Genomic DNA, 243793 nt, shown 5'->3' on the forward strand with positions numbered 1-243793 from the left:
TCTTCCCAGTTGGCAGTGGGGCATAAACCCAGCTCCATCATCTTAGGCAAAAAGGTTGAAACAAGGAATTCGGGGTTGCTCTGGAGACAGCTGAGAAGGAAACATAGTCAAGAAAAAGAGGCAGAGGAAGGCTCTGGAACATGTGATGATTTTCCTTCTCTCATCAGAAAATGCTCTTAAACAAACAGCAAGTTTCCTCCATTAATAAGGCCTGCGGAATGCAGCTGAGTTTTTTTCCTCCTCCTTTTTGCTGATTAAGTTCCCCCAAAACCCCCTTAAGAATTTTAATAAGAAATGCAAAAATCAACAAAAGTCCAGCAAACCCTTTCCTGTTATTAAATAAAGGGAAAGTAAATATTGCAAATTGGACATATTTCATAAGAGGATGTTTTGTTTGGGTGAGAGAAAAAAAAAACGAGAAAGAAAAGAAAAAAACATTTACTTTCTGGCAGCAGATACATGTCTTTGCTGACTTTTGGTTTCAGATTTGATGACTAGGGCATTATTGCTGGTTTGCCTGGAATTCAGGCCTTTTGACATCTGAGGCAGACATACCCAGGCAAGCAGGAAAGCCAGAGTTTAGCCATGTTGGGTCTCCTCTGCCTTCTCTCCTGTGAGCAGACTAGAGGGTTCTTCAGTCACCCAGGAAATTATGATGCTGTGCTCAGAGGCAAGGAACTATGGAGTCACACACAAGACAAAAGCAATTTGGAACAAAGAAGATTTCTATGTTGTATTGAGAGAATGAAACAAAACAAAAAAACCCAAAAGGTTCGCTGTACCTCCTTTTAGGATAAGGTATAAGACCATATGACATATTGTATCAATACAATGTAGTTGTTAAGCAATTGGGTCCTGTACTCAGGTAGAAAAAAAAAATTTTTTTTTTTTTTTTGTACTCAGGTACACCTGGGGTTAAATCCTACCTCTGCCACTTATTAGCTGGATTAATAAATTTACCTTGGGTAAATTACTTAACTTCACTGATTCTCATTTTTCTCCTCTTTTTTTTATTATCTGGCGATAATAAAGTATGTACTAAAAGAGCTGTTAATGAGGAATAAATGAGTGAAAATGCAAGTAAATCTCAATATATATCATATTCTTTCGCATAGTATGACAAATACAAAGAAAGAGAGAAAAAGACATTTGAAGAAAAAGAGAAAACATTTCTTTGTGGTGCTTAATAGTTTACAAAAACCATTAGCATTCATGATTTCCTGGGCTAATTACTACAGCCCTGGGAGATGGGAAAAGTGAGAATTAGTTTATATTCTGTTTGAAGCACCTGGTGCTCAACAGTGGCCCTGACCCCCTCAAAGAAACACATAAAAAGGCCATCTATCTGACCACAAGCACAGAGAAAGTGACCAAAGGAAAAGGAGGAGGGGAGAGAAGCCAGAGTGTGTGGCTCCTTCCAGCCACTTCCCTCCCACAGTGGAGTCACATCTCCCCTTGGTACCCCACAGCCTGCTCCTCAACCTTCTCTTTCCTCATCGAAAGGATTCCCAAGGCCTTATCTGGCACTCACTTCTCCCTGGCAGAGAGGGTTTTCACAGGCGGTGAGACCCTTTGTGGGATGCCCACCTATATTCCTACCACCATATTTGTTTCTAGTGTTTTGTTTTTTAATTAAGAAATACAACCTTAGACCCTGTCTTAGTTATCTAGTGCTGCTAAAACAGAAATATCACAAGTGGATGGCTTGAACAAACAGAAATTTATTTTCTCACAGTTTAGGAGGCTAGATGTCTGAATTCAGAGCACTGGCTCACAGGGAAAGCTTTCTCTCTGTGTGTCAGCTCTGGAGGAAGGTCCACATCAATCAGGACAGCCTCTCCTCAGCCATGTCCACAGGCAGGCCTCTCTCTGGCCCTCAGCCCCTCAGCCCCTTTCGGCCTTTGCCTTGCTCAGGCAAGTGTTACAAGGCTCTTTAGTTCCACCCATATGTGCCCAGATGCACCCCACTCCGCCAGTAAGCCTCCTGCCCCAAGGCACTCAGCTCTCTCTTGCTCCCTTGGAGGACACAATTCAATCCATAACAAACCTTTTCTTGATGAAAACCCTGAAGAATATTGGAATAGAAGGGAAATTCCTCAGTATGATTCAGAGCATATATGAAAAGCCAACAGCTAATGTTACACTTAGTAAAGAAAGACTAAGAGCTTTCCCCTTGAAATTGGGAACACGACAAGCGTGCCCACTTCCACCACTTCTATTTGATATTGTATTAGAAGTTCTAGCTGGAGAAATAAGATAAGAAAAAGAAATTAGAAGTATCCAGATTGGGAAAAAAAGAAGTAAAATTATCTATATTCATGGATGATATGATCCTATATGTAGAAAATCCCAAAGAATGTGCAAGGAAACTTCTAGAGCTAATAGAGGAATTTAGCAAAGTTGCAGGGTATAAGGTCAACAAACAAAAATCAGTAGGGTTTCTATACACAAGCGGTGAAAAATCTGAAAGGGAAATTAATGAAACAATTCCACTTACAATAGCATCTAAGAGAATGAAATACCTATGAATAAATCTAACTAGGAACATGAAGGATTTATACAATGAAATCTATAAAACATTGCTGATAGAGATTAAAGAAGACTTAAATAAATGGAAAGATGTTCAATGTTCATGGATTGGAAGACTGAATATTGTTAAGATGTCAATACTACCCAAAATGATCTATAGATTCAATGCAATCCCAATCAAAATTCCAACAGCCTTCTTTACAGAAATAGAAAAAACAATCCTCAACTTTATATGGAATGGCAAGGGGCCCCAACTAGCTAAAGCAATTTTGAAACAGAACAAAGTAGTAGGACTCACACTTCTTGATTTTAAAACACAATACACAGCTTCAGTAATCAAAACAGCCTGGTACTGGTATAACAATAGACACACAGAACAATAGAATAGAATTGAGAGTCCAGAAATAAACCTATACATCTATGGTCAACTGATTTTTGACAAGGGTGCTAAATCCATTAGATGGGGAAAAAAGAATCTCTTCAATAAATGGTGTTGGGAAAATTGGATTTCCACATGCCAAATAATGAAACAGGACCCATACCTCACACCATACACTAAAACAAATTCAAAATGTGTTAAGGACCTAAATGTACAAACTAAAACTATAAAATTCTTAGAAGAAATTGAAGAGTGAACACTGTCAGGCCTAGCTTTTAACAATGAATTATCTAAGATAATAATACAGGCACAAACAGAAAATGACAAAATAAATAAATGGGACCAAATAAGAATTAAAAACTTCTGTTCATCAAAAGACTTTACCAAAAAAATGAAAAGACAAGCTACCAAGTGGGAGAATATCTTCCGAAACCATATAGCTGATAAGAATTTAATAACCAAAATATACATAAAACTTTGGGAACTCAACAACAAAAACACAAACAACCCAAACATAAAGTATACAAAGGGCTTGAATATACATTTTACCAAAGAGGACATTCAAATGACCACCAGACACATGAAAAAAATCTCAGTGTCATTAGCTATCAGAGAGATGCAAATCAAAACCACAATGAGATACCATTTCACGAGTGGTGTAGTGGTTAAGTGCTATGGCTGCTATAATCAAGAGGTCGGCAGTTCAAATCCACCAGGCGCCCCTTGGAAACTCTATGGGGCAGTTCTAGACTGTCCTATAGGGTCACTATGAGTCAGAATCGACTTGATGGCAGTGGGTTTTGGTTTTTTTAGGATAGCTAAGACTTTAAAAACAGAAAATAACAAATGTTGGCAAGGATGTGGGGAAACTGGAACCCTTATCCATTGCTGATGGGAATGCAAAATGGTACAGCTGTTGTGAAAAACAGTGTGGCGATTCCTCAAAAAACTAAAAATAGAACTACCATATGACCCAGCAATTCCATTCCTAGGTATATACCCAAAAGACTTGAAAACAGACACTCAGAGACTTGTACACCAGTGTTCATTGTAGCACTATTCACAATAGCCAAAAGGTGGAAACAACCTAAATGGCCCTCAACAAATTAATGGATAAACAAAATGTGGGACACACATATAATGGGTACTACTCTTTTTTTTTTTTTTTACTCAGCCAGCAGGAGAAACGAAGTCTTGATGCATGCTACAATATGGATGGAGCTGGAAGACATTATGCTGAGTGAAATAAGTCAATCACAAAAGGACAAATATTGTATGACCTCACTTACATAAAAATGCAAGAAAAGACAAACGTATAGAGACCAAAGTTTATTAGTGGTTACTAGGTGCGGACAGAGGGGGAAAAAGGTGGTTAACTGTGATGGAAAAATCCCATTGATTAAGGGTAGGGTTGCACAGCCGATTATCGTAATTGCTGTCAGTAAGTTGTATAGGTGTAAAAAGTGGATTGGCAAATATAAAAATAACCTTAGAGATAAAGCTAAAATCCCCTAATCTACTACCCAAGTCCCACAGATAACAACAGTAATGAATTTGGTGCATATCCTTCCTGTTATTTTTAAATAGTTTAACATATCTGTACATTCATTCAAGGAGCCCTGGTGGTGCAGTGGTTAAGTGCTCGGCTGATAAGGGAAAGGTTGCTTCCAAAATGTCACAGCCATGAAAACCCTATGGAGAGCAGCTGTACTCTGCAACACATGGGGTCGCCACAAGTCACAATCAACTCAATGGCAGCTGGTTTTTTAATCTCTAAAAGAACACCTGGAAAGTGAAAATGGTGTCTAAATAGCTCTTATCCTGGATGTTATAGGTGTTTCTCCTTATGGGGCAGTTCCACTCTGTCCTATGGGGTCGCTATGAGTCGGAATCGACTTGATGGCAACAGGTTTGGTTTGGGTTTTCTGGAAAGGATTGATCACAGCTCTTTTGTTCTTTTGCTCTCCAATTTTAAAAGGTTGCTTCTACCACACAAACTACACTTGGTAGTCAGGCGTGACTTTATTTCTCCGTACTTTATCAGAGGCTCAGGTGGAAGCCCTTCAGAGGTCCTCCTCAGCTGCGAAGGGCAGAGCCAGGGTGCAGGCCAGCTCAGGGGGCTCCAGAGCCTGTACCACCGAGCTACCCTTTCTCCTTAAGGCTGTGAAATTATCTGAGGTTTTGTCTCACCAGCAGAGTGAAGCTGGACTATGTCCCCGATTGGATTTTTCGCTTCGCAGTCCTTGTAGCTTATGCCGAGATTGCTGGGGATAATCACGTGGGGGTTGCTGGGGTCCCTGCATCGTTTTTATCGCAGGAAACGCGGGCGTCCAGGGAAGACTGGTTTATATTTGCTGAAATATCGCCATCTAGTGGAGACGCGGCAATACTGCGGGGTTCGGCCACAGTCCCGGAAAAACAATAGGGCGACAGCTGGGGCTGCCCTGCCCTGCTCAGAAACGCCGGGTGGCTCCCCATTGTCTACGGGGTAAAGTCCAAAAGCCAAGCCTGGAATTCAAGCGTCTCCGCAATCGGGCCCCGCCCCGCCTATCGGACCTTATCGCCGGCGTCGCCCGTGAGGACCTCCTGCCCCGCCTGGCCCAGCTCCTCCCTGGTTCGGAACCTCAGAGCCCGTTCCTGCCTCTCACGTGGGCTGCCCTGTGCGCCAGACCGCCCTCTGCTCTCCTCGCCACCTCTCCCACCGCGGACCCTTATTCTAGGCTCCGCTCAAAGGCCACCGCTTCCCAGAAGCCTCCTCGGCCCTTCAACCCATCCTGGTCTCCCGTGACCTCCCACCGTCACTGACCGTCCCCGCTGCTCGTGTTTATGTTTCGGTATTTAATGCTGTGTTTTGTCAATCACTGCCCTCAGTATCCGACATGCTGAATTACAATGAATACACGGCCGGTAGATCTGGCTGCTCATCTGGCCTCCACTACTTCCAAGCTACGAGAACGTGGGCAAATGAGGTACCCTCAACTGTGAAATGGAGGCAAAAACACCTATCTCATGGGCCTGTTCTGAGAATTAAATAAGGTAATGCATGCAAAGTGGCTGGCACATTGTAATTGCCCAATAAACTGGCACTAGGGTTGCCAGATAAAAGGCAAGACACTCAGCTGAGTTTGAATTTCAGATAAACAATGAATACTTTGTTGTTAGGTGCCCGGGAGTCAGTTCCACTCATGCATTCTATGTACAAGAGAATGAAACACTGCCCAATCCTGGTCCATCCTCACAAACATTGCAGTTTGAGCCCATTGTTGCAGCCACTATATCAATCCATCTCTTTGAGGGTCTTCCTTTTTTTTCCCTGACTGTCTACTTTACCCAGCATCATATCCTTCTCCAGGAACTGGTCCCTCCTGACAACATGTCCAAAGTACTTGAGATGAAGTCTTGTCATCCTTACTTCTAAGGAGCATTCTGGCTGTACTTCTCCCAAGACAGATTTGTTCATTCTTCTGGCAGTCTAGGCCAGAATATATTCAATACTCTTCACCAACACCATAATTCAAAGGCATCAATGTATACTTTAGTATATCCCGAATAATACAAGGGATTATTTGTAGCATTTCACGATAAATAGTGTTAAGTATTATTGTTCGTTTTTTTAGGTGTGCTAATGATGTTAAGGATGAGTGTGTGTAAAGCCAGTTGCTGTCCAGTTGACTCTAACTCATGGCAACTCCAGGTGTGTCAGAGTAGAACTGTGCTCCGTAGGGTTTTCAATGGATGATTTTTTCAGAAGTAGATTGACAAGCCTGTCTCCTGAGGTGCCCCTGGGTGGACTCAAGTCTCCAGCCTTTCCGTTAGCAGCCGAGCACTTAACCATTTGCACTTCCCAGGGACTCCAAGACTTTATCTATTAGAGATATATACTGAAACACTACGGATGACATCATAGGATGCCTGGGATTGCTTTAAAATACTCCAGCAGGTGGAAAAAAGTGTATGTAAAGAGAGTGTAAAAGAAACACAATGCTAAAGGTTGTGGAAGTGGAGATTCATCCCAGTATTTTCTCTACTGTTGTGTACGTTTCCAAACGATCATAACAAAAAGTGTACATTGAGGAGAAAATCTTGGGAGAAAAGTCCCTCATTTAATAGCTTTCCCTCTGGACCCTCTGAGAGGCCAGGTCTCCCACGTGATGCCACTTTGGATCCCATTATTAGTGGATCCCTCGCACTTCAGTGTTGAGCACCGGGCTGGGATCCAGAGACTTAGGCTGTAGCCTGAGCCCTGTCTCAGACTTGCTCTGTTACCGCTAGCAACTCACAGTGCCTCTCTGAACCTGTTTTCTTATCAGTAATATAAGGAAGTTCAACTGGACAACCTGTGAATGCCCTTGCGTTGTTAAACCTTCTAATTCTCAAATCAGTAGTTCCTAAAGTGGCATGTTCCGTTAGGATATTACTGCTTCCCTCCAGCTGCCTCTTCCCTGCCCAGTCCATCCAAATAACCACTGTTCTGTGAACCTTCCCAAGTTCTCTTTTCTCTAGGACACTGTAACCTTGAAGCTATTCTGATTATATAAAGCCCAAACCCTTAGCCTAGCAGTTCAGGCCCATGCAGGCAGAGCATTCTGTAAGCCACCTCTGGAGCTCTTTCTACCAAGAGTTCTCAGTCCCAGGAGACAGGGACAATACAGGGTATACCAACAAAAAGTTGGCATTTCAAATACACCCACTGGCGCCACAGAAAAAAGGCTTGGCAATCTACTTCCATTAGATTACAACCATTGAAAACCCTATCGAGTACAGTTCTACTCTGAACACATCTGAAATACGTAGAGTTGCCGTGAGTAGGAATTGACCCCACAGCAACAGGTTATTACAAGAATGCAGAGGAAAGTCACCCAAGCAGGCCAGAGGTAGGTAAGAGGAAGTCTCCTGCAAGAGTGATGTCTGAGCTTGGACCTAAAGGAAGACCAGGAATTACCACAGTTAAGAGAGAGGAGAATGATGTTCCAGGCAGAGGCAACGGCGTGTGAGAAGGCCAGAGGGAAGAGAAAGTTGAGAAAGGTCCAGAATTCAGTCACACCCAGCCCATGTACCTCTCCAGCATTACTTTCTACTCTTCCCTGTCATCCATCCTCCCTACATCCAGGCCTGTGGGCTGCAAACTTGGTCTGGAAAATATCATTCCTCCGAAAAGTCCACCTTTAATGATTCAATTTTGGGGAGGTATGTATTGGACTCCCCAACAGGCCTCCTTTAAAATAAACCCTCCTCAGATCAGGAGACATTTTTACACTTTCCATTGCCTTCTTGTTTGCTCATCTCTCATAATCCTGACAACCCATTGTTCCGCTGAGGAAACTGAGGCTCTGTAACGTTGTCACTGAAAACCACACAGCCAGTGAGAGGGGAGATGGGGATTCAGACCGAGGTCTGGCTCCTGGATTGTTGTCCTTTATCCTGCACAAGGCAGCCCAGTGCACACGGTGGATTTTTGGTCAGGTGTCCGGGAGCTTCCTGACAAGTCCACTGCATGCTAGTTTATAATACAGGTGGGTTCCAATTGCCCCTATTTTACATAGAGAAAGCTGAGGTCGGATTCAGGGCCGAACTCAGCTGACCCGTTTTCTCACGGCGGGGTCTATGTAATAATAAAGTCCGGTCCCCTCTAGCGTCCTATCCTGGCGATGGCTAGACCTGGGTTCGAATGTCAACTCCACTACTTCCTAGCTATCTGCCTTGGCCAACTCACTTGCCATCTCATCTGTAAGATGAGACCTTGCAAAATCGTCGTGAGAACTAAGAAAGGATTTTGCCCATACAGCAGGGAAGGGCAAGAACGAGGTGGTATAAGCACTGCCTTATTATCACTGTTACGGTCGCGCAGATCGCACAAAGACGCGCCTTCGAACCATGCGCAGGCGCAACTCGCAAAGACCCAGCAAGTGCTCCGGCGGGCTCTGCGCCTGCGCACTCCTTCGGCTTTGCGGCCGCATTGCTTGACGGCAGCGGTGTGCCCCCCCCCCGGCCGGCGTTGCTGGGGTAACGGCGAGCGCGTGAGGCAAAAGCAGGTAAGGCCGTCAGTGCGTGGAGTCGGCGGCGTCTTGGGTGCAGGGCGACGCGACTCCGGGCCGCGGGGGGTGTTTCGCAGCGGGGGAGACAGTGTCTCCCCCTCAGAGCCCAGTAGAGCGAGAGCGGAAAGGGTTCCGGTCACGTAGCCGGACCAGAAAGTCCTGGACTAGGAGCCAGGCTTCTTAGTTCTGCTGGTAATAGCGCCCTCCCATCTCCTCTGTGCACCTGTAGCCCTTCGTACTTGCTTCGTTCTTTTAGGAAAGACTGGGGACTCGCCCACTGCTGGGCCTTGGGGACATCGAGGTGCTTTCGACACAGCCTCTGCCCACGAGGAACCTCAGCAACTAGTTGCGGGGCGGGGAGGGAAAATACTTAAGAAGAAGAAGCAAAGGGGTAAGACAGGGAATTACGAATTTGTCCCTTAACACATTTCGGCTTGTACCTGCCATCTGGAGAGAAGTTTCCACGTGGTGGGCCCTGTTCTAGGCGCCTTCGCACAATTATCTCAGTTAATCTTCACAACCTTCAAAGGTTTAGCGTTTGTTTGTATGTCTTAATTGTCTGATTCGAACTTGAAAGCTCCCCAGCGGCGGGATTGTTTGTCCCTTTCATCCTTTCCTCCCTGAGTCCAGGAATTATACAGACTTGAAGCTTAAAACGTGGCTTTTAATTGAGAGAAGGTGAGCTTTGCTGGGTGGAAGGTTTTTACCAGACTTGCTTAGCACGTGGTCCAGGGGGGTTAGAAAATTAAATGGAGTCACCTCCCACTTTTCTGTTTGCTTCTTTTTTGGAATAAACATTTACTGAGCATCTAAAAGGTGTTGTCTGCTGCAGGAGGAGTGAGGAACAGGCCCTACTTCTGATTGAGAAATAAATTTACTTTACAGTCACTCTGGAGTCAGGCAAGCCCAGGTTCTAGGGAAGGAAAAGTAACAATTGCTTACATATGCATAGCATCAGCTCCTCTGAGTCTCTTCCCTCATCTGTATAATGGGAGTAATAATAGTACTTATCTAGCAGTTGGAATTTTGTAAGAGTTTGAATAGGTCATCTTATCACCAGTGGTTGGCAACCTTGGCTACACCTGAAATCTTCTGGGTCCCAGCCCAGAAATTCTGATAGAATTGGTTGCAGTTAAGGCCTGGGTATTTGTTGTTGTTAGGTGATGTTGAGTTGATTCTGACTCAGTGATCCTATGTACAACAGAACGAAACATCTCCCGGTTCTGCGCCATTCTCACGATCGTTGTTATGCTTGAGCCCATTGTTGCAGCCACTTGTGTCAGTCCATCTCCGTTGAGGGTTTTCCTCTTTTTTGCTGACCCTTTACTTTACCAAGCATGCTGTTCTTCTCCAGGGACTGATTCCTTCTGACAACATGTCCAAAGGATGTGAGACAAAGTCTTGCCATCCACGTTTCTAAGGAGCATTCTGGCTGTGCTTCTTCCGAGACAAATTGTTCTTTTGGTAGTCCATAATATATTCAGTATTCTTGGCCAACAGCATAATTCGAAGGTGTCAATTCTTCAGTCTTCCTTATTCATTGCCCAGCTTTTGCATGCATGTGAGGCAGTTGAAAGCACCGTGGCTTGGATCAGGTGCACCTTAATCCTTGAAGTGATACCTTTGCTTTTTGACACTTTAAAGAGGTCTTTTGCAGCCCATTTGCCCAGTGCAATGCGTTATTTGGTTTCTTGTCTGCCACTTCCTTGTGTATTGATCGTGGATCCAAGCAAAATGAAATCTTTGACAAATTTATTCTTTTCTCCATTTATCATGCTATTGCGTATCAGTCCAGTTGTGAGGATTTTGTTTACTTTGTGTTGAGGTGTAATCCATACTGAAGGCTGTGGTCTTTGATCTTCATTAGTAAGTACTTCAAGTCCTCTTCACTTTGAGCAAGCAAGGTTGTGTCATCTGCATAACGCAGGTTGTTAATGAGCCTTCCTCCAATCCTGATGCCCCAGTTTTCTTCCTATAGTCCACCTTCTTGGATTATTTGCTCAGCATACCAATTGAATAAGTATGGTGAAAGGATACAACCCTGATGCACACCTTTCCTGACTTTAAACCACACAGTATTCCCTTGTTCTGTTGGAACGACTACTGCTTGATCTATGTACAGGTTCCTCACGAGCACAATTAAGTGTTCTGGAATTCCCATTTGTTGCAACGTTACCCATGGTTTGTCATGATCCACACAGCCGAATGCCTTTGCATGGTCAGTAAAACACAGGTAAACATCTTTCCGGTATTCTCTGCTTTCAGCCGGGATCCATCAGACATTAGCAATCATATCCCCTATTCCACACCCTCCTCTGAATCTGGTTTGAATTTCTGCCAGTTCCCTGTCGATGTACTGTTGCAGCCACTTTTGAATGATTTTCAGCAAAATTTTACTTGTGTATGATATTGTTCGATAATTTCTGCTTTCAGTTGGATCACCTTTCTTTGGAATAGGCATAAATACGGATCTCTTCCAGTAGGGTGGCCAGGTAGCTGTCTTCCAAATTTCTTGGCATAGACAAGTAAGCATTTCCAGCACTGTATCCCTTTGTTGAAACATCTCAGTTGGTATTCTTTCAGTTCCTGGAGGCTTGTTTTTCACCAGTGTCTTCAGTGCAGCTTGGACTTCTTCCTTCACTACCATTGGTTTTTGGTCATACGCTGTCTCCTGAAATGACTGAAAGTCGACCAGTTCTTTTTGGTATAGTGACCGTGTATTCCTTCCATCTTCTTTTGATGCTTCTTGCGTTGTTCAGTATTTTGCCCATAGAATCTTTCAGTATTGGAACTGGAGGCTTGAATTTTTTCTTCAGTTCTCTCAGCTTGAGAAATGCCGAGTGTGTTCTTCCCTTTTGGTTTTCTAACTTCAGGTTTTTGCGCATTTCATTATAATACTTTACTTTGTCTTCTCGAGCCACCCTTTGAAATCTTCTTTTCAGCTCTTTTACATGATCATTACTTCTGTTCACTTTAACTACTTGATGTTCAAGAGCAAGTTTCCGAGTCTCTTCTGACATCCATTTTGGTCTTTTCGTTCTTTCCTGTCTTTTTAATGACCTCTTGCTTTCTTCATGTATGATGTTCTTAATGTCATTCCACAACTCGTCTAGTCTTCAGTCATTAGTGTTCAGTGTATGAAGTCTGTTCTTGAGATGGTCTCTAAATTCAGGTGGGATATACTCAAGGTTGTATTTTGGCTCTTGTGAACTTGCTCTAATTTTCTTCAGCTTCAACTTGAACTAGCGTATGAGCAATTGACAGTCTGTTCTGCACTTGGCCCCTAGCTTTGTTCTGACTGATACTGAGCTTCTCCATGGTCTTTTTCCACAGATATAGTCAATTTGATTCCTGTGTATTCCATCTGGTAAGGTCCACGTGTATAGTTGCCATTTATGTTGGTGAAAAAGGGTATTTGCAATGAAGAAGTGGTTGGTCTTGCAAAATTCTATCATGCGATCTCCAGCATTGTTTCTGTCACCAAGGCCATATTTTCCAATTACTGATCCTTCTTTGTTTCCAACTTTTGCATCCCACTCATCAGTAATTATCAATGCATCTTAATTGCATGTTTGATCAATTTCAGACTGCGGAAGTTGGTAAAAATCTTCAGTTTCTTCATCTTTGGCCTTAGTGGTTGGTGTATAAATTTGAATAATAGTCTATTAACTGGTCTTCCTTCTAGGCGTATGAATGTTATCCTAACACTGACAGCGTTGTACTTCAGGATAGATCTTGAACTGTTCTTTTTAACCATGAATCCACCACCATGTCATTTCAGGCATAGTGGACCATATGATTGTCTGATTCAGAGTGACCAATACCAGTCCATTTCAGCTCACTAATGCCTGGGATATCTATGTTTATGCATTCTGTTTTATTTTTGACGACTTCCAATTTTCTTAGATTTGTGCTTGGTACATTCCATGTTCCGATTATCAATGGATGTTTGCAGCTGTTTTTTCCCCTTTTGTGTTGTGCCACATCAGCAAATGAAGGTCCCGAAAGCTTGACTCCATCCAGGTCACTAAGGTCAACTCTATTTTGAGGAGGCAGATTTTCCCCAGTGGTATTTTGACTGCCTTCAAACCTGTGGTGCTTATCTTCCGGCACTATATCAGACAATCAGGAGGCTAGAAGTCTAAATTCAGGGTTTGGCTCTAGAAGAGGTTCTTCCTTGTCTATTCAGCTTCTAGTAGCTGCGAGCGGTCCTTGGTATTCCTGGGCTTATAGATACATGTGTCGCCATTATCTGTCTTCCTTGTCTGCCAGTGTGTTCCTATCCATTCTCCTCCTCCTGTAACGCAGAAGCAATTAGGTTTAGGACCCACCCTACCCTGATTTGGCCTCATTAACATAACTAAAGAAACCCAGTTTCCAGCAGGGTCATGTTTATATGTACAGGGGTTAGGATTTCAACATGTGTTTTAGGGGGACACAAGTCAATTGGTAATGCCCTCTAGCTTTGAGAAATAGCCTGCAGACAGAAGTGGACAGACAGGGCTGTGGCATACAGAAGAACCCAGACTGAAGATCATGGACTTAAGAATTCAACAGACCTGAGGTCATCTAACTCCACCACTTTCCGGGGCCTTTTGCAAATCCCTGTAACCTACATCTGCTTCCTCATCTGTAAACTGAAGCTGATAACGCTCACCCCACGATGATAATTATAGCAGAAACATTCTTTGTGCTCACTACGTGCAAATCCTGCCCTAAGCACTCTATGGATGTTAAGGACAAGATAAGACTCTGTTTTTATCCATATTTCACAGAGAAGGAAACTAGAGCACAGAGAGATTAAGTAACTTCTGCCCAGGGTCAGTGGTGAAGCTGGATTCCAAACCTGGCAGTCTGGCTTTAGAGTCCTTGCTCTTTAGCACTAGGCCGAGTCGTACATTATAGACTGTTATGTGAGAGTCGCTGCTGTCATTGTTATTTTTATTACTGAAAAATTGGGGGATGGTTGGCTCCTGGTGCTGCTTGTGTACTCGTTCAGTGCAGTCTTGGAACCTCTTTTGTGAAGTGGCAGCTGATAAGACTGGAACTTGCCATGGCTGACAAAAAAGCCAAGGAAGGAGTCAAAACTGAGAACAACGATCATATTAATTTGAAGGTGGCAGGGAGGATGGTTCTGTGGTGCAGTGTAAGATGAAGAGGCATACACCATGTAGTAAACTAATGAGAGCCTGTTGTGGACAACAGGGCATGTCAGTAAGGCAGATCAGATTCCAATTTGACGGGCAGCCAGTCAATGAAACAGACACAGCTGCACAGTTAGAAATGAAGGATGAAGATGGAATTGATGTGTTCCAGCCGAAGATTGGAGGTGTCTACTAAAACGGGAGTCTGCTATTTTACTCCAGAACTCTGTTCTACAATAGAACAGGAATACATTTTCAATTAGAAACCCAATTTGGTTCTACCACATCCTGACTACGACAGTATAGTTTTCTCAGCTCTTTTCGTTTTCTTCTTCCCCATTCCTTTATTGTACATAAAGTAACTGGTGTATGTGTGCAAGCATATTGCTTTTTTTTTTTTATCAAATGGCCAATGTCATGTTTTGATCAACATCAAGTGGAGATGGAATGGGGAAAAATTCTGGTTCTGTGAAAATACCCCTGTTCCCTATTAGTGGCTTGCTCATTCAGCTCTTATGTTTATAATCCAGTAAGTTACTTTTGCTGTCACTGTTGAACAAAAAAATGGCGTAAAAATCCTTGCATACCTGGTTCAGTTACAGAACTTTAATGTTTGTCATTTATTGTTGTAAAGCCAAGGACAATTTTATCACTATTTTTGTATATAACTGTTACCTGTAGGGCCATCTGTCTTTAAGTAGGGATGAATTACTCTAAAAAAAAAAAATGAATCCTAGATAGGTTTCCCTTTAAGCCAGGTGTCTTGTTTAAATAAACTTCTCGTTTAAAAAAAAAAAAGGTGGGGGGGGGAATGGTTGATAGATTTTAGGAGTGTATTTTAAGGCCCTTTATTGGAAAATGAAGTGTTCATTAATTTTAAGTATTGAGGACAGGGTTTCTTTTGGTTTCCTGTTTATATCCCTAGCACCTATGATTCTTAGGAACCCCAAGTAGGTACTCAGTAAGTGTCTGTTTACGGAGCAAAAGAGTGAAAGTAAAAGGCATGGCAGAAATCCTGTTGTGCTTGCTCTCAGAAGACCTATCCTTGCAAACTAGGCTTCAATCTTGCCAATTAGAAATAACATCACTGACTTCTTTACTTTATTCTTCCTAATTTGGATACCTTTTATCACTAGCCTCAGTGCTCTGGCTGGAACTTCCAGTGTAATATCGAGCAGCAGTGGTTAAGAGCAGGCATCTCTGTTTTGTTCCTGAACTGAAGGGGAAAAGCTTTTAGTCTTCCTACATTGAGTATGATGTTAGCTGTGTGTTTTTCATAAATGCCCTTAATCATGTTGAATTTTCCTTCTGTTCCTACCTTGTTAAGGATTTTTATCATGAAAGGGTGTTGGATTTTGTCAGATACCTTCTGTGAGCTGATTGAGATGATCATGTGTTTTTTTTTTTTTTTCTTTTTCTTTCTTTTTCAACGTGGTATATTACACTGATTGATTTACGAATGTTGAACTTGCATACTTGATCATAGAATATAATCCTTTTAGTGTTTTGTTGAGGATTCTTAAGGGATATTGGTCTGTAATTTTCTTGTGGTGTCCTTGACTTTGATACCAGGGTGATGCTAGCCTCATAGAATGACTTAAGAAGTGTTCCCTCCTCTTCTGTTTTTTGGAAAAGTTTAAGAAGGATTGGACTCACTTCTTTTATCGATGACAGGTAGAATCCCCCAGTGAAAAGCCCAATCCAGGACTTCTCTTTGTTGGGAGACCGCTGACTTCTTGGAGGTTGTTGTGGGGATTGAGATATTCTAGGCGAATGTGATTTGCTCATACGGAACATTATTACTCTGTGGCTTTTAGTTCACAGCTTCATAAATACTCTTTTTTGTTTCCTACAGACCACAAGTTTATCAATGTGTCTTCGTTTTTTTTAATCACTTTACTTATTGATTGACTATCTTATTTCCTCCTCTTTGTTGTCTATCCTTTAAGGAGCCATTAGCTTGGGAAAATGGCAGAAGCAATTTTCCGTGCCCCAAAGAGGAAGAGAAGAGTATATGAGCATTATGAATCTCCATTGCCGATCCCTTTTGGTCAGGACCGTGTTCCCAAGAAAGAATTCCAAGTGTACCGTGCCGAAATGATGGACAACAATGTAATTGTGCGGAATGCAGAGGCCATTGAGCAGCTGTATGGGAAAGTAAGCACACACAGCCTCAGTGGGACTGGCTCCTGACAAGTGTGAGCAAGCTGTCCTTTCTCCTTCTCCTCCCCACCCCTCCCACCCCCAAGACTAACCATAAAGAATGCATACGCTTCCCTTGCAGCGGTACCCTGTAGGGACAGTACAGCGTGAATCAGGTGCCCAAAGCCGTATATTCTGATGATAACGAAGTGACAGATAGGATGTCCCTGTGACCCTACATTTCAACAGTGAAGCAGAGTCAATGGATTGACCTTTTTGTCTCTTTCATTTATAAAAGCAATGCATGTTCATTGTAAAAAAAAAAAAAAAAAAAATCTAGCGATTTATATCAATGTAATGGTAAAAAGTGGAAATTCTCCCTCTCACTCCCATTCCTGTTCCCAGAGGTAACCACAGAGTGGTCATATCATTCCAGACTTTTTTCCTTCTTTTTCCATGAATTGATTTTGAAGCTGATATGTCAGAGCCACAGCTCCCTGATCTTTGTGGGAGAACAGCCTCTCTGTCACCACAAGATTAAGAATTGGGATTAGGGCATACAGGTGGCGGGCGAACGCCATGGCAGGTGTAGGAGGGTCTCCCTTCCCATGGCTGTAATTCAGGGAGCCGTTGCCCCGACTTACAGACAAATCAGATGAGAGATAAGAATGTGCTCTAGCTCCTTGTCTGCCTTGTCTCCTGCCTGGGGACCTCTCACGTGAGGATGAGCTCTAGCCTTCCCTGTTTCCCAGCAGCAGTGCCAGGTTTGGGTTGAGACTGGTGGCTGGCTTCCTTTCCGTCCTTCCTTCATATCTTCCTCTCCTCCTTTCCTTCTTTCTTTCTGTTTTCCCTGTAAAAAAAAACCATAGCCTGTTCAAATTGCTGGGGGCATTTATTTGTAAGAACTTTATAGAGGTATAATTCACATACCGTAAAATCCACCCACTGTAAGTGTGCAATTCAAGGATTGTAGTAATTTCCAGAGTTGTGCAACCATCGCCACAGTCCAGTTTTCAGACATATCCATCACTTAGTCCCCCATTTGCACTTAGTCCCCACTCCCACTCCCAGACTGAAGCAAAATCTTATCTGCTTTCTGTCTGTATAAATGTGCCTTTTCTAGACAGTTTAAAGTATACATGTTGCTTTTGGAATCAGCAGGAAGGAAAGGGATGGTTCAATTCTAGGATTAAAAAAAATTCAAGATAGTGGTTGCATGACATGGTGAATGTAATTAATGGTGCTGAATTGTACACTTAAAGATGTAATTTTAGTTTTTATTGTGCTTTAAGTGAAAGTTTACAAATCAAGTCAGTCTCTCATACAAAAATTTTATACACCTTGCTATATACTCCTAATTGGTCTCCCTATAACGAGACAGCACACTCCTTCTCTCTACCCTGTATTTTCGCGTCCATTCGGTCAGCTTCTGACCCCCTCTGCCCTTTCATCTCTCCAGACAGGAGCTGCCCACATAGTCTCATGTGTCTACTTGATGCAAGAAGCTCACTCTTCACCAGTATCATTTTCTATCCCATAGTCCAGTCCAATCCCTGTCTGAAGAGTTTGCTTTGGGAATGGTTCCTGTCTTGAGCTAACAGAAGGCCTGGGGGCCATGATCTCTGGGGTCCTTCTAGTCTCAGTCAGACCATAAAATGGCAAATTTTATGTTATATGTATTTCACTACAATAAAATTGAGAAAAATAAAAAGAATTGAAGAAGCTTTCTGTACCTGAGTAGCAGACAGGGCCCCTGCTCAGGTATGCTGTGCTCCTGAGCACGTGGTGAGAAGAAATTCTGCCTCTACCTGCCCTGTGCCTTTAGCTCACCAGACACAGACAGAAATCATTAGCTGTGAGATGAATGAGGGGTACTAAAACCTTCATAGTGCTCTTCAAACAATGAAGAGATAAAATGCTAAGATCTTTATAGTTAGTGTTAGATAATCAAAGTAAAATATAAAGCTATGTAAAACAGGGTGAACCTGTTGTTAAGTTTAGCTTGGCTTAGACATTTTTTGGGTGTTTTTTAGACATTTATAATTAAACATGAACTAACTTTGTTTTTTTTTTTTCCTCTTCTTGGAAGGGTTATTTTGGAAAAGGTATTCTGTCAAGAAGCCGCCCAAACTTCACAATTTCAGATCCTAAGCTGGTTGCTAAATGGAAAGGTAAACTTGTACATCTTTCAGTCCTTGTGGCAAATTATCATTTCCTTTCATTTTTGATCTTACACCTCAGGTTACATAGTAAAATTCTAAAGGAATAGTAACATGCTCACTGGCAACTTTTCTGCCAAAAATCACAACCGGAATAATTGGAATCAAGGTGAAAGGGTACTTATGATGGATGAAAATGTGTTTTATCATTTCTGGAGTGATCAAAAGTGTTATTCAGGCTTTTGTGTTTGCCTCGCAGAGTGCCATGTGAAGGGTAGGTACTCGTAAGTAAGTACCTGCTCACCTGTGGCACTATGCAAACCCCCCCAAAAAAACCAAACCCAGTGCCGTCAAGTCGATTCCGACTCATAGCGACACTATGCAAAATGAGTTTTATATTTATTTTCCGGAAGTAGAATTTTGCAACAGTAACCATGGCATTGATAGGTTTATTAAATCAGAGTAATGTGTGTAGTTTTCACTTGCTGGCTTCTTTTTTTACTTTTTTACAAATCTTTCATCTTAGCGTTATTTTGCTAAGGAAGTCTTGTGATAATTACTTAAGAACCAATACCAGCTGGCTACAACATAATTAGAAAAGATTTTAAAATGTTTTTATTATAAGAAAAAATGCAAATAAAAACCACACTGAGAAAACAGGATCCATGCCTCACACCATATACAAAAACAAATTTGAAATGGATTAAGGATCTAAACATGCAAATTAAAACCTTAAGATTCTTAGAAGAAAATGAAGATTCAACACTGTCAGGCCTAGCTTTTAACGGTGGATTATCTAATAGCAAAAGGCAAAATAAGTAAATGAAACCTCATAATTAAAAATTTTTATTCATCAAAAGATTTTGCCAAAAAAGTGAAGACAAGCTACTGACTAAGAGAATATCTTCGGAAACCATGTATCTGACAAGAACCTAATAACTAAAATATATATAAAACTTCAACAACTCAACAACAAAAAAGCAAATAACCCAGTCATAAAATGGGCAAAGGACTTGAGTAGACATTTTACCAAAGAGGACATTCAGGTGGTCACCAGACACGTGAAAAGGTGCTCAGTGTCATTAGCTGTCAGAGAGATGCAAATCAAAACCACAGTGAGATGCCATTTCACTTTCACTAGGATGGCTAAGAAAAAAAAAAATGTGAGGATGTGAGGAAATTGGAACCCTCATCCATTGCTGGTAGGAATGAAAAATGGTACAGCTGTTTTGGAAAACAGTATGGCAGTTCCTCAAAAAACTAAAAATAGAACTACCGTATGACCCAGAAATTCCACTCCTAGGTATATACCCAAAAAACTTGAAAGCAGACTCTCAAACAGAGACTCGTTCTCCACTGTTCATTGTAGCACTATCCACGGTAGCTAAAAGGTAGAAACAGTCTAAACACCCATCAGCATATGAATGGGTAAACAAAATGTGGTACATATATACAATGAAATACTGCTCAGCCAGTAGGAGAAATGAAGTCTTGACACATGCTACAATGTGGATGGAGCTTGAAGACATGCTGAGTGAAATAAGTCAATCACAAAGAGACACATACTGTATGACCTCACTTATATAAAAAACAAAAAAAGGCAAATGTATGAAGACCAGAGTTTATTAGTGGTTACCAGGGGAGGGAAGGGAAGGGGAAAAGGGGCATGTTTAATGGTGATGGGAGAAGTGCATTGATTAAGGGTAGTGTTAAGGGTAGAGTTGCTGTCAGTAAGTTGTACACCTGTAAAAAGGTGAGTTGGCAAAACTTGTATGATAGATATATTTACAACAACAATGAAAAAAGAGTAGCTGCTAAGGCTGCTTATGTCCAACCAAACACTTCATGGAATTTGGTTTCTTGGTTTGGAGGTTTAGGATCATAGTTTCATGGGGCATCTCAGTTAATTGTCCTAATAACATGTTTAGTGCGTCAGTTGTACCTCCTTGTTCCATGCGTAGTGCCTGGGGTCTTAAAAGCTTACAGGTGGCCATCCAAGGCACAACAATTGGTCTGTATTCACCTGGAACAACAGAGGAAGGAGAGTCAGTAATAGGAGGAGGAATGAAATGCGTGGCACATTGCCTGCATGAGCAGTTGCCTTCTTTGCCATGAGACCAAAAGAACTAGATGGTGCCTGGCTACCATTACGAAACATTGTAATCAAAGATTCTGTAGGAGAATCCTGATCTAAATGGGGAAAATACAGAACAGAATTTCAAATTCTCATGGACTCCAGACATCCTGGAGCCATGAAGGTTGGATGAGCCCCTGAAACTATTGCCCTGAGATAATCTTTAAACTTTAAATCAAAAATATCCCCTGAAGCCTTCTTAAAACGAGATAATAGTTTAGGTTAACTAGTGAAAAATGGCTGCCTTGAGCATTATGCTCTTTTAAGAACTGTCTAGATGGGATCACATTGGTAACAGCAACTCAAAAGATTAGATAGGAAACTTCGGTGGAAGTGAATTTATGTTAATGGGGGAAGAACAGCTCAGAAAAGAGGGTGAGAATGGTTACACAACTTGAAGTTGTACTCAGGCACTGAATTATACATGTGGAAACTGTTGAATCGGTATATGTTTTGCTGTGTATATTCTCAGCAGCTGCAAAAAAAAAGGTAAAAAATAAAACCAGATGACACTGAAACACCATTTTTTACCAATCAGATTGGCAAAAATCCAAAAATTTGACCACACGCTAATTGGTGAGGCCCTGAGAAATAGACAAACTCAAGCATTGGTACAACCAGTAAGGAGAGGAGTTTAGCAACATCTAGCAAAATTGTCTGCGCACTTACCTTTAACCCAGCAATCCCATTTCTAGGAATGTATCTTAATAATACTGGCAAAAATATTATGAAGAGAAATATGCAAAAGGTTACTCTTTGCAACACTGTTTGTCATATGAAAGACTGAACCCAGCCCAAGTGTCCCTCGGGAGGAGACTGGTTGAATAAACTCATCATTCACGTGATGAAGTGCTGTGGGGCTGTAAAGAGGAATGAGGGTCAAGGATAGATTTTAAGTGAAGAAGGAAAGATGGAAGAAAGTCTGTGTAGTGTGCCATGGTTTATCTGAAAAGGGAAGGAATACAAATAACGTTTTTGCTGTATTTTTTTTTTTTCTTTGTAGAAGGATAAACCGTAGTTCTTTTAATGCCTACATGGGGAGGGAGGGAAAAGGATGGAGAGAGAGAGGCAAGACTTTATAGATTTGACTTTGCAACCTTGTAAATGTATAATTACAAAATAATATTCAATTGTTAAAAGTAATTCTTTAAAAGAAAGAAACAACTGAACCTGTGTTTCTCACGTTGAAGGTGGAACCACACTGGGAGAAAACTATTTTGAGTATATTGAAAACATGGTAATTTGAATGTTCAACTCAAATGAAGTACTTAATGTCAGTTACCTGTTGCTACAATACTGCTAACAGACCACCTCAAAGCTCAGTGGGTTTAAACAGCACCCTTTTTGCTCTCAAGTCTTCAGGTTACCTGGGTAGATCTGTTGATCTTGGTTGGAAGTGACACTTCCATCTGGTCACTTGTGGATCAGCCAGTCACTCTCAGCTGGGCTTACTTGTGTCCGTGTGCTGGACTAGGATGGTCTTGGCTAGGATAAGGGGCGAGGGTGGCTCCATGTGTCTCATCCTATAGCAGGCTAGCCCAGCCATGTTCTTGTGAGGATAATGGAGGGTCCAGAACAAGCCCCCGTGTGTCAGCGCCTTTCAAGCTCTGCTTGCATCATGTTTGCTCATAGGCGTCTGGTCCAGAGTCCAGGGCTGGGGCAGATGGGAGACCTAAAGAATGGAAGCTATCCAAGCAATTAGCCTCCCATAGACTCTGAAGAAAGAAAGAGCTGCAAAAAAAAATAAAAGCTTTTAAATTGTGTTCAGCGATCATTCTGTTGGTGGTTATGTTGGTAGTAGTATTCTAAGACTGTGGTGTGTGTATTATATGACAAAGCAGATTTTGGCGTAATTGAAGGTCCTTGAGTTGCTCAAGCGGTAGGCAGTCAGCTCGAACCCACCCAGCAGTGCTTATAAGAAAGGCCTGGCAATCTGCTTCTGTAAAGATGACAGCCAAGCAAACCCTATGGAGCAGTTCTACTCTGTAACACATGAAGCTGCCATGAGTAAACGAGTTTGGTTTTTGGTTTTTTGGTTTTAGTGTGGTCAACGACCAGGGTTTTTGTTATGGAACATCTTGTACCAAAAAGCAAGGAAGCTGTCAAAGACCACTAGGCTTGTTTCAAAAGAGGCCCCTGCTGGCAGGAGGTAGAAACATTTGCGCATCAGTAAGAATAATAACTGCAGTTGATTTAAAAATTCATCCATTCATAATGATACCAAAAAAGGTTTAAATCTTCTTGCCTCACTGCCAAAAGAAATATGTTTACCTTTGGGGATGCTAAGGAACCAATTCATCTTTTTCAAAACTGGGAAATAAAGGGAACGAATCCAGCATTTATTCTGTCTTTTCTATATGAACTTTTCCTCAAGGTAACCCAATAGTTAATAAGAGGAAGTTTCTTTTTATAGAAGGATCCCTGACAATAAATGAAGAAGGAATACTTGGATTAGAATAACACCCTTCTGTAACATTCTTAGTTAATAGATGTAGGCGTTGATCAGCACTGGCGGCAACATACTGAGAGACAAGAAGACATTGTCTTCTTAGTGGAAGCACCACTTATGTATTATACTTTCTTCCCAACAAATTGAGCCTGAATCTGATCAAGCCTCTAGATCCACCAATTCACAGGAAATACAGGTGACAGGAACATGTTAAGCCAAAACCAAAAAACCAAACCCATTGCTGTCAAATCGATTCTGACTCATAGTGACCCTATCGAACAGAGTAGAACTGTTCTATAGGGTTTCCAAGGAGCGGCTGATGGATTCGAACTGCTGACCTTTTGGTTAGCAACCTGAGCTCTTAACCACTGAGCAACCAAGGCCCCATGTTAAGCCAGTGCTGTTCAAATACAGGAGTGCAGCGAGATAAGAGCTTTGCACCAGAGTGGAAGTCTGTACACAACCTCCTTCTCCGTGAAAGTCTGGATGTGAAAATAAAGTCTGCTGAACAAAACAGTATGTGGAGTGAGACAGTTGGTTAGAAATTAGTGCAGGCTCCTCGTCTCTTCTGGGACTGTCCACAAGCAGTTTGAGGACCAGCATCTGCTCTGTGGCTACCCTTTGAGTTGTTTTCATTGTTGTCAGCTGCTGTCAAGTTAGCCCCCGACTCGTGGCGACCCCACGCACAATGCATTGCGGTTGGACCCTTGTGATCCGTAGGGTTTTCTTTTGCTGATTTTTGGGAGTTGATCCCCAGGCCTTTCTTCTTAGTCTGTCTTAGTCTGGAAGCTCTGCTGAAACCTGTTCAGCATCAAAGCAACACATAAGCCTCCAGTCACCGACGGGTGGTAGCGGCGGGTGAGGTGCGTTGGGCAGGAATTGAACCGAGGTCTCCCGCATGGAAGGCAGGAATTCTACCACCGAACTACTAATGCCTCATATACTTTGAATTGTTATTGCTGTGTGCCGTTGAGTTGATTCTGACTCATAGTGACCCTATAGGACAGGGTAGAACTGGTTTCCAGGGCTGAAATCTTCATGGGAGCAGACGACCATATCTTTCTTCCGTGGAGCAGCTGGTGGGTTCGATCTGACCTGGTGACTTTTTAGTTTGCAGCTGGGTGCTTAACCATTGTACCACCAGGGCCCCTTACACTTTGAGTAGCGCTGTGTTAACAGAACAGTGGGGATATAATCGTCTGAAACCACACTGGGGGAAGTTCTACAGGACAGATGATCCATTTTTTCAGCAAATAAATTACAGGGAAAAAATATCATGGAGGGGAACCCACTGATTAAAATTAAGACATATCAATTAATTAATGCAACATATGGACCTTAGTTGGATCTTGATTCACATAAACTCTGAAAAAAGAAAAACATAAGACAATGTTTAGATTTTGGATGATGCCAAGGAATTGATGCTCAGGTTTTTTTGTTTTATTGCGCTTTAGGTGAAAGTTTACAGAGTAAATTAGTTTCTCATTAAACGATTAATACAGAAATTGTTTTGTGACATTGGCTGCCAGCCCTGCGATGTGTCAACACTCTCCCCTTCTCGACATCAGGTTCCCCATTTCCATTCGTCCAGTTTCCCTGTCCCTCCCTGCCTTCTCGTCTTTGCCTTTGGGCTGGTATGCCCAGTTAGTCTTGTGTATGTTGTTGAACTACATGTGTTACTGTTTGTTTTATAGGCCTGTCTAATCTCTGCCCGAAGGGTGAACTTCAGGAGTGACTTCAGTACTGAGTTAAAAAGGTGGCCGAGGGCTGAACTCTCGTGGTTTCTCCAGTCGCTTTCAGACAATGCTCAGTTTTTACAGTGTGATGATGATACTATGGTTAGGTTTTTTAAAAGAAGAGTCCTTATAGAACTATATACTGAAATATTTAGTGATGAAATGCTATGACATCAGGGATCAATTTCAAAATAACCTGGGGGCCGAGGGAGTGGGTGGAAGAACAGATGAAGCAGGATTGGCCGTGGTTAATTGTGAAAGCTTAGTGTGGGATTTTTTTTGTTTGTGCTGGTCTCTCTGCTTATGTGTATGTTTGAGATTCTCCACGGTAAAAAGCAGTGGGGGGGGGAAGCAATTAGTATAATGACCCTGCCAGTACCCATCACCCACCCAGCTTCAAAGATTATTAATATTTTGCAAAAACACAGAAAGTTTTCAGATAGTATAATACTCTTAACTATTTAGAATCTTGTCTTGAACCGTATAATAACTCATTTTAAATATTGGTAGAGATTTGAAGGAAATGAATTTTTGCCAAAGAAACAGAATTTTAATATTGTAGAATACACTGAAGAAATAAATCCCAAATGTCTGTTTTAGGAGGTTCTTCAAAATCTGGCTTCAACCTACTCTTCCACACTCATCTCTAATCACTCTCTTCTGTTTGCACTCTAGTCACCTGGGGCTATTTGCCATTCTGGGAATATGCCATTCATTTGCTGTCTCTCTGCATGGTTTCCTTTCCCTGTTTCCCCACTGGCCACCTGGTGAACTCCTATTTTCAAAGCCCAGCTCAATTGTCCCTTCTCTTTGTATTTTTTCCTAATCTTTCCAAGTAAAGTTAATTAGTCACTTTATAATACTTGACTCAGTTATACATCGTCTTCGGTTAGAACCAGCTGTTTCTAGTCTATTTCCCTAACTAGACTGAGTAGTTCAAGGAGAAAGGTTTTATCTTATTCTCTATCTCTAATGCTTAGCACATAGAAGGCTTTTAGTAAAATTTGCTCAATTGTCGTTGAATTACAGAGGAAGAAGGTTGTGACACAGGGAACAAATTCCTGAGGAGGTAGGAAGTAAACTCACTTTCTTATGGTTTTAAAACTGAAGCATCATCTATTCCAAGGCTTTAACCCATCAGAGATGAGGTTGAGTTTGGGAAAGGAGAAATGACTTGCCAAAGGCAGAGTTAGGAAGGACCAGGACTAAAACTCAGACCAGTAGGTGACCTGTTAAACACGTTAGGTGGAAAGACTTTTTGCACTAGCAGCCCAGAGCCGTAACTAGAACCCAGAACTTTCAGTCCCCATCCAAAACTAACCGGCCCGTAAATTTACTTTCCCCACCTTTTCTATGTACACGTATTAGTGCTTTCACTGAAGATGCTTTACGAAACACTCAAATCCAAATCCATTGCCGTCGAGTTGATTCCGACTCATAGCGACCCTATAGGACAGAGTAGAACTGCCCTATAGGGTTCCCAAGGAGACGCTGGTGGGTTTGAACTACGGACCTTTTGGTGAGCAGCCATAGCTTGCCGTAGCTCTTAACCGCTGTGCCGCCAAGGCTCCTTGTGAAGCACAGTAGAGTGGGAAGAGTAGCTTTGCTTTGGGTCAGCCGCATTTAGGGCTTCAGAATTCCAATCTGAAAGCTGAGGGAGTGAGCATTCAGAGGTAGCACGCTGTCCCTGCTGACCTGCAGTGCTGGGTTGAGAAGGGTTTTGAGTTCACATCTAAGCTCAGCAAGAAAACGGACAGGATTGGTTAGCTGCTGCTGGGGTGCAGGTACAGGGGGCGGTGGCGTATGAAGTGTTTGCCCCCGCTGAGTGAGCAGTGTTAAAGAATCTTCCAGGTGTGCAGTTTTGTGAACCTTGAAACTCTTTCGTCTTTTCTAGATTTTCGGTATTTTGACCCTTAAGGAAAATTTGTCTGAACTAATAAAGCTTTTTTGTTGTTACAGATTTGAGGACAAGCTTGCCCATAATCACTTCAAAGAAGTAAGTCTTGATGAACTTCGACTTTGGTCAAAATTGTGGTGTAGATCAAATCTGTTTTTAAGTAGCTAGTTCTGATATGGCAGTCCACATCTTTTTTTTTTTTTTGGTAGTAGATGTGTCCTTCAAAACTGTGTGGATTTAATGTGATTAAGTCATATTTCAAGTATATTAAGTGAATTTATTTTTTTAAGTAATCCTGAGCTAAGAACTAGGTGGTGCCCTGCTACCACCGGTGACCTCCCTGACAGGGAACACAGCAGGGAATCCTTGGTGGAGCAGGAGAAAAGTGGGATGCAGATCTCAAATTCTAGTAAAAAGACCAGGTTTAATGGTCTGACTGAGACTGGAGGGACCCCAGAGGACATGGCCCCTGGACTCTCTGTTAGGCCAAAACTAAAACCATTCCTGAAGCCAACTCTTCAGACAAAGATTAGACTGGACTATAAGACATAAAGTGGTAACTGGTAAGGTGTGTACTTCTTAGTTCAGATAGACACATGAGACGACTTGGGCAGCTCCTGTCCGGAGGTGAGATGAAAAGGCAGAGGGGGACAGGAGCTGGTTGAACGGACACGGGAAATACAAGGTGGAAAGGAGGAGTGTGCTGTCACATTGTACGGAGAGCATCTGGGGTCACATAACAATGTGTGTTTAAGTTTTTATGCGAGAAACTGACTTGAATTGTAAACTTTCATTTAAAGCACAAGAAAAAATAAATAACCCTAAACTAAGTCCTCTGCCAACTTACTCCCTTCCAAAATATAAACTGTGAAACAAACAAACAAAAAAAAATCCATTGCCATTGAGCGAATTCCAACTCATAGCAACCCTATAGCTGTAATGCATTTAAGTCCTGAGATGCCCAGCCTTAGCTTTTGAACTGGCATCGTGCCAGAAAAGGAGGCTTTCCCAGAGGTTCCACCTTTCCTCGTCCATCCTATACAGCCCTAATTCCTTCCTCTGGGCTTTTGTTTATGCTCGCTCTTCCCTCTTCCTTGACCATTTCTCCCTAATCCCCTAAATACACACACCAAACCAAAAATGAAAACTGCACTTGCTGCCATCAAGTCAACTGCAATTCATGGCAGCCCCACGTGACAGAGTAGAGCTGCTCCATAGGGTTTTCTTGGCTGTAATCTTTATGGGAACAGATCACCAGACCTTTCTTCCGTGATGCCAGCCTTCACCTTAACAGGCGATTGCAGACCACTTTCGCCACCCAGGGGCCTACTGCACACACACAGCCTGGCTAATTGCTGCACGTCCTTACCATCCAGCCTAAAGGGCCCCTCTCCTGGCAGCTTCTCTTCTCACCCCCTCCCCTGCCGAGTTGGGTGTTGCCCCTCTGGTTCCCACTGAGTTGGCTTTGGTACTGTTCGTGATGCTGTATGGAGCACAACAGAATGGAAGGGGCTGCATTGCCTTGGGTAAATTGCCCAACATTTATTGCATAAAGTATCATATGTCGGTTGCCCCTTTTAGACTGTCAGCTCTTTGAGAGCAGGGACCATGCCTGCCTCACCCCTGCATCCCATGGTAAGATTTTGTTGACTAAAATGGTCAGCTGTCCAAATCTGAGGTCCAAAGCCGCTGTCTCTGAGGTGTAGCCTAAGTCTCAGCTCTTACATGATGCCTTCTAAAACAACTCAAGTCTGCAGTGATTTTTCACCTTGCTTCTAGCACTCACTGTCCAAATCTGACAGCTCCTTTTTGGTTACATGCTGGGTAACCCCTTGGCCAGAGCAATGGCAGGTAAGCAGTAGCACCAGGGATGTCTCAAGGGCTGCTCTGGCCCTAGACCCCAGGCTAGGGGTCAGCCGTAGGACTTATGTCTGTGGTAAGGGCCTGGGAAGAACCTGGCAGAGCCCACATCCCAGGAGGGGCTGCAGTGTAAGTAGGGTGCTGGAACAGAGTTAGGGTTCAGAAACAGAGCAGAAACCTGCCTGTGAGAACTGTACCCAAACCAGGCCAGCAGAAAGGACAGAGAGGTTTTAGACAGGGAGATGGCCATCTAACCGAAGGTTGGCCCTTTGTAAGCACTAACAATTGAGCAATTTTTGACTCCTCCTCTTATGCGTTATTTGTTGAACATAGTCCAGAAGGTCTTTGCCATTTGAGTATTCACAATATTCCAAGGACCCTCAGTTACCAGGATGCACTAGCAAGCAAGAGTTACAGATGACATGTTCACCAATCAGCGGGCCTCTTAGAAGCTCAGTGCCCACTCACACATCCTCTCCTCCTCCCCAACACTTGGAAGTGCCTTCTTGTGTCATCACCCTGGTCGATGTTCTCTTCAGTGCTTGACTAACCTGACTGCCAGATTCTCATTTTCAAATCACCATGTGTGTAATTTGATTACTTTTCATCAACTTCATGAATCCTGTATCTTTTGCAAGATTCAAGTTTTCATTTTGCCATCGATTTGCTTTGAGTTTGTATTACTATAACAAACGACAAGAGTGGGAGACCTGACACGTAGCAACAGATCAGAATGCTGCATGAGACAGGGATGAGAATTTCAGAGTGAATAGTACAGAAACAATTATGACAGGCACTTAGTAAGCTGGGATTCACATTCATTGGCCTCCTTCCAACAGCAGTTGTCCTCGGGTGACGAGGACCTTCCCTGAGGTGAGCGCCAGCACCCTCTGGTGGAGGAGGAGAAGCTGTGGCATGTTCAGATGGGACCGTTGGGTATTCCTGCTGCCTTGAATCGGTCCCATTACTGCTTGTAATTGTAACTGCCACCTTTTCCATCTGTCGCTCTCCCCTTGATGTTTTCTAGCTTTTTCCTTTCTCTTTCTGCCACTTCTCCAGCAGTGCTTGGGGTTCATCGCAGCTGGACTTGACTTTTAGAGGCCTTGCCAGCCAACGAGAGGACACCTACTTTGTGACCTGTGTGCCATAGTCTTAGTCATCTATGTGCCTGGTCTCTTCAGCACTGCCAGCCTTACTCAGAGGCTTTCTCTGATAGGCTTTTGTACCCACTGTGCCATTGGAGCTTTCCTCATGAGCCCCCAAGATCATCAGGGGGCAGGAATACAGGTGTGGTCCTGACATTGACAGAAGAGCAGACAGAGATGTTAGGTGGCTAATCCAGAATCACCCAGAAGAGCTTCCTCTAGAACCCAGATCTCTTGGGCTGCTCTCCTCACATCACAGCCCTGCTCTCAAAGAGCAGCTAATTACCATGTACGGTTTTTCAGTGTGATGTGTTTTAAGTCGAGCTGAGTATTTTTCAAGCCCATGAAGTCCCACAATAACATGGTTGTTGTTTTTGCTGTTAGGTGCTGTTGAGTTGTACCCCAACTCATAGTGACCCCAAACACAGCAGGACAGAACACTGCCCAGTCCTGCGCCATCTCCATGATGGGTTGTAGGTCAGACCGTTGTGATTGTAGGGTTTTCGTTGGCTGGTTTTCAGCAGTAGATTGCCAGGCCTTTCTTCTTAGTCCATCTTCATCTGGGTATTTATTGAGCACTTATTACATGCTAAGCACTTTACATGTCTTTTCCCCTTTAATTCTTGCAGCAGGCCCGTGAGGCAGGTGCAGTTGTCCCTGATTTGCAGATTCATAAGTGAGCCTCAGCAAGGCAGGGCCACCTTGCTAGTGTGAGAACATGACAGGGCGAGGATTTGAACTTGTGTCTGCCTTGACCTCTCGATGGCGCAGAGCACAGCAGCGACCTGTGTACGCTCTCTCTCAGTTCCAGATCCTCTGCTGTTGACCCTTTAATTCAGTGCTTCTCTCACATTTCTGAGTCAAGGAATTTGATGTGAAAGTTGTGGATCCCATCTCCAAAGAAATGCATACTGACGCACAAGTTTGTATTCAATTTAGGGAGGTTCATAGACCAGGTTTTATAGACCCAGGAAGCCTATAAGAGCCAATGCTTTAGGTGATAGGAAGAGCAAAGGTTCTTTTTAGGTCTCTCAAGTGAAAGTTCTCTTAACTGTATGCATCAGTGGCCGTGTGACAGGCAAAAGGACAGCCTGCTATTTTATGGGCAGCCAGTTTTTTTCCTGATTATGAAAAGTAATACATACTTTTTGCAGAAAGATGTAAAGAAGAAAATATTTGCCTATAACCCACCACTCAGTGAAACTGCTGTGGACATTTTGGAGTCTGGCGTTCCAGTCTTTTTCGTATGCTTTGTTGTCCCTGTAGTTTGTCTTTTAACCTTGGAGATTCTGGTATTGTTACCAACCATCTGTCCGTTTTGCAGGTACCAGCGAAGCGTAGAATGGGCTGCAGAGCTCCTGCGTAGGCAGGGGCAGGAAGAAAGTGCCGTGCACAGCATCCTGCAGGATTACACCAAGTCACTCGAGCACCCTTGTTTGCAAAGGTACAGAGGGACTCATTTGCAGAGTGAGCTCAGCTCTGAAGTGGACCCCGACGTGGAAGGCCCGGCGGGTAGAGAGAAACTTTCTGCGATGAATGGAGACGCTGGAGAGTCAGATGATGTGGAGGACCTGAGCAACCCATCTGCCTACCCGCAGGATGGTTCCAGGCAGGACGCTCTAACTGCAGATGGCTCTGATGAACTCACGGTAGATGGAGCTGCACCCCTGCCCCATGTCCAGTGCAGCCACCATGATAACCTCATTCTCCAACGTGGCTCTCAGCCGGAGGATGACTGGCACGAAGGTCTCCTTTCTGCCAAAGAGAGGGGGACTGATCATGAGTACGTGCTTGTGGAAGAAGTGGTTAGTGATGTGAGCATGGGAAAGGATACACCAAGCGAGGAAGTAAGTTGAAGAAATCAGATTATTCCCCCAAAACCGCCTGCTTTGGGCCAGCTGAGATGTTGGTTAGCTGCAATGTCCTTTACTAGTGCCTGGGAGCAGACATTTAGGAAACACCGGGACATGTGAGAATTGTGCAGAAGCCCACACTGCAAACGCTCCAAGAGGTCCAGGAGACTCTGGGTACCAGTCCTGGGGCACATCAGATGTGAGGACTGTTACAACTAGAACATCAAATTTGTGAATGACCAGACTTAAAATGTATATAGAAATTAAAGCAGGTTTATTAATATTCTCTCTTTACTTGATAGAAATACAGTGGTAGTCACACATGATCTTGAGTATGCCCAAGGCGGAGGGTCTCGTGTGCAGATGTCATCACGAGAGAAGCACTGGAAAACAGTAAGAACCACTTTATTAGGGACTCACTGTAGAGATAGTTGTCATTGTTGTTAGTTGCCATCGAATCAGTAGATCTCCAGATCTTTCTTCCTAGTGCATCTGAGTCTGGAAGCACCACTGAAATCTGTCCACCATGGCTGACCCTGTTGGTATTTGAAATACTGGTGACCTAGCTTCCAGCATCATAGCAACACGCAAACCGCCATGGTACAGCAAACTGATAGATGGGTGGTAGAGACAGAGTTACCCTGGGATTATCTATAATCTAAAAAATTAAAAACAATCTGAATGGCTAAATAGTACCATGAAACAGCCCTTTGAAGAAATACTATGTAACCTTTAGAATGAGATTTGTGTTATCTCGTCAAGAATGCATGCTTGTAAGGTACAGTTGGCTGAAAAAAGAAGCAACACATTGACATGACCAACAGAATGTTCTAACCAGGGGTAGAATTCATGGGTGGAAAAAAAGGAAATAAAATAGTAGTAGTAGTAAAAAGCAAAACTTCCTTTTCCACATTAGTATTAAAAATTCGTCTTTTACAGGTATTGAAATGAAAAATGTTTTGTCACATATATTTTTACCAGAATAAAAAAAAATATTTATTTATTTATTTTCATTTTTACATTTACCCAACAGCATGTAGATCTTGGGAATTTTAAATTTTAAAATGCAGCCTCTTCTGTATGACCCGTAATGTCTCCATTTGTTCTAATTTTTTTTTTTTTTTTTCCCTTCAGTCGGTGCAATCAAAGAGGCTAACGTGCAGAAGAAATCCGTACAGGATCTTTGAGTATTTGCAGCTCAGCCTGGAGGAGGTATGTGTTCATCATTTCAGCCGTAGGTCTCCAGACCCTCACGGTCATTTCCTAAAGGCCTGGGCGGCACCGTGTAAATGAGCCCACCTCATCATGCGGTTTTGGGGGAATGCAGTGTTGAAGTCACCATAGGTGGCTTCCCAGGTAGACCTGCCTGAATTTCACTCTCCGGCCTTTATTTCATCAATTCTAAAATTTTACTTTTAACATTTCAGAAATTGGGGGATTTTCCTCTATCATTCCACAGGGGATTGGAGGGGTTCATCTAAGTACTTCTTTTCACATCAAGCCTTTATATTGACTGGTTATCATGTCTATGAGTTGGAACTGACTCAGCGGCACCTGACAGCCACAAGCATTCATCAGGTGTTTTTTCTTTTTTTATAACAGCTTTATTGAGCTATAACTCATTTAAATTATACACGGTAGTGGTTTTTAGAAGGTTCGTGGAGATTCACCAGCCTTTAATAAGCTGTGATACATAATTCAAGTCGTGTAGTGACTGCCAATGTGTAAGGGGACGGGTTCCAGGATTTCCTGCTGCAGAGTCACTGAGCATATGTGTTCCGTTTACTTAACGCAATAGCCACATTCTTAAAAGTTGACTAAAAGTGGTTTTCTATAAACCACATTATATTTCCCCTCTGCTTTGGAGTTCCTCTATCCTCTGGTCACACTATGTTCCTTCTCTCTTTATTTGCCATTGTTTATACTGTACAAAGGAGTCCCAGGTGGCACAAACCGGTAAGTGCTCAACTACTAAATGAAAGGTTGGTGGTTGAAACCCACCCAGGGGTGCCTTGGAAGAAAGGCCTGGTGATCTACTTCTAAAAAAATAAGCCATTAAAAATCTTGTGTGCACAGTTCTACTCTGATGCTCATGGGGTCGCCATGAATTGGAGTTGACTCGATGGCAACTGGTTTGGATTTTGTTTTGTTTTTATACTGTACGCAGTATATTTTCTGCCTCTTAAGATCGCCCCCATTCTTCAGTCTCATGCCTTGGGTGCCTCTTCTCCGGGAGCCATCTTGCCCCTCTGACAGCTGCTGCAGTGTCTGGCACAGGGCTTGCTGTGTATGTAGATCTCAACAAGTGCTTCCTGCACAGATTGACATTGGTAGTTCTACAGCTGTGCCCACAGAAGAGGAGTTGTGTCTCCATATGCTGTTGGTCTCCTGGTCAGTGCTTCCTATCTTGCAGAGAGGTCAGCAGTACAAAGCATAGACTTCCAGAGCAGGAACGGATGTTTGGAATTATTTCATCTCCTATTTTACAGATGAGACAGTTTAGTTTAAACTGTCCAATATGGTAGCCTCTAGCCATATGTGGCTATTTACATTTGAATGTAAGATAATTAAAACTAAATAATATTTAAAATTGTATTCTTCAGTTGCACCAGCCAAGTTCAAACACTCCACAGCCACTTGTGGTTGGTAGCCATGTATGGGACAGCACAGGTATAGGACATTCCCATTATAACAGAAAGCACTGTTGGACAGCACTGCAAATACCCATTTTCTTTTTTTGCTGAGAGTTTCTGTCATGAATGGGTGTTAGACTTTGTCAAATGCCTTTTCTGCATCAATTGATAAGATCATGTGGTTCTTGTCTTTTATGTATGTGATGGATTACATTGATTGTTTTTCTAATGTTGAACCACCCCTTCATACCTGGTATGAATCCCACTTGGTCATGGTGAATTATTTTTTGATATGTTGTTGAATTCTATTGGCTAGAATTTTGTCGAGGATTTTTGCATCTGTGTTCATGGATCGCTTGGGATTGAAGGGGGTTTGATGTATTTTCAAGTGCCTGTTTCTGTTTTTGAAGTCCAGCCATCATTCCAGGATGTGGAGCTCTAGGGGCTCACTGTTCTGTTGCTTGTAGAGAATGTCTGCCACATCCCCAAGTGAAGAGGTGAACCTGCTGAGATAGTCATTATATGCTGCCAGACCCCAGATCTGTAAGCTCTGTGGACAGGGCTCCCACCTGGTGACTCAAGGGCTTTACCTGCTTGTGTCATCTGTTGAATCTTCCATCTGACTTGATGATATTCGTGAACATGGGCAGGCAAACTTTTGAATTATTCCTCTTCCGTCCATTGAGTGTGTTGGCTCTTTACTATAAAAGCAGTCATAACAGCATATAGCACAGTCTCCCAGGAGAGCCCAGGGAGACTCAGGCCTCGTGTCAAGCACTTATACACCACCACCAACGCTACTCAGCAGCTCCAGGACCAGCTGGAAGGACAATTACACAGCAACCAGCAGGCCCTTTATGGCTCCCAAGGGCTCTGGTATCCTGTGGGCTACAGCTGACCACACAGAGCCCTGAGGAGTATTCTGCTTCTCCCCAAACAAGTACCTGGCAACCAGAACACACCACCAGTGCGCTGAGGAGGGCAAGCCCAAGTTGTGTAATGGTTAAGCACTTGGCTACTAACTGAAAGGTTGGCAGTTTGAGTCCACCCAGGGGTACCTTAGAAGAAAGGCCTAGCAGTCTACTTCCGAAAGGTCACAGCCATGAAGACTCTGTGGAGCACACGGTTCTACTCTGACACACATGAGGTCACCGTAGTTAGAATCAACTGGACACGACTGAGTGGTTTTTTTAACTTGGCTTTGTTCAGTGCACAAATAGAAAGTGATCTTATTTATACAGTGCCTTTAGAGAAATACTGGTAGGGTTGCTTGCAGCCAGAGGAGAACAGGCCGTGAGCTCTGGCCACTCCAGTCCCTACCTGGCCGAGGACCAATTTTTTTTTTTTTTTAATTGTGCTTTAGGTGAACGTTTACAGCTCAAGTTAATTTCTCATACAAAAATTTTTACACATATTGTTAGGTGACCCTAGTTGCTATCCCTATAATGTGATAGCACACTCCCCCTTTCCACCCAGGGTTTCCCATGTCCATTCAAGCAACTCCTACTCTTTCTGCCTTCTCATCCTGCCTCTGGACAGGAGCTGCCCATTTAGTCTAGTGTATCTACTTGAACTAGGAAGCACAGTCTTCACGAGTATTGTTTTATGTTTTATAGTCCAGTCTAATCTTTTTCTGAAGAGTTGGCTTCAGGTATGGTTTTAGTTCTAGGTTAACAGAGAGTCCGGGGGGCCATGTCTTCTGGAGTTCCTCTAGTCTCAGTCAGACAATTAAGTCTGGTCTTGTAGGTGAATTTGAGTTCTGCACCACACATTTCTCCTGCTCCCTCAGGGACTCTCTGTTGTATTCCCTGTCAGGGTGATGATTGGTGGTAGCCGGGCACCATCTAGTTCTTCTGGTCTCAGGCTGATGGAGTCTCTGGTTTATGTAGCTGAGGGCCAGATTTATACAGAGACTCATGCTAAGCTGTGAAGGGAACACATTAAAATATATAAGACACAGCTCTGGCTTAAACTCTAACAAGGGAGAGAAGCCATAGGCTCATGAGACCAGTAAGCAATTGTGTTAATTTTCAATTGCTGCTGTAATAATATGAGTTGGAATCGACTCAACGGCGCTGTGTTTTTTTTTGGGGGGGGGTTGGCTGTAATAATGACCATGAACTGAGTGGCTTAAAACCACACCCATTTATCATATAGCCCAGTGATCTTAATTCAGCTTTTCTAAATGTACTTAAGCTCCTCAAATTTTTTTTTTTTCCTGTGACACTTTAAGACTACTTTGACTCATTTCTCTTTATTTTCCTTCTGTCTGAGCTTTTAGAAAATTTTCAGTAATAAATTATGAGGAGCTGCTTTACCTTCCCACCACCTGTCTGTTAGTTTGTTGTACTGTGGTGGCTTGTGTGTTACCATGATACTGGAAACTATGCCACCAGTATTTCCAATACCAGTAGGGTCACCCATAATGGGCAGGTTTCAGTGGAGTTTCCAGACTAAGACAATAGGAAGAAAGGCCTGGTGATCTGCTTTGAAACTTAGCCAGTGATAACTCATGGATCACAACAGAGCATCATCCAACTTGCTTGCTTTGGACATTTCATCAGGAAGGATAAATCGCTAGAGGAGGACATCATGTTTGTTGGAGTAGGGCCATCAAGGGTGAGAGAGGCCCTTGATGAGATGGGTTGACGTGACAGCCACAACAGTGGACTCAAACATGCTACATTGTGAGGATGATGCAGGACCAGGCTACCCTTTGTCCTCTTGTGCACGGGGTTGCCATGAGTCAGAGCTGACTTGGTGACAACAGCAGATTCACCTTCGCCTATGCATGAGTAGACCATCTTGTCTTAATCTTTTATATTAAATTAAGTTTTTTTTTCCTTCTAAAAATGAATCAGTCTGGCCAAGGAGTGACCATTTAGGTAATTCAGTTTGAAGGCAGACTTTGCTTCCCTACGTGTTCAGTACCTTGCTCTTCACTCTGTACTGTAAATATAAATTTTATAAGCAAAAGGAAAGCCTTATTGATATTTGAATCATAACTGGGTGTGTTTCACTCAGTAGTCTTTTAAGCAAACACAGTAAACTATTCTTGACGTTTGTTGAAAATCCAGCGGATTATCCAAAACTAGATGCAGTAGAAGCACAGTTGTTTCCTCTCAGAGCCAAGTCCTCTCTTCATTTTCTTACAATTTGCACTTCTTGGTTTGTATGGTGCAGCACATCGCATGAACTTTGAGATTGACAGACCTGAGTGCACGTCTTCATTATCAGCTGCTGTTGTTGTTGTTAGCAGCAGTAGCATCAGCCCCCGACTCACGGTGACCCTGTGAACAACAGAATGAAATGCTGCCTGGTCCGCACCATCCCCATGATTAGTTGCAGATTGGACCTTTGTGATCCATGGAGTTTTCACTGGCTGATATTTGGAAGTAGAGCGCTAGGCCTTTCTTCTTAGTCTGTCTTAGTCTAGAACCTCTGCTGAAACCTGTTTGCATCATGATGTTGTTGTTGAGTTGATTCCAACTCACAGTGACCCTATAGGACAGAGTAGAACTGTCCCACAGGATTTCCTAGGCAGGAATCTTTACGGGAGCTGACCACCAGGTCTTTTCTCCTGTACAGCCTCTGGATGGGGTTCAACCACCGACCTTTTGGTGAGCAGCTGAGGGCTTAACCACTGCGCCATCAGGGCTCCTGTTCACATCATAGCAACATGCAGCTCTCCACTGACGTGTAGCGGCTGCTCATGAGATGTTTCAGCTGAGAATTAAACCCAGCTCTCCTGCATGGAAGGCAAGAATTCTAACACTGAACCACCAGTGCCTCAGTCGGTGTTAGTATAGTGTCAGTATAGAAGTTTATACGTGCATATATCCGTGTGTTAGTATAGTGTCAGTACAGGAGTTTATACGTGCATATATCCGCGTGTTAGTATAGTGTCAGTATAGAAGTTTATACGTGCATATATCCGCGTGTTAATATAGTGTCAGTACAGGAGTTTATACGTGCATATATCCGCGTGTTAGTATAGTGTCAGTATAGAAGTTTATACGTGCATATATCCGCGTGTTAGTATAGTGTCAGTACAGGAGTTTATACGTGCATATATCCGCGTGTTAGCATAGTGTCAGTACAGGAGTTTATACGTGCATATATCCGCGTGTTAGCATAGTGTCAGTATAGGAGTTTATACGTGCATATATCCGCGTGTTAGCATAGTGTCAGTATAGAAGTTTATACGTGCATATATCCGCGTGTTAGTATAGTGTCAGTATAGAAGTTTATACGTGCATATATCCGCGTGTTAGTATAGTGTCAGTACAGGAGTTTATACGTGCATATATCCGCGTGTTAGCATAGTGTCAGTATAGAAGTTTATACGTGCATATATCCACGTGTTAGTATAGTGTCAGTATAGAAGTTTATACGTGCATATATCCGCGTGTTAGTATAGTGTCAGTACAGGAGTTTATACGTGCATATATCCGCGTGTTAGTATAGTGTCAGTACAGGAGTTTATACGTGCATATATCCGCGTGTTAGTATAGTGTCAGTACAGGAGTTTATACATGCATATATCCGCGTATTAGCATAGTATCAGTGCAGGAGTTTATACGTGTATATATCCGTGTGTTAGCATAGTGTCAGTATGGAAGTTTATACGTGCATATATCCGCGTGTTAGTATAGTGTCAGTATAGAAGTTTATACGTGCATATATCTGTGTGTTAGTATAGTGTCAGTGTAGTTTATACGTGCATATATCCGCGTGTGAGTATAGTGTCAGTATAGAAGTTTATACGTGCATATATTTGCGTGTTAGTATAGTGTCAGTATAGAAGTTTATACCTGTATATATCCATGTGTAAAATGGGGGTGGTCATGCCTTCATAGTTACTGTAAAGATTCAGTGACATCAACTATGCGAAGCACTTAGGTGCTCAATTAACTTGAGTTCCCCTCTCTTTCTAATAACCATTTAGATCTCGTAGCCTGGAAAAGTTCAAGCCTTGCCTGGCAAGAGATTCCTTCCTGGTGTTTATAGGACAGAAGTTCTTCAGGAACTGATCAGTGTCTTTCCATCATCAGCGAACATTTCCGCCCTAAGAACTGATGAAACCAATGCCTCATTTTTATTTGTCTAAAATGGTGATGGTTTTTATGAATCTCTGCAAACCGCTGTTAGCTATTATAGATGGAGAGGATCTTAACTGAATTGGTTTTATTTAGAATTAAATCATCAGTAGATGGAGGAGGCCTGTGGAGGTTGATGATTCTGTCCCCTGAGATTTCATTTGTGAAATTTTACTTTTATAGCACTAATAAGATGGAGGGAAGAGTTTAATGACTGTTGTTAACGTCGTCGCTCTGAATCTAATTAGGAACCGCAAGCATCATAATGGAAAAACAGATACTAAGGAGCAATGGAACAAATTAGCTCACTGGCATGGCAATTTAGTTGTCCCTGAAATGGATACCCACAGGGAGTAAACATCAAATCTTTGTCATGTCCAGTTTAGGAAGGGTACGGGCTTACATGTTAATTACAAAGATGTAGGTCACGGAGGATGGAATCTGGCATACCTGAATTACAGCCCCAGATGCCCAACCAGAGGAAAAAAATAGCATTTACTTAAATGGTGTAGTCACTATGTATGAAAACCTAGTATTTAAGGAAAGGAAGCCCTGGGTGGCGAATATGGTTAAGAGCTCAGTTACTAATTGAAAGATTGCCTATTGACCAAAAGGTTCAAATCCACCCAGAGGAGCCTTGGAGAAAGGCCTGGTGGTCACAACCTTGAAAACTCTATGGAGCAGCTCTACTCTGACAGACATGGGCTACCATGAGTCACAGTCAACTGGTTTGATTTATTTTAAGATATATTTTATGATCCGAATCAACTCAATGCACACTACAACAAAAACAATATGATGCAAACAGATTTCAGTAGAGCTCCTAGACTAGGAAGAAAGGCCTAGAGCTCTACTTCCAAATAGCAGCCAGTGAAAACCCAATATATCACAAGGATCCTGAATGCTGTTGGTCATGGGGATGACACAGGACCAGACAGTGTTACATTCTGTTGTTCGTGGGGTTGCCATGAGTTGGGGGCTGACTCAGCGGCAGCTAACAATAACAACTAATAATGAAGATTTGTACCTAGGTCTGTCAACCTCAAAGTTCATTCTGTGTGCTGTACCATCCAAACCAAGAAGTGCAAATTACACGAAAATGAAGAAAGAACTTGGCTCTGAGAGGAAACAACTTTGTGTTTCCACTGCCCCTTTAGGGTAGATGGGTACTATCTGTGTCCATCTGGAAAGCGTGATATTCTCTATTATTAAGTATTAGGTGATGGGAAAGGAAATGGTGAAAGTAAGATTGTAGGACACTGGGCAGGGCCACCTACAACAGCTGAGAGGAGAAGCAGGATGTTAAGTGCTCACAGTGAAGAGGAGGAGCCTACAGAGTCCGAGTGCAGAGACCTGCTCTAGGGCAGCTAGATCATTTGGTCCCAAACCAAGGGCAGGATCTGGGAAACCTCCCTTTTTATTCTTTCAACACAGAAACTGAGCACCCACTGCTTAGGTACCTAGAGCTGCCATAACAGAAATACCACAAGTGGGTGGTTTTAAAGAACACAAATATATTTTCTCACAGTTCATGTGGCTAGATGTCTAAATTAGAGGTGTGGCTCTAAGGGGAGGTCCCTCTTTGTCTATTTCAGCTTCTGGCACCAACCACTAATGCCAAAGATGAGAAAATTAAAGATTTTTACCAACTTCTGCAGTCTGAAATTGATCAAACATGCAATCAAGATACATTGATAATTATGGATGATTGGAATGCAAAAGTTGGAAACAAGGAACATCAGTAGTTGGAAAATAAGGTCTTGGTGATAGTAATGATGTTGGAGAGTGCATGATAAAATTTTGCAAGACCAAAGACTTCTTCATTGCATATACCTTTTTCACCAACATAAACAGCAAATAAACCCACGGACCTCACTATATGGAATACACAGGAATCAAATCGACTACATCTGTGGAAGGAGACAATGGAGAAGCTCAATATCATCCAGTCAGAACAAGGCCCGGGGACGACTGTGGAACAGACCATGAATTGCTGATATGCAACTTCAAGTTGAAACAAAAGAAAATTAGAACAGGTCCCCAAAAGCCAAATTCGACCTTAAGTATATCCCACCAGAATTTAGAGACCATCCCAAGAGTAGATTTGATGCACTGCACGCCACTGACCGAAGACGAGACAGGTTGTGGAAGGACATCATACATGAAGAAAGCAAAAGTCATTAAAAAGACAGAAAAGACCAAAATGGATGTCAGAAGAGACTCTAAAACTTGGTCTTGAATGTAGAGCGGCTAAAGCAAAAAGGAGAAATGATGAAATAAAAGAGCTGAACAGAAGATTTCAAAGGGCAGCTTGAGAAGACAAAATAAAGTATTATAATGAAATGTGCAAAGACCTGGAGTTAGAAAACCAACAGGGAAGAACACATTTGGCATTTCTCAAGCTGAAAGAACTGAAGAAAAAACTCAAGCCTCAAGTTGCAATATTGAAGGATTCTATAGGCAAAGTATTGAACCACGTAGGAAGCATCAAATGAAGATGGAAGGAATATACAGAGCCACTGTACCAACAAAACTGATCGACATTGAGCCATTTTAGGAGGTAGGATATGATCAAGAACCGATGGTACTGAAGGAAGAAATCCAAGCTGCACCAAAGGCATTGGCGAAAAACAGGGCACCAGGAATTGACAGAATATCAGTTGAGATGTTTCAATGAACTGGTGCATCACTGGAGGTGCTCACTCGTCTATGTCAAGAAATTTGGAAGACAGCTACCTGGCCAAAAGACTGGGAGAGATCCATGTTATTTGTGCCCATTCCAAAGATGATCCAACAGATTGTGGAAATTATCGAACAATGTCATTGATATCACACGCAAGTAATATTTTACTGAAGATCATTCAAAAGTGGTTGCAGCAGCACATTGACAGGGCACTGTCAGAAATCCAAGCCTGATTCAAAGAGGTCGTTGAATGAGGGATATCGCTACTGATGTCGGATGGATCCTGGCTGAAAGCAGAGAATACCAGAAAGATGTTTACCTGTGTTTTATTGACTATGCAAAGGCATTTGACTGTGTGGATCATAACAAGTTGTGGATAACATTGAGAGGAGTGGGAATTCTAGGACAATTAGTTGTACTCATGAGGAACCTGCATGTAGACTAAGAGGTAGTCATTTGAACAGAACAAGGGAATACTTTGTGGTTTAAAGTCAGGAAAGGTGTGCGTCAGGGTTGTATCTTTTCACCATACTTAGTCAGTCAGTATGCTGAGCAGATAATCCGAGAAGCTGGACTATATGAAGAACAAGGCATCAGGATTGGAGGAGGACTCATTAACAACCTACAGTATGTGACCTTTCTTGCTGAAAGTGAAGAGGACTTGAAGCACTTACTGTTGAAGATCAACGACTACAGCCTTCAGTATGGATTGCACCTCAATGTAAAGAAAACAAAAATCGTCACAACTGAACCAGTAAGCAACATCATGGTAAATGGAGAAAAGATTGAAGTTGTCAAGGATTTCATTGTACTTGGATCCACAATCAACGCCCACAGAAGCAGCAGTCAGGAAATCAAATGACATATCACATTGGGCAAATTTGCTTCAAAACACCTCTTTAAATAAGTGTTAAAAAGCTAAGGTGTCACTTTGGAGACTAAGGTATGCCTGACCCAAGTCAATGGTATTTTCAGTTGCCTCATATGCATACGAAAACTAGGACAATGTATAAGGAAGACCAAAGAATTGACACCTTTGAATTATGGTGTTTGTGAGCAGTATTGAATATACCGTGGACTGCCAGAAGAATGAACAAATCTGTCTTGGAAGACAGAATGCTCCTTGGAAGCATGGATGGAGAGACTTTGTCTCACATACTTCGGACATGTTATTATGAGGGACCAGTCCCTAGAAAAGGACATTATGCATAGTAGAGAGCAAAAAAGAGGGAGACCCTCAACGAGATGTATTGATGTAGTGGCTGCAACAGTGGGCTCAAGTATAACAACAATTGTGAGGATGGCGTAGGACCAGGCAGTGTTTCTTTCCATTGTACATAGGGTCACTATGGGTCCGAACTGTTAGCACCTAACAACAACATAACAACAAAGTAGCTGCCAGCAATCCTTGGCATTTCTGGGCTTGTAGATACATCTGTCTTTGTTAATCTGTCTTCCCCCTATGTGTGTGTGTGTGTCTGTAACTCAGAAGTGATTAGGTTTGGGACCCACCTAACTCTGGCATGGCCTTATTAACATAACAAGAGAAACCCCTTATTTCTAAGGAGGATCACATTCACAAGTACAGAGGCCAGGACTTCAGTACATATTATGGCGGGACACAATTCAATCCATAACACTCACCATGTGCCATACTTCCTTCTAGGCAAAGTTTCTGCTCTCACGGAGTTTGTTCTCTAGTGGGAGAGACACAAGTAAGATGTTTTCAGACAGCAGTAAGTGCCGTGAAGAAGGCATTCAGGGTGGGGGTTGCATTGAAGGTGGTCAAGAAGACCTGTCTGAGAAGTGATCTTTGAATCTGGGCAGAGCGTTCTGGTAGACAAGACAACTCCAGAGGGGAAAGGAGGAAGGGAGTGAACTTAGGGTGTTCTGGAGGTAGAAGTAGAGTCAAGATAGCTAGAAAGAGTAGTAGTAAGGCCATGCAAGAGCTTGTAGGTGGTGGCAAACAATTTGGACTTTATTCCAAGTGCAGCAAAAGCACTTTGAAGGGTTCTAACCAGGGCAGCTTTCGCACGTGTATCCTTAGAAGCAAGGAAGGCCAGACTTCAGCTAGCTTACTTTGGACATGTCATTAGGAAAGGCCAGTCACTAGAAAAAGACATCGTGTTTGGTAAAGTAGAGGGTCCACAAAAAAATGAGAGAAGCCCTCAAGGAGATGGATTAACACAATAGCTACAACAGTGGACTCAAACGTACCAGTGGTCACGAAGTCGATGCAGGACTGGGCAGCATTTCTTTCTGGTATACGTAAGGTCACCGTGAGCTGTGGCCAACTTGATGGTAACTGTCAACAGCAATAAACCAGGGCAGCAACGTGCTCTTCACGTGTTAAGATGAGTTGGGCTACTGTGGACAATGGACCATACAGGGAAGAGGAAGGCGGCTAGGGATGTCCATGCCGGCAGTGGTGTGGCTGGAACCTGGATGAGGGGGTGTGAAGTGGGCCAGTAGACAGGCAGCCAGCCATCTTCATCATCAGAGAAGCTCTAGGTTTGGATTTGGGTAAAGCTAAAGTAGTGGTTCTCGAATATTTTCATCTGCAGACCCTTTTACTCTTAAAACATTGTTGAGAAACCCAAAGAACATTTTATGTGGGTTATATCTATCAGTTTACCAAATTATAGATTAATACTGAGAAGAATGTTAAACATTTGTTAATTAACTCATTTAAACTTAGTATATGTTAACAGAAATAATACATTTAAGAAAATGTATTTCTCAAAACAAAAAAATTCAGTGAAAAGAGGCACTGTTTTTCCTTTTTGCAAATTTCTGGAAGATCTGGCGGAATAGAAGCCAGCTGGATTTCCGCACCCGCTTCTGGATTTAGTCTGTTGTGGTATCCCACATCTCATAGCCTCTGGAGAGACTGTTCATGAAAAAGGCAAATAACGTCTTTATATTACTATGAAAACAGTTTTGACCTTGAGACCTCCTGGAAGGGTCTTGGGAACCCCCAGGGGTCTGCAGACCACACTCTGAGTACCACTGCTCTAAAGAGAACCATCGTCAGTTAGCCAGGCAGAAAATGACAGTGGGATGGATTTGGGCAATTCCTGAGGGATCACTTAAGCTGTTTCCCTAGCAGGACCTTGCAGCTACTTGAAACCCCCTACTTGTATATGTATAGCTTACCAAAACCAAACCAAACCCAGTGCCGTTGAGTCGATTCCGACTCATAGCGACCCTATAGGACAGAATAGAACTGCCCCATAGAGTTTCCAAGGAGCACCTGGCAGGTTCAAACTGCCGACCCTTTGGTTAGGAGCCGTAGCACTTAACCGCTATGCCGCCAGGGTTTCCTGTGTATAGCTTATGCTGTCTTAAATTCCTATGTGCATGTGGGAGTTCAGAGTGAGGAACCAAGCTTGAGGAAGTTTTGTCTGTCATTGCACTGCTGTTAAACAGAAGCATGAGGACCCTCAAGGGGCGGTGGGGGGTGGGGAGACTGTTTCTCTTTCCATGTTACACAAGAGGACACAGAAGCATTAGCAGAAGCAGAATATTTGTTTTTTGGTTATAAATCTAATCTTTAACTCATATTTAAAGAAAAGTAACCCACTTTAACTAATGGCTAGCATTTAGCCACTGCGTACTTCAATCCCATCTGTTCAGGTGTGTATGTAGAACCTAATTACCCTATACAAGTAAAGTGAACAACGTGAAACTATTTGGGTTGTACTGGTGTTTGGCATTGTATTATTTTATCAGAAAGTTATTTTTATTTCTATGTAAAGTGTTATTTTATTCAACTAGGGCCAACTCTTTTTTTGCCATCCTTCTCCCTTCCCAGCACAAGTAAAACGTGTCATTATGTGATGACATCAATGCAAAGATGAACGACTTGTGGTCGAGTCGATTCCCGCTCATACAGACTTCATGGGTGCCAGGGTAGAACTGTGCTTCACAGGATTTTCAGTGGCTGATTTTTTGGAAGTACATCACCAGGCCTTTCTCCCAAGGTGCCTCTGGGTGGACTTGAATTGCCAGCCTTTCAGTTAGCTGCTGAGGATGTTAATAGTTTGCATCACCCAGGGGCCTCAATGCCAAGATACGGCTTACTCAATAAAAGTCACTTTACAGCCAGGACGACTGAGAAGCTCACTTTTTGTGGTGCAAGCAAAATCCACACTGCCCCCCCTTTTCACAGATTGCTTTCTGTATATATTTTTTTCTCAAATTAATATGGTTATTAATTTTATTGGGGAAAATCCAATAAGTAAAGCTTTTTGTTATTATACTCACATCAGCCTTCAATTAAGCTATGTGGTTTTTTAAGGAAAAAAGAAATATGGAAAAGCTATACAAATATTTTGTTTTTTACTGATTTAAACCAGTTTGTGACATTCATATTTCCTTAGATTTTTTTTTTTTTTAATTCTTAAAATTTGAACCATTTCTGTTAAAGATATGTGACCATTTTGATGATGATTTGGGATGAAGAGAAATCAATCTGTAAAGTCATTTTTCAAGATGTGGAATGATTTCTAATGAGTGCTTTCTACCTTGTCTGTTTTTAGGCATTCTTTCTTGTCTATGCTCTGGGATGTCTTAGCATTTACTATGAGCAGGTAAGATGTTTTATTTAGACACAAACCACTTAACATTTTCCTGATGTTAAAAGCAGTGTTATGGTGGGCATGGGTAGGGTGATGGTTGGACATAGTGAATGTCACTAAGTGTACGTGTGAAGAATGTTGAAATGGCAGGTGTTTTGTGTGTGTGTGTATTTACCGCACATTTAAAAAAAAAAAAAAAGCAATGTACGAATTCCCATATTGCTGGCATACAAATGTGCTTACTTCCGCAGAGTAAAATAGGAGTTTAATTTTTTCTCTAAGAGTTTTGGGTCCGAAATTGAGACTGTCCAGGCAAAAGCCAGCTTTTACCCTTTTAGATTGATTTCATTCCCAGAGACTAGGAGAAGAGCAATATTTTATATAATGATCAGGAAATCTTTATCAGAACAACACTGAAAATTAACAAAAAAAATAAGAGCTACCAATGTTTAGTACCTGCTGAGGGAAAGGCCACGTCTTCAGCATGGAACCTGCAGTACCTCGAATCCGTACATCCATCCACCTGGGAAGATTTTTACAGGTCAGGTAGCTGAGGCAGAGAGAAATTAATTAACTCACCCAAGGTCACACAGTTAGTATGGTTAGAAGTAATATTTAAAGCTATATCATGGTTATCCCAGTGCTTGGTTTTGTTTTTAACTTTTTTTATTACTATTGTTGTAAACATATAGAGAACACAACATTTGCCAGTTCGACATTTTTCGACTGTGCAATTCAGTAAAACCAATTATATTGATCATGTGCAACCATCACTAATAACCATTGCCAAATTTTCCATCACCATAAACAAAAACTCTATGTTACCTAAACAATGGTTCCTCCTACCCCCCCTCCCCCGCCCCTGGCAGCCACTCTTAAACTCTGATCTCTATACATTACCTAGTCTAGGTATTTCAAATTAGTGAGATCATACAATACTTGTCCTTTTGTGATTGACTGATTTCATAATGTTTTCAAAGTTCATCCGTGTTGTAAAGCCTGTGTTTGTGTTCTGTAGCCTGCTTTCTATAGAGGAAAGGTAGTCACACATGGAGTTAATTCCATTCCTTGCCTCTAGGTAGAGGAGCCAGGAGGCTGGGGCACACAGGTGGGAGGGAGACTTCTCACTGTATACTTACTGTGTTCTTGAATTTTGATCTGTGCAAGTAGAATACCTAGTCAACATAATTCTAATACAATTAAAATTAAAGAGCAAAAAGTAAGCAAAACAGTAAATAGAACAGAAAAAGTATATTGTATTCTGTTCCTGAGTATATAGTTTTATCACCCATCAAATTCTAATTACAAAAATCTTTTTCACAAGTATCTCAGTGGTTTGGGGGTGGGTATCTGGCTGACGGTGACTCCTTTTCCCAGATGGTGGCCATTCATAGTCCCACCCTGCCTCCTCTCCTGGGCCTTAGCTGGAATTTGTCAGAACATTCTGGTAACCTCCTAGCCACTACATAGAAACCCTAACATGTGAAAAATGTTGGGCTATCCGTATTGGAAATGTAGCCAGAATTCTCTCTGAGACGGTTGCTTGTTGGGGGGGCGGGGGTTGAGTGTTACTTGCAGGGGTATTTGGAGAATCCGCATATGCATGGAGTTCCCACCTAAGGAGCAATTGCAAAGAAAACACAAAAAACAACTCCCAACTGTGCTACGGTGAACTTTAGGTTAAGCCAAACTGAGCAAATCCCACCGAGCGATAGATTCTGACTGTTTTTCTAAGAGCTGAAACGAAGCAAACACTTTCAGAAACATACCTGGTTTGTTTTGTTGTTCTGTTTTATTTTTTTTATATATGTCAGAATGTTCTCTGAACCAAACCATTCTCAGTCTCTGTAAGTCCTTCGTTAAAAACAACATTCTCTTTAAGTAGATGAATTATTAATTCGTGCCACCTGATAACAGATTCTCTCCTTTCGAAGACTAGATGGAGCATCTTATAGAGTGGTGGGAACTTTTACAAAATGATTGCTGGTTTTTCTGAGCATAGCCTGACCTCCAGAAGCTACTTGTTGGGGATCTGTGGAGTCTTTGGAACATGCTGCCCCTCAGCTGTGGTGAACTGCTTACACTGAACACCCTGGCACATACCAGCTCCTCTGCCTAGAATATTCTTTTGCACCCCAACGACACTCACCTCCTCCAAGACCCTGCACCACCACCCCTTCCACTGAGCTATACTTCTTTCTCATTCCCAAATGTTGCTTTCTTGGGGAAGCCTTTCTAAGTTCTCTCAAGCAGTGCTGAGAGAAATATAAGGGGAGCCACATGTATAATTTTATATTTTCTGGTAACCACATTAGAAAGATTTTAAAAAAACAGATGAAATTAATTTTAATAATATAACCCAACATATCCAAAATTATTGACATATTTTACATTCTTCTTTTCATACTAAGTCTTTGAAATTGAGTGTGTAATTCAGGCTTCCAGCACATCTTGGTTCAGACAGCCTCATGGGCCAGGTGGCTGCCACATTGGACAGTACAGGGCCAGCTCTTCTAGTTAAACCTCTCCCTTCCGGGAACCATGCTTGTTTTATATTGACTGTTATACCACCATGTCTAATATAGCTGTTGATTCACCGGCCAAATGATTAGGGAATAAACCTATAATAATGCCTTTTTAAAAATTTGTTTAATAATAAAACATTTCCCCACTCAACATTTTTTACATGTCCATTTCCAAATTATTCCCCCACCGTAAATAGAAGCTCAGACCGCCTTAAGCAATGATTCCCCATACCTCTCCCTCTCACCCCAGGTAACCACTAATAAGCTTTGGCATCTGTATATTTGTCTACTACATATAAGTGGGACCGTTACAATATTTGTCCTTTGTGTCTAACGTGTTTCACTGAACATAACGTTTTCAAGGCCCATCCATGTTGTAGTGTGTGTCAGGACTTCATTTTTCTTTATGGCTGAGTAGTATTCCATTGTATGTATATACCACAATTTGTTTATCCATTCATCTGTTGATGGACATTTAAGTTGTCTCCACCTTTTGGCTATTGTGAATAATGCTGCAATGAACTTTTTTTTTTTTTAATAACTTTAGGAGCCTCTAACGATAGTGAAGCTCTGGAAGGCTTTCACTGTAGTTCAGCCCTCATTCAGGACCACGTACATGGCCTACCATTACTTTCGAAGCAAGGGCTGGGTACCCAAAGTGGGACTCAAGTATGGAACAGACCTATGTAAGTAACTCTTGGCTTGTTGGACCTGAAAACAAGGGTTTGTATCAGATGCTGGGGTGAAATTGAATTGGTTATATGTACTGTTGCAGCTCCTTTTTAAGAAAGGTTCTTCTCTCTGGCTAAGATAAGAATATTGGATATATGGATTGAGGTCAAGAGGTAGTCCACAAGGACAGAAAAGTCAATCTACTGAGAATCCTCTAAGTCGAAGCTTGCAGCCCCAAATCAGGTTTATCCTCTTGTTTGCTTTATAACCTTAGGAAAGAGTTCTACCCCGTACCCCCAGACTCATTAGCTATATGATTTAGGGCCGTCCCTTATTCTCTAGGCCTTAGTGGCCTCATCTGACAAGTGAGAATAATAATAATAAACTGTAATAACAGTCAGGCTGTCCTTTATGGAGCACTTACCATGTGCTAAGCATTGTATTGAGTGTTTTACATTCGTTGTCTCATTTAACCCTTATAGCAGTACTTTTGTTGGGTACCCTTAGTAGACTCTCTGTTCTGATAGGAAGACCACAGTTTTGAGAGAATGGGTCGTTTGCCTGTGATAGTCTCCAAGGCCAGTAACTTCCAGAGCTGGGCTTTGAATCACAGAGCTTGTGTTCTTAGAAACTTTTCTTTGGTACTGCCACCCCGATCTCATTTGCTTAAAGTGGGAAGTCTGGGCCAGACGATCTCCTCATTCAGCAAGTAATTCCTGAAGGTTCACTATGGGCAGGTCCTGTTGTAGGTGCCAAGAATACAGAAGTGAACAAGACAAAAAGCTGCTTTCATGGGGTTTACATCTGATGGGGGAGACAAACAAATAAATATGTAATGTAGTTTCAGGGACTGATAGATGCTATAAGAAAAATAAAGCAGGGTAAAGGATAGAGAAAGTTCCCAGATGATGCAAATGGTTAACTCTTAGCTGCTAACTGAAAGGCTGGAGGTTCGAGTCTACCCTGAGGTACCTCCAAAGAAAGGTCTGACAATCTACTTCTGAGAGTCAGCCATTGAAGACCCTGTGGAACACAGTTCTACTCTGACACACCTGGGGTCTCCATGCGTCGGAATTGACTTGAAGGCAACTGCTTAATGGTGATAGTGAGTGAAGGGAGTTAGTTAGAAACGGACTCTGAAAAGGGTGGTATTTTAGCCCAGACGTGAATACAGTGAGGGAGCAAGGCACATGAGAATCTGGGGAAGAACATGGCAGCTCAATGAACAGTAAGCACCAAGGCCCTGAGGCAGGAGTCAGCTCATCAAGTTTCAGGAACAGCATGAGGACAAGTGTGGCTGGAACTGAGAGATCCAGGGAATATGGTGTGAGGCAATGTCTGAGAGCTGGTCGGAGGTTCTGTCATGCAGGGCAGGGCAAAGTCACAGGTGTTGCTCTGGTGATAGGAAGTCTTGGGAAGATTTTGAGCAGAGGAGTAGTGTGAAATGACCTAATTTTACAGGACCTTCTGCCTGCTGTCTTATTGATAGACTGAAGGGGCCCTCTTAGTGACCTAATGCTGCTATAACAGCAATATCACAGGTGGCTTTAAGGAACAGTAATTTATTTCCTCACTCTTCAGGCGGCTAGAAGTCCAAGTTCCAGGTGTGGCTCTAGGTGGAAGCTATTTTTTGTCTATTTTAGCTTCTCTTGTTGTTGTTGGTTGCCATCAAGTTGATTCTGATTCATGGCAATCCCATGTGCGCAGAGTAGAACTGCTCCATAAGGTTTTCAAAGCTATGACCTTTTGGAAGCAGATTGTCAGGCCTTACTTCCAAAGCACTCCTGGGTGAGTTTGAACCACCGACCTTTCAGCTAATAGCCCAGCACTTAACCTTTTCTGCCACCCAAGGGCTTCTGTTTCAGCTTCTAGTAGCCAGCAATCCTTGGAGTTCTGGGCTTGTAGATTCATCTGCCTGCATCTCAGACAGCATCTTTCTTCCTTGTATGCACTCATATCTCTGAGTCTGTGCTGTCGTTTATATCACCCAAAAGTGATGAGGTTTAGGGCCCACCGTACACTGACCTGGCCTCATTGACATAACAAAGAAAACCTGTTTCTAAATGGAATTACGTCCACAGGTATAGAAGTTAGGATTCCAATGCATACTTTGGGGGGACACAGTTCAGTCCATAACGGGGGCAAAGATGGAAGCAGAGAGACTTGTTAGGAAGCTGTTGGAGGAGTAATCCTGGAAAGGTTTGATGGTGGCTTGAATCAAGGTGGTAGCAGTGTGTCACAGTTGTTAGTTGCTGTCGAGTTGGTTCCTACTCATGGCGACCTTAGGTATTACAGAGCAAAATGTCGTCCGGTCCTGTGCCATCTTCATCATCGCTAGTGTGTTTGAGTCCATTGTTGTGGCTATTGTGTCAATCCCTCTCATTGAGGGTTTCTCTCACCTTCGCTGACCCTTGATGTTACCAACCATGATGTCCTTTTCTAGCAGTTGGGCTTTTCCTGAGGACATGTTCAAAGTAAGTGAGCCAAAGTCTCACCATCCTTGCTTCTAAAGAGTATTCTGGTTTTATTTCTTCTAAGATTAGCAGTGTAACCAGTGGGGAGTGTGTATTCTGGTTATACTTTGAAGATGGGACAGCGCAGACTTGCTGGTGACTTGTACGTGGGATTTGAGGGTAACAGAAGGATCAGGGATAAGTCCTAGTTGTTTGTCTTCCTGTCTTGAACATACTGAGTCAAGTGAAGATATTGAGAAGGTAAATAGAGAATTCTGGAGCACAAGAGAGCCCTGAGATACAAAATCGGGAGTTGTCATTGTATAAGTGGAGTTGACAGCCACAGGCCTGAATAAAATCACCTTGGAGTAAGCATAGATCTTTGGAATCCCTTCCAGCTCTAGGATAAGGACTTTGCTAAGTCATTGAAATGATTTCCACATCTGTCAAGTGAGGCTGCTTTCTGGGGACTATTCACAATTGTTAGAGTCAAACAAAAATTTCATGGTATTTGAGAAGACCTCATAAGAAGTCTTGGCCCTTAAGTTCTCTTAAGCTGTCACATAATTGTTCCATGTATGTCCAGCCTTTTGAAATACCAAAAGAAAGTCTGCTCAGTCTTTAAACTCTTTAAATGCTTTCCAATAGAGTGTTCTTAACTTGGAATCCCAGGGTGGTCTTCAGGAGCCCTAGAATCCCCTGAAATTTTATGCAAAATGTTGTGTTTTTACATCAGTGCATTTTTCTGGTCCAAGAGTCTGTAGCTTTCACTAGATTCTCAAAGGGGGCAAGCGATCCAAAATAAGGGGTGAGGATCGGCCATTCTGCAGCATAAAGGGTTCCTTTTGGTTTCTTCCGTGCCTGAGTTTCAGGTGCAGATACCCTACCCTGGGGTCACCACACAAACCAGCGGCATTAGCTTGAGATTACCGTGCTGGGTTTCCAGATAACCAGGTTGGCCGTGGGTCAGGTTGTTTAAGTAAGTGATGAGCCTGTTTCATTTCTCTTTATTGGCTTCCCGCCCTGCTCTCCTTTTCATGTTACTGTAAGAATAGCCGCTTGGTGTTAATGCTTGGCAGGTCTTCTCCAGTGCTCTCACATAGGGGTGAAACCAGAGTACAGTTTCCCAGTTGACAAGACTCTGATGATGCATTAAGATGGCGGCATGGGGTAACTGAAAGAGAGCTCTTTGGGTTCACAGCCCGCTCTACCTCTTACTGCCTGCATGACCTCAACAAGCTATTTGATCTCTCCAAGCCTTCTCTTATAGATTGAATTGTGTTCCCCCAAAATTGTGTCAATTTGGCTAGGCCACAGTTCCCAGGATTTTGTGATTGTCTACCATTTTGTGATCTGATGTGGGATTATTCTATGCTCTGCTAACCTCTATGATGTTAATGAGGCAGAATTAGAGGCAGTTATGTTAATGAGGCAGGACTCAAGCTACAGGATTGGGTTGTATCTTGAGTCAGTCTCTTTTGAGATATAAAAAAGAATCTAGCAGAGAAGAGAGGGACCTCATTACCACCAAGCAAGAAGAGCCGGGAACAGGGTGCGTCCTTTGGACCTGGGCTCTCTGCACTGAGAAGCTCCTAGACCAAGGGAAGATTGATAATACGGACCTTCCCCCAGAGGCAACAGAGAGAGAAAGCCTTCCCTGGAGCTGGTACCCCAAATTTGGACTTCTAGCCTCCTAAACTATGAAAGGATAAACTTCTCTTTGTTCAAGCCATCCTCTTGTGGTATTTCTGTTATAGCAGAACTAGATAACTAAGACACCTTTATTTGCTAACCATATAATATGAACAACAACGTCTTTTTAAACCAACCGTGAGAAATAAATGAGAGGATAATATGCTTAGAAGTCACTCAATAAAGGCATCTTTTCCCTACAACTTTTCATTTTCTGTGGTCAAGCCATATTTGTGGATAAGTAGGGAGAACTTATTAATTTAAAAATAAACTGTCCTATAAGGAAGGATGAATGGGCAGATGGACAGATAGATAGAAGAATGGGTGAGTGGGGGGATGGATGGATGGATGGGACGGGTGGGTGGGTGAACAGACAGATGGAAGAATGGGTGAGTGGGAGGAGATGGATGGATGGATGGGTGGGTGGATGAACAGACAGATGGAAGAATGGGTGAGTGGGGGGATGGATGGATGGATGGACGGGTAGGTGGATGAACAGACAGATGGAAGAATGAGTAGATGGATGAGGAGATTTGAAGGGAAGGGGAGGGAGAGTGGGAGGAAGGAAAAGAAGTAAACTGTGTATTTCACAACTCCCTAGAGGTCTTGGCCCCAGTTGAAGTATATCATCTATTTCTAGTCATTTGTATAATTAGCATGAGACCAGGTCTCCAATGTAAGCGTGGGGTTAAGACTGGCCCAGCGGCAACATTTAGGGTGTCTTCACATTGCCTGCTTTGGCAAAGTTCAGGAAAAATGTTAGCCTGAGAAACGAAGATCAGCTTCCTAAACTTTACCTCTTCCCCAGACTTGGCTGCATGGTGCTTGCTGATTTTTTTTAAATATTATCTTAATTTTGAAGGCCAGTGACCTAATCACATGTACCCCAGAACTGCCAACACAGGTTAAACCCAGGACAGCCTCTCTTAATCATTTCTCCTTACAGAAGTAATGACTCCAGATAAAGGGCCATTATGAAAGTCACATCTTATCAAGAAAGCGCTTCCCTTGAATAAACTTTGTCAGTCAAATTTTATTCCAGGAGCAGTACTTGGAAAAAGTGACATGGAATCAAAATCAAGTGCACTTGCCAAGCTAGGTGATCTTGATCACCTACTTTGAAAGCTAGACTAGCAGCCAGGAGGGAGCCCTACCTCGTATTCTCCACTCACAAGTTTGCATGGCTACCCAGCTCCTATGTCGAGCCAGGTGCCTTGCCCAGGTGCTTTTCTTCTCTTGCCTCATGTGATCTTCACACTGCTAGGAGGCAGGTAGTATTAGCCTCATGTTATAGCTGCAGAAATTGAGGCTTAGAAAAGGTTAGGTAAGTTACCTAACCATCACCCATATGTCAGTTTGTCATACTTGGGTGGCTTACATGTTGCTGTGATGCTGGAAACTATGCCACTGGTATTTCAAATACCAGCAGGGTCACCCATGGTAGATAGGTTTCAGCAGAGCTTCCAGACTAAGACAGACTAGAATGAATAGCCTGACAATCTACTTCCAGAAATTAGCCAATGAAAACCCAGTGGATCACAGCAGAATATTATCTGATACAGATGAGGCCCCTAGGTTGGAAGGCATTCAAAATACACAGCGGCTGCAACAGTAGATTCAGACATGAAAATGATCATGAAGATGGTGCAGGACTGGGCAGTGTTTCATTCTGTTGTACATGGGGTCGCCATGAGTTGGAGCTGACTCAACAACTAATAGCAAGTTGCATATTGTCACACACAACTAGGGCGTCTGGGCCCAAAGCTCGAAGTGCTCTCCACTACACCTGACTAGTATTGCTAGCCAAGAAGCTAAAAACCAATTTGGGATTTGTATTTTTATCTTAAGCAGGCAATTTGGTTGAATTAATTTGGTTTGGCTGAAAGGTCTAGTCACTCCTATGCCTCTTTTCCACCCCACTCCAGTTTTTGTGAGTTCTCAGCTCCCTGCAAATTAGAAGTCTCAAAACAGAAGTGGAATGACAGAAGCCATTTGAAGCCCACAGAGTTACAGGATTTCTGGAGTAGAAAGGCACCCTTACCAGTCCTAACATCCAGCCCCGAGTCTGAGAGCTGGTTCTGACACCAGGGGAGACAGCAGTGCAGCTCCGTGTCCACCTTAGAGTAAATGGGATGTGTCTTCCTTCCAACTTCCTCTTTGGTTTTGTCCTAAACCACCTCTTGGCTTACTTTTCTAGTCAAACCTTTTAACTGTTTTTGTTAACATTTCCCACATTTGCACACATGCTACACTCCACCCATAAGGACTTGTGCAAGCAGCTCCTGAGAATAGGGACAGCCTCCTATATAACTGTAATATCATATAATACCTAAGAGAATGAAAATTAATTCAGTTAAGATCATCCAAATATGCAGTCCATATTTAAATCTTCCCATCTTTCCCCAAAATGTTTTTTGTAGCTATTTGTTTTTTTATTTTGAAGTTTTTTTCTGGATACATGTTGCAGTCGAGGTCGATTGATCACATTTAGTTGTTATGTATCTCTTTTAGTTTCCTAGGGCTGCCCTGATACATTACCATGAACTTGGTGGCTTAAAGCAGCAGAAATATGTTCTCTCACAGTTCTGAAGGCCAGAAATCCAAAATCCAGGTGTTGGCTGGGCTGCTCCCTCTGAAAGCCCTCAGGGAGAATCCGTTCCTAGTCTTTTCTAGCTCATGATGGCCCCGGGTGTTCCTTGGTTTGTGGCCATATAAAATGATGGTGTCAGACCTTGTCTAACTTCAGGGGGGATAATGCGAGTCAAGATCAGCCCCAGGCTGATCTCTATGAGGTAGAGGTCAGACAACCGCCACTCTCCAAACTTTTTACCAATTCTGACATCAGCCGTCCCTCCCACAGCATTCTCTACTTCTGCTTCAAACAGCTACTGGGTTTGATAATTCTGTGTGGCAATGGCCACACAGAATTCAGACCATACTTACAGCTAAGTTGTTTATTAAGGAACAGGGTACAACTTGGGATTAGATCAACAGGCTACAACTCAGAAATCAGGATCAGGGAGCATGTCGGCAAAGTCTCCCTTCTTCAGTGCAGGATAGCTCCTTCAAGCCTCCTGTCTCAGGACAGGCTCCTTTCGGCCCCCTCAGGACAGGCTGCTCTTGGCCCTGCCATCTGCTGCCGCCAGCTCTGCTGCTGGGCCCCTTCTGGACCTGTCGCCATCTCCAGTGTTATAGCTCTTGACCCGTGTGCCTTAGTTATCAAATGCTGCTATAACAGAAATACCACAGGTGAATGGTTTGAACAAAGACAAATTTATTCTCTCACGGTCTAGGATCCTCAAAGTCCAAATTCAGGGTGCCAGCTCCAGGAGAAAGCTTTCTCTCTCTCTTTCAGCTGTGGGGAAAGGTGCTTATCATCAATCTTCCCCAGTCAAGGAGCTTCTCAGTGCAGGGATCCCAGGTCCAAAGGATGTGCTATTCTCCTGGCTCTTGTTCCTTGGTGGTATGAGGTACCCATGTCTCTCTGCTTGCTTCTCTTATATCTCAAAAAAATTGACTTAGGATACATCCTAGCCAAGTTGGCACATATTTTGAAGGGACACAATCCGATCCATGATATTCTACCCTTTGGCCCCCGCAAAGTTCATGTCCTTGCCATGTGTAAAACATAATCACCCCATCATATACCAAAAGTCTTAAATCAACTTCAAGTCCAAAATCCAAAAATTCCTCTTTACCTATGTAATCTAGAATACAAGTTATCTGCTTCCAAATTATGTTCGTGGAACGGGTACAAGGTAGATATTTCCATTACAAATGGGAGAAATTGGAGGGAAAGAAGGGATAACAGGCACCAAGCAAGTCAACAGAACACATTACATTAGCCCTCAAGGCTTGAAAATAATCCTCTGTTCTCTGAGACCATTTAGGCAATCGTCCTGCCCTCCAGACTCTACGAGTCAGCCACACTGTCCAGATTCTGTGTGAAAGCCCCTTGATCCTGGGCTTCAGCTCCAACTTGCTGGCCCACTAGAGTGGCAACTCCGCTCCCTCAAATTTGGGCAGCCCCATTCTCCTAGTCCTTCTGAGTGTCAGCTCCACCCTTTGAAACTGAGGCAGCTCTGCTTCCTGTGTTCATCTCTTCAGCTTCTGCTTACTGGTTCCTTGGCCTCTCGGCCCCTCAGGCCTCACCACCTGCCTTCCTCAGGCAAGTGTTCCACAGCTCTTTAGCTCCACCGATAAGTGCCTGGAGGTACCCGACTCTGCCAGTAAACTTGAGCCCGAAGGCACTCAGCTCTCTTGCTCCACAAGTCGGCAAGCCTAGCTCCACCAGTAAATGCCCAAAGGCACCCCACTCCACTGGGAAGCCTGTGCAAAGGCAGTCAGCTCTCTCACTCCGTGGGACAGCTCTAGTGCCATCTCACACTGGTCTCCAGGTTCTGCTGCTTCTTGCCATCTGTGACATCTCCAGTGTAACAGCTTTCCCCACTTCCTTCTGAGTCCTCACCAGAATTGTCTTTGACATCCATAATTCCACCAATAGTTTTCTTCAAGGCAATCTTAAAACTCTTCCATCCTCTACCTGTTCAGTTTCAAAACTGCTTCTACATATTTAGATACCTGTTAGAGCAGCACCTCACTCTCCCAGTACCAAATTCTGTCTTAGTTATCTAGTGCTGCTATAACAGAAGTACCCCAGGTGGATGACTTGAACAAAGAAAAATTTATTCTTTCACAGTCTAGGAGGCTTGAAGTTCAAATTCAGGGTGCCAGCTCCAGAGGAAGGCTTTTTCTCTTTCTGTCGGCTCTGTGGGAAGGTCCTTGTCATCAATCTTTCCCTGGTCTAGGAGCTTCTCAGCACAGGGACCCTGGGTCCAAAGGATGTGCTATTCTCCTGGCTCTTGTTTCTTGGTGGTATGAGGTCCCCATGTCTCTCTGTTCACTTCTTTCTTTTATGTCTCGAAAGAGATTGACTTAAAACGCAGCCTGATCTTGTAGATTGAGTCCTGCTTCATTAACATAACTGCCTCTAATCCCGCTTCATTGACATTATAGAAGTAGGATTTACAACACATAGGAAAATCACATCAGATGACAGAATGATGGGCAGTCACACGATACTGGGAATCATGGCCTAGCCAAGTGGATACGCATTTGGGGGACACAGTCCAATCCATGACACCATGTTACAGCTCCTTTAGAAGATTCCTTGCCTCTTCTTTCTGTGCTTCTACCCTCTTCCTTCTTCTTTCTCCTTCTTCCTGCTGCTGCTTTTCCTGCTCTTACTGTCCAAAAACCCCTGTGGGGTTGGCTGCTTATATACGCAACTCCTTGTAAATTGTAAGACATGGCCCCTCCCAGTGGAGGGGAGGGGAGACCACAAACCGACCAATCCCTTCCCGATGGGCCACAGACACTTCATTTGCATAGTCTATTGATCAGTCTCCTGCAAGATGTGTACAATTACAGGGCTGGCTACAGCCCAGGACCAGACAAAAAATATCAAACCAAGTTGTTCACAGCTTACTCAGGAAATGCAACAAACCCCCTGGGGTAGAAAACTAGAGTTCAGGGGAAAAATCTCTCAAACTGTTTCTCCAAAGAATCAAGGGAAAAGGCCTCCTTAAGGAACTCTTTTCACTACACGGGCACAGTACATCGTTGCTCTCTGCCTCCCTGGTCACATTGCTGCCACCCCCTTTTTTTTTTTTAATTCTTGAAATTCTCCTCCTCTTTTGTCTTCTTAAATTCCCCTCTGTTGTTCTCTTTATAAGGATCCAGGATGATCTCATCTCACAGTCCTTAATCACATCTGCAAAGATCCTTTTCCCAAATAAGGTCACATTCACAGGTTCCAGGATAGCACGGGCATATCTGGGGGAACACCACTCGACAGACGGAAGTCTCTTTTACTCTGAAATTACCCCACCACCACCACCTTCTTTTTTGTCTGTTTTTTATGACATTGACTTTTTTGAAGAGTCTTGTAAGGTGCCCCACATTCTGGGTATGTCTGGTTTTCTCATCGTTAGACTCACGTTCATCTTCTCCCGGCACTCACAGGTGATAGGAGAACTCATCAGACCACACTGGGAGGACATGGTATCAGGACATCCTACTGCTAGTGAAGCTGAGTTCGATCACTTGGCTAAGGTGACCATTGTCCGATGTCCATTGTAAAATTATATTTTTCCTTTTGAAATTTATAGGGTGATACTTTCAAACTGTATGCATATCTGGTTCCCCACCATGATGATTGCTGCCTGAATGAATGATCACCATTTTCTAATTCTGTCATCCGTCTACAACTCTTAGCTGACATTGATTTGTAAGGAAGAGCTTTCCTCTTTCTCCCCCCTGTACTTTCAAACTTTATTTTTTAAATGTGCAATACTTCTCAGACTTCTGAAGCATTCATCTTTCTACTTGGGAGGCATTTTTGTTAAAAAAAAAAAAAAAAATTTTTTTTTTTTTTTTCATTTTTCCCTCCGGGTACATATCATCATTGTAATTACTATTATTATGGATAACTTTTTTGAGCACTTACTGTATGTGAGACACTATGCCAAGACTTCTACATAATAAAGAAATTGAAGCGCAGAAAGTTATTACATGGTCTTGGCACTGCTGAGATTTCAGCTCAGGTCTGTCTGATGCCAGCGTTCATGCTTTTAACTCCTAAGCTATACCACCCTCGATTTGTTGTTGTTGTTAGCTGCCATTGAATCAGCAGTTGGCTCCGACTCATGGCGACCTTGTGTATAACAGAACAAGACATTGCTCGGTCTTGTGCCATCCTCACGATTGTTAGTATGCTCTCGAGACCATTGTTGCGGCTGTTGTGTCAGCCCATCTCATTGAGGGTTTCCTTGGTGATCTTCTACCAACCATGATGTCTTTTTCTAGCATAATTAATCAGAAATGACCTGGCTTTGTGTATATGGGCTGCTTTCAAACTGAGCAAATATTCCAAGAGTATATTATATTAAAGATGTGTAATTTGATCATACATAGTAGCATTTTGGGGCTAGAAAAGAACTTAATTTTCCCTGATGTCTTCATTTTATCCTTTTGGAAACTGAGGTTCAGAGAAGTTAGTAACTTGCCTGAAGTCACACAGCTAAGAGCTGCAGAGATTAGATGGGAAACAACACTCCTGAGTTTCATTTTCATTCCCCACTATGATTCCTTCCACTGCGTTGCATCTCAGAAAATTGAGTATATGTATGTTTGCGTGTTTATTTACATTTGTTCCCTTATGCAGTGAATTTGAGCTGACTTGCCAAGTAGCTTAAATACAATTTAAATAGGAAATGTAGCAATAAAAAGGAGAAGTGACCGTGGAAAACATAGCCTAGAAAAACAAGACTAGGTGAAGGGTTCCAGTGTCGTTCATGAGGTCCTCTGCAGCACTAAACTCATGCTACGCATTTGACTCAGAGCTGCATTTGATACGCATTTGACTCAGAGCTGCATTTGACTCAGAGCTTCGTGAGCCAAAAGGGAAAAGCTTGATGAGTTACAGGATTGATTATTCCTAAAAAGAAACAGTATATCAATTCTTCAAAAGAAACAAAGCTTTTCCTGAACTCTCCTGCCTGGGCTTTTTGCAGATGGGATAGCTAAGAGCTTACTATGTAATTGTGTGTTAGTTAGGGATATGCTAGCTGTAGTTACAGGTAATCCCCAAAATATCAGATAAGGTTTAACATAGTAGGGGTCCACTTTTGTTCACACGAAGTCCAAAATATGTGTCTCTGGGGACCAGGCCTTCTCCAAAAGGTGCCTCAGGAGCCTGGGCTGCTTTTCCTGGCTCTACAGTGTTCCACACGGGACTTCCTGGTTCACCCTCGAAAAGGAGCGAGCACAGGCTTTGCACATGGGAGAGTTCTACGGGCCAACATGGAAGTGACACATGGCACTACTGCCCATTGCACTGGCTAGAACCCAGACACATGCCAAGCCCAACTTCTCAGTAGACTGGAAACAGAATCTAGCCACATGCCCTGGAGGAGGAAGAAAGGGGTTTGGTGAGGGGCTAACCATTCCCTGCACAAATCAGGTGCCTCCAAAGGGTTCCCTGGAGAGCACGGATGGTGCAAATGGTTAACGTGCTCAGCTGCTAACTGAAAGGTCGCAGTTCTGGAAAATAAACCATTGAAAACCCTGTGGAGCACAGTTCTACTCTGACACATGTGGGGTTGCCATGAACTGGAGTCGACTGAACAGCAACTGGTATGATAGGTATGTAAAGGCTCCCAAGCATAGCACCAGATCCCACATGGCAGATTCTCGCCCCAGGCTCCTTCCGCAAGTGGCTCTTCCTGACTCCATAGAGGGCACTTCTCCTCTGTCAGAGGGCAGACTGATCCTGAATGGCACGTATGGTTCTATGATTTTTTTCCCACTTGACTTTGCATTTCTTAAAAATAGGCATGAGCCTTGTTCGTCTCTAGCACAAACACCTATCCCAGTACCCGGCCATAGTAGCCACCCAGACACTTTAAATTACATTAATTTGAAATGAGTAACAAAAATATTGCCCCGCATTATCTTTACGCTCTCACTCTGGATAGTATAACAAAGGAGGCGAGACAGGAATCCTTGTACTTGACTTTGGAATTCCTTGGTGGGGTGGAGGCAGGAGTGGGGTTATGGTTTTAGCAACAGATTTGCTTTACTAATTGAACTTTGCTTCTGGGGAAAAGAACAGTTTGAGTTTTAAAAATAAACCAGATTCCCAAAGCCAACTCTTCAGACAGGGATTGGACTGGACAGTGGGTTGGAGAGGGATGCTGGTGAGGAGTGAGCTTCTTGGATCAGGTGGACACTTGAGACTAGGTTGGCATCTCCTGCCTGGAGGGGAGATGAGAGGGTGAAGGGGGTTAGAAGCTGGCGAAAAGCACATGAAAAGAGAGAGTAGAGGGAGAGAGCAGGCTGTCTCATTAGGGGGAAAGTAATTGGGAGTGTGTAGCAAGGTGTATATGGTTTTTGTGTGAGAGACTGTCTTGATTTGTAAACTTTCACTTAAAGCACAATAAAAATTAAATCAATAAATCACAAAGCATATTGCAGAGTATCCACATACAAAGGGTGTTTGCCTCCCTTTGGAGAAGGAAAAAATAAATATTGTAAGCTTTTGATTTCAGTGACACATTTTCTTTTCTTTCTTTCTTTTTTTTTTTGCAGTGCTGTATCGGAAAGGCCCTCCATTTTACCATGCAAGGTTTGAAGCGATTTTTAAATCATGGCTTAAAGGGACAGAAGGAACTTTATGGCCTTTAATTTTATTGTCAGTGTCATAGAAACGAAATAATGTTCCTCTTGGCTTGATTGGGATAGGTACTCAATGCCTGTTATATATAAGACAATATGTAGGTTATGATATGTGTTTTAGTATTAAACATTGAGTAGATTACTGTGTGGAGCCCTGGTGGCACAATGGTTAAGAGCTGAGCTGCTAACCCACAGGTTGCAGTGCACATCCACCAGCCACTACTTGGAAGCCTTATGTGACAGTTCTACTCTGTCCTATAGGGTCGCTATGAGTCAGACTCAACTTGATGGCAGTGGGTTTTTGGTTAGATTACTACATAGTAATTGTTCACCTTAATATCAGTGAGCACTAGTTCCTAAGAGTGGGTGAATTTATAGCTGTCATGTTGGGGAAAATATTTATGTTCCTTTCCTGAAGTAAGTGTTGAAATCAGCCTGAAAGTTTATAACTTAAAGTGTAAGTTTTTCATTAATATTTTCTCAGTGGTAATCTAGGGGAATTTAGGAACAGATGATGTAAATTTTATTTTCTGTATCTTTGTTCTTGGTAGAACAAACAATATTCTCTTCTAAATGGGTTGACTTCATGCTTTTTATTTTTAAACTGCCCCTTTATGTGTTTTCCAGTTATTCCGTTATTATCGAGTTACTTGACGACCGATATGAAGGATCTCTTCGTAGACCTTTCAGTTGGAAGTCGCTGGCTGCCCTAAGCAGAGTTTCAGTCAATGTCTCTAAGGTAACAGAGCATCAGCTTTGGCATTCAAGTGTCACTAAGTGCCAGGGGGTTTTGTTTGTTTTAATGTGGCAGGATCAAAAAAGTCATTTGCGGACTTCTCTGACAGGGAACACAACAGAGAACCCCTGAGGGAGCAGGAGAACAGTGGGATAAAGACCTCAAATTCTCATAAAGAGACCAGACTTACTGGTCTGACTGAGACTGGAGGGACCCTGGAGGTCATGGTCCCCAGACCTTCTGTTAGCCCAAGACAGGAACCATTCCCAAAGCCAACTCCAGACAGGGGTTGGACTGGACTATAAGACAGAAAATGATACTGGTGAGGAGTGAGCTTCTTGGCTCAAGTAGACACATGAGACTATGTGGGCAACTCTGGTCTGGAGGGGAGATGTGAAGGCAGAGGGGGACAGGAGCTGGTTGAATGGACATGGGGAACACAGGGTGGAGAGGAGGAGTGTTGTATCTCATTAGCGGGGAGCAGCTAGGAGTACATAGCAAGGTGTGTACAAGTTTTTGTATGAGAGACTGACTTGATTTGTGAACTTTCACTTAAGGCACAATAAATTAAAAAAAAAAAAAAAAGTAATTTGTAGAAACTTAGTAGTGTTCCTGCCAGTGAAGTTCTGGAAGTATTGGGGTCTTTTGAATCCCGCCTATTGGGCTACAAGTTCTCCTGCCTCTTGCTGTACTTCATTGTTCCCTTCCACCCACCGGCGTGTGCTAAGCTGCAGGTATTTGGCTTTGGAGTTTCTTCTCTAGCGTTTCTTTACTGCAGGTTTTCTGTGGCAGTTTGCAAGCAGAGCCAGCACACGCTCAAACATGCACTCATACACACATTCACGAAGGGACAAAACCCAGGCACGTTTCTTTACAGGGTTTGCAGATCCCATGAAGAGAGAGGAAGGGAATTAATATCACTGCTGAACACTTTACGTGTGTTCTCTCACTGGAGCCTTACACCACCAGTTGCCGTGAAGTCGACTCTGACCCGTGGCAGCCCCGTGCGTGTCAGAGGAGAACTGCGCCTCATGGGGTTTTCCGTGGCTGAATTTTGGAAGCAGACCACCAGGCCTTTCTTCTTAGGAGCCTCTGGATGGACGAGAACCACCAACCTTTCGGTTAGCAGCTGAGTGCGTTAATCGTTCGTACCGCCCAGGAGTTTTGAACCTTATAGCCACCCTGTTATTATCGCTGTCCTAAGGATGAGAACTCGAAGGGCCATAGGTGTTGAGTGACTGACTCAGACCCCGCAGCTCACATGCAGAACTGGGACTGAAACCCAGGTCCAGCCGATCTTGCTTTATTACAGCCTGCTGCCATCAAGGAGAAGAGGGGATTCCATCCTGTACCAGGACTGTTAAGAATAAAAGCTTGATATGTTCTCTGTAGGTCAATAATTTGCTAACTGTAAACAGATGACGGGTCCTCCAGCTCTTTCTGCCGCTGCTACTGGAGGCATGGGGGTGGTGAGTCCAGAGAGCTGGCAGGGCCGGACGATGGCTGGTCGTGAGTGCAGGTGAAGTTTTTAGATTTTCACTTGTTGGAAATAATGAGTGCACTATTTCTAGTATCTTGATGCTCATTTTATGGGACTTGTAGCATATAGTTCATATTTTAAATATTTAACTTCATAATCAACGTAACTATTTTATTTACATTCTCTTGTCAAGTCAGTGGTTACTAACGGGCAGGTCTTTAGTTGAAAACACGAGCCGTGGTTGTCATGTTCCTGGGAGAAGTGATGGCTTTTTGAGTTTCCTCTCTACCAGGTTCCCAGATGCACACGGTGAGAGGTGACAGAGGCTACCTGCCTGGCCTGCCCACCCACCCACACTTGCACTATTACTAAATATATGGAAAAATTTTTATTTCATTTCTCACTAGGAACTTATGCTGTGCTATTTAATAAAACCGTCTACCATGACTGACCAAGAAATGGAGTCACCAGAATGTATGAAAAAAATTAAAGTTCAGGTGGGTAAACTTGGAGACAAAGCAATGTCATCCCAAGGGCTGTACCTTATATTGTATCATCGGGAACATGCGATTCCACGAAAAGAAATGAGAACTGTCTTGCCTTGGCACAGAAAGCCTTCCCAGGCTTCATAAGCCTGCCTCTCACCTTCTCCCTGGTGACTCATTGGGCACACAGTCGATCCTGTGCCTCACTGGCCCTTACATCCCAACTGCTTCTTTAAGGGCATCGAACCTGGGCTCCATCTCCGTTGCTCAGCTGACAGCGCTCTCTTCAAGGCAGCCTGTGAGCCCCTCCTGACCAGGCCCAGAGACCAAAAGTGTCCCTGCAGATGCACTCCTTCCCTGGGATCCCTATCTGCCTCCTGGCGTTCTCTGTGGGGCACCGACGCTTGGGATGTTCTTTCATTTCTGTCTTTGAGTTTCAGTTGCCTTTTTGTTTTGCTTTGTTTCAGGAGGTGATTGTAAGTCGTTGGGTTTCTTCACGAGAGAGAAGTGACCAGGATGAACTTTAACGATCCCACACGTCTCGTTTCACTGACAAATATTTATTGAGCCTCCTACAGTATTCCAAGTTCTGGGCTAGGTAAAAAGTCCTTTTATTGTAACCGCCCATTATTAAAAAGTTTTAAAGGGCCTAGTGAAGAAAGGTGTTAGTGTTTTAAAAGATAGAATTGACACAGAGGAGAAGAACGACCCCTGGGCAGGACCTACGGTTCTGCGTCCCTGTTTGAGCCTACTGAGGCTCAATCCATCAAATGAGGAGGCTGAATGAGATGATTCCTGAGAGAACTCCTCCAGCCACAGAGGAATTTCTGTTACTCTCTGGTTTTACTTGAAAATGATAATAGTTTACATTGATACACGAATTCTACTCTGTAGTTTACAAAGCACTTTGATCCACAGGGTCCATTTGCTACACACATCTAGTTTGTTCCTGAAAGCATGTTGTAGAGTAAATTTAGGGGTTGAGAATCCTATATTCTATTATTTCAAATGGAAAAAATAATAATATATTCCAGCTCACTCAAGAACTTCATCCAGTTACTCAAACACTTAAAAAATCTACTGGACGTCTGCCAAGGACATCTGTGTCGTGTAAAGCATCAACGACCTAATTATTTAACTCTTCCCGAACTCATCGGTGGGCATGTTTGTGTCAGTATAAATACACAGTATCAGACAAAAACAACAGCTTACATCAGTGAACTTGTTGTAAAAGTAAGTGGTGAAATATGTTTGAAGGTACATAACGAATGCAGTTAACATTTAATAAAATACAATAAACAAAGCCTTTTTGTTGGTTACATCCCAGTGAAGAGTTTCAGGAAGGGCGTTTGGTCGCAAGAGGAGGGAGGTGGGCAGAGGGGATGTCTGTTGTTTGACGGTGGGGAAGGGTACGCATGAGTGAGCGATTGAAGCAACAAATGTCTGAGATCATCCGCTGTCCGAACTGAGGAAAGGTGGACAGTCTTCTCCTTGGAACTCAAGACTCCAGAAGTGGACAGCTATGACCTGTCTTTGCAAACAGTACCAGTTGCTGTCGAGTCAATTCCGACTCGTGGCAACTCCATATATGTCAGATTACAGCTGTGTTCCGCAGGGTTTTCAGTAGCTGATTTTTCAGAAGTAGATTGCCAGGCCTTTCTTCCAAGATGCCTTTGGGTAGACTTGAACCTCTAACCTTTTGGTTAGCAGCCAAGTATGTTAACTGTTTAAACCACCCAGGGACTCCTGGCAAACAGTAGGATTGAAAAAACCACAGTGGGCGTCCCTTGGCCTGTGGTCTTACAGCTCCTGACATTAAGACTCAGCTTTTATTGTGTTTTAACACAATACTTCAGCTCAGGTCATGATCCTGGTGTCTTGCAACAAAGTCAGCGTGTCTGCACGATCTAGATTTGGCATTCAGGTAACAGAGCTTCCTCCCCTGCCTCAGACCTGCAATGACCACCAATTTGAAAGAGTTTTTAGTAGTCACCTCTGTATTTAGTAAGAGCAAAGGGAGAATAGTAAGTTGTTTGCCCTTCATTAGTGATGCTGATAGTTCAACATCATTACCGTCCATGCTGCTTAATCCAGGCTCCCTAGCAAACAAAGATTCACTGTCTCAAAACCTTGAAAGGAAAAATCGCAGGAGCCATTTCTTCCCTATTTCATTCATCATTTATGGTGACACTTTTCTCAAGCCTCACCAGTACATCAAATGCCTTCTTAATAAAAAACTTTTCCATAAATCCTTCATCGAGGTACTATCATCTCATCAGCACCCACCTCAGGTACTTCGTCACCAGCTTCTGTGCCATGAAGGTTGTGCTGACTCCTTGGTGTATAGCCTAGAACAATGATGGGCTATTGACAAGCCAAAGGATCACACAGGTATTATTTGTAACCGAAAACGCTAGAATTTCCAAAAACGTCTTTAGTCAAAGAAGTCTTATATGAAAGACTTCCCTTCTTTGCATACATGATTTGAACACCATTTAACAGGCAGTGTGCACTTCAGCGCTATCTAAGGGCCCTGGGGCTTCTGGAACCATATACCAGGAGAGGTTTTGGTTTAATATCACCCTCAATTTTCAGCTAAAAATTGTATTATCTTTGGAAGCTTTACGTGTGGCACTTTTTTTTTTCTCCGTCATCTGACATAAATGAACATGATGGCATTTTGGCTTCACTGAGACTGGAAATTAGCTTTGCAATGAGACCACCTTCCCCAGAAGCTTTCTGCAGTTCATAGGGAAGATGCGCAGCCTTGCTTGGGGCAGAAGTTATTTCACCTACACTCCCCGAAGCGTTGGGCTTACGTGTTCTTACATCTCTAGAACCTTCCACAATTGCTTTCCAACTTAAATCTGTCACATTATCTTTCCCCTTTGTCGTATTTTCAGCTTTGAGAGGCATTCACAGCCTCCGCTGCATCAACATAGCGCTCAGTGCTTTCCTGCGGATGGCGGCCCTGCCCCCGTAGTGCAGGAATTGCACCAGCTTCAGAGAAGTAGCATACCGTGCTCAAGAACACCAGGAAGCTTTGCGGAATTCCCAATGCTTGTATATGTTTTATGTTGTCACCCAAGACAAAAAAAAAAAATCGCACAGACCAAGAAGGGGAACTTATGCACAGGCAAGATTACGTTGCTCATGCGTCCACCCTCCTCACCACACTCTTACCATTTCCAGCTTTTTCTAACGTGTGAGATTTCCTCTTTGTCATCGTTAGTTGCCGTCAAGTTGGCTCTGACTGGGCAGCCCCATGTACAACAGAACGAAACATTGCGCGGTTCTGCTCCGTCTTCACGGTCGTCATATTTGAGTCCATTTTGGCCACTGTGTGTTTTGAGTGCCTTCTAACCTAGGGGGCTCATCTTCCAGCACAGTATTGGACCGTATTCTCTCGTGATATGTAGGGCTTTCATTGGCTAGTTTTCAGAAATAGATCACCAGGCAAGGAGCCTGGGTGGTGCAGTGGTTACGTGCTCAGCTGCTAACCAGAAGGCAGACGTTTTGAACCACCAGCTGCTCCGCAGGAGAAAGGTGCAGCAGTCTGCTCCCATAAAAGTTACCGCCTCGGAACCCCGATGGGGCAGCTCCACTCTGCCCTGCAGGGCTGCCGTGAGTCAGAGTTGACCCAGTGGCAACGGGTAGTGGCAGTGGGTCGCCAGGCCTTTCTTCCTAGTCTGTCTTAGCCTAGAAGCTCTGCAAAAAAACTGTCTACCGTGGGGACCCTACTGGTGTTTGAAATACTGGTGACATAGCTTCCAGCATTACAGCAACATGCAAACCACCACAGTACGAGAAACTGACAGATGGGTCGTGGGTGGGATATCCTGAGCCTCTAAAACTCGCCCACTTCCTCACAGGCCTTCCCACTTCGGTGAGCGTAGTTTTTAAGTACTTATATGGGGAAGATGATGTCCACCTGTGAAGACAAGCATGCTCAGCTAAGACACAGCAGCCCGTGCTGCACCTGTGTCTGGCCCAGACACGCACAACTGCTGCTGCAAGCTCTTACACATTTGTTATATTTGAGTAGCCAATGTCGGTAAAATTTTTTTGCAGATCATTACAGCAGACATTCAGATAGTGAGCACCCGCTGAGTATGTTGGTTTATCCCTACGGCAGCCTTGTGAGTTCAGGGACTGGGACTCTTCACAGGAGGTTTGTGTCTCAGATGGGGAGGCTGTGCATCACCACCAGTCAGTGCTTTATGGGGCGTGAGGGGTGGACCTGTGCCCTCTCGGTCCCTGTTCTGTACCGTTGGAGATCACCACAGCTGAAATGCCCCTAGTGCAGGAAAGCATGTGAAGCCAGAAATAACCCTGTGAGAGGCTTGACTAAAGAGGTTAAAGAGGAAGGCACGGGGCCGGGTGGTAGTCCTCCACCTCAGGGTTGGGGTGGGAGAGGCCCCTCTCCCCAGGAACTTGCTCATGTCTGGGATTTTGCAAACAGCGTCTGAAGGATCACAGACTCCCTGAGGGCCTCTGGGGGTTCAGGGTTAAGAACTTCAGTACGGTGTGTGGTTCTTAGTTTTTAATTGGTTTCCCAGAGATAATGCTGTTGGATTCACGCTGGGTAATGAGATCCACTTTCTAAGAAGAACCCAGTCAAATCTCAGCTCTGCCTTTCGGTGGTTGTCTGACCTTGGTTCACGTACTTGACCTTGATGAGCCTCGGTTTTCTTTTCTGTAAAATGGGCATGGTGATAATATTTACCTCATCATGTGGCTACACGGATGAAGGAGGATAACTCCAAAAGCACCTGATATAATGGAGGTTCCTTTCCCTTCCTAGAAGGAGTTAACTCTAACCCCCCAAACTGTCAAGAGACCGATAAGATATAATGCCAATTTACTCATCTATGTTTGGAGCTAAATCTGGGCTGAGAACTGAAATGCCCTTTGGAAAGTAGGCCCATCTGATAACAAATGCAGACATTGTGCACAGAAAGTAGAGAGAGGTAAGGAGATACATGGATGGCCATCTCTCTGTGGAGCTGTTGAAGCGTAATGAATCACCTTCTCCCTGCCTCTTGAAGAAGCCGGGGAGAGAATGGGGCAGGCACCCTGGGAGGGTGCTAGGCCAGCCCCTGGGAGCAGTGGGCCTGCCACTGCAAACTTGCCCTTCCCTGGTAGCTTACTGTGCTCAGGGTTTTTAAGCTGTGTTTGTGAGACTCTGGTTTTGGTACCAGGTTTCGGCAATTCCTTCGTCTCCCTGATTGGAATAGGCTAGGGAGGCAGGATGGTTAAGGACTCTTTGGTTTGGATTCAGACCCAGCTTTGCATCCCAGCACTCACTTGCTAGCTTCTATGACTTGGAGCGCATGTGCTCATGTATAAAAAACGTTAATCGGTTAACCCAGAGGGAAGCTGTGAGGCTCAGGTGAGTTGATCCGCACAAGGTGCTAGCACAGTGCCTGGCACACAGCACACTTACAGTAAGCTGCAGCTACGATGATGCACTTTGTGGGGGAGGAGGAAGCACCATGTCCTAAGAACCACACTTTCATACCATCTACACAGAAGGTTACTTGTGCAGTCGATTATTCTGTGTTGGTTCTTTCAGCTTCAGCTTCAGAGGCTAACATCTTCTGGCCTCATCCCCAATCTGTAAGGGAAAATGGTAACATCTATGCATTGACTGCCCTACGTTCTCACATAAAATTTCTGTACAGTAATTGGTTACTATGCAGCACTTTGCAGTGACTAAACCAATGAGCGTGGGACAAGGGTTTTAGGAGGGTTAAACCCAAAAAACCTGGTGCCGTCAGGTTGATTCCAACTCCTGGCCACCCCAAGTGTTACAGAGTAGAGCTGAGCTCCACAGGATTGTCTTGGCTGTGACCTTGAAGGAAGCGGATCGAGTGCAAACCCTTTGTGTTACACAGGGACCTTTAGGTAGGGTTAGAAAGCTGGAAAAGTTGGAAGGAGCTGGAAAAACTTTCCTAAATTTTTGAGTATAGTATATGAAACTGAAATTTTATTGTTACCTACTGAATAGAGTTTAGTTTTTATTTTGTCTTATTTTTCCTTTATTGTTAAAGCACTTTTGTTTTCTTGTTTTAAAAAAATTGCCATTTTCTGGAATGTGGTTAACTACCCTTTCCCTGGTGAGAAAGTACTTGGGCTAAAGAGAAATAAACATCCTTTCTTTCATTTTTAAATATCTGATCGTAGACTTAATCATCTCATGAATGGTAACTTCCCTAATGCTATAACTGAAGCCCATTTTTAAAATTTAGTGGGAGATATTTACCCCCCATTTTTTCTCAGACTTTGTTTTTATATATAAACTGGAAAAATGCAAAATCCACTTCCCATAGTGTGAAATACAGGGATGCCTCCTTTAAGAATACATGACATGGAAAAGTATGTTTGTAAAACTGTTAAACCCAGAGGTGGTGGCAAAAGAATCCATTGTAATTTCCTTTAACAGGAAGATTTCTAGCATTTTAAATTTTATTTGTGTATACATTCAGAAAAAAAATATTTCAAAAGCAGATATTCTTTCTAACTTTTAAATGGCTCATTCTGATAGAGTAGAAAGAGTCGAATCAGCAAACCTTCATCCAAATTCCAAGTAGGAAAATAGAGGTGATCTTAGAATGTGGCTTAATCCTTCTGAGCCTCAGTTTCCCCAGTGTATAGTGGGGATCACTACTACCTCCTCAGTTTGTTTTGCAGACTAAATAAGATGAGATGGCATATGAAAACGTCTGGCACCTAGTAGCTAAGCCAAACATTTAAGCATGGCCGTAACTGTTTTCCACATGAGTGAAAAGCCTATTTTATCCCCGGGTGGCGCAAACGGTTCTGAAAACTGGAGGTTCTGATCCACCCACGGGTGCTTTGGAAGAAAGGCCTGGTGATCTACTTCCAAAAAATCAGCCACTGAAAACCCTGGGGAGCGCAGTTCTACTCAGACACACACGGGGTCGCAGTGAGTCGGTGTCAACTCCACAGCAATTGGTTTGGTTGTGTTGTTTTTAAGGAGTGAAGACAGCTCAGGAGAAGTGGGGGGAAGGAATATTGAAGTGAACACCTCCTGCACAGAGGGTGCTGGATACAGCCATTGTAGCTTTTTTTTTTTTTTTTTTTTTTTTGCCTTTCTCCTAGAATGTTTATTTGGTTTTCCTGGTTGTAAAAGTACTCCATACATACTGTGGAGGCTTTGGAAAAATACCTCTGTGTGGACCGTTTTCATCTTTCCATTGCTGACATCGAAGCAGACTGTGTGCCCTTGTTGGGAAGAGGGGCTCAGAGGTCATTTCACAAGCAATTATCGAGTACCAGTTGTGTGCGAAGGGCAGTAGTAAATGACAAGATGAAGAAGGGCATTTCGGGAGGTGCTGGGAGAACACAGAGACTCCAGCCTGAGGAACAGAGTTGGGGCCAATACTGAACCTCTCTGTGGCTTTGTGCAGCATTTGGCTGATAGGATAAAGGAAACAGTCAAAGGATTGTTTCAAAATTCTATAAATTTGAGCAACATTGCCATCTACTGGTGTTATTCCCAGACACTGTGATTTTATCAAGAATGGGAGGATTTGTAGCCTGCTGGTGTGACAGAGGAAACCCTGGCGGCATGGTGGTTAAGAATTCAGCTGCTAACCAAAAGGTGGGCAGTTGGAATCCACCAGGCACTCCTTGGAAACCCTATGGGGCAGTTCTGCTCTGTCCTACAGGGTTGCTATGAGTTGGAATTGACTTGATGGCAACAGGGTTTTTGTTTGTTATTGGCGTGACAGAGAATAAATGAGAAGCAGACAGCCACCAGTGTCACCTCAGGTTGCTTGAAAATCAAGGGATGAAGCTAAAAGAGATTAGCGCGAAGAGCGTGAACAATTCTTAGGTTTTTTCTCCATCGTGGCATCGTCTTATTTCCGTGTTTTCGTACTGGAATGTTGGTGAAAGAAAAATCTTCCTTTTCTCTTTTGTCTTCTCTAATGATTTGAGTTGCTGCACATCCTTGTCACTTTTGCTTTACTGGGGACAGTAATCTTCACCACCATGGCGTATCCTGGGGAAAAGTCCTTGAGCTTTGCAGTTGACCCTGGGTTTGAACCCTGGTTTTTTCCACTGTATGACTTTGGGCAAGTCATTTCCTCAGCTTCCCCTTTCATCTGTAAAATGGGTATAATGTTAGTAGCTACCCCACAGGGTGATCTTGAGGATGGAAAGGGAAGAATAGAAGTTCGGTCTGATGTGGAGCCCTTTGTGAACACTTGGTAAATGTAGCTTCTGTTACTACAAATATCGTGTAAAGAACTGGAGCAGAGAAACTGAGTCCTACGAGAGAGTGTAAAGAGAATAGTGGCAAGTAGGAATATTCCTAAACTTGACAGTTCTTTCATCTTTACCCTCTACAGGCTTTATGCCTTCTTGAATGCCACAGGATGCCATTCAGTTTTCATAGTGGTATTGTATTCTGGGTGGGCAGTTTTATTTTTTCTTTAAAGAAGCATACCTGAACTTAAAAGTGCAAACGTTTGTACACCATGCATTTTCTCCCACTGAAGTTGCTAGTGTTGGAACATTGGCCTCTTTGGAAGTAAGCTTTAAGGATCTGTGGTGTGTTTTCTGAATATCTTTATTGGTAATACCTTGAAGATGGTTTTGAGTTTTGGAAATAAGCACCATTTGGGGCCAATACTGGGGGATAAGGTTAAATGGAGTAGTATCATGTTTGGGCAAAAAACAAAGTGCAGTTTCCAAAGAAGAATTCTGAGGTGTTTTTGTTCATTGCCTATTTGAAATTTGAAGATTCTTTGGGTATGCAAGTTCTCATATGCTTGTTAAAAGTCATCCCATTTCTTTATACTCATCTCGATTCCCCTTCCTCCTCATGAAGGCTCTTTCTTTGCCTCCTTACTGAATACAGCATTTGAAGTGGGCAGAGAGAAAGTGCTTTACAGCGGAGACCCCACACCCTCTGTCCACCTGTCAGCAGCCAGAATGAAAAAGCAGACTGGTGTTTGACTGACTGCAGTCATTGCTGATTCAGGTTGTACATATAGACTCAGAAAAGCTCATTCAAAAGGAGCAGTCATTTCCTAACTTATATTCTGAGGTCTTTCTCTCTCTTTTTTTTTTTTTTTTCTTTTCTTTTACTATCATTGACTTGTCAAAAGGTTCCCGTTCCAGCTGAGTCCACTCCGACTCATGGCAACCCCGTGTGTTTCCAAGGAGAACTGTGCTCCATAAGGTTTTCAAAGCTGTCATCTCTCAGCAGATTGCCAGATTGCCAGGTTCCGCTGGGTGGATTCGAACTGCCGCCCTTTACAGTTAGTAGCCCAGCACTTAACCATTTGCACGACTCAGGGACAGATGGGATCAGATGGCTCCATGTACTTTTTAAATAAAAACAATGAGGTGTAGCTACTCATTACTTAATACAATATAAGGGTCTTGCTCATCTTCCTATCTTCAACTCACTGTCCGATTTATGTTGATGACATGTGAATTTGTTCAGCTCAAATTAGTATGTAAAAAGTTTCCATTGCCCTGAATTACAGGTGCTGCCACTTTGTGCTGTCACGTGGAGTCCCAGCTTAAAACCCAAACTGTAATATAATTAATGTCACTGAATTGTACATGTGAAGAATGTTGAAATAGCAAATCTTCTGTTACATTATATTTAGCACAATTATTTTTTTAAAAAAACTTCTATGAAAATAATTTACTTGTAATGCATACAATTTGTTAAAACCCAGAGCAATTTTTATTAATTTTATACATGGTTATCTTCTAATGAGCTGGGTTATGCTTAAAGGAAAACATAACACTTTTTATTAACCACAGAGCTTTAATCATTTGGAAATTCACGGTGCATATTAAAGTCGTCACCCGCAGCTGTCCTGTGTCAGGCACTCTGATACACGCATTCAGAGCGAAACACTTCCTTGAGGAGTGCTTGCCTGGTGCTGGGGCCGGTCAGTCACGTAGAAGCCGTGCTCTTCTATGGCCCGATAGAGCGTGATGTACTTGGAGGCCTTCCTTGTCCTTGGGAGCACATACTTCTCTATGAAGTCGGTCTTGTCTAACCGCTCCATGCCCTCTGTGCTCAGAATGCAGTTAATGAATGTGAGAGTGTAATTGTAGCAGTTGTGGTGGTCTTCTTCATACCTGTTGAGACAAGGATGTGGAGAAGCGAAGGTTTAATCTAAAAGTTGCCCAGGAACAGGCCATGAAGCTACTGAAGGACTTCCGTCATTGCAATTGGGTTACTTCAGTGAATGGGGCTCCGAGGCGACTGGCCCATGTGGCTGCGAAGTTTCCAGAGGTGCGGTTATTGAGGGGCAATTTGGCATCCTAGGCTATTTCTGTTTGCTGCTTTCATACAGACAGGAGCAGACTCAACGAAATGTTCAGAATGATGACTTGTATTGCCAATTTGGGGAACTTAATTTTCACTGGAATTCTAGATTCCAGAAGTGGGATTCCAAGTGGAAATTTTATATCCCACAGTGTCTAAAGTCATCTCACGGGACGCCTCAAAACTATTTCAATCCACACACAGACTGCATGTCTTCTGAAGTACGTAGGGATAGAGGAATTGTGAAATTAAATAATTTTTAAATTGCTACAACTAAAAAAAATAAAAATGGAACCTTAAATCTCTCTATATTTTGAATATAATTAAAAAATTTTTTTATTTGAAAGAAATATAATGCCCTGGCTTTTTTTATATATGTTTTTTAATGCTATGTGTATAAATATACCTAGTCAAATTACTAAAATAACTCAATAGGGTACTAAGTTCTAGTTCTGTCAGCTCTTAAAATGCTATGATTTTGTTGTATAAATTTATGCTGACTCATCTCCACAGAAAATCTAAAGTAATTCAACCCATTTAAACTGTTACACGGCTAACATCTCACTATGGGCTCAACATGAAGCCAAATGCAGCGTTGAGTCCTCGCGCAGTTGCTTCGCGAATGACAACAGTGAGTAGTGGTCTTCGGAGCCACATACCTGTGAGGCAGCCAGGCCCCCGAGTTTGAGAACTCCTCCAGGTACTTGTCCCATTGGTCCATCAGTCCATACATGTTGGGCTGCAATAATGGGATACTTATACTCTGTTCCCACCCTGCTTCATCACGGTGGATACCTTGTACGTTGTAATTATACACAACTCCTACAAACCAAACCAAACCAAAGTCATCCAGAAGCTTAAGGACAAATGCACACCTGTTACAAAGGGACTTCAGAAAACGACAGCAGCCACCTTGGTAAGTTTACATAATGTAACCCAGGTTGCACTTTGAGATTATGGCAGAGAGCAGAGGCCCACGATTCTAAGAATCCTCTTTCTTGGCGGTCATTAAGTACAGAAAGCAGCCGTGCCCCTAAGATCTAAGATTAGATACGGTTGGGAGGGAGGAGCATGCTGAGCCTCTGCCTCCTCTGCTCTCAGCAAACATTTCATCCAGGTAAACCAGGTCTGGCTCTACCTACTATTCAGCGTGCTCTGAAGTGGCGCCCGGGAAGCCGAGACCATACTAGGCACCAGGATAATAATCATCTCCAAATATTTTTGTTGAAGTTCCCTGTTTACAAATCCTTCTATCAAGTTTCCTTAAATCTGCAATAAATTTCCCCTGATAAAGATTGGTGGTAAATTTGCCGGCTCATGTGGGTAAATCTGAGTTCTGAAAAACCAGTTCTAGGTTTCTTTTCACAGTGCCAGTACCTCTTGCCTCTAAGGGTTAAAGAAAGGCCATAATCAGACTGAACCCAGGCCTCGGAGCCTTGCTTATCTGGTTCACCTGGCTGACCATTCCTAGGACTCCCACTCCCGGCCGGCGGCTATGCCCAGACCCTTCTCCTGTGGACAACGATGTTTCCTGGTTTGCAAGGGGTTGCAGACTTGGCACCCTCAGAGCTAAAACTGGTCAAAGGAACTATTGTTTAATCTTCACCTGCTGCTGCTTTGTTTTAGACAGACTGCTGCAGACCCACAACACACAAGGTGTTATAGCCCCTGTTTTATTCCTGAAGGCCCTGCCTAGCCCCTGAAGAGCCTGGAGTGAGAGGACTTGGTAGGGAGCTGTGTGTAGGGCTGGGGCATAGGAGGAACTGGGTCCCCATTTTGGATTGGACACGAGATGAGATCTTGGTCAAGTCAACCTATCTGGACAACTGTTTCTTCCTCTGTTAAAAGCAAACAGAAAACTTCATAGTTTTGCAAGGATCTTGATTGAGAAAACATTAAAGGGCTTTCAAATTTTTAGTATTGTTAGTAGGAATAACTTGCTGTAAGGCCAAGTATTTCTCATTTGGGGGGGTTGTGATGCCCTACCTTGTGGGTAGTGGTAGAATCCAGGGATGCGGCCATGACCACATTTTCTCTAGAGATGCTGTTCTCCTCTCACTGGGTCAATTGTGCTTTTATTTTTTTGTTTTGTTTTTTGCTTAAAAAAATTATGAAAATGGACTCACCACTTGTGTTGGTTATTCCAACGTGAAGATCAGACCTTCCGTCATATTCCCTGAAAAAAACAAGCGCGTTTTTCCCCTTTGGCACGTATTTACCTTGATACTAGATTAGTGGAAAATGTTTGAGTTTTCCTTCTCTGACAGGTTTCTGCCTTATACAGGTTCCAGCTTTTGCAGGTTTTACTGTAAAATGTTATAGAAGCAAATAATAGGGACAGGGGCACGGCCACCGCTCTTCCGTGTGGCACCTTTGTAGAGATAGGACAAGGTGCCACTCTTCTGCAGATGCAGCACTGCACAGGGCACTTGGCTTGGGGAGTAGAGAGCAGCACGCATCAGCCAGGCACCTTTGTGCAGTCCACAACCTGCACAACCACACGTGGCAGCCCTGAGAGATTCTAACCTAATTAGATCAAAGTCAGTGATTACCTCTGGTTGTCTTTTACAAAGTCAGTGGAATTGCAGAAGTGAGTTGTGACAGTCAGTCGTTCACAACTGAGAGTGAACTTCGACCCATCAAATTGTTTTCTTGGCTGTACTGAGGGTTTGGAAATGTGGATTAGAGGAAAAGAAATAGCTTGGAACTTGGAGGCTTTAGAAGGTCTGCCTTGGGGGTCCTGCAGTTCCTGGCCTGAGCACCTGAGGGGCTGAGAGAGGCCAAGGCACATGACCTGCTGCAACACCACCACCTCCCTGTGCCCATGGCACCGATTCCCAGACCCAGAATGGAGACCAGGCCCATCAGTATTCCTACCACATGAAGGGCAAAAAAATTCAATGTTGTCAGTTTCTTGAGAGCAGGGCTGTGGCTTGTTCACCTGGCATTTCCCACACAGAGTGGCTAGGTGAACAAACCAGTGTTAAAGCAAATGAATTCCAAATTTTAACCGAGTCATCCAAAAGCTTTTGGAATCTAACCAGTTAATGACTCAGTGTTAGCATGAATGGGGCGCTCTTATATTATAAAACACTTTGGGCTTCGTAATTCTGACAGAGACGGACGTGAAGATTCTGTTAGCCTGAGGAGTTATGGTCTGACCTGAATATGAAGAGGATAGGGCGAGAAGGAACATGTTGGCTCAACATTGTAACTGACGCTTGGCCCAGATTCACAAGCCTTATCACTAATTATCACTAACCCTTACAACTCAGCAAGGTCAGTGGGTCCCCATTTTACAGATGAGGTACCAGAGACCCCGAGAGAGTCATGGAGCTGGTTAGCAGAAGAACCAAGACGGGAACCAAGGCTTCATGGCGCCAAAGTTGGCATTGTCTTCTCTGTATCCTGCTGCCCCCCAGGAAGGGTCAGAGGGCAGTTTGCTCAGCACCTAACAGTCTGACCAACACGTTCAGTCACTTCGGTTCATTTCATCCTCACAGGGACCCCAAGGAAATAGACCCAGGTTAGTAAGCAGGGATTTGAGGACTCCAGTCTTCAGATCCCCAGTCCAACACTGCTGAAATGAAGAGAGGGTTAGAGGTGGGCTTTGAGAAGGCAAAGAGGGTCTCCACATTAGACAGTAAGGATACACATGAACACATCACAAATCATGTAGCATCACTTAACCCACCCCACACCACCCCATGCTCTTTTAAAAACTGGCTTACATGGGGCTAATCCCCTAATCCCAATTCCATTTGTAAATCCCAAACCAACCACTTGCTGTGGAGCTGCCTCCAACTCATGGTGACCCCACGTGTGTCAGGGGAGAACTGGGCTCCACAGGGTTTTCAGGGGCTGATTTTTCAGAAGTAGGTCACCAGGGCTTTCTTCCAAGGTGCCTCTGGGTGGACTCAAACCTCAAACTTTTGTAACACCCAGGGACCCTGGACAATTAGGCATGATTCTTTCTTTTGATTTCTGAAATCTTTAATGAAAGCCAGGTGGCATCTACAATTGACATAGACCTGGACTATCTTCAGTTTAATTCCCTTCCATACAAATAATCTGTAAGTGGCCATTTTTCAAGCTTTGTGCATTGTACCTGTTTGTCACAGAAACTACAGACCAGCAGGACATGTAATATTTGGATACAATGGGCTGTTGGAGTGTCCCTGTCAGTCTCTGAGCACAAAGTCTACGGGTGGAAAATCCCCAGGCTATCGGTTTTTCTCTCTTAAAATTGTATAAGCAAGTTTGCCCATATTCTTCTATCTTTTTGTACTTCTCATTCCAAGAAAGAACGTGCCCCCCCATCTGTTTTTATGAAATAGGTGGGCCTACCTCTCAGGATGTAAGGCCAAAACAAGGGACTGGTCACCGAACCTCACACTGTATGGTACACATCAGAAAAAGAGAGCTTTCGTGACTGAGACACAGATGGAAACTTTTGCACAATTCAGTGTAACACTTGAAAAAATAATAATAAAGAAGACTGTACCTAAGAAAGGTCCCCTGAGTAGGTCTGAGGAGGAAGGAACATTTCTCTTGATGGCCATTGATAAAGGGATTGGAGATGCTAATAGGGGCTTCCTCCAGCTTCCTGGAGCCCACGTCCCGCCGGCAGAGGGGGCAGCACTCAGGCACGCTGAAGCTGTAGATGTATTTCTGGCAGTGGTTGAATTTAATTATGGGCTTTCCGGCCTCAGGGCACAGCATGGCTAGAGGCTCTGGACTACCTGGGGAGGTGTAGCAGATCTTGCCCTTCCTCATTACACACCTGGCAGCACAGGTAACCCAATCCAGGAATGATGTCATGGTGATTGACGGCTTCAGAAACCAAACCAGGGAGGATTAACCTGGAGCCCTGGCGTCCCATAGCTTGGTTTCTTAAAGAGCTAGTTTTCATTTGTGCTCCCAGACAGCGCTTCCTTCTGGCCATTTTACATTTTACAGCTGATGACAGCCAGCTCCTACTGAGCTGAACAGCCCTGCTTTGCTGTGACACTTCCTCACGTTCCTCCGGAGGTCCCTTGAACTCGCACCGCTGGGTTTATATATTAGCCTGTGAACTCCTCAGAGATCTGTTATAGGATTAGCCTGTGAGCACCTCGGAGCTGGGGACCAACCTTTTTTTTTTTAGAGCAGGTGGGAAACCCTGGTGGCGTAGTGGTTAAGTGCTACCGCTGCTAACCAAAGGGTTGGCAGTTCAAATCTGGCAGGTGCTCCTTGGAAACTCTATGGGGCAGTTCTACTCTGTCCTGTAGGGTCAGAATCGACTCGACCGCACTGGGTTTTTTGTTTTTTTTTTTTTTTTCGGTTTAGAGTAGGTTAGGGAGTCCTTGGGTGGTTCAAATAATTGATGCATTTTGGCTGCTGGCTAATTCAAGTCCACCCAGAGCCACCTCAGAAGAAACGCCTGGCAATCTACTTCCAAAAACTCAGCCGTTGAGAACCGTATACGGCACAGCTCTACACACATGGGGTTGCCATGAGCGGGAGTGGACTGGATGGCAACTGGGCACTTTTTTTGTTTGTTTGGTTGGGGTCTTTTGGGTTTTTTTAGAGTAGGTTATATCTTTTTGTTGTTGAATAAACAAAATCCTTACTTTGAGGCTATTTTCTTCTGAAGCTTTATATTGTAGAAGTAATCTTGCTCATAAAAAATGAACAGCACAATTAGAAATAAGGATAGTGGGGAAATTCCCTTGGTGGCAGAATACTGAAGAGGATATGAGGAAGTTTCTGGAATCTAGGGCTGTTCTGATTGTATTGATTGTGAGTATTCAGTTTGTAAAAATTCATCAAGCTGTACATTTTACTATATTATATACTGTTAAATACTGTTATGCTTCAATTAAAAAAAATTAAACAACTGCACAAAAATATACTGGAAAAATAGGAAAAAAAAAGGTAAAATTCCCCTTGTCTCTCCCATATCACTTTCCCACCCACCATATTCTACTCCCTGGAGAAAACTAATGTTAGGTGGATATTTCTACACAGCTTTTTTTAAAGCCCCAATGCTACACTGTATACTGTTTCAAAATGTATTTTTTCCTCTCATCTTGGAACATTTTCCAATACTTGAGTAATACAGGCCCAGCTCATCCTTTCAAATGACCGCACAGTTTAGTTTACCGCAATTTATTTAACCAATCCCCCACAGATGTCTGTGTTTCCAGAAATAGGCAACAGTAAAGGGTAGACCCACAGACAAAGGGGCCTCACAGCAGCGAAGCATACCTTTCAACATATCCCAGTGTGCTGAGATGCAGAAAAGGGCAGCTTCCATTTTATAACATGGGAACGATAATCAGACTTACAGAGCTAGAAATGATCTTGGAAATCCTTTCACACGAGCTTCTCTGGTTACAGTGAAAGCAGACAGGTTATAGAGAGATACCAGGCTCAGATGACAGGGACCTGAGATTGTTCATTATTAATATAAACCACGTGGCTATTGTTTGTTAGTCTGTTCAACCAAGTTGCTTTCCACTGAGAATATATTCATCTTCCTGACAGCAACACCAAGAGGTATTTTTAATCAGAAGAAAAGGAACAGAGGCTTCCTGCCTTAAACAAACATTTTTAATACACCAGCATTCTTTTTTTAAAACATAGGCATCCTCAATCTTTTTTTACCCTCTTGTCTCAATTTTTAAAAATCTTTTTATTTTAAAACAAAACATAGATACTGAGACTGCATGAAACAAATATATAGCTTCATCAATTATTGTATTGGGAACCCCTTGTAACCAGCACCAAGAAAGAGAACGTTCCCGCCATCTCAGAAGCCCCTCCAATGCTCATCCTGGTCCTAGCCCCTGTTCTCCCTTCCTCCAAAAGTGTCCCCACTCTCACTTTTATAGTAATCATTCCTTGTGTTTCTCTTTGGCTTGATCGCCCACGTCTGCATCTATAGATACTATAGTGTGGCCCATTAAAAAATTTTTTTTGATATTTTTTAAATCTTTTGGTTTCCCTGTCTTTTCCTTACATCTGTGAAGTCTCAAGTCATTTGCCTTTAGTCTCCCACAGTTTGATGTTGCTGATTGTACACACGGTGCAGTTCAACATGCTCTTCTGTTCTCTGTGTGTCCTGCAAATTGACAGATGGCTCCAGAGACTGGATCAGACTCAGGCTCAATCCCCTGGGCAAGACCGTAGGTGGTAGCGAGCTCTTTCATTAGGAGCCACAACATGTCTGGTTGGCACTTTTTTTTGATGCTTGTTGTTTTTAGGTGCCATTGAGTCAGTTTGGACTCACAGCAACCCTATGTACACAGAACAAAACACTGCCTGGTCCTGTGCCATCCTCGTAATTGTTGTTATGCTTGAGTCCACTGTTGCAGCCACTGTGTCAATCCATCTTATTAAGCATTTCTCTTTTTTGCTGACCCTCTACTTTACCAAGCATGATGTCCTTCTCCAGGAACTGGTCCTTCCTGATAACATGTCCAAAGTATGTGAGATGAAGTCTCACCATCCTCACTTCTAAGGAGCATTCTGGCTGTACTTCTTCCAAGACAGATTTGTTTGTTCTTCTGGCAGTCATTGGTATATTCAATATTTTTCACCAACATCCATAATTCAAAGGCATCAATTCTTCTTCAGTCTTCCTAATTCATTGTCCAGCTTTCGCATGCATATGAGGCAATGAACATACCGTGCCTTGGGTCTGGTGCACCTTAGTCCTTAAAGTGACATCTTTGCTTTTTAACACTTTGCAGAGGTCTTTTGCAGCAGATTTTCTAGCAGCTATTAATTCTTCATGCCTAGAGATCCATTAATAGCCACAACAATGGACTCGAACATTCCAGTGACTGTGCAGATGGCACAGGACCAGGCAATGTTTCATTCTGTTATACATAGGGTCGCCATGAGTTGAAGCCAACTTGACGGCAGCTAGTAACAAGAGAGATCCATTAATTCATTAGGGGGCCTCAGGCTGGTGATGTTCTAAGTCTACCATTTGATTTCCCTGCACTAGCTAGAATAATTTTATAAAGAGACACTTCCCCTCAGCTATTATTTGGTTACCCAGCGGTATAGCCATTCAGGAAATGTAAGATATGTGCCAGCTTTTCAAGATAATGGAGCTGTCTCTGTCACACTCAATGGTGCCGGGTTAGATTCATATCCTTTTCTGTAAATATCACCATGAACTCATTATGAATCCATAGACGTAAACATATTTAGACAGGTTTCAACCCATTGAAACTTTTATTCTTACTGAAGCTCAAATTGTCCTATCTTTGGTCTTTTCAATTGACTCCTGAGCCCTTTACATATGACCCTAGTAGTCTCTGATAGTTTCCTTGCTACGTGGTATCTCAAGATGTTCCAGCTTATCTAAACCTTTTCTACCCCAGACCTGGAATCAGACATTTCTCCAAGAAGCCCTGGTTTCTTTATATGGGAAATAGTATTTCAAGACTACAGTCTGCTCACTAGGAATGCTTACCACCATTGGGTTGGTCCTTGTTTCTCAACCTTTTCAGTGTGCAGAGCTAGAAGGGAAAAAAAACCCACACACACCCACATTTGCAAATATATGTGTGTGTATATAAAGATAAAATACTTCATGAGTTCACACCGCTATTTCCAATTCAAATTCAGGAATACAGAGTTCTTAACATTTTCTACATTACATTTCTATCTCTTTTCTTCCACACTGAAAATCTTGGCTGTCAAGGATATGGGGCATTATGAAATTAGAATGTCCCAAAATTACTCAATTGCTTTATCCCACATTACACAGACAATAATCTCAGGATAACAATACTACCACCGCCAATTATGATTACTGAATAGAATTAAAAAAAATTTTTTTTTCTTCGCATATACTACCCCCGCTTCCTCTTCACTTATCTTCATTGTTGCATCCATTTGTTGAAACATCTCAATTGGTATTCCATCAATTCCTGGAGCCTTATTTTTCACCAACTCCTTCGGTGCAGCTGGGACTTCTTCCTCAGAACCGTTGGTTCTTAATCTTATGCTACCTCCTGAAATAGTTGAACGTCAGCCAATTCTTTTTGGTACAGTGACTGTGAGCTGGAAGCGTGGACTCATCTATGCAAAGAAATTTGAAGGCCAGCCACCCGGCCAACCGACTGGAAGAGATAATACATGCCTATTCCAAAGAAAGATGATCCAACAGAATGCAGAAATTATTGAACAATATCATTAATATCACATGCAAGTAAAATTATGCTGAAGACAATTAAAAAAAAACTATTGCAGCTGTGCATCAATAGGGACCCGCCAGAAATTCAAGCCAGATTCAGAGGAGGACATAGAATGAGGGATATCATTGCTGATGTCAGATGGATCTTGACTGAAAACAGAGAATACCAGAAAGATGTTTACCTGTGTTTTATTGATTACACAAAGGCATTCGACTGTATGGGTCATAACAAATTATGGCTAACATTGCAAAGAATGGGGATTCCAGAACACTTACTTGTGCTCATGGGGAACCTGTACTTAGATTAAGAGAAAAGTTGTTTGAACAGAACAAGAGAATGGTTTACAGTCTGGAAGGGTGAGCATCAAGGCCGTATCCTTCCATCCTACTTATTGTCTTAGGCTGAGTTCTCTATTCTGGATTCCTTGCATTTTTATGTGTATTTTATGATCAGATTTTAATTTCTGCAAAGTAGCCAGTGAGAATTTCAATAGGATTGCATTGAACCTGTACATCAATTTGGACAATACTGTCATCTTAACAATATTGAGTCTTCAGATTCATAAACACTGGATGCCTTTCCGTTTATTTAGGTCTTCTTTAATTTTTCAATGATGCTTTGTAGTTTTTGATGTACAAATTGTGTACTTCTTTTTTAAAAAGTTTATTGCTAAGTATTTTGCTATTTCTAGTGCTCTTAAATGGAATTGTTTTTATTAATTTCTTCCTTAGATTGTTGCTAGTGTATAGAAATACAATGGATTTTTGTATTTCTTGCATCCTGCAACCTGCAAGTCACTTATTAGCTCTAATAATCTGGGAGGGAGGTTGGAGTGTGTGTGTATTCCTTAAGATTTTCTGTATACAAGATTGTCATTTGCAAATTTAGTTTTACATCTTTCTTTCTAATCTGAATGCCTTTTATTTCTTTTCCTTATCTAATTGCCCTGGCTAGAACCTCCCGTACAATGTTGAATGGAAGTGGTGAGAGTGGATGTTCTTATCTTATTCCTGATCTTAGGGAGGAAATTTTAAGTCACTCACCACTAAGTATGATGCTAGCTGCGGGGTTTTCATTGCCTTCATTGGTGAAGGTTTTGGTAGAATCCATTGGTTCTAGGCTTTTGTTTGTGGGGTGTTTTTTGATTACTAATTCAATCTCTTTACTTCCTATAGGTCTTTTCATATTTTTTATTTCTTCTTGAGTCATTTCAGTAGTTTGTGTCTTTTTAGAAATTTATTCTTTTCAGCTAGGTTATCTAATTTGTTGGCATACAATTGTTCATAGTATTCCCATCTAATCCTTTTTATTTCTGTAAGGGCAATAGTAATGTCCCCTCTTTCATTCCTGGTTATAGTAACTTGAATCTTCTGTATTTTTTTTCTTGATAAATCTAGCTTAAGGTTTGTCACTTTTGTTGCTTTTTTCGAATAACCAACTTTTGGTTTTGTGGATTTTCTCCATTCTTTTTCTATTCTCTATCGTGTTTATTTCCTCACAAGTCTTTATTATTTCCTACTTCTACTTGCTTTGGGCCTAGTTGTTTTTCTAGTTTCTTAGGATGTAAAATTAAGTTATTGATTGGAGTTCTTTTTTCTTTTTTAGTGTGGGCACTGACAGGTTATAAATTTCCCTCTAAGCACTGCTTCTACTGCATTCTGTAAGATTTGGTACATTGTATTTTAATTTTGATTCACCTCAAAGCATTTTCTAATTTCCCATGTGATTTTTTTCTTTCACCATTGTTTATTTAGGAGCACATAATTAAATTTGCACATATTTGTGAATTTCCCAAATTTCTTCCTGTTATTGATCTTTAATTTCATTCCATCGTGATCAAAGAGCATACTTTGGGTAATTTCAGTGTTTTAAAAATTATAGAGACTTGTTTTATGGCCTATCCAGGAGCATGTTACATGTACAATTGAGAAGAATGTCCATTGTACTACTTTGGGATTGTATGTTTTATAGCTGTCTATAGATCTAGTCGGTTTATAGTGCTTTTCAAGTCTTCCATTTATCTTCTGTCTAGTTGTTCTATCCATTATTGAAGATGGAGAATGGAGGTCTCAAAATTCATGTATTTGGGGGCTCTGTTTATATATATATAATCATAAAAACAACATTATAGAATGTCCTTCTTTGTTTCTAATAAAAATTTTTGTCATAATGTCTATTTTTTCTGATATTAGGATAGCCACTCCAGCTCTCTTGTCATTACAGTTTGCATGGTATATCTTTTTTCCATCCTTTTATTTTCAATGTATTTGTATCTTTGGGTCTAAGGCGTGTAAACAACATATTGTCGGGTCATATTTTGTTTTGTTTGTTTAACCCATTCTGCCAATCTTTGCCTTTTATTTGGAGAGTTTATTTACATTTAAGGTAGTCACTGATAAAGTAGGATTTATGTTTGCTGCTTTGCTATTTGTTTTCTATATATTTTATATCTTTTTTGTTCACCTATTCCTTCATTACTATCCCCTTTGGCTTTGAATAAATATTTTCTAGTGTACCATTTAATTCCTTTGTCATTTCTTTTACTATGTTATTTTCTTAACGGTTGTCCTGGGAATTACAATCAACATATTTACTTGTAACAATCTTATTTTAATAAATACCGACTTAATTTCAATAGCGTATGAAAACTCTGCTCCTATGTAGCTAAGTTCCTTCCCCTATCCTTTGTTGTCACAAAAAATATATCTTTATACATTCTGTGCTCATCAACACAGATTTATAATTCTTTCTTTTATTTTTTTAAACCAGATAGGATAAAAAAGAGTTACAAACAAAAAATACAATTATGCTGTCTTTTATATTCACATATGTAGTTACTTCGACTGATGTTCTTTATTTCTTCATGTGGATCCAAGTTGCCGCATAGAGTCCTTTATTTCAGCCCAAAAGACTCTCCTTAGTATTTCCTGTAGAGCAGGTTTGCTAGCAATGAATTCTATCAAGCTTTGTTTATCTGGAAATGTCTTAATTTGTCCTTAATTTTAGAAGGATAGTTTTGCTGAATCTAGAATTCTTGGTTGATGGTCTTTTTCTTTCATCACTTTTGGCCTCTGTGGTTTTGGATGAAAATCACTTAATTCTACTAAGGATCCCTTGTGTATGATAAACTTTTTGACAGTTTGATGATGATGTGTCTAGGTGTGGATCTCTTTGAGTTTATCCTACTTGGCGTTTGTTGAGCTTCTTAGATGTATAATGTTTTTCATCAAATTTGGGATACTTGTCATATTTCATCAAGTGTTCTTTTTGTCCTTTTTCTACTTCTTGCTGCTTCTGGGTCTCCTATTATATATATGTTGGTGCCCCAGAGGTCTCTGAGGCTCTGTTTATTTTTATTCAATCTTTTTTCTTTCTGTTCCTCAGACTAGATCATCTCAACTGACCTATCTTCATGTTCACTGATTCTTTCTCTGCCTGCTCAAATCTGCTGCTGAGGTCCTCTAGCAAAAATTTTATTTCGGTTATTGTACTTTTCAGCTCCAGGATTTCTATTTGGTTCCTTTTTTATAATTCTTCTCTCTTTATTGTTATTCCCTCTGTGTTAAGAAATTGTTCTCTTATGTTCCATTTGATTTTTAGACATGGTTTCCTTTAATCCTTTGAATGTATTTATAGTAGTTGACTTAAAATTTTTGTTAAGTAAGTCCACAGTCTGGGCTCCCTCAGGGACAGTTTCTACTGACTTTTTTTCTGTATATGAGCTATAATTTTGTGTTTCTTTGCCTATCTCATAATTTTTTGTTGAAAACTGGACATCTTAAAAAAATATGATGTGACAACTCTGGAAATCAGATTTTCTCCCATCCCCAAGGTTTCTTCTTGCTGCTGTTTGTTGTTGTTGTTTATTTGTTTAGTAACTTTTCTGAACTCATTCTGTGAAGTCTGTATTCTTTGTCATGTGTCACCACTGCTCAGTTACCTTAGCAGTCAGCTAAGGATTGAACAGATATTTCTTAAATCCATAGAACAAATAAAATTCTTTATGCATGTTGGGCCGTGGGACCTTCTCAGGTCTTTATTCAGCAAGCTTATGGCCCTGGGCATGAGTGCAGTCCTGTGCATGCACATGGTCTTCTAGATTTCCAGGAATATGTTGGAACTTTTCAAGGTCCCCCATGAATATTTATTTCCCAGATTTTCCTTTTGAGCTTTTTGGTTTACCTATTGTTTGCCTCAACTCATCTACCACCTCAAGCAGCTGCAAAGCTAATCAATTTTCTCTAATTGTTTTTTTACAAAACCCCTGGGAAAAAAAGCTCTTTGCACTTTAAGTCGGGTCAAATAAAGACAGTCTTGCAAGTAGGATTTTCCGAGGGATACCACATAGGTCAAATAACAACAGCTCTGTGGAAATGAGTCTTTGAAGGCATTCCAAAGCTGTTCTCCCCCTCTGGGGCTGCCAGGCTGCTGGTTTTCACCATGATTGCAGGCTGTTGGTTTTCAAGGCATCTGAAGAGATGGAGAGGAAGGGATGGAAATACGGCAAGTTAAAATGCCACAAAGCTTGCTGTTCTTATTAAGACTGCTGAACGAATATTTCTTCTGGAATAAACACTCTCAAGCCTTGGTTTAATTTCCAGACTCTGAGAAAGTTGATTCTTACAGTTTTCTTATTGCTTTTATGGAAGAGAGAATTTTTAAGAAATCTTTACTCCACCATTTTTGCCTACATCCTGTCACTTTCTTTTGCATACTCATTATTTCTTCCTTCATTTCATTTTCCTAGCAACTTTCTTGAAGTATAACTTACATATGATAAAATTCACACATTTTATGAGTACATATTGATGAATTTTAGTATATTTATGAAGCTGTGCAATCATCACCACAATCCAGTTTTAGAACATTACCATAAAGTTCCCTCAGGTACTTCTGTAGTTGGTCCTCTCTCCCAATTCTGACCTCATGCAACTTCTGATCTGATTTCTGTCTCTATAGTTTTGCCTTTTCTAGAAATTTCATACAATACGTAATCTTTTGTGTATGGCTTAATTTATTTAGCATGATTTTTTTTTTTTGAAATACACCCATGTTGTTGCACGTATCAGTTGTTCCTTTCTTTTTTATTGGTGACAAGTATTCCATTGGAGTCCCTGGGTGGTGAAAATGTTCAGTAAGCTCAGCTGCCAACCAGAAGGTTGGAAGTTCAAGTCCACCTAAAGGTGCCTCAGAAGAAAGCCTGGCAATCTACTTCCAAAAAATCAACATCGAAAACCCTATGGAGCACAGTTCTATTCTGACACACATGGGTCACCATGGGTCAGAGTCAACTTGATGTCAGTTAGTGGTGGTAGTATTCCATTATATGAATATACCACATTTTGTTCATCTCTTCACCAGTTGACAAACATTTAGATTGTTTGCAGTTTTAGATTATTCTGAATAATGCTGCTGTGAACATTCATGTACAAGTGTTTGTGTGGATACACATTTTCATTGCTCGTGGGTAGATACCTAATGGTGTGATTGTCAAGTTACATGGTAAGTGTATGGTTAACTTTTTAAGAAACTGCCAAACTTTTCCAAAGGGGCTGTGCCATTTTACAGTCCCACCAATAATGTATGAGTGTTCTAGTTTTCTCCATATGCTCACCAACACTTGGAATTGTCAATGTTTATGATTTAGCCATTCTAGTGGGTGTGAATAGCAGTGGAACATTGTCTGATAGCAGTGGAACATTGTCTGATATAGTGCTGGAAGATGAGCCCCCAGGTTGGAAGGCACTCAAAAGATGACTGGGGAAGAGCTGCCTCCTCAAAGTAGAGTCAACCTTGATGACGTGGATGGAGTAAAGCTTTCGGGACCTTCATTTGCTGATGTGGCACGACACAAAATGAAAAGAAGCAGCTGCAAACAGCCATTAATAATCTGAACCTGGAATGTACGAAGTATGAATCTAGGAAAATTGGAAATCGTCAAAAATGAAATGGAATGCATAAACATCGATAATCCTAGGCATTAGTTAGCTGAAATGGACTGGTATTGGCCATTTTGAGTTGGACAATCATATAGTCTACTATGCTGGGAATGACAACTCGAAGAGGAATGGTGTTGCATTCATTGTCAAAAAGAACATTCCAAGATCTATCCTGAAGTACAATGCTGTCAGTGATAGGATAACATCCATACACCTACAAGGAAGACCAGTTAATATGACTATTATTCAAATTTACCTACCAACCGCTAGGGCCAAAGATGAAGAAATAGAAGATTTTTATCAGCTGCTGCAGTCTGAAATTGATCGAACATGCAATCAAGATGCATTTATAATTACTGCGATTGGAATGGGAAAGTTGGAAACAAAGAAGAAGGATCAGTAGTTGGAAAACATGGCCTTGGTGATAGAAACAATGCCAGAGATCAAATGATAGAATTTCGCAAGACCAGCGACTTCTTCATTGCAAATACCTTCTTTCACCAACATAAACGGTGACTGTACACATGGACCTCGCCAGATGAAACACACAGAAATCAAATTGACTACATCTGTGGAAAGAGACGATGGAAAAGCTCAATATCATCAGTCAGAACAAAGCCAGGGGCCGACTGTGGAACAGACCATCAATTGCTCATATGCAAGTTCAAGCTGAAACTGAAGAAAATCAGAGCAAGTCCACGAGAGCCAAAATATGAACTTGAGTATATCCCACCTGAATTTAGAGACCATCTCAAGAATAGATTTGATGCATTGAACACTAGTGACCGAAGACCAGATGAGTTGTGGAATGACATCAAGGACATCATCCATGAAGAAAGCAAGAAGTCACTGAAAAGACAGGAAAGCAAGAAAAGACCAAGATGGATGTCAGAGGAGACTCTGAAACTTGCTCTTGAGCGTCGAGCAGCTAAAGCAAAAGGCAGAACTGATGAAGTAAAAGAACTGAACAGAAGATTTCAAAGGGCGGTTCGAGAAAACAAAGTAAAGTATTATAATGACATGTGCAAAGAGCTGGAGATGGAAAACCAAAAGGGAAGAACACGCTTGGCGTTTCTCAAGCTGAAAGAACTGAAGAAAAAATTCAAGCCTCGAGTTGCAATAGTGAAGGATTCCATGGGAAAAATATTAAACGACTCAGGAAGCATCAAAAGAAGCTGGAAGGAATACACAGAGTCAATATACCAAAAAGAATTAGTCGATATTCAACTATTTCGAGAGGTGGCATATAATCAGGAACCTATGGTACTGAAGGAAGAAATCCAAGCTGCTCTGAAGGCATTGGCAAAAAACAAGGCTCCAGGAATTGACGGAATATCAATTGAGATGTTTCAACAAGCAGATGCAGCACTGGAGGTACTCACTTGTCTATGCCAAGAAATATGGAAGACAGGTTCCTGGCCAACTGACTGGAGGAGATCCATATTTAAGCCTATTCCCAAGAACGGTGATCCAACCGAATGTGGAAATTATAGAACAATATCATTAATATCACACGCAAGAAAATTTTGCTGAAGATCATTCAAAAACGGCTGTAGCAGTATATCGACAGGGAACTGCCAGAAATTCAGGCTGGTTTTAGAAGAGGACATGGAACCAAGGATATCATTGCTGATGTCAGATGGATCCTGGCTGGAAGCAGAGAATACCAAAAGGATGTTTACCTGTGTTTTATGGACTATGCAAAGGCATTCGACTGTGTGGATCATAACAAACTATGGATAACACTGCGAAGAATGGGAATTCCAGAACGCTTAATTGTGCTCATGAGGAACCTGTACATAAACCAAGAGGCAGTTGTTCAGACAGAACAAGGGGATACTGATTGGTTTAAGGTCAGGAACGGTGTGCGTCAGGGTTGTATTCTTTCACTATACCTATTTAATCTGTATACTGAGCAAATAATCCGAGAAGCTGGACTATATGAAGAAGAACAGGGCATCAGGATTGGAGGAAGACTCGTTAACAACCTGCGTTATGCAGATGACACAACCTTGCTTGCTGAAAGTGAAGAGGATTTGAAGCACTTACTAATGAAGATCAAAGACCACAGCCTTCAGTATGGATTAAACCTCAACATAAAGAAAACAAAAATCCTCACAACTGGACCAATAAGCAACATCATGATAAACGGAGAAAAGATTGAAGTTGTCCAGGATTTCATTTTGCTTGGATCCACAATCAACAGCCATGGAAGCAGCAGTCAAGAAATCAAAAGACGCATTGCATTGGGTAAATCTGCTGCAAAGGACCTCTTCAAAGTGTTGAAGAGCAAAGATGTCACCCTGAAGACTAAGGTGCGCCTGACCCAAGCCATGGTATTTTCAATCGCATCATATGCATGTGAAAGCTGGGCAATGAATAAGGAAGACCAAAGAAGAGTTGATACCTTTGAATTGTGGTGTTGGTGAAGAATATTGAATATACCATGGACTGCCAAAAGAATGAACAAATCTGTCTTGGAAGAAGTGCGGCCAGAATGCTCCTTAGAGGCAAGGATGGCGAGACTGCGTCTTACATACTTTGGACATGTTGTCAGGAGGCATCAGTCCCTGGAGAAGGACATCATGCTTGGCAGAGTACAGGGTCGGCAGAAAAGAGGAAGACCCTCAACTAGGTGGATTGACACAGTGGCTGCAACAATAAGCTCAAGCATAACAACGATTGTAAGGATGGCGCAGGACCAGGCAGTGTTTCGTTCTGTTGTGCATAGGGTCGCTATGAGTCGGAACCAACTCGATGGCACCTAACAACAACAACAAGAAGTGGGTGTGTAGTGGTATCTTGTTGTGACTTTAGTTTGTATTTCCCTAATTATTAATGAGGTTCTTGGATGGTACAAACAGTTTGTGCTCAACTACTAAAGACTGATGACTTGAACCCAGCAGCAGCACTGCAGAATAAAGGCTTAGGGATCAGCTTTCGTAGAAATTTCAGCCAAGAAAACGTGACGGAGCAGCTCTATTCTGTAACGCATGGGGTTGCTCTAAGTCAAAATTAACTCAACAGCAATGGGTTTGATTTTGTGGTTTTAATTGTTAATGATGCTGATGATATGAGCTTCTTATGCTGTGCTTATTTGCCATTCATATATTTTCTTTGGTAAAGTGTCTTCCCATCTCTTAATTAGATCTTTATTTTTGTACTGAGTTTTAAGGATTCTTTATTCTAGATACAAGACCTTTGTCAGGTAAATGATTTGCAAACATTTTCTCCTGTGGCTTTTCTTTTCTTAGCAGTGTCTTTTGAAGAGCAAAAGTTTTTAATTTTGATGAAGTGCAATTTGTCATATTTTTCTTACATCATTCAGATGTCATAGCTAAGAAATCTGCCTAATCTAAGGTCATAAAAATTTTCTATATTTTATTCCAAAAGTTTTGTAATTTTTGTGCTTACATTTCAGTAAGAGCTAATTTTGAGTAAATTTTTGTGCAGGTTATAGTAAATCAGAGTAAGTTTGAAGACTGTCTTTTTGGATTTCCACCGTAGGAAGTGAAGATGAACATCACAGGAATGTCAGGAAAGGAAAAGAGGACTAAAAAGTAGGGTGGGAATAGAAATTTTGAAAAAAGGGTAAAGAAGAGTCAGAGGGGACTAAAAATTCCTTAAGGGGGAAAGGGGCCTAGGGAGTGCAAGCCTGGATGAGTAGGGGTATTTGGGATGAAAGTGTGCGGGGAGGAGGCGGGAGCTCGGCCAGGGGAAGGTGTGAGGAGACCCTAGAGACAGCAGACGTCGCTAGGGATTGCCACTGGAGACCCGGCCAAATCCTAAGAACTATGAGGACCCGGAACTAGTCGGGGAGAACTAGGACGCCAGCCAAGACCCGCCCCGGAGGCTTAGAAATGCGGCACACAGACGGCAAGGCTAGGGGGACCGGACCATGCCCACCCTCTGCGGCGGAACCAATTATGACGGCGGTCAGGTTTCTGGCCGGCGCTACAAAAGTGCCACACGCGGAGGGCGGTGCGCGCCGACGTGACGCGGCCGCGCGGGATGGGCAGGGCCAAGGCCGAGGCGGTGGCGGCGAGGGCGACAGCGAGAGGCAGTGGCGCGACGACTGCCCCCCAGCCCGACCACCATGAGCACCAAGCAGGTCACTTGCAGGTCCGTGCGCGGCGCCGCGGCACAGGCCGCCCGTGGCCCGAAGGGTGGCCAGCGCCCCCCGGCGGGCGCCGCGGAATCCGGGGGCGCCCCTTCCCGGCCCCGAGCAGCCGCAGCGCCCTAGCCCTGCGGCCGGAGCAGCGAGCCCAGGGCCGAGTAGAGTCGTGGGCCTTCCGAGCGGGTTAGCGCGCTGTCGGAGCCCGAGCCCGGGCCGCGGCGGGTGCGGGCCCGTGTCCCCCGGCCGAGCTCGGAGCCGCGGGCGCGGCGGGGCAGGCTGCGCAGCGGGCTTGGGCGCCTGCGGCTGGGAGGAGGCCGGCTGGGCCGGAGCGGGCCGGGGGTGGGACGCGGTCTCCTGGCGCCTGCAGTGTCGCTGGGAAGGGAGATTTGAAACTGAGTGAAGGGCTCTGGTGGTTTCCTAACGAGGGCACCACGCCGCGGTGGGTGGTTACGCGATTGAAGATCCTCGAAGAATCTGGGGGACCCAGAGCCCCTTCGCTTCCCGTCAGCCAGCCTTTGACTTTCTAGCTGAAAAGCTGAAGATTTAGTTGGAAGGACACGGATGTAACCTGAACTGGCATAGAATTAGTAAAAATTGTGCAGAAAATAACACAGGGAGCGTTTACCGAAAACCTGTTAAGCATCCCGCATGTTACCAAGCCTTTTATATACGTTGTCACTAGAGCTCACAGCGAGGCACATTTGCTTCCATTTTACGGTGCGTGAAACTGAGGCTGAAAGAGATTGACTGATGCCCTCATCTTACTGAGAGACCCATTTACTGGAGAAATGCTCGCGACAGCAATGGATGATTTAGTGTAGAAAATTCAAAACCAGATGGCTAAGGTCTGATTGCTGCTGTGAAATGGAAACAGCTTGGTTGCGTAACACTCTTACTCCTTCGTTAGCTTGTAGCTTAACGGTATTGGAACCCCAGTCCTGTTGAATTGTATGCTTGGAAGATACAAATTTATTTTAATAATTGATATTAGCAATACCTGTTTGGGAAACATTGCTAAAAAAAAAAAAAAAAGCTGTATAGTTTGGTTATGTAATAAACAGTTCATTTACATATAATCGATAGTGTTACTTCTCTTCATTAGTATGAATAATTGATAAGTGACTGTTTAAAGCTTTCTGTTAGCATTAGTGTGTATAAACTGTTCATCCAGTTTATCCAAGGCCCAGGTGGCTTTTGTTAAGCAGTTGTTAGACATTTGATGAATTTAGTGTCCATAGAAAAGACTTTTGCTAGGTTATTTGTACTAGAAGGTCTTTTTTTGATCTCTGCATATATATTATTTGCGTATATTTTTTCTCCTGTTGGAGGGAATGCTCCTATGTCTTTGCGTACTAAAAAGCAAATACTAGCTTGCTACGTAGGAAGTTTTATCTATTCCTCCATCTACTTTTATGGTTTAATTCTACCATTCTTGAACCCAGTCTACAGCTCGTAAAATGTCTGCAAAAGAGGGCACCTTTATGTAATGCTTTATAAGTGAATCACAACTCCTTATAGTATCTAATTTTAAAGATAAGGAAAGCTTACACCCAGAAGTACTTGAAACTTGCCCCAAATTTTACACTGAAGTGCAGAATTAAGAATTTAAATCAGGATCATCTTGTTTTATTCCTTCTACACCCCAAGATGGCCTGACCTGAGAACTTTAATCCTGTATTTCCCAAACAGGGGCATCCTATAGAATATTGTTACATGTAAACTAAGAGTAGGTTGGAATGTTGGGAAAAGATCTCCATTTAGGGGGCTGATGTATGTTCTGGGTGCTTTTTAGGTGCTCTACCAGCCATGTCTCACGTAATCCAGAACCAACACCATTCCACAGATCGCACAAAAATCCACTCAGTGGCAGAGGTGTGACATTAGAGTCCATGCTCTCATAAACTATATGGCCTCCAAATAAGTTTGGGAAATGCTAAGTTAAAGCTTCTGACTGTAGGATTTTTCTAAGGTTTTAATATGGTCATGTGAAGGGAAAACGCAAACATTTAGAAAGGAAAAGGTGTTTACTTGCAAAGGAGTATGAGGGAAGTCAGACCTCAGAAGCACTTCCTTGCCAAATAAACATAACAAGTATTTTAAAAAAAAATCTGCAAAATTACCAAGAGTACCAAGTTTTGTTTTGTTTTAATAATATTGTGTTTTGGGTGAAAGTTTACACAGCAGATTAGGATCCCATTTAACAAAAATTGGTCCAGTGACATTGGTTACATTCTTCACAACGTGTCAGCATTCTCATTTCCATTCTGTTCCGTTTCCATTAATCTAGCTCTCATGCCCCTGCTTCTAATCTTTGCATTAGGGTAAATGTTGACGGTTTGTTCTCATACAGTGGATTATGTAAGGGAGTACAGTACTCACGGGTAATATTGTTTATTTTATAAGCCAGTCTATTATTTGAATGAAAGGAAGTGGGGTACCTTTAATCTGTGTTACTCTATCTGAGCAGACTTCCAGTTGCCTCTTCTACTTCCAGACCCGTATACTCTGTGTTTTAAAACTCTTTAATCAGGCAAGCAAATGCACAGAAATGGGAATAGACACAGGGGTCTTCATCCCAATGCCAGTGCCCTGTTCATTATTGGACTGTCCCAGTATATTTATTACATTCAGCTCTGCAAGGTGAACTTTACTGCCTGCTTCATCACAAACTAGCTTTTTTTTTTTAAACCTCTTAAGTGAGATTTTTCAGTCATAAAGCTAGCTTTAGTGTGATGGTATTTGATTGGCCAACAGCCAAGTAGACCGAGTGCAGTCTATTCTAATGAGGATGAATGGGATGATGTTAAGCAGATGACAAGTTAGCTTAGGAAGTCTCTTTTGTTATAATTGCAGTAATTTTTCAACCAGTGCTTGGATTAGCCTTGTCAGTCTTTTTCTATCAATGTACAATAGCTAAAAAAGCCCAGCACACGTTGGCTGCAAGACATTTGATTTATTTCCTCAACAGGGAGCCCTGTTGAGAAAAGTCAGAGTACCTGACGATAATATACAGTATTGATACCAGTGTGTTGAAATAGCTAATGCTCATGTTGCTGATGGGCAATCTTTCTGGAGAGCAATTATGCAACATCAAGAACCTTAAAAATATTTATACCCATTGGTTTAGTAAACCTGGAAATTTATCATGAAATCAAAGAGATGCCCAATGATTTCTATAGCAGTACTGTTCATAATTCAAAAATTGGTTGCAGCAGTACATCGACAGGGAGCTGCCGGCAATTCAAGCCAGATTCAGGAGAGGACGTGGAATGAGGGTTATCATTGCTGATGTCAGATGGATCCTGGCTGAAAGTGGAGAATACCGGAAAGATGTTTACCTGTGTTTTATTGATTATACAAAGGCATTTGATTGTGTGGATCATAACAAATTATAGATAACATTGCAAAGAATGGGAATTCCAGAACACTTAATTGTGCTCATGAGGAACCTGTACATAAACCAAGAGGCACTCCTTCGAACCAAATAATGGGATACTGGTGGTTTAAAATCAGGAAAAAGTGGTGTGTGTCAGGGTTGTATCCTTTCACCCTACTTACATTCAGTCTATATGCTGAGCAAATAATCCAAGAACCTGGACTATATGAAGAAGAATGGGGCATCAAGATTGGAGGAAGACTCATTAACAACATGCATTATGCAGATGACACAGCCTTGCTTGCTGAGAGTGAAGAGGACTTGAAGCACTTACTGAAGAAGATCAAAGACTACAGCCTTCAGTATGACTTATACTTCAACATAAAACAAAAATCCTCACAGCTAATGGAAGCAACAGTCAAGAAATCAAATGACAAATTGCTACTGGAATAAGGTTCTTGCCTCTCACTGGTCAAGAATGAGCAGGTAAGGCACATAGAGTTTTCCACAGGAGCAAAGCTTTATTGAAGAGGCTTGCAGTGGAGACAAGGAGGGCCTACAGCAACGCATATTACGGTGCCTGCGCAGCAGATTTCCAAGATTGCTCCTGTCCCGGAGGCCTCTGCGATTCGTAGCAGGACTCATGGGGTGTGGCGCCTGTGCAGTCTCTTGCTCCTGGGTTCGGGTTCGACTCCCCGGCTGGGGCTGCAGCCCCTCACTGCCCCTGGTGGAAGGTCACACAGCAGTCACAGGTGGATGTTCTGAGCGTGTCCCTGGGGCTGGTTTTCTCCAGGTGCTTCTGAAAGGCAACTTTAAAGAAGTCTGTGGGCTATTTTTAGGTACCCTGCCCCATTGTTCTGGGGAATGGCTTTGTTTCTGTGCCCTGGCCCATTTCTTGTTACTTTGCAGATTTGGGGGCCCCTCTGTTCCCTATCTTAACAAGTCTGTAGGTTCCACACCCAACCCCTTATTACCTCCCTGATAGTATAGCCTATCTCTCTTACTTGAATCTCTTCTAACCACAGTAGTCTCTTTGCTATTCCTCAAACAGGCACCCTCCTATCGCAGAGCCTTTGCTCCCTGTCTTAGTATTGCATCGGGCAGATCTGCAAAAGACCTCTGTAAAGTGTTAAAAAGCAAAGATGTCGCTTTGAGGACTAAGGTGTGCCTGACTGAAGCCATGGTATTTTCAGTTGCTTCAAATGCATGTGAAAGCTGAACAATAAATAAGGAAGACCAAAGAATTGATGCCTTTGAATTATGGTGTTGGCAATGAATATTGAATATACCATGGACTGCCAGAAGAAGAAACAAATCTGTCTTGAAGAAACACAGCCAGAATGCTCCTTAGAAGCGAGGCTGAGGAATCTTCGTTTCATGTACTTTGAACGTGTTATCAGGAGGGACCAGTCCCTGGAGAATAACATCAGGCTTGGTAAAGTAGAGGGTCAATGAAAAAGAAGACCCTCAACGAGATGGTTTGACACAGTGGCTGCAGCAGTGGGCTCAGACATACCAACAATTATGAGGATGGCACAGGACCTGGCAGTGTTTCATTCTGTTGTATTCGATGGCATCCAGCAACAACGCTTTAAAATAGCAAAACCTTAGAAACAACCTAAAACAAGAGTAACAAGTTTACATTAGTGTGTTCATGGTGAAAAAGTTTTTCTGACTTGATTATCTTCTCCACAAATCTTATCTGCTGATGTGTAAGACATGAGTAACCTACAGGAAGTGTTCAGGGCATCATTTATTTGGGGGACCAGATCTAAATAGGGTGCTTGGCTATTTTTTGGTTTATCTTGGGCACAAAGCATTTTTAGGTTTGTTTTCCTGCCTGGGCTGTGATGTACATACTTATTCCAAATGGCAGCAGGGCAGGGTATCAGTTTTGCTTTCACTCCGATATGCATTATGCCTCTCCAAGAGATAAGTGTTGAATACTAGGATTCCCAAATTTAATGGTAAAGACACTCCATAGGTGTGTTGCCTGGAATGGCAAGAATGGCTGCTGACACAGTTCTGCCGTCAGTCAGCTCTGCTAATTCCTCTATCCAGAATCATCTTGGGGACCATTTTTGCTGATTCCGTGCCTTCCGATCAGAGTTCTCCACAGGCTGTTATTATAGCTTGGTAACAGACTCTTCTTCCCCTCTCCTCCTGCGATCACGGTCCCTTTGTCTCATAATCACTGGTGGAAACCAAAACCAAACCTGTTGGCAGTAGCACTGCCCTGTAGGGTTTCTAAGGAGCAGCTGGTGGATTTGAACTGCTGACCTTTTGGTTAGCAGCTAAGTTCTTAACCACTGCTCCATCACGACTCCAATCACTAGCAGAAGACCTAGAATTTCAGCTTCCCGAGATAATCAAACCTAGAGTTTTGGTTCTTTGAAAGTCCAAAACGTGGGGGATCTTGTGGGTAGGTAAGCGTAGGAAGACCATGCACTCCAGAGTTGGGCAGTCCTAGATTCTCATCCGTGTATCACCTGTGTCTATGAAATGGGGCTGGTGATGCCTAACTGACAGGATTGGTTAGAAGACTACGTAATAACAACAGACCATCTTCGAGCATTTACAGTGTTAGGCTAAGCATCTGCATGTGTTATTTAAACCTCTGTGAAGTAACTACAGTCATTATAGCCATATTACTGATGGGAAAGCTGAGGCTTGGGGATTTAAGTAGTTTGCTCAAGGTCACCTAGCAAGCAGTCTGACTTTACAATCATATAATCACTTGAATTAGGGGCACTTAATCACTACACTATACTTTATTTCATCCCCATCTCTAATCTAAAAGACAGGTTATTTTGCACCTACCACTGTGCCTAGTGTTAGCTCCCTACCCCCTCAAAGGACCTACTGTCACAGCAGTACAGCCATAGGGTTTGAGCCTGTGAAAACACACGGGGGGTATAAAGAAAGTAACACTGAGGATGAAAATACCCATACACTTGGAAATGATTTGCAAATGTATTTTGCAAGATGGAGTCACCATTAAAGGGCCTCTTAAGAAACCAGACTGAGTCTGTTTGGCTCCGCCCTCAGCTACAGCTAGAGCTGCTGGCTGCTCTGAGTGGCTAGTAGTGAACCTGTTATCCTTTATGACTTACAGCGTCCTTATTGTCTGAAATAGTCTGAGGGTCCCAGGGAAACAGACCCCTTTGGATTGTCCCCAAGAAAGGACCTGTGTAGCCCCTTCTTCCCTTTTCATTCATGTTTCAGTCTTTCTTGGATAAAATAAGTAGTAGCTTGGCCATCAGCTGAGGGGAGCAGTTGGAAGTGTGTTACAAGGTGCAACATGAAAGAGGCCTGGCTCACACACTTAGTGTGACACAGGTGGAGAGGAATGGCTGTAAGTGGATGCCAGAGATGTCTCAAAGGACAGGCAAGATGTCCTCAAGGTGGTTTTGTGTTTATCACTGGGGAGTGGAAATGGTGACATACGCTACAAAAATAGGACTTGACTGGCTTCATCTCTTACGTAACACTTGGTTCACGCTCACCTTTCTTGAATGCAGTGATGGTGGTCTGGAAGTTATTTTTGAACTAGTCTAAGTCTCAGCTCAGTCACTTAACAGAAGTGAAGTGGCTTGCATGAAGTACTTAGCTTGTAAATGGCAAAACTAGCAGCTCTGGTTGGCAGTTAAATATTTGATTTTTTAATGGAAAAGATAATTGGTGTGTGCAGTTCAGATAATTGGTGTGTGCAGTTCGGAAGGCAGGTTTTCTGAATAGAACTTATGGAAGGTGGTGGTAGAAGTATGGAAGGCATCCTGGTAGGACCAGCCAAACCAGTTGCCTTCAAGTTGATTGTGACTCATAGCAACCCTATAGAATAGAGTAGAACTGCCCCATAGGGTTTCCAAGGAGTGCCTGGTGGAATTGAACTACCGACTTTTTGATTAGCACCTGAGCTCTTAACCACTGTACCACCAGGGCTCCAACAAAGACGAATATCTGGTAGAAAGGACCTCTGGTAGTCTCCTACCCTGGTTCTTTCAGCAAATCTGGGCTGGTTTCTCCAAAAGAAACTTAATAAAGCATTGTTAGATCTCATTTTTGTAGAACTGTTTATATAGCCACTTTTAACCCCGTCTCTTTCAACATTTATGTCTCTTTAAAAATTTACAGTTCACCAATTCTGATACCTCTTTGTCATTCAGATTTGGCTCTTGGCACTGGTTTTTTTTTTTTTTTTTTTTTTGCTATTACACCTTTAGAGGTCAAAGATTACCATATTTGAGGATAGTTGAAATAATGATGCAGCTGAGTAGCATTTCTCAGGAAGAAAAACTGGTTAGAATGACACAGTCATGCACAGCATAATGTAGGCTGGGGCAACGTCTGACCGCGTACGTCTGCGCACACCATCGGGGGACTGTCTGGGCAGCAAGCCTGCCCTGCTGCCCTCCACCCGTGAGAATAGCCACCCCTGTTGCTGGGAGGAGTGGGCAGAGTGGGCTTCCGATCCTGCTGTCGAGTGCCCAGAGGCATTGTGGGGCCGGTGGGGGTGCCAGGCCGCTGAGACCACTCCTGTGGTGCCTGAGCCTGGAGCCTCCCCACTCTGACCATCATGGGGCTGTGGGGCTGTGTGCTGGGTGGACCAGCAGAATGCTCACCTGAGGTGTCCTGGGGCTGCCCGGGTGCACACCACACAGCAGCCCTCAGGCCACTGGCGCGGGAGCCCAACCTCCACAGACTCAGGGTGCATATCCTATTTCACAGAACATATGGTTGACTTTAATCGACCTATGACTGTACTTTTGTGTCAAGGACCCCAGGACCATCTCTGCATTTGGAGATTGGCTAGAAGGATTTGTGGGACTCAGCATCTAGCTGTACCCAAGGGGGAAGGAAGGATGGGTAGAGTTGAGAGGAATCCCTGAGCAGGCTTCCTTACGTTCTCATCCTCCCTGAGGAGTCACACAGGTGACTCTTCACCCAGCAACGAAAATACAGCACCGTGGGTGTGCACTTTGCCCAGTAAAGCCCACTAGAGACTCAGTATGCCTGGGGTTATTACTGGGGGCTGGTCATGTCGGCACCCTCTGACTAGCATGTATCAAAATTCCAGACGCCCCGCAGGAAAGCAGGTGTTCGGCATAAACCACATTGTAGGCGCACGGTAAGCCACCCTTGGCTGTTAGGAAAGCTTTTTTTTTTCTTTTCAATCTGTGGGAAACTGTTTACCAGCCAAGTTCCCAGACACAGTCAGCCGCTAGCCTTGTAAACAGGCCCTTCCAAGCATAGCAGTCTCAGGCCTACTATGTTAACTATTTTCTGTACATTTTAAACATAAATATTGTGAATAAAAAGATCCCTTTGGTGTAGCCTTTTTTTGGGGGGGGGGGGTCCATGTTTTTTAGGTTCTGTGCCTTTTTTTTAACGTAAATCTGTAGGAGCCATATAGCAAGATGCTTGCTATACAGTCTCTGATTTAGTGGAAGACCCCAAAGCAGCTGTTGCTATTTAAAAGGAAGGGCAAGAGGCAAGAGTGAGGCGGGGTTGTTCCCTCAAGAAAGCCTAGCTGACCACCTACAAAAGATCTTATAGGATGGCTCCTACTTATAGTCACTTAAGTCACAGGGTTCAGTTCTCTTTGTAGGCTTAGAAACTTGTTTTTGTTGGTGGACTCAGAGGTGGCTCATGCTAGCCGAATACAAAAGAGACCGACATAAATTAGAATTACCCTTTTATCATTTCCATGGGAGAAAAGTAACCATTAGGTGGCCTGGCCAGCATTTCCTCTCCTTTTGGGGAGACTAAGAGGTGAAGAAAGAAGTTTGCTTGGTGAACAAGGAGGGATGGGAGGCCTTCACATCTTGTAGCATCCAGCTCAGGTAGCCTCCCATGCCCAGATGTGCGGTGTGAATTGGTCACTGGTGTTCACTGGTACCCCTTCTCTGGAGGACACTGACAGTAAGGGCTCTCAGGCCTTCCTGGTCTTTCTGACAGACCATTCCCTTCTTTCTGTTGTCAAACCTTTCTTCAGTTCCAGACAGAACCATCTATGTCTTCCTGTTCCTCTCTGAAGTTATTTCCAGGTGTTCTTCGTTGGAGAGGGTTGGGCCCCAGATTGGGAGGCACCATGGTGTGTGGCGGCCACCAGTGAGTGTGAGGGGTTAGAGGAGGGGACACTTACTGGGCTGGAGGGCATCAAGTGGCTTCTTGGATTAGCCAGGACTGAAGCTGGCACACAAAGGAAGGTGAGTTACAATAATTCAGTGGGGGAAAGATGGGGGCCAAGTAATGAATTGTAGCTTTGTAGACAGGGGCCACAGTGTGAACAAAGGCAGAGCAGTACAGAAACAAGTTTTGGGGGAAAGGTCAGGGCTCTCTGGGAAGACCACAGTTGGAGTCCCTGTTTACCTGGTACCTAGCAATTAAATCTATCAGTCATCACACCTCTCTGAGCCTCCATTTTGTTATTTGCATGATACCACCGCCGGTTGCTTTCAAGTCGATTCTGACTCGGGGTGACCCCACGTGTGTCCGAGTAGAACTGTGCAGCATCAGGTTTTCATGGCTGTGACATTTCAGAAGCAGGTTACCAGGTCATTCTTCTAGGCACTTCTGGATGGGTTTGAACTTCCAACCTTTCAGTAGCCTAGCGCTCAACTGTTTGTGCCACCCAGGGACTCCTGTTCGCATCATAGGGGTAGTAATAATATTCCTCACAGGGCTGTTAGGACTAAATGGGATAAAGAAGGTGAAAGTGCTAAACAGTATTGATAGTTACTGCTTGTCAGATCTTTTATATTTTTTCTCCTTTTGTATATTCTCATAATGATACTTGTCCAGAGGGAGGGAGGGCCCTCAATGTTCAAAGTCTTCATTCAAGGGGTATGTGAGTTATCCCTCTTTAAAGAAGATAAATTGTCAGAATCCTACAGGAGGGGGGGAAAAGAGGGGAAACCAGATTGGTTGTGAATTGATCATTTGAAAGCTGGAGAGGAATGTGCCTTGAGAGTTTCTTCTATTATTCTGTCTACTTTTGTATATGTTTGAGATTTTCCATAATGTATGTATGTGTGTGTGTGTTTTTTTAATGATAAATTAAAACATACCCAAAACCAAACCAAACCCAGTGCCGTTGAATCGATTCTGACTCATAGTGACCCTATAGGACAGAGTAGAACTGCCCCATAGCGTTTCCAAGGAACACCTGGCGGATTTGAACTGCCAACCCTTTGGTTAGCAGCCGTAGCACTTAACCACTAGGCTACCAGGTTTCCAATTAAAACATGGTTCACAGATAAAACCCCTTTACCAAAAAGAGTTTCATAGGAGGATTTCCTTAGCTTTCAATAAACTGACAATTTTATTTCTTTAAGGCCCTCCTGACATGGACCCTGTAAACATGGACCTTGTAGCAGCCTTCTAATGGGGTCCATGCCTGCAGTTGCAGCCTTCTCCATTCTGTCCTCCACCTGCAGCTCCAGTGACCCTCCTGAAGAAGGCCTGGGAGAGGGCGCGTTTAGTCATAGTGCGCGGTTTTCTTTGCTTCAGAACCCTGCGGTTTTCTTTGCTACAGGACCCTGAACCTGCCCTCTGCTACTGTCTGTCGTAGTTTTCTGAGAAAGAACTAGGCCGTGCAGTTTCCTAAGCTTACTTGACTGACTTTATCCCTTGTTCTGAGGCACACTCATCAGTATTTTAGCTGATGCCAGGGTTTCTTGGAGCACGATTAGGGTGATAATACAGCCTCATCTCTGGGCAGGCCTGCCCACATGTCTCAGCCTTTTTACCTGCTGTCCTCTCTGCCTGCACATACCCCTCCCTCCCACCCCCTCTTCATTTTTAACCCCCTTGTTCTTCAAGATTATTACCTCTTCCAGGAGGATGTCCCCCAGGCCCCCTCCCACATCCTCCCTCAGCCTGGGGTATACCTCTCCTCTCTGCTTCCCCAGTTCCCGCATACGTTTTAATAAGGTGCACTTCGCTCTTTTGTAACTAGCTGTCAGGTTAATTGTCAGTGTCCTGTACTAGAGTTTAAGAAGAACTGAACTCTTTTTGGTACCCGCTGTGGGATAGATACTGAACCTGTCCTTGCCAGGGCTGCATAGTCTTTGTAATGGTTTTTAAGCTAAAAGTCTTTTATTATATCAAAAGCAGTATATGTTCATAGTAGAAATGTTAGAAAACACAGTTCAGCAAAAATAAGAAAATGAAAGCATCATATACCTTCAACTATTGCCATTGTGAACACTTTCTTATATATCTTTTCCAGATTTTTAAATGCATCTACCCATTGCCATCAGAGTCGATTCCCCTCATAGCGACCCTATAGGACAGAGTAGCATTTTCCCACAGGGTTTCCAAGAAGCGGCTGGTGGATTTGAACTGCAGACCTTTTGGATAGCAGCCATAGTCTTAACCGCTATACCACCAGGACTCCAAATGCATGTATATATGTATATGTTTATGAATTTTTACCAAAATGAGATACTGTATATGCTGTTTTATACTGTTCTTTTCAGTTAATAATCTTTAACTTTTCATGTCAATAAGTATTTATTTTATCTAATACCTAGTCCATAGTCAGATTTCCCCAGTTGTTCCAGAAATGTCATTTATAGTTATTTTGTCCAAACTAGAATATAATCCAGGACCACATATTTCATCTGGTTGTTATATCCCTTATGTTCTGTATACTAATCTAGCAGAGCCCTCCATTTTTAATTCTTTTTTTCTTAAACAGCTTTTTCAAGGCATAATAATTTACATACCATAAAATCCATCCATGTTAAGTGTATAATTCAGAAATTCTTAGTAAATTTACAGCGTTGTACAACTACAACCACGATCAAATTTTAGAACATTTATGTTACCCCAAAAAAGATCCTTTGTACCCATTTGCAGTCACCTTCCATTCCCCACCCTCCCAACCCCAGGGAACCCCTGATGTACGTTTTGCCCCTGAAGACTTTTCTGGACATTGTGTGTAAATGGAATCATACGGTGTGTGGTCTTTTAGCTTGCTCCCAGTTCCCTGTATTTCCTGTGTACTGGAAGTTATTTCACTTAGAAGGTTTCTGAGATTCAGTTATGTTGTAACATGCATCAGTACTTCATTCCTTTTTATTGCTGAATAATATTTCATTGTATGCTTATATTACTTTTTTTTTTAATCCATTCACCAGTTGATGGACATTTGGGTGGTTTCCACTTTCTGGCTATTATGAATTCTGTAATGCAGCTGTGAACATTCATCTGCAAGTCTGTGTGGACGTATTTCTTTTAAGTAGATACATAGGAGTAGAATTGTTGACTCATATGGTAAACTTATATTTAAGTTTTTATGAAAGTTCCAAGCTCAGTCCCCCTTTTTTTCATGATACTTAGTTATTAAACAGACAGGCCAAGGGTTTCACATACTGTCCTTTTGTGCTTATCTAGTTGATTTCTCATGATGTCTTTTAGCTTGTTCCCAATCCCCTGTATTTTCTGTAAACTGGAAGTTAGAGCTGAAATTTTGTTGGATGCAAGTTAAATGTGGCTAGAACACATCATGGGTTATATTGTGTACTTCATATTGTGTCACATCAGCAGACACAACATATTTGAGTTTCTTTTTTTTATAACTTGACATCAGGTCCAGCATCAATTGCTGAAAAGACTTATCCTTTCCCGTTGAATTATATTGATAGCTTTATCAAAAGTTAATTGATTATGTATGTGTGGTTCTATTTCCACGCTCTTCAGAGAAACTTCCTCAGCCTCCCTGAACTCCAATCTTGTCTCCTCACTCAGTAAGACCATTGTGCTTTGTATGGGATTCCCCTCCCTACACCACAGTCCAGAGCATGCCTTCAGGCAGAAACATGGGACTCATCTCACTACTTTTTCTCTCAAGGATCAGACTTGTGTTGCCTTTTGTCCACTATCCGAAAGTGATTGTTTTGTGTACTTTGGCCAGCAAATTCCATACCAGTTAATGCTTCATACCTAGAAGCAAAAATCTGTTCTCTTTTTGTTTTGGTTTCTTTCTCTCTGTTTCAGTTTGGGTAGTTTCTATTGCTGAACCTTCAGGTTCTCTGATCTTTTCTTTTGTGGTGTCTGATCTGCTATTAAGCTCATCTAGCGTATTTTTCGTTTCAGATATTGTATTTTTCATTGCCAGAAACTCCATTTGGTTCTTTTATATGTTTTCCATTTCTTTCCACATTACATTCATGTTTTCCTTTAAGTCTTTGAGCATATTGAGCATATTTACAATAGAAGTTTTAAAGTTCTTGTCTACTGATTCCATCATCTCTAACATTCCTATCATTGATTAACTTTTTTCCTGGGTATGGGTCATTTCCTGATTTGGGGCATATGTCTAGTAAATTTCAATTGAATGCTGAAAATTGTGTTGTTTATCATTTGGATTTTATTGCCTTGCTTTAAAGAATATTAAAATCTGTTTCACCTGACAGTAGGTTACTTGCTGATTGCTTGATCCTTCCAAAGCTTGTTTTTAAAAAAACAAAAAGCTTTTTTTTAAAAAAAAAAAAAAAAATCACCATGGAGTCAGTTCTGACTTGTGGTGGCCCCATGTGTTATAGGGTAGAGCTGAGCTCCAGAGGATTTTCTTGGCTGTAATCTTTACAGAAGCAGATCATTAGGCTTTTCTTCCACTGAGCCACTGGGTGTGTTCAAACCGACAACCTTTCAGTTAGTAGATGAGCCCAAACCATTTGCGCCATCCCAAGACCTTCAGCTTTATTGGGGCTGGTCTAAAATACTCACTACGCTTGGACTAGGACCTTAATACCAAGGCATGTTCTTTCTGGGATCTCTCTGCTGTTGCTCTAAATATTTGATGAAGTTTGTCTACTCTGACTAGACAGAATTAAAATGTCTCCCAGTTATCCTATACTGGTTATTCCTTCAGGGTCAGAGGTGGACATCCCAATGGAACATTCTTTTATTAGGTGCTACCTATCTTACTTGATTCCAGTCACAATCCAGTGAAGCAGGTAATGTAATCATCATTTTATAGATGAAGGTGTGAGGCCCAGAGAAGTTGGTTATATGACTTGCTCATAGGTGGCAGGGCTGAGTCTTGAGCCCGAGTCACTCCCACTCCAGTATAACCATACCCTTTAAAAGCTCCATGAAAACAGAGACATTTTTATAGAGTATTTTCTCAATTATGAGGCTCATAATTTACACATTTAACATAAAGTTGATCCTCATTATTCATAGATTACATATTTGTGAATTCATCAACTTGCTAAAAATTTTTTGTAATCCCAACATCAGTACTCTTGGCACTTTTGTGGGTATTCACAGGCATACACAGAGCAGTGAAAAAACTGAGTCATCCAGCATGCACGTTCCCAGCTGAGGCTGAACAAGGTGACTGACTCTGCCTTCTTGTTTCAGCTTTCATACTGCAAACAAGTGTCCTTTTTAATACCACGGTTTTTGCATCTTTGTGCTTTTTGTTGGTGGTTTTACTATTTAAAATGGCCCTCAGCGTAGTGCTGAAGTGCTGTCTGTTTTTGCTAAGAGCAAGAAAGCTGTGATGTGCCTTAAGGAGATACATTTTGTTCGGTCATGAGTTATAGTGCTTTTGGCTGTGAGTTAATGCTGATTAAATGAAGTGTCTTTCAGCAAACACATACAACAAGGTTATGTATTTTTTTTTTTTTCTGGAATGGCCTTTTTTTTTGGTTTAATTGTACTTTAGATGAAGGTTTACAGCACAAACTAGCTTCTCATTAAACAATTAGTACACATACTCTTGTGACAATGGTTACCAACCCCACAACATGTCAACACTCTCCCTTCTCAACCTTGGGTTCCCTGTTACCAGCTTACCTGTTCCCTCCTGCTTTCTCATCCTTGCCTCTGGACTGGTGTCCCCTTTTAGTCTTGCTTAAAACAAGGTTATATCCTCCTGATTTAAGATACAGTCAATTCTTATTATTTGCAGTAGTCATGTTCTATAAAGGCACCATGAACACTGAATTAGTGAATATGCTCCTCCTAGGAGAACACAGGGTTAGATTCCTGTGAGCCTCTGGTCACAACATTTTCATTAACCAATCCATACATAAAAAACAATTTTTCATTAACCAATCAATACATAAAAATTTTTTTTCATTAACCAATCAATACATTAAAAAATTTTTTCATTAACCAATCAATACATTAAAAAAAATTTTAATGTATTGATTGGTTAATGAAAATGTTGTGACCAGAGGCTCACAGGAATCTAACCCTGTATTCTCCTAGGAGGAGCATATTCACTAATTCAACGTTCATGGTGCCTTTATAGAGCATGACTACTGCAAATAACAAGAATTGACTGTATCTTAAATCAGGAGGATATGCCTTAAGAATAGAAACTCATGGAATCATTTGCTTTTCTTCCAGAAGAGCTGTCATGGAATCAGCCCTGGTACATCTAAGGTCACTGTGTCTTAGAACAGAGGAGATATGTATGTCTCCAACTCTTGCAGAGCCTTGTTGACACATAACGTGTACTTAATGTTTTGTATGCTAGGTTCAAGACTGTGGGGATTTTATAAAGCAAAGTGTGCTTCTAAAAATTTGATGCCTCTGCTTGTCTCCAGGTATTTTATGCACGGTGTGTGTCGGGAAGGAAACCAGTGCCTGTTCTCACATGACTTGGCCAACAGCAAGCCCTCCACCATCTGCAAATACTATCAGAAGGGCTGTTGTGCCTACGGAACTCGTTGCAGGCAAGAACCTCCAGCTCTCCCAGCCGTTCCCTGGAGTTCAGTATATTAGGGATTCATATCCTTCACTTGGAGCACGGGTTCTGCTGAGGGAAAATTTTAAATTTAGAAGTAACATGACAATATTACCAAAAGTATGGCAGATAATTTTAAAACCAAAATATTAATTTTTTCAAAATCACTTTTTCAGGCTTTATGAGTGTATAGTTATACAATTGCAGCATACAATGTATATAAGATTTTATATCTTATACCTTGCTTTTTTTTAGTGTTTCAAACTATCTCCTCTGCTGCTACTGTGTCTCCTAACTATAATTTCATAATGGTTCATAGTGTTAATGTACCATCGTTTTATTAACTATACATCTGTTAGATACTTACATGGCTTCCAGGTTTTTTTTGCTACAAATACCCCTGCAGTGAACATTTATATGCATATAGTCTATAGGCAAAGTTTTATAACTTCTAGACAGAAAAAAAGTTCCAAAAGCCTGTTCCTGTGCTTTTGTGATTCCGTCCTAAACTAATATGTAATCAGGTCCGTCAAATGCGGTACCTCTAAAAAGGCTCAGGAGTGTGTTTGGTGGGAAGGTGGTCGTCGCTGGCATGAGAAGAGGGCTGCCCTGGGGCATTTTAAACCAACAGCTTCCCTGTTCTTCCCTAGACTGCAGGCTTCCTTCACTCCCTCACTGCACTGGGCGGGGGTGATGGAAGTTGGCTAACCCTTCCTTCCCAGGAGTGACAGTCAAGGAGAGTCCTGTTTCCCGGCTCCTACATGGGCCATCATCAACATTTTGGGGACTCCTGTCCGAAAGAACACTGGATTGGGAGTCAGGAGATGTCAGTTGAGCATCTCTTTGGAACATTCAGGCTCTCTGGGTGGTCTGGTACAGTACATCCATCCCACTAGGGTCCCTCAAGGACACGAGTATAGGTGACAGACACTCTGGATGCCAGGAGGCTCTTATTAATGGGTGAGCCTTGTGTAGATGAAAATACTAGGACTGAGTGCCTTGTTGTCCCCTTCAGCAAATGGAGCAGGAGGAAGGATGTCCTGTTTCTGGGAGTAGGGGCAGGTGTGTGTCCCTGTTTGTCCACTAATGCATCTGCATGTGCTCTGTTTAGATATGATCACACGAGGCCCTCTGCTGCAGTGGGTGGTGCTGCGGGCACCGTCCCCCACGGTGCGTCCTCCCTGGGTTTTCACAGTCCTCACTCTCCTTCTGACCTCTCTGCAGCTGTCGTGAAAACTAGCTTACACGAGCCTGGGAAACGTGAAAAGAGAACATTGGTACTTAGAGACCGAAGTGAGTGAGCAGAATCGTTGCTTTGCCTGTTTTTGAAACACAGTCTTTTTCCTCCCACCTTGCTCGTTCTTAATGCTCCTGACCTTCTCTGGTTAAGAGGACTCCTAACCTAATACCCCTCCAAATGTAGAGATACCAGAACTGACCTGAGAAAGGTCCACGTGGCTGCAGTGTTTAGATGCTATGTCTGCCTCATGCCTGAAGCTGGGCTGAGCCCCAGGTTTGTCTTGGTAAAACATAAAAAGTGATCTTTTTGTCAGTGTGTAACTGCTGTCTGCATAGGGTGGTTCCCCAATTGGTGAAAAGCACCAGGCTATTCATTCCAAAGCTAAATGTGTTGACCAGGAGTAGTACATTTTACCATTTGATTTTTAAGTCAATTAATAGACTTCATCTCACGTACTTTGAACACGTTATCAGGAGGGTCCAGGCCCTGGAGAAGGACATCATGCTTGGTAAAGTAGAGGGTTAGCAGAAAAGAAGAAGACCCTCAATGAGATGGATTGACACAGTGGCTGCAACAGTGGGCTCAGACACAGCAATGATTATGAGGAGGGCACAGGACGAGGCAGTGTTTCCTTCTGTTGGACGTGGAGTCGCTGTGAATCGGAACTGACTCGATGGTGCCTAACAACAACAGCAGCATGCTTTTCAGGGTTTTGGGGCTGCACCTTTGGAAATAGAATAGCATGTTGGAGGTTGGGATGTGGTCTCTACCTTGCAACAGCATTTGGGCGGAAGAAGGCTGTAAATTGTTAGAGTTGTTTTTATTGCCTGGTCCTCCCCAGGTGAAGGGCTTTCTAGTTCTTGGAATTGTGCAGGGTAAGATAGGCAGGTTCCATCCTAAACTAACACGAAATCAATTGTCAAATATGGTACTTCGAAAAAGGCTCAGGAATATGTGTGATGGAAAGGCAGTCACCTCTGGTATGAGAAGGGGGTTGCCACACTGCAATATAACACTGACTTCAGGACCCGAAGACTTACTCTAGATTTCATCCTAGTTCGCTTTAAAATATTAGGTAACTTTACTGATATAAAGGAAACTACTGGATTCTGTTGACCTTATTCTAAATTCCCTCCTGCCTTATCTATTTTCACATAACCTTAGAGGAATTGGGCAGAGTGGAAAGAACACAGGCCTTGGAAACAGATGGATCCTGGGTCCCAATCTCTCCACTTTCTGGCTTTGTGAACTTGGGCATAGTGTTTGCTTTTCTGCACTTCAGATCCCATAAAATGGGGATAAAATCTCTTCCTCACAGGATTACTGGGAGGATTACATCAGATCTTATACAGTAAGTAAGTAGCCTAGGACCCAGCAGAGAGTAAACATTCAGAAATTGGTTGTCTTCCATTCCTTCGTAATCAGTATTCCTGTTTTGTGGGTTTTTTTTGTGCTAACTGGTCCATGTGTTGACATTTCTATACTTGCTGTATTCAAACATCTACTTTAGTATTTTTCTGTATAAATATATGATGCCTGCTTTGTTATTTCCCTATCTTGAAATGTGTGTGTTTTTCAGTTTTATTACTATAACTAATGCCTTTGTGACTATTTTATATTATCCCTTTTATTTTTCTCACTTGACCTGTTTTTTGTTTGTTTGCTATATAGTCCCAAGAGTGACGTTCTGGAGGTCAGAAGTGCTTAATTTATTAGGTTTTGGCTCACTGCATACCACGAGGATTGGGCCAGCTTCACTTGTATGTGTGCTGTATGTTTGCATTAGATCTCTGTGGCCTCGCTGAGGACAAGGCTCTGCCTCGTGTGGTGAGTAACCCAGGGGGGTGCACTGACCCCCAGAACAGCCTGGAGATGAAGCCGCACTCCTATCTGGAAGCCATCAGGAGTGGCCTCGATGACTTAGAAGCCAGCAGCTCCTACACCAGCGAGCAGCAGCTGTGTCCCTATGCCGCTGCCGGGGAGTGCCACTTTGGAGATGCTTGTGTCTACCTGCATGGGGAGATGTGTGAGATCTGCAGGTTACATGTCCTGCACCCCTTTGATCCTGAGCAAAGAAAAGCACATGAAAAGGTAAAGATGCAAACCTTTGCATGGGCTCACTTAAAGGCACGTGAGCTGCACCAAGTGGCAAAGGTGTGGGTAGTTCTGCAGGTACATCTCTCTGCCAGCAATGCCTGCATTGTATACCTGGCATATTTACACCTGGTTTTCTTCAAGTTCCTTTTTCTGTTGTCATTTTGCCAATTTTTTTTACATAGAAAAAAGAGGTATCAGAAATATACTGGAGAACTCAGAGACCAAATGAGGCTTAGGAGCATGGGGTGTGTGCGTGCGTGTGTGCGTATCTCACACACACATACGTAAATGCACATACACGTGTGGTTGGTTTCTAGCTGGGCTGGTTCTAGAGAATTTGAGGAGCCCAGAGCATAGAATCTGAGGAGCCAAGTGTTGGACAGGACCTTTAAAGGTCATTCATTCATCAAGCATTTGTTGAGGCTGCCTCATGTTTAGCTTGACGCTTGGGTTCAGGGTGTGAAGGTGAGTAAGAGAGAAGGGGCAACAAAATGAGAGACAGTGTTATTTCAGTTTAGGGCTACACACTAATGAGGGGCCAAACAGTGCTAGAGGCCTGTTAGGGAAGGGCCCCTTTCTGGGTGGGAGCCTGATGCAGTCTCCATGGACAGTGCGTTCCTGGGTAATTGAGAGTTGGACAGTCGGACTGGTCATGGTGCCCGGAAGCTGCTGTGGGACATAGAATTTGAGTCTATCCCTCTCCAGTCTCCCTAATGAGTTTCAAGGTGAGTATAGAGTCAGCTTTCTCTCTACCCATATATGCTGAGGTCTTTGTGTTGCACTTACTCGTTTGTCTCGCATCTGTGTACAGTAGCTCCCCAGGGCAAGGCCTGGGTCTAAGTAGTCCCTGGCACACAGTGCTAGCACTGGTGACGTTTTCAGGGCATACTCAGTGAATGAATGACTTCAATAAATGAGTTATTTTCTTGGAGCGAGGTAGTGCTGCTTACCTGTGACCCTGGACTGCTAGGCTGGTGTTTCAGGTGAAGGACCGGTCAGCACTGCTGATGTTAGCATGATTCAGAGTGGGAAAGGGCACTGCCCAGAGGCACCAGGAGCCCAGGGTTCCAGGGTATGTGAACTCTGCAAGCTCACAGCAGTCTCCTAACCTGTATGGCCCTCTATGGTCTTGGCTTTGAAATGGAGGTGACCAAATCATAGTAGGAAAGCAAAGAGTTGGCCCTGGTGATAGCAGGAAGTCCTTTTAGTGGTCAGAGGGAAAGCCTGGTGTCTGAATCCATGGGAATTTCCTGGGCCCTGCCTAAAGTGAGGTGTTTGTGGCTGGTAGCTACTCCCAAGGCTCACTCTACTCCTCTGTGATTCAGCACCTGAGAAGCCTTTCCTTCTCCCTGTTTATGCTTCAGATTTGCATGTCGACCTTTGAACAGGAGATGGAAAAGGCCTTTGCCCTCCAGGCAAGTCAGGACAAAGTGTGCAGCATCTGCATGGAGGTGATCCTTGAGAAGGGGTCTGCTTCTGAGAGGAGATTTGGGATTCTCTCCAACTGCAATCACACATACTGCTTGTCCTGCATCCGGCAGTGGAGGTGTGCCAAGCAATTTGAGAACCCCATCATTAAGTAAGTGTAGTCGGGGGCTTAGCTGGAGGAGCTGGGGAGAAGGTTGCGTCTGGGCCTTGTCCATCTGCGCTGAGGCCTCCCCTTTGCCACCCAGAGGTGTTTTAGTGCAGAGATCACTGGATGAGTCCAGGCTTCTTCCCCTCACTAGCTGCATGATCTTAGGTAAATCACTTACCCTTCCGGAAGTTAAGTGCCTTTTCCTATAAAATGTGGGTAACGAGTCCTACCAAACCTTCAGGGTGCTGTGGGGCGGCTCAGCAGACGCAGTCTATGTCTAAAGGTGTTAAATGGAGCTGGCCTGTTTTTCATCTCTCAGGCCTGAGGGAGTCCAGGACTGACAGTAACTAGTGGTGTGACCGTACAGAAATTGCCTATTAACCTTTGTGAGCGTCATTTTTTCATCTGTAAAATGGGGCTGTTTTAGGACTAAGTGTGATCCAAATGGCACGTAAAGGATTCCACCTGATGTGTGATGTGCTCCATGCAGCCCACAGAGAGTTGGTAACTTCTGCTGAGGGTCGGGGACAAGCTAATGTGTGCTGAGCGCCTACTACGTGTTGTGTGCATTCTCTTCACACACATGACTCTCAGAGACCCTGTGATCATCATCCTCATTTTGCAGATAAGAAAATGAGGCATGGTGAGGTCCAGCAACTTGCCTAAGGCCACACATTTATGTGGTAAAATAACAGCTTTATTGAGATAAAAGTGTACAATTTAGGCAGCTCGAGAAGACAAAGTAAAGTATTATAATGAAATGTGCAAAGACCTAGAGTTAGAAAAGCAAAAGGGAAGAGCACAGTATTTCTCAAGCTGAAAGAACTATAAAGAGAAAATTCAAGCCTCGAGTTGCAATATTGAAGGATTCTATTGGGAAGATATTAACTTAGGAAGCATCAAAAGAAGATGGCAGGAATACACAGAATCACTGTACCAAAAAGAATTCATTGACGTTCAGCCATTTCAGGAAGTAGCATATGATGAAGAACCGATGGAACTAAAGAAAGAAGTTCATGCTGCACCTAAGGGAAAAACAGGGCTCCAGGAATTGACAGAATACCAATTGAAATGTTTCAGCAAACAGATGCATCGCTGGAAGTGCTCACTGCTCTATGCCAAGAAATTTGTAAGACAGCTACTTGGCCAACTGACTGGAAGGGATCCATATTTGTGCCCATTCCAAAGCAAAGTGATCCAACAGAATGTGGAAATTATCAATATCGTTAATACCACATGCAAGTAAAATTTTGCTGAAGATCCTTTGAAAGCAGTTGGAGCAGTATATGGACAGGGAACTGCCAGAAATTCAAGCTGGATTCAGAAGAGGACATGAAACAAGGGACATCATTGCTGATGTCAGATGGATTATGGCTGAATGCAGAGTGTACCAGAAAGATAATTATCTGTGTTTTGACTGTGTAAAGCATTTGACTATGTGGATCATAAAAAATTAAAATGGATAACATTACAAAGAATGGAAACTCCAGAACACTTAATTGTGCTCATGCAGATCGTATACATAGACCAAGTTGCAGTTGTTCTGAACAGAACAAGGGGATATGGTGTGATTTAAAATCAGGAAAGGTGTGCATCAGGGTTGTATCCTTTCACCATACGTATTCAGTCTGTATGCTGAGCAAATAATCCAAGAAGCTGGACTATATGAAGAAGAACATGGCATCAGGATTGGAGGAAGACTCATTAACAACCTGAGATATGCAGATGACACAGCCTTCCTTCTGAAAATGAGGACTCGAAGCACTTACTGATGAAGATCAAAGACTATCGCCTTCAGTATGGATTACACCTAAGCATAAAGAAAACAAAAATTCTCGAAACTGGACTAGTAAGCAACATCATGATAAATGGAGAAAAGATTGACTTTGTCAAGGATTTCATTTTATTTGGATCCACAATCAACGCCCTTGGAAGCAGCAGTCAAGAAATCAAACAACGCATTGCATTGGGCAAATCTGTTGCAAAAGACCTCTGTAAAGTGTTAAAAAAGCAAAGACGTCACTTTAAGGACTGAGGTGCGCCTGACCCAAGCCATGGTGTTTTCAATCACCTCATACTCACGTGAAAGCCAGACAGTGAATAAATAAGACTGAAGAATAATTGAGGCCTTTGAATTATGGTGTTGAGGAAGAATATTGAATATATCATGGACTGCCAGAAGAATGAACAAATCTGTCTTGGAAGTACAGCCAGAATGCTCATTAGAAGCAAGGATGGCAAGACTGCATCTTACATACTTTGGACATGTTGTCAGGAGGGACCAGTCCCTGGAGAAAGGACATCATGGTTGGTAAAGTGGAGGGTCATCGAAAAAGAGGAAGACCCTCAATGAGATGGATTGACAGAGTGCCTGCAACAATGGTCTAAAGTATAACAACAATTATGAGGATGGCGCAGGACCAGCAGCATTTCCTTCTGTTGTACACAGTGTTGCTATGAGTTGGAACCGACCTGCTGGCACTTAAAAACCAAGTGTATTCACAGAATTGTGCTGCTATTACCACAGTTTAAATTTAGATCATTTTCATCACCCCAAAAAGAAATCTCCATTGTAGTCAGTGCCCATTTCCCCTTCTTTCCAGCCCCTGTCAACCACTGATCTACTTTCTGTCTCTATAGATTTGCTGGTTCTGTACATTTCATATGTAGTCCTTCGTGACCGGCTTCATTCACTCAGCGTAGTGTTTTCAGGGTTCATCCATGTTGTAGATGTATCATTACTTCATTCCTTTTATTGCTGAATAACATTCCACTGTATGGATGTACCACATTTTGTTTAGCCATTCCTCAGTTGATAAACATTTGATGACCTTTTTGGCTATTATGAATAACACTGCTATGGACATTGGTGCACAAGTTTTTGCAAGGACGTATGCTTTCATTTCTCTTGGTATATATCTAGGAGTAAAATTGCTGGGTCATACGGTAACTCTGTGTTTACCATTTTGAGGAACTGCCAAACTCTTTTTCATAGTGGCTGCACAATTTTGCATCCCCACCAGCAATGTATGGGGGTTCCAATTTCTCCATATCCCCCCAACACTTGTTATTGCCTGTATTTCTGATTTTCGCTATCTGAGTGGATTTGAAAGGAGCCCTCATGGCACAGTGGTTAAACGAAAAGGTCAGCAGTGGCTGCCCCCATAAAGATTTACAGCCTTGGACCCTATGGGGCAGATCTACGCTGTCCTATGGGGTCTCTATGAGTCGGAATCAACTCGAATGCAGTGGGTTTGGGTTGGGTTTTAGTGGATATGAAAGTGGTTATCTCATTGTGGTTTTGATTTGCACTTCTGGTTACACAGTGGTTAAGAGCTACTGCTGGTAACCAAAAGGTCGGCAGTTCAAATCCACTATGCGCTCCTTGGAAACTCTATGGGCAATTCTACCGTGTCCTGTAGGGTTGCTATATATGTCGGAATCAACTCGACGGCAGCGGGTTTGGTTTTTTTATTTAACGACTAATGATGTTAAGTATCTTTTTATGTATTTATTTACCATCTTGAAGTAATGCTTATTCAAATCCTTTGCCCGTTTTTAAATTGGGCTGTGTTTTTATTGTTTAGAAGAACTTGTTTTTAACAGCACCGTATTTTTCTACAAATAGCATGCCCATGTAAATAATATGTGCACATATATATTGCTCAGAGATAATGAAATTGTGTAAAAAGTTCTGGCATAGCGTACCCATGTATATACCGTGCATGTCTCGTGACATTTCCCAAAGTGAATTTCGGCTTCTTTCAACCTCATTCAATAGTTGGAAAAAATGTTACTTTTGAGCATATTTGTACAATAACGGTATAAGCCATGGTCAAGAAGTCATGGATTTAGTTTAGAAGTAACCTGGTAATTGGAAAATAAACAATTGAAACTCTGTGTTTGTTCCTATTAATTTAAGTTGATAATTATATCCCTGTTGCTTTTGAGTCATCAGTCAGAATCTTGAGCCTACTGAAGCCTGCCCACAAACCACATGTTGTCCACTGGAAGCTTAAACAAAGCAAAGCCTGCACAGACATAAATTGCATTGAGTAGCTAGCAATAGAAATCTTGATTCAGTCTCCACTGATATAATTATCACAGTCATCTCTCGCTTTTAACTGGAGGAGTAAACAAAGCAAAACTGATACACAGTCGCTCTTGGCTCAGCAGTTGAATGCAAAACCGTATCAGATCATCTTAAGTGAAACCATTAAGCTGTGTTGAAAGGTCTGCTTATTTCATAGTCTAATTATGTCTTATTAGTGCCAGTGTCTTTGATCATAAGTCACTTTAGTCATATGCTTGTGAGCATATAAAAAGACCCTTGCTGCTTGTACACTTCACATTTGAAATCTGCGATCTCTTTACTAGAATCAGCCAGTTATTGATGATATTGTACACGCTTTTTTCAGTTTATAAATTTAATCTTAGAACCCATTAGGATCATGGCAGGAATTAAACATAAGTCCTACACTACCAACTTCAAACTGAAAGTCATTGTGAGGGCTGAAGAAACGAGCAACAGAGCGGCAGAGAGAGAGTTAGAGGTTGGAGAGTCATCCATCGGTAAATGGAGAAAGGAGAAAAAGGAACTGGAAAAAATGAATCCAAGAAAAAAAAAACACGTCGTGGGCCCAAAACAAAATTCCCTGAGTTGGAGAACGACTTGAAAAAGTGGATTATTTCTCAAAGGGAACAAAATCAAGCTATCTGTACTGTCGTAATTCAGATCAAAGCAAAGCTTCTTATAAATGAAAGCGGAATCTCAGATTTCAAGGCGGGTTTCACCTGGATTTCTAAATTAATGAAAAGGAATGGCTTCTTCGTGAGACTGAGAACCACTGATAATAATAATGAATGAATAAACTAAAATGGCCTGTTTTAAGATGAAAACACAGTTTCTTCTGGTGACTTATTTGTTGATTTCAAAGACATTGATTATCAGTTTAAGATTTATGAATTCAATAAAATAGAAACGACATCTTGTTCTTGTAGTTTTAGGCCTAGGATTATTTCTTACTTAACTAATCTCCAGCTCTTTGTGCATTCGTACTCTTTGGTTTCAACACAGTGTCCCATTTCCATCACAATCCCATTCAATTAACCATTGGTTACACTTGGTTTAGGAAAATACTTACCTTAAATGAAGTTTCCATGAGATCAGTTTTATCCTGGTAACATTAAATCCATTGGACAAAAAAAAAAAAATGAAGTCAGCAACATGAAAAAACAATGGCATAGCGTGCTTATGAAAAGAATGCGCAGGGGGTTGTGTGAGGCTGCAAAACCATATGACGTGTGTTATTTGTGTGAAAAATGTAGTAAGTAAGGTTCTCATAGTTCCCACATGATTGCAATTGCATGTTTTGGGATTTTTGGCTAAGAAAATAATCATGCATTTGAGCAAGGGGTTTAGTGGTGGTATATGCACAGGATTTATAACTTAATCTCTCTCTCACTCACCTGATTCTTATTTCAGGTCTTGTCCAGAATGCCGTGTGATATCAGAATTTGTCATTCCAAGTGTATACTGGGTAGAAGATCAGAATAAAAAGAATGAGTTGATTGAAGCTTTCAAACAGGGAATGGGGTGAGTGTTTTGATTTTAGACATGATCCTAGTGTCTGCCCATTTCAGGTTTCGGTCCTTGTCACCATCTGCAGGGGGCCTGACAGACTCTCAGAGTTTCTTCCTTCTCCCAGCACCATGCTGCACTCTATGGATGCAGAGCTAAGGTTTGTGGTGTGTCTGCCTGCAGGAGCACCCATCTGGGGGCGTAGAATGCTGTTCTGACTTCCACAACTGCTTATAGGTGGTTTCCTTTGGTATGTATGGGCTTGTTTAGTTTCTAAGCTGAGGAATATCTCCTAGAAGTCCTGATTTCTCTTGGTAAAGTTGACTTTGATCTGTGATCATACATTCATTAGACACAGATCTATTGAGGATCTACTATATGATAGGCCTTTTCTAGTTGCTGAGGATTCAACACTGAATAAATCAGATACCCCAGCCATCACACAGCTCACATAACAAACAAGAATAATAAAAAACAAGATAAATAATGAAAATATATAATATTCACTGGTGATCAGTGCTATAGAGAGAAATAAAGCCAGGAAATAGGAGATACAGGGTGAGGGGGGGTTGCAATCCAAGTGTGCAAGACCAGGGGACGCCTCAGTGAGATGATATTTGAGTAGAGACTTAAAGAGGGTGAGGCTGTTTTGGGAAAAGAGCATTCCAGATGAAGGAATAGTCAGTGCAAAGACTCTGAGACAGGAGCTTCTCTGGCTTGTTCGAAGAGCAGCAAGGAGTGGCTGGATGAGACTGCTGGGAGAGGATACTGGAGATGAGGTCAGAGTGATAATGGGACAGGGGCAGGGAGTGAATTTTTTAAGGCTTTATAGTCATGTAGGAGTCCTGGTGGCACAGTGGTTAAAGCACTTGGCTGGGAATCAAAAGGTCAATGGTGGGAACCCACCAGCTTCTCTGTGGGAGAAAGATGTGGCAGTCTGCTTCCGTAAATATTACAGCCTTGGAAACCCTGTGGGGCAGTTCTTCTCTGTCCTATAGGGTCTCTATGAGTTGGAATTGACTTGATGGCAACAGGTTGGTAGTCACTGTATGGGCTAGACGTTTTATTCTGAATGAGATGGTGTTTTAGTTATCTAGTGCTGCTGTAATAGAAATACCACAAATGGATGGCTTTAACAAGGAGAAGTTTATCCTCTCACAGTCTAGGAGGCTAAAAGTCCAAATTCAGGGCGCCAGCTCCAGGAGATGGCTTTTTCTCTCTGTCGGCTCTGGAGGAATGTCCTTGTCGTCAATCCTCCCCTGGTCTAGGAGCTTCTCAGCACAGGGACCCTGGGTCCAGAGGACGCGCTTTGCTCCTGGCCCTATTTTTGGTGGTATGAGGTCCCCCTCTCCCCTGCTCGCTTCTCTCTTTTATATCTCAAAAGAGATTGACTCAAGATACAACCTAATCTTGTAGATTGAATTCTGCCTCATTAACATAGCTGTCTGATTAACATCATAGAGATTAAGATTTACAACATGTAGGAAAATCACATCAGATAACAGAATGGTAGACCATCACACAATACTGGGAATCATACCCCTTCTAGCTTACTGGACTGTGAGAGAATAAACTTCTCTTTGTTAAAGTTATCCACTTGTGGTATTTCTGTTATAGCAGTGCTAGATGACCGAGACAGAATTTAGTACCAAGAGTGAGGTGCTGCTCTAATAGATACCTAAAATGTGGAAGTGGTTTTTAAACTGAGTGGATAGAGGACCGGCAGCGGCAGATGCCTGGCAGCAGCAGAGAAGTGGCAGTGGCAGAGAACCAGCAGCAGCAGAATCAGGAGACCAGCACAAGGTGGCACTGGAGCCGACCCAAGGAGCAAGAGAGCTGAGTGCCTGTGCACAGGATTCTTCCTGGCAGAGGAGGGTGCCTCTGAGCACTTACTGGTGTAGCAGGGCTTGCCAGTGCATGGAGCAAGAGAGCTGAGTGCCTTCCTGCTGAAGTTTACTGGCAGAGTGGGGTACCTCCAGGCACTTACTGGTGGAGCTGCAGAGCTTTGGAACACTTGCCCCAACAGGGCAGATGTGAGGCCCAAAGAGCCGAGAGGCCAAGGAACCAGGAATCAGAAGCCGAAAAGACAAGGAACACAGGAAGCCAAGCTGCCTCAGTCTCAAAAAGGTATGGCCACAACCTCTGGAGTTTCAAAGGGTAGAGCCATGGCCTCTGGTGTTTCTAAGGGTGAAGTTGCCACTTAGATGGACTAGGAGAATGGTGTATCTAAAGCTGAGGGAGCAGAGTTGCTGTCCCAGTGGGCCCGGAAGGTGGAACTGAAGCCCAGGGCCGAGGGGCCTCCACTCAGAATCTGGAGAGCGGCCAGTACCTAGAGTCTGGAGGTCAGGGCTATTGTGTGAATGGTCTCAGAGAACGGATTGTTTTCAAGCCTTGAGGGCTGATGTAATATGTTCTGGTAACTTGCTTGGTGTCTTCTTCCCTTCCACTTTTTCCCATTTGTAATGGAAATGTCTAGCTTGTACCTGCCTGTTGCACCATTGTACTTTTGGAAGCCGATAACTTGTATTCTGGATTTCACAGATGAGGAGGAATTTTTGGATTTTGGACTTGGAGTTAATTAAAGACTTTAGCTATGATATGATGGGGTGGATGTGTTTTACATGTGGCAAGGACATGAATTTTGGGGGGCCAAAGGGTGGAATGTCATGAACTGAATTGTGTCCCCCAAAAATATCTGTGAACTTCCTTGGTCATGATTCCCAGTATTTTGTCTACCATTTTATCATCTGATGTGATTTCCTTGTGTGTTGTAAATCCTATCACTACGATGTTAATGAGATGGATTAGTGGCAGTTACATTGATGAGATCTACAAGATGAGATAGTGTCTTAAGCCAATCTCTTTTGAGATATAAAAGAGAGAAGTGAGCAGAGAGACATGGGGACCTCATACCACCAAGAAAGCAGTGCCAGGAGCAGAGCACATCCTCTCGACCTGAGTTTCCTGTGCTGAGATGTTCCCAGACCAAGGGAAGACTGATGACAAGGACCTTCCTCCAGAGCCGACAGAGAAAGCCTTCCCCTGGAGCCAGTGCCCTGAATTCGAACTTCTAGCCTTCTGGACTGTGAGAGAATAAACTTCTCTGTGTTAAAGCCATCCACTTGTGGTATTTCTGTTATAGCAGCACTAGATGAAGACAATACCCTAGCCAAGTTGACACACATTTTTGGGAGACAAAATTCAATCCACAACAGATGGAAATCTGTCTTAGGGTTTTGATCAGAGGAGTGACATGATTTTATTTATATTCTAAAAGGATTGCTGTGGTTGATCTAAGAATATATTGAAGGAGGAGGCAAAGGTGGGAGTGCAGAAGCCAGTTAGGCTATTGCAGTCACCCAGGCAATATATGACAGTGGCTTGGACAAGGGTTGTAGGAGTGGAGGTGGTGAGAAGTGGCTGGGTTTCTGGGTGTTCTGGAGGTATCGTCTATAGGATTTGCTGACGTATTGAGTATGATGTGGGTGTGAGAGGGAAGAGGGGGGTTGAAGATTCAAATTCCACTTCAGCATTATCACTTTTCATTTCACTGCAGCACTTTTATCTTCATTGTTCAATTTCCACTTTTGATTACCCATTTTTGTAAAATGTCCACTGGTCTGTCACTGGGAAACGGAGGCAGCACAACTGCACGCTTTGCTGTCTGTGTGTGAACTGAATAAGATGCGCGGTAACCAATTACTGACAGACTTTGACAAAAGTAATGTGATTGGTCATGATCATGGTGCCCAGTGATTTGCGGACTGAAGAGCTAACTGCTGTGATTCTTGTACTTTAGGCAATTACAGTCATGTACTGTGGTAATTGAATTTGAACTTTTATTGCTGGGAGAGAAGTGTTATTTAACTAAACTGTGGTGTGTAAGTTTCCTAGGCCTGCCATAACAAATTATCACTAACTGGATGCTTTAAAATTAAAAAAAAAAAATTTTTTTTGCTTTAAAATAAAAAAGCAGATATTTATTCTCTCAGTTTTGGAGGTTAGAAGTCTGAAATCAAGGTATCAGCAAGGTTGGTTCCTTCTGGAGTCTCTGAGGAAGAATCCATTCCATGCCTCTCTCAACTTCTGCTGCTGCCAGCAATTCTTGGCATTCCTTGGCTCATGGCAGCATAACTCCAGCATAACTCCATTCTTGGCCTTCATCTTCCCATAGCCTTCTCTCCTATGGCTCTTTTCACCCCTTTTGTCTCTTACAAACAAAGATGTCATTGGATTTAGGACCCACCCAGATCTTGAGATCCTTAACTTGAGCAAATCTGCAAAGACCCATTTTCCAAATAAGGTCACATTTGCAGGAACTGGGGGTTATGATTTGGACATATCTTTTTGCAGGTCTCTATTCATGCCCTACTCATGGTAACTGAAACTTATGCATATCAGAACTGTACAAAGCAAGGACCTCCTGTATGCCAGTTTTATCCATTCTGTTGATGGATACTTGCCCTGTTTCCAATTTCTGGCTATTCCAATTATTTTTGTTTTAATGTTGTCATCTGTTACATATTGATGTCTCTGTTTCCCTATTTTCAGTGTTTTAGCTTTGTTTTTGTGACTTTCCTATCTGGGTTTATATCTGCTTGCTCTGTCCTGTGTTCCAGTCTCGGGTTGTTATCTGGTGTTATGGATTTTCTAATCAGAGGAATCCCTTTAGTGTTTCTTGTAATTTTGGTTTGGTTTTTGCAAATTCCCTAAACTCCTGTTTATCTGGAAATGCCCTAATTTCACCATCATATTTGAGACAGTTTTGCTGGATATATAATTCTTGGCTGGCAGTTTTTGCTTCAAGGCTTTATATATGTCATCCCATTGCCTTCTTGCCTGCACGGTTTCTGCTGAGTAGTCTTAGTCTTATCGACTCTCCTTTGTAGATGACTTTCGTTTATCCCTAGCCACTCTTAAAATTCTCTTTTTGTCTTTGGTTTCATCAAGTTTGATCATATCTTGGTGACTTTCTTTTGGGATCTACCTTGTGTGGAGTTTGATGAGCATTTTGGATAGGTATCTTCTCATCTTTCATGGTATCAGGGAAGTTTCCTGCCAATAAACCTTCAACAGTTCTCTCTGTATTTTCTGTTATTTGCGCACACCCCCCACCCCTTTCTGGTACTCCAGTCACTCATAGGTTATTCCTTTTGATACAGTCCCACATAATTTTTAGGGCTTTATTTTTTTTTATTCTTTTATCTGATTTTTCCTCAAATAAGTTGGTGTCAAGTGCTTTATCTTCAGTCTCACTAATTCTGACTTCCATTGCCTCAGTTCTGCTCCTGTGACTTTCTGTTGTCTAATTCTGAAATTTTATTGCTAATCTTCTGAATTTGTTTGCTGTCTATGGATTCTCACAGCCTGTTAAATTTGTCATTGTGCTCTTCTGTAATCTTCCAAAGTTCCTCTATTGCTTCGTGTGTCTCGGCTTTTATCTGCGTTTTGCCTGATCTCCTTCCTGATCTCTTGAAGGGTTCTGTGTATTAATCTTTTGTATTCTACCTCCGGTAATTCCAAAGTTCTCTTCCTCCGAAAGATTTCTTAATTCTCTGTTTTGGGAACTTGCTGAAGTCCTCATGGTCTGGCTCTTTATGTAATTTGATATTGACTGTTGTCTGCAAACCATCAATAACTTGTTACATTTATTTATTTAATGTTTGCATACTGTGTCCTAGCTTCTTGTTTTGATATGCCCAGATAGGCTACTTGTGTGAGCTAGTTTGATTATTGGCACTTTTGAAGTGCTAATGTCCTGTCACCAGGTAGTTAGTTAGAGGTGTTACTAGGTATGTGAGCCCAGGAGTCCATTTACTTTCCTTGTATGGATTTAGCTCAGGTGTCCAGGTAGTTGGTCACGAAGTGTATGGTGCAGGTTCTCACCTAGAATCCTAGGCGGACAGGGGTGATTGGAGTAGGCACAGGTATCTGGCTGCAGTAGGGGGTCATGCACTGAGCAAGACGGGGGGCTAACAGCTGCCCCCGAGTGGGATGAAAGCATCTCCCTGTTCCCTGGAGTGCGTAGGTGGGTGGGTTTTGCAGCCAGACTATGGGCATCCCGTGCTGTTGGCTGTAAGAACTGGGAGGCAGCACTTATTCTTGGACTCCTGTGGTGGGTAGCTAGGTGGTGTGGGTGGAGCCATCAGTCCTCAGGCCCCTGATGTGGGTAGGTGAGGACCCTGCTTAGTGGGCAGGGTGGTGTCAGATGTCATGAATCTGCCGCTTCCCCTTATAACTGATACAGTTGAAAATAGGCTTCAGGTATACACCCCGTTGTATATACCTGTGCTGTTGAAATGGGCTCACACAGGTCTATGCAAGGGTGAAAGGCATTCAAAGTCTGTGTACCCCTTACGCCTGTGCCTAGGCAAAGGAGCTGTGCCTGCCTGAGTTCCCCGCTTAGAGGAGGTGGCAGATTATTTTTTCCTGTTAATTTGTTCCCTCTCCAAGGCCAGGAGAACGGCTCAGGGCGTGTGATGGGTCTTACTTCCAGCCCAGGGGAAGCAGCATTCGCTGAAGCAATTGCAGATTGTAGAGCGGGGAGGAAGCAGGTAAATGGGAGAGGGTCTTCCCAAACGGGGTGGTTTTTAATCCATGCAGTGGGTTAGACGCATATACTTATCTTTTGCTGACTGAGCATCGCTTTACACTGGTTCTGGAGGCTTGAGCAGTCTCTCCACCACGCCCCTCTCCCAGTGTGGAAAATGCTCCTTGAATGCCACTGCTTGCCTCACCGTGCACACCAGCCAATCCAGCCTGCAGGGTGCTGCGTCAGCTCTGGGACCTCCTCGCTGCTTCTGAACCGTCTCTCCCTCCCCCTGCCACTCAGTTCCATTCCTCAACTTGCCTTTGATGTTCAGGGCTCCTAGACTGTCATATATAATCGATTCACTTGTTTTTTTTTGGGGTCTTTGTTGCAAGAAGGACCACCAGAAGCATCTGACTACTTGCCATCATGGCCCCACCTTCTATTCTGAATATTTTTTAGAATTCCATTTGAGCTTATAGCTTTGAAGCTGTACCTTTTTTAATTTTACATAGTTCTAAGGATTATAACATACTCTTAATTTTTCACAGTCTAGTTAGAATTAATATTCTACCACCTTCCTTAAAATGCAGTTACCTCCTCAATACTGTCTTTTATATACTGTAGATAATAATGCTTGTGCATTGAATCTGCATCCATTATAAAACACACAAGGTAACAGGTAATTTTTGCCTTTAAAATAAACTTTGTATTTTTTAAATTGAGGGAAAAAGTTTTTTGTATTTTTTATAAATTTTTTTTATATTTACCCAGATAGACTTTTTCCAATTCTCTTTATTCCTTCCTTCCCTGTGGTATAATTTCCCTTCAGCCTCAAGAACTGCCTTTAACATTCTGGTAGTGTAGATCTGCTGGCAATGAATTCTCTTGGCTTTATTCACTTTTCATTCTCAAAGAATATTTTCATTGACTATATATTATATATTGGTCTAACTGGTCTCCCTATTTCTACTTTTGCCTCCTCTTCCAGTGAATAGAATTCTGAGTTAAGAGTTTTGGTTTCTTTCAGCACTTTGCAGATGCTGGTCCATTATAACCTGGCTTCTACAGTTTCTGATGACAAGTCAGTGGTAATTCAAATTGTAATGTTTCTTGGGATGCTTTCAAAATTTTCTCTTTGTCCTGATTTTTGGCAGTTTGACATTTCACATGGGGTGGTATTCTCTGAGTTTATAAATTTCTGTCATTCATCAAAGTTGGGGAAATTCCAAGCATTGTTTCATCAAATATTTTTCTGCCTGGTTTTAATTCTCCTTCTGGGACTCTAATTACACATGTGATAAACTTTTTGATACTATCCCACAGTTCTCTGGGATTATTTTTTATTTTTTGCTGTTTTTCAGATTAGATGGTTTCTGTTGATATATTTTCAGGTTCACTGACTCTTCTTTCAAATTCAATGTGCTCAAGTCCACTAGTGACTCTTTTTTTTTTTTTAATCTCAGGTATTTTATTTTTCATTTCTAGAATTTCCATTTGGTTCTTTTTTATTGTTTGTTTCTCTCCTGAGATTGCTTATCTTTTCATTCTTTGGGTGTATGTTCTTTCATGACCTTGAATGTATTTATAGTAGCTGTTTTAAAATCCTGTCATCTTGAAGTTGGTCTCTGTTGATTGTCTTTTTTCACAAAAATGGGTTACATCTTGATGACTTTTTAACATAGTGGTTAGTTTTGGATTGTATCCGAGACATTGTAAATGTACTCTGGGTTCTGTTAGGTTCCTCTGTAAGGTGGTGTTTTGGTTTTATCAGACAGTTAGATTATTTGGACTCAAACTCTTGGGCAGCATTTTAAACCTACGTTCAGTTGCTTATCCTTAGTTGTGCCGCACTGAGCCTGCCACATTCATGTGTGGGTCAGGATTAGCCAGAGATCTGGGCATAGTTTATGCACAGTATTTGGAGCACTCCATCTCAGGCCTCCTCCTTTGAGGGATTTCGTCCTCATTTTCAAAAAAAAAAAAAAAAATTTTTTTTTTTTTTTTTTTTTTTTTTTTTGTGGTTGTCCTGAACTCTGTCTTTTGCTTCTTCAGACAGAAAGGCAGAATTTTCTGTGGGGTTTAAAAAAAAAAAAAAGGTAACTCACTCCTTGCTATTCCCTTCTTCCAGTTGTCTTCTCCCCTAAAGAATCTCCTGCCTTTATTTACTCTCCAGTGCCTTCAAGATCTTTTATTAATAGTTATGTTCATCGTTATCTGCAGGAGAGACAGTGTGGTAAAAGCTTACTTGGCCCTACTGAAGTGGAACTATATGTCACCTTTTTTCATGGTTCCTTTAAGTTGCATATCAGTTACTGAAGAATTGGTATTTTCCTGTTTTTCCCTCTTGTGGTGTTTTATTTTATGTCCACCAGAGGGCAGGCATGGCAAGGCAGTGGAGGAGCCCGAGCCTATAGAAAGGAGCTCTGCTGGAGAAGTTTGACATTTCTCATGTTTTATTGCTGTTAGGGTCTTTCCTGGCCTCGGTTTCCTTAGAGGACTGTATTTACGCATTCCACAAGGTACTGAACACTCAACAGGGGTCAGGCACCTTCAAACTAAGCATCGATGGGGTGGTTGGGGAAATGAAGAGATTAGTAGAATAACTTCCCAGGAAATTACAAGAAAGCAATTACGATATACAGAATTATTCTTGAAAGGCCCAAGCCAGATGTCACAATAGAGAAAGCACTTGGATCCACCTCAGACTGTTAGGAATAGCAGTACGGGAACCCTGAGCCATGAAGCATGAATAGCTTGTCCGGTGGGGAGCAAGGGATAGAATGACATGGGTGCAGAAAGGTGCATAGTTCGTGTTTGGGGGCAAGGGGCATGGTTCATTGGGGTTGAAACATGAGGCATGTAGAAGGATGTGGTGGGACCACAGGGCCACAGAGACTGGAGTCAAGTCTGAGGGGGCCTTGAATACCAGCCTGCGAATGGTCTTTTAAGAAGAGGGTGACAGACATACTGTTTGGGGACGCTCCTCTGTGGTTATGTGAAGAAGCTGAAAACTGGTGGGAGGGAGACCAGTTTAGAAAGGACTGTGGCAAGCCAGGCAGCAGAGAATGTCGATCCAAACAGCTTCAAGAATGTGGAAATGGAAAGGATGGACAATTTGGGAGGTGTTATGTAAGCACAATGAACACAATTAGATGTGAGAGAGATGAGAACAAAGACTAAGTCACAATGAAGTGGTGGCTTTTGGGCTTGGTGACCAGAAAAATAGAATAATTGTGGGGATAAGTTGGGAGGACTAGAGAGTGTTTGAACCTGGTGAGTTTATGAAAGCAAGTACCCTAGGATGTCCTCGTGTTGATATCCAGCTGACACTTAACAGTGTCTCCCCCTTTTGCTCTGGGGAGAGCTCACTGCTAGAGCAGAATCGTAGGAGAAGAGGGCACCACGGCAGATGTCTGGTCCAAACACCTGCCTGGTTGAACCCACTCCTCGGCCACCTGTGCTGGAGTCAAGCCTGCCAGAAGTAGGTGCCAGGCAAACAAGGCAGCCCCTTCCCCTATGGTCCACAACTGGGAAGCTGTTCTGGATGCTGCTCTGGACTATGCCTCAGAGGACTTCACTGGGCTCTGCCATCCCCTTGTCTGAGGAAACAGAAGAGAACTGGAGTTCAGGAATCCACCTCTGTCATCTACAAGCATCACACATACCAGCTGCCCAGCTGGCGGCGTGCCATTTCTGCGTGATTTGGTTTTATTTTTGCAACTTATTCCCTCCTTAGTACTCCTAGGTAGCTCTCTGGTTTCTAGGGTACCACTTCCAAATGTTTCTTCAATTGAGGACCATTTATGATTGTGTGAGCTCAATTTCATTTGAGGAAGAAATGGGAATTCTTTTACTTGGTTGCGAGTTTCCTCTGGAGCAGGGCCTCTACATAGGGGTCTCCGGGTAGAATGCAGAGATAGGAAAACATTTAACTTTTTGATAACTATATCCTATAAACCTATGTGTTTTTTTTTTGCATTTAAAAACATTGTTCTGAGAAGGGGTCCACAGCACATGGAGTTAAGAACCTCTGCTCCAGAGGGTGGGTACAGAGGACAATTAGAATGAGACCTGTAGCTTTAGGCAGTTGCTAGAATTCACTGCTTTCCCTTTGACTCCTAAGTCACAGCTTCCTGTGGTCACCTTTGACATCACTGCTGGCCAGAAGGGAAAGCTTTACTGGGTGGAGCTCCTTTTGGAACTTTGAGCTGAGGAGGCCCGTGACCTAGCTTCAATGCTAGAGCCCAGGCAATTGGCCCAGAGATGCAGCCAGGGGCTAAAGTGAGGCTTGACTGGCTGCTCAGGCCTCAGCTAGCCCCTGGCTGCTGCCTGTTGATCAGGTATGTGCAGGAGTTGCCTGGAGGGTCTGGGTTTCTCCTGAAAGGCCTTTAGCACCGCACATTCAATACAGTAGAATCCCCACACAGACCCAAATTCTGTGGGGCAACATGTTACCGTGGGAATGTTATCCAGCTTGGAAATCAGAATCCCAGCTGTATGTGACCTTGGACAAGTCACTTGGCGCCTCTGAGCCTCAGTTTCCCTACCTATAATGTGAAGCTCTCCTAGTGCTCGCATTGTATGCAGACATGAAGGAAGGCAGGTGTCCACCTGGGCCCCAGTTTCTCCCACTATCCTCTTGATTTCTTCTGATTTTCAGGAAAAAGGCCTGTAAGTACTTTGAGCAAGGCAAGGGGACCTGCCCATTTGGAAGTAAATGCCTTTACCGCCATGCTTACCCTGATGGGCGGCTTGCAGAGCCCGAGAAACCCCGGAAACAGCTCAGTTCTGAAGGCACCGTGAGGGTAAGGACATTGCTCTCTTTCAGGGACACTGAGCTGTGGGCATTTCCAGATACTGTTCTTGGCCTCTTCTCTGGCTACATGGCTTTGGCAACAGGGATTGGGGTAAGCAAAAGAAAAAGTGGCACGTCTTTCATGTTGCCATTAGCAATAACCAAGCATGTTTTCTGGGCGTTTTTGCAGTTCTTCAATTCTGTGCGGCTCTGGGATTTCATCGAGAACCGAGAAAGCCAACACATCCCCAACACTGAAGATGTGGATATGACCGAGCTTGGGGACCTCTTCATGCACCTTTCTGGAGTGGAGTCTTCAGAGCCCTGAAGAGTAGATGGTCGCCCCTGCATCTTGGGCTCCGCTGGCCGAGCCTCTCAAGCTAGGGCATGCAGTTCCCTGTCTGCTGCACTAGGTGGTGTGTCACTTGAGTTTGAGTAGGATTGTACTTTAGCCTTGGCCTCTCCACTCTCCACGGGAACAGTGAAGGATATAAAATAACCTGTCTAGTATACGGCCTGGTCATTCTTACAGTTGATACGTTAGCTGCACTTCAGGCTCCTTAGGGGAAACAGCTGATCATTCAGACCGAGTTCTGACCAACTGCTTTTACAACAAACTTGGTTCCCGTTTCTCCCCAGAAGCAGTAAACGCGCACTTGCTCCTAAAGCAGCAGATTCCTTTTTCTTACCAAAGGGTTCTTCATCCTGTAAAAGGATTCCTTCTGTAGTGTATTCCCTTAGTGTATTTAAACAGTGTGTGGTCAAAACTATGACATATACGGAACTTTTCATTTTCTGTAAAGTGGCCCTTCACACCTATAGAACTTTAGTACTCAAAGGCTCTTCATTTTGAGTATGATCATTGAGTTCTCTGAAGTGTCCAAAAACAGTTGCTCCTTTCAGGAAAAAAACCCTTCGTTACCCCAAAACTAGAATTTTGTATTTTGGCCAACCTGCAAAATGACAGAGGCCGTGTTTACAGGAAGAGCAGTAATCTTCTTGCCATGTGTTCAGTAAACAAAGTTAAGCATAAATCTTTTTCCCTATACGGGAGGCTCCTGAAGTAACGGGCATTCCTGGGAGGCAGAGCGGAAGTGTAGCCCCCTCACTGCTGGGCTGGGACCCAAGGAGCCCCTGCCCACATCCCTCCAGAGAAAACAGCCCCGGCTCTCACCTGAGAGCTCTTCTTTGGACAGGCCTGTCGTGTGGGGTTAATACTCAAGCATTTGTTCTTACCTGTAAAGCCTGGCTTTGATTTAAATTTTGTAACTTAATGGAGCCCAAGGACGTTTCTGGTTCTGTACCCAGCAGGTGTCCCAAAAAAGATCTGAGCTCAAGTTTTCCGTCATCAGTTGTGGTTTTAATTGAATGACGAGCATAATCTTGGAATTTGTCTATTTTTGTAACAAGCAGTAGATACCAAATATTTTATAAATGTGGGTAGAGAAAGGTCTACTTTGACCCTGGAGTTTAGAGTGCTTTTAAGACAAAGGCTGAAGTAAAATTCATTCCCAGCCTACACTCTGGGCTCACTTCCTGCTTCTTGAGTTCTTCTCCAGAAGAGAGTACTAATTTATACCCCAACCCCTTTCTAAGGGAGTGAACATTCTAAGGGAGTGAACAGTGGCATGTCAAGCTGTGAGTCAGTGGTCTTAACCTGACACTTTATTACTTTAAAAGGAGGTAACAGCCATTAAACCTAAATTTAATTTATTTTATTAAAATAACATAATTGAGGAACCATAGTATAGTAACTGTATTTTGTCAGGCGCAATTAAAACCCAAATCATCAAGAAAACCTGTGTCCTTGGCTTCCTTGCATACACGTGATGGGACTGTAGAGACAAGGCTGGTTCTGGGGCCCCGCCCCATAGGGGCAGCTCCTGGAAGACTGCTCCACACGCTGGAAGACTGCTCCCTGAGAGGGTGGAGACTGGGAGGGCAGGCCAGTCACCTCACCTGGAGACCTCAGGCTGGATGAAAGAAGTGTCCAAGAAGTAAAGTTCCATAGTACCAGAGCAGGCTCCTTCAAGCGGCCGGGGATCTCGACAGTCCTGGTCTGTTTGGTGCATTACGTGCAAAACTACCTGTTTGGTACCCCGCCGCTATCTCTTTGAAGAAAAGTCCATCCTCTGATAAGCATTCCTCACAGGAGCTTAATTCCAAAATCCACGTGTCCCCACATCTGAGCTGGATTGTCTACTACCTTCATTTCCCCTCTGAGTATTCTCTCCTGCCGTAAAAATAATTCATTTAGCCAAGAGCTGGGGACCCTGGATGATGTACTGCCATCAGCACCCACTTGTGCATCTGGAGAAGGCTTGGCTCATGGGCATGTGGGGAGAGAGGAGAGCAGGACAAACCAGCATGGTGAGTGGCTTCCTTCTCCCAGGGCCAGAAAGGGTAGAAAAGGCAACATGAAGTTAAGGCCCTGTGAATCATCTAGAAGGTCCTTAGCAGCAGCTTTTCTGAAAATGAGTTCTGTCCCCATAGAAAGGGAGCAGAAAAGTGGTGCCTGCTGACTTCCCTTCCTTCCCTGGTGGCCTGAGTGCAGGTACAGAGTCCAACTAGAAGACAGGCAGTCTAGGGGACGTGGTCAACGTGCAGGCATTGATATCCTCAGTGTGGGCCGCCCGGTGCAGGGAGGGCTCAGAAGCACTCCGGTTGATCTTCGGTAGAGAGTGCTGGAGCAGCTCAATGGAAGACAGGATCTGAAACAAGGCCACAAGGTGTGCCTGGTGTGTCAGCAACAGCTTTAAATGGGCCCAAGGACCCAGGCTGTCCCTCGTCCCACACCTACAAAATCTTGTAGAGAACACTTTCCCTCCCTCTAAAAACCACATACGCATGTCCCACTTTATTTCTATGATTGAGCTCTCCTGTTTTAAGATAGTTGGCAGCCCCTTTGAGCTAAGTCTTACCTGGGGGAAAAGAGGCCTTTCTTCCTTAACTTTCTTCACACAGTCAGCTACGAGCCTCTTCATTGCTTTGGGGCAGTTCTTGTATAGCTTACTAAGATCCGGGGAGGCATACCCTCGACCCACCATGAAGATGATCTAAGGGAGAGAAAAGAGTGGAAGGAGTTGGTAGATGAACACCAGTGAAAGAAAGAGTGTCTTCTAACTCTAAACTGCAGAAGGCCCCAGGGTTCCCTCAGTGAATCAGCCCCCCTTAAGCAGCCAGCACAGACTTAACCTGATCCCGGTTGTTGATGTGTGAGTAAGGAAGTTCCCCCGTCATCAGCTCATACAATACAATGCCATAGGAGTAGACATCAGACTGGAAGCTGAATGGGTTATTGTCCTGCATCCGGATCACCTCTGGGGCCTACAGGGATAAAGTATCATCATCGTCTGAGCCCCACAGTCATCCAGGGGCCACTGTCCCTTCCCATCAGTAAGACCCCAGTCCTCAGTCCCCATAGTTAGTTGTTCCCCAAAGGGCTCCGACTCTCAAGAGGTTCCCACGCTTCTTATCACCCCACTTGCTAACTCCTCTCTGTGATCTCCAGCCTCCTCTAGGAAAGCCAAAGCTGCCCTGGACTGTCTAGTCCAGGGAAGTGGGCACAATAACTTATGGTCATCTACACTTTTGGGAAATGACAGAAATGCTCTAAATTTGCACAGAGACCTCCAGGGCACTCCTTCCACCCTGTACTAGAAGCCAGCTAAGGAGAGCCTGAGTTTCTTACCATCCACAGGACAGAGCCGGTGGGTTGTTCAACCTGCTGAGAACCACTCCAGCGTGACTTTACTGTTGCCAAACCAAAATCTCCAATTTTTACCGTCAATCCTTCATGGAGAAATATATCTCAATGCTTGTTAAGGACTCTGGTTTCAAAAGAATGGTCAAGTTCATTTTGAAAAACTTCCTAAAGTTCTTTATAGCATAGCAATCTCTCCACCTCCCATCTGCCCAGGCTTCTCTGTGCTAGATTTGCTAAGGTTTTTGAAGTTTTAAAAAAGTGCTTCTAAAATTCCCCTTCTTCCAGGAGGAACACAGGATTGCTCCGTGTGCCAGATTATTTGGCTCCAACCAGAAACAAGCCAAAGTTTCCCCCCTGCTTCTTTTCCCCATATACATCTCTAGATGCCAGATCCCCAGCCTCGTGAAAATGAACGTGCTTTTGCCCCCAGACTGAAGAGCACAAGCTTGTTCCTCAGAGTGCCGGGCATGGGCCACTGGTTGCTGGGATTGCCATCTGCCTGCATCTGCCCTCTGAGGACTAACTGAAACGCGAGTGGAAAACAAAATAGCAAATCCCTTACTAGCACTGAGTGTTCTCATAAGACATTTCCCTTCAACAGGTACCTCTTGGTGACTAACAGCAGCAGCAGTCACCTCACTTTTAGGGAAAGTCAGGCAGTTTAAGGCAAACTTGAGATCTGCTGTGGCCCAGTAATTAACATCACCCCAAAATCTGTTGTGTCTGCTTTCTGGGCATAATATTTTGCTCTAAAAAAAACACCCACCACTGAGAGGTATTCCGTATCTCAAGCATGTACCCAAAGTGGGGCCACGTGCCATAATCCAACTTAGCCCAACTCTCATGCCTCCTCCTAGCCAAGAAGTGAAGTCTGGCTGTAATGCCATGATCCTCCCAAAGGGAAATAAGGCAGATTAAGAAAAAAAAAAATTTAATTTCATGCCTAATTAGCATGAAAAATACCTTTATTTGTTCTCCCTTCTATAAAAACACGTAAGTCTTAGAAAAGGGGAGGGACTGTTTCCAATAGCGACCTTTAAGGAAACCACTTACTAAAAAAAAGAAAAGACAAATTTTAAGTAATTTTGGAAATCTTGAAACATTTGGGTTACAGCTACTTTCTGACCAGACACACTGTCATCTACAAATTACAAATAAACATAAAATACAAAAGACCAACCCCCCCAAGCCAAATGTAGAACAATGCAATAAAACTAACTAAGCCCATTTCAAACTTAACCCAAATATGTATCAACTCTTGCGGAAATCTTTCCAAAGTCACTTTTGCTGGGTTAAGTTTTTAAAAAAAGAAGGCAGCCCTCTCCCCAGATACCACTCTCATCACCATCTGGGTGGAAGCAGAAGCTGTGGAAGACCCACCAACCCTCAACTATACTTTACAATGTTACTTTGTTTTTCAAAAAACTAAATTTCTGATTTTATTTCTTCCTATCCTTTGCCTTTTTTCCTAAAAACATTTCCTCCAGCACTGTGAACCATTAGGGAGAAGAGTCTACCTTCTGTTTTCTTAAATTTAGATCTGAGCAATCAAGTGAACTCAACAACCAAGGATACTGTTGGATTTCATGTCTCTGTGGATGATGTTCTTTGCATGCAAATAGCTGTGAAGAGAAAATAAATCTATTAGAACAGTTTGAGAGACATGGGTAAGCATGAGCAGTTCCCAACCACAGTTAAAAAGACGAAAAATGCAAGAAAAAATATAATTTTGCAACAACAAAAAATATGTGTGGTTATATACATACATATGTATGCATACGTATATAGGAATGTATATGTGTGCATATATATGTAGCTATATGTATGCATATACGTGTGTGCATGCATGTTCACATATATAATAAAGCACATGGGGGCACAGTTATGGATACTTCTTAGACATAACCAATACCTCGTGAAACTGGTTTTCTGGGTTTGAAGAATTAGGGCCATAATTTTGTGGGACAACTTGGTCAACTGGCATAACATAGTTGATTAAGTTTATGTCCTACATCCTAGTTTGGTGAACAGTGTCTGGGGTCTTAAAAGCTTGCAAGCAGCCATTTAAGATACAACTATTGGTCTCATCTCGTTCGGAGCAAAAGAGAAAGAAAAAACCAAAAACTTAGAAAAGAAACTAGTCTATAGGACTAACGGTCTACATAAATCATGTCCTTATCTACTCTGAGAATAAGAATGAACTAGGCGGTGCCCAGCTACCACTAACAACAGTTCAGATCAGGACCACAAAAGATAAAACCTGAAAGAAGGGGAGAAAAATGTGGAACAGAACTCAAGTTCTTAAAAACTCCAGACTTACTGGACTGGTTGAGACGAAAGGACTCCCCAAGACTACTACCCTAAGATACTCCATAAACCTTGAACCGAAACTACCCGCTGAGGTGAAGTCACCTGTTCGCTAAATAACAGGCTCACAAAGAACATTACCAGTGAATACTGTGCACTTTAAAAAAATCATCTATATGAGACCAAATGGTCAACAATTAAAGCAAAGATGAAACGGTAAGGGGACAGGGAAACCAGATTACTGGAAGCAACACATCCAGAAGGGAATTAATGAGAATATTTTAAAAAAGTGAAAAATGTAACTAATGTCTCTGAACAATTTGTGTAGTAACCATTAAACGGGAACCTAATTTCCTGTGTAAACTTTCACTGAAAACACAGTAAAATATTAAAAAAAAAAAAAAAAAAATGCAAAGTAACCTGAAGGCCTTGCTCGCAGTGAAGCGTTACCTTCAGGGTCTGGCCCTGTGCTGGTCTAGCCTGTCTGCGCTATTCCTCACCCAAAGGTGGGGCCACAGCACACACGATGTCTCCTCTTTAGCATCAGTTTTACTCAAAAGTAATTCTAACAACCCAAATGTCCATCAACTGATGCATGGATCAACAAAAGGTGGTGTAACAATACAATGGAGTACTACCGAGCCACAGAAAGGAATGAAGTACTGATTCATGCTACAACGTACTAAGCCAAAGAAGCTACTGGTCACAAAAGGCCACATACCCTGTCATTCCATTATAGGAAATACCTACAACAGGCAGATCCACAGAGCTAGGAAGTAGCTCCGTGCTTGCCAGGGGCTGGGGAGAAAGGCAGCGGGGACTGACTGTCAGTGGGCTGCTTTTTGGGGTGGTGAAAGTGTTCTGGAATTAGATTGTTACGGCTGTACAATTTCGTGAATATACTAAAGACCACTTTAATTATACACTTTAAAAGGGTAAATTTTATGGTATGTGAATTATATCTAAATAAAATTTTTACAGTAATTCTGACTAGTTATTTCTTAAGATGTGCATCATGCAAATTCCATATTTAATGATCTATTTAACACTCACAAGCACAGCTTGAACTTTACCCCCAGATATCTGGGGCTATGCAGAACTCTTGCTTCTCTCACATTGCAGGTGCTTTGGAGAAAAAGTTTGAGAAACACTGCCCTGGGCTGTCAAAAAAGGGCTCAAACTCCCAGCCCCCATTTCACTGAGCAGTATGTGAAGCAGAGAGTCCCAGAAGGGTAGTATTTAATGCAGGAGCTAAGGATGACCTTAGCCTTTTCTAAAAGGAAACAAACTATCCAAAAAGTGACATGTAGACAAACTTTCCCATGGAACAAACACACATACTGATGGACCATGCCTGACATCCGATGCCTGCAGAGGGCACTGTTGTGGCTGTCCAAGCTCAACCTTTCAGGTAGCAGCTGGAACCAGAACTGGAGTCCCGAGGGCAACCTCAGCTTGGGTGAGGACCCTGGGTATCTCATTCATGGTAACTGGTCCCCTCCAACCCAACTGAGAGGTTCATTTTCAGCTGTGCAAAAATACCACAGAAATCACTGAACAGACTAGATGGCTTTTCTTAACCCTAGTTCCAACCTAGGGACAAGTCAGTGCTTAGGCCCAGGAGACAGTCTTCAGGCCGTCTACTCACTCCATTCCCTGAGCCGTCTGCCGGGCAATGTCAATCAACTGGAACATCTGAAACTTGGTCTCCTGGACATGCAGGTGTTTATAGAGGCTGCTGCCTTCACACCACTGGGTCACAATCGCCAGGTTGTCCTTCGTCATGTACCCCATGAAGAGCAATATGTTCACGTGCCGTGTTTTGCTGGAGGAGGAGGTAGGAGAAAAGGCTCTAAAACCTTCAGTTGCCTCAGAACTGGGAGATCTACTCTGCTTTCCTAATGACACCAGGTTCCTTGTGTTCTGGACGTCACCATGCTCATGACCTGAGGTAACTGGCAAAGCAAGCTCAAGACATCTAATAATTCAGCTGGTGTTCTGAGCTAATTAAGGGCCATCAGTGCTGGCCTTGTTTATAATGAGGTCAGTCTCCCCAATCAGTGTACAGTCATGACTCTCCCCACAGGCTCCAAGGACCCCCTCATCTATGCAATCCACCATCATTCAATTTGTTCCTAGAAATCTCTAAACAAGTGACTCAAAGATCTGAGGGCTGAAGGTAACTGAAGTCCGGAATAAAGCAACTTGGCTATAAAAAGAGCTCTTGGAAATAAATGTAAAATAGAACCTATTTCTTCCTACCTCAAAGCTGAACTATCGAGTGTACCCACAGACCTAAAACTAGTGGAAGATGGTGTTCTCATGAAAAAGGGCTCTGCTAAAGGTCTGACAACCATATAAACTGAAGGGAAACACTAAGGGAGGAGCTTCCAACAACAGCAATTCCTCAGAGAGTACTAACCAACCACTAGTCCCAGCCATAGAATATTCAAAGACAGAGGCTCCAGCTGTGACGGCTGTTTGTTCTTCTATCCCACCACCCCTCGCTCCCCGTCCTGTCACTCTACGGGCTGGACAGGCCAGCTTTGTACTCACCGCAGGACAGCCACTTCATTCCTAAAGGCCTGGAGCTGCTCAGGTGTTGGGTCAACGACCTTGAGGATCTTTACTGCAACATCTCCTGCAAATTAGTTTGCAGTCAGGGCAATCAGTTGGATAACCTTACTTTGCTATTTTTCAAATACCCTAATTTTGAGGAACATACAGTGAATCATTTATTCAAAGAATCATATACCTACACAGATGGAACAAATCTGCAAATCTGAAATAATTCAATACAAGTGGCTGAAAAAAAGTTAAATAGGTTATACTACCATCCTTAAAATACAACGCCATAATCGTTAAAAGGCTTGGTTTAAAACTATTCACACCAACTCTGACATCCCAGAGGTGAGGTCATGTGCGGTAGGGTCACTAGCCTCACCCTGTGACGATGAGATCAGTGCAGGGATGGGAATGGCCCAGCAGGGAGTGACTCACTGAGCCACAGGCCAGTGTGGGGAAGCAGGCCAGTGAGCAAGCAACATTCACAGTTCCGTGAGACCTAAGATGGGCCCTCATACAAACTCAAAGATATATATTAAAACTGGGCTACTTTGTCTTCAGTACCCTCAAAAGTAATCCTAATAGTTAGCAGTGACTGCTTACTACATCCTGGCACCGTGTGTGCTTTTACAGGCATTATCGCTAATCCTCACAGCTGCCTTATTACGTAAATACTGTTATCTTCATTTCACAGACAACCAGCAGAGTGCAGTCATTTGCCCAAGGTCATAGAGCCAAAAAAAAAAAAAGTGCTACAGCCAAGATCAGAATCCCAGTCTGAGCCCGATGCCTGACTTCTAACTACAGTCTTGACACTGTCAATCACTGTGAGTAAAACCAGCCTCTTTATGGAACTTTAAAACCGCGCAGGGATTAATTCTACTTTATATGCACTACAGATTTAGAAACCACGTTCAAGAGTGTTTTTATATCAATATACTTATAATAACAATTATAATAAATTACTTTGAGCTTATTAGAACCTCAAATCTTCATGACAAATGAATTTACTATAACTTAGCTTTCCAAGGATCTACAAATTAGGAGTCAGATGAATGGAACCCTGGAGGTAACTGAGTCCAGCCCTCTACGTAACAAGCAAATCCCTCACAGCACATCCTGCAGCCTCTTCTGTTGGCGCAGTCCTCACTTCACTTATGGGTAGCACCACCTACAGAGAGATGTTTCTTATGATAGGTGGCCAACTGTTTCCCTGTGATCTCTGCGTATCAGAGCAGGCTCCAAACCGGCTCTTACTCAATTCACCTGCACAAGTTTTTGCCAAGGGTCCAGCGCTGCCTGTGCGGCTGCTGTTGGTTCTGGACAGGAGAGATGCAAGCTATATGTTCAGAGATACCTTCTATCTGGGAAGACAGATCCGGTGGAACCATGTGGAACACAAACGACGACAGCCCTAACCTCAAGCTTCTTACGACTGAGTAGGAAGGCCAGAATTTTCTGTATAACCGCTCATTTTGGTGGAACCTGAGCCAAGACAGGAGTGCTCTGAGGGCAGGGTGCCCCAACAAGGGGAAGTGCATCTTCTTGCAGAGGGCAAGTAGAAAGGCTTTCGGAAGGAAACGGGATGTAAGCCAAGGGAAGGATTTTAACAAACAGGAGAGAGGATGTCTGGGCATAGCAGTAACAAAGCCATGGCTAAGGAGGATAGAAGAAACATAAGCTGTGTTTCAGAAACTCTAAAGTGTGATTTTGGCATACTTTAGGATAGAAAAAGGGAGATCACGAAAGAGTCTGCTGCAACAGCCCAAGCCAAACGCAAACACAGTGGCGACAGTGGGAACAGAAAGGAGGAGATGAGGCAAGAAACCGTATAAAGGTGAACTTATTCAACATGGCGGTCAGCTCAGTGGCAGGACCAGGAAGATCGCAGTGCTGGTATCCTGGGGCTCCAGCACTGGGCAGAACCTATAAAGGGACAGGGCAGGGTTGAGAGTGCAGAAAGAAGTGGGGGCAGGTGGTGAGGGGGTGGGGTGGCTGGATACGGTCCCTCAGGAGAGGCTGCTTTTGGGAGACCTCCCCATTTCGTGGGCCTAGTTTTATAATCTCTTCCCTTCCTCACAGCTCTCCTCTGGACATGCTCCAGATGTCACTGCACTCAGGACCACTCGTTCTGGACCCAGTTAGTACTGTAGCCTCAAAGGTCAAAGGATTAGCTGGCAGTCAACACCCCTCACAGTGACTGACTCTGACCTTGCTGTTAGCTGAGCATCCTTAGCATTTTCACACATCCTATTGCTAAAGCCACATTTTCCACCTCTAGCTTCTAATTTTTTGGAGCAATGAATAGGACTTATCCCTATTAAAAGCTCTTCTTTGTCCCATCATCACAGCCAGTTTTTTCATCTTTCTAAATTCTTATATTATCCAGTGATGTACTACACCTCTTATTTAAGTCATCCACAATACCTGTGTCTTTATCCAAGTCACTTATGAGAAGAGTGAACAGGGTCACCCTCTCAGGAACCTACCTGCCATCCAGCTCACGTGTAACAGTTACAATAACAGATTTATATGCAATGTCTTCCTGAAATCCAGAAACTGTATTCTATACCACAGCATTCTCCTCATTGATCTGTCCAGTGACTTTGTTATAAATGGACATGCAATTGCTCAGGAACACCACATTTCCAATAGATCTTGGCTTTTCTTTCCAAGCAAGGACTCAAAAACCATCTTGCACAACTGGCTTTTAGAATCTAGTCCAGGATCCACTACTACTCTCTTCATTCATCTCCTCATTTTCCAAAAATGCTTGTGTCTGGCCTTCTAAGACCTCTCCTATCTTTAGGCTTCCCCAAAGTTGAGCAATCTCATCTGCATATTCCAAGGGCCAAGTCAGGGCCTTGGCTTTAGAGTCATTTACATTCTGCAACTCTGTCCCAGGCCTCAGTTCCGACCTATCCACATTTGTTTAGCTCTCTGCATCCACACATCCATTTCCACAGCAAAAACGGCGAGGTTGTTTCATTTCTTCTAGTACTACAGGCCCCTCCACTCAGGCCCAGCCTTTCTCCATCCTTCCCCTGTTCCAAGTGGGCTAGGTACACACCCACCTCTGAGTTTCTCTTAAACTATACTTTACTCTAGGCCTCTGCCTCTCCGTGCTGCTATCACTGGCCAGAGAGTCCTGACAAGTTCTTCCCTGGTTAGAGCCACCCTGTGCTCCCACTGAGGTCTGCCCCTTGTCCCCTGGAGCTCGGATCCCCTTGCATCTCTGAAGACCTTCTCTTTTTCAATCCCATTGGGATTATGTGCATTTTATCACTCAATTTTAGTTTCTGAAGGCCTCTCATCCCTCTTAAGTCATTTTCTTTTTGCAAGTCTTCCTCAGTCTGGATAACAAGCCTGACAAGCCTAATTAGGCTCCTAACTGGCTGCCACAACCTCAAAGGTCACTTTTCCCAGGGAGCCTGGTCATGTGTGTTTTGCCAACAACTTCTCCTGCTTGCTAGGCAGAACAAACAAGCACAGCAGCAGCAACTTCCCCCTTGGGTTCTTCTGTTACCTTCTGAGAGGAGGAACTTGGGGTGGGGGTGGAGGGCAGCTTACAAATAGAAACTCTGCAAATACTCCAAGGACTGCCATGAAAGGGATTCGATCTACTAGGTTCAATGGGTAAACACTATAGGAAAAACATATTTCAACTCTGATAAAGAGTCGTATTCTACTGGTAGAAATGCCCAGAGCTAAAATGAGCTCCCCATCATTCTGGTTTTCAGGTAAAGGCTGGCCAAACCTCCTGAAAATCTCCTACCATCCAAGACCCCAAAAGATATTTGAAGTCTTTACAAGGCCCCACACCTCCCCGGTCCACTCCAATCCCTCTCCTGACCTCACTCCTATTGGTATCCCCATCATTCACTCTACCGAGGCCATTCAGGCCTCCGTGAGTTCCATCAACAGGCCAAGTGAGTGGCCCACTTTATATGTGCTATTGCTTCTTCCCCAAATACCTGAACCTCCTTCAGGCTTCTATGCAAATGACACTTTCTCAACAGATTCTTCCCTGACCAATCGACTACAAACCAGAACCGTGCCTGATCCATAAGGGCTTCCCTCCGTTTCTCTCCTTACCACTTAGGATATACTACATACTTTATTTTTCTTGTTTTTTGTCCCCACTAAAGTCCGTAAGAGAAAAATTTTTATCTGTTTTGTTCACCTAGAAGAATATCTAGAATTGGAAGAATGCTCAGGAAACAGTGAACGAAAAAATGAGTGAGTTTTAAGATGAACCACCAGCAAGGCAAGTTGGGAATTGAAAAGCTGTTCTTCTGAGGCTATGAGAGCAAAGTGGGGACTCAGCCTTTGGTGGGGAATACTGGGGATTTAGCTGCTGATGGCATGGGCTGGCCATCAGTTTCTGGCAGGGGATGTTGGGACTCGGTGCCAAGCCTGAGACCCCCAGGCCTCAAGTCCACATATTTAGGCCTGTGGCCAAAATAAAGTGCTCCAACCTAGTCCTGGCAGTCCTGGGGCCAAGTCCATCATCTCCTTCATCTTCCTGGCACTCCGTGTAACAGGCATTCAGTATTGCTGCTTATTGCTCATCTCTCTCTCTCCTTTCTAAACGGTTTCTCTCACATGAATAAGAAATGAATAGCAATATCTTTATTTTTTCTTATGAAATTATCCAAATACCTTTGCAGTAGGCAATCTTGCAACATTTAAAGGAGTATACTCACTTATCTTAGCAAGTGACAATGACAAAGGTAAATGGCCAGGTAACCTTTATGGAGGGCAGTTCATGAAGTAGTTATTATTCATCAAACCAGAACTTCTTACTTTCCCTTAATACTAACCAAAAACCAAACCAAATCCATTGCTGTCAAGTCAATTCCGACTCATAACAACCTTCAGGATAGAGTAGAACTGCCCCATAGGGTTTCCAAGGAGCAGCTGGTGGATTCGAACTGCTGGCCTTTTGATTAGCAGCTGAGCTCTCGACCACTGCACCACCAACCAAAAAAAACCCAAGCACACTGCTGTCGAGTCCTTTCTGACTGATAGCAACTCTACAGGACAGAGCAGAACTGCCCCATAAGGTTTCCAAGGAGTGGCTGGTAGATTCCAACTGCTGGCCTTTTGTTTAATAGCCAAATGTTAACCACTGTGACACCAAAGAAAAACAAACCCACTGCCGTCAAGTCAATTCCGACTCATAGCAACCCTATAGGACAGAGTAGGACTGCCCCATAGAGTTTCCAAGGAGTGCCTGGCGGATTCAAACTGCTGACCTTTTGGTTAGCAGCCGTAGCACTTAACCACTATGCCACCAGGGTTTCACCAGGACTCCCTTAGTAGTAAAGCCAGAGGCAAATGTAGTAAAAAAAACAAGATACTTTCCTATCATGTTTTCAGTAGGATGTAAAGTTGACACCTCACTCATCCACCACTGAAGAAAGAAGAGTTACTATTGCTTGGTGAATTTAGAATGTTTTTACCTTTTTAAACTCCAATTCACTTTCCTGCTTGACTCAAAGTCAAGGTTATAAACCTTGGCCTATGCCTTGGGCTGTGATAGAAATGCCCAGATGTGGGTTACAACCATGCTGTTGGCTCCACCCTAAGTAGTCCAAGGCTGTTTTTTCTAAGTCTGGGGTTCTGCTTCTAATGGGTGTTCTGCCTTCCCCTTTGTGCTGCTGTCTGACAGCCTCTGATGCTATCTCCATCCTTTAATGAGTGGTTTACAATTAGCAGAGGCCTGGCAAACCTGACTACAAACTTACACTCAAGAGGAGGCTCTGGGCATGTGCCTGAGGATCCTCTGCTAAGTAAAATGTGTGGGTCTGAGGCCTCCACCGTGGTTGTTTTAGACTTTTTCTGCTTACTTCCACAGCTGCTGAGTTTAAAAAAAAAACCCTGAATAAAAACTCACCAAAAAGTTGTCATTTTTAAGAAATTGAATGGAACATTATATTGCATATAGGAACCCAAAACCCACTGCTGTCGAGTCGATTCTAACTCATAGTAACCCTATGGGACACAGGAGAATTGCCCCATAGGGTTTCCAAGGAGTGGCTGGTAGATTCAAACTGCCAAGCTTTTGGTTAGCAGCCAAACACTTAACCGCTGTACCACCAGGGCTCCATACAGGAACCAGAACACTTAGCCGCTGTACCACCAGGGCTCCATATAGGAACCAGAACACCGGAAATAAATAAAGGAAGACAGTGTCGTGCAAGACAATCTAGAGATTATGCTTTCCTTGATCCTATAAGGAGTTTCTGCTTCATCCACAGGCTACAGCTTATTTTCTGAAAGGCTGACATAAAAGCCCATTATCCCTCCCTCTGACTTTTGAGACTCTTTAATTTTCAAAAAACTAGAATCCTAAAAGCACAAGACATATTATCTACATTCTAATCGCAGTCTAATGCAGGTGACACTATAACAAATTTATCTCCCTATCACAGTCTAAAAAGCTCACATCACTGAGAGAAAACACAAGCTCATAAGCAGTACTACGGCAAGAGCCTTAAAAATTTATGAACCCCAAAATAAACGTGCTCTGTCACAGGTAACAAAATCCAGTCGCAACTTAAATTACATCTCTTGGCTTTTAGCTGAGGCATTAAAAATGTCGTACAAAAATGATTAAATGCTCCGAATTGAACCATTAAGAGTAACATGCATTGCTCTACCTGCTACAATACAAACAAACTTATCATGTCAGATATAAGCCTCTAACCCACAAAATGCTTATACTCTTTCCCAAGGGACCTCCAAGCCACTTACGACAGCTACTTGGAAAATATTCTGCAACAGTGTGAAGTTAATTTCCAGTTACCCGGGAGGCAGGCCAGTAATACATTTGATGCAATTTTCAAAGGAATCATTCTATATATATTTTACAAATGTTTGATCCTGTTCCTGTCTCCTTAAAGAACTAAAAATTGATCAGATGATTGATGAGTTACTAGTAGCAAACCATGTACATAAGGTGGTCAGAAATCTGGAGGTATTTGTTTTGAGCACCCTGAATCTGCAAGTTCCATTCCTTTGATTTTCTTCACTTTTCTCAATTTTGCCTCTTCATCTAAAAAAGGTAAGTACAGTGGCATTTCAACAGGAATACAGGCAATTAGGCCCTTTAGGATTTTGATTTATTATACTCTGAAATTAGAAAATATGACTTTTTGGGAATATACTGCATTTTCAAAAAAATACTACCCTTACTTGCTAACATGCTAAAGCCAGAGGCATCAAAAACCTGACAGAAAATACGTTGAATATGTTGCCAAAATACACAAGCTGTAGTTACAGAAATTAAAATATTACCTTTTTCCAAGTGACAAAGTGTTTCTATTAAAGTCAGAACACTGACACTCCACCTAGCCTCAAAAATAAGTCATTCCCGGAGACCCCACAACCAAACCCAGGGCAAAGCTCAGGGAACCTGTTTCAGGAGGTTCCTGCCTCTCCCCAAGTGACTTGCCCATGGCTGGACCTCAGCTTTCTCTCATGCAGAATCTCTAAGGTCCTTCTCAGCTCTAAGTTTTTAGGGTTCATGTTCTCCTCATAGCAGCAGACTCTTATGTTTAAGGCACTTCAAAGCATGTTCCCCATGTGCATGCTGTATTTGATCAATTTATAAGAGACCCCCAACACGTGACTGACTACAGGGCATACAGGCCTGTATACTACACAGTATACACAACAAAGATTTCAAATCTTATTCACTAATTTCTAGTAACTCTGGAAACTTTAAGATACCAATTAAAACACTGTAAGTCTAAGACAAACACTGAAATCTCATGCAGATATTAAGTTCAATAATCTTGAGAAGTACTCAAGTATCCATACACTAAGGGGCACAGTGGGTCTTTTATCTGCTGGCCTTCTGTGTCCCAATATTTGACAGGACTCACCCGGGCCTTACAGTGAAGAAAGGGTCCCATACCTACCATGCCATTTGCCCTTATAAACAGTCCCAAATGATCCTGACCCGATCCGGGTAGAGAGCATCACTTCACTGGCTTCAATTTCCCAGTAATAGCTTGAATCTCTCTGTCCACGAGGCCTCTGAAACAAGGAAAGGTCATTAATATACTCCATGGAATGGTATAACTCTACTTAATGAGGGCATCAAAGAAAAGCTCTACCTCGTCCACTCTCATACCTTTTAAAGACAGATATATTAACCATAATTCCAATTTTTAGCTTTTGAGAAAATGCTTCTAACTCTAACATGTGCCATGTTATAGTTGTGCCCCACCTTATGACGGCAAACCGCCAAGCTGTCCAACACAGGCATGCCAAAAATGGGACTAACATTTATAACCTCCTTCATTCAGTGCATTTTAGAGTCATTTCCCAAAATAATTTAAAAGCATTCTAATTTCCGACTAGGTTTTTCTTATTGAACCCTAGCCTACAAGAGGTACTACTGGCCATACTCACAATTTTGTTTTTCTCCTGGGTCCCAGGTCCTGGCGCCCGCTCTCTCTGTGCCGGCACCGGGGTTTTGGGCTGCGGCCAGCCTGTTGGGCTCAGATTGTTGGGACTGCTGGACAGGGCTGAAGGTGAGGCTTAACAGACAAGACAAACAGAATCCGCACGTGCATAAGCCAAACGAAGATAAACAGCATAAATAGAAAATGCCCGTTACTATTTGCTACTTGACTACGGACAAGTACCTGATTCGCTGTGACTTCGAATTGCATCCTGAAACAGAAAAGGAAAGCTGGTAAACTTCTACACCAGAAAAGATTTTCTTTGGGGAAGGGAAAGATGGGGAGGTGGATTTGCAGGAACAAAGTGGATTATAAAACCTCTAAAATATGAAAGGTCTAATTACATACTCTAATCAACTTTCCTTTGATCAAATTCATCAAATCTCTAAAATTGTCTTCATCAAATATTAGGAGGATTAATAATTAATTTTTCATGTGACAGAAAACACATTCTTTTTCTCAGCAGAAAACAATGCACATAGCAAACTGAGTCCTTCAAAAAGGCTAACAAAGTTACTATCAGTTGAGATCCTTCAAAGATTAGAGATTTTGCTCTGTTAACGCTCAAAAAAAAAAAGTGGATTAGGTAGAAAGCTCACTCTTACTCCAGTAGGAGTTCAGGGTGTACCAACCAGAAGTTGGATTTGATAAAATGATGCACCATGACTACATATTTTATCCAAGTATAAAATCATGGAAAGCTGGAAGACCATAAATCTTCTAGTTCAAAATCTACATTTTATATATAAGAAAACACATGTGAATAGGTCAAGAGACTTGGCCAGGAAGAGAACTAGGAACCATCACCCACAACTCTCAGCCCAGAACTTTACACCACAAAATGCTGCCTTTTCCTTATGGTTAAGCTCTGAAAGTAGTTACGTTTTATTTATGTGAGAAGTCAAAGGCCACCCTTACAAATTTAGAAACTGTTCGGGGAACAATTTAAATCACAGGGGCCTCCACAGACCTCGAACCTACTTTTTAAATCTTCTCTTAGAGAGGAATTTATATAGACTAACACAAAACCACTTGGCCCCCATATCCTCAAAAAGGATATTTTTGTGGAGATTCCTACTCTATTTTCTTTGCATAACCACAGTAAAGATATGATAATTTTCTCACACAACTTTCCAGTAGAATGTCCCCACTCAGTGATAACTTTATAAAATAAAAAGAATCATAAACCAAGCTGCTTTACTCCCTTCGTGGGCAACCCTCCCCAAGAATCTTCACAGCTTATCCATAAAGCCTTGTTCTGGGGGGCTCTCCACCTGGCTAGGCTTCAGTCACCTGAGAAGGTGCTTAAGAAAACAGATTTCCAATTACCCACCCCTCCCCAACTAGGATTGATTATGTCTGGGGGGGGCGGGGGAAGGAAGCCTAGGGATCTATTTCTTTTAAGTGCATAATGACTGACCAGGTAGGAAAATAATGGTCAAAAATAATCAGAATTTCAAATGAATATTCAGCAGGTATAGTTTCATTATCCAACTCATCTGTTGTACAAATGGTTTAAACAAAGCAACAACATGGACTTTAAAAATGCTGGGTTGTATGTGATAAGAAATAAACATTTATTCTGTTTCTAAAACATAGGGAAGATTAAGTATAATAGTTGTGATAGTTATTTTATAATAAAAATTCAAGAATTTTCACTCTGAATGTTCCCCGTAAGTATTAGAGTGCTTACACAGGAACAGATCATATAATAGAAGAAAAGTAACTGGCATATTATTTTATTACTGTAAGGGCTAATCAAAATAATAAAATTCATACATGACCTTCTCACAATCACATGTGATATGCAAAGTGCCCTCATAAGAATCAGTTTAGGCCCCATATTTAGATACGCTCAGAAGTCCACATTTCTATTGGGTCCCTGCCACCTCTGATTAGTAGGATAAGTACCGTAAAACCTGTGAAAGCCAGCACCTGTGTGAGGCAGAAACCTTCAGGGAAGGAAAACTCAAATTATTTTCCACTAAAACGAGCAACAGAAAACTGGTAAGACTGCATCCTGTCAAAGGCAGAACACTTGTGAGACCCGTAAAAACAAGGCGGTCCTTTCGAGTTCCAGCTCTCACAGGTTTCACTGTGTATCAAGTGATTTGTGGTCCGAGTGAGATAAACTGTGCCTACGGTAACAGGTGTCCCTGAGGTTTATCAAGGAACAATTTCTGATGTAGAGACAGCACAGTTATCTCTGATAAATTTTTCATAAAGGATATTCCAGGGCATATCAACCAAACTGACGAATAGAATACTAATGATAGGAGCACCAATGAAATGAGTCTAACATTTACTCTTTGGTTGGAATTTTATTTTTTAAGTCAAATTTTTTAATGTCATTGGCCTCAAAACCTGACTTGAGAAATTTATTCCACCAGCAATAACACATACAGTACAATCTTTTACTCCCATGTTGGAAAAGCTAAATACGCTCTATTGCCAAAAAAGAAAACATGGACACCAGTCTGATAAGGACTATAAAATTTAAATTAGCAATTGTTTCGTTTTTGACAGTCTACTGTCTGACAGTCTTAGCAACCCTGTTAATTACACAAAGGCAAAGGCATGAAGAACAATACCTACTCTTCCCCTCAAACAAAATCGTCTGGACCACGCCCTGGGAGAAGCATTCAGGCTGTTATTCTAGTCCAAAGCAATGAGAAATAAAGAAGAATAAAGAACAAAGGAAGTATTTAAGTGTATTAAGTTGTCATTAAAGATGAACTAGAAAGCAAACCAAACAAATAGAACATACCAAAAAGTTGAGAAAAGAAAAAGCAGTTTGAGAACACTAGCTTTGGGCACTTCTACATCTCCCTAAATACCTACTTAGTAAAATCCTACGACTCCACCCTTTTATTTCTAAACAAAATCACTTAAAAGTCTTTCAGAGTTTGCAGTTGTCTATCGCTATCTTTTTCTTTCCCATATCAAAATGATACTATTCTTTATCTCACCCTAACTCGCTGAAATCCTATTCAAACCTGACATGGAAAAATGAATTCAAATGTTAACATTTCATCAGAAAATTTTAGTTCTCCACCTGAATGATATACCAATTGGATTACTCACCCATACTAAAGATGTTATGAATAAAAAATTCAAAAAGTTCAAGGACCTGAGAAAGTGCCACAACATTCCTGACGAGGTTTGAAACCCAAAACTCTCTGATAACAGTCAACCCCACCCACAATAACTAATTCATCACCACCCACAACAGTTTAACCCCCAGGGGCGCCCTATTACCTCTATCACCCTGCTGTCCACAGGCAGGGTGGTGCTGACCATGTGGACATTAGGCGTGGACGTCGATCTCTGCCTCTGGGACAGTGAGCCCTCTGAAGAGGGGCTGGAGGTGTTAAACGTGAAGGCATGGGGTGTGGAGTATCTGTGCTGGGAACTAGGTGAGGAGAAAGAAAATCCCATGAGTGGCGCTCAGCCTCCCCAGTGATAGTCTCTCTCTACTACCTACTTCTTAAGATACCCAGGGTAAACTCTACCCATACCAGAATTTTTGACAGCTTTCCATTCTTTCAACACACACCATTTAAAAATTCTCTTGTTTAAGTGCCTTGTATGCAAATTTTTGGAAAGGGAACAGTACATGTGCTTTGAATTCATGTGAAAAGTAGCGTAATACATTGTAAGTTCTTCTTCTTTTCAATAAATCAACTCTACAGAATACTCCAAATTTTTACAGCACCTCTGGAAAACAAGGGATTAGCGTTTGCAAACTACACCACCACTTGCTAATAAGCCATGTGGAACCTGCCCGGCTTAATTTAGAGACGAAATTAGAGAACTTTAAGGAAGAAATTTAACAGATGGTTTAGACCTGCTGAGCATGTCTGCAAAAAGTTCAGGATTTTACCCCTGCTCTCTGTACAAACCAGCTCACCAAGTAAATTAATATGAATTCCATTTTTAGGCTGCATATCGAATTGAAAAATTAATCTGGGGCCTCTTGAAGACAACGCCACTCCCCCACCAACCAAACTGGGAACACGCACTAAAAAAACACGCACTAAGAAGTATAAAATTTTCACTATTTACCCTAAAGATTAGCTGGAGCTGTATTCAGATTAAAATAACACCATGACATGAAGTCAAGGAATACAAGGCTAGTTTTTCTAAGGGAAATGGCTCTATTGCCTTGAGACTGCCTTCCTACAGATTTCAGCGCTTACACCCTCAGAGGGTTGGTTTCTTCTCTGAAATTCCAAGGGGTTTCAAGTATATCTATTATCTTCAGAGGTAAGTTCAGCTTTTTTGTCAGGCTTATTTTTCAAATTATCAAAGAAAATAAAAATCATACACAAATACACATCCAAATATCATTTCAATACAAATTCCTTGTTCTGAGTTATGGTGCCTTTAACAATTTCTATGGTAGTTTTATAAAGGCCATCAATATGATTACACATATATTAACGTCACATATTTTGGATGGACAAAGACCTAGATTTTATTTTAGGTTCCGAATCCACGTGGAAATACAATGAACATATCACGTGAACTTAACAACATTCTGATTTTTTTTTTTATAGTTCTGTATATATATATAAAAAAAAAAAAAATGTGAAAAATATGAAGACCCCACCAAATAAAGCACCCCTAAGAGAATGAAGAAAATAATAAGCACCTGTTGTATAAGTCAGATTCATATCTGGTTACCTTCTATACTTGCTACAGAAATGCTGTAAAATTCTAAAGTCTCACAACCTAATTCCTTAAGGTATCCAGTCTAACAGTTTTAAAATGCTTATATGTGGAAACAAGACTAAAGCCCATAATATTTAGTTGGCTGCATAAGATTTTGTTAAACTTTGTGTTTGGCAGATTCCGTTTGATTCGTATTATGTATCAGAATTCTATTAATACATAATCCAAACTGTACTACATGTATTAGAGGAAAAGAGATGGCAATGAGTACAAATTCCAAAACAGCTGGGAAGAATTCTGGTTTTAAAGCTGGATAACACAGTAAAGACAAATTATGAGCAAACGCATAGGCATATTAGAAAGGATGTTTATATTGGAAATCTAATCAGATTTTTTAAGAAAGCACTCTATTAAATTCCGTAATTTTAGCACTGCCAGGCCACAATTAGTATTTCAAGATGGAGGGATTTTTTTTTTTTTCTTCAATCAGTGTATACAGTTTCGGAGCCCTTTCCACTGACGTTCAACTCACTAATTATTGAGGAAGGCAAGATCTCAAGTTCTTTAAACTGTGATGAGGTATTATAAACGGATGTGCTATTGTAACAGCAGGAGCTATTAAGAGTCAATTTCTAGAATGTGAGACTACAGGACCACAAAGAGAAAAGTTATACATTCTAGCCAGAACACCAAATCCCTATCTAGAAGTAGCAAAAAACAGAGACGGAATACAAAGGAGCTCTCAGTCTGTTGTACCAGACTTTTACCCCTATTCCCCCATAAAAGAAACGGCTATGGGTCAAAAATTACCTAACAGGCATCCGGGAAACAGACTCTCGCATCCGACGCATTGTCAAAGAAGGTAGTGCTGGGACCCCACTATCACCAACAGTGGAATTTGGGAACAATCTAAATGAAATCAGGGAAAAGACTGGTTTATATACTTGTAGTAATTTTACAGAGTGATGTAAGGTTCAGCCTGCCTTGCCTCTTACAAACTCAGAGCTACTCAAACTGAACTTTCCCAGTCACATTTCCCTCTGCCATTTAAGCTACCTAGAATAAAAGGAGAAGGAACACTGGTGGCGCAATGGTTAAGCACTCGACTGCTAGCCGAAAGGTCAGAGGTCTGAACCCACCAGCACTCTGTAGATGAAAGATGTGGCAGTCTGCTTCCATAAAGATTTACACCTCTGGAAACTCTGTGGGGCAGTTCTACTCTGTCCTATAGGGTCATCATGAGTTGAAATTCACTCGATGGCAATGGGTTTGGTTTTGATTTAGAGTAAAGGGACCACCAACCCAAATGATTGGGTTTGAATTGGGCTAGAATTTTTGTTAAAAATCCCACAGAATGTGAACAGAATTGACATGCCAACAAACATACAGACTCCAACCTGCATTTTTAGGAAATATAAGTGGTCCAATGTCCAGCTATATCAAAATCATGTTCCTTTACACTACATTAGGGCATTTTATAACCTAGATCACCTACAGCTTACCTGGAAACATTATGTCTTGGAAACACAGATAAAAAGCTAAAATATGAAGAAGTCATATTCAGCCTCAGAAGTCATAAATAAGAAAAAAGTGATATTAACATTAATTGGACACCTTCTTCCCATGAGTCAGGCATTTGTATTTGGCAATTTCACATGTTATCTCAGTTAATCTTCAGAACACTGCAAGGAGGTAATACCCCCTTCTTCAGATAAGAAAACTGAGGCTCAGAGAAGATGACAGCTAGTTAATGACAGAGCTGAGATTCTGACCCATGTCTGTTGGGCTCCAAACCCTGTGGGATTTATGCCACAAAAGCACCGTTTGCAAAAGCAACGTGTGACTAACATGAAAACAGAAAAGATGTTCTCCTCGTGGTTTAATGGTAACACTGGCTTAGTTTTCCTAGTATGCTCAAAAAAGGATAAAGATTTGACTTTGGTTTAACAGGCACATTAGACCTTTTTATTTAAATGTTACTAACAATGAAATTGGAAACCCTGGTTGCATGAAACAGTGGTTAAGTGCTACAGCTACTAACCAAGAGGTCGGCAGTTTGAATCCACCAGGTGCTCCTCAGAAACTCTATGGGGCAGCTCTACTCTGTCGTATAGGGTCGCCGTGAGTTGGAATCGATTTGATGGCAATGGGTTTAGGGTTTAACAATGAAATAGGTCCCCATCTACATGAAATATATTTTGATAACTAATTTGTTTCCTGAAGAATACAAGTTATCTTTTAAAATTTTTCCATTCAAATCATTTGAAGTCCAAACAATGTTTTCCACAGTTTGAGGTAACGAAAGTAGCACCAACTATGCTTTCTGCTTCTTCTCAATGTCAAACACCTATTCACTATATTTAACAAAATCTAGAGCACTGTATACTAGGCAACCTAGTAGATGATACTCTTAAGAGAGAAAAGACAAGTCTTTTCTCTTTCTGTGTCCCTCTGTTCTTCTCCTGACTGATTCCCAGTATGTCAATCTCTATTGGATAGATAAATAGGTCCTGCCTGCTCATTTTAGAGAGTTATAACTACCATACCACCTCGTTAGTTTCAGAACTGCCATATTTCTAAAGTAGAATGGTGTCCAGGTCACAACAATCCATTTAACAGGTCTGAAACCCACAGCTGTCAGTCAAAATACACAATAAGCACCTTTCAAAGTATTTGTACTTTTCTCTATGTTCTGTGATAAAAAAAAAATGATGCCTTACAACAGCTGTCTGATATTACTCCAGTCCACACACATAGTAGGTACTTTGGTGCTACAGTGCTCATGAAATTTGTAGCCACAAGTCTGACATCGAAATCCATTTAGCAGAAACTTCTGGCAGATGTCACAGAAGGCAAGCTTCAGGAACGTCTTCCGAGCCTAGAACAGTAAGAACACAGGTGTAAATCATGCTCAATAAATGAAAGATAACAAAAGACAAAATAATTTCCTCCTTGGCCACCAAACGAATTTCTACACAATGAAGAATCATACAACCAACATTTACAAAATTTATAACTTGAAAGGAAAGTATATCTTTAATTAAATCTCAATTGTCTTACTTAAACAATGGCATAATTAGAGCTTTAAACAACCCAACAATATATATGTTTCTCACCCCTAAGAAACTCCTATTATGCCAACCAAAGCACCCAAAGAAGGAACAGATGTGCAACTTACAAAGTTGTGTGTTGTGAGGGGAACATGATCCAGGAAATCTACTTGAAGTTCTTCTCCAATCAAAGAGGCAGCATCAGTATTCCAATCTAAACGTGCTTTTTTACTAAAACGGATTTTTAAAAATCGTAAGAAAGGGAAATATTTAAACAAGGCAAGAGAGTTCAATACCAGTAATAAGAAGAGCTACCATTTATTGCATCCTTACATACACACACAGTGCAAAGTATTCACGCTATTTTAATCCATGAAGCCATGAAGTATTATCGTCCCCATCTTAACACAACAAGCCATGAAGTGTTATCATCCCCATCTTAATGATGACACAACTGGGACTCTTAAGAAGGTAACTTACTCAAAGCCACACAGTGATTGGCAGGGCCTATGTTTGACTCCAGGGCTGCTGGAATCCAAAGCCTGTACTCAATCCAAACTTGGCTTTTTTGTTTTTGTATTTTTTTTTTTTTTTGAACAATGAAATATCATGATTTCCTGATAAATGAAATATATAATAAATTGAATTTTGTGACATTAAAATCCTAAAATCATTTTAATGGGTTATATGGCCATGATACTAAAATTTAAGTATTCACTAGCGGACTTCAATCCAAAAGATACACAAATACAAAAGAATGAGAAATGGGATGCACTTTTCTATTAATAAATTCTGGCTCAAATCTGCAGGGTCTATAAATATTAAGTTGATGGCAGAACGCAACCTGATTAAACTATTTTCAAAACTGTCTTCAAACTTACTGAGACCTCTCTCTGTGTCTAAAGTAAACAACACAGACAGATCCACTGAATTAAACATTATTGCCCAGCTCCTTCCTCATGTCTTTCCAAGTAATCTGGCCCATTTCCTGAAGGAAAATTTTTTTCAGGTCAGAAGAGAATAACACATACATGATGTTGTTGCTGTTAGGTGCCATCGAGTCGGTTCCGACTCATAGAGACCCTACGTACAACAGAATGAAACACTGCCTGGTCCTGCGCCACCCCCACAATCGTTGCTATGTTTGAGCCCATTGTTGCAGCCAGTGTCAATCCATCCCATCAAGGGTCTTCCTCTTTTTTGCTGGCGCTCTACTCTAACAAGCATGATGTCTTTCTACAGGGACTGGTTTCTCCTGATAACACGTCCAAAGTGAGTGAGAATAAATCTCACCATTCTCCCTTCAAAGGAGCATTCTGGCTATGCTCCTCCCAAGACAAATTTGTTGGTTTTTCTGGCAGTCCGTGGTATATTCACTATCTTTCATACACAGCACCAAACTCCTCCCATCACCTACAAGAAGTCTATTCCAGCTATTTTTTCCTGGTTATCCAACAGAAATACTCTATCACTTAATGTAATTCCCTTTATGACATCTGGGAAACCCCACATCACTCCAAAGTTCTATTTGAATTATTCAGGAGCAGTCTGTCCTAGAAAGAAACCAGGGTTGCTCCAACCAATGCAGCCTTGGACCACAGTAGACCAAGCCCCTTTGTCTCAGAATTTCTCTAGTCCTTAAGAAGCATTATAGATTGGCCTGGGGACCAATCTGGGACCACAACCAGCTAAAGCTGACATCTGTTTGAAAGACTCTATTTCAAAGAACTGCCTCCTAAACTGAGAGGAATAGACATATTTATGCTCACCCCTTTGAGCAGATTCATTCTGGGTTATTCTCTTAAACTGGAGAACTCCTAGAACCATCTCCAGAACCGTGAAAGATTTAAGCTGAATGTCAACAACAGAAGTGTCACTTTCCAAGAAGAGGGCTAAAAGAACCTCCTAAAAGATTTCCCCAGACTTCAGGGGAATAATAATGGATGATGGATAATTATAGACAGCTCTGCATCTTTGGGGTATTATTCCAAGCCTTTGAGGGGATACCTTTATCTTGTCATTACCATCAGAAATAAGACGAAATATGGCTCTTCCCTGAAATAGAAATTTCCAGCATTTTTAGCTCTGTCAAACAGCATTCAGTAAACACTAAGCTGCATAAAAATGAATGACCGAACACAAGATCATAAAATCTCCTGAGGACGGGATTCTTTAACTACAAAATAATGCAACACTTTCTGAATACTCACTCATTACAGCAGATACAAAGAAAAATTTCTTCTCTCAAGAAACATGCTATCTGGCATTTCTGTTTCCATCCATGGAAACACTATCAACACCTATCCTGTATTTTATTTTTCAACAGAATATCTAAGCAATAATTTCCAGTTCTTGGTATCTTATTTTTTGGAATTGTCTTTTTATAAGCAAGGGTATACAAAATACGAATATACAATAATCTACAGGAAGTTATACAATTTTTTACAAATGGAAATGGTTATTCTTTGAGGCTAGGGTATCCTTCCTAGTATGAAGTAGGTGGTGGCTGCCTTTGAGTTCTTACCCTTTGTGTTCATGGAGAAGTCGGAATACTGCACAGCACTCTGGTTGCAAGCCCCTCACTTTGAGGGCTTTCATAAGGCAGTCGTGCAAGCTCATTCCATTTCGCACATTGACCTACAAACAAAGGACCACCTTTAGGACCAAACACAGGCTGCAGTTCCTCTTGGAAAGGTGAGCCAGAGAAACAAACCAAACAGTCTGTTGAAGGGAAACATATGCATGTGCATGCACACACACGAAACAATCTGAACATCCAAATGGATGAGTTTAAATGAAGTACAGAACATCTATATTATGTCACGTTACACAGCTACTATATTGTTATAATGAATTATTATAAACACCCTAAAGGGGTATCTATATATTAAATGGAGAAAAGTACTTTGCAGACTAACTCAAAGAATATGATTATTAAAAAGGGGGAGGAGGTGTCTACACATTATATGTTTACACATGTCATATGGTTGTGGAAAGACATACACCAAGTTGTTAATATCAAGAGGTAGTGGTTGGGAAGAGATAAAATGATTAACTTTCCCATTATATATCTTTAATTTGTTTGATTTACTGAGATGTACATGCAAACATCAATACCTACTAGAAAGAATAAGCCAATCTGATCTACAAACAAACACGAATTTTTCTAATAAAAAAATTTGTATTTTAACCTATTTTCAACAAAATGGTTGACCTTCCTAACAAAAACTCCATCTTACATGCACTCCACATTAGTTAAGGTAAGCAGGAAGGGGAGGAAATAGAGCTTTTGCCCTCCTGTGAGGGACAAACACCAATGAATGTACACACCATACAGGGTAATCTGAGCAGGATATGCCCTATACCCAACCTTCGAAAGCCAGGCAGGCATCTGGAGGTCTAGTGGGAGGTGTGAGTGCCCAGGGTGCTATTTATGGCAGCTATGTAAAAATTGCCACAAAAATTTTAAGACTTTTGATTAAAACCCTATACATTTTGTTTTGGAAAACAAAACCAATAAAGTTAATAAAAAGTAAGGCTACTAGAGTCAGTCCAGACAGCAAGGAGAGCACAATGTAATAGATTTGCGGTGCCTGTGAACTACCCACAGTGGAATTCGGGCGCACACACAGCTGACAATGGCCATCCCAGACCCTTCCCAGAGGGAGGTGAGTATAATGAGGAGCAGAGGAAAGCAACATGGGGCTCCAAAGGCCCAAAGCGCTCTTTATCCTGCCAGCTCAATGCTCTTCCAAGTCAATCTTTCTGTTTGGCCCTGTTGTTGTTGGCTATTGTCGAGTCAACTCCAACTCACTGCCTGTGATGTAGAACTGTGCTCCATTGGGTTTTCACGGCTGTGATCTTTCTTAAGCATATCGCCAGGCCTGTCTTTCTTCCAAAACACCTCTGGTTGGGTTCAAACCACCAACCTTTGGTCTTAAAAAAACAGAGAAAGGTTTGTGGATCAGCCCCTTACTACCTACAAAATGGAGGACCGTATTTGAACACAAATTCAGAGATTAAAAAAAACATCTGGGAGGGGAGGGAGTAAAACTGCACCTAAGGAATTTGAAAAACATTAGTGGGGGCCAATGTAAGAAGCTTTTCATAAGGCTGTATTTTGCTATTATCAGCAACTAATAGGAAACATCTGCCCAATAATCAATCTTTGTGAAATAAAATTAAAAATAGATATTTTACTTTGATTTCAAGGGGCTTCTCTTACCATGAGGCTTAAGGAAAAAAAAAAAAAAAGCCTGACCCAAAACTCCTAATCTTGCCTGCAACTTTGTTAACTTATTTTTTGCCCAAAACTGCTAAACTACTTTGCAACACTGCTAACTTTTTTTTATTCCAGCTCAAAGAGGTCCAGCTTGACACAATGATTAAGTCTCTGCAACCCCCCTTTGTGACAAAGACATTTGTTAACTGTAAAGTAGCTCAGAGTTATCTAATGCAAAGAATGTAACTTTAAGTAATTTCCCTTGCCCCCTGAGAGATAATCCTTGGAACTGGAATTCCCTGAATAACTGAAGTAACTTTTATTATTTTAAAACCTCCATGCTATAGATTTCTGCAAATGAAGTCCCCCAACCCCCACCCCCTGACCACCTAGTAACCTGGTGCCAGCTGATCTCAGTAAGTGGTGGCAGCATGGTTCAAAAAGCCAAATGGTTGGTTTCCTACTCTACTCACTCCTCTTCTCTTTAAAATCTACATTGTATGTAACTAGCCTACATTGGGAAACCTGGTAGTGTAGTGGTTAAGTGCTACAGATGCTAACCAAAAGGTCTGCAGTTCTAATCTGCCAGGTGCTCCTTGGAAACTCTACAGCACAGTTCTACTCTGTCCTATAGGGTCGCTACAACTCGACGGCAGTGGTTTTGGGTTTTTTTTTTTTGTTTAGCCTACATTGAGACTTTTTTTTTTTTTTTTTGAAACAAAATGGTCTCCCTCTGAATGGACTGACATCAACTGGTTATATGCATATACAGTAACTGCTCGAATAAACCCTGTTTTAATTTCTTTGTGTTTTGATTTTTTTTTTTTTTTTAATACTTTGAAGCATAAAGATGGGCTCCACATTAAGGGACCACAATATACAAAAATTTGAACTTGCAGAACAAACAAATTCAGAAGATGATAGGAGTAGAGGAACATTCTCCTGAAAAACCACCTGGGAGAAAAAGAGAGGTTTTTTCTATAACATCTCCTTCAGAAATTCTCATAGTCACCCTAGGTTACTAATGGTTTGTCCTCTCCTTCAGAAGACTGTGAAAAAACAGGAGGGGCCCAAATGATTCTTCTTATAGATAAAAAGGTTTATCACAGGAAATCTCTGAAAGGAACTGCGGAGCAAGGGCAGAGGTGACCTGATATTTTGACCTAAATAAATGTATTACCTATTAAAAAATAAATTAAATTAAAATAAATAAATTTAAAAGTTTCTTGTACATAATGAAATATTTCAGATAAAATGATTTCTGGGATTTATGCCAATTGGAAAAGAGTAGATGGCAATACAGATTAAACAAGACTGCCACGATTAGCTAATTGTTGAAACTAGGTGGTGGGTACATTAGATTCATTATTCTAATCTCTCTGCTTTTGCAATGATTTAAAATTCTGCATAATAAGCTTATTTTACAGGTTTTTTTTTTAAGTGGTGATACCCTTAGAGCGCTCACTAACTTCCAGCTTTTCAAAAACAAAACTAAGCAAAGTGTGATACACTTACACTGATCTGAACTATGAAGACAACAAGAATGAGAAAAACGAAAAGTCATAAAACACACACTAACAGAATCATGACCTGCATCAGAACTGTGCAGCAGGGCTTTGAAAGCTGTAACGTGGTATCTACGTTATATCACCCACCTTCATTGTAAGTTCCAGACTTGAGGAGCTGGATAGCTCTTTAGATATCCTCTAATTGAGTGGTTCTTAAATGTGGCTGGCATTGGAATCATCCAAGAAGTTTGTGAAAATATGGATTCCTAGCTGCCCCACTCCAACACACCCAGGGATTCTGATTCAGCTGATCTTGAATGAAGGTCAGGAATCTGTATTTTAACCTGCTTTGCCAAGTGACTGTAACGACTGATAGTGGTTCTCAGCTCTTGTCCACTCACTCATCCAGTAATAACAATTATAATAAATTAGCCAAAGCACAGATGTTTAGAAAACAAAATGACAAAAGCATTGAAAAATAAAACAAGGCATGACTAATTACTACTTCTAAAATTATTTAAATCAGATACACATTCTCTTTACTTCTCCACAACCTCACAAGGATACATGATGAAAAATCAGTTAAAATTAAATAATTTCTGGAGCCTGGTACATGATTATGAAAGCCATTCTGGGTTCTAGAAGTGAAGAGGCCTAGGGATGAGTAGACACAGTCGGTTGACAAATGGTACTGGCCTGGCAAGTGATTCCTTCCTGTTTCATTCTTCCCCTGAAGCTGGGTGCCTGTTTCTTCTAGAGATAGATGGTCCATCTTTAGCCAAAAAAAACAGGAGAAACTAACTCTGTCTGCTAGAGCCTTCTCATAAATTGGGGCAGAAGTCAAGCTCCAAAATCACTGGTACCAGTTGTAGCAAAAACTCCTCAAAATAATTTTACTTATGAATCGGCCACTACACTAAGCCACAAGCCTTATTTTATAAGGTCAGGAAAAAAGAGGCGCAAAATATCACGCAACTTGTTTAGATGAAATAGTTAATAGGCAAAGCAGGGATTTAAATTCAGGTCAGGTTGTCTTAAAAGTCCATAAACTTAATCACTATGCCAAACCAAGTTTCCCAACCTTCCAGGAAAAAGAAGAGTAGATGGGGATGGGGAAGATTTTTTTTTTTTTTTTGACAGAGTAAAAAACAACCCTTCCCTAACCTTAGCAACAGCCATCATGATAGCCACAGTAACACCCTGAAGAAACACCAGATGGTCTTCAGCTTCCCATCACATTCCGACTTCCTACCTGGGCTTCCAATTTAAGTTAAAAACAAAATTGAGAAAACAGTAGGTAAAATGCACTTTGTAAACTACAGACCACTATTCAAATATAGAGGATTACTACTAATTATTTTGTCAGCCACAAAACTTTCATTTTTAGGAAGAAGAACAAAAAGAAATTTGTTATTGTTAGTTGCCGTCAAGTCGATTCCAACTCATGGCAACCCCATGTGTGCAGAGTAGAGCTGCTCCATAGGGTTTTCAAGGCTGACCTTTTGGAAGCACATCACCAGGCCTGTCTTCTGAGGTGTCTGGGTAGGTTCAAAGCACCAAGCTGACAGTTAGTAGTTAAGTGCTCAACCATTTGCGCCACCCAGGGATTCCTAAGAGAGACTTATTCAAACTTTAATTGGCCTTTTGAGTTTCACCTTCTAAGTTCAAAATGCACCAAGTATCCAGTAGTATAACTGGGAAGCCCTCTAGGTTCAGAATAGTATAAAGGAATTTATTAGCAAACTGGAGAAAGTGAAACTATTGAAAGCAAACTGAGAAAACTCTGGGAGTGGACTTCCTAACCTAGGATACACTTCACCTAGGTATACAGGATAAACAGAATGCACTGATTTTACACAAAGAATGGATGGAGGTGGAAGGAGGAAGCACAGAAGTGTTGAGCTAAAGTTTTCTCAAATGCCTGAGCAAGCAAAATCAGTACAATGTCACTTTTCTGTTTCAGTCAAGTGGGCCTCTCCCTACCTCTCAGGATAATAGAAAACTTTTTTTGAGCAGTAAGTTCTTAAAAATTTTGGGTTTTGTGTCAGAAAAGCCTATAACTGTGTCCTACCATGATCCCACCATAAACCTGTCATTCACTGATACAATAAAAACAAACTATTCTGAAATAACTGGTTGGTGGCAGTGTCCTGGAAATGAGGAAGAAAACGTGATTTCTAAGTTATTTCCAACCTTGCCCTGGCCTATGAAATATACACCAAAATAATAATTCAGAATAATATATATATATATATACTTTTTTAAGCTCTAAGGGAGCTTTTCAAAGAAAAGTCTTTGATATATACCCCCGAGAATGTACTATTTGTTTGAATGAAGTGGCAAAAAGGAAGATATTCTAGGCAAAAGTAGTACTAGAAGACCAAGAGGTGGGAAAAAGTAGAGGGTGTGCAAGGAACACAACCATATATAAAACAATGAAATCTGCAACTGTAAATCCAATTACTAAAGACCCTAAATGCCACTGCAGCTTTTGCTTGTCTATAAGTTGATAAACACAGTCCATAATGTTTTCTATAGGCAACTGGATAGCTACAATTTTCTAAGAGGCAGTGTTTACGTACCACTGTTCTTTGCTTGTTTGGCAAGAAAACTCGGATAGTGTTGCTTGTCTTAGAAGAATCTGTGAGTTTGCCATCATCTGACGCCCGGCGCTGATAGCCAAACTGCTGAACTATTGTAGGGGAGATGCAGCTGGAGCCATCAAACACGGCATCTTTGAATCCAAAACCATTGCTGATCGTCTTCCAGGCCCCCTGTATGTGCTCCATTGATGCAGCTTAAACAAAAATTAAACCTGGTAAGAAAAGCAAATAATTACAATTCCAGCACAAAAGCAATTAACCCAGTAATACAATATAAACGGTGATTGTGAAAATATCAGTTATTTTTTGTATATAACTTTTTAAAATAAGTTAACCAGAAAAGAAAACTTGTATATTAGTATATCACCGTAATAGATTTCACAGTCAACTCAAAAACGAGGAAAACAAGAACCAGAGACCAAAAGACTTATCAAGGGTTATACTGACAGTTAAAAGCCAATCTGGAACATGAGCCCAAGTCTAATATTTTTTCAAATACATTTCTTTTTTCTTGTTATTGTATATTAAGTATGAATAGCTACTCTTGAGAATAAGCAACACATTTACTAGTATTATGAAAAATAAAAGTATAAGACATAATTTCTGCCTTCAAGAAAGGAAACAAAAACACTTCTAGGCTGTCAAACACTTTATATATAAATTATCTCGTTTAATTTGTATAAGAGCCCCATAGATTTTAAATCTCTTCCTCCATGCACTCCTTACTTTTTAAATAGGTAAAGGACACAGAGGTCAAGTTACTTGTTCAAAAACAACTAGGTGACAGGTAAAATAACCAGATTCTATGTTTGTTTAAAGTCCACAAAGTTTTCACCATAAAAAACCCACCACTGCCATCGAGTCAATTCCGACTCATAGTGACCCTATAGGACCGAGTAGAACTGACCCATAGAGTTTCCAAGGACCGCCTGGCAGATTCGAACTGCTGACCCTTTGGTTAGCAGCCGTAGCACTTAACCACCAGGGTTTCCGTAACATTTATAATTCAATATTGGTACAGAAAAAAAGAAGAAAAAAAAAAGCTTATAAACAGAAGGATTAGCAGAGATAGTCACCTAACCAAAAATAATCAAATCTTTTCGTTGGGTAGCATATATAATAATACCTACTAGAGTTCACAGATATTCACACAATGACAGTAAGCCAAATACTGTCTCAGCAGTCAGGATACACAATGCCCTGGCCCTGGCTGGGGAGTCAATAACCACGGAGAAGTGAGAGATTTGTCTCCTTTAGAAAACCTTGAGGTTGACAGGATATCCCATCCTTCTCAAGCTTCCTCCTTTAGAAACTTGTTTTGTCTTATTATCATCGATAATAACTACCATTTACTAGGTACCTATTAGTGACTCAATGGCACCTAAAAACAACAACTGTATGAGGGAATGCACACAGCACATATCCTACTCATACTTTTCCACTTAATCCTTACAGTAACGCTATAGGTAGAAATTATACCCCCATTTTAAAGCTGAAAAAGATCTCTCTCACACCCAGTTTGTATGTGTCGGAGCTAGGGTTGAGAGCTGGGTCTGACTCCATAGCCCTTACTCTTCCGAAGAGCTGAAACGGCCTAGAATTAAAGGCCATTTAGTCTAGGCCTCTTGGTTTCAACCAAAAGTTTCTTCCTGAGTACTATGTTTTAAGCACTATCTCATATCACATGCCTGAAGCAAAAGGGGAGGATAGATATTAACTGTCCTCAGCTTATATTAAAAACCAGGGAAATTTAAAGACATAATCAAGATCACAAGATGGTCTTCCTGTACTGTCTCAGTGAAGGCTTAAAATGGCATAACCTTGTTCAGAGGGGAATATGGTTATAACTATTAAAATTCTGAAATTTTCTTTTTTGGCCCTTTCTTGTTTTTGGATGTGTGCATTTATTGCTATAAAATGACCTCTGAGAACTGCTTTTGCTGTGTCCCAAAAGTTCTGGTAGGATGTGTTTTCATTCTCATTTGATTCTGTGAATTTCTTTATTCCGTCCTTAATTTCATCTATAACCCCGTAGTTTCTGAGCAAGGTGTTGTTCAGTTTCCATGTGTTTGATTTTTTTTTCCTTGCTTTTTCTGTTATTGATTTCTACTTTTATGGCTTTATGGTCAGAAAAGATGCTTTGTAATATTCCAACGCTTTGGATTCTGTTAAGGCTTGCTTTATGGCCTAGTATGTGGTGTATTCTGGAAAATGTTTCATGTGCACTGGGAAAGAAAGTATACTTGGCTGCTGTTGGGTGAAGTGTTCTGTGTATGTCTATGAGATCAAGTTGGTTGACTGCGGCATTTAGATCTTCCATGTCTTTACTGAGTTTCTTTCTGGATGTTCCGTCCTTCACCGAAAGTGGTGTGTTGAAGTCTCCTACCTATTATTGTGGAGCTGTCTCTCTCTCTCTTTTCAATGCTGTTAGAGTTTGTTTTATGTATCTTGGAGCCCTGTCGCTGGGTGTATAAATATTTATTATGATTATGTCCTCCTGGTGTACTGACACTTTAATCATTATATAGTGGTCCTTCCTTATCCTTTGTGGTAGGTTTTACTTCAAAGACTATTTTGCCTCTCCTGCTCTTTTTTGATTGTTGTTTACTTGATGTATTTTTTTTTTTCCATCGTTTGAGTTTTAGTTTGTGTCTTTAAGTCTAAGGTGTGCCTCTTGTAGGCAGCATATAGACGGATCACAATTTTTTTACCCATTCTGCCACTCTCTGTCTCTTTATTGGTGCATTTACATTTAGTCCATGAAATTTTCTTAAAGACTCAAAGTTCTCTGGGAATTTATCCTACAGAAAAGTGTATAAAGAGATATGTTTAAGGATATTCGCTATAGCACTGTTCGTATCCTTGAATAAATGGGAAAAAACCAAATACCTAATAGGGAATTAAATAAATTATGTTAATATCCATGTGATAAAATGAAGTAAGTCTGTATGTGCAAAGGTGGAAAAAGATTTCCAAGATAAAACAAAAAAGAAAAAACATACTTTGAACTTCTTTTATATTAATCTAGAAAGAGGGAGAGAGAAAACGAATTATAAAGAAAGAGGTAGGGAAAATCTAGAACTATAAACAAAGTGTTAATAGTAATTAACTCAGTGGGATTATGAGGGATTTTTACTCTTAAACTATAAACTTCTGCAAGCCTATATTAAATCTGTCTGGGGAAAGGGCAGGACAAGATCTCAAAGCCTTTAAGTAGCAGTGACACAGTGCTTCTCTCATCTGGCACCTACACCTGAGCCCTGACTCACTTCTAGCTCTAACCGCAGGTTACCATACTGTCACTTTTTAGGGATATCTACAACTCTTTTTTTCCTTTGATCATTTCCCCATCCAAGAAGGAAGAGATGAAGGAGTTTAGGACCAAATGAGAGAGAAGTAAAGGAGGAAAGAGAGAGGGGACAGATTCATGTAAGCATCCCACCAGCCTGAAATAACTCAGCTCCTGGTGATCTATATAGCAGTCAAAGTAATCTTAAAAAATGCAACTCATGGTGTCACTCCTCTGTTTAAAACCCTCTAATACTTTCACTCAGAAGAAAATCTAAACTCTTTGACAAGACCTATAATGCCTTCTTTCAGAGCATACCAAGCTTCAGTCCTCAGTACTTTGAACTTCTTTTCCCCTTCAGCTGGAAGGCTCTTTCCCCACAAACAGGAAAGTTGGCCACTTTACTTTATTAAGGTCTCCACCCAAAAAACATCTCTTTAGAGAAGTTTTCCTAGCCTAGCCAAAATACTCTGCTCCCCTCCACCTATCAAATAAGCGTGTCTTGTTTTCTTTATGGCACTTACTACTTACTATGTTAAATTGTTCACAGTTTTTGGTTAGTCCCCCTACTCCCTCCCACTCCATGAGGATAGGACCCTGCCAATCTCGTTCACTATTGTACAGGCAGTCCCCGATTTACAACGTATCTGAGTTACAAGGCACTGTACTTACAACCTGTCTGTTTTAATTTTTTTTTGTACTTCTTATTGTTGGTAATATGGACTACATACAATTTTGCTGCACATAATTTGTAGATGTTATCATTCTCAGATGTTCACCTGTAGATGTTCAATTTTATAATTTATGAAGATATTGATTTAAAAAAGCAGTAATAATGAAAACTAAAAAAGAATGAAGTACCATATTTTACGCAAATAACAATTACATGTTCGTTTGTGGCCAATCGTGCAACCCCCTCACACACTATTTTCCTAGTCACGCTATGCACATGCACATTATTTATGAAAAACATGGTATTCAACTTATGTCAGAACCAACTTACAACAGTCCTCAGAACAGAACCCTGCAGTAAGTCAGGAACTATCTGTATTTCTAGTATTTAAGTACAATACTTGGAATACAAGAGTGCTCAAATATTTACTGAATAAATTAAGTTAGAAATCAGAATAGTGCTGCAAATATAAATAAATTTGTTTATATAAAAGATCTATCAAGAACTGGTAAACGTGAATTAAATCTCCATTTGGCACTATAACATTAAAAAATATTTACCATCCAGCAAAAGACAAGCTGCAAAAAATGTCATCCTATATTTAATTGGGGGGAAGAATGTATTACAATCTATTAGCTAAAGGACCCATTTATAAAAACTTAAATGTAACCTAAATTCAAGAATGTAGTAACTTTAAAGATGAATTCTAAATCTTACAGGAACCTAGAAAACACAGTGCTAGTGCTTCATACAGAAACATATTACAAAGACTTTTAATAAAAAAAAAAAGTGACAAAATAAATATATATTCACTTTAATCCTCAATTTTTAACTATCTCATCATTATTTTCATTTTTCTATCTTCTTATCAAACCAAGTACAGGGGAAAGAAGACATAATGTTTAGGGGACACCAAGCTTCTGTTAATGGTGACAGAAAACTTTGAGAATAGCGATGGCTGCGATGGCTAAACAACGTGATGAACATATTTCACGTCACTGACCTATACATGTGAAGACTGTTGAAATGGAAAATGTTACCTATGTAAAGAAAAAAAAAATACTGAAACAAACAAAAAGAACAGACTAACAGGCATGCTAAGGCAGTGCTTCTGAACCTTTGTCACACACCATACTCAGACAAAATGATGGGTAACATCTGCAAGCCTTGCTGGAGCAAGCAGACAAGGCTGCTCCAGCTACAAACGACAAGCCAAGGACCCTACCAGTTGCCCCAAGATTGACAGGTACACCACTAACCAGTTTGTCACAGAAAGCTTTGTGCTAAGGTATTCCTTAATTTACCAAAGGACATACATCTGAAAACAAGAAAGTACCTTCCAAATATCATACAGCAGACATCTTAAAAAGAAACATTCGGAAACACTGTTGACACTACTCTAAAATGTACTGTATTTTTATGCAAATAATGCACGCCCTTTTACCTTTGTTTGCCAACCACGCCCTCCCCCAGGTAGGTATTTGTGTTAAGTGCTGCTAGGCTTTTTTTTTAAACAGCAATTTTTTTTTTTTAACCTACATTATGTTTATTGGCTTTTGTGTTCCTAGTCTGTGAATTTAATTACCTCTTTTTTCTGTGTGACTGTCATCTTTTTCTTACCAATTTTTAGGAGTCTTTTGTATATTAGGAATACAATGCTTTATTAAAAAAAAAAAAAAAAACCCACTGCCCTTGAGTTGATTATGACTCACAGCAACCCTACAGGACAGAGTAGAACTGCCCCATAGGGTTTCCAAGAAGCAGCTGGTAGATTCAAACTGCTGACCTTCTGGTTAGCAGCCACAGCTCTTAATCACTGTGCCACCACGGTTCTGTAGGGAAATACAAATTTAAAACATGAAATACTATTGTTGCTGACTCTTGTACTCATCAACTTTGCTAAACTCCTCTGTTAGCTCTAGAAACTTTCTTGTGGGATTCTTTGGGATTTTCCATATATAGGATCATGTCATCTAAGAATAGAGATCATTTTACTTCTTTTCCAATTAGGGTACCTTTTGTTTCTTTTTCTTGTCTTATTGCTCTGGCTAGGTAGGATTTCTAATACAATAATGAAAAGAAGTGGTGAGAGTGGGCACCCTTGTCTTGTTCCCGATCTCAAGGAGAAAGCTCTTAATCTTTCTCCATTAAGTATAATGTTGGCAGCTGGTTTTTCATTTATGCTCTGAACCCTACTGAGGAACTTCCCTTCTAATCTTCTTTAGGGTTTTCATCAAGAAAGGGTGTTGAATTTTTTCAATTTTTTTTTCTATATCCATGACGATGATCATGCGGTCTTCTCCTTTGTTCTGTTAATGCATTGTATTATGGCGACTGATTTTCTAATGTTAAACCATCCTCGCATCCCTGGAATAAATCCCACTAGATCATGGTGTATGACTCAATATGCTGTTGGATTCTCTTCACTAGTATTTTGTTGAATGTTTTTGCATCTATATTCATAAAGGATATCGGCCTGTAGTTTCCTTTTCTTGTGGTCTTTGTTTTGTTTTGGTATCAGGGTTATGTCTACCTCACAGAATGAATGAGGGAGTATTCCTTACTTCTTTATTTTTTGGAAGACTTTAAACAGGATTGGTGTCAATTCTCTAAATGTTTGGTAGAACTCCCCCAGTGAAGCCATCTGGTCCAGCATTTTTTGTTGGTGGAAGGTTTTTGATCACTGATTTCATCTCTTCACTTGTTAGGGGTCTGTTGAGATTTCTACTTCTCTTTAGTCAGTTTGGTAGGTTGTGTGCTTTGAGAATTTGTCCATTTCATTTAGGGTGCCATACAGTTGTTCATAATACTCTGTCATAATTCTCTTTATTTCTATCAGGTTAGTTGTAATGTCTCCTCTTTTATTTCCTTTTTTGTTTTCTTGCATCTTTTCTCTTTTTCTTTGTCACTCTAGCTAAAGGTCTCAATTTTATTGATCTTTTCAAAGAACTAACTTCTAGCTTTGTTGATTCTACTGTTATACTGTTTTTGATTTATTTATGTTCTGGTCTTTACTTCCTTTCTTCTGGTAGGTTTAGGCTTAGTCTGCTCTACAACTTCTAGTTCCTCAAGCTGTAGTTAGGCTGTTGATTTGGGCTCTTTCTTTTTTCCATGTAGGCATTTATTACTGTAAGTTTCCCTCTGAGTGCTGCCTTCACAGCAACCCGTAAGTTTTGCCATGTTGCACTTTCATTTTCATTTGACTCTAAGAAATGTGTGGTTTATCTATTTTTTCCTTCACCCACTAGCAGTTTAATACTGTGTTGTTTGAATTTCGATGTTTGTATATCTTCCAGTTTTTTTTTCCCCTTGTTATTGATTTCTAGTTTCCCTCCATTGTGGTCAGAGAAAATACTCTGTGTGATTTCAGTCTTTTTAAATTTATCGAGATTTGTTTTGTGACCTAACATGTGGCCTATCCTGGAGAATGGTCCATGTGCCCTAGAGTAGAATGTGCTGTTGTTGGGTGAAATGTTCTATGTCTGTCTGTTACGTCTAGTTGGTTAATAGTGTCATTAAATCCTCTGTTTGCTTCGTGATCTTCTTTCCAGATGTACTGTTCAATACTGAAAGTGGTGTACCGAAGACTCCAACTATTACTGTAATGCTGTCTTTTTTTCCCTTCAATTCTATCAGTGTTTCCTTTATATATTTAGTGCTCTGTTGTTGGATACACATATATTTATGATTGATAAATCTTCTTGATGAATTGACCCTTTTATCACTAAATAATGTCCATCCTTATCTCTTCTAAAAGATTCTGTCTTCAAGTCTACTTTGTCTGATATTAAGATTGCCATCACAACTCTCTTTTAATTATTTGCATGGAATATTTTTTTCCATCCTTTCACTTTCAGCCTCTTTGTGTTCTTGGGTTTAAGGTGTGTCTCTTATAAACGCCATATAGTTGGATCATGTTTTTTTCATCCATTCTGCCACTCTTGGCCTTTTGATTGGTGCATTTAGTATATTTACATTCACTGAAATTACCAGTAAGAAGTAACTGTCTTCTGCCATTTTGTTATTTGTTAAGCCTTCTTTGTCTTTTTCCTTTAATACTGCCTGCTTTTGTGTTTTGTTGGTTTAATGCAGGGAATGATTTTGGTTCCCTTCTCCCTTCTTTTTGTGTATGTTTTTCCAGCTATTTTCTTAGTGGTTACCATGAATATTACCATTTAACATCTTACATTTATGACATTCTCCTGTTCCCATTGAGTTGATTCTGACTTATAAGTTAATAAGTCCTGTGGTGCAGTGGTTAAGCGCTTGGCTGCTAACCAAAGGGTTGGCAGTTAGAACCCACTAATACCTCAGCAGGAGAAAGATGCAGCAGCCTGCTTCCGTAAAAGATTACAACCTTGGAAACCCTATGGGGACAGTCCTCCTCTGTCCTATAAGGTTGCTATGAGTCAAAATCAACTTGACAGCAATGTGTTTGGGCTTTGTTTTTGGTTTTAGTGGTAAGTTGATATCAACTTCAGTAATATTCAAGAAAGTCTATACTTACACCACTTCTCCTCCCCACTCCACCCCCACATTTTGTTGTTAAAGATTTAAATTCACAAACCATTTGATAAGCTAACCTTGAGGGCGTGAGGAAGGGGGCAGCACTACATAGACACAAGAATATTTATTGTAGCATTGTTTGTAATATCAATAAACTGTAAACTACTTCAGACCTGAAGCCACACACCAAAAATAGAAACAATTTCAAGCAACACTGGGTTAAAAAAAAAAAAGATCTGACAGGAAAGGATGACACACCAACACAATGGCTAAAGGTCTGATGTACAGTAAATTCACCCAAGACTTTTTTGTCCAGGAAAAAAATAATCTAAAAGTTATTTTTAAAACCCTGCTTTGTTTTTCCTGAGCAAATGTCTTAAAAAGAAAACTTTTAACCTTTAAATAGGGCGTATTTTTCATTTGATATTTACTTAGGAAAACTATTAGACTTTACTACCAAAACTATAAATTATTTTCCATAATGTAAGGATGGAGTCAATAGTCATGTGTTTTTTTATGTGTGTGTGTGTTTTTTTTTTAATTGTACTTTAGATGAAGGAAACCCTGGTGGCGAAGTGGTTAAGTGCTATGGCTGCTAACCAAAAGGTCCCCTAGGCACGCGCTCCTTGGAAACTCTACGGGGCAGTTCTACTCTGTCCTATGGGGTCGCTAAGAGTCAGAATCGACTCGACAGCAGTTGGTAGTGGGTTAGATGAAGGTTTACAGACCAAACTACCTTCTCACTAAACACATAGTATACATATTGTTTTACGACATTGGTTATCAACCCCACAACACATCAGTGCTCTCCCTTCTTGATCTTGGGTTCCCTATTACCAGCTTTCCTGTCCCCTTTTGCCTTCTACTCCTTGCCCCTGGGCTCGTTTGCCCCTTTAGTCTTGTTTTGTTTTATGGGCCTGTCTCATCGCTGGCTGAAGGGTGAACATCAGGAGTGACTTTGGTTTGGGGTTTTTTTATTTTGTTTTAATAGTAAGTTGACACTAGCTTAAGTTACTGAGCTCAAAGGAGGTTCAGGGGCCATACCCCTGAGGTTTCTCCAATCTCTGTCAGGCCAGTAAGTCTGGTCTTCTTTTTTGAGTTGGAATTTTGTTCTGTATTTTTCTCCAGCTTTGTCAGGGACCCTCTACTGTGATCCCTGTCAGAGCAGTCAGTGGCAGTAGCTGGGCACCATCTAGTTGTACTGGACTTAGTCTCGTGGAATCTGTAGTAGTTGGTGATCTATTACTCCTTTGGACTAATCTTTCCCTTCCGTCTTTGGTTTTCTTCATTCTTCCTTGCTCCCGAAGGGGTGAGACCAGTGGAGTATTTCAGGTGGCCACTCACAAGCTTTTAAGACCCCAGGCGCTACTCACCAAAGTAGAATGTAGAACATTTTCTTTATAAACTGTTATGCCAATTGAGCTAGATGTTCCCCAAGACCACAATCATGAGTTTTTTAACATCCACGATAAAAAAATGTTCTATAAAACAGGACATTACGTGATTTGGACATTGTGCGAGCGTGCCTAAATTGCGAGCAACAGCATTCACTGATTTTCCACCTTCGTGTTGTTTAATAACCTTTTGTTTCACTTCCAAATCAGTATTTCTCCTTTGCCTCTTGCTGCTGGTATCACTACAGCTGGTTTTGCTATATTTAGGAGCCATGATATACTTCATGGTAGTATTTTTGAAAGAAAATTAAACAGAGAGATAATGCTACAACACTTAAGAAACACGTGATACATGAGATTAGATGCCACTGCCTATGGGTCGAAGCATATACTGTAATATGTTAAACTTTTTATTTGTAAGTAGGTAAAGTTCACATTAAAATAACGATAGAAAGTACAGTACACATATAAGCCAGAAACACAAACGTTTATTCTACGAAGACATATGTATTATAAGTCATGCATGTACCGTACCATTATATGCCCGGCAGCACAAGTGCTTTGTATATAAGAGACATGAGATACATATGTTCCGTGCAAGAAGCCACTGCATTCCGTATGTCTGGTTATGTCCGCTACATCCCGTTCTCCAGTTGGGATTTCTGAACTCTATTATAAACTTACAGGACCACGGACATATCCGTGGTCAGACACTGCCAAAATGGACATCAGGTGGCGTATGACTCTACTGTCCCTAATACATTTTAAAATATTTTAGGAAAGGACTATCTATACACATTGTCTAATATCAAAAGCAAAGCAAATATCAAAAAAGATAAATTGAAAATGTATTTATCCACCCTTTTCAACTCTTACATAAAGGTATATTGTTTAAAAGAGGATTTTTAAGTACGCCATTTGAAGATAAATTTGGTAACAAAAAGTTTATATGGGAACTAACTTTAAAATCTCCTTTCTGTCCATGATAAAAACAATCTTTTTTTAAGAGAACTTTTCACATATACAAATAGTGGCTCTAATATCACAAAAGTTCCCAGGCCTTAAACACTTATTCGGTGACAGTCTGAGAATTTGTATTCTACAGACTAAAACATTTACTTTTTACATGCCAAAAAGTACAGGTTCAGAATATTTGTAATTTCATTTACTGTGATAGATAAATTCTATAAATTATTTAAGAAGCCTACAATTTATTTAATATGAATTCTTCCTGCCTATTCTAGAATTTTGGTTCACTGGCTCCAAGCAGCTTCCTTCAGTATTCCTTACCCTCCCAGCACCACCCCCCAACCACGACAGAATACCTCAGAAATTAGAAAGCCTAGATCCTACTCTATTCTGCTTCAATTTTTGCTACTATTGCATTAAAAAATTGCCACAATGGCCAGAATGGGGGGAAACTGGAACCCATATTAATCGCTGGTGAGAATGCAAAACAGTAAAGCCATTGTGGAAAACAGTTTAATAGTTTCAAAAAACTAAAAACAGAACTACCATATTACATAGCAATTCCACTCCTGGGTATATACCCTCCCAGACCCTAAAGACTTGAAATTAGAGATTCAAATAGATACTTGTATACCAATGTTCGCTGCAGCACTATTCACAATAGCACAAAGGTGGAAACAATCTAAACGCCCCTCGACGGATAAATGCAGTGCAGTGAATTACTTAATATGGCCGTTCCAACTATGCATGGTCTTTGTGACTCCCACAAAATGAATGCCTGGGACTATGCAAATAAGATGCTTGTGGCCCACCAAGGGGACTAGACAGCACTGCTAAGCGGGGCGGGGCGGGGGGGGTTCGGGGGCGGGGGGACACGACCATGCAAACAAGGTGTATAGAACCCTAACTAGGAGATCGGTCAGTTTTGCCATCCTGCTAGACTTAAAATGAGTCATCCCAGAGGTGGGAAAAGAGGGACTCACTACCATCAAGAAGAAAAACCGGGACTGACTGACCGCATCCTTTGGACCCCGGATTCCTGCACTGAAACCCTCATAGGCCCTGGAGACAGAGAGAGATGGGGAGAAGCGCAGCAGAAAAATGGCAGCAGCAGAACCAGGAGAAACGGCGTGGTACGCTTCCTGGCCCACAGAACAAGGTGGCTACAGTACAAACACCTCATGGGATTGGTTCCTTGGTTTGGAGGCTTAGACTCCTGGTTTCATGAGACGCCCCAGTTAATTGGCCTGATAATGTGTTCAGTGCTTCTATTCTACCTCCTAGTTCACTGTGTACTGCCTGGGGTCTTCAAAGCTTGCAAGTGGCCATTCAAAGTACAACAATTCATCTCTATTCGTACGGTGCAAAAGAGGAAGGGGGAGCATCAGGAATAGGAAGAAGAAATGGAATACGTATGTGGCTAACAGTCTCAGTGAACAACTGCCTCCTTTGTCATGAGACCAGAAGAACTGGATAGTGCCCAGCTACCATTACTAAACATTTTCATCAAGGATTCTACAGAAGAATCCTGATCAAAAAGGGGGAAGTGCAGAACAGAATTTCAAATTCCCATGGATTCAGGCTTCTTGGAGACACAGAGGCTGAATAAACCCCTGAAACTATTACGCACAAAAAAACAATTACCCTGAGATAAATCTTTAAACCTTAAACTAAAAATATTTCCTGAGGTTTTCTTAAAATCAAACAATAGTTTAGCTTAACTAGTAAAGCACACCTGCTTTAAGCACTGTGCTCTTTTAAGATCTGTCTATATGGGATCAAACTGACAACAGCAATTTGAAAGATTAGATAAGAAACTTAGGGGGCAGAGAGTTTAAGTTAATGGGAAAGGAATGACTCAGAAAATGATGGTGAAAATGGTTGTACAACTCGAAGAATGTAATCAGTGTTGCTGAGTTGTATATACAGAAACTATTGCATTTGTGTATGTTGTGCTGTGTATATTCTCAACAACAATAAAAATAAAATAAATTGTATTAAAAAAAAAAAAAGAATTGCCACAGTGGGCCAAACCCTAAAGTCTGTCTCTGAAAGACACCAGGGGATGTTTTATGATGGAAAAAGGAGGCAACTCACAATTGCCCAATACTTAGCTTCCCTCAGTCACCCACTCTATATGCATCAATCATGATTTCATCTAAATTTCCTTGAATCCGTCACTTCTTTTAAAAAAAAAGAAACCAGTTACCGACAAGTTGACTTTGACTCATGGTATATCAGAGTAGAACTGTGCTCCACAGGTTTTCAGCGGTTGACGTTTCAGAAGTCCATCTCCAGACTAACTCTTCCAAGGCGCCTCTGGATGGACTTGAACCTCCAACCTTTCAGGCAGCAACCAAGCCAGTTAACCACGTGCAGCACCCACAAATTCCCTAGTATTTCTAGCCTACACTATCTCTGAGGGTGGTAGGTTCTAAAAGTTCACCAAAAAGTTTGTCTTTTATTGGCCTCATGCTTCATTCTGTCATCCTGAAGTTTGAGGATATGTTTGCTTTAGTCATATAATTCATGATTTTTATAGTCTAAACTCTTTTCAAGCAACATCTTTCTATACCAAAGAACCCATTTTTTATCATCATAGTTTACTTATCATAAATCTCTCATCCCTGTCTATTCCCTATGTGAATATTCTTTCTTACAAAGTTAGAGAATGAGACTTTTCTATATCCAAGTTAAAAATGGGCTTATAAATTCTAAATAGTGCTGATTTTAGGAGCCAAAATAAAAAAATTTTTAAAAACCCAGAGTAGACAGAAAGGTACATAGCCCTGAATTACACAGCAAGCCCCTTAACAACTTGACATGCTATTTTGAGATTCATTTCAGTTGCGTCTTCTTTGGGAGGTTCTTGTGGTCTAACTAAAATAGCCAGTGCCTAATACGGTTTTGAACAAGGATAGGATGGGTACCTTCTTCATGATAGCTTCTTCAGGGAAGAGACTTCAAAAACTCAAAACTCTTTCCTAGAGTGTAACTCAGTGTTTTCTCAAACTGTGGGGCATGACCCATTACTGGTCAGGAAATCAGTTTGGTGAGTCATATACAGCTTAAAAAAAAAAAAAAAAACAGAATCAAATGATCACACATAGTATAGATAAGTACTATCTTGAGAAATTTTTGGTTCAGGTATGCTCATGTTGTTGTTGTTAGGTGCTGTTCAGTTGGCTGCAACTCATAGCAACCCTATGCACAACAGAATGAAACACTGCCCGGTCCTGTACCATCCCCACAATCGTTGCTATGTTTGAGCCCACTGTTTACAGCCACTGTGTAGTACGGGGTCAGCAAAAAGGAGGAAGACCCTCAACGAGATGGACTGACACAGTGGCTGCAACACACAAATTATAAAATATATGTCTTAGTATGGGTCACTACAAAGTTTGAAAGCTATTGGTGTAACTCTAAGCACCTAGAATTCCTTGGTCTATAAGATGGTTTGCACCAATTTCTCCAAAGGCTTCTATCTACATAAGACGCATCTTCTTGCACTTCAATGGTCAATTTTTCTTAAGATCCATCTAGTCTTAAGGTATCCTCCTTAGTTCTACCAATCAACTCTCTCCAAGTGTGTGTTAATTCTATCTTATATCTATCTGTCACGTTGGCAATATTCATCTCTCCTATGTCATGTAACTCTATCAGTATTCGTGATTTCATTGCTATGTTGACTCAAAAAACTTAGTATATTAAATTTTCATTCTTTCCTCAGGTACCATTCATTATTTTTTTTACCTTATTTATCATCCAAATTTGCTACAAAGATACTAAACCCATTGCTGCTGAGTTGATTCAGACTCATAGTGACGGTATAGAACCTACAGGATTTCCTAGGCTGTAATCTCCATGCAAGCAGGTCCTTTCTCCCAAGAAGTGGCTGGTGCATTCGAGCCACTGACCTATCGGTTAGCAGCCAAGTTCTTAACCACTGCACCACAGGGCTCCTTCAACTTCTATTCGTATAAGCACGATTAACATGAGACCATCTTCCAACAGTGATTAGGTACAATGTTTCACTAACTTTTAAATATCACAACAGTTGTATTCATAATTCCTACTGGTCATTTTAATCAACTTCAGTAAATTTTAACTTTCTTCAAGACAAGTAACTTATACACCTGGTCATTTCCCGTAGTTCTTATACTATATAGTTTCATTGACTATTTTGCCCTATGTTGAAGTTTTTATCTCTCTCAAAAGAGCCTTTCCTCTACTTTCTCATTTCTATCACTTCTTATTAATGATCTTTGTCACTGTGGGATCTTCTGTTTCCTACTCACTGAGAGTATGCTATTTTCTGCTTCCAAAGAAAACACCACCATCAGGTATGAGAACGTGGTGGTGGTAACTCTCTTCACTAAACGATGTAGATTTCCTCTCCAGCTCAAGTCTCTCTCCAAAGAGTACACACCAAAGACTGTTCATTTGCACTCTTGCAACTTTTTTTTTTTTTACTTTCTCTTCTGGATGGTTTGAGATCCAGTCTTTGTACAGTATTAAAACCTGAAAATGTGCACAGCAGGTTTCTGGAGCCTTTGTTTGAGGACAACTCCAATTCTTACATGCCTGTATTGAAACCTTCAAGCACTCTGTAACAGTGGTTCACAGATAAAGCATCTGAAATCCTCCCTCATAAAGCCTCCTGTTCTTTGTTCCCTACCCATAAGGATTTACTACTCCCTCCTCTTTTCCCTACGTATATTATTCATATACCTTTATTAGCAGCATTTCCGACCCTATATTTATATGTCTGCCTCCTCTATCTGGAGCCCTGGTGGTGTAGTGGTTAAGAGCTTGGCTGCTAACCAAAAATCTGTTCAAACCCACTGGCTATTCCTTATGGGGCAGTTCTAATATGTGCCATAGGATCACTTTGAGACGGAATCGACTAGATCACAACAGGTGTGGCCTTTTTTTTTTGCCTCCCCTACCTGAGTATAAGCTCTTTGAGGATAGGATACATGCCTTTTTCACCCTTGTTCTCCCAGTATTTAGCATAACACCTGAACCATAGGAGTTATTCAACCAAGACTGCAAAATCAATGGAATGGTGGAAGCTGCAGAATCCACAACATATTAAATATTAATTATACAAATTATTACGAAAAATGGCTTTTTAAGATGCAGTATAAAATTAGAACCACAAGCAAGTGTCCATGACAACACAAAGCTACCCGAATAATGACAATATCAGTTTCTATTTTTGACACCTGCCAAAACTTACTAGGTAACAAGGTGTATCCACCAAAAATTACTTAAAATTTCGCAACAAGTGGGAAAAGATTATCCCAATTCAGACTTTATAGCAGCAGCAACAATAATGATATCTGCTAACAGCAACTGAATGTGCTTATTATGTATCAGTTCTTTAACATGCAGCACCTCATTTACGTGTCCCAACAGTCCTCCGGGGCCCTGGCAGCGCAGTGGTTAAGAGCTTCGTTGCTAACAAAAACACCAGCAGTTTGAATCCACCAGCTGCTCCTTGGAAGCCATGTAGGGCAGTTCTGCTCTGTCCTATAGGATCGTTATGAGTCACAATCAAATCAAGGGCAACAGGTTTGGTCTGGGTTTAAGAGTCCTTTGAAAGAGATTATCATACTGACTTTGGAGATGAGGAAACTGAGGACCATGTACGGGCTAGGTGAAATCATTCAAGGTTACATAATAAGATGCAGAGCCAAGGTTATGCACAGAGTATCTGGAGTCAAAAGCATCCACAAGTTTTACTGTGGTTTCAACACCGTCAATTTGTACTCCTAATAAGATCCGTGCATTTGTGGAGCTGGCAGTTCCTCAGATGAGGCGCCAGGTTTCATTCTTGTGGCTGCCTGCTCTAGCTTTCTAACTACTGCTGTGGTAATTTGTTTGTAATTATGATTTTATTTAAAATATGATCAAAACAGAAATAAATTTGTGGAGAGAGAGAAAGGAAAAAAAACACCCATAATCTTACTCATCCTAAACACTTTTTTGGATATCATTTTCTAACATTAGAAGGACAAGAAACTCACCGCCGTCAAGTAGATTTCAACTGATCGTGCCCCAGTAGGGTTTCCAAGGCCGTAAAACCCTACAGAAGCAGATAGCCACATCTTTCTCCCATGGAGCCGCTGGCGATTTCGAACTGCTAACCTTTCGGTTAGCAGTCAATCGTTTTAACCACTGTGCCACCAGGGCTCCTTAGAAGGACAATACATAGACCTAAATTCAAAATCTACCTCCACCTTTCATTAGCTGAGCAGTCTTTGGCCAAATCACTTAACTTCCCCCTACATCAATTTTTTCACTCATTCTTTCATTCAATAAACATTATTGAGCACCTACTATGTACCAGTACTGTTCTAGATGCTTGGGTTACCTCATGAACAAGAGACAAACATCCCTGATCTCATAAAGCTTATCTTCTAGTGGAGAGAAACCAATAAAGTAAATTATATAGTATATTAGTAGATAATAAATACTGGGGGAGGGGAGACAGGTTGCAATTCATATAATGAGGTCAGACTAGGTCTCAATGAGGAAGTTAACAGTTGAGCCAAGACTTGGAAGCCAGGAGTTTAACTTGCATATAGCTCAAAGAACATTTCAGGCAGAAAGAACAGTCAGGGGAAACCCTAAGGCAGGTGTGTCCCATGTACAAGGAACAGCAAAGAGATTAGTAAAGTGAAGTGAGAGTAGAGCTGGGGAAGGGGAGGTATCCATGTAACAGAGTGCCTTATAGGCCATTGTAAGAATTTTGCCTTTTATTGAGTAAAATGAAAAGACATTGAAAGGTTTTGAGCAGAGGAGAGACAGGATCTGTCTTAGATCTTAAACGGATTGCTACAGCTGCCACACCGCAAATAAACAACATGCGCAGTCAGATACACAATTATGGCGTTCAGAAGATATCTGGACTGAAATATTAACTATGAAATAAAGATAATACTTACCTCACTTACTTTTGAGAATTAAGCTCAAATAATAACTGTAAAGCTCTCAGCACCATGCCTGGCACATAGTAAATTATATTATTGTTATAGCTTTTGACTTACACAAGGGCACCCAGCATAGGAGGTGAGAGGGGCAGAAATTCAGCCCATGCTTCCCTTGCTCAGTTATGTACCCAGGTAATCAGCCTGGAGGAAGGGGCTGCCTTGCTGGCTGAGTTATGCCTCTGCAGAGCTGCATTATGACCAGAGGAGACCTTTTTTTGTATTTAATAATAGTGCCACCTTTGGGGCAAGTTGTGGCCCTGATCATTGCCCAAGTGTAAATTCACTTTTACACAACTGCATTCTCAATCCAAATCATATGATGAATTGTTCTCCTTCCAATTTAACTTTAAATATCTGGTAATTATTTATCTAATCAGACTCCATTATATTAGATGTCATTTATTTTTGCCTTTCTAAAGTCACATATTTTTTCCCCAAAAATTAAAATCTCTGAAATCAGAATGCATTGTAAAAACAATGATGTTCCTTATTTGTCCTCACAGAGAACCTGAAATAAGCACCTTCAAGTGTATGGGATTTTTGCTTAACACTCTGTGTGGGATTATTTGCATGACTGTTGCTACTGCTGGAAACCCTGGTGGTTAAGTGCTAGGGCTGCTAACCAAAGGGTGGAAAGTTCGAATCCACCAGGCGCTCCTTGGAAACGCTATGAGGCAGTTCTACTCTGTCCTATAGGGTCACTGAGTCGGAATCAACTCGACGGTACTGGGTTTGGTTTTTTGATTTGGTTGCTACTGTCAGGTTTTCAATATTTTAAAACTAAATTTGGGTTTTTTTTTTTTCCTTAAAGACGTGCTTATTTTACAAAGTGACTGGTCTCTATCTTTTCTGATCTTTCTTAGTGCGGAGGAGGTTTAACCCGGAAAAGGAGGGTTGTGCTACTTCATTTTCTTAGAAGTGACAAAGGCTTCTGAAAGTTTAGAGAGGGTAAAGATACAGATTGATAAAGGTAACACTAGTGGCTGCAGCTAAGCATTCCATACTAGGTCACCTTTCCATCAACAGGTTAAGTGTTGAGTGAGGCTACCTTGTGTTTGTAATACTCCTTCAAAGAAAAATAGAGCTCAACAGCCTAATTCCTAGAGAGCTCTCTGAAACCTTTTTAATAAGAAGCCCCAAGCCTTTATTCTCTAGAGAGAGGAAGTTAGAGGGTGTCGAGACTAAACCATTCCAGGCACAGTTGAGGGCATGGATGCCATTCCACAAAAATTACATGTTTAACTGAAGACTTGAACGTAGAAACCAACAGCCTCTTCCCTAGCTGGGCAACCAGACACGAAAAAACTAACATCATGAAGTTTTACAATGAAGCTCAAAAACAACTCCACCTAGGCACTCAAAAATTCCAACAATGTTTTTTTATGCCATCCTTTTAAAAATAAACAATGCCGAGGATTACCAGATATTTTAGGAAAGCCTCCAACATGGATGATAAAGACCAAAATCCACAGGAAAAGAAAACACACACACAACTGAAGGTTTTGAGCATATCAGATTTAAAGAGCCCATTGAATGCCTAGCATGTTAACTTTTAAAACAATGGGGATCAGAAGATTCTATAAACTTCTAGAGAAAAGAAAAAAAAAAAATACTAATGACCAGGCATCAGAATGGCTGCAAACTTCTCAACAACACTAGAAACCAGAAGACAGAATGGAGCAAAGCCTTCTGGGAAATTTTAGAATAACCAACAAAACTATCAATGAGGGCTAGTAGAACAGAGAGATTTCTCTGACATTCATGGCTACAAAAATTTTACCTTCCTTGGATCCTTTCTCAAGGGATTTATCACATGATGTAAAAATGGCGTGGGGAAGGCGTCTAACTTCACAAGGGAGAAGGAGAATCAGGAGAAGACCGACAGCTCACAGCTGATTCCTATGAGGCAGAGGTCAGACATACCTCCTCTGTCCAACCTTTTTACTAATTCTAACATCAGCTGTCCCCTCTAGGGCCCTCTCTACTTCTCTGCTGGGTTCGATAATCTGTTACAATGGCCACACAGAACTCACCATACTCACAGTTTCGGGGTTTATCAGGGAAGTGACAGGTTACAGGACAGCCTCTTCTCAGCCATGCTCACAGGGAGGTCTCTCTCTGACCCTCGGCCCCTCAGTTCTGCCTCTGTCCTGCTCTGGCAAGTGTTACAAAGCTCTTTAGCTCCACCAATCAGTGCCTGGAGGCACTCCACTCCACCAGGAAGCCTCTGGCCTGAAGGCACTCAACTTTCTCACTCCCTGGATCAGTATACCCCTAGTAACCGCCTTACTAGTGGACCAGGAAGCTCAATGCACTGTCTTGCACTGGTCTCCCGGTTCTGCTGTTGCCACTTCTCTACCACTGCTTCTTGCCATCTTGCACCATCTCCGGTGCTACAGCTCTGTCTCCTGAGTCCAGGAAGTTCTCAGCATAGGGATTTCAGGTCCAAACGCACTCCACTCCTGTCCCTTTTTCCTGGCGGTAGTCAAGTCCCCCCCTTTCTGCTTCTGAGATGGCTTATTTTAAGCCTAGCAGAATGGTAAAACTGACCAATCCTCTCATTAGGGTTCCATACACCTTATTTGCATGGTCCCACCCCTACAAGGGTGCCATTCACCTTCTTTGCATTGTTAGTAAACTGTCCAATTCCCTTGGTGGGCCACAAGCATCTTATTTGCATAGTCCCACCCAATCATTTGGCAGTAGTTACAAAACCATGGCTAGAAAGGCCATACAGAAGCAATCCATCACACTGCACTGCACATGAATAAAAGTAAATCAAGAAAGAGGAAGACACTGGATACAGGAAACAGGACATGCAACACAGGAAGGAGGCAAGGAAATCCCCCAGGAGGCCAGCGGAGGGAAATCCCTGGATGACAACCGTTCACCAGGCACAGGAATCCATAATTATGTGACCCTTTCTACCACCAATACCGTTCACTTGCCACCAGTGTCTTTTTTTTCCTGGAAGGAGAGTGGGAGGAACCAAGTTTTAAACATTTTACTTGGTCCTATGGCCCCTTTTGGAAACCCTGGTGGCGTAGTGGTTAAGTGCTATGGCTGTCACCCAAGAGCCTGGCAGTTCAAATCCAGCAGGTGCTCCTTGGAAACTCTGTGGGGCAGTTCTACTCTGTCCTATAGGGTTGCTATGAGTTGGAATCAACTCGACGGCAGTGGGTTTTTTGGATAGCCCCTTTTTAGTACACTCTCTTCCTCGTGGAGGGACTAATGACATTTGTGCAGGGTCTTAAGATATTCCAGGTGGTTGAACAACATTTATAACACAGTCAAGCAGCACAGTGTCTCCCCATGAATGGGGCATTTATTATTCATGGTTTAAAAAAAGGTATTAGGGACATGTGGACTTGGTACAACACTGAATTGATCACATAAAAATTATGAGGAGCAAGTCTCAGTCTAGCACCAGTGAAATCTTTAAAACCTCTAACACTTAATTTTCCTTTTTAATAACAAGAACAGATTTCAAACCCAAAGCCACTGACAGACCATAATATCTAACTGAAAACTAATGCTGTTGTTTTTGCTTCATTAAAACAGCAGCAAAGGAATATAGTACTATGTGTGATGCCTATTTTCCTGGCATACTTCGTTTGGGCTCATTTTGACTGTGTGTCTTAGAAGTGCTTATCAGATGGTTCTCTCCATTTTTGTAAAAAAGAAATATACACAAGATAGTGAACCACACCCATCCACCCTTACTACGTCACTACATTTCTAGCTAAGAAGCTCTGACCTGCTTTTCTCTTAAAATTTATCGTGATGATATCACTCAGCCCTTATCTCCATAACTCAACAGCTTCCACACTTCCTTAAACTATGTGTGCCTTTTTCTTTTTTTTTAAGGTAAAGTCCTACATTTACTGTGGTATATACTTATTAGGAATTTCAAGTATCTTTTAAACTGAGTTACTATTTAGATTAGGATATATATTGTGTTTATAATTGCATTCTTGAGTTAAATGTTACATGGTCTGTTCTCATTATGCCCATAAGCCCTGTTATTTTCAGTATATGATTTGGCAAAATGTGTAGATTTTCAGGGACCCTTATCCCATTATGGCAGAAATGTCTATACTGATTTTCCATATATGGTGGTGTTTTAAAGCATCTTCCTAAAAATAAATGTACTTAATTTTCTGAAGTGAGCTATTTAAAAGAATATATTAAATAAACAATACTCTAGGTAGTTCTCTGCTGCAGTAAAAATTAGGAAATTAGTACCTAAATGACTAAAGTTGGGGAAATACTAGTCTAGCAGAATGCAATACATTCTTTAAATAAATGATTGTGGACTTTGCCATTACTTATATGTCAGGCTTTTAAGTACGTCTGGTCACCAATAAGATCCTAGCAATCAAATTCAGAGTTTTTCTCAGCCTAATGCTCCTTCTTTCTTCCTCCTTAAGAGACATTCACTATACTGTACTTCCAGGGATTTTCCTCTGTCCCCAATTACATCTCCTCTGCCTGCTTTGCTGGCTTCTATTCTTCCTCCAAGGAGCCCTGGTGACGCAACAGTTAAGCAGCTCAGCTGCTAACTGAAAGGTTAGCGGTTAAGGCGCACCCAATGGTTCCACAGGAGAAAGACCTGGGGATCTGCTTCCATAGATTAAACCCAAAAAAACAACCCATTGCCATCAAGTCGATTCCAACTCATACCAACCCTGTAAGACAAAGCAGAACTGCCCCATAGAGTTTCCAAGGAGCTGCTGGTGGATTTGAACTGCCAAACTTTTGGTTAGCAGCCAGCTCTTAACCAATGAGCCACAGATTATAGCCTAGGAAACCTAATGTGGCAGTTCTACTCTATCACATGGGGTCACTATGAGTCAAAAATCGACGTGATGGCACCTAACAACAGCAACATTCTTCCTCTAGCCCCAACCATGACGTGCCTCCTGACTCTGCTTCACTATATTCTCCAAGTATTCCACTGCCTTTCTACCCTGAACTACTTCCTTCATCAATGCAGTGTGGCAGACAACTCTTATTATGTTGTCTCTCAAATCCACACTCCTCTTCTGAAAACTACCTTCCTTCCACAATAGGAATAAGCTCTCAGCAGCTATATTTATATATTTATATTCATAATCCTGTCTCTTTAGCCCCCACAACAACTGAGTAAAGCAAGGATCCAAGCTGGGAATCTGGATTTGAAACTGAGAGACTAGACAGAATGGCTCTTTAAATTAAAGACACAAACTCAAAAGCTATGGGAGGAGACTGTTGGTCAATGTATATATCCAAAGCAGTAAGAAAAAGTCTGCTAATGAGACGGCAATACTCCCTAAACTGATGTACAGATAGATTCAACACAATCCCTATCAGAATCCCATCTGGTTTCCTTGTAGAAATTGACAGGTTGATCCTAAAATTCATATGGAAACTCAAGGAACCCAGAATAACCAATACAATTTTGAAAAGAAAAACAGTTAAATGACTCACACTTCCCAACTTCAAAACTTACTACAGAGCTACGGTAATCAAGACAGTATAGAACTGGCATAAGGACAGACATATAGCTCAATGGAATAGAATTGAGAATCCAGAAATAAGCCCTTTACATTTACATTCAAGGTCAACTGCTTCTCAAAAAAGGTGCCAAAAAATTCAATGGTCCCAGTACAAACGGTGCTGCAACAACTGGATATTCACATACAAAAGAATAAAGTTGAACACCTACCTCACAGCATACACAAAAAATAACTCAAAATAAATCACAGACCTAAATGTAAGATTTAAAACTATAAAACTCTTAGAAAATGTAAGTATAAATCTTTCATGACAATATGCAGAGTACTGCCAACCAAGGATGCTCAGTCAAGCTTCAGGGTCCAGAGTTTTTATCAGGATGTCTTTACACAGGCATGAGTGATTAAGTCATTGATCACATCACTGAACTCAATCTCCAGCCTCTCTCCCCTACCAAGAGATCCATACCAAGTGGCTCAAAGTTCCAACCCTCTACTCACATGGTTAGTCTTTCTGGTATGGCCTGCTCACATCCTGAGTCATTTCCTTAGCACAAACTATCTAGAAGCCCACCATGAATCACCGTGTTAGCATAAACCATCAAGGCCCACCATGAATAACAAAAACACTCCTATCAGGAAATTCCAGGGGTTTAGAGGTTACCTCCCAGGTATCAAGGACAAAGGCCAGTCAAATCCTTTATTACACCTCCCTCCCCCCCCAAATCGAGCAAGCAACATGGGTCTTCTTAAGCCCTTCTAGTTCTAGAGAAGATTCTTGGAAACCTAGCCACCTAAGCAGGGAAGGACATGATAGCTTAAAATGTCTTGCTCAATCCCTTCCCTGAAACACATTTGTCACCGGAAACAAGAAAGTAAAATTTCCAGGTAAGTGGAATAGAAAAGGGACAGATTTGACAGATAAAGAAAAAGAAAAACGAGCATCTTTTGGGCATCTATAATGAGTCAGGCACTAAGCCAGTTATGTGTTACTCCATTTAATTCACGTAACAATCCTGAAGCAGATGTTCTTAATCTCAGTAGAAGATAAAGACTTAAATAAGTCATATAACCTGCTTTAAAAAAAAAACCTGTTTTACCTGAGTTAAAATCCAGGCTCTACAATCAACTAAATTTGTGAGTATAAGTCAAATCACTATCTTTTGGGACCTCAAGTTATCTCCTTTACAAAAATATAGAGTTAGATAAGATGACCTATAAGGATCCTTCTAGTTCCAACAGCTGTCTTAGTGTAAACACTAGGCCAACACTTCCTTAGAAATTAAAACAAAAATTATATTTTATTGAAGAAATAATTTCATTTCACAAAACGGAGAAACACGTGGCATTCAAACAGTTTGCAGCCCATGTTCTGTCTTGCAGGTAGAACAGTGGAGTATTTAACAGCAGGGTAAACAAAGGCAAACGGTATTACATCAAAGAGGATGCAGGGACAGGAAGGAGAAATTTACAAGGAGTTGTCAAACCGCAAACTTTCTTAATATCAATTTTTAGCCTAATACAAATCTTATCACTGATACAATCTGACTAAAACAGTATTTCTAAAGTGCTACGTATAAACATTCTTGATGTGAGGTTTAGTGATTGACTGTGGCCTGGTAAAGCCTAGTTGGAGTCCTTGAAATGTAAAATTGACCATGAGGTAGGAAAGAATGAAGATTAAATCAGCTCTAAATTTAAAGCCTATTAAAACATAAACATCACCCATCAGGCTAAGGGGGAGTGATTTAGGGCCCTGGCATTCACTGGGTGAATTCCCAGAAAGCTGTTAGGATAGTAAGTTTATTTACATAAGTTAAAGCCCAAATCTCTGCACTCTGTGTTATAGTCAAGACTTTTACAGCTGCAAACTGCCTCCTTATTTTAACAAACTTAGTCTCTATCTAGTTACCAATTTACAAATACCCTATAGGTCTTTCTTTCTTTTTTTTTTTTTTAATACCAGTGAGTTGAAGTTAATTTGGAAGTCAGGACATGGAACTAAGGCTTGATATATAGCTATCTTGGCTATAAAGGTATTTACAGATTCTACCTTCATTTAACATTATCAGTCCTGTTCTCTAACCTGTTGAACAAGGCACCTTCTCAGAGGCCAGCTGCATAAACATTCTTAACAGGCACCAAGCAATTCTTTATATCCATGTCAGAAATTCTGACTCCTGCCCTCTTTGCTTTCCAAACAGTAAAACTCTGACAAAAGGATGAATGGTTTCTTCAGAAGAGTAGAAAAGAAAATCTTAGTTTAATTCAGAATGGAGTTTTTAAGTCTGAAGTCACCTAATTCAGATATGCCAGCACCTCAAATTATAAAATGCACACACATCTTACGATGATTCTAGTGCCATGGCAAGCTAATATATATTACGAAATTTCTAATATATACTCTTCCCTACCTTTCCAAATGTATACCAATCAATCTTTTCTTAATGATTTATAAATTATTAGGAGTAACCTCTGGTTAACTGACAAAATATAAATATAGCAGATTTTCCTACAGCACCAATTTTACTCAAGAGAGGTTAACAAGTTAACTTCCATTTTTAAATATTTTTATAAAAATCTATTATGGAGTGAAATACAAGAACCACAGGTTTTTAGGGTAAAATAACACTTCAAAGAATTTTCATACTTAAAGGACAGCATTTATTCTCCTCAAACATTGGCAGCAGTTTGAAAGAAATTTTTAGAAAATAATACATTAATGGATGTAACACACAACATACTTCTGTGTCTCCTCTGCAGTTTTCAGATACTTTTTGCACTCTGGTTGTCAAGTGTCAGTTTTGACCACTGCTGTATTTGCCTCTATTAGCTCCCCGAACTCTTCAGCATTTGCTGCTGACAGCCTGCTTTGAGGAAAAACATAGAGCCAAGTTTCTGTGTAGAAGGGCACAAAAGAGCCTAGGGACTTAGTCTAATGATTAGAGAAAAGGCTTTAGCACAGGCTTACTTCCACAGTCAAAGCCATATTCCAGAAGATGAAGGCTACCAGAAACCCAACATTCAAGGCAAGCAAGGTCTTCCTACACAACTGGATCATAAAACTGCACACACTATTATGGCAAATTAAAATATATATATATATATATAAATAATTCTAAACTCCATAAAAGCAACCACTCAGTTTTGTTAACCTCTGTACACTTGACTCCTAGAAGAGTTGTGTGGTAAGTAGTTGCTGAATGCCTCACCGAACAAGAGCTTTGAAGACAGAGAGACCTGTGGTTGCCTGTGTGATGCTGGGCAAATGACTTTGCACCTAAGCCTTAATTTCTTCATCTGTAAAATGAAAAAAAAAAAAAAAAAAAAACTATATTTAAGAGGTTGTTATGGGAATTAAGTGAAAAACTACAAAGAATTCAAAATTCAATGTCTGGTACATTTAAAAAAACCCAAAACCAAACCCATTGCCATCAAGTCAATTCCGGCTCATAGAGACCCTACAGGGCAGAGTAGAACTGCTCCACAGAGCTTCCAAGGAGCACCTGGTAGATTCAAACTGCCGACCTTTTAACCACTACGCCACCAGGGTTTCCGTCTGGTACATAGTGGGCATTTAATATATGACAGTCATGTTTCGTTCTGTGGTACATACGGTCGCCATGAGTCAGAACTGACTCGATGGCAGCTAACAACAACATTACCATTAGAGTCCCTGGGTGATGCACGGTTAACGCTCTCTGCTACTAACCACATAGAGATGCTTGAAGAAAGATCTGGCAATCTACTTCCAAAAGATCAGCCTCTGAAAACCCTATGGAGCACAGTTCTACTCTGACACACGTGAGGTCACCTGGAGTTGGAATCGACCTGATGGCAAGAGATTGTTACTGTTGATGATAATTCCATAGTACTTACCAGTGCAACAAAATAACCTAGATGTTATCCTTGATTTCATTATTATCCTCAAACACCAGAGTCAATCATCCATCAAGTCCTATCAGCTCCTCTTTCAAAATCCAACCACTTCAACCTAACTCCAACCAAGCTAATCTAAGCCACCATCATCTCTCGCAGTGTCATCTGTCTTCCTGTGTTTACGCCCAATCCCCTAATCTATTCTCTACAAAGCAGTCAGAATGACTTGAAAACACAAATCAGATCACATTATTCCTCTGCTAAAATCCTCCATTGGCTTTCCATTACACTCAAAATTAAAACTCAAATTCTTTAATGATGACCTACAAACCCTGGTGGCATAGTGGTTACGAGCTACATCTGCGAACCTAAAGGTCGGCAGTTAAAATCCACCAGGCGCTCCTTGGACCCTGTGTGGCAGTTCTACCTTGTTCTGTAGGGTTGCTATGAGTCAGAATCGACTCGACAGCAATGGGTTACAAAGCCTTACCCTTTCCACCTCACCTCCTACCCCTCTCCCTCTTGCTCACTGTATTCATATCACACTGATCTTGCTGCTGGCTCACTTCTTATCAATCATGTTTCCACTAAAGACTGGTTCAAGTAGTATCCTGTCCCTCTCTATCACTCTTCTCTCTTTACTGAGTTTTATGTTTTTCATAATGCCTTTTCACCATTTGAAATTATATTAGATATTTGCCTTCCTGTTGTTGTGTACCATCGAGTCAATTCCGACTCACAGTGAGCGATCTATAGGACAGAGCAGAATTTCCTAACAGGGTTTCCTGGGCTGCAATCTTTATGGAGCAGACTGCCACATCTTTCTCCTGAAGAGCAGCTGGTGGGTTCGAATTGCCGGCCTTTCAGTTAGCAGCCGAGCACCACCATGCCACCAGGGCTCCAATATTTGCCTATTTATTATTTTGTCTGTTTCTTACCCTACTAGACAAGTATGCCCTAAGAATGAAACGCTAAGTTTAGTTCACCCCATCACCTTTAACAGTGCTCTTAAGAAATTTCCTGAATGCCTAACAAATACTGGCACTTGGGTTCAAATTTGAGTCCAGTGAGTGGTGAGTTCTAACAAATATAATCAGTGTAGTCATGTATGAACCACACTATGCTGAAGGCTACGCTCTTGAACTAGAACAGTGACTAATGTGGAAAAACTGCAGAATCAGCACAGTTGACTGGCAGTCACTTAAAGTTATTTAACAGTTTGTCAAACCAACCCAAAATAGACAAAACCCAGCTGATGATGCCCGCTTGAAGGCACTATGGAATTCTACTTTGCTGGAGGTATTCCCAAAGCTTGATTTATTATTATCGTTTGGCATATGCCTTCACTATTTCATTTCACAAATAAAACCAAGCGCCTTTTTTTTTTTTAATTTTGTGGACGAGCGCCATTCTTGATGTTTACCTGCTATGTCAGACTTAAACATTTTTTCCCTACACACACAAGCAACTTGTCCTAAATATACACTGCTGAAAGTAAAAAAGTAGTTTTAAGCTACAGTGCCCCTGCTAAAAAAAAAAAATGTTGTTGTTATTAGGCGCCATCGAGTCAGTTTCAACTCATAATGACCCTATGTACAACAGAACGAAACACTGCCCAGTCCTGTGCCATCCTCACAATTGTTGTTATGCTTGAGCCCACTGTTGCAGGCACTGTGTTGATCCCTTTCGTTGAGGGTCTTCCTCTTTCTCCCTGACCCTCTACTTTGCCAAGCACCATGTCCTTCTCCAAGGACTGCTCCCTCCTGACAACATGCCCAAAGCACGAAGTCTCACCATCCCCCCATATAAGGAGCACTCTGGCTGTACTTCTTCTGAGTCAGATTTGTTCGTTCTTCTGGCAGTCCACGACATATTCATTATTTTTTGCCAATACCATAATTCAAAGGCATCAACTCTTCTTTAGTCTTCCTTATTCATTGTCCTGCTTTCGTATGCATGAAGCAACTGAAAATACCATGGCTTGGGTTAGGCGTACCTTAGTTCTCAAAGTGACATCTTGGCTTTTTAACATTTTACAGAGATCTTTTGCAGATTTGCCCTATGCAATACATCTTTTGATTTCTTGACTGCTGCTTCCACGGGCATTGACTGTGGATACAAGTAAAATGAAATCCTTGACAACTTCAACCTTTTCTCCATCTATCATGATGTCACTTATTGGTCCAGTTGTGAGGATTTTTGTTTCCTTTATGTTGAGGTACAATTCATACTGAAGGCCGTGGTCTTTGATCTTCATCAGTAAGTGATTCAAGTCCTCTTCACTTTCAGCAAGCAAGGCTGTGTCACTGCACATCGCAGGTTGTTAATGAGTCTTCCACCTATCCTAATGCCACTTTCTTCTTCATATAATCCAGCTTCTCTTATTATCTGCTCAGCGTACAGACTAAGTATGATGAAAGGATACAACCTTGACACACATCTCTGCTGACTTTAAATCACTCAGTATTCCCTTGTTCTGTCTGAATAACTGCCTTTTGGTCTATGTACAGGTTCCACACGAGCACAATTAAATGTTCTTGAATTTCCATTCTTTGCAGTATTATCCATAATTTGTTATGACCCACACAGTCAAATGTGTTTGCAGTCAATAAAACACAGGTAAACATCCTTCTGCTATTCTCTTTCAGCCAAGATCCATCTGATATCGGCAAAAGACTGGGTAAGAACAGAAGGATTTCAGATTGGGAGATGGGGGAGAGAATAGTTCAGCTTAAAAGAAATACAATAATTTCCAAATATTTTGGGTAGATATATCCCAAAACAAAGATGCTTTCTTAAGCATACCATATGTTAATTACAGTTTACATTCTTGAACTTTAATTTAAAATAATCTTCATGATATATAAATTGTCAATCCTGAAACCAACCAGTCAGTAGAATTAAAGAGAAAACAAATACAAACTTCGTATTTTGTCAGTTTCCAGCAATTTGCAGAACATATAAACGCTAAAATGTGGGAAATTGCTACGTTCACATTATGTTTGCAAATGATTCTATAATTAGATAGTAGTTACTACCTTCTCTGGATTTGCTATTGGCCAAACAGAAGCCATAGGCCGTAATGTTATAGCCCGAAGAATAATCCCCTATGCTAGAAACTGAAGCCAACTACTCAGTGAATAAAAACAAGGGACTGCTGAATGTCTGCAAGTTCTACAGGCCACAGCTAATTACTAACTTCTTTATAGGGTCGCTAGGAAATCCTGATGGCGTAGTGGTTAAGTGCTATGGCTGCTAACCAAAGGGTCGGCAGTTCAAAACCGCGAGGCGCTCCTTGGAAACTCTATGCGGCAGTTCCACCCTGTCCTATAGGGTCGGAGTCAGAATCAACTCGATGGCACTGGGTTTGGTTTTTTTGGTTTATAGGGTCGCTATGAGTAGGAATCGACTCAATGGAATAGGTTTTTTTTTTTTTTTAAATGGTTCCAAGTAAATTCCTTCTTGAATAATTTAAAATTACAGGACTTTTGAGAAAAACTCCACTTTTACTGTAAATTCATATTTTTAAAAATCAGGAATGTATTCTTGAGGGCTCCCATGAACATGCACCAGTGGAGCCAATGAATTTTCTGATATACACGAAGTGGAAGGCTATGAACAGAGGGAACAGACACAGAAACCCAGCTTTTCATCTCCTACACTTTCAAGAAATGAGACTAATTACCTTTTTCAAAGTCTAAACATGGGTAAGGCAAGCCCCAAGTCCTAACCATAACACTACACTTCTGTCCTCAGTCAACAAACCAGATGGCAGGTAAGTGCACAGGACTTACCATTCAACCCCAGGCATCAGCAGAAAAGACACATTCTGTTGGCTAAGGCATAATAAAATTATTTTTTGTTTCCAGAGAGCAGGCAGTTCTCTGAGCACTGTTCCCACAATCCCAGGCCTCAATCTACACAAAGTGGCTAAGAAACAGGTTATAGCTGGTAGGGACTCTCTTGGGTGCGCAAACATGTTAAGGATCAAGCAAAGTAAGAGGGTAGTAAATATAGGGGCCATACTGTGTTTGCGAAACAATGACTTGTTTAAAAATTGAAAAGTCTGGTGCAGTGTATTACTTAATATAGTCAGTCCTTTTACCCATGCACAATCTTATGACTCCCACAAAATGACTGGGTGGGACTATTCAAATAAGGTACTTATGGGCCATCAAGGTGGGCTGGACAGCTTGTTTTACCAATGCAAATAAGGCACATAGAACCCTTGTGGCAACAGGACCGTGCAGATGAGGTGTACAGAGCCCTAACAAGGGGATTGGTCAGCTTTGCCATCCTGCTAGGCTTAAAGGGAGCCAATCCCAGAATTGAGAGGGGGACCTCACTACCATCAAGAAGAACAGCCAGGAGTAGAGCACACCCTTTGGACCCAAGGTCCTTGCACCGGAAACTTCCTAGACCCAGGAGATGGAGCTGTAACACTGGAGATGGTGACAAGTGGTGGCAGGAATCACGGCAGAATCTGTGGCAGAGAAACAGCAGCAGCAGAGCCAGAAGATGGTTGTGGTGGGCTTACCGGCACAAGGAACAAGAGAGCTACATGCCTTCAGGCAGGTTTGGTGGTGGAGTGGGGTGCCTCCAGACACTTGGCAGAGCTAGGCACATAGACCCACAGAGCAAGAGAGCCAAGCACCTTCGGACTGAGGCTTACTGGGAGAGTGGGGTACCCTTCAGACACCTGTTGGCAGCTAGGCTTACCGACCCACGGGGTGAGAGAACTGAGTGTCTTCAGGCAGGAGGCTTTCAGGCAGACTGGAGTGTCTCAGGGACTTACTGGCAGAGCTAAAAGAGTTCTGTAACACTTGCCCGAGCAGGGCAGAGGTCAAGCGCAAGCAGGGCCAAGAGCCAAGAATGGAGGCCTGTCCTCAGGGGGCCAACAGGAGCCTGTCCTCGGGGGGTCAAGAGGAGCCCATCCAGGGCAGAGAGAAGTCCTGCATGGCCAAGAAGCTGAGAAAGTTGTCCTTTACTGAAGAAGGGAGACTTTGCCTACATGCTTCCTGATCCAGACCTTGAGTTGTAGCCTGTTGATCTTGATCCCAAATTGTAACCTGTTACTTACCTAATGAGCCCCATAATCATGAGTATTATCTGTGCATTCTGTGTGGCCACTGCACCAAATTATCAAACCTTCAAAGAAGCAGAGTGCCATGGGAGGGATGGGTGGTGTCAGAATTGGTAAAAAACACTGTTGGTAAAGGTATGTTTGCCCTCCATCTCCTATGAATCAGCCATGGGCTGATGCTGATCTTGATTCTTCTCTCTCCTCCTCCTGTTCTCAGACAAAGAGGTCTAACACCACCATACCATTTTTCCAAAAAGCAAACAAGTAACGCACAACTAACATCACACTCAATGGAAAAAAACTGAGAGCTTTCTCTTTAATATCAGGGGCAAGACAGGGATGCCCACTCGCACCACTGCTATTCAATGTCACGTGGAAACCCTAGCCATGCAATTAGGCTAGGAAAAAAGTAAATAAAAGGTATCCAAATCGGGAAAGAGGAAGTAAAATTATTCCTTTTCCCTGAAGGCATGGTGCTTGGAGATACTGTGAGTTCGGTTCGAGACCACCGCAACAGAAAGAATATCACAATAAAACAAATCACATGAATTTTCTGGTTTCCCAGTGCATATAAAAGTTTTTACATCATAGTGTACTCTATTAGGAAACCCTGGTGGTGTAGTGGTTAAGTGCTACGGCTGCTGACCAGAAGGTCAGCAGGTTGACAACCACCAGACACTCCTTGGAAACTGTACAGGGCAGTTCTACTCCATGCTATAGGGTCGCTATGAGTCAGAATCAACTCGACAGCAAGGGGGGTGTGGGGGGGGGTCTATTAAGTGTGCAAAAGCATTATGTCTAAAAAAATGTACATACCTTCATTAAAAAATACTTTGTTGCTAAAAAATGCTAGCCATCATCTAAGTCTTCAGCGAGTCATAATCTTTTTGCTGGTGGAGGGTCTTGCCCCGATGCTGATGACTGCTGACTGATCAGGTTGGTAGTTGCTAAAGGGTGGGGTGGCTGTGGCAATTTCTTAAAAGAAGACAATAATAAAGTTTGCCGAATCAATTGACTCTTTGTTTCACGAAAGACTTCTCTGTAGCATGCAGTGCTGTTTGATAGCATTTTACCCACAGGAGAACTTCTTTCAAAATTGGAGTCAATTGTCTCAAACCCTGCCACTGCTTTATTAACTAAGTTTAAGTAATATCCTAAATCTTTTGTTGTCATCTCAACAACGTTCACAGCATCTTCACCAGGAGTAGATTCCATCTCAAGCAACCTCTTTCTTTTTGCTCATTCATAAGAAGAAACTCCTCATCTGTTAAAGTTTTATCATGAGATTGCAGCAATTCAGTCACATCTTCAGGCTCTACTTCTAATTCTAGTTCTCTTGCTATTTTTACCACCTCTGCAGTTACTTCCTCCTCTGAAGTTTTGAACCCCTCAAAGCCATTCATGAGGGTTGGAATCAACATCCAAACTCCTGTTAATGTTGATATTTTGGTCTCTTCCCATGAGTCTAGAATGGTGTATCTTTTCCAGAAGGTTTTCAATTTACTTTGCCCAGATCCATCAGAAGAATCACTGTCTATGGTAGCTACAGCCTTAGGAAATGTATTTCTTAAATAGTAAGATTTGAAAGTTGAAATTTCTCCTTCATCCATGGACTACAGAATAGATTTTGTATTAAGGGGCATGAAAACAACATTAATCTCCCTGTGCATTTCCATCAGAGCTCTTGGGTGACCTGGTGCATTGTCAATGAGCAGTAATATTGAGAATCTTTTTCTAAGCACTAGGTCTCAGTGGTGGGCTTACAATATTCAGTAAACCATGTTGTCAGCACATGTGCAGTCATCCAGGCTTTGTTGTTCCATGTATAGAGCACAGGCAAAGTAGATTTAGCTATAACTCTTACGGGCCCTAGGATTTTCAGAACGGTAGATGAGCGCTGGCTTCAACTTAAAGTCATGAGCTGCATCAGCCCCTGACAAGAGAGCCTGTCCTCTGAGGCTCTGCAAGTGCTCAGCGGCTTCTTCTTCCATACAAGGCTGTTCTGTCCACACTGCAAACCTGTCCTTTACTGTAGCCACCTTCACCCATTACCTCAGCGGGACCTTCTGGATTAACTCGATGCAGCTTCTACATCGGCCCCTGACGAGAGAGCCTGTCCTCTGAGGCTCTGCAAGTGCTCGGCGGCTTCTTCTACCATACAAGGCTGTTCTGTCCACACTGCAAACCTGCCCTTTACTGTAGCCACCTTCATCCGTTACCTCAGCGGGACCTTCTGGGTTAACTCGATGCAGCTTCTACATCGGCCCCTGACGAGAGAGCCTGTCCTCTGAGGCTCTGCAAGTGCTCGGCGGCATCTTCTTCCATACAAGGCTGTTCTGTCCACACTGCAAACCTGTCCTTTACTGTAGCCACCTTCATCCGTTACCTCAGCGGGACCTTCTGGATTAACTCGATGCAGCTTCTACATCAGCACCTGCTGCTTCACCTTGCACAGCTATGTTATGGAGACGGGTTATTTCCCTAAACCTCATGAGCCAACCTGTGCTAGCTTCAAACTTTTCTTCTGCAGCTTCCTCACCTCTCTCAGCCTTCATAGAATTGAAAAGAGTTAACATCTTGCTCTGGATTAGGCTTTGGGTGAAGGGAATGTTGTGGATGGTGTGATCTCCTATCCAGACCGCAAAAACTTTCTCTGTATCAGCAATAAGGCTGTTTTGCTTTCTCATCATTCATGTGTTCACCGGAGTAGCACTTCTAATTTCCTCCAAGAACTTTTCCTTTGCATTCACAACTTGGCTGTTTGGTACAAGAGGCCTAGCTTTCAGTCTATCTCAGCTTTCAACATGCCTTCCTCACTAAGCTTAATCATTTCTACCTTTTGATTTAATGTGAGAGACATAAAACCCTTCCTTTCATTTGAACACTTAGAGGCCACTGTAGGGTGATTAACTGGCCTAGTTCAATGTTGTCCTGTCTCAGGGAATAAGGAGGCCCACAGAGAGGGAAAGAGACAGGGGAACAGCTGGCCAGTGGAGCAGTCAAAACACACACAACATTTATCGATTAAGTTCAGTGTCTTATATGGGCACAGTTCATGGCACCCCAAAGCAATTAAAATAGTAACTTCAAAGATCACTCATCACAGATATAATAATGATTGGAAAATTTGAAATACTGCAAGAATTACCAAAATCAACCCAGAGACATAAAGTAAGCACACGCTGTTAGGAAAATGGCACTGAAAGACTTGCCCGACACAGGGTTGCCACAAACCTTCAATTTGTAAAAAAAAAAGCAGTATCACAATAAAACAAGATATGCTAGTATTGTGAGAATTACCAAAATGGGACACAGAGACAGAGACACAAGTGAGCGCAGGCTGTTGGAAAAACACAGCTGACAGAGTTGCCCAACACAGGGTTGCAACAAACCTTTAATTGGTTAAAAAAGAAAAAAAAAAAAAAAAACAGTATCGGCAAAGAGCAATAAAACAAGATATGCCTATGTGATGGTTAAGATTGTGTGACAGGTTGGCTGGGCCATGATTCTCAGTGTATATATGTGATCACTCCCAGGATGGAATCTGCTGTGAGCAGCCAATCAGTTGAAAGGGAGTTTCCTTGGGGGTGTGGCCTGCATCTGAATATAAGCATATGTTCTGGTTTTTTGCTCACTCTGGATCCTGTGGCTGCCTCCTGTTCGTCTGATCTCCAGTTCTTAGGACTTGAGCTATCAGCTTATCTACCAATCTTGGGATTCCTTGATCTTCACAGCCTGTGAGTGGGAGCCCTGCTCTCCAACCAGCCAATCTTGGGTTCACCAGCCCCTGCAGCTACATAAATCAGAAGAAGCCTTGCAGTCTTGCCTGCCAATCTTGGGATTTGTTGATCTTCACAACCTGTAAAGCAAGAGCCCTACTTCTGACCTGCAGATCTTGGGTTTGCCAGCCCCTGTGGCTATATGAATCAGGAGAAGCCTCTATCCTGATCCACAGACTTGGGATATTCCAGCCTCTATAATCTTGTGAGCCATTTCCTTACTATAAATCTCTCTGTATATATATTTATACTCTTTACTGGTTTTGCTTCTCTAGAGAACACAGCCTTAGACAGCCTATATACACAGGAAACCCCAAAGATTCCATTAGAAAGCTATTAGAACTAATACAGGAATGCAGCAAAGTGGCAAGGTATAAGTTCAACACACAAAAATCAGTCAGGTGTCTATACATTGCAATTAGCAAGCTGAAAAGGAAATTAACGAAATATTATCATTTACAGTAACATCTAAAAGACTAAAGTACCTAGGAATAAATTCAAGCAGGAAGGTGAAAAATTTGTACACAAAACACTATAAAACATTACTAAAAGAAATTAAAGAACACCTAAGTCAATGGAAGGACAAGCCATGTGTATGAACTGGGAGGCTTAAAATAGTTAAGATGTCAATACTACCAACAGTAATCTATAGATTCAATGCAACCCCATCAAAATTCCAACAGCCTTCTTTGCAGAAATGGAAAAGCCAATCCTTAAATTTATAAGGTAGAGCAAGGGACCCCAAGTAGCTAAAGCAAACTTGAGGAATAAGTAGGAGAACTCACCCCACCTGGTTTCAGAACATACTATAACGCACAATAATTGAAACAGCCTGGTACTAGCTAATACAGCAAATGACGTTTTGTTGTCAGTTGCCATAGAGTCAATTCCGACCCACGGTGATCTCATGTGTTCAGTGCAGAACTGCGCCACAGGGTTTTCAAGGCTGTGACTTTTCAGAAGCAGATCGCCAGGCCATCTTCCAAGGCACCCAAACGTGAATTCTAACCAGCAACCTTTTGTGGGCCAGTAGTCAAGCTTAAGTACTTACACCACCCAGGGACTCCTAATAGACTAACAGAGAGTCCAGAAATAAATCCATACATCTACAATCAACTGATTTTCAACAAGGGTGCTAAGTCCACTCAACGGGGAAGGAAGAGCCTCTTCAACAAATGGTGCTGGAAAAAAAGGATTTTCACATGCAGAACAATGAATCAGGATCCATGTCTCACACTATACATAAAAACCAATTCAAAATGGATCAGGGACCTAAATATGAAAACTAAAACCATAAAATTCTTAGAAGAAAATGTACAGGCAAGGCTGTGGGACCTGATTTTCAGTGATGAACTATCAGATATGACAAGAAAAGCACAAGCAGTAAAAGACAAAACAGGTAAGTGGGACCTCATGAAAACTACTTTTGTTCATCAAAGAACTTTTATTGACAAGGTGAAGAGATAACCTGCAGACAGGGAGAAAATTTTTGAGACCCACATATCTGATAAAAGGAGCCCTGGTGGCACAGTGGTTAAGCACTCGGCTGCTAACTGAAAGGTCAATAATTTGAATCCACCTGCTGCTCCACGGGACAAAGATGTGGCAGTCTGCTTCTGCAAAGATTACAGCCTTAGAAACCCTATGGGGCAATTCTGCTCTGTCCTATAGGTCCCTGAGTCAAAATCAACTCCATAGCAAAGGGTTTGTGCGTTTGTTTGTTATGTCCAGTAAGGGTCTAATATCCAAAATACATTTTTTAAAAACATCTACCATTTAACAACAAAAAGAGAAACAATCCACTGGAAAATTAAATACTTATGCCTATCAAAGACTTTTACAAGAGAATAAAAAGACAACCTACAGACTCAGAAAAAATCTTTGGCAATGACATACCTGATAAAGGTTTAATCTATAAAATATATACATAAAACTTCAACAACTGAACAATAAAAAGATAAGCAACACAAGGACATAAACAGACAATTCATCAAAGAGGATATCCAGGCCAATAAATACATGAAAAGATGTTCGCAAAAATTAGCCATTAAACACCCCATTACCAATTGAATCAATTCTGACTCACAGCGACCCTACAGGACACAGCAGAACTGCCCCATTGGGTTTCCAAGGAGCACCTGGTGGATTCGAACTGCTGACCTTTTGGTTAGCAGCCGTAGCACTTAACACTATGCCACCAGCCATTAGAGAGATGCAAATCAAAACCACAATGAGATGCCATCTCACTCCTCCAAGAATGGCACTGATCAAAGATTCAGAAAACAATAAATGCTGGTGAGGTTGTACAAAGATTGGAACTCTCATACACTGCTGGTGGGAATATAAAATGCTACAACCACTATGAAAAATGATATGGCATTTTCTTTAAAAAACAGAAATAGGAATACAATATGATCCAGCAATTTCAAACATAGGAATACATCCTAGAGAAATTAAGAGCCATCACACAAATTAGACATATGTACACCCAAGTTCACTGCAGCATTATTCACAATAGCAAAAAGATGGAAACAACCTAAGTGTCCATCAACAGATGAATGGATAAATTATGGTACATACACACAACGGAATACTACACGATGGTAAAGAACAATGATGAATCCATGAAACGTCTCACAACATGAATGAACCTGGAGGGCGTTATGCTGCGTGAAATAAGTCAGTCACGAAAGGACATATATTACACGAGACCACTATTATGAAAACTTAAGAAAAGGTTTACCACAGAATGAAACAATCTTTGATGGTTCCAGCAGAGGGAAGGAGTGAGGAGGGGAAATTAGAAGCTAGATAGTACAAAGTGTTAATTTTGGTGAAGGGAAAGACAATACACAATATAGGGGAAGTCAGCACAACTTGACCAAGGCAAAGGAAGACATTGAGAGGAACATAAGAAGAAAACAAAAGAGGGAACCACAATAGATACTGTAACGTATACGATCCTACGACACCATTGAAAAAAAGAACTTACAAACAAATACATAAGCAGATACATATGCTGAATAGGGTGAGGAGGGCATATAGTATACCCATGTACATGCATAGTTTAGATTTGTATACACAGCATGCATATTCATGTATATAATAGAACACAAAGGGGACACAGTCACAGACACTTCCTAGACACATCCAAACACCTTGAAGGACTGAGTTACTGGGGACCATGGTCTCGGGGGACATCTAGGTCAATAGGTATTACATAGTTCATCATTCTGTTGTACATACAGTCACTAAGAGTTGGAACTAACCAGATGGCATCTAACAACAGCAACTAAGTTCATAAACATATGTTCTACAGCCTACTTTGGTGAGTAGCATCTGTGGTCTTAAAAGCTTTTGAGCAGTCATCTAATATACATCTATCGGTCTCATCCCATCTGCAGCAAAGGAGAAGAGAGAAAACCAAAGACACAAGGAAAATATTAATCCAAAGGACTAATGGACCACATGAGCCACAGCCTCCAGCAGCTTGAGCCCAGAAGAACTAGACGGTGCCCAGCTACTATCATCAACTGCTCTGACTGGGACCACAATAGACGGTTCTAGACAGAGCAGGAGAAAAATGTAGAAAATTCAAATTCACAAAAAAGACCAGGCTTACTGGTCTGACAGAGACTAAAGGAATCGAGACTAGGGCCCCAGACACCCTTCTAACTCAGAACTGAAGCCACTCCTTCAGTTCACCTTTCAGCCAAAGATTAGACAGGCCTATAAAATAAACAGTAACACTCGTGAGGAATGTGCTCCTTAGATCAATTGAGTATACAAGACCAAATGGGCAACACCTACCCAAAAGTGAAGACATGAAGGCAGGAAGGGACAGGACAGCTGGACGAATAGAAATGAGGAATCCGGGGTGGAAAGGGGAAAAGTGCTGACACATTGCAGGGATTGCAACCAACATCAGGAAACAATTTGTGTATAAATTTCTGAATGAGAAATTAATTTGCCCTGTAATCTTTCACCTAAAGCACAATAAAAAAAAATTTTTTAAAAGACAATCCAATCAAAAAATAGGCAGAGATCCCACTTTGGTGAGTGTCATCTGGGGTCTTAAAAGCTAGCAAGCAGCCATCTAAGATGCAATTGGTCCCAACCCACCTGGAGCAAAGGAGAGTGAAGAACACCAAAGACACAAGGAAAATATCAGCCCAAGAGAAAAATGGGGCCACATAAACCAGAGACTCCATCAGCCTAAGACCAGAAGATCTAGATGGTACATTTGCCTGGCTACCACCAATGACCACCCTGACAGGGATCACAACAGAGAGTCCCTGACAGAGCAGGAGAAAAGTGGGGTGCAGAACTCAAATTCACATAAAAAGACCAGACTTAATTGTCTGAGACTGCAGGAACCCCAGAAGATATGGCCCTGGGACTCTCTGTTAACCCAGAACTAAAACCATTCCCGAAGCCAATTCATCAGACAAAGAATAGACTGGACTATAGGACATAAAATGATACTCATAAAGAGTGTGCTTCTTAGTTCAAGTAAATACATGAGACTAAATGGGCAGCTCCTGTCCGGGGCAAGATAAGCAGACAGAAAGGGACAGGAGCTGGTTGAACAGACACTGGAAATCCAGGGTGGAAGGCCTGAATGTGCGTTCACATTATAGGGAGAGCAACTAGGGTCATATAACAAGGTGTGTATAAATTTTTGTATGAGAAACTAACAAACTGTAAACTTTCACCTAAAGTACAATAAACATAGGCAGAAGACTCGAACAGACATTTCACCAAAGAGGATATTCATATGGCTAACGAGTACATGAAAAGATGCTCAATGTCATTCGCTATGGTTATTGTGCGCTCTCGAGTTGATTCCGACTCATAGCAGCCCAATGCGACAGAGTAGAACTGCCCCATAGGGTTTCCTGGGCTGTAACCTTCATGGATCTTTTACAGAAGCCGAAGATTAGTGGTTACCAGAGGTGGGTGGGAAGGGTAAAGGAGAGGTTTTCCTTAAAGGATGTTGAGTTTATGTTAAGAGTGGTGAAACAAATTGGAAAAGTGTAAGGATACAGGAGGCACAACATGAAGAATGTAACCAATGTCAGTGAATTGTACATGTGGGAATTGCTGAACTGGTGAAGGTTTTGGCGTGTACATTTCCATCACCAAAAAAAAAAAGGAGCAAGTTATTTCCTAGTACAAGTCCCTGCAAACTGCTGAGAAATGATCTTACATAGGACACTGCCTAATTTATTCTGATGCTCATGATCCATGAGAATACCAAATTGTGATAAAGACATTTTAAACTGGTAACACAGCCTTCTCACCCTGTGGCCTAATTCTAGAATAATTTCAGTGAATAATGAATAAAAAGTGCCAGATTAAGAAAGTATAAACTAGAAAACAAACTTTTAAAAAAACTCTAGGAGGGTTCTGTTGTTTTTGCTTTTACAGTGCCTGGTGGATTCAAACTGCCGAACTTTTTGGTTAGCAGCCATAGCACTTAACCACTATGACACCGGGGTTTCCCAGTATAAAAAAAAAAGTTTGAAAGCAAGACTGTCTTCAAGGTGCAAGATTGGGAAGCAACACACATACAAAGTACTATTATGTAGCCTCAGGACAGGTCAAATCTGATAAGACTACAGTTATGAAAATATACTTTAACTACCAGCATTTAGGGTATAATTTTAAGTAATTTGAGTTCTAATACTTTAACGTACATCTCCCACCTGAATGCTAATTCTGAGGCACGTCTGACTGAAAATGTTACTCTACCAATCTCTGGAGACACACACCACACCAGAGCATTCACTCATCTCCCATGGATTTTCTTGTCACAGCTCCTGTCCTGAAAAGTAGAATGAGATTCCTTTGCACCATGGTTAGAAAAAAACAATTATAACAATTCCAGATTAATCCAGGAAGCTTTTCAGAAGTTACCTGTATGAGAACTAAAAGTCCTGAAACTCCTGACCAGGAGAGAGAGTCAAGAAGCAGTTGGGCAAACTTGGGGTTAACGGTGACCTCGTTTTACGCTCTCCCACCTTAGCCGGCCCAAGCAATCGAATAAATCATGCTACTGCCCTTTCAGAATAGGGTAACACACATACACTCCAAACAAACAATGTAAAAACTTCAGGAAGTACTTTTTTTTTTTAATTTTCTTCCCAAAAAACCCAAACCCATTGCCACTGACTCATAGCAACCCTATTGCACTGAGTAAAACTGCCCCATAGGGTTTCCAAAGCTGTAATCTCTACGGAAGCTGACTGCTACATCTTTTTCCTGCAGAGTGCATCATGGGTTCTAACTGTGAACTTTTTGGGTAGAAACTGCAGAGTGATTGATCACTTTTGTGTGGTCTTTCTAGCCATGCCTTATAACTCCCACCCAAGTGATTGGGCGGGTAACCGGAGCCCTGGTGGTACAGTGGTTAAGAGCTCTGCCGCCAACCAAAAGGTCAGCAGTTCAAATCCATCAAACCACTCCCTGGAAACCCTATGGGGCAGTTATACTATCCTGTAGGGTTGCTGAGTCAGAATTGACTCCAAAGCAACAGGTTTGGGGTTTTTTTTGCTGTGATTGGGTAATGTGGTCCACCGAAGGGACTGGTAAGTTTTGCCATCCTGCTGGGTTTGAAATGAGCCACTCCAGAGGTGGGGAAGAGAAGATACCACCACCACCAAGGAAGAACTGCCAGGAGCCAGCACATCCTTTGGACTCAGGATCCATGGGCTGAGAAGCTCCTGGAAGCAGGAGAGAGAGACAGAGAGAGCTATAATACTGAAGACAGCAAGACCTGCCAGCAGAGATGGTGTGGTAGGCTTCCTGGCCCACAGAGCAAGGAAGTTGAGTGCCTTTGGGCAGAAGCCAAGGGCCAGGGAGAGGCCTGCCTGCATGCACAGCTGGGAAGAGGCTGTTCTGATGGAAGAGCTGTATCCTAAGTGTTCCTAAACCTGAATTGTAACCTGTTACTTCCCTAGTAAACCCCACAATCGTGAGTACTGACTGTGAGTTCTGTGTGGCCATTGCACATGAATTACCGAACCCAGCAGAGACTGCTGTGAGAGGGATTGTTGGTGTCAGAGTTGGTAAAGTTGGCAGAGAGAGACGGGATGTCTGGCCCCTGCCTCATAGGAATCAGCCTTGGGCTGCTGATCTTGGTTTTCCTGCCCCCTAATGAAGTTTTTTAATGAAGTTAGAGGAGATCAGACACTGTCCCCACACCATTTTTACAGAAGCCAAGCACTTAACCACTGCACCACCAGGGCTCCTTTAAAAATGCCTCAGTGAAAATGCTCTCGATCATTAGCCATTAGAGAAATGCAAATTAAAACTACGATGAGATTCCATCTCACTCCAACAAGGCTAGCATTAATCCAAAAAACACAAAATAATAAATGTTGGAGAGGCTGCGGAGAGATTGGAACTCTTATACACTGCTGGTGGGAATGTAAAATGGTACAACCACTTTGGAAATCTATTTGGCGTTTTCTTAAAAAGTTTGAAATAGAACTACCATACAACCCAGAAATCCCACTCCTCGGAATAAACCCTCGAGAAATAAGAGCCTTTACACGAACAGATATATGCACACCCATGTTTATTGCAGCTCTGTTTACAATAGCAAAAAGATGGAAGCAACCAAGGTGTCCATCAACGGATGAATGGTTAAATAAATTGTGGTATATTCACACAATGGAATACTACGCATCGATAAAGAACAGTGACGAATCTGTGAAACATTTCATAACATGGAGGAACCTGGAAGGCATTATGCTGAGTGAAATCAGTCAGAGGCAAAAGGGCAAATATTGTGTAAGACCACTATTATAAGATCTTGAGAAATAGTATAAACTGAAAAGAACATATACTTTTGTGGTTACGGGGGGGGTGGGAGGGAGGGAGCGTGGGAGAGGGTTATTTACTGATTAGTTAGTAGATAAGAACTACTTTAGGTGAAGGGAAGGACAATACTCAATACACAGAAGGTCAGCTCAACTGGACTGGACCAAAAGCAAAGAAGTTTCCGGGATAAACTGAATGCTTCAAAGGTCAACGGAGCAAGGGCGGGGGTTTGGGGACTATGGCTTAAGGGGACTTCTAAGTCAATTGGCAAAATAATTCTATTATGAAAACATTCTGCATCCCACTTTGAAATGTGGCGTCCGGGGTCTTAAATGCTAACAAGCGGCCATCTAAGAAGCATCAATTGGTCTCGACCCACCTGGAGCAAAGGAGAATGAGAAATACCAAGGTCACACGATAACTATGAGCCCAAGAGACAGAAAGGGCCTCATGAACCAGAGACTTACATCATCCTGAGACCAGAAGAACTAGATGGTGCCTGGCCACAACCGATGACTGCCCTGACAGGGAACACAACAGAGAACCCCTGAGGGAGCAGGAGATCAGTGGGATGCAGACCTCAAATTCTCATCAAAAGACCAGACTTAATGGTCTGACTGAGACTAGAGGAATCCCAGCGGTCATGGTCCCCAAACCTTCTGTTGGCCCAGGACAGGAACCATTCCCGAAGACAACTCATCAGACATGGAAGGGACTGGGACAATGGGCTGGAGAGAGATGCTGATGAAGAGTGAGCTACTTGTATCAGGTGGACACTTGAGACTGTGTTGCATCTCCTGTCTGCAGGGGAGATAGGAGGGTAGAGAGGGTTAGAAACTGGCAAAATTGTCATGAAAGGAGAGACTGAAAGGAGGGAGCGGGCTGACTCATCAGGGGGAGAGTAAGTGGGAGTATAGAGTAAGGTATATATAAGCTTATATGGGACAGCCTGACTTGATTTGTAAACATTCATTTAAAGCTCAATAAAAATTATTTTTTAAAAAAATGCCTCGGTAAATCAGTAATTCTAATCAGACACTCTGAAAAACCTCATTTTCAAGTTGTTCTTCAAATATTACCTTAATATATTAAAATATTAAAGTGACAGAGCAAAACTGTCTAAGGTTCCTTTGGTGCTTCGGTGTTAAATGAGGTTTTAGGCAATTCTTAAATAATCTAAAACCTAGTTTCTCAGAGTGTAGCAATGTATTCTGTGTGGTTGGGATATAAAAATCCAAAGGTTGATTCCAGAAAGTTTATTTTGGTCAAGAGAACTTAGTTTTGCAAAATCTTACAGTTTCTTCAGGTCTCTTCTCCATTATCTCATATGACTGTTAGAACTAAAACAGACTGAAACCAAAAACCAAATCCACTGCCGTCGAGTCGATTCCGACTCAGCAACCCTAAAGGACAGAGTAGAACTGCCCCATAGGGTTTCCAAGGAGTGCCTGGTGGATTCAAACTACTGACCTTTTGGTTAAGAGGCACAGCACTTCACCACTACGCCACCAGGGTTTCCAAACAGACTAAAAAAAAAAAAAAAAAGCAGGTATTATTTCTACCTCTTTTTCAGATGAGGAAAAAGTGAAAGTTTAATTACAATTTAAGAGAAACAAAACAAACAAAAAAATTCAGGTCCTCAGACTCTAAATTATAGCTCTTTCTATTACAACACACTGATTTAAATAAGATGAATTTGAACTTGAAACTATTATTTAATATTATTATCATGCTGTTTTTTTATTGTGGTAAAATATATATAACGAAACATTTGCCAATTCAACATTTTTTACGTCTACAACTCAGCAACACTGATTACATTTATCATATCGTACAACCATTACCCTTTTCCAAACTATTCCACCACCATTAACAGAAACTCAGTGCCCTCTAAGCAACCCCCCTTTCTCCCTTCCCTCCCACTCCTGGTAACCACTAAAAAGCTTTGACCTCTATACATTTGCCTATTTCATATAAGCGAGATCATACAGCATTTGTCCTTTTGTGACTGACTTATCTCACTCAGCGTAATGTTTTCAAGGTTCATCCATGTTGCACATGTATCAGGACTTCATTTCTCTTTATGGCTGAATAATATTCCATTGCATGTATGTACCACATTTTGTTTACCCATTCATCTGTTGATGGACATTTAGGTTGTTTCTACCTTTTGACTACTGTGAATACTGCTGCAATTATACCAGTTGAAATAAATACTGTTTATAAATAATGCAACAGACTTATGGGTTGAAGAAAGGAAAATATATACCTATACATGTCTTGGAAACCCTGGTAGCATAGTGGCTAAATGCTACAGCTGCTAGCCAAAGGGCTGGCAGTTCAAATCCGCCAGGTGCTCCTTGGAAACTCTATGGGGCAGTTCTATTCTGTCCTACAGGGTTGCTGTGAGTCGGAAACGACTCCACAGCAAAGGGTTGTTTTGTTTTGTTTTTTTTAATATGTCTTACACACCATAAGCAATTTAACTTTTTTCTTCTCGTTTAAGTGATTTTTACTTCATTTCTAAATTTCTAATATTTAAATTCATTATCTTAGAGCAGTCAGAGAACTAATGATTTTTTTAACTTGTTCTTTCCTTCCTCGTATCTCTTGAAATGATACAGAATGGGGGGTGTACCAAAAAATATAATCTTTTATTCGTAAAGCTATTATAATCTGTAGGCCCCTGGGTGGCACAAATGGTTATACACGTGACTACCAGCCAAAAGGTTGGCATTTCAAACCTACCCAGAGGTGCCTTAGAAGACAGGCCTGGTGATCTTCTTGGAAATCCTATGGAGCAGTTCTACACTGCACACATGGGGTGGCCATGAATCAGAATTGACTCAATGGCAACTAACAATAACATTACAATCTGCAGCAAATGGATAAGGATTTAAGACAAGTAGAAATACGATGATTTTATAAATTTCTTAAACCATTCTTTTTTACTTTCATTCCCAAAATTTTCTCCCCAGAGTTGGTAATAAATATGGGTTAGATAAAGGAAAATATCTATGTAATTAGAAAACTGCTCAACTATAAACCATGACTCACTAATTCTGAATATTAGTCAATACAAAAGAATTTCCATACATCAAAATAACCTGGGCAGTGCCCTAGAGTTAAAATTCTCTTGTGGTATTATCGGGCTGCCCTGAGTTTCTCCTTGGTTTGAAAGCAGAGGGAGGAGGAAGAACTAGTAGCAAGAACTTGAAAAGTCTACATCTGGCATGAATAACCTGAATATACTAAGGTGCCTGTATTTTTAAACAGCCTTTTACTTAATGATATCTAATTAAGATTTACTTGTACTCCTTTCTCCACATGGCATGTCTCTTAGCATGTAAGGATTACGTAATGTACAGAAAGCACACAGTATTAGCCTAAGACAATAAATGTTACCTACTTCATTGTTATAAAAGCAATGATGTTCTATTGATTACAATAATCAGGAATTCTTCTACATAGCTCTCTTTAATCCACAGAGTTGAGGCAAAATTTTCTTCTTACCCTAACCCTGAGGATCCCTGTGCATGTGAATCACTCCTCTGAAAGCTCACCTCCCTGAGTGTGGGCTCTTGCTCCCCCGTACCGTCTGAGAATGCTGCATCCCATGACCCTACACATCAAAGAAGCAGAGAACCAACTCCATGTAGCCTTGTACTGTTCACAGGGTACCAACAAAGTCATACGATTAGAATCAAAAGGCCTGGCTTGGGAAACAATTTTTCTGAGAAAAATGATATTGTACCAGTTTTATCTCTTTTTGACTGGTTGCTTTAAAACTTTTAACAAAGTAGTATATGTACATATTTTAAAATATCACCCATCTCCACCTCCTACTCTTTTGTGCCTCACCTGTTTTTCACTAATTAACTTCATATTGTTAAATAATACATACATGCTGCTTTTTTTTGGTACCAGTATCTTTGTTCCATGAATGTTCTCCCCCAATCTTTTTTTTTTTTTTCCTTTTACTCATAGGCACAAATAGTTACATTTTTCCTTGATTTCTCAGTTTTGGTTATCTATTAACTTCCTTATATGGAAGATTCAAATTCATTTCTCTTGCCACACCTGCCACAACCCCAACCCTCCCCTACCTTTCCAAAATTCATAATTTCTGGTTAAATTTAAATAATTTATGTTAAGTGTATATCTTTGACAGCTTTTGGTTTCCTTCTTTTTTTCACCCCTACCCTTCCTTGACCAAACTCTGTCAGTGCTATAAAAAAAAATAACAGTCACCACACCAGGCAATTTTTCATCTCCAATATTTTCTTAGAGCATCTCGAGGAGCCCTCTATCACCCTGCTCCTACTGGGACTCTCTAGGCTGATGCACAATTGTTACCTTGAAGTTTCCCTTCCCGTCATCTAGAGAATACTCTGTCCTGGATCCACTTCATGTATCCCATGCCTTCCTCTTCTGGGTTTTCTCCCTAGTTCTGACTCAGCACATCCTCTAATAGCTTCCTGAGAAAGGACAGGTGGGAGGTAAATCTTTTGAAATCTTGAACATTTTTTTAAAAAAAAAAATTTTTTTTTTTCCTACCTTCACATTTGATTAATAGGTCTGGCTGAGTACAGAACTCCTGGGAGAAAATAATCTCTCGGAATTGCAAAGATATTTAACTGTCTTTTAGTTTCCATTCCAATGGCATTCTAAGTACATCAACTCTTCTCTTTCTGGAAGCTTTAAGCCTTCATTTCTGGTATTCTAAAATGTCAGGATGATGTGCCCCTGTGTAAGTCCCCTTTTACTCACAGCACCAGGTTCTAGATGAGTCCTTTCAATGTGGAAATTAATATGCTTCAGTTGTGGAAATTCTCTTACACTGAAAGCAAGCCCAGAGAGGGAAAGAGAGAGGGGAGGAGAGAGAGAGGGGAGGAGAGAGAGAGGGGAGGAGAGAGAGAGGGGAGGAGAGAGAGAGGGGAGGAGAGAGAGAGGGGAGGAGAGAGAGAGGGGAGGAGAAGGGGGAGAGGGGAAGAGAGGGGGGAGAGGGGGAGGAGAGAGGGGAGAGAGACAATTTCCTCCTCTCTCCTTCGTTGTTTCTTTCGGGAATGTCCGTTACTGGATACTGAGTCTACGTAATGACTATCTCTTTCCATTTTAATTTTTTATTTATTTAATTTTGGACCATCTCTTGGTCTTTTTTGTTTTACTTTCTAAGAGATTTCCTCAGTCTTATCTTCTAACCCATCTATTGACATCTATTTTCTACTGTCATATTTTTAATTTCCAAGATATCTTACCTATTCTGTGCATGTTCCCTTTTCATTGCACTGTTTCTTACTGCATCCATGAAATCTCATGTCTGAAGTTATTTATTATAGTTTTTTGTTTTTTTCTGGTTCCTGCATTGTCTGTTTCCTCCCACCTAGGGCTTAAACCTCCAGCCTGGGTTTTTCTCAGGTCGAAGCCTAAGCTCTTAACCACTATGTTACTGCATTCCAAAACTTAAGTCCCAGGTTCCAAAGTACAGATCAACTGTGAAGGAGCTTGTTTAACTCTCAGATCATCCGGGGGAATCACAATGACTATATAGATAGACTCTATTTCTCATTTACAGCTCTTTGCAAATTGTCTCCCGATTCCCAGAGATCTCTAAAGAGCCCTCCTGGGGCAATTCTAGATGCTTTACCCATTAGTCCATAGCTTGGAACCCTTAAATTACATCAACACACTCCTAAATCACCTACAATTAACCACTGCAACATCTGGGAAAATCTTTCTGTCTCTCTGCCTGTATTTATCATTTTCTCAAAAATCTTATTTCTCAACAACAGGAGAAATAAAACAAGACTTATTATCAAAGACAAAATAAACCAAAAGCTATATATAACTTAAAGCTATGCTTAAGAAAAACATAAAATATCCTGTTTCACTATTCTAACACTTGTATGTACTTAGTTTTGATTAATTTTATACTGAACCTTTAAGATTCCAAAAGCCAATAATACAGTTTAGAAATATTTCCACTAAGCTCACATCAGAGTATTATCTTATCATATAAAATTCCAGGTATCATAAACTCTCATTAAGAACTGACAAATATTAGCAAAGAAAAACTTTGCAAGGAGAGAACTCTCTCCACTATATGGTAAATGTTTAAGAAAAAACACCAGGTAAAATACTTTAAATTTTAGATTAAAAGGCTTCAGTCTGAGCCCCAATCTCATCAAAAATGCTTGTATAATCTTAATAGATTTCCTGTAAGTTTTAGGGAACATTAATTGGTGAAAAAAGAAACTTTTGGTGGAAAAAATATTTCCAAAAGTGTTAAACAAGGAGTCCTGGTGACACAGTGGTTAAGTGCTCAGCTGCAATTCTAAAGGTTGGCGGTTGGATCCCACCAGCCACTCTGCAGGAGTCTGCTTTAGTAATGATTACAGGCTTGGAAACCCTGTGGGGCAGTTCTGCTCTGTCCTATAAGGTTGATATGAATCAGAATCAACTCAATGGCAACGGGTTTGGGTTTTCTGGTTTGGCATTTTAAACTAGAGCCCTAAATTAAATATTTAAGATTTGAAAAAGCAGTTTTCACACAAACAGAAATAACAAAATAATTTATTAAATTCATTACTTCCTTACAGGAAAAAAAAAAAAAAGAGGAATGGAAATAAGTGTTGCTACTTCAGGTTAACAAAAGTTGTGGAGAGAAAAATCTTTAAAACCCTTTCAAGACCCATTAGACATACTGTATCCTGTCTACTTTTTATCCCTCTGGAGTTCTTTGGAAAAAGGGTAGACTAATTTTAAGGTGTTCAGCTCCAAGGTGGAAGCCTTTTGAAATGTGTGAAACTCAAAAATCCTGAGTGGGGGACAGAGAGTAGAGGGAAGTACTGTGTTATCTCATGGGAGAGCAATTAGGAGTGTACAGCAAGATGCAGGTAAATTTTTGTATGAGAGGCTGACCTGATTTCACTTAGAGCACAATAAAAATTAATTAAAAAAAAAAAAATCCTGAGTGGAAGCCTCACTTTTGTGTAGACTGAGCACTGTCCTACGTAATGACTTTCAGATATTTGAATTTCTTAACTTTTGGCAGGTTTGTCTTTATTTCTGTGAGATAAGCCTCCTATGTTTCCTAGCTACTATGTTCTCATGAGAATGTATTTATTTTGAGAATAAGCTATTGCCAGTCTTCATTCAGACATAGTGGCCATTTTCTCCTTGATGCCATTCATTGTTTCCAGGTGTTACTAGCTCCCTTTTCTAGCTTCTAAAAGTAAATAATGCCTTTCCAATAAGGAATAATGCACTGCAGTGGTACTTTAAGAGACTGGAACGCCTATAAGTTATTCTTACCCTGCTTTCAATCTTTTTTTTTTTTTTTAATTGTGCTTTAAGTGAAAGTTTACAGTTCAAGTTAGTTTCTCATACAAAAATATGTATGCACATTGTTATGTGACCCCAGGTGCTCTTCCTATAATGTTACAGCACACTCCTCCTTTCCACTCCGGATTTCCCACGTCCATTTAACCAGCTCCTGTCCCTTTTTGCCTTCTCATCTCACCTCCGGACAGGAGCTGCCCATTTACTCTCATCTATCTTTTTTTTTTTTTTTTAATCTACTTGAGCTAGAGAAGAAGCACTCTCTTCACGAGTATCATTTTTATAGTCCAGTCTAATCTTTGTCTGAAGAGTGGGCTTCGGGAATGGTTTCAGTTCTGGTATAACACAGAGTCTGGGGCCCTATCTTCTCGGGTCCCTCCAGTCTCTATCAGCCATTAAGTGTGGTCTTTTTATGTGAATTTGAGTTCTGCACCCCACTTTTCTCCTGCTCCGTCAGGGACTCTCGGCTGTATTCCCTGTCAGGGCAGTCACTGGTGGCAGCAGTGCATCACCTAGCTCTTCCTGTCTCAGGCTGACGGAGTCTGTGGTTTATGTGGCCCCATTTGTCTCTTGGGCTACTATTTTCCTTGTGTCCTTGGTGTTCTTCATTCTCCTTTGCCCCAGGTGGGTTGGGACCAATTGATGTATCTTAGATGGCCGCTCACTAGCTTTTAAGACCCCAGACGCCACTCACCAAAGTGGGATGCAGAACATTTTCTTTATAAACTTTGTTATCTAGGACATTCTTTTTTTTTTTTTAATTTTTATTGTGCTTTAAGTGAAATTTTACAAATCAAGTCAGACTATCATACAAAAATTTATAAAGACCTTGCTATATACTCCTAATTGCTCTCCCCCTAATGAGACAGTACACACCTTCCCTCCACTCTCTCTTTTTGTGTCCATTCGGCCAGCGTCTGACCCCCTGTACCCTCTCATCTTCCCTTCAGACAGGAGATGCCAACATAGTCTCATGTGTCTAGTTGATTCACGAAGCTCGTTTTCCACCAATATCATTGTCTATCCCATAGACCCGTCCAATCCCTGTCTGAAGAGTTAGCTTCAGGAATGGCTCCTGTCTTGGGCTAACGGAAAGTCTGGGGACCATGACCTCTGGTGTCATCCTAGTCTTCAGTCAGACCATTAAGTCTGGTCTTTTTAGGAGAATTTGGGGTCTTCATCCCACTGCTCTCCTGCTCCCTCAGGGGTTGTTTGTTGTGTTCCCTGTCAGGACAGTCATTGGTTATAACCAGGCACCATCTAGTTCTTCTGGTCTCAGGCTAATGTAGTCTCTGCTTTACGTGGCCCTTTCTGCCTCTTGGGCTCATAATTACCCTTTGTCTTTGGTGTTCTTCATTCTCCTTTGCTCTGGGTGGGTTGAGACCAATTGATGCATCTTAGATGGCCGCTTGCTAGCGTTTTAAGACTCCAGATGCCACTCTCCAAAGTGGAACCTGCATTCTAATCATTGCTTCTACGTGTAGCAGATGGAAAGCACCACTGTGAATAGTTCTGCGATATTCCAGGGCAGCTGTTTCTGCTTCTTAGCTGTTAGTGCTACTTTTGTTATTGAAAGAATACAAAGTAGTGGTAATTTTCCTGAGATTCAAATTCCTTTAATTTTATTTATTTTTCCTTTAAGTACTACTTTTGCAGAAATGAAAAATGAATTGTAGTGGTAATTTTCCTCAGATAAAAAATCCCTTGGCTTTATTTATTTGGGCTATAAGTAGTACTGCTTTTGCAGTAAGGAAGAATGCAGTGTATCAGGTTTTGAAAAGTTCATGACAGATAATAAGGCTGAGAAGGAGACTAGAATAAAATGCATGTGCAATCACTGACGGGTGCCTTCATGTTTTACCTCATGTTTTGCAAATTTTAAAGAAATAATTAAAAAAAAAAAATTTTATCATTGACTCATATCACCAGGATTTAAGTTGTCCATGGTCTACTGGGACATACTGGATCCCAGATAATGGGTAGCAAAAGCCATAACTCATAACAAAAATTCTGAATTGGTCCTTTAATCAGCATGCCTTCATTAGTGACAACACATAGTATGAACAAAAAATTCAAAGGAGAAAATAATCGGGTCTTGAAAGGTTTAAAAGGAGTATCCCTGAGCACTCTATGAAAAAAGAAAGCTAATGAGTACTTTGAGAGGCAAATTAGTTTAAGACTTGATCCCTGCCCTCAATAATTTCATAATTTAGTTGAAGAGATAATAAAGGGATTAGGCAGGATTAGTCATATAAAACCTAAAAGAAGGAAATGGAACTACTACAGGTCATGAAGAAAATTATGAAGGAGAGCACATTCCCAGAAACCTAACAAAAACACCAAAACAGCAAATTTACATCATACCTGGAGGTTAAGTTCTAAGGTGAAGATAGGATGAAGTCTAAATTACCTTAGAAAATCTCTTTAACCTCCTATTAAGTAGACGGCCTGTATTTAGGGCACTTACTCCACCTCTTTCCCTCTCTCTGTTTCTTCCTTTAAAAAAAAAGATCATCACTAGGTTGTTGGAAAGATTAAATGAGTTAAGGTAAACTCCTAGAAGAACCTGGCAGGTAAAAAACCCAACCATAAACCCACTGCCACCATGATTCTGACTCATAGCGACCCTGCAAGACAGAGCAGAACCGCACCATAGTGTTTCCAAGGAGCACCTGGTGGATCTGAACTGCTGACCTTTTGGTTAGCAGACGCAGCTCTTAACCACTACGCCACCAGGGTTTCCTGGCAGGTAATGTTCAGTCAATAAAGGTAAGCTACCCGCCAGGTACTCCCTGGAAACTCTATGGGTCAGTTCTACTCTGCCCTATAGGGTCACTATGAGTCGGAATCGACTCGACCGCACTGGGTTTTTTATTATTATCATTAGAGATCACTTTTTTTTTTTTTTTTTTGATGTATCTTTAGACAAAAGAATCACACTCAACTGTGAGGCAGTCACACTACAAGGCTGGCAAGAATTGAGGCTGACTACGGAACAGATTCACTTTCTTCAACTGCAATCAAAACCTCTCCTCAGAACATATTCTCAGTGTAAGGAGATGGTCGCTCAAATTGCCTGTACTAATAAAAAACTTTGTGGGGATGGGAAGCAGAGCAAAAACATATTTGAATACCCATGTTTTATTGTTTTTATAATGCCACTTCACTATATTCATTCCTTCTTTAAGCTCATTGCTTTCTTCAGTCCAGTCTTGGTCCATCTGATTAGACTGAGTGACCAAGCTTCCTTTAGGGGATAAATGTTTTGTTTCTGCTTTTAATTCAATTGATCACACTTCACCAGGGGGAAAAAAATCATCCTCACACGTAAAAAGTTTCTGCTGAATACAGATATACGCAAATGTTTAAAAAATAAATGCCATCTCATTCAAACTGGGAAACAATGATATATCTAGTTTAGAAATGACTTGGGCTAGTTTCCCAACCAGTCCAAAAGGGCACTCTGATGCACTGCAAGGTGGTGTGTGTCAACATTAGAATTTCCTCACTCCTCTTTCTCAATTTCGGACCACAAGCTAGTAACTTTATCAGATGACTGACCAGCATAAATCCATATGAAGAAAAGTGCCCTTCTGAAAAGTTTTTTTTTTTTTTTAAAGTTAGCAAGCAGGGGCTGCCCAAGTTTAGAAAATAAACTCTAGCTTTTTAAAAAGGTAATTAAAGTACAAGTTAAAATTCAGCTAGTTCAAATACAGTTTTGTTCAATCAGTTCCACAGTGAAAAACATCTTAAGCCCATTTCATTTTTAACTCTCACCAAAAATGAGTTTTTCAGTATTTTCATTTTAAATCACTTTGTCTGACTTTTTTTTTAAGCCAAGTGTGTCCTTTCATCCCCAAATTAGTCACTGTCTCTTCCCTTGGGCAGCAACGCTAACTTTAAGATGAACAGGTCCATTCACAAAGTATACCATAATACAAGTATCAAAACATGTAATGCACAAATAAAATATGGTTTCGGGATATCGTTCTGATGGCCAAGTAAACAATGGGGTAAAAAAAAAAAAAAAGACTACATAATGACAGGAAAGAAGAGACAACAAAAATCACCCAGATAATCTCAACCCGTTAAATTAATACCTGCAAAGTTAACACTGATTTAACCTTGTACAACCCCTGTACCACTAATTTCTGTTTCACATAAAAGGCATGAATTTTAGCAGCAAATCTTATATATTCAACAAGTGCTCAAAACAAGTAACACCAGTCTTCCTCAAAAATAAACAAAATACAGTGTATGTGAATCTACATTCTGCACACCGGCATCACCCATTTGGGCAGACACTGGGATCTGTCCTCAAGAAGTGATGCGTCCCTCCGTGTTTACAACTTGCCAAAGCAATTCCATGAAGTAATCATTTGATTCAGCCATCTTTCCTACACTTCCTTCTGGAGTCAACGACTTTCATATACAAAGATTCCCTAATCTTGAAAGGTGTTCCCAAAGGTAAGCACCTTACTTATTTTAAGAACTTATGAGAATTGCAGTAATGCACCTGTAAAATTGATAGTATTATTTATTTTTCAGAAATCATCTGTAATCAACTTTTCAAGACTAACTTTCTTAAAGCAAGGTGATGCACAGAAGTTTTCCCTGTAAAACAGGCCACTGATTCATTAAAGCTCTAAATAATACCCAGCTACTCTGCCTCAGAAAAGCAGAGATGTCACCTTGAAGACTAATATGCGCCTGACCCAACCTCATCATATGCACGCAAAAGCTGGAAAATGAATAAGGAAGACAGAAGAAGAACGAACGCCTTTGAACTGTAGCATTGGTGAAGAACATTGACTATACCATGGACTGTCAAAAGAACAAACAAATCTGTCTTGGAAGACGTCCAACCAGACTTGCTCCTTAGAAGCAAGAATGGTGAGAATACATCCTACATACTTGGGACATGTTGTCAGGAGGGATCAGTCCCTGGAGAAGGACATCATGCTTGGTAAAATAGAGGGTCAGCAAAAAAGAGAAAGACCCCCAATGAGATGCACTGACACAGTGGCTGCAACAATGGGCTCATGCATAACAGTGATTGTGGGCATGGTGCAGGACTGGGCAGCGTTTCGTTCTGTTGTGCATAGGGTCGCTATGACTCAGAACCGACTCAATGGCACCTAACAACTTTGCCTCATCTTTTTTGAAAAGATTATAGCCAAGCAACCCATGTTAACAATCTATTACTATTTATTTGCCTGGTAAGGAGCCCTGGTGGCACAATGATTAAGTGCTTAGCTGCTCATCAAAAGATCGGCAGCTCAAACCCACCTAGCAGCTACCATGTGAGAAAAGATCTGGCAATCTGCTTCTGTAAAGATTACAGCCTAGGAAACCCTATAGGGCAGTTATTTCTACACCGTCCTACAGGGTCACACTAAGTTGTCATCAACTCAACAGCACACAACAACTATACCACAAAATAAAAAAGAAAATGTAACCTATATAACATTTTTTTTTTAAATACATCATATTATTAATACCTTCAGAAAAAGAACTACATGTACTTCCTAGATCTTATACTCCATCATCTAGTACCTGGCACAAAATTAGGTGCTCAAATATATGCTGAATGAAATACTAATGGACAAAAGATACAATCAAAATATTTATCGTAACCTTTTTTCATGGATGCTAAATCACTATACATAAAAACACTGACACATGATCTAAAAACTAAAATGATTCTCTATACTACAGGAGCCCTGGTGGTGCAATGTTAAGCACTTGGCTGCTAACCCAAATGTTGGTGGTTCGAACCCATCAAATGGCTCCATGGGAGTAAGACCTGGCGATCTGCTCCTGTAAAGATTACTGCCTAGAAAACCCTATGGGGAAATTCTACTCTGTTATATGGGGTCTCTTTGAGTCGAAAATCAACTCAACGGTACACAACAACATATATACTACAATCTGGCATACAATAAAAAGAGAAAAAAGAATAAGGAGGACTATTTATTCAACAATTTCTAAGCATAAAACCTTCACTACTAGCTACTTTGAAGAGTATAAAGACAGGCATGTTCCTTGCCTTCTCAGAGCTTTCAAAGTAGAAGTAAAAACCACCACCATTTATCACAGACTTACTAAGTGCTAGGCATAGTGTTAGTTTCCAGGCAGACAAGCAGACCTCCAACAAAATGTGGTAACTTTTTTTTTTTGGTGGCGGTGGACTTCTTAAGAAAACTACTATAAGAATTCAGACCATAGAAAGGTCACTTCTACCTTGAGTGGAAGAAACGGTCAATAAAGGATGATTTATTCGTAGTACACGAGCTTGAAGGGATAATATATCAACAGATGGACAGCCAAAGGGTATCCATGAAATGAGAGCCTAGGAAGAAAAGTTTGGAAAGAAATGAGCCTGATCGCGAAAGGTACAGGTACAACTATTTTTGCTTATCACACAATTTTATTTTCTTTTGTGTTTTTGTTTTCTAATCTTTATATAATGTCTTTACATACACACGGGGTCACCATGAGTCGGAACCAACTCGAGAGCAACTGGTTTGGATTTTACAAACACACCCATTATAAACAGCAACCCTCTCTCAATCTCAGTACCCTCTAAATCTTTTATCCTGCTTATTTTTTTTCTATAGTACTTAATATATAAATTAAATTCTCTGCTATACTCTTCTTTTCCCCTCCCCATCTACCCATACCCAAGTAATCTATGTTAACAACCTAGTATTATTCTTCTGTTTTTCTCCATGCTTATAACCCCATACAGATGTCATACATACATATATATGTTTTTTGCAATAATTTATATTTCCCTATCTCCTTTTTTTTTTTTTTTTTTAAATATATTGGCTGCAGAATACACATTCATTGAGGGGGTAAAAACTGGAAAATATGAAAAAATACAAAAAAAAAAACCCTAAAATATCCCATAGGAAGCCCTTGCCAACATTTATGGACATGTATATGTAGTCTTTTCTGTGTACAGATCTATATTTGTAAATATCTTTCTTTATAAAAATGGGGCCATACTATACTTAAACCAAAAAAACCCAAACCCATTGTCATCAAATTCCAACTCATGTGACCCTATAGGACAGAGGAGAGCTGCCCTACAGGGTTTCCAAGGAGCCCCTGGTGGATTTCAACTGCCGACCTTTTGGTTGGCAGCCATAGTTCCTACGCACTATGCCACCAGGGTTTCCACATTGTACACAGAACCCTGCTTTTTCACTTAATATATCTTATCACCAGGATTAAATGAAATAATCTTTTACTGGGAGACTGAATACATTTTAGATTAAAAAGAGATGAGAATGTAAAGAAAGTAACAACAACATGTACCAACTTATCCAAAAACCTTTTTTTTTTTTTTTTCAAAAAATAAAAAAGATGAGTCATTAATTGTTTAACTGATTTATCTCTTTGAAGAACATTGTATATAAAACCACTTATAAGGGAGAAGAAGTTCATCAGACCCAAACAAAGCCAACTTCTAAGCTTCTGGTGGTCCATGAAATCTAATTAGCAATATGTAATTGCACTGCCAGACAGCTAGATAAAACTAGTCATGAAGGTCACAATCTCCACCCTCACCATCAACTCTACCTCCAGTCCAGGATCAGGTCAAAGAAGGCAGAAGAGCATCACATTTATCCCTTCATTCTCTCTGGTTAAAATTTTCTTCCATGTCTAAAACCTATGAAGGCAGAAGAAAATAATAGCAAGCGTGGCCAAAGCATCTTGAGTCAATGAGTTAGCAAGCTGGTAAAGCAGGCGAATGTCCTCAGGAAGCTAGAAACAAGACCCCAGAGCACTCTACTGGTAATGCCCAATAGAGAGGGAAGCTCAAGCAAGGTAACTCGCTTAAGAGATGTTCTAAGTTATAAAATTCTGATTATGTCCTCTTTACTGTAAGCATTTTTTTTTTCTTTTTTGGTGATGGACAGTAGGACGAAACCAAACCAAGAGGTAATTAACCTCTGAATCGCCATGCAACTACTATTTGTTGTATGAACAAAATAAGGTTTTAAAAACTAGACATACATAATGAGTAAGATATGCCCCACCTTTACGGGGCTTAAGTCTAGTCAGGGACATAAGAGATTTATATTGAATTCTTGGCCTTTCTTATATGGAATTTTTTCCACAAACATTAATAAGGAATTAAACATTGAGTTGTTTTTGTCAGGTGTCACTGAGTTGATTTAAAATCCTAGAGACCCTACAGGACAGAGCCGAACTAGCGCATAGGGCTTCCTAGGCTGTAATCTTTTACAGGAGCAGATTATTGCTAGGTCTTTTCTCCCGCTGAGCAAGCTGAAGGGTTCAAACTACCCACATTTGGTTGGGAGCCAAATACTTAACCACCGCACCACCAGTACTCATAGGAAACATTAATTTGAGTTTACAATCTAATGGGATGGTAAATTCACAAATGACTGTATGATAAAGGCCATAAGAAAAACAAATGCAAAAGAGTTTTTTAAGGAGAGGCTCAAGGAAAAAAACAAAACAGTAATGAGTGGGAAGAGAAAAAGATCAGGAAATGATTTTTAGAAGATAGTGTCTGAAATGGCTCTTAAAAGAGGAACAGACAAAAGTGAAGAAATAGTGTCAGTCTCTCCCCATTAGATAAGATTCTTGAAGGCACAAGTTGCTATATTCGCCCTGTACCAAGCACCTACAAGGTGCTGCAAAAATGGCTGTTCAATTCCACTAAACATAGTCTGAGGGAGTCAAGTTATTAGCAAGGCAGAGAGGCAAAACTGCGTACTTGGTCTGCTGGCAATGGAGGTCCAATGGGAAGATTTGAGTAAGTAAGTAGTCCAGCACATCCACACTTGAATATTCTTTTATCATCATACAACACGATACATAAGAACCTGTTAACACATTCCCCTCTGTGACTGAAAGCTGGATAGCTGTGGGACAAAGGGAGAGGTAAAATTACTATATTCTTTAAATTTTGTGGTACGATATTATCTACCCAAATAATTAATAAAATTTATTTTTAAGAATCTGCCCTTCAAGGAAGTGAATCTGGTGGGAGAACAAACTGACATGGGGACAAATGAAAAGAAAAAAAACGGGGGGAGTCTTATTCAGAGGTTCTTACAGTGGTCCAAAAAAACCACCAAGCCCATTGTCATCGAGTTGATTCTGACTTGTAGTGACCATCTAGGACAGAGCAGAACTGCCCCACTGGGTTTTTGAGGCTGAATCTTTAAGGAAGCAGACTGCCACATCGGTCTCCCAAGGAGTGGCTGGTGGGTTCGAGTCACTGGCCTTTCAGTTGGCAGCTGAGCATTTAACCACTGCACCAGCAGGGCTCCCTCCTTACAGCAGTAATCCAGGCAAATAATAATAAAGGTCTGAACTAAACAAAGACAGCAGAAAGTAGCTGAATGCAACTCAAAAATACAGCTGTCAGTGCCATCTGACAAGTGACTACTTTAAGAGATGATATAAGGGCCCAACCCATGAACAGAATTAATTTATTCATATTAACTTTATTACATATATCTTCTATTATAAAAGCTATGTATTCAGGGAATGTGGAAAGCACAAAAAAATATACAGAGGAAAATTACCCTTATTCCTACTGCTTAACAACCACTAACTTCTACATGTATTTTCTTCCAGTTTCCCATGTGGAAGCTTTTTTGTTTTTGTTTTTTAACAGTTTTATTGAGATATAATTCACACGCCATACAATTCACCCATTTAAAGTGTAAAATTCAATGGCTGTTAGTATATTCACAAAGTTGTGCACCCATCTCCACAACTAATTTTAGAACATTTTTATCATCCCAAAAAGAAACCTCTATTCCCAGTTACTGTCCATTCCCCCCTTCTCCCAGCCCCTGGCAACCAATCTACTTTCTATCTCCATGGATTTGCCTATTCTGGACATTTCATATAAATGGAATCATATAATATGTACTCTTTTGTGACTGGCTTCTTAGAATGTTTTCAAGGTTAATCCATGCTGCAGCACATATGATACATAACGTCTTTTTACTGCTGAATAATAATCCATTGTGTTACATTTTGTTTTTTTAATACAACTGTAATCATTCCAGATACACAATTTTGTGTCCAGCATTTTCCATATCATAAATGCTTTATATATGCCATATTTAATGACAAGCTGTGCCCCATCAGGAAACCCTGGTGGCATAGTGGTTAAGTGCTACGGCTGCTAACTGTAGCAGGGCAGTTTGAATCCGCCAGGCACTCCTTGGAAACTCTATGGGGCAGTTCTACTCTGTCCTCTAGGGTCACTATGAGTCGGAATCGACTCGAAGGCCCTGGGTTTGGTTTGGTTTGGTGCCCCATGAAGTGCCTGTACCACAGGTGACTTAATGATTTTATTATTGTTGGACATAGGAACTGTTTCTAGTTTTTTTCCATTGTAAATAAACTTTCTTAAATGCAGGTGGGAGCTCCTTTCTGAATGATTTATCTGGATCCAGGGAAATGGCTCTCCCAAAAACCCTGAGCTTCCTAGTGAGATTTGCCACAGAGAGCAAGAGTCATGTTCTTCCAGGGGAAAAATCTGGATTTTATCTATTCCAAATCTAGAGAAAGAATAGGTGTTCAAAGATACTTGAGGTTGAAAAGAATACCTCCAAAATACCAGATTAAGAATGAAAATTCATAATTATAAAGACATGTTAACCATTAGCTAGTCTGACTCTTCAGCCCCATCTGTGGGGGTGAAGAAATCAGATCATTTTACTTCCTACAGCAGATTAGAAGAAAAATGAGAGACTATCTCCACTAAAACAGTAAAAATGTTGCTACTGGATGACTTAAATTCAAGAAGTAGAAAAAGGGGGAAGACACCACATAAGGGCCCCTCTGAAGCAATTAGGCATATTGAGTTCCCCTAAAGCACCGATTGTCATTGCCTGCTGCTTCCCATTCTTTAAACAAAAATGTAAACAACCTCTAAATCAGAAAGGTTTTAAAACTCTGAGCTACTTTTAAGATTATTAATCCCCAGCCAATAAAATCCCTTAGAATCTGGTCTGAAAATAAAACTACTTGTCAAGTGTTCCTCAAGAAATACTACGGACCCTGATTGGAATGTGATGCCAATTAACACATTTTTGTGAGTGATCTGCGAAAGAAACTTCAGATAGCCTGGCCCAAACCAACAACAAATAATATCCACTTAACATCTTCCTTGGTGAGGCGGAGATTCTAGGCATAATTTTAGAAGGCAAATAAATCTGATGTTATCTATTAAGGTCACCAAGAGCTACACAAGTAATTATGGGAGAAAAATAAGAAACAAATGACTGTAAAATTAAGGATAAAAACTTTAATATGTAATCAAGAAATTTTTATTCACAACTTTAAGGCAAAAATAAATACCCAGCCATTACTATCATAAGGATTATAGGCAAGGTAGTTTAGCCCTGTATCAGAGGCACTAAATGAATTATAACACAAATATCTAGTAGTATTACAGTTGAACTCAGATGAGCAATTCGGAATTCTTACACACACACACACAAAGACCGAAATCCTAAACTACCTCATCCTAAATGAGGTAGTGTGCCTTGATTTTACAATTAATTTAGTCAAGGTGAGCAATTTTTCAACACCAGTTTTTGTTTTGTTCTGTTTTGGTTTTAAAGAAATGATTTCATGAGCTGCACCAATTAAAAAAAGAAAAACCTTTCAAGTCAAGGCTCAATCCTGTGATTTCATAAACCCCCCACTGTCATGATAGTCCACCGCCTTTCAAAGGCAATATTTAAAATTCTCATCTGCAAGTCAACATGAAGGCATGCTGTTTGGCTAACAAGCTCCTCCCAAGACCAGGATTATTATGGATGGCCTATTATGTCCCTAACATGCAAATAAATAAATGTACTCCCTCATGTAATACTTTTCTATTTTTAGGCAAGAGGTTACTAAAAAGTTATCTGAACTTAAAATGTAGTAGAAGCATATATCTACTAATAGACTCCTTGAAACAGTAATCTGAAGTTATCAATTATATTTCCCATTTAGTAAATAAGCTAAAAAAAAAAAAAAACCCAGTCGATTCCAGCCCATAGCGACCTTATAGGACACAGTAGAACTGCCCCACAGGTTTTCCAAGAGCGCCTGGCAGATTCAAACTGCCCACCTATTGGTTAGCAGCCAAACTCATAACCACTATGCCACAAGGATTTGAGCTAGGTTTCTGGAAAAGTCAAATTAAACTTCCAAGAGGTATGAAGCTGTTGGCCATCGTTTAATCTTCAGAGCAAACCACCTACTCTGGATTTCACGAATGGCAGGTTTTAAGCTAAAAGCAACTAGTTCCAGAGCAATTGCAAGATATTTGATATTTAACCATTCTCCATTTATGTTTTAGACACTTTTTGTTATTAATGACTAGCTTAATTGCCTTCTCACTGAAGTTTTCTCTCTACTAAACCAAATTCCATAAAATATGTTCAAATGCACTTCACTCAAGCCTTCTACTTTGAAGACACAGGTTTTATTTTTCCACTACTGACCAAACTATAACAAGACTAAGCAATTGCACTACAGTTTATAATCATAAACACCACACACCTAACAGATCAACGTTTAGAACAGAAACAGTAACAGGTTTATTCTCCCAAGTATCCAGTGTTCAACTGGGTCAAATGTTTCTGCTGCATCTTAAACAGATTAGCCCTTGAAGTGATAAGGGTGAAAACAACCCAAAAGAATTTAATGTTCTTCAGTGGTATATAATCATTACAACCCAAGAAAAATTTAGAAACTGCCAGCTGAAGTGTATTAATATCTTAATAATTCCTTTAATATTAGCATTAATCACAATAACAAAGCTATTTTAGGAAAATTATGCTCATAGAGGGAAAGACTTTACAAGGGAATTGCAATCAGGGGAATCTACCTTGTTTTACTATATAAAACACATTTGCTATTCCAAAAATATTCACTAGCATTTTCAGGTGCTTTATAAAATCTGTCAAATTCTATATGACTGGTGAGCATGGTTTATATTGTCAACAGCCATTTAAAACTGAAAATTAGTAAAATGTACATTATATTCAACATTTTGTGAGCAAACATAACTTTAGAGGAATCTTGTGCATGAATCCCTAAGAATGTGACATCAGTCCATTCACTACTGTATAAATGGAAAGCATTTCATCTAAAACACTTTAAAAATGTTCCTAACTGGGTTTAACGAAGTAAATCTTTTTAATTACTATCAGCTTTAATATCATCAAGAGAGGGACCAAAGTAAATGACGACAGTAACAGGTACCCAAGAATAAACGACTACCCAGGTAAATGCTGTAACGAAACTCTGCAACAGTAATAACAACCAAAAATTTGCGAGTGGTTACATAGGTAGGAAACCCTGGTGGCAGAATGGTTAAGTGCTACGGCTGCTAACCGAATTGGTGAGCAGTTTGAATCCACTAGGCGCTCCTCGGAAACTCTAGGAGACAGTTCTACTCTGTCCTATGGGTCGCTATGAGTTGGAATCGAATCAATGGCACTGGGTTTTTTTTTTTTTTTTGGTTGCATAGGTAGACATGTATGCTATATAGGTACAGGTGGCCGTATACGAGTATATGCAAGTGCATATATAGGTATAGTTGTGGGCATTTGTATATACATATTTGTATGTTCTGCATATATACTCATATATATATAATAGAGCATACATATATGGGACACAGTTATGGAAACTTCTTAGACATACCCAAACACCTCATGGGACTGAGTTACTGGGTTTGGAGGCTAAGGACCACAGTCTCAGGGGACATCTAGATCAATTGGCATAACATAGTCCATAAAAATAATGTTCTAAATCCTAGTTTGGTAAGTAGCATCTGGGGTCTTAAAGGATTTTGAGCGGCTGTCTAAGGACACAACTACTGGTCTCTTCCTGTGTGGAGCAAAGGAGGGTGAAGGAAACCAAAGACTCAAGGAAGCAATGAGTCCACAGGACTAATGGCCCACACAAACCAGTCTCCTCTAGCCTAAAACTAGAAGAATTAGATGGTGCCGGTTACCACTACCAAACACTCTGACCAGGGACACAATAGGAGAACCCGGTTAGAGTTGGAGAAAATGTAGAACAAAATCCAAATTCATAAAAAAAAAAAAAAAGACTTACTAGACTGACAGGGACTGGAGGAACCCCCTGACTATCGCCCTAAGACACCCTTTTAACCTGGAAATGAAGCCACTCCCAGAGGTCACTTTTCAGCCCAATAATAAATTGGCCTATAAAATAAACAGCAACACCTGTGAGGAACGTGTTCCTTAGAACAATCAACTATATGAGCAACATCTGCCCAAAAAACAAAGCTGAGAAGGCAAGGAGGGGCAGGGAAAGTGGACAGAGGCAAACAGGGAAGGCAGAGTGGAAATGGAGAAAGTGCTGATACGTTGCAGGGGTAGCAACCAATGCGACGGAACAATTTGTGAACTGTTGAATGGAACACTAATTTGCTATGTAAACTTTCACCTAAAACACAATAAAACGTTCAAAAAAAAAGAGGAGAAAAATGATTAGGTATCAGTAAGAATAAAAAATTAGCAACACCTATTTTTTATTCAGAAGAATCCAAATTAAACCAACTAATTCACCACTGTGTTCAAACAAAGAAAGACCCTTAACAATCTAGCAACTTTTCTTCTGGACTCTCTTCTCTCACTATTTCCCTGCACCCCAAACTATTTGCTTGCTCCCCAAACTCATCCCAATTCCTGCATGCCTCCTTTCCTATCAGGAGTTCTCTCCGCTAGGAATGCCCTTCCCCTCCTCCTCACCTAGTGAGCACTTACTCATCAGTCCTTCAAAACTCGGCGCAAAAGTCCCCTCTGGCGTACACTCCTCCTTAGGTCCCCTAGGTAAAACTAGGTGTTCTAAGTTCCCACAGCACTCGGCAAGCCAATCCTTATCATATGGCGTTGTTCTCACGTCTTGGGAGCGCACGGAGGGCCGTTTCTCCCCACTCACCCTGCACAGGGCTAGGCAGGCAGAAAAGCTCCGCGAACGTGTGAATTCATTCCCTACCTAGATTAAGTGACCTCCTCGAACCCGGTCACATCTCAAGGAGACAATATGAGACCCCATCATTCTTCCCACTAGAGAATGAATACCATGGGCACACCCAGACCCTGGAAAATGAACAACGAACGAACACAAGCGCCTCGCCTCTCGGGATCCTAACTCCTCTCTCGGGGCACCGACTAGCTAGCTCTGCAGAGCCTGTGCAGTTGCAAGGCTGAAGCGTCCCGGCAGCGGCTCTTATTTCACACAAAAGACAGCCCTGGATCTTCATTCCGAAGCATCCCGGGGCCCATGCTCAGCCTAAGCATCCTAAACCTTTCATTAGGAACCCACAGAGTCCTGAAACCCAAGGCGAGGCCCCTATGCCTTTGTGATGGGGCACTGACCCATATCCTTTCTTCTCAATTCCTTTCATCCTCCCTAAAAGAGTGACATTGGGGTGAAGGACCCCGAGAGAAGGTGCAGGCCCGGGTACCCACCCCGCGACCAGAAAAGAAAAAGGAATTAGCTCATCCGGGTGACAACACCGATACGGGGCAGCTCTGGGCGGATTCTCCCACTGCCAAAATATGAGGAATGTGCACTGGGCACAGGGGTGGCGCTGGCACGTTTCCCCGAAACACAAGGAAATCTGAGTGGGGATATGGGAACTTGGGTCGCCGGCCATGACACCCGGCCCCGGGCACCCCTGCCGCCCAGCGCCACCCGGGGTGACAGCGGCCTGGCCCAGGCCCTCCGCCCGGGCAGCCGCGGGGCCGCTCCGTCAGCGCCGCCCAGGCCCAACCGCCAGGGAACCCGGTCCCTCGGCCCCGCCGCCCCGCTCCCCCGGCTTCCAGTACCCGGCGCCGCCGCCTACCTGAAGGAGCCAGGCCGACCCCGCGTTCCGTCGTCCGGCGGCGGCGTCCAGTCCGCTCCTCCTCCCCGCGGAGAGTGAGGGAGCGGGAGGCGGTCACATTCGACGCGTCCCCAACCCCGGGGACGGGGCCCCGGGCAGTCCCCGCATCGTCCCACTCGCGCTCTGCGCCTTAGGATACACACCCCAAAGCCTCGCCAACTGGCCCGCTGCGGGGCCCAGGGAAAACCGCAGGGAAGCCTTCCCGCCTCACGCTCGCTCTCGTCTTACTCCCGCCATCTAAGATGGCGGCCCCAGCGCCCGCAATGAAGACACTCTCGGGCGGCCCCGGCGAGCGAACCCTGCGCTCGGTGCTCCTCCTCCCGGCCTGCTGCGCCACCGGCTCTGCTTCTGCGCGAGCCCGCCTGGCAGCCGACTACGAGCTTGGTTCGGGCATCTGTCGTTCTGGTCTGAACTCGGGCCCGCCTCCTAGGGGAGGGCCGTAGCCTCGCGCTCCTGGCGGTCGCCATTTCGGAGCTGAGGAGGCTGCGAAGAGGGCTTGGGGGGGTTATCGGCTAGGCGGCGGCGGCCAGGCGGGGCCGGGTCTGAGGGCCGGGTCTGAGGGCCGGGGGAGCTCCTGGCAGCCTGGCGTGACCAGACGTCCCCCAGGATGCACAGCACGGAGGACAGTGACCAGCTTTGGCGCGTCCTCTCCGTAGTCGAACACCTCCGACGCCGAGTTACGACTTTGCCACTCACGGGTTGTGTGGGAAAGCCACTCTTTCTGAGACCCTCTTCATCTATAAATTGGGGGTTCATCCCCCGCCTCCCATCAGATTGACAAAAAATTTAAAGACTGGTAATAGCCAGTTTGGTCCAAGATATATAAAAACCTGCCGTGTACCCTAACAGCGCTGGCACGAATACATACCGGACGGCAATTTGACGTTACCAACTTGTTTTTTTTTTTTTTTTTTAACCCTGGGGGCGCAGTGGTTAAGAGCTCGGCTGCTGACCAAAGGTTGGCAGTTCGAATCCACCAGCCGCTCCTTGGAAACCTTATTGGGCCGTTCTACTTTGTTCTATAGGGTAGCTATGAGTCGGAATGGACTGGACGTGGCAGCGGATTTGGTTGGGCGTTTATTCACATTTTTAAATGTATATACCTTTCCAGCAATTCCACTTCCGTACAAATATGTACTCATAATGCACAAAAAGAAATGTGCAAGGACGTTTATTGCTAACCAAAAAGTCAGCAGTTCGAATCCACCAGCGGCTCCTTGGAAACCCTTTGGGGCAGTTCTCTGTCCTGTGAGGTCCCTATCTCCTAGGCAACGGTTTTGGCTTTTTGGTTTTGGGTTAGAAAAACATTGGGAAAATGTGGTTTAATTAAATAGAACACTGGTTAAATAAACAGCGCCACATCCACAGTATGGAATGTCACCCATCTGTTAAAAACTATGAGCTAAGTCTATGTATTTACAAGGAGCCTTGGTGGCGCTGGGCAGTTCCAACCCACTAGCAGTTTGGCTGGAGAAGTCCTGAAGATCTGCCCCTGTGAAGATGATAGGGTCGCTATGAGTTGGAACGGACTCCACCGGCACCTAATAAAAACAATGATTACACCCTTGAAAACCCTATGGGGCAGCTCTACTCTGTAGTGAGTCAGAATCAACTTGACTGCAAAGTTTTTTGTTGTTTTGGGGGGGGCGGGCGTTAAGGCTGTACCTATTAAAAAAAAATCCTCCAAGGCAGTTTTTCAAAAATTGGAGTATGTACAGTATTTATGCAACACGAGCCACAAAGCTACTTAGTACCATTAGCTACATTCATTATTTAAATTGTGTAGCACACACTGTTCTGGGTATTGGGAAATCAACAATAATCAAAATACCTGTCGCCTAGTGATGGGACACACACAAAGTGTAAATAAATTCAGGTTCTAATACGTGCTCTGTAAAGAAAAATGCAGCGAGATGAGATGATAACAGGAGTATATGGACCTACATAAAAATAAATGCAGGGAAAAGTCTGAAGGCATAACATATGCAGGAGAGTGAAGAGGAATTTTTTTTTTTTTTAATGGGAATATAACCATAATACCCACCTCGTAGGATTAAATGAGATAAAACACTAGAGCACTTAGCACAGAGCCTGGGGGTTGAGACTTCATGTGGACCCAGACTGCTTAGGTTCAAATTTGGACTCTGCCACTTCCTAATGTGACTTGGGCAAGTCACTTTAACCTCTCAGTTCCTCAGTTTCCTCGTCTGTAAAGAAAAGGTGATAGTACCCACCTCTTAGAGTTGTCAGGATTGAGTGAGTTTAAGATGTAAAACACTTGGAACAGTGCCTGGCAGGCAGTAAGCATTCTAGAAGTGTTAGCTGTAATTGTTACAGCTATCTCTTATCATATCATCCTCATCATCCGTATTATTACTTGAGACAGAGCAGCCAGGCTACACTTGCTAACCCCAGGCCATTTCTTCCTTCAGTGGCCTCCCCGCGCGCCCCCCCCCCCCCGCCAGCTGGTATGTGCCCAGCGCTTTACAGTTTAGAAAGCTTGAAGATCCTGTGCCGCATTCAGACCTCATAGCTGGCCTATGTTTTTTAGGTGAGGGAATGGAGACACAAAAATTCAATCGCTTAAGCCAGGTCACCTAACACACAGACACAGATAGCTTCGTCTTACTCCTAGCCCAGCCCGGGTTTGAAGCCCTTATCACCACCATGATTTGAAGGTTTGTCCAGAGATAAAATCGTATCGGACTTCAGTGGGCTCTCAGGGACCTCCCAACCCCTGTCATGGAGAAGAGTGACTCCAGCTCCCCCACCACCTACCTCCTCACTCTCTACCTCCCTCCTCTTTGCCCCCTGCCCACCTGGTGTTGATTCCTCTCAGCCCTGGCAGTTCAGCAAGCTACAGAGTGTACCTTTACCCCAGCTGTCTGCAGGTTGCCACTTACTCTCTTCTCCTCTTGAGTAATCCCAGTGTTCTGGTAACAGGGATTGCTAACTCAAGTTACCACAGGGACCAGGCAGTGATGTAAATGACAGAAGTTGGCCTGGTGTGGGGGGCTCCAAAGAGAAATGGGAGGAAGGAAGGAGTCAGTAATGGTTTGAAAGAAGAATGGATGCCCCAAGATCTCAGATAAACAGAGGAGGGAAGGAATGTGAGGGGTCACAGCTGGCAGGAGAGTGATGGGGGAAGGGGAACATGTGAACTTCCCTGGATGTTGGAATGTTCTACTTCTTGTCCTGGTGAAAATTGGTCATGTTATACACTTAAGATATTTCTATTTTTCTCTATATTTGTTACACCTCAATAAAAAAAAAAAAAAAAAGATTGTGAAAGATGGAGAGTAAGGTCTTTAAGCCTGGCAGAAAGGGTACACTTGTCACTGAAGGAGAGAAAATTTTAACAGGTGACAGCTACCATTTGTGGGGTATCTTCATATATCAGGCATTTTACACAATTCCTGGTACACACCACAGCCCTAAAAGGCCTGATTTTCAGAGGAGGAAACCTTCAGGAGGACACATAGCTGGTAAGTGGTAGAGCTGGGATTTGGACCTCATTGTTTATTCCTCATTCAGTCCGTAAAGAATTCTGTTGTGCCTGATATATGCCAGGCCCTGTGTTAGCCCTGGGCTTGTGAACAAGCTGAAGTCCCTGACCTTCTTGGTAAGTTCTCACCAAGAAGACAAGTAGCAAACAAGTAAACCAATAAGTCAGCATTATAATCAGGATTGCAGAGAATCGATGAAGGGAATAACTTGAGAGTAATAGAATGGGAAGGGGTCAAGGAAGGCCTCTCTGATGCGTGATAGTTAAGCTGAGAACTGGAAGATGAGAAAGAGCTAAAGGAAGAGCCTTCCAGGTGGTTGGAACAGCTCCTGCAAAGGTCACGAAGTGGGAATGTGCAGGCCATCATGGTCAGAACACAGGCAGCAGGGAAGAGGTGAGGGAGGCAGGGGACCAGGAGAGGAGGAAGTCCAATCCAGCCTGACTCCCACGCCTGGCATTTCCATGCCACCCTGCCTCTCGGGTCAGTTTAATTTTAGTCACAGATGAGTTTGAGGTGTGGGCCTAGCCTGGGCTGGTGCTGGGCAAGATGGAGCCATGTAAACAAACAGTAGTTACCCTGCCAGGTGATACCGATGTGCCTTAGTAGAGGGCTGTCAGGGGTTCTGTGGGAGGGAGGGACTGGCTCCGCCAGGGAGGGACACGGAAGCCTCCACAGAGGCAACATTTAAGCTGAGTCTTAAGGAGCACATCAGAATTTTCCAGACTGAGAAGGGAGAACAGGAGGTGGGAACAGTATGGGCAAAAGCTCAGAGGTGTGATGTAGCATCATATGTTTGAGAAACAGGCCAGCAGTTCTGTCAGGTTAGGCGTTGCCTCCCTGGGAGAGACAGCAGGGAGAGAATGGTGAAGTGGAGCTGTCTGGCCCAGGGCCAATCCCCCCCAAGCCATAAAAGGGCAGCAATGTAATGGTGGGAGCGGAGACCTGCTGAGAGGCAACCAAAATATGTGGGCTCATATGCAGGAAAGCCAAGTGCAGTTATCTTGGAAACCAGTTAAAAATTAAGACCTGGATTCTCTCATGAATTACTTATAAGCATATAAATTGAAAATCAGTTTGGTAATATCAAAATTCCAGCAATTCTTTTTCTGGGAATTTATCCTACAGATACATTGTGTAATTGTGATGACGTATGTAGAATTTTTGTTTTTTGTTTTCTGTTGCACTGCTTACAATCTAAACATGTGAACATCCTGCAACTCTAAGACCCTCTCTATATACTGATAAGGAAAGATGTCCAAGAAACAGTGTTGAATGAACAAAGAAAAAAAGAATTAAGAAGTAAAACAGAGTGAAAAGAATGCTACTTTTGTGAAAAAGGATGAAAATGTTTGCTTTTGAAGGCTTAAAGTAAGTCTGGAGGACACCCAAAATGCTGCTCGCAGTGACCACAGGTTAGGAGGAGGGTGGAAACCGGGTAGATGGTGAACAGGAGTAGAAAAAGTAGCTTTCACTGCCTAACTTTTTATAATTTTTCTTTTTTGAACCATGTGAGTGTGTTATCCATTTAAAACTTTAAATTTAAAAAGAAACCAACAAAATAACAGACCTGGGGTCAAATTAAAAGGTCAAAACTCAGAGACTGGGAATAAATGGTGGTACAGGGTCAACAGCTCTGTTCCGCAGCCCCACCACTGTCCCCAACTGCTCATTGTTCAGACTTGCCTCAGCCACAAACCCAGTGTGACCTCACCAGGACACTAGCCACCCAAGGCTCCAAAAGCTATCTATGGCCTTTTGGGTCCCTGGGTTGCTTGGCTAGCCTCTCCACACTTCCCAATACCACACCCCCCTTCCACCTCAGCTCTTTAGCTGCAGAGCCCCCAGAGCATGCACCCTTACTAGGCAGCCCCTCCGCCACCATGGATGATGCTGTTCCCTGCCTCTTGGGGTACGCAGGTTCCCGCTGCACAGCCTCACCACCACCTCTTTGGCTCACCTCTGCGTGAAAGCTGTTCAGAACTCTCCCTCAAGCCTTCTTCTCTCACTCCTGCACCACACCTAGGGGAAGACAACTCATTTTCAACAAGAGTGGGGCCGATGTTCAACATCCCCTTTCCACCATTTTCCTACTGTGGCAGCTGTTGAGAATAGATATTTTCTCCTACATAAACCTAGTCCCTCCTCTTTCCTCAGCACAGAGTGGCAGGCATGAGCTCTGGAGTCAAACAGACATGAAATCAAGACCGGCCCTGCCCTTACTACTGTGATTCTTGGCCTATCTTTCAGGTAATGTAAGAGTCAGAGCATTTGGCCTTCGTGGTTGTTGGGAGAATTAAATGAAACAAGAATACACAAGTTCTAGATAAAAAATCGGCAGTTTGAACCCACCCCAAGGTGCCTCGGAAAAGAGGCCTGGCAATCTGTTTCCAAAAGGTCACAACCTTGAAAACACTATGGAGCAGTTCTACTCTGTGCTTATGGGGTCACCATGAGTTAGAATCAACTCAATGGCAACTAACAACAAGGACAACAGCACACAGTAGGTGCTCAGTGAGTGCCATTCCTCCTCTCCTTCCTCTCCAGTGCCTCACCCTGGCTTACTGCTTTCTCCCTTAAATGAATAAGTCAGCTAGGCCTTGAAGAAGAAGAACACCAGCACTCCCAAATGTCCCTTTACCCTTTCAAGTCACCACCCTAGTTCTTTCTTCCTTTTTAGGGCTAAATTTATCCAAAAGTGGTCTAGAAAACCAGTAGACTCCAACTCATGGTAACCTCATGTGTTCAGAGTAGAACTGTGCTTCACAGGGTTTTCAATGGTTGAGTCTGTTTGTTTTTTGCAACTAGACTGCCAGGCCTTTCTTCTTAGGTACCTCTGGGTAGACTCAAACCTCAACCCTCTCAGTTGGTAGCCAAGCGTGTTAACCTTTTGCACCAATTTTCTTACCTATCCCTCTCTTTAGCCCGTATTGCCTGCCTCCCACTGCCATCCCCAGAAGGTCTCTCCTTCCCACAGAAACTGCCTTCTACCGTCACCCAACCAAATTCCAGGAGGGTTTCCCAAGTGGAGCCTCAGTGTACTTTATGACATTTGGTCGAAGACACCCTGTCTTAGGCTGGCTTCTCTAGAGAGCAAAACTAGTGAAACATATACGTATAAACAGAGAGAAACCCACTGCCGTCAAGTCAATTCCTATAGGACAGAGTAGAACTGCCCCACACTGTTTCCAAGGAGCACCTGGTGGATTTGAACTGCTGACCTCTTGGTTAGCAGCTGTAGCTTTTAACCACTGTGCCACTAGGGTTTCCATAAATAGAGAGAGAGAGGTTTAATTCAAGGAAATAGCTCACTCAGTTGCAGAGGCTGGCAAGACCCAAATTCATGCGTCAGGCATCAGGCAAAGGCTTAGCCTGATTCAGGTGGTAGCAGGGGCTGATGAACCCAAAACTGGCAGGTCAGACAGTAGGCTGCTTGGCTCACAGGGCTGTGGGAGCTGACGAATCCCAAAATCTGCAGATCTGACACCAGGCTGCTGGTCCACTTCCCAAGAACTGGAGGTCAGATAACGACAAGTCATACGCAGGATCCAGAGTGAGAGTAAGCTTGCTGGAACATCCATGTATATACTGGAGGCAGGCCACTCCTCCTGGAAACTCCCCTTTCACCTGATTGGCTGCTCATAGCAGATTTCATGATGGAGGTGATTATATGACATCATGGAAGAGCAATCAGGCTAATGTCTGCCAAACTGCAGAGAATCATAGCCTAGCTAAGCTGAAATTCTACATCCTGTTGAAATTCTGCTCTGCTCTCCTCTCCTATTTCACCACCCTGATTCCTTCTGCCCCTAGAATGGCTCCTCTTCTCCCCTTAGGCCCCGTGACGTCACTAGGGTTGGTGTCACCCAGTGCAGTAACTCATGGTATCATCCCACTGTCAACCTCCTCCCATACCAGACCATACATAATCCTCAGTAGTGTTTTTTGTACTAATGTTACCTGTAAATTGTAATTCTATCACTCCTTCTTTTCCTTTAATTACTACTCAATTCTCAAAAAAGATATTGATATAGGTTCACAAGTACTAATGACCTTGCTATTGTAGCTAAAACACCAGAAAATTTGACAATATCAGAGACTATAAAAACACCAGCAGCAATAAAAACAACAGTGCATGCTTGTCATGTGTGCAGACAAAACCATGTGATTTGAAGTGTCATTGTAATCGGATGATAATGACAGCTCTGACCAGAGCTGAAGGTCCAAAAAAAGCAAATTAGCATAGAATTTTAGCCTTGTAGTTATATTGATACACATAACCTGGGCTTATGAAAAACGTTTTTGTTGTCATAACCAACTACAGGGATATTTTTATAGACAGTCATTTCAGTGTCCCCCCCTCTGACAGTGTTACTTGGTGTGGTCCACACTCCCTGCAGCCCCCTAATGAGGCCACTGCTTGGACCCTGCAGAGCTGCAGAACACAGAGCATCTCCGTGAAGCAGTTCGTGCTCATCCCTCTGCTGGGTATACTCTCCCCTACTTAGGCTGGGTTCTCTAGAAAAGCAAAACCAGTGAAGTGCGTGTGTGTGTGTGTATATGTGTATATATATATATATACACACACACACAGATTCCATCATGGAGGTGATCACATTATATCAGAGCTCATCATGGTGGTGATTACATCATTATATGACTGCCAAACTACATCGCAACTGCCAAAACACTGAGAATCATGGCCCAGCCAAGTTGACACACAACCACCACACTTATTTTCAGCTCAAGGACCACATCTCCATGGAGCCTCCTCTGGCGGCTTTGACCTACAGTAACCTGACCTTTCTTTGAATTTTTGGTGCATCTCTGCTGCCCCCCATACTTTATTACGTTGCTCTTTCTTGGTCTCTCATCGCTTCAACTAGCAGGAAAGGCACAAGCTTTGGAATCTGACTTTGAATTTCCAGCTCCTTTTTTTTTTTTCATAGCTGAGGAGACGCACTCCGTTTTCTTATTTGTGAAACAGGAGTAATAGTGCCTGCCTCACAGGGCTTTTGTCAGGCTGAAGTCCTTATTTAAAGCATCTTATCTTGTGTTGATGAAAGGCAGGGTTGGCCTTGGGGTTCTGTGATCAGTGCAAACAGGGCTTCGTACTCAGAAGGCCCCTGAGCTTGGGGGTTCGTGCTCTCTGGCTGATGTCTTAAAATTCCTAGTAATTCTTTGAATTTGTACTTCATAAGTGAAGTTTGATGGGACAATGAAGGACGCACCAGGGACTTGTCAGCTCATATGTTGTCCCACTCCTACGGCCTCCCCTGGATAGGATCTTGGCTGGCTGCTCCCCCACTCCCTTGTACTCCAGACTCTGCCTAGTCTCCCCCCTCTCCTAGTCGTCCCTGCACCTGTCCCTTTGTGGGGACCTGGGTACAGGTGCAGGGAAGGACAGGGTCAGGTATATGGCATGGCGATGGCCATCCTCGCCCTGGTGTGGTAGTACCTCAGCTATCTGGCTAGTAGCTGGTGGGGTCTCTCTCCCACCCCTAATCTAGGTTCTGAGCACAACCTGACCCAAAGGTTGCAATTTCCTGGGGTTCGCCCGTCTGGCATGAGTTGGGATGGTGGGAAGGGGAGTTTGACTTCCCCGTCCCCAGCCCAGGCCCAGTGCATGAGTCTGGCAGTAGGCGGGAGGGCACAGGCATGCTGTGTCATAGAGCAGGGCTTCCCTCCAGGTCAGAGTCTGTGCTTGCCCTGTAAGTATTCCCATGGCTAGGGAGCCCAATGTTCAATGGCAAATACAAAACGCCGTGGCAGTTTGAGAGAGACCATAGAAGAAAGAAAAAAGTTTTACATTTTAGTGCCCTTAATGGCACTTTTTTTCCTGCTTTTTGAATAAAACAAACAAACAAAAAACAAACCTGTTGCCTTGAATTGATTCTGGGTCATGGTGACCCCATGTGGTGATCCCCTGTGTATCAGAGTAGAGCTGTGCTCCATAGGGTTGTCAGTGGCTATGATCTTGAGGCCTTTGGGTGGATTCTGCCAACCTTTCTGTTAGCAGCCAAGAGCTTAATCGTTTGTGCTACTCAAGGACTCCCTTTTGCACAAGGGGCCTCACATTTTCATTTTGCTCCTGCTCCCCTGCCCCCAAACTATGTAGCTGGCCTTGGTAAGAGGCCAGGAGAGTCACATGGCCCTGAAAGGGTCTTAAAATTTGCCGTTCTCCCTGAACAAGATTATAGAAGTACACGATGAGAATAAAAGAAACTGCTCATCATACAATTTTAAACTCAGGCCTTGTCATCAGACCACAGGGTGGTAGACTATTGTCCCAGTTGTCCACTGTTGCTTAACAAACCACCCCGAATTAGGGGTGTAAAGGAGCAACCATTTTATGACACAGATTCTGGGTCAGGAATTCAGACAGGACATAGCAGGGATGGCTTGTTTCAGCTCCACAGTGCCTAAGGCCTCCTCTGGATGACTCGGTGGCCAGAGGCGACTTGAATGGTTGGGGGTTGGGACAACAGGGGCTGGATGATCCTCTCCTGAGATGGTTTCTTCACCTTGGTGGGGTGGCTGAAAGGCTGGGCTCAGCAGGGACCATCTGCCAGAGCACCTCCATATGGCCTTTCCAGCATGGAGGTGCAGGGTAGTCAGGGTTCTTACCTGGCAGATCACAGCTAAATGTAGAAGCTGCACAGTCTCTTAGGACCTAGTCACCTGACATCACTTCTCGTAATTTTTCCCATTCCGGTTATCTTTCTGGTTCACCCAAATTTTAAAAATTCGGGTCTGTTCCGGTTTTGCTTCCTCAGCCATGACTGAACCAGGAA

General features: G+C 41.9%; 4 protein-coding genes and 1 pseudogene across 19 annotated transcripts; 3 read left to right on the top strand and 2 right to left on the bottom strand.

Moving 5' to 3' along the window:
- Positions 1-8894: 8894 nt before the first annotated feature.
- On the top strand, positions 8895-67029 carry TSEN2 (tRNA splicing endonuclease subunit 2). Of its 7 annotated transcripts, XR_007514424.1 has the most exons (13): positions 8895-8940; positions 16037-16244; positions 18319-18400; positions 26667-26703; positions 30934-31456; positions 32597-32674; positions 46419-46469; positions 49530-49668; positions 62950-62986; positions 63664-63775; positions 65660-65749; positions 66205-66335; positions 66772-67029. XR_007514424.1 is itself a non-coding variant. In XM_049862520.1 (12 exons), exons 2-12 carry the CDS (start codon positions 16056-16058, stop codon positions 66262-66264), a joined length of 1398 nt encoding a protein of 465 aa, XP_049718477.1. In that variant the 5' UTR covers positions 8895-8940; positions 16037-16055; the 3' UTR covers positions 66265-67029. The 7 variants fall into 7 exon arrangements, 5 of the variants coding, with proteins under 5 accessions (XP_049718477.1, XP_049718480.1, XP_049718481.1 ...); XM_049862520.1 differs by having other exon boundaries at positions 66205-67029; XM_049862522.1 differs by lacking the exon at positions 8895-8940 and adding an exon at positions 8980-9135 and having other exon boundaries at positions 66205-67029.
- LOC126063976 (small ubiquitin-related modifier 2-like) lies at positions 13838-14283 on the top strand (annotated as a pseudogene).
- An 8518-nt stretch (positions 67030-75547) lies between the features above and the next one.
- On the bottom strand, positions 75548-80822 carry MKRN2OS (MKRN2 opposite strand). 2 transcript variants are annotated; one of them, XM_049862832.1, is made up of 4 exons: positions 80566-80822; positions 78188-78237; positions 76721-76883; positions 75548-75871 (listed from the first exon to the last, which is right to left on the bottom strand). In XM_049862832.1, exons 1-4 carry the CDS (start codon positions 80781-80783, stop codon positions 75631-75633), a joined length of 672 nt encoding a protein of 223 aa, XP_049718789.1. In that variant the 5' UTR covers positions 80784-80822; the 3' UTR covers positions 75548-75630. The 2 variants fall into 2 exon arrangements, with proteins under 2 accessions (XP_049718789.1, XP_049718791.1); XM_049862834.1 differs by lacking the exon at positions 78188-78237 and having other exon boundaries at positions 80566-80623.
- A 14364-nt stretch (positions 80823-95186) lies between these two features.
- MKRN2 (makorin ring finger protein 2) lies at positions 95187-135552 on the top strand. 2 transcript variants are annotated; one of them, XM_049863379.1, is made up of 8 exons: positions 95187-95319; positions 111263-111391; positions 112627-112695; positions 114429-114733; positions 116104-116318; positions 121801-121911; positions 133089-133233; positions 133414-135552. In XM_049863379.1, the coding sequence occupies exons 2-8, from the start codon at positions 111313-111315 to the stop codon at positions 133549-133551; spliced, it is 1062 nt and encodes a 353-aa protein (XP_049719336.1). In that variant the 5' UTR covers positions 95187-95319; positions 111263-111312; the 3' UTR covers positions 133552-135552. The 2 variants fall into 2 exon arrangements, with proteins under 2 accessions (XP_049719336.1, XP_049719334.1); XM_049863377.1 differs by having other exon boundaries at positions 95189-95319; positions 112514-112695.
- On the bottom strand, positions 134924-233867 carry RAF1 (Raf-1 proto-oncogene, serine/threonine kinase). Of its 8 annotated transcripts, XM_049863370.1 has the most exons (20): positions 233458-233865; positions 226327-226474; positions 225159-225249; positions 223812-223920; positions 166315-166547; positions 160527-160639; positions 158131-158233; positions 157673-157830; positions 155763-155861; positions 153537-153690; positions 150462-150489; positions 150226-150353; positions 149730-149847; positions 141793-141877; positions 140885-141061; positions 138505-138551; positions 136915-137033; positions 136419-136550; positions 136145-136279; positions 134924-135934 (listed from the first exon to the last, which is right to left on the bottom strand). In XM_049863370.1, exons 5-20 carry the CDS (start codon positions 166519-166521, stop codon positions 135791-135793), a joined length of 1947 nt encoding a protein of 648 aa, XP_049719327.1. In that variant the 5' UTR covers positions 166522-166547; positions 223812-223920; positions 225159-225249; positions 226327-226474; positions 233458-233865; the 3' UTR covers positions 134924-135790. The 8 variants fall into 8 exon arrangements, with proteins under 8 accessions (XP_049719327.1, XP_049719328.1, XP_049719329.1 ...); XM_049863371.1 differs by lacking the exons at positions 225159-225249; positions 226327-226474; XM_049863372.1 differs by lacking the exons at positions 223812-223920; positions 225159-225249; positions 226327-226474 and having other exon boundaries at positions 166315-166529.
- Between the last annotated feature and the right edge of the window lie 9926 nt (positions 233868-243793).

This window comes from Elephas maximus, chromosome 20 (assembly GCF_024166365.1).
Source record: "Elephas maximus indicus isolate mEleMax1 chromosome 20, mEleMax1 primary haplotype, whole genome shotgun sequence".
NCBI classification, from domain to species: domain Eukaryota; kingdom Metazoa; phylum Chordata; class Mammalia; order Proboscidea; family Elephantidae; genus Elephas; species Elephas maximus.

Excerpts from the sequence above, each read along its gene's own strand:
- TSEN2 (XM_049862520.1), top strand. The coding sequence starts at position 16,056 with ATGGCAGAAGCAATTTTCCGTGCCCCAAAGAGGAAGAGAAGAGTATAT. Across the intron at positions 49,669-62,949 it reads CAAGTATGGAACAGACCTAT|TGCTGTATCGGAAAGGCCCT; the intron begins GTAAGTAACTCT and ends TTTTTTTTGCAG. Across the intron at positions 63,776-65,659 it reads TTTCAGTCAATGTCTCTAAG|GAACTTATGCTGTGCTATTT; the intron begins GTAACAGAGCAT and ends ATTTCTCACTAG.
- MKRN2OS (XM_049862832.1), bottom strand. The coding sequence starts at position 80,783 with ATGCTGTGCCCTGAGGCCGGAAAGCCCATAATTAAATTCAACCACTGC. Across the intron at positions 78,238-80,565 it reads ACTCAGGGGACCTTTCTTAG|GGAATATGACGGAAGGTCTG; the intron begins GTACAGTCTTCT and ends TGTTTTTTTCAG. Across the intron at positions 75,872-76,720 it reads GGGGCCTGGCTGCCTCACAG|GTATGAAGAAGACCACCACA; the intron begins GTATGTGGCTCC and ends TTGTCTCAACAG.
- MKRN2 (XM_049863377.1), top strand. The coding sequence starts at position 95,294 with ATGAGCACCAAGCAGGTCACTTGCAG. Across the intron at positions 95,320-111,262 it reads ACCAAGCAGGTCACTTGCAG|GTATTTTATGCACGGTGTGT; the intron begins GTCCGTGCGCGG and ends GCTTGTCTCCAG. Across the intron at positions 116,319-121,800 it reads TTTGAGAACCCCATCATTAA|GTCTTGTCCAGAATGCCGTG; the intron begins GTAAGTGTAGTC and ends TTCTTATTTCAG.
- RAF1 (XM_049863372.1), bottom strand. The coding sequence starts at position 166,521 with ATGGAGCACATACAGGGGGCCTGGAAGACGATCAGCAATGGTTTTGGA. Across the intron at positions 155,862-157,672 it reads AGTAATATCAGACAGCTGTT|ATTGTTCCCAAATTCCACTG; the intron begins GTAAGGCATCAT and ends GATTTCATTTAG. Across the intron at positions 138,552-140,884 it reads CAGACGGCTCAGGGAATGGA|CTATTTGCATGCAAAGAACA; the intron begins GTGAGTAGACGG and ends TTCTCTTCACAG.